Source organism: Astatotilapia calliptera, chromosome 1 (genome assembly GCF_900246225.1).
Source record: "Astatotilapia calliptera chromosome 1, fAstCal1.2, whole genome shotgun sequence".
Classification (NCBI taxonomy): domain Eukaryota; kingdom Metazoa; phylum Chordata; class Actinopteri; order Cichliformes; family Cichlidae; genus Astatotilapia; species Astatotilapia calliptera.
This window is the reverse complement of record NC_039302.1, coordinates 3,291,179-3,579,536: the sequence shown is the minus strand read 5'-3', so window position 1 is coordinate 3,579,536 and position 288,358 is coordinate 3,291,179. Positions and strand designations below refer to the sequence as shown.

Below are 288,358 nucleotides of genomic sequence, written 5' to 3'. Positions count from 1 at the left end.
ATGTAGCGGAGATGACAATAAAGTTTACTTTGACTTGGCGCACCAAGGGCTCTCACGCTCACTTTTCGTGTATAATTTTGAAAAAACATTGGTGCAAATTATAAGTCTGTATCATAATGTCTGGTATTTTTGTGTATGCTGATTTATTTTTATTTTGTTTTACTTTGCGAGTTGGTTATTAGATGCTGCTCCAGCCGGTCAGAAAATCCCCCGCCGCCCCGTGCTCTCCTCTCTGCGCCGCAAACAGCAGGCGCACCTCGCAAACGAAGGGCGTCCTTACTCCCAGCAAATGGGCGATAGAAAACCGATCGGTGCCTATGCCATTCCCAATATGCGCTGGCTGACGTCGGGGCAGCATGAGTACAAGCATTTTTATTTTTTTTTGCCGATGCCCGTGATGCCGCCCCCACCACGATGCCGCCCCGGGCAACCGCCCGTGTCCCCCGTATCTAAAACCGCCACTGCACACCTGCACCAGGGTAAACCTCCGCCTACCCTACTCCTGCTTTACAGGTGAAAATAGAGCAAAAGGACCGCTGAGTCTTTGACTTTATTTATTTTCTGCTGTGTTTTACTTGCATCTATTTGAAAGACTGAGTGTAAACACAAAAAATATTTTATTTTATGTGCTGGAATGTGCAGAAAATAAGTTTAAATATTATACAAATTTCTTCAAGTCAGAGAAGGTTGCATATAATTTCATTTTTGCTTGATGCATAAAGTTAAAAGATTAAAACTAATAAAACAAGTTTTAAAAAGAGACTTTTCCATTTGATCACATTTTGTATGATGGATTATGCAGAAAAAGTAGAATTGGGCTGAAAGATCTATCGCTGTATCACCTCTTCAGGTTGTAAATCGTGTTTTTAAAAAGTAACTAAGTAATTAATTACTTTTGAAAATAAGTAATCAGTAAAGTAACGGGATTACTTTTTTGGGGAAGTAATCAGTAATTAGTTACTGATTACTTTTTTCAAGTAACTTGACCAACACTGGTGGCAACACCACTGACCTCGTCAAACCCCTCAGAGTAAATCATATCCCAGAATATGACGAGCGTATGTTGAGCAAAACTGAAGAGGAGGAGAGGGACAGGTGCTGCCAGGGCGAGACAGACGTCTCTCACGGAGTCCTCTAGTGCTGCAGACAGGCAACATGCTCAAATGGCGCACAATTTCAGTTGTTTTTATTTCTATATGATAATTCTGCATTACTAAGTGATATACTCAAAAATGGCGCCGGTGAGGTCAGCTGCCTTTTTGCAGTTTTTCGTCACTTTTTGCTATATCTGCGATAATCTTGCATGGGCATCATGCAAAACACACAAATCCGCTACAGTAGAGACACTTTGGTTTCTATTAGTCTGCAATACACGAACATTTCACCATGTTTAACTCCGGACCCAACCTGGCCAAAGGAGATCCTGAGAGAGAACAAAGGACGCGACCCTAAGCGACGGCCTCGAGGTAAAAGAGCCGGCATCAGGAACAGGCTACGGGCTCGCGCACACCGCGCACCCATGCCCAGTATCCTGCTAGCCAATGTTCAATCCATCAAGAACAAGCTTGATGACCTCAGAGCCAGAATCAAGTTCCAGAGAGACATTCGGGACTGCAACCTCCTCTGCTTCACCGAGACTTGGCTGAACCCAGCAATACCAGACCACGCCGTGCAGCCGACGGGGTTCTTTTCGGTTTACCGCATGGACAGGACAATGGAGTCGGGGAAGAAAAGAGGTGGTGGAGTATGTTTGATGGTGAACAACAGATGGTGCGACAGCACAAACATCTCCCCACTCACACACTCTTGCTCGCCCAATCTGGAGCTTTTGATCGTTAAGTGTCGCCCTTTCTATCTCCCTCGGGAATTCACTGCGGTCATTGCCTGCACTGTTTATATTCCGCCTCACGCGGACTCGAACACTGCCTTATGTGAGCTATATGAGGCTCTCACATAGGGATGGGTACCGGTGTCCGGTGCCATGATGGCACGGGTTCTGACATAAACGGTAGTAACCAGACCGAAAAGCAGCGCACATTTCGGTGCTTTATTTCGGTGCTTTTTTTTTCCTGAGCTGTGATACACTTCTAGCCAATAATTTTACATTTCCGAGGATAGTAGGCGGGTCCAGGTACGTGCGTTCTTTTAGAGCAGAGCTACAGATTAAAAATGTCCAAGGCAAAGCGGTCAAAAGTCTGGCTGTACTTCACAGCAAAATATGCAAACTCAGCAGCAACAAGTGCTTTAAGGTGATACCGTGATACTGTCAAAGGAGGTAACACCTCAAATCCGATGAAACACCTGGCGACGCATAGCGTGTTTTTTTTTTAAAGCCCAGAAATGCGCCGTATTTGATAGCTTGCTGCGAGACCTCACACCGAGCGCATCTACTGCGGGTGGGTTGCCTGTTATGCAACATCCCCCAAAAACACGAAGAGGAGAGTCCTGGCCCCTAGCCCTGCCAGTGTAGCAGAAATGATGAGAATGATGATGCAGCAGCAGCCGTTCTTCTCTGCGTGAGTAGCTTCATGTTGTTCGAGTGTAATTTACGTTGAGTAGGCTAACCACGTTATTACATTAATGCATGTAAGGTGAACTAGCAAACATCATCATAGCTACATGCGGCTGTCCTCTTGTTTGATGGCAGATACTCCCTTCACTCTGGCCAAAAAGGCTAAAATGACCAAAGAAAAAGTGGAAAACAGTTAAACATGAGAGGTTTTGGACAAAGTTTGTGTTTTTTTCTTTTTTTTTTTTCTTTTTTTTTGCCTGTCCCGTTTGGCTCTTTTGCCATCAGAATTGTTGTCTAAAGGCAAAGAAAGATGCCCAATGGATTTACTTTACCAAATTGACCATCCCAGCCTTGCCGTAATGGTCCATTTGATTCACCTTTTATTGTTTATTTTATTTTCACTTACTGAATACGGGACAGACTTGACTGGGGGAAAGAAGGGGAGAAAGAAAGAGGGAAAGAGAAACAGCTGAGAAGAGGGACGGGGGAGAAGGGCAAAAGACAAAAACCAACAGAACGGGCAGAGAAAAAAAAATGCATATATCAATCACCTGGATCACCTGCTGAGAAAGAAAAAAGAAAACAAGCAGAAGAGAACAAGAGTAATAGAATAAACAACATCACAATGATATATGCGAATATTACAGTAAATACTAAATATTAAACATTATTGTGCAGCACATAAGATCAACAGAACACAGTGTGCTTTGAGGTAGGAGCCAAAAAGGGTGTAGTTTGTGGGTGTGATCACCCGTGTGTACACCTGTGAGCATGGACGCGCTTGTTTTTTGTTTTTTAAAAGGTTCCTTCATGTAATAATCTGCTAGAGGGTGTGGGGGGGCCACAGTCCCGTTCTTCAGGGCATGAAGCAGGTATGGAGGAGATCAAAACTCCAGACATCCAGAGGCCCCCAGAACACAAGAGACCAAGGAAGACCAACAGAGGGGCAGCTGCGCCACTGTCCCAGAAAGAGCTGAGGAGAGTCCCAGATGAGGGCTCACCCAGCAGCCGCGGAGCAGAAACCAGGCGGAGTTGCAGTGACGCGCCCGTGAGCTCCGCCGGCAGCCAGCTGTGCCTGAGTGACCGAGCCCCAGGCCGAGAGGCCGGGGGCACCCCACCTCCGAAGTGGCCCGAGCGAGCCCCAGGCTCCAGGCCCCGACAAGCGGCCGCCAAGGAGTGAGCCGGTGTGTACCTGGACGCCCACCCCCGGACACAAAGAACCACCAACGCACCGATGTCCGAGGGGGACCGCCACTGGCAGGGGAAGTGGTGGTAGGGGGAGATAGGCCTCCATACCTTGGAGGGCCTGAGATGTCCCCAGAGAGGTGGCGCCTGACACCCAACCTGACATATAGACACAGACATACAGGCACACACAGATACAAACATCCATTCCCACCCTCATGCTCTCATATGCACTTACTCCACACTCAACCAACGTAGAGACAGACATAAAGAGACGTTGTACACACGATCACACTCCCCAAGCGTACTCTACAAACCGGGTCTAGGTGCCCTTGCCCCTGGAGGGGGGAACCGCACCCAGACCCAGGTGGTGTTACCCTTTTCCCTACGGTGGGGGGAGGCAGACCGCCCCGACTCTGCAGCAGCAGGAAGGCCCCACACTCCAGACCGCAGTCGGACGGCCAACTCCTCCTCCTAGCCCCCCCGCTCCAGCAGGTCGCAGAGAATGGGGGTGAGAGAAGACTCCAAACCTCCCTCCACCCGCTCATTGTAGTGTTGATGCATGTGTGTTCTAAGGTGCATTTAAAACCCAGGAGGGCTTGGAGCTACCTGCCAGAGAGCAGCAGGTAAGCGCATGGTCTCTCCTGCTAGCCCTCAATGTCTACGTGTATTTAAAATTGAGAGGTGGGCAACGATGCCAGGGGTGGGGTGTACACCCTGATGGTACTTTGGACTCCGTGTATCGTGCCCACCCCCAAGATCCTATATGTATGTGTAATGAGAGTGTGAGTAATGTGAATGTCTAAGTTGTGGGATAAAATTGAGGCAGAGGCAGCCAGAAGGGGACAGAGGGGGGGGGGGGGGGGGGGGGGGGTAGCCTCCTCTGCACCCTGGTGACATACCCCTACTCCAAGGTCCTGCATGTGTGGGTGGTTGTGGTGGAGCGGGAAGAGGGAGGCAGCTGGAGATGGGGAGGGAGGGAAGGGAGGGGCAAGTGACCCTTCCCTGGGGCCAGCTCCCCCGCTGACCCCAGTAGGCACCCCCATACTCCGCGACCCGCCAGGGAAAGGGGGCCCAGGCCCATCCAGACCGGGGCCCAGCGCAGCAGCGCCTCCCGGCCCCACAGAGCCCGGGACAGTCCTCCCAACCCCACCACAGAGAAAACTGCACCCACCCCACCATCCACTCATCTTCCAGACTACATAAGACAATAAACACCCAGGCTGAGATCTTCCTCCACCTCTCCTGCATCTCCCCCTCCTGCAGAGGGAGCTCCTGAAGAGAGGAGAGCTCCTGCAAGATGTGACAATCTCCCCCACCAGTTGAAGAGCCCCCCAGGTGGCTCGATGCACCGGCGGCAACCCGCTCCAGGGCTGGGCCCCCATGCACCCACCCGCCCACAACCCCGGCAACACACCAACCAGGACCCAAGCCCCCGAGGCCCGGTCCGGGTCCCAGCCCAGAGACGGAGCGCCCCCAGAACCTCACGCCCATCCCGGACCCACCCAGGGGCAGCCAGGCTACCAGGTCAGTAACCCACGTCCGTCAGCACAGACCCTCCCCTAGCCCCGCTGCACGCAGCCACGAGGAAACAGTCACCTGAGAGCCAACAGAGCCCCTAACCGGACATGACCGCTACCCCGGGTTGAGCCCCCCAAGGAAGATGCCTCCGGGGAACCCCCCGACGCCCTAAGCCTGTCCCTACCCCCACACCAATCACAACAGTGAAGGCGGGACCAGACTATGACCCCCCACCCCCACTAGGTGATGGAGCTGATCAAAGGAGCCCAGAGCAATTGATCTGATGTGGTGGCAGAGGCTGTATCAAGACTAATGTAATCTAATAGATAATTTCTATATTGGTTAGAATTAAGATTATTTTTATTTTTCCAGTTCATGAGGACTGTTTTCTTGGCTATGCATAGGGCAGTGAAAACCATATGGGAGATATTCTTTTCTGAAGTGACATTATCTAAGCTGCCCAACAAACACACTAAGGGGGAAGTTGGAATGTTACATTTCAGACACTTCGATAAGTCTTCACATATCTCGCGCCAAAACTTCTGAACTGGTGGACAGAACCAAAGAGCGTGGATATAATTGTCCGGTGAATTGGTTTGGCAGTGTGAGCAGTTGTTGGTAGACGTAAAGCCCATCTTGAACATCCGATGACCTGTATAGTGCACTCTATGTAATATTTTGTATTGAATTAATTGAAGACTGGGATTTCTAATTAGATTAAAGGTTTTTAAGCAAATCTGAGACCAGAAGTTTAGGTCTAAGTTAACTGATAAATCCGCTTCCCATTTTGCAATAGGAAGTGATATTGATTCATCTGTTTTAGAAAGCATTCTGTATATTTTGGATAGTAATTTGGGGGTTTTAAGAGTAAGAAATTGAACCACACTTGGTGGTGTTTGTAGTTCAACTTGACCCGGTTTAAATTTCTTTTTTACTATGGATTTAATTTGTTGATATTCTAAAAATCTTTTCTTGTTGATCCCATATTGTGTAACTAGTCTGTCAAAAGTACCGATTTGGCACCGGTATCGGATAAAACCTAAACGATACCCATCCCTACTCTCACACATCAACAAACACTTCACCAAGATGCCGCACTCATTGTTATGGGAGATTTTAACAGAGTGAATCTCAAACGGACATTTCACAACCTTCACCAGCACATCAACTGCCCCACCCGGGACACGAGGACATTAGACCACTGCTACACCCCGTTCAAGAACTGTTACAAGGCTCAGCCCCTGCCGGCATTTGGAAAATCGGACCATTCCGCCATCTTCCTCATGCCTGCTTACAAACAAAGGCTAAAGCAGCAACCACCAATCAGGAGGGAGGTCGCTCGCTGGACGGACCAATCGGTAGCCGCGCTGCAGGACGCACTGGATGACGCAGACTGGGACATGTTTCGGCGCAGCTCTGATGACATCAACATGTTTATGGAAGCGGTTGTGGGATTTATCGGGAAACTAGCGGACGACACAGCAGAAAGAACTATCATCCGAACGTTTCCCAACCAGAAGCCGTGGGTGGATAAAAACACCCGCAACGCTCTGAAATCACGCACCGCTGCCTACAATGAAGGGCTTGTCTCGGGTAATATGGACCTATACAAGGCTGCGTCCTACAACGTGCGCAGCGCGGTCCGAAAGGCAAAGCGGAGCTACGGGTAAAAACTAGAGTCACAGCTACAACAGTGCGACTCTAGGAGCCTGTGGAAAGGACTGTGGACTATAACGGACTATAAACGACCAGCTTCTTCAATGATGAATGCAGATGCTTCACTGGCTGATGAGCTGAACACGTTTTATGCTCGCTTCGACGCCGCAGCAATTAAAACAACAAACGGCTGCGCGCGCTCTGAGTGCACCAGTGAAGAAAATGCATTCGTCATCACAGAGTATGCCGTGAGGAACACCTTCAGGAGGGTGAACACCAGGAAGGCAGCAGGACCAGATGCAATCCCTGGCCGGGTCCTTAGAGCCTGCGCTGATCAACTAGCACCGGTGTTCACGGAGATCTTCAACCTCTCCCTGGCCCAAGCTGTGGTTCCCACGTGCTTCAAACAGTCCATTATTGTCCCTGTTCCAAAGAAACAACAGCCCGCTTGCCACAATGACTACCGTCCAGTAGCACTGACTTCAATTGTGATGAAGTGTTTTGAAAGACTGATGAGAGATCACATCACTTCTTCACTTCCTGCCACTATCGACCCACTTCAGTTTGCTTACCGGACTAATCGTTCCACAGACGATGCCATATCTCACCTGCTCCACACATCCCTGAGTCACCTGGACACTGGCAGAGGGAATTATGTTAGGATGCTGTTCGTGGACTACAGTTCAGCATTCAACACAATAATTCCCTCTAAGCTTTTCACCAAGTTGACGGATCTAGGACTCAGCTCATCACTGTGTCAGTGGATCCTCAACTTCCTCACAGACAGACCCCAATCAGTGAGGGTGGGAAAACAAGTCTCCCCCTCCATCTCACTCAGCACTGGAGTGCCTCAGGGCTGTGTTTTAAGCCCCCTGCTGTACTCACTGTACACTTATGACTGTGTAGCCACATCCGACACCACCTCCATTGTCAAGTTTGCTGACGACACTGCTGTTGTGGGCCTGATCTCCGACAACATCGAGACGGCCTACCTGGAGGAGATTAGGAACCTGGAGACCTGGTGCCAGGAGAATAACCTCCTCCTAAATATCAGCAAGACTAAGGAGCTGATCGTGGACTTCACTACAAAGCAGGCGAGGAATTACAAACCCCTCATCATCAGTGGCACGCCAGTGGAGAGAGTGGACAGTTTCCGATACCTGGGTGTCCACATCACTCAGGACCTGTCATGGTCCTGTCACATCAACACCCTGGTTAAGAAAGCCCGTCAGCGTCTCTTCTTCCTCAGAAGACTTAGAGACTTCCATCTGCCACTGAAGGTGCTCAAGAACTTCTACTCCTGCACCATCGAGAGCGTCCTGACGGCAAACATCTGCACCTGGTTTGGGAACAGCACCAAGCAGGACAGACGAGATCTGCAAAGGGTGGTGCGCTCGGCAGAACGCATCATTCAATCAGAGCTCCCTGACCTGCTGTCCATCTACACCAAACGGTGCAAGTCCAAAGCTAGGAAGATTATGATGGACCTCTCCCATCCCAACAATGGACTCTTCTCACTGTTGAGGTCTGGGAAGCGCTTCCGCTCCCTTAAGGCCAAAACAGAGAGAATGAGGAGGAGCTTCTTCCCCCAGGCTATTCGGGGCCTGAACCAGGTGTAGGACTGGACTCTACCAAACACGTCACTATAAGACTGGACTCTCACACACGTCACCACACGCACCACCACACATTTCCTATAATCCTATAATTTATAATCCTTATCTTTATAATCTCTTCTGCTATTTGCACATTCTTTACTGTAAATTCCTAAGTTAATTTGTAAATTTTTGTAGTAAACTGTAAATTGTAAATATTGTAAAACTTTTCTTCTGTCATTTAATGGTCGGGCATTGTACAGCTACAAGCATTTCACCCCCATGTCATACTGTGTATGGTTGTGTGTGTGTGACAAATAAAATTTGAATTTGAATTTGATAACATCAAGTAATCTGATGTCCTGTAATCATTATGAATCTATAATGTGAAATACAATAAAAGATACAGTAAAAAAAACCAAGTTTTTGTAAAAAGTATCGGTATCAGATCAGTATCGCCAATACCACCCTGAATTTTACGTGGTATCGGATCGGAAAGGAAATCAGTGGTATCGCACATCACTACTTGGTGATGTGCCGCCGCCCAGCACACATTGCACCCGACCCCTACAGAACCTCCTGTGGGTGGTGGGCCTACAGGAGGGTGGGCCTAGATCTCTTTTTCGTCCTGTGCCCAGCCGGGCCCCATGTACTAAGTCCCATCCATCAGACATTCACCCTTGGGCACCCTTCCCGGGCCTGGATCCTGGGTGGGGTCCCGGTAATCCTATCGCGGGCAACGTGAACAGTTCCCTCAATCTTTTTCTCATAGGGGGTTTGGATTGCTCTTTGTCTGGTCCCTCACCCAGGACCAATTTGCCATGGGGGAACATACCAGGGGACAAAAAGCCCCAGACAATATAACCCCTGGGACACACAAACCCCTCCACCACGGCAATTCAAGAAGGGGAAGATTGCAGCATAAAAACATAATTGGAACTTTTTCTGTGATATTTTTATAACTATTTTTCTTATTCTTATTAACAAGTCTTCTGTGCTGTAGAGCTCCATTCTTACATAACAATTAAAAACACAATGGGTGCCACTTTTCCAGTAAATGACAAATACTCATTTGTTTTAACTCATTCCCTTATAAATATTATCTGCTCAAAAAAACAAACAAAAAAAACCTAGTAAGAGCTTCAAAAGCAGTTTTATCCAGTGATAACAGATACAGCAGCCAGCTGTTTTTAGGAAGTAACTGAGCCATTACAAACACATAACCATATATTTGTTATATGCACATCTTCAGCAAAGGCAATGAGCCTGGATGGGGAACGCAGGAAAAGAGAAGTTAGGAAGGACAGAGAGTAATCTACAAGCTGACTCTTCATTCAGTTTCTTTGTTTCACAACATTTACAGACTTATTGCTTGTTTATTAGCAGACATAGTTTAGATCTGATAAGATAATTGTAACAGAAGTAAAATAATCTAGACCAAAAAAAGAGACTCTCTGGGCTGAAAGATCTATCGCTTTATCACCTCTTCAGGTTGTAAATCTTGTTTTTAAAAAGTAACTAAGTAACTAAGTAATTAATTACTTTTGAAAATAAGTAATCAGTAAAGTAACGGGATTACTTTTTGGGGGAAGTAATCAGTAATTAGTTACTGATTACTTTTTTCAAGTAACTTGACCAACACTGGTGAGAGGCCACAATAAAATCATTTATAACCTTTGCTAGCAATGTTTCTGAAAACTGACTGAAACTCTTTAAATAAACCATTCCTCTGTATGTAATCAATTAGCTGTATATGGGGCGCCGTTTGTAAAGTGAAACATGCTGAAATTAACGGCAATATTTTTCCAACATTTAGCTCAAAACCTTACAAAAACGTGTTTTTTCAAGTCATTTTTTACAACATTTTATTTTATTTTAACTTTTTCTATTTAAAACAATTTTAAATGTTAAATCTAAATATTATATTTATATCTAAATGTTAATTGTTAAATCTAAATATTTAGCTAACATGCAAATTTATTGTGCGGATCAACGGAAATACCAAAATAAAAGCTTTACAAAAACCTCTGGTGCTAAAGTGTGCCGGTAGCGGTCAGGTTGTGTCTGTTCTCCCCTGATGGTCACTTTTCAATGCCATGAGCTGCTTCACAGTTCATAACATCAACACACACATATAGCTTTGGGGCGCAGGTTCATCAGGCAGATGGTGGTGGGGGCCCCATTCATCCCTTCATTGCTGTCTTCTCTTTGAAATTTATCTTCAACTTAGGGTACGTCCACACTAGCCCGGATAGATTTGAAAATGGCGTTTTCAGTCGTTTTCAAAGAGTTGCGCGTCCACACTAAAACGGCCGAAAACACTGACGTTGCAGTTCTGCGCCTGCATGAAACGCAAGAAGACTCGACCTGCGTCATTTCCCCATTTGCCGAAATGGCAAGAGAAAGCACCAAAATTTTTCAAGTGGACTGATAATGAGGTGGAGTTGTTGCTATGAGTCACCAACGAGTACAAGGTTTCCAAAGCACGCGAGAACATCGACTGCCATCTTGGATTAAGTGGTCACATGACTGCATCATATGACCAACATGCATCATCGTTTTCGAAAGTCTGTGTTTTAGAGTGTCCACACTGCGACGGGACATCTCAGTTTTGAAATGTATGCGTTTTCGAGAGCCTTTTCAAAACGCTCCGTTTTCCTTGGGGAAAACGCCGTCTCAGTGTGGACGGGAGGCCAAAACGGAGAGAAAACGATGCATTTTCAAACGAAAACATATTAGTGTGGATGTAGCCTTAGACACTGAGGGTCTTGGGGTCGGGTTGGGGGAATCAGCACTTCTGGGTGCTTGTGTTGCAGGCACCTGATCTCAGCTTGTACCTGTGCATGTTTGTGTTCCAGGTGTTGTATGTTTATGTTTCGTACAGGTGAGGCAGTTGGCAATACATTGTTTATTTCTATTTGTGCTCTTTATTACGTCTTCCCCAATCCCCACCCCCACTTTTTTGCTGCCTGTCCCGCCTTAAATACTGTCATACTGTATACCACTTGTAATGCAATAACTGGAGAAATGAGGAAATAAACTCAGGAGCCTATAGAGAATTTATAGAGCTGATCTTGGAAAAGCAAAATGTGTTTGGCACAACAGCACATCCAGATCATAATTCTGACTGTGAAAGCTGCCAGACAGGACAGGATAATAAAAAGTTCTGTTCTCCTTTTCAATACAATTCCTTGTGCATTACTGTCATGTATTCATACAAGGACCTCCCAAGGCAGGCAAGGTTAAATTTAAAGGATGATTTAATAAACTTTAATTAGATTAAAAGGGTTTCTTTGCACTGCTTCTTCAAAGCGCACAAAGAAAAAGTGAGCTTTACCTTTCATGGCTGAGGAAAATCTGTTTGAAGTCAAGATGCAGACTCTGGCGCTCAAGCTCAGTGAATGTTAAACAATGAACACAAACAAGGTCTGCTTGTCCATCCAGCACACACCGAAAATCTGTCTCCTGCTTAAGTAACAGCCAGCTGATCAGAGGATTGTCAGCAGGTGAGTTCATTACCACAGGTGTGCTGGACTGAAGGGTGGGAAGCAGAGAAATGACCACCTCGTAAACACAAGGTGTGGTTATCTCATATATATGCACACACACATGCGTGCTGACACAGAGAAGAAGAATAAAGAGACAGAGAATAGACGATTGTGTTACACTCCTGCTTATTTTAACGCAGCCTGTGAGAAGGAAAGTTTTCCCTCTTGTGGGAACATTGTGATTTTAGCTTTACCAATAAAGTCAGCACACTTTTATTAATATTACATGTGCTCTATGTGATTGGTAAGTGTGAGGGTGCTGGGGAGCATCTCCCTCACTAAATGATGTACGCACTCACAGTGTCTAATAGGAAGTTTTGATTTTGTTATGCTTTTGTTTTGAAGTCCATTAACTTCTCTCTCTCTCTCTCTTGAAGTCAACTTCCTGAAGGCCTTAGTCATGGAGTGCACACATGATTATGGCCTAATGATGTTCACCTGAATGGAGTGTTCCAATCACCCACTGATAGTGGGTTGAACCATCTGATGAGAGCTGAGGGTGGAGTGGGTTGAATTTTCAGTTTGATTTGATTTAGTTTGTTGGGATATTGTTTAGCTAAGGGGTGTTTTGTAATCAGATATTTGTGAGGTGTATCAAAATAACTGCAATGTTTCACTGTATAGGTTTTTGTAGCTGGGTTGTGTCGAGGTGGGAATAGGGCTGCTCAATTAATCGAATTTTAATCTAAATTACGATCTGGGCTTTCAACGATCATTAAAAATGACTGAGCCGATTATTAGCACCTCCCTCGTGCTTTACTCTCGCGCTGCTCCGTGTGGCAAATCGAGCGCACCTCTCTGCGTTTCGAACACGCGTCACAACAATTAAGAGGACCCGAGGGAAGCTCGAGAAAGTTAAGCAGAAGTTATTTGGAGAGGAGAGTGACTACCGTTGGTTGAAAAGAGAGGTAAAAAAAACTTCAGTGGTGTGGAAACATTATGGGTTTGCGGAGTCAGACGTGGATCAAGTAGACATAGTGTGTAAACTTTGCTACAGTGTCGTAGCTGCACCACAGAGCAACACTGCAAAGTTCACTAAACACAGATGTTTACATTTTTCATTTATTTTTTATATTGCAAACATTTGCACTGTTATCAGTATTTGCATTGCATTTTATATTATTTTGACAATCTTTTAAGCTATTATTCAATACATTGTTATTGTTAAATAAATATCGTCAAATAATCGAGATCTCAATTTCAGTGAGAATAATCGTGATTATCATTTTTGCCATAATCGAGCAGCCCTAGGTGTGAAGACCTTTTACATTTTATTGGTGATGGTATGACCAGCATCTATTTAAGGAGGGGTTTGTTGAGAGGCTCGGGTGGTTTTATTTCCAGATGTGTTGCTGGTGAGCATGACAAAAAACCTCTGTACCAGAAAAAAGAGAGAATATATTCAAAGCTTTGATTGATTGATTGATTGATTGGTAATTTATTTCAACATGTGAACAATATACAAGTACATTTAGAAAAGAAATAAGAGAGAAAAAAATACTATACAAATTACATACAAAAAACCATTCTGATTAATTTACATGTTGAAAGGGAGTGGGAAGAAGTATACACTTATTTAATCCCACCCCTTTGCCATAAATTATCAGTGAATATTTAGTCAGCTTCCTTACTGATATAATTTGTAATAAAAATAGTGAACAGATTTCTGATATACTATATACTATAATATCACATCATGAATTTTTTGTTTGTTTGTTTGTTTTTAAATAGAGACATTCACTTAATTTAAATATTTTCCTTTTCTTTATAGATCGAGAAGATCATATTTTTATAACTCTTTTTGAACAGTTTTATGTTTGGACATTGCTTTAATTCCATATTCAGTTTGTTCCATAGTTTCACTCCATGAACAGAAACACAAAAGCCTTTTCTTGTAGTACGTACCTTCATTGTTTTGAAGTTACAAAAACCCCTTAAATTATAATTTCCTTCTTTCAAAAAAAACATACTCTGAATATTACCTGGCAGTTCTTTATTTTTTGCTTTGAATAGAATTTGTGCTGTTTGGAATTTCACTATATCGTCAATTTTCAATATTTCAGACTGCAAAAATAGTGAGTTTGTATGTTCCCTATAACCTGCATTGTGGATGATTCGAATTGCTTTTTTTTTGAAGAGTAAAAAGTGAATGTAATGTGGTTTTATAGTTATTGCCCCAGACCTCTGCACAATAGCTTAAGTATGGTGAAACCAGTGAACAGTAGAGAATATGAAGTGATGTTCTGTCGAATACCTGTTTTGCCTTGTTTAGTACTGCAATGCTTCGTGATACTTTGGAATGAATATATCTTACGTGAGCTCTCCAGTTAAGTTTTTCATCTATTATTACCCCCAGAAATTTATTTTCACTGACTCTTTCAATATCAACACCATTTATTTGAATCTTTGCATTTGTATTTAAACTACTATTTCCAAATAACATCAGTTTAGATTTATTCAAATTTAATGATAATTTGTTTTTATCAAGCCAGAACTTCACTTTACTTATTTCATTAGTCATATCCTCCAATAAATTCTGCAGATCATCACCAGAGCAAAAAATGTTTGTATCGTCAGCAAAGAGAACCATTTTTAATACTTTGGACACTTTACAGATGTCGTTAATGTACAAGTTGAAGAATTTTGGACCCAAAACTGACCCTTGGGGTACACCACAAGCAATGTCCATACATAAGGAGCAACCACCATTTATTTTCACAAACTGCTTTCTGTCACTTAAGTAACTCCGGACCCAATCTAAAACTACCCCTCTGACACCATAACGTTCCAGTTTTCTTATTAATATATCATGATCTATAGCAGGGGTGCCCAATCCCGGTCCTCGAGAGCTACCGTCCTGCAGCTTTTAGATGCATCCCTACTCAAACACAGCTGAATCAAATGGTTTGATTACCTCTTCAGCATGCCATCGTGTTTGGCAAAGGCCTGATAACAAGCCATTCATTTGATTCAGCTGTGTTGGAGTAGGGATGCATCTAAAAGCTGCAGGATGGTAGCTCTCGAGGACCGGGATTGGGCACCCCTGATCTATAGTGTCAAATGCCTTTGTCAAGTCTATGAATAACCCAGCCACATATTGCTTTTTGTCTATGGAATTTGTGATGTATTCTATTGAATCTAATAGTGCCGATGATGTTGATCTGCTTGATCTGAATCCGTACTGACTCTGTGAGTAGTTTATGTTTATCTATAAATTTTTCCAGTCTGTTTTTAAACAGTTTTTCAAGAACTTTTGAGAATTGAGGTAGTAAAGAGACAGGCCTGTAGTTTGTGAAATGGTGTTTGTTTCCAGATTTGTATAGAGGTATAACTTTTGCTATTTTCATTCTATCTGGAAATCGACCAGTTTGAAATGATAAATTACAGATGTATGTAAATGGTTTTATAATAGCCTCAATGACTCTTTTAACCATTATCATATCAATATCATTACAATCCAAAGATTTGTGATTTTTACATTTTTTGACAATTTCAAGAACTTCATTTTCATCAACGGCTGTGAGAAACATAGAATATGGATTTCTGTCAATCAGTGTATCGGGTTTTTCCTGTGCTTTCCCAGGATGAGTGATTGTTCTTGCTAAATTTGGTCCAGCAGTTACAAAGAATTCATTGAGACTATTTGCCACAACATCCATATTGTATTCTTCATGGTCATTACAAATGAAATACTTGGGATAGTTCTTTTGTCCAGTCCCACATTTTATAACACTGTTCAGGATTTCCCATAATCTTTTATTATTATTTCTATTTATATCTAATTGCTTCTTATAGTGTTCCTTTTTACTAAATCTAAGTATATTAGTTAACCTATTTTTATATCTTTTGTATCTGATTTCAGCATCTTTAGTTCTCGTTCTTAAGAACTCTCTGTATAGAGCATTTTTCTTTATACATGCATTTTGCAGACCTTTTGTTATCCATGGACAGTCCATATATTTCTGTTTCCTACTATATTGCTTTATTGGACAGTTGGTATTGTACAGTAATGTAAATATTCTAAGGAATTTATTATAAGCACTATTAACGTCCTGTTCCTGATATACTTCACCCCAGTTTTCCTTCAATAAATCTTTTTTAAATGCATTCATTCTTTCTTCTGTTCTTACTCGTCTGTACTCTTTTTTACTGTCCATTTTATTGATCTTGTAATTCCTATCATAGATTGTAAAAATTGGAAGATGGTCACTTATGTCGTTAATCAGGAGTCCACTTACAGTCTTATTTTCAATGTCATTTGTAAAAATGTTGTCTATGAGAGTTGCACAATGTGATGTAATCCTGGTAGGTCTAGTAATTTTAGGGAATAGGTTCATACAGTGCATTGTGTTTATAAATTCCTCAGTGGTTTTATGTTTATTTGGGTTTAGCAAATCAATATTGAAGTCTCCACAAATGAAAACTTTTTTGCGAGCTATTTCAATAAATGTTTCTTCTATCCAGTCTTTAAATGTCTCAATACTACTACCTGGAGCTCTGTATATACAGCTAATGATTACATTTTTACTTTTTTCTTTACAAATTTCAACTGTAATACATTCTAGTACATTATCAATCACCATCGTCATCTTTTCCACCACATTAAATTTCAAGGATTTGTCCACATACAAGGCCACTCCTCCTCCTCCTTTGTTTCGCCTAGTTATAAATGTGAATTCATAACCCTCCAGTTCAAAGTCTGTTCCTTTTTCCATATTGATCCGAGTTTCTGATAAGGCAATGACACTAAATGGATGTGAAAACTGGTTAAGATATTCTTTGATATGACTAAAATTAGCATAGAGACTTCTACAGTTAAAGTGGATAATTGATCATTTATTCTCAGTTTTAATCCTCTGATTGTAGTCTTTATTTGTATAGTAGCAGCTAGGGCTGGGCCATATTATACCGTTCACGGTAATACCAGTATAATGTTAGGCAACGATAGGAAAATGAAATATCGCGATAGAATGGGAGTAAAACGCGCATGCGCAGTGCCTTTGTTTTCATACGCACATGGCCGATTGTTGAGTGAAACAGATGAACCAGAATTGGTTTGTAAAAATCGTGCAACTTCAGTGATGTGGAACTGGTTTGGTGTTTGTCCGTCAGATACACAACAAAGCACATTTTTTTGCAGAACATGCAAGCGGCCGTTGTTATTGTCATATTTGTCGGACTAAGATGCTCTTAAATCTGGGAGTAATCTGGGTCCTAAACTCCGTATACTTCAGGTCAAACAACACTGCAGCATCACTTAGAGTTAAAAACTGTCTAAATTCTTTCATCTTTAATAAAACGATCAGTGTTATGTTACTGCTTAGTTAATTTCATGTTTTAAATGTTAGTAAATGCGCCACCCTGTGGTCCCTTTAAGTCGATATTTTGTGACAGTAGAAGAAGAGTTAGACAGGAAGTTCATGTTTGCTTGCGATGCTGCTTCAAGATGGCTGCTCCACATTCGTGTCCTTCTTTGGGTGTTTGTTAAAGCATTGTCTGTAAGTACTCAATGGTAAAGCAACGAGGCATTCAAAGTGCTGTCTTTATGTGTGATGGACCACAGTTAGCAAGTTTTCTATGTGCTATTCATATGTAAATGAGATCGCCAGTTCATATGCTAATTAACGGTGCTAATCGTCATGTTAGCTCTTCGAATGCATTGTTAGATCATTGTCACATGTTGTTGTTAACAGCACAGATTATTAATGTACATTTCCACATATGTTTTATTGTTACAGTTTCACAAAATGAAAGAACCAGTAAACTTCTCAAGATCTCATCTATTGTCTGGAGTTCCTGGGTTCATTTTTAGCTGTGTGGATAGCTAGTCAGACTTCTAGCGAGGCCATTTACAGTGAAAAGACAGCACCACAGCAAACATCATAGCTACAGAAGCCACCGCGTGGAGCTACAACCATCCTATAAGCTAAGTAAAGTATACGGGCGGACACAATCAAAATACAACAAATCCAAAATGTCTGAAAGTAAATCCTCCAAAGCCGAGACAGAGTCAGTCCGTTCCCACAAACCACCATCAAGAGCAGGTTCGTCAGCTAGCATTGAACTGCTCAGAGCAAGAGCAAAGGCTGAAGCTGCCCAAACAAGAGCCTCATATACAAAGAAAGAAATAGAAATTAAAGTCGAGCAAGCACGCTTACAAGCTACTCTTGACGCGCTGAGAGCGGAACAAGAGAAGGAAGCTGCCATAGCAGAAGCTAATTCTTTAGAAGCTGGTCTACTTGAATTAGGCTTCGAAACACGCAGTGTAGCTTATGGGCCACCCCTATCTGAGAGCAAAGAAAAACGCACTGCGCAGTATGTTTTGGAACAAACAGCTATCAATGCAGCAGAATCAACAGCCCCAGTAAAAACTGAATACAAAGACCCTACACCCGCCTTTCAAGAAATTGCTATAAAAGAAGGAAACAAAGCAAACTGTGCTGCTACTCATAACGAACTGTACAAGCCCCCATCCACCAACTACAAAGAGTTTACACCTCTTGTTCAGACACCATATAAATCCAGTTATACTCAGGGCAATGAACATGCCCCGAGCCAACACACTTACGACCTCGCCAAATATCTAGCCCGCAGCCAGCTCATTACTACAGGCCTTACCAGCTTTGATGACCAACCCATGAGTTACTGGGCATGGAAATCATCTTTCAAAACCGCAATAGCAGGGTTAGACCTTTCACCAGGAGAAGAGCTGGATTTGCTGGTGCGCTACCTTGGTAAAGATTCAGCTAAACAAGCCAAACAAATGAGAGCTGTCAATATCAGATGCCCTGAAGTTGGTTTAGCTATGGCTTGGGACAGACTTGAAGAAATATATGGCTCCCCAGAAGCTGTAGAGCAAGCTCTCTTTCAAAGGGTCGACAGCTTCCCTAAAATCACACTTAAAGAGCCTTATAGACTCCGTGATCTTGCCGACCTAATGTTAGAGCTAGAGACAGCCAAGTTGGACGGTTACTTACCTGGCTTGACCTACTTAGACACATCAAGAGGGATCCAAGCGATAGTCGAAAAATTGCCGTACAATCTACAAGAAAGGTGGATGAATATTGGTTCAAGGTACAAGCACGATTATGGCGTCAGCTTTCCCCCCTTTACTGTGTTTGTCAACTTCATTCGCACTGAAGCCAGAACACGAACTGACCCTAGCTTCAGCGTCCACAGCCCTAACCAACCCATAACATCAGAACGAAGACACATGCACGAAAGGTTCTCCAAAGGACCCATATCTGTTCACAAAACTCAAGTACAGGACAAGGCAGATGCAGAAAAATCCAAATATGCTGTGAATCCAAATAAACAGTGCCCAATTCACAGCAAGCCTCATCCTCTGAAAAGGTGCAGAGGGTTCAGAGAGAAACCCTTGGAAGAGCGCAAACAGATCCTCAAAAAATTAAACGTCTGCTTTCGCTGCTGCTCATCTACTGACCATTTAGCCAAGAACTGTGAATCAGAAACCACGTGCACTGAGTGTGACAGCAAAAATCACATTTCTGCCCTCCACCCAGGTCCAGCACCATGGGAGTCTAAATCGCCCCCTTCCCCACAGCAAGGCGGGGAGAGAGACAAAGCAGACACCCAAGAAGTCACGTCTCGGTGTACTGAGGTGTGTGGAGAAGGAGTGAGCGCTAGAGAATGTTCGAAAATCACACTAGTGAATGTATACCCTGCTGGACACAGAGATCAAACAAAGAAAATGTATGCAATCTTGGACGATCAGAGCAATCGATCGCTGGCACGTTCCCAGTTCTTTGATGTTTTTCAGGTCCAAGGAGAGAGTCGCCCGTACATGTTAAAGACGTGTGCCGGACTCACAGGAGTATCAGGGAGAAGTGCTTCTGGCTTTATAGTAGAGTCAGTGAATGGAAAGGCAAGTCTTCCTCTGCCAACACTCCTCGAATGTAACGAAATTCCAGATAACCGCTCTGAGATACCAACTCCAGAAGCTGCCCAACACCACGCCCATCTACGACAGATTGCCAACTTGATCCCGCCATTAGACCCAAATGCTGACATACTACTACTGCTGGGACGAGACATGCTTCGAGTCCACAAAGTCCGGGAGCAGATAAACGGCCCAGACGACGCCCCATTTGCTCAGAGACTCGACATGGGTTGGGTCGTGGTAGGTGACATCTGTCTCGATGGAGTGCACAGACCCCCACACGTGAACAGCTATAAGACTTTCATACTGGAGAATGGCCGTGCAAGCCATTTTCAGCCATGCAACGGTCAAATAACTGTTAAAGAGACATTTACCAAAGCTCCTGAGCGCAGTCACAGCCTCCCAAGCCTTCCTGTGTCAGGATGTAATGTGGACAGCATTGGTCAGCAGGTCTTCACACGAACAGCGGATGATCACAAACTTGCACCATCAGTTGAGGATATGCAGTTTCTCCAAATAATGGACTCAGAGTTCTATCAGGGCAGCGACAATAGCTGGGTTGGTCCTCTGCCTTTTCGATCGCCTCGACAACGGCTCCCGAACAACAGACAACTAGCCTACGATCGCCTTATGTCACTCCGGCGCACTCTTGAAAAACGACCTGAAATGAAAACACACTTTCTGGAGTTTAAGGAGAACATGCTTACCAGAGGACATGCTGAAGTGGCACCAGCTCTCAGTCAGAACCAGGAATGCTGGTACCTCCCTTTGTTTGGGGTTTACCATCCAAAGAAACCCGCCAAAATTAGGGTCGTGTTCGACTCAAGCGCCCCACATGAAGGAGTCTCTCTCAACGACGTGTTGCTAACAGGCCCCGACCTCAACAACAGTCTTGTTGGGGTGCTCATAAGATTCAGAAAGGAGCAGGTGGCCATAACGGCGGACATTGAACATATGTTCCACTGTTTTGTTGTCAAAGAGAGCCACAGAGACTTTCTCCGCTTCTTGTGGTACAAAGATAACGACATGTCATCTGAAGTTATAGAGTATCGCATGCGAGTGCACATTTTTGGGAACAGTCCCTCCCCCTCTGTTGCCATATATGGGTTGAAGAAAGCAGCAGCGACTGGTGAGCTAGATTTTGGGATTGAGGTGCGGACATTCATTGAGCGAGATTTCTATGTCGATGACGCTCTCAAGTCATTTCCTACTGAAGAAAAGGCCATACAAGTTCTCCAACAAGCTCAACGGGCTCTTGCTTCTTCAAACCTCAGACTACACAAAGTAATCTCCAACCGCCCTACAGTCCTAGAAGCTTTCCCACCAGAGGACAGGGCAAAAAACATTGGAAACTTAGACCTGTGTGCTCAAGACTCGCCAGTGCAACGCAGTTTGGGGCTGCTGTGGAATGTTGACACAGACACCTTCACATTCAAAGTTGACAATGAGCAAAAGGCCTTCACACGTAGAGGTGTCCTCTCTACTGTCAACAGTCTCTACGACCCTCTGGGGTTTCTCGCTCCAATCACAATTCAAGGCAGACTGATTCTTAGAGAACTTACCAGCTTGACGGACGACTGGGATGCTGCACTCCCAGACAACATGAAGGCAGAGTGGAGCAATTGGAAGGACTCACTTCAAGATTTAGAAGATCTCCAAATACCACGCCCCTACACTTCTCTCTCTACATCTGGCGCCCAAACCAAAACACTTTGTGTATTCGCTGATGCATCCGTGAAAGCCATTGCAGCTGTCGCTTACATCAAACTGTCTACTTCGAACAAAACAGAAATCGGCTTTGTGTTTGGAAAAACAAAGCTAGCTCCTCAAGCCGGCCTCACAATTCCAAGACTAGAGTTATGTGCTGCAGTGCTTGCAGTTGAAGTTGCGGAGCTGATAGTAGCAGAAATAGACATCATGTTTGACGACATTGAGTACTACACTGACAGTAAAGTCGTGCTAGGCTACATCCACAATCAGTCACGAAGGTTTTATGTGTACGTGCATAACAGGGTCCAACGCATCCTCCAATCAACATGCTCCAACCAGTGGAGGCACGTTCCATCCGAACTCAACCCAGCAGATCATGGGTCCCGCTCCGTTGCAGCAGCGCAACTGAGCAGCACAACATGGTTTAAAGGGCCAGCCTTTCTCCTCAAACCGTCCGCACAGTCGCAATCTCCAGTCACGTTTGACCTTGTGGATCCCACTCTTGATACAGAAATACGTCCGCTGGTGACAACAAATCTGACACAAATCGCAAGGTCAACAGTAAGTTCATCCCATCTTGAGAGGTTTTCCAACTACAGTCCTCTCCTCAGAGCAGTTGCCCGCTTGACCCACATTGCTCGTTCCTTTGGTCGATCCAACCAAGCATCCAGCTGTCGTGGTTGGCATCTCTGTCAACCCACAGTGGAAGAATTGGAAAATGCGAAGGTCTGTATCATAAAGAGCGTTCAGAGTGAGTGCTACGAAAAGGAAATAAAGTGTATTCAGGAAGGGATCCCTATTCCCCCCTCAAGCAGTCTTTGGAAACTGCATCCTATTCTAGATAGCAATGGACTCTTAAGAGTTGGAGGCCGAATCATACAATCTGAATTGGGTATCGACACCACTCACCCTCTCATCATCCCTGCCCGACACCACTTGGGAACGCTCTTAATACGGCACTATCACGAGACTGTGAAACACCAAGGAAGACATTTCACGGAAGGTGCCATTAGAGCTGCAGGATTCTGGATGGTAGGAGCCAAAAGGGCTATCAGCACAGTGCTTTTTAAGTGTGTCACATGCAAGAAATTGAGAGGAAAAGCGGAATGTCAGCAAATGGGAAACTTACCATCTGAACGAATGCAAGTTGCACCCCCCTTCACATATGTGGGTGTAGACGTGTTCGGGCCATGGGACATTGTAACCCGGCGCACGAGAGGAGGACAAGCTAGCTCTAAAAGGTGGGCCGTGATGTTCTCATGTCTGTCAACAAGAGCAGTCCATATCGAGTTGATCGAATCAATGAGCACAGACAGCTTTATAAATGCTTTAAGGCGACTTTTTGCAATCAGAGGCCCAGCAAGACAACTAAGATCGGATTGCGGTACGAACTTTATCGGCGCCTCTCGGGAACTGAAAATGGACGGATCGAACATGTCAGTCAAGGATGTCGAAGGCTACTTAAGCAAACAAAACTGTTCATGGATCTTCAACCCACCTCATGCATCCCATATGGGCGGTGCCTGGGAGCGGATGATTGGGATTGCGAGGCGTATCCTCGACTCTATGTTACAGGACTGCAAAAGAACACTACTAACACATGAACTGTTGTCAACATTCATGGCAGAAGTCTGTGCCATCATGAATGCTCGCCCCCTGATTCCTGTGTCCACCGATCCTGAGTCACCCCTCATCCTCACGCCGTCGATGCTGCTCACGATGAAACCAGACTCAGCAGCGCCACCCCCTGGTGACTTTGGAAAGGGGATATTTCTGAAAGAACAATGGAGAAGAGTACAAGGTCTCGCTGACATGTTCTGGTCCAAATGGAGACGGGAATACCTTCATACTCTTCAGTTGCGGCACAAATGGCAGGACAAGAAACAAAGTCTCAAGGAAGGAGACATCGTTCTGCTCAAAGACATTCAGGTGAAGAGGGGCGATTGGCCCAAGGGTATCATAACCAAGACTTTCCCAGGGAACGATGGACTTGTCCGGAAAGTCGAAGTAACTACTTCGCACTCAGGCAATAAGAAGACTTTCTGTCGTCCTGTAACAGAAGTGGTTTTGCTGCTGTCCCCCGAAAAGTTTAGTGACTGACAGTTTAATGTGGGATTGTTATAATCCCAGGCGGGGAGTGTTATGTTACTGCTTAGTTAATTTCATGTTTTAAATGTTAGCAAATGCGCCACCCTGTGGTCCCTTTAAGTCGATATTTTGTGACAGTAGAAGAAGAGTTAGACAGGAAGTTCATGTTTGCTTGCGATGCTGCTTCAAGATGGCTGCTCCACATTCGTGTCCTTCTTTGGGTGTTTGTTAAAGCATTGTCTGTAAGTACTAAATGGTAAAGCAACGAGGCATTCAAAGTGCTGTCTTTATGTGTGATGGACCACAGTTAACAAGTTTTCTATGTGCTATTCATATGTAAATGAGATCGCCAGTTCATATGCTAATTAACGGTGCTAATCGTCATGTTAGCTCTTCGAATGCATTGTTAGATCATTGGCACATGTTGTTGTTAACAGTACACATTATTAATGTACATTTCCACATATGTTTTATTGTTACAGTTTCACAAAATGAAAGAACCAGTAAACTTCTCAAGATCTCATCTATTGTCTGGAGTTCCTGGGTTCATGTTTAGCTGTGTGGATAGCTAGTCAGACTTCTAGCGAGGCCATTTACAATCAGCATTGCTGCTTTACCAGGTGTAACTATAAAGTTTAACTTCCAGGCATCCATGAAAACAAAAGTTATTACATTTAACGGAGTTAGAAGTTAGCAGGAAGCTAGCGGAAGTTAGCTCGCTAGTTTCGCTAGTTACCTAAGCATGATATAGCATGTTCTGACGGAGAGATTTCTGAAAAAAATCAAACGTACAGCTCTGCTATCACTTCCAACATAAATGAAGACAGGAAACTAAACAGCAGTGACGTTTGTAGGGTTACTGAAGGTGGGCTAGCTGGTATATAATGATGTGCTACGTGATCGCTAGCGACACAGCTATGTTAGCATAACATAAACAGTGAAGCTGGAGGACGAACACTAACACTTTTCCACTTATAAAAGTTAACGTGAAGGTTCTTCATGGTTAGAGACAAATGCAATCGCATGGCAGGATACTGTAAACGGACCAAACTTCAGTCAGGAGAACAACTGAGATAATCCATCCACAATACGAGGTTAGTCATTAATATACTGCAACAACATGGGAATAGAGCAGCTGCCAGAGAATTCAACATTAATGAATCAATGGTACAGAAGTGGAGGAAGCAAGAAGAATGAGTTTAATAAAGTTTGATTTATCTGACTGCTTTGTTTCGCTTAATGTGCCTTATAATCCCGTGCACCTTATGGTCCGAAAAATACGTACTGCACACTGCAGTTTAATGTTGCAAAGCACCTCTTTTTAACTTCAGTGGATATTATACATGGTTATGCTCAGGATATGTCAGCCCATTTCTACTGGAAATGCCTTTTGGTTAAACTTTCAGCAAGGAATTTGCATTTGCACTGTTACATTTTTATAAAGCTTTAATGTACATAAAAACCAGCTTCTTGTTTAAGTGAAAATAAATGGAAGGTTGTCTTTTTGCGCTAGTAATGTTGTGGAGTTGTATTTTGTCTCGCATCAATTATATCGTCGGTTATATCGTTATCGCAAATTTTCAAATATATATCGTGATAAATATTTTTGGCCATATTGCCCTGCTCTAGTAGCAGCAATTGTTATTGTTAGATGAGAAAAAGTTGTTGTCTGGATCTATTTCATATTCCAAGTCATGTGTATTGTGATCCATATAGTTAAATGTTTTCAGTTCCAATTGATCATATTCTGCAACTGTCTGACTGATGCAGCTGATTCTTCCAGATGTATCTGAGTTCTTCCTTCCAGTGTGTGTCATAAGTGAGTGTGTGGTTGTCTGTTACCTTGTTTGCCGTCCAGATCGTGTTGCTCACTGATATTTTTCGAGATCCGCCATATTTTTAATGGTCAGAACTTTGGCTTCCTCTGGTGATCCATTTAGCTTTGAAAACAATTGAAAACAATTGAAGGCTCGTGTGGTTGTTTTTTCCATTTGGTCCCCTTCACATTGCCTTGCCACCGCTACAGTAAGGTTCTCTCTTTTTTCCACTGTATTTTCCACCTTATCGGTGTGGAGTACTTTTTGAGCTTTGCATGACAATAATTTAACTCAGAAATATCCACTGTAGGAACACTTTTCATTGCTGGCATATTTCTTAACAAACTATAGTTTAGTTGGCCTGAGTAGGACGCTGTTCAACCCCTTCCCAAGAGGGCTCAGGCTGATGATCTGGCCCCTGAGAGGAAAAGGCTTCTGGTCTTAGGGCTGCCTGAGCCTGAGATATGAACTCTGGGGGAGTCTTGTGTACCAACCACAAGGGTTGCCTACTCCAACCACTGGAGACTGTTTGCCGCCAGGTGTGCGGTCCACCAGTTGGACCCCCACAAGGCTGCAGCAGTTCCTGCAGTCCTAGCTGGAGGTGGGTAAATCTGCAGTCTCATTGCAAGGTATAGTTGCAGCGATCAAGGCGGTTCGTATTGTTCGCTCATCACTGCATGGGACTGACTTCTCCCCAATCTCCCAGTTTCTATGAGGTGCCCAGGCCTGGACTTCCAGTTCCCCCATGGAACCTGTACCTGGTCATTAGCCTTTCAGCATCCTCCGTTTGGGCCACTCAAGGACGCTGAGCTGAAATGACTGTCCCTCAAAACGGCCTTTTTGGTGGCCGTAACATCTGCAAGCTCCATGCTCTATCAGTCCACAGGGATTGCTGCAAAACGGGTGAACACACAGTTAGTCTATTCACACACACACACACACACACACACACACACACACACACACACACACACACACACACACACACACACACACAGGTAGAAAAGAAACAGAGAGCAACAAAGAACGAGAGCAAATAGAAAACAACTTTAATCTAAGATTAAAGTTGTTTGATGATGATAAAAACAAAGAAATCACAAAGTATGTTTTGATAGCAGGCAGGAAAGCCATGATTCTTGGGCAGTATAACTCAGGAAACTGGTGCTATTTATTATTCATGTTAACCAGGATTGGTTTGAACGTTTTACTTTGCATTCCAACTCCAGTAGCACCATCCCAGCTGACACTGAGCAAGAGGAGATCTTTATCCTATTGTCAGAACCATTTGCACCCACAACAATTAACTAACAACAGTGACACTGACCCGCAAGCTTCACAGCAGAGGTGTTATGTGCTTCAACACTGTTTTTGGTTTTTGTCAGGTCATCTTGACACACTCTTATCAAAATATTGCAAAGACTGCATGTGCCATTTTGTGCAAGATTTCATGCAAGTCATCTGTTGCACTACGAGGAGTTTTTCCATCATAGTCAGAAATCGTATTGATCAACAAAGACACAGATTTTTTATATATGTATACATACATATATACATACGTATACATATACATACACATTAGCACACTAGCATCTTGCACCCTGCTGTTATGTGCTGGATTGTCTAAAGGGCATCTTTACACAGCCTGCACCTGGGGTCATGCCTTTTATGGTAGATCTAAGCCACTTTCAATCTTGTGCTTAGAGCTTGCTTGTGGCTGTCTTCCTGATGTACTCATGGATGTTTGTTGTTTCATCCTGGACAGTGTTTCTGACACTCACTAGTCCTCTGCTTCCTTCCTTCCGCTCGTCATACATTTTCAAGTTGCTGAAAATTGAGGTAATTGTCCCAGTAGGTTATATGATCCACGACAGAGCGTAGGTGTTGATTATCCAGATCTCGTTTTTCCCATTCAGCTGACTCCTCGGGACTTGCCTCACTCTCTGCACGTATGTGGTGGTTGCGGCTTTCCTAGGGGCCTCTTCATGGTTCTGTTTGCCTGGGATTCCCAGGTACTAGCAGCTGCCCTTAGTGTCTGTGCTGTTGACTTCTGGTAGTGCTGTTCCCTCAATTTTGAAAACCTTCCCTCTCTTCATTACCATCCAACTTTCCAGTGGCATTGCTATAGATCCTCATTTTGTGGACCAGAGAATTGATGTCTTATTCAAATGGCTTGAAGTTGACCTCTAGTGTTGTTCGCCATCTACCCATCAAATTCCTGTTCTTAGGGGGTTGTTGATCTTGTACAGTTTTAGGCATTCCCATATCTCACAGTTTGGTGAGTCTGTTCTTACAGTCTAAGGCATTTGCTCAGTATCCCAGTAGCTGGCATCTTGTCCCTTTGGTGTTTCTGCCTCTTCCCTTCTGGACCCCACTCATGTACTGAGCAATTTGCCTGTTTGTTTTAGCTGTTATGATGGCTCAAATGAGCTTCAAAGCTGTGGCTATTGGCCTGTAGTTGGGTGGGATCAGTCCCTTCCAGGAGGAGCAGGACTGTCTGGCCTTCAATTATTCATTCTGGATGAGTCTCATCCAGTAGCAACAAGTTGATTTGTGCTGCCAGATAGTCATGGAGTGCAGATACAGCTGGTTGCTGGCCAACTTTTTCATATCTCAGGTGGAAATCCAAGGCTGCGAGTCTTTGCTTGGGACTTTCTAAGGTCTCGAGTGTGGGCAGCTTGCTGTACTTCACCTTAAAACTTTGAAAAGATTCACAAGGAGTAAATTAATGTTCATGTTTGTGCATCAAGAGCGGCACACATCTTCAGAAAAAAGGGTGCAATTGATGCATTGTGTGATTTCCTTTGTTTGAGAAAAATCATGAAATCAGAGATCAACACCTGACAAAGTAACCAAGACATAATAACCTAAAAATGAAAGAAGCCTCAATTTTACATTATCTCATTCCAAGACAGGCAGTAAGGTGACTGCACTTTAACCAGGTTTTTGCTATGCTAAAATATAAATTCTCTTCTCAGACTTTAAATGAATTATTTTGTTTTGCCATTTGGCACCGGTAATTCAAAATAATTGAATTTAGTTTGTCTAAACAATATGGGATTCATTTTGCATGTAGGGCAGATAGTCTGACTGTCTGCAAAAGAAATTGAATTGTGTCAAGACGGTGAAAAAACCATCAGCGTAATAATAAAGAAGAGACAATCATTTCTGGGCTGGAAAATGGATTCCATTTGTGTCTGAGGCACATTTCATTGTAGATCACACAATGAGTGACACAGTTCATGGTACAGAATTCATCAATTAATTTGCATCCACCTCCATTCATCCACCCCTCCTATGCTCTCTCTCTCTCTTGCTTTTCTATTCTCTCTTTTGTCTATTGTATTCAAGGCATTTCTACTTTTTTCATGTTACCACTGAGTGGCACCTCTCCATTTTTAATCAACGACTTTAGGACTAAAGATAGTGCCTATTCTTCAGTCCAGTCAATGAGGTTTGGCTGTGTTATTGAATTATTCTATCAGCCGTCTGTCCCCACGATAAAGAATACATCCTATTGTTAAGAAATAGATTCCCATCTGGGAGAAGGAAAAAGGGAGTGTGGGAGAAGAATGGCTCTGTCATGTTCCCACCACCCTCATCTCTTGTGCTTGCCATGGATAACATCAGAGTCAGAGCCAGGAGGTTAAATCTGAGAGCTTTGTCAGGTGGAAATATGATGAACTGCATATATTACCAAGATTAAAATGAAATGAGTTGACATTAGACCAAAGCATGACTCAATTATCACAATGTGAAGCAACAACAGGAAAAGTGGAGCCATGGGCAAAGGTTCTGTTCACACGTGGCAACATTGTGGGTCCTAAGTTGACATCAAGTACATTGGTTCACACCTGATATTAGAATGCACCTCTGCATGCATCTCAAGTGATCAGATGCCACTTTATATGCAAATAAACGTGACTTTGAAGAAGAAATCTCTATGTGGTCGTTTTGCACCTCCTTGTAGCAGAGGTTCATGTTTTATTTACTTATTTCCAGACTTTTGGTAATAGGAATTGTAATTTGGGGTTTGCGAGTTTTAGTGGAGTGTAGACTGAAAATGCTTGTGATGCGTGCATGTCCACGTAAAGCAAGGTAAAGTCATACATGAATCAATGAATCAGCTTAAAGTAACTGAAACCAAAAGCAATAATGTTTTGACAAATTTATACTCACTATAGCTGTGGTTCAGCTTGACGTGTATTCAACCTGACGCTGGCCCCAGGACTTTGGCCACATGTCGCCATTTGCAAGGATGTTCATAGCAAGTATAAACTGTCAGTTTATTCAACCCTTCAAAGTTAGATCACAATCATGCAAATGATCTGGTCTTAACTAGAGATGGACCGATCCGATATTACGTATCGGTATCGGTCCGATACTGACCTAAATTACTGGATCGGATATCGGAGAAAAATAAAAAATGTAATCCGATCCATTAAATATCACGAAAGCACCTCACAAAACTTGCAACACGCCGTAACTCACCTCAGAACGTATGCATCACGTGATAGAGCAGCTGTGGCATGCAGGACCTGTCGGTGGTCTGGATAGCATGTGGAGCTTTGCTAGCAACCTGGCATTTCATCTCCGACAAAGTTATCCCGAGAGAAGTAAAGCAAGTGTGTAAGTCCATCTCTGAATGTTTGTAAAGCATTCCCACGTTAAGCTTAACAAGCGACTGCCTCTCGCTCTCCGGCTGCTACTTCAATCGTGAAACTGCTTAAATCAGCTGATCGGCTTTTCTGTCGCAAGTCCGTCTCTCGTTTGTTTTTGGTCCACTTTGCACCAGAAAGAGCAAACCAGCGGCTGAACAACAGCAGCACGTTTAAGCTTGATAAGCTGTTGTTAGAATTTATTTAATATTAATTTCTACACCAGGATCTTTTTCTACGTAGCTGACGGCTGGTAACTGTGCAGGGGCAGATCTAGCAAAGTTTAGCCAGGGGGGCCGATAGGGCATTAACTGGGAAAAGGGGGCACAAAGACATACTTTTCTTTCTTATTCTCATTTAAAATGTCTAGCTTTTAATAAATAATTATCTGACACCCAAAGTTTTAATTTGATGTAAAATGAATAGAAGTCAATTACTGTATATAGTGACTATTAAGTCTAATATATATACCCTAGTAAGCTATAGTACTTTTTACTTTGGGAAGGTACCATCTGTGCAGTCTGCAATTTTGTTGAAGAAAGATGTTGAATCTATTTAATATTTCTTGAAAAATAATTGATTTCTGTGCATTTTTTTTTCACACTGCATCAAATTAAGGTTGATTACGTCGATTAAGCATCATGAGGTGGCGCGTGAGGGGTGGTTCCCCATTTTTTATTTATTTAATTTTGTTGTTGCTGGGAGTTGGAACCCTATTAGTTAGGTTGCTTAATATTTACGCTAAGTACTCTTTAAAATACCAGAATAGGGAGGATGGTGTAGGTCTAAGTTTATTAGATTGATCAGTATTGCTGAACTATGAAATATTTTTTTTGTATACAGGTATAACAGAATAGCTTTAGTGTAGTTGTTGTTTTAAACTTGAGTATGAACTTGCAGACTTGCAAAATGCAGCAAGATATTTTAAAAAACAGTTTTGTTGATTAAAAAACACTATATCGGATTCATATCGGTATCGGCAGATATCCAAATTTATGATATCGGTATCGGTATCGGACATAAAAAAGTGGTATCGTGCCATCTCTAGTCTTAACTGAATCAACTAATAAAAATAATATAGGACAAAAGTTAAAACCGTTACGTCTCATTTGCCTACCAGGTCGGAGACGTTCAGGTTTATTAATAATAATAATAATAATAATAATAATAATAATAATAATAGTAATAATAATAAATGTTATTTATAAAGTGCCTTTCAAGACACCCAAGGACACTCTACAATAGGATGAAACACATAATAGAACAATGACACAATGAAGAACAATAAAACAAAAGCACAAGATAAAATTAACAAACAGTGGGTTCAAAGTGAATATGCAGATGTGAACAGATGGGTTTTGAGTTGAGATTGAAACTTGGGGAGAGAACCAATGTTTCTTATATCTGGGGGTAGAGAGTCCAACAGCCTGGGAGCAGAGCAGCTAAAAGCTCTGCTTCCCATGGTGGTGAGGCGGAAGGAAGGTACAGCAAGCTGGATAGAAGAAGAAGAACGAAGTGAGCAGGCAGAAGAGGTAGTGCTTAACAGGTCAGAAAGGTAAGGAGGTGCAAGGTTATGAATGGCCTTGAAGGTGAGCAGAAGAAGTTTGTATATTATCCAAATATATGGATAATATACAATGGGGCGATCGTGGCTCAAGAGTTGGGAGTTCGCCTTGTAATCGGAAGGTTGCCGGTTCGAGCCCCGGCTTGGACAGTCTCGGTCGTTGTGTCCTTGGGCAAGACACTTCACCCGTTGCCTACTGGTGGTGGTCAGAGGGCCCGGTGGCGCCAGTGTCCGGCAGCCTCAACTCTGTCAGTGCGCCCCAGGGTGGCTGTGGCTACAATGTAGCTGCCATCACCAGTGTGTGAATGGGTGGATGACTGGATATGTAAAGCGCTTTGGGGTCCTTAGGGACTAGTAAAGCGCTATATAAATGCAGGCCATTATCCAGCATTTCACAGGGAGCCAGTGAAGTTCCTGAAGAACAGGAGTGATGTGCTGGTAGGAGGGGTTCTGGTGATAACGCGAACAGCAGAGTGCTGATTAGAAGATCATTAGTTTACTTTAAGTAAAGCAGTTTCTGTACTGTGACATGAACAAAAACCAGATTGAAATCTCTTATAGATGTTATTATTAACCAGGTGTGAATGAAGTTAAACTGCAAATACTTTTTCGAGTATTTTAGAGATGAAGGGTAGATTAGAAATCGGACAGAGGTTGTTAAAGTTGTTAGGATCTAAAGAAGGTTTTTTTCAGTATGGGAGTGACTGAAGCAATCTTGAATAAGAAGGGAACGAAACCGGTGATGAGTGAAGAGTGAATGATAGCAGAGATGAGTGGGAGTAAGGAAGAGAAGCAGGATTTCACAAGCCCTGTAGGCATAGGGTCAAGTTGACATGTGGCAGACTTTGATTTACAAATAAACTCAGAAATATCAGATAAATCAAGAAGATGAAAAGTGGAAAACGGCTCAAAATAGAGAGAAGGTTCTGGAGAGGGAGCAGACACAACATCCAGTCCAGTCAGGTCACATGCAAGGCACTCTAGGGGACTAAAGGTATCAACGATAACTGGCAGGACATTTAAGTGCTGACGAAAAATGATCGTGAGACCACCCCCACGACCTGAGCAGCGAGGTTTAGAAAAGTAAACAAACCCCGGAGGAGTAGATTCATTGAGCTCAGAAAAGTCATCAGGTTGTTGCCAGGTTTCAGTTAAACAGAAAAAGTCAAACTTACAGTCAGATGTGAGGTCTTGGATGAGAGGTCCCTTATTTGTCAGTGAGCGGATGTTTAGAAGACCAAAGTTGAGTGGAGTATTTTCTTTTTCGCTAATCGCGGTGGACGCCCTGGTCAGGTGGGCTAGAGATCGGTGGTTGACAGCCCGATGAGGTTTCCTGCGAGGTTGGCGAGTAGCAGACCAAAACGAATTAATTTTGTCTGCTTTGTCTGGAGTTGAGGAAAATCCTGCGGGACCCACGATGGCTGTATCTCCGGCGAGGCTTGGAAGTGATGTCCAGGTGGTAGTGGAGCTCCGCCGGCGATGGGAGCGGCAGCTGACCGCGAAGGCACAGGAGCTCAGCGGCCGTATAGTGGAGCAGTCCAGCCGTAGGATGGTAGACAAGCGTCAGGAGAATCCAGGATAGTGCTGACCAGCTCCAAAACATCTTGGCCCACATCTTAGACAATGTGGAGGAAAAAGAGCAGAGCCTCAGATCAGATCTGTTAGCTGTTACTCTTTCAAGGATGTTTGATATGAAAGGAAGGTTGGAGATTGGCCTATAATTAGCTAAGACTGCTGGGTCTAGAGATGCTTTTTGAGTAAAGGTTTAACTACAGCCAGCTTGAAGGCCTGTGGTACATAGCCGATTATTAGAGATAGGTTGATCATATTTAAGATTGAAGCATTAATTAATGGCAGGACTTCTTTGAGCAGTTTTGTATGAATGGGGTCTAAAAGACACGGAGGTTTGGAGGAAGTAATTATTGAAGTTAACTCAGAAAGATCAATTAGAGAAAAAGAGTCTAACTTAACATCAATGGTACTAAGAGTAGCTGTAGATAATATTACATCTGTGGGATGATTATTGGTAATTTTTTCTCTAATGATAAAAATTTTATTTGTGAAGAAGTTCATGAAGTCATTACTAGTTAACGTTAAAGGGATGGTTGGCTCAACAGAGCTCTGACTGTTTGTCAGCCTGGCTACAGTGCTGAAGAGAAACCTGGGGTTGTTCTTATTTTCTTCAATCAGTGACGAATAGTAAGATGTTCTGGCTTTGCGGAGGGCTTTCTTATAAAGCAACAAACTATTTCTCCAGGCTAAATGATGATCCTCTAAATTTGTGACACGCCATTTCCTCTCCAGATTACGAGTCATCTGCTTTAGGCTACGTGTTTGAGAATTATACCACGGAGTCAGGTACTTCTGCTTTGAGACCTTAGTTTTCACAGGAGCTACAGTATCCAGAGTCGTACGTAGTGAGGAGGTTAAATTATTAACAAGATGATCAACTGCTGTTGGGGTAGTGTTTAGATAGCTGCTCTGCTCTATGTTGGTACAGGGCATTTCGAGATGATAAGAGTGGGTGGATTATATTCTTAAACTTAGTTACAGCACTTTCAGAAAGACATCTACTTTGATAAATTCTACTCTCCACTGCTGTGTAATCAATTATTGTAAATGCAAATGTTATCAGGAAATGATCAGACAGGAGAGGGTTTTCAGGAAACACTGTTAAATGTTCAGTTTCTATGCCATATGTTAAAACAAGATCTAGAGTGTGATTAAAGTGGTGGGTGGGTTCTTTTACAGTTTGAGAGAAGCCAATTGAGTCTAATAACAGCCATGTTGAGGCTGTCATTCTTAGCATCTACATGGATGTTAAAATCACCCACAATAATTATTTTATCTGAACTGAGCACTAAATCAGATAAAAAGTCTGAGAAATCAGACAGAAACTCTGAGTAAGGCCCATGTGGACGATAGATAATAACAAATACACATAAAAGGGGTGTTTTTTGTTTTGTTTTTTTATTTTTTGCTCATAAGCAGAGAGTGCTTGCTAGTGCTATCCTTAGACGTTAAACGTGATGAAACTATTCAGGAAAAAACGCCACGTATATATTGTTTATCATGACTCTACGTGGCCTATCAACACAATTTAAAAACTGGTATACATCACCTTGTTGCTTTGTCATCCTAAAGTGGTCATGTGATTGGCTTACCACGACTACTATATTCTTCCTCATGTGATTATTTTGCCCCCTTAGCTCCAGGTGTTGTGCCAAAAAGTGATCGTCTGTTAGAAAGTGATTGCCGTCCGCGTGAGCGCACAGCTGCTGAAAGCTGTAGCGCCCAGATTACTTACAGCTACTTCTGTGTAACTGATATAAGATGCGGTAAGCTGAACACAGCTTCAACTGTCTGTTTGTTGAAAAATAGTAACGCGACCGCACCACTTTTTTTTTTTTTAGTAACAGCGTTGTATCAATAGAAATAAATGGTAAATGGACTGATTCTTATATAGCGCTTTTCTACTCTACCGGAGTACTCAAAGCGCTCTATACAACATGCCTCATTCACCCATTCACACCCACTCATACAAGCACTTCCTTCTATACTTAAGTGCAATCTAAGCATTCACACACATTCACGCTCCGATGGACACATTGGAGAGCAACTTGGGCTCTGTATCTTGCCCAAGGATGCTTGGCATGCAGACTGGGGAAGCCAAGGATCGAACCACCAACCTTAGTAACGCCGTTATTCCCATCACTGCCACCGGCAGATAGAAGAAGTGGCTGAAATCCTCCTAGTGGCACAAAGCTTGACTGAAATACAGGGGCACTAATCATGGCAGCACAAGAACAAGCTCTGAGCACAAGATCCATAGAGGCTGGGGTCTATCACACCAGGCAAGACCCCAGGTGCAGGCTGTGTAAAGATGCCCCAGAGACAATCCAGCACATAACAGCAGGGTGCAAGATGCTAGCAGGCAAGGCATACATGGAACGCCATAACCAAGTGGCCGGCATAGTGTACAGGAACATCTGTGCCGAGTATAACCTGGAAGTCCCGAGGTCAAAATGGGAGATGCCCCCAAGGGTGGTGGAGAATGACCGAGCTAAGATCCTGTGGGACTTCCAGATACAGACGGACAAAATGGTGGTGGCTAACCAACCGGACATAGTGGTGGTAGACAAACAGAAGAAGACGGCCGTAGTGATCGATGTAGCGGTTCCGAATGGCAGCAATATCAGGAAGAAGGAACACGAGAAGCTGGAGAAATACCAAGGGCTCAGAGAAGAGCTCGAGAGGATGTGGAGGGTGAAGGTAACGGTGGTCCCCGTGGTAATCGGAGCACTAGGTGCGGTGACTCCCAAGATAGGCGAGTGGCTCCAGCAGATCCCGGGAACAACATCGGAGATCTCTGTCCAGAAGAGCGCAGTCCTGGGAACAGCTAAGATACTGCGCAGGACCCTCAAGCTCCCAGGCCTCTGGTAGAGGACCCGAGCTTGAAGGATAAACCGCCCGCAGGGGCGTGCTGGGTGTTTAGATAGATAGATAGATAGATAGATAGATAGATAGATAGATAGATAGATAGATAGATAGATAGATAGATAGATAGATAGATAGGAAGAGAGATATGAATATTTAAGCTTTATTTTCTATTCTTTAGTATGCATTTATATGTATATGCTGGTACTTGACATTTTATAGAATCACTCTTGGTTTAGTTAGAGCCCAAGACAGTAATAAACCGCACTTCTACACACCTTTGTGTCTGTGTGTCCGTTTGTACCTACATGATGGTGTGTGTACAGTGTTGCGTGAAACTGCTTACCTGGAAAATTGTTAGGTTGATAAACCCACTGTGACCCCCCCCCCACTTCACTATGTCATCTGCTGACATGTGCAGAAAAGTGGAATGTAACTCTCTGTGCAGGTGTGTGTGTGTGTGGGTGTGTGCGTGTGCGTGTGTGTGTTCATACGTTCACTCTCAGGTTCATCTTGTTGTGATTTCCTGGATGTTATTGCCTGATTGTGACGATAACAGGTCTCTGTCAGCAGTCTGCAGAAAACCAGCTATAAGCATTTCTGCCCCTTTAGTACCAACAGAGAGCCTCTCTCTCTCTCACACACACACACACACACACACACACACACACGCACACACGCACACACACACACACACACACACTTTGTTAATGCTGCCATATATATCAGGCTTCCTACTGCACTTCATTAGTTTTGGGATCATTGCTGCTGGCTCTTCTCTGCATTCTAGCTCCTCTTAATAAAACTAAATTAAAAACTTACTGCAAAGTTATTGCAACTCCATAATTGAAGTGCACATTAACTGTTGTAGAATGTCAGTCACAGTAAAGTCACATTCTTTTATTAAAATAACACAATAGATTTGAAATCTTAACCCATAGCAGAACTTTAAAATGAAACAACCCGCTGTTAAAATAGACCATTATTTTTAATTTTCACTGTTTTCACTGTTTTGGTCACATTGTGTCAGCTAAAAGCATCAGCTTTTGTTTCAAACTGATCTGAGTTGTGTTTGAACAATCTTTGCAGGTGATGAGAGCGCAAACACATGAGCCCAGTTAAGATAAGAGCATGCTTGTCATATTTTTCTGACTTTAACAAGATTTTAAATTGTGAATTTGTCACTCATGGTGACACAGCTAAAGTACCATTTTGATGTCATGTCATTTTGTGTGTTTAAGTCAGTGTATGGTCGGGGTGGAGGAGGGGGGCGGGGGGGAGTAGAAAAGCGCCGCGTAAGAACCATGAGAACTGTTTACATTAGGATCATGTTGGCTACCAAATGAGTTTAGGTTTAAGTTTATGAGCCAGATAACACACACCAATTAGTTAAACTGCAGGAATGTCTAGACCTGGATGACCTCTAATCTTCTGCTTCTAAAGTCAGCATGTCTCCATGCTAAAGTATATAGTTAGGGCTGCAGTAGGTGTAGGCCGCTGGGGGATTCCCATGATGTGTTTCTTCTTCACTCACTATGTGTTAACAGACCTCTCTGCACTGAATCATATCTGTTATTAACCTCTGTCTCTCTTCCACAGCATGTCTTTATCCTGTCTTCCTTCTCTCACCCCAACCAATCACAGCAGATGGCCCCGCCCCTCCCTGAGCCTGGTTCTGCCGGAGGTTTCTTCCTGTTAAAAGGGAGTTTTTCCTTCCCACTGTCGCCAAAGTGCTTGCTCATAGGGGGTCATATGATTGTTGGGATTTCTCTGTATGTATTATTGTAGGGTCTACCTTACAATATAAAGCACCTTCAGGGGACTGTTGTTGTGATTTGGCGCTGTGTAAATAAAATTGAATTGAATTGAGTTTGCAGCATCATTTCTTTTCTCAGTGAACTGCTCACTTTTCATGTTTGTTTCAAAACATTAAAAGAAAGCAAGTGTCAGCTGGAAGCTTCTGATTGGGACTCAACCAGGCGGTGACATGTCCACTGTCTATGTCCATCTTTTACAAACACCCAGTGTATTGCAATGACTCTTCTGGTGCTTGTATAGCAGTGTTACACAGGGATTCTTCTTTAATAGCAGGAAGCAGTCTTTGACATGTTCAGAGAGGCGCTCGGGTTGATTCTGTTCTACTGTTAGGTTTTTCACGACAGTAGAACAATATTAATTAGCTACATCTGCCTCGTCTGTCAGTTTAAACCGTGAAAGTGATGAAGAGCACCAATAAAAGGAAAGGCTGCCTCCAGGATATCTTTTACAGTGATGTGTGATTCTGTTGTGCATTTAGCCAACCTCAGTGTTAGAGTCCATCACAGATGGGGCCAAATAAAATTTAAGATGCTAATTATCAGTATCATTTGCAGTGAAATGCCGCAGTGCTGGAGCAGCTGTCATTAAGAAGAGCAGCGAGCTGAGTTGGACAAACTAGAGTTAAGGAAAGACGAGGTTCTATTTTGATCCACTTTAACCAGTTTTTATCTCCAATATTTTTATCTTACCTGTTTTCACTACAACTGCAAATATAAGCTGCTACTTTCTGAATGAGGGCAAAAGATGAAAACCCCAAAAGAATATCCAGGCCTCATTTCCTTGCGATTTATTTCATGGTGTTATTTGTTCTTTTTTGGCTATTTGTTTGTTGTAGCTGCTGGAAACGTGGCTTCGTGCAGTGTCACATCAGCCGTGCAACGGCTCTGGACCAGCTGTATTTATAGATCAGCCCGTCAGAGGATGGAGCCAGCAGCCAGAGAGTAATGATGTGCTACAAATGGGACTCATCCAAAACTCATCCACACACACAGTCCTATTAACCTCCACACACACAAAGAAACACACAATACACAGACCACACAGTGACACAAAGTCATTTATGGTATCTTTTTTTATAGGTTAAATGCTTTAAACAGTCATTTGGCAAGTTCTTCAAACTGCTGCGAGAACAAAATAATGGGAGGGCTACTTTGCACCAGCACATCTAGAAATTTCTGCCGAGGGCTCTGTAACTGCACAAGATCGACGCTCACATTGGTGAGATGCATGGCCACAGTGACCCTGTGAGGCTCGATGTGAAGCCGAGGGCAGACACAGAGTTCACACAGCAGGGGACTTAATAGCCTCCTGAGAAGATTGCAGTTCTCAAAGCACAATGAAAGAAAAAAAATCAGTTAAAGTGACGGATACAAGATTACAATAACCACAAGAAGCCCCTCTGTTTAGGCTTGGTGCTGGACTGGATTAGTTGAAGGGATGCTCTCTCTGCTGTGATTGGTTTTGTGGCATTCAACAAACTCACAACAGTGGCAAATGTGTCTGCAGCAGATATGGTGAATCAGGAGTTAGCTTTAATAAATGTCAAAACATCTCAAATGTTTTTTGTTTCACCTTGGATGAAAGCACACATCATCCAATAGATCTCTGTACCCGCCTCAAAGAAATATTTTTTAACACTTTGTGTCTTAGTTTGTGTTTTGTTCTTTTGTGAGTGTCTTTATTTTCCTCCTGTGTGAGTTTGTTCTTGCTTGGTTTGTCAATGTAATTCAATTCAACTCATATATCACCACAACAAAAGTTGAGTCAGTGCATTTTATATTGTAATGTAAAGATACTACAAACAACCTTTGGTGACAGTGGGAAGGAAAAAACCCTTTTAACAGGAAGTAACAGCCGAGTGCTTTTTTCTTTTGTTCTTACACGAGACACCAGTTTGCACTGGTGCAACTCCTCTGCAAATCTGGCTCTTAGTATTTCCCCATATCTGCGGTAGTTTCCATCTCAGAAAGCTTTTTTGGTTTTGGATGTTTGTTTTTGGTAGTGACGTGAAACTGCAGTTGTGCAGAGAATGTATCAAGGCTTTGAAATAATCCAACATTAATCACCACACTGAAGAAGACTAACATCACAAACTGTGTTGCAAATATTACCCTCACCTTTTCAAATGTTCTGTTAAGAGTAAAAAAGTAAAAAAAAGTACCATCCAGCATGGAAATACCGAAATTTCCCACTTGTAATGGTGGTAAAGTACAGCCTGTGGCTTATTTGGCTTTCCTACTGAGTCTGAGCTCAGGTTTCATGCAAAGCCCAGTGGGTTGTGACTCCTTCACACAGAACAGGAGTTAAAATTTTACAAAAGTCTTGAACACCTTGAAATGAAACTTATAATAGGTGTTTGGATGTTTGAGTGGTTCTGATTCCTTTTTCTTTCAGGCAATTGCAGAAAAAGTATCACAGCCAGGCGACTGGTCAGGTCCACTGAAAATGTCTCAAATGGTTTGTCAGTAATTATGTCTGAGGCTGCGTCCTGTACCTACCTGGAGACGTTATAATTAGCTCAGCTGTACTGCAGTGCCATGCTGAGCCTCAATACACTTGTAAAAAAACAAACAAAGAAAACTACTTGCAACTCATTGATAACTGAGTGTCGGTGAGATATAAGTATCTCTAATCTTCAGTCAAGCACAAAGAAAAGGCGAGAATTCAGCTCTTTTGACACAAAGAACAACTTCATTGTTTAGTGCTGCACAATACTATAAGTCTCACTGGGTACGGCATAGAAATTAATGCCTATTCTCATTCCAATTCAATTCAATTTTATTTATACAGCGCCAAATCACAACAACAGTCATCTCAAAGCACTTTATATTGTAAGGTAGACCCTACAATAATACATGCAGAGAAAAACCCAACAATCATATGACCCCCTATGAGCAAGCACTTTGGTGACAGTGGGAAGGAAAAACTCTCTTTTAACAGGAAGAAACCTCCAGCAGAACCAGGCTCAGGGAGGGGCGGGGCCATCTGCTGCGATTGGTTGGGGTGAGAGAAGGAAGACAGGATAAAGACATGCTGTGGAAGAGAGCCAAAGATTAATAACAGATATGATTCAGTGCAGAGAGGTCTATTAACACATAGTGAGTGAAGAAGAAACATGCAATGCATCATGGGAATCTCCCAGCAGCCTACACCTATTGCAGCATAACTAAGGGAGGATTCAGGGTCACCTGGTCCAGCCTTAACTATATGCTTTAGCAAAAAGCAAAGTTTGAAGCCTAATCTTGAAAGTAGAGATAGTGTCTGTCTCCTGAATCCAAACTGGAAGTGTGACAGATTAATTATTAGTTGAAGTTCATAACGGGGTAAACAGTAGTGGTTAAAAGTTACTCAATTTATTATTCAATTTATTTCAAATATGTAAATGTATAAACAAGGGTAAAAAAAAGTCCCGTCAAAGAGATGTAATGTAACACAGGCAAAACAGTAAAAGAGTTCATGACTTCGTTCAACCGGATAACAATTCTTAATGTGACTACAAGCTGTGTAAAATTCAATCTGTGATCTACTTGTCGAGCCTGGGGAATAATCCATGTGATTTAGTGATCATGATTGATTAGTTATGCCTGCCATTGCCGGAAGGGGGATCTCTGGTGACTTATCCCCTTTCAGCCCATTTTCAGGGTGTAACAGAAGCTGGTTCCACAGAAGAGGGGCCTGAAAACTGAAGGCTCTGCCTCCCATTCTACTTTTAAATACTCTAGGAACAACAAGTAGGCCTGCAGAGCGAGAGCGAAGTGCTCTATTAGGGTGATATGGTACTACAAGGTCATTAAGATAAGATGGGGCCTGATTATTTAAGACCTTGTATGTGAGGAGCAGGATTTTGAATTTAATTCTGGATTTAACAGGAAGCCAATGAAGGGAAGCCAAAACAGGAGAAATATGCTCTCTCTTTCTAGTCCCTGTCAGGACTCTTGCTGCAGCATTTTGGATTAGTTGAAGGCTTTTCAGCGAGTTTTTAGGACATGCTGATAATTCCCAGGGTATTAATAGCATTTTGATGCTGGTGTGGGTCATTTATAAAGCACCTTCAGGTGACTCATGTTGTGATTTGGAAATACTTAAATTGAACTTAACTGAAAGCCAAGCTGTTCTACCACGGTACAGATAGTAGGAAGTGAAACAGAGTATGATAAAGGACAAAGATTCACACAGGTGGACTATGTAGAAGGTGCAATCTGAAAGAGATAGGAGACTGCAAGGTGGTGGCAGTGGGGAGCGTAGTATCAGACTTTGTACATCTCTCCAAAGAGAGGAGGAAAAAGAAAAGGCTTATAGTGGATTGCATGTACTCCTGGACACTAAGGAAGATGAAAAGGACTTGTATCGACTGACTGGTCAGAGAGGTTGAGCTAGAAAGGATATGCAAAGAAGTCAATGATTCTATCCCCAGTTCCTCTATTCTGATGGCGTGCATGATGCTAAACCTGCTCTCAGTGTGTGTGCATGTGCATTCATGCTTGTGATAAACAAAGTGCTGCATGCACAGAACAAAGCCCTAAAAACTGGGCTGGTGAATGTGGCTTGTAGCAACAGAGCAACTTCAGTGGTCACAGAAACCAGAAGAGCTGAATGTAAATGCTAGCCTATTTTACAATGTGAGTCTGCATGTCTTTTTGTTTCATTCATCAGTCACTTTTGTTACAGGTGTGTTATAATATACATTACAGCCTTGCTAGAGCTGGTTACTTGCTAAATGTATGTTCCACAGTCACCAATAATGACTTCATGCTTAAATAGCTGTGGTGAGTGGAAGGAGCTGTCAGACCACAGTAATGTCTCCTGACTACCATGGGACTCGTTTTTTTCTGCCCTGCCTTTACTCCACTGACACAGTGTAAATGTTTTCTATTTCCCATAAGAATCCTACAAGATTCATGACAAATGTAAGAAATACATTAGCTTTTTGTCACATTTTCACACCATGCCATCTGTTGCATAAAACATGTTTTTTCCCACAGTACCCGAAGAGCCTCTCTGTGTGAAGGATTTTTTTCATTGAAATAAAAGAGCCTCTGAGGCTCTCTGCCATTTCTTTAAATGTCACGTCCCTCTGCAACAGGAATAACTGAGTCCAGGTGATTTGGGGTTATTTTTCCGAGTGTGGCTATTTGTAGAAAAATTTGTTTGTTTGTTTGTTTGTTTGTTTTTTTCAAATAGATCATATATTATTATTATTATAACATATTATTACATGAAAGATTATATGACTTTTGTCTCCTTAGTGTAGTGGTGACACAATTGCCTGACAAGCAAAATATTCCTGGTTTGATGCTGGGAGGGCATCCAGTGTAAACACAGTGTCTTCTATCTGATTTATGTCAGCATCATATCTTCACTTGGGTTCAAATGACATATATTTTATCTGAACTTTTTTTAATTCTTTAAACGTGGGCGGTTGATGGAAGTTTATGGGAGTCAGCATCCAAACAGCCTGAACATAAACTGCAGTTTTTGGAAACTTCCATTGTGGCTTTATTTTTTCTCCCTGGAGGTCACCACTTAATCAATACACATATGTCAAGCAAGTATAATGCCATCCTTACAGACAATGTTTCTGCTCTATTTCAGTTTCTGTCTGTTTTCTCTTCTAGAAACACAGAGAGAGAGCAGGAAGGAGTGCAAACAGGGAAAGATGCAAGACCACCCCGGGGGAAATTGCCCTACATTGTATGTGCTGACAACACGCCAACGCAGAGATTAACTCTGTGAAGCGCCACTGAAAACATCCCTCCCCTGCACGTCTCCATAGGCCATTAATCTGAGATGACATGCAGGAGACCGGCGAGAGGTATAAGGTGTGACTGAAAAAGAAAGAGGCTGTGACATGTATTTCCAGAGATATTGGCACTATCATCACCTTTCTCACTGTCATGTTTGTTCAGTGCTTTCACGATATGAATAGGCGATGAACTGTGGTCCAGCCTTTAATTCTTTTTTCATATGAGTTCTTGTTTAGGCTGTCAGAGCCAGTGCAGCAGGAGAAAACATCATCGATGCAGGAAGATAGAGTGTAACTATGTAGACTCAGGGTCTGATTTAGCAGTCGTGAACGAGATATGTAAGTGTAGTTTGACTGGACTTCAGCAGTTGATGTGTGTGAGCAGGAGAGCCTTTGTCAGCTCTGCTTAGATTATCTGTGCACGTCTTAGAAAATAAAACCTTAGAATGTATTAAATTAGTTATTTTCACAAAGACCTTGAATGTAACTTATTTTCAAGTGTCAAGTTTCAAGTTTTATTGTCATGTACAGATAAACAGTGTAGCCACATTCATCCATAATGAAATTCTTTGGCTCCTGCTCCTGAGCTTTACATGAGCATATAGAGAGTGTGCAGTTATATTAAGAAGAAAATAACAGAATTTAGCAGTAGAATAATAATAATAATAATAATAACAATAACAATGAAAAGGAGAGAAAAAAGTACTATTTGGTATTTACAAGTTTGTGCAAGAGTATTTACAGGTTGTGCAAAGTTGTGCAACAAGCATTTAAGTGGCATTTGTTGAAGTGATAGTGTGCAGACTCCTGTAATTGTAGTGAGTGTGTAGTGGTGTGTATGGAATGTCAGCAGTTCAAAAGCCTGATGGCTTGTGGGTAAAAACTGTCTCTGTGTCTGCTAGTGTGGGTCTGGATGCTCCTGAACCGCATGCCAGGCAGCAGGAGTGTGAAAAGTCTGTGGCTGCCAGTTCAGTCCTGGTGATACGCTGTGCTGATCTCACCACCCTCTGCAGAGCTTTGCGGTTCAGAGCATTACAGCTGCCATACCAGGTGGTGATGCAGCCAGTCAGAATACTTTCAATGGTGCATCGATAGAAGTTTTCTGGGGTTTATGCTGAATCTTCTCAGGAAGAGCTGCTGTCTAAATCTTACTAATAATGCTTCACTGAGTGAATGGGTTAAATGCAGAGGAATTTCCCCATGGGGATCAATAAAGTAACGGTGGCACGGTGGTTAGCACTGTTGCCTCACAGCAAGAAGGTCCTATTAATGTGTCAGTTAGCACATGTGATGAATTAAACAGTCACCGTTTAAATCCATCTATTTAAATTTAATAATAATAATAATAATGTTACTTATTAAGAAATAGCCAGGCCTTTGCCACAGGACACTAATAGATCCCATGCACAAAGAATAACTCAAATAGACTCAGCTGGTCTCTGTGCAGTTGTTTCGTCTGTTGTGGTTATTTTTGATCTTTTGTTTTTCTTTACAGTCCTTCTGATTGAGCACACTCATAATTAATAAATTCTTATAACAATCAATAAGTTAGCAGCCAATCATGACTCTGAACGAGTACTGTACTAATTCTACAATCAGTGTAAAGTTACTTCAGCTAATGAAAAATAATGGATATATAGCTGAAATAATTGCTTGCCTGCAAGGCCTAAAGACTTTAGCAGAGAGCAAATTATAAAAAATAATAGGCTAATGGTTAATAGCTTATGCTCAAAATAAAATTGTATTGCAGTACATTTAACTAAGAAGGTTCAAAACAAAAAAAGGGGTAGAACAGCAGATAAATAAAGTCATAAATAGAAAGGAAAATGTAAAAATCCTCACTTCCTCAAAACTTCTATAACCTTTTTGCTATTGACAAAAACCCCACAAATCCGTTTCAGTGGCAGTCAGGCTGACCAAATGTTCTCACGTCTGCTAACGAACAGGCAGCAGCTGCTGGGGGCGTTTGTGTGTTACTGATAGTTGTGGTATGAATGTGGATGCTCCACGCTGCTCGCTAAGCTGTTCGACTGCTGTCTGATCTGAGGTGACTTTGGCTTGATGGCACTCTACTGCTCAATTAGTTTAATGTGTGGAGTTTGTATGATGTCACAACAGAGAGCTGCTGACTGCGTGCTGAAGGCGCTCCAGCCACCACTTCATCACCCCGTGTCAAACACGCACAGTTTAATAAGAGCATCTGAGGCTCTAATTCTAATAACCATCTCTTATACCATCTGAACCCGCTCCAGATCGATTACCAGATCAACCTGCTGTCATCTCTTGATCTGCGGTTTCACCTTTGGCTGAGCCCCACAGATCCATCAGGCCTCGCCTCCCTCACAACAAAGGAGTGAATCAGCTTTGTTTCGCATACGTCGGTGTATTTAGAGAATTCACTGTCAGTGATTTATTCATCTGCTGTCTTTGTTGTTGAAGAGACTTCTTCTTTGTCTTGACTTAAAGAAGCAGCAGGCTTGAATATAAATTAGTTAATCAATTTCAAATGGCACAGTTGGCACGGTGGATGGCTCCAGCGCTGTTGGTGTGGAAACCACAACTCCAGATAAGACATTTAGAGCTTGTTAACTGCAATCAGTGCACTCTGTCAATGTCGCTGCCCGCAGAAGCTTCAGAAACCCTTCAAACCACCACTGGGCCAAATTTTATTTCAAGGAACTTCTACTAATTAAGTTACTGGAAAAGAAAAACACAGTCAAACACACTGGAAAAGTATTTTATCTGATGTAGCATATGTGGTAAATGGTAAATGGTAAATGGCCTGTATTTATATAGGGGACTAGTAAAGTGTGAGGAAGTTAGCGACACTCTTATTGGGCTGACCATTTGCTTGTGTGACCAAGTGGTCGGCGGGTTTATGAAAGAAATAATAAAATGACAACGCCACCTGGGGGGAATTCTAGCCCCCGGGAAATATGAACTTTAGAAATGAAATGTAATTAAAAAGAACAACGTTTGCACAGGTTCAGGGATGCACACTGAGGCCGGCTCAATGTATTAACACCATTTTATTTATTAAAAAAATAAAAACAAAACAACAAAGACAGCACACTAAATGTCTAAAATAGTGTCCCAAATTACAAAAAAATAAACATACGACTGGGACTTACCAGCAGCAGTGGACCAAAAGAAAACCACACAAAAAAACCCCACTATAGTCTATTCACCTGGTGCTGTACAACAAAAGTGTGGAAAACGACCCCACCACCTAAGGTCCCACGGCCGCTGGTAGATCCTCAGTTCACTGAAATAAAAGCACAAGATATACACATTAAAAAGGATAAAAACATGGGACATAAAAAGGCTCTCTATATACTAAAAAAAGAAATTAAAAGAAAAACAGAGACCTGCAATAAAACACACCCACATACACACCACAGAGCACAGATTGGAAATACTCGTACTCTGCGAGCCAGCCCACAGCTGGTGCTGGTTCCGATTGTCCGTAGCCCTACTCAGTCTCGCGCAGCTCTCCACATCTGGGAGAGGGAACGGGAGAGGCGGTACCAGTTTTTGTAACACCAGCCCAATTTACAGCTGAAGATCGCCCCGACTAGCCGCGAAAGCTGGAGTAAAACGATAGTCCAAAAAAGGGGCTTAGCATGAGACCAAAAGCCCCCAGGGGCGAGGCGAGGCCAGCAGCAGGAACAAAACTGGACGGCCAACAGATCGGAACACAAGATGAAACAGGGCAAGACAAGACAGCAGCTAGGCAGGCGTCTCGACTCTTTGCTTAAAATCAGGCAGTTGGTCCCTGAGAGGGTGCGGCAGCAATCAAACCCTACAAACAAAAAAGGCAAAGATAACCTTAATCATCTCTAATTTACAAATACTAGCAGCTATAATATAAGCGACTTACCCCAAGACTGGAGGCGCTGTACTGTACGGTGGACGCGTCTCTCCACCACAGCTGGAGTAAGGAAAAGAGAAACCGCCGCGCTGTAGCGGGCCGCAGAATTATGACTACTAGTTACCGACTTTTGAGAGAAATCAGAGGTCGAAAGGAGGCCTACCTGTAGCAGTCACAATCCGATCGTATCGGTAAATTAACCAATAGGCCAGCATTTACTGCTGTATCGCACCAGAAGCTCGGGAGGAATGATCCAACAAAAAAAACGGCTTCCATTTATACAGGTAAACACCGCCCTGTAATCAATATGCAGGTGGGTTCCTAATTAACCCAATCACACGATACAAGGAGCGAGTGCAGCGGAAAGAGAGCGAGGGTGGTAGAGCGAGCGAGAAAGAGAGAAAAAGAAGGGCGAGTAGCCCATCCGGCTACAACTGCTCTCTCTAACAATTTCAGATTTACTGGCATTGCACACATAAAAACATCAAAACATTCCCAGGTTAGAAATTCCTAGATTACCTTTTATTAAATTAGTCCTTAAGGGTCCATCTGAAATAATAGTAACATAGTATCAACCTCTATCTCCAAAACGAGCATGGTGGCATTCTACTTTTTAAAGTTATAAAATCACACATCTGTCTTTTCACCACACAGCAGCCCTGGGAACAGTGCTCCCAGTTTGGAAGCCCATTTAGTGTTTTGTGGGTCACAGAATAAGCCGCTGACTGTTGTTGTCATTTTCAGTTTCAAATTACAGTTCTCAGCCAAACTACAAGAGTGCATATTGCAGAGTATTTCCTTCTTATTATGCCATCTACAGCATTAAACTGTTTTTTTTTTAATCCACAGACGGGAATAAAAGTTTGGCTGTTTCAAAAGTCACATTAAAGGACTTCCGGTCGCTCGGGGGATGTAGAAGGTAGAGGAAAAGACTGCTCCGCTAACTTGTCTACCTTTTCCACTCCTAAACCAGCCAATTCACCACAAAACTACTGAACTGAGTACGTTTTATTTTACGGGTTCCGAAATTGGGTTTTGCTCGTTCTAACATGGCCTCAAAACGAACTAAAGCGGCAGAAAGGGAGGACGACGCACCTAAGCTGAACATGGCAGCCATCTCCTCCCTTCTGGAGCAGCATAGGGAGGCATTGGCCAGCGACTTCAAAACATCTCTTAGCCTACTGGAGTCGAAGTTTGACGAAGTCCACTCTGCGGTGGAAGATCATGGCCAGCGGCTCGGATCTTTAGAGCTAGCAGCGGTTGACTTAAGCCAGCGGGTTAGAGAACTCGAGAACATTTGTTCCAATCTCAGCGAATCTAACACTAAACTTCTGGCTAAAGTTACGGACTTAGAAAGCCGAAGTAGGCGCCAAAACCTGCGTATCCTGGGACTCGAGGAGGGCATTGAAGGTGGGCGTCCCACAGAATTCTTTGCAGATTTGCTCTGCGAGGTTTTCGGGAGGGAGAGGCTCCCGACCCGCCCGGAGATCGACAGACCCCACCGTATACCTGCCGCTAAGCCAGCCCCAGGACAGAGACCGCGCCCCGTAATTATACGCCTTCATCGGTACCAGGTAAAGGACCTTCTTATCCGAGAGGCCCGGCGAGGAGGGAAACTAGAGTACCATGGTCGGCAGATTTGCGTGGTGGAGGACTACTGCCCGGAAGTTATGAGCAAGCGAGCGGAGTACCGTGAAGTGATGTCTGAGCTGTATAAACGAGGTCTCAAGCCCGCTCTGCTGTATCCTGCACCACTTCTCCTGGCGGCGCAAGACGCTGGCTTCATTCGGCCGATGAAGCGAGGAGATACTTGGGTGACCTGCCCGCTACAGCCGAATCACCCTGAGAGCCTGCTTATCTGGTCTTGACGTTTGTCCGTGGGACAGCCCTGTGAGTAGATTGTCCTGACTATCTTCCTCTCCTGGGATATGCAAGGACTTTCGTTCATGTTCAGGCATTCTACTCTCTGTTTTAGTCTCTTATTTGTCATCTTTCTCATACTCTGTTTTCAGCTGCACTTGTTTTCTTACATTTTCAGTGCAGGACTATGGGTAGTAACTTAAACTTTGTAAGCTGGAATGTCAAAGGCTTGAAAAGAAGGAAGGTGCTCTCACACATAAAGCAGTTTAAAGCAGCTGTTGTCTTTCTACAAGAAACACATTTCCGTGATTCGGATAACTCTCATCCTATATCCCGATGGGCAGGGCAGCATTTTCTTTCCACCTTTCAGGCTAAGGCCAGAGGCATTTCTATTCTAATTGACCAAAATATTCCCTTTGAGAAACATAATGTAATTTCTGATACGAGTGGCCTGTACGTTTTTGTTTCGGGTAAACTTTACAATACGAAAGTAGTGTTGGCCAACATATATGCCCCCAATATTGATATTATAGATTTCTTCCAGTGTGCTTTCTCATTGCTGCCTGATCTGAGCTCATACTCTCTCATACTTGGTGGTGACCTGAACTGCTGGCTGGACCCTGTGTTAGACCGATCCTCCCCGAATCCCTGCACTGTCAGTAAAACTGCTCTTTTCATTTAATCCTTTTTATCTAACTGTGGTGTCTCTCGTATGTTTGGCGCTGTTTACACCCCCACAGAAGAGAGCGCTCTTTTTTTCACAGGTACACCACACTTATTCTAGGATCGATTATTTTCTTATTCATAAGCAGCTGACTCCATGGGTCCAATCCTGTGAATACCAGACCATAGTAATATCAGACCGTACTATATATACAGGGAGTGCAGAATTATTAGGCAAATGAGTATTTTGTCCACATCATCATCTTCATGCATGTTGTCTTACTCCAAGCTGTATAGGCTCGAAAGCCTACTACCAATTAAGCATATTAGGTGATGTGCATCTCTGTAATGAGAAGGGGTGTGGTCTAATGACATCAACACCCTATATCAGGTGTGCATAATTATTAGGCAACGTCCTTTCCTTTGGCAAAATGGGTCAAAAGAAGGACTTGACAGGCTCAGAAAAGTCAAAAATAGTGAGATATCTTGCAGAGGGATGCAGCAGTCTCAAAATTGCAAAGCTTCTGAAGCGTGATCATCGAACAATCAAGCGTTTCTTTCAAAATAGTCAACAAGGTCGCAAGAAGCGTGTGGAAAAACCAAGGCGCAAAATAACTGCCCATGAACTGAGAAAAGTCAAGCGTGCAGCTGCCAAGATGCCACTTGCCACCAGTTTGGCCATATTTCAGAGCTGCAACATCACTGGAGTGCCCAAAAGCACAAGGTGTGCAATACTCAGAGACATGGCCAAGGTAAGAAAGGCTGAAAGACGACCACCACTGAACAGGACACACAAGCTGAAACGTCAAGACTGGGCCAAGAAATATCTCAAGACTGGTTTTTCTAAGGTTTTATGGACTGATGAAACGAGAGTGAGTCTTGATGGGCCAGATGGATGGGCCCGTGGCTGGATTGGTAAAGGGCAGAGAGCTCCAGTCCGACTCAGACGCCAGCAAGGTGGAGGTGGAGTACTGGTTTGGGCTGGTATCATCAAAGATGAGCTTGTGGGGCCTTTTCGGGTTGAGGATGGAGTCAAGCTCAACTCCCAGTCCTACTGCCAGTTTCTGGAAGACACCTTCTTCAAGCACTGGTACAGGAGGAAGTCTGCATCCTTCAAGAAAAACATGATTTTCATGCAGGACAATGCTCCATCACACGCGTCCAAGTACTCCACAGCGTGGCTGGCAAGAAAGGGTATAAAAGAAGAAAAACTAATGACATGGCCACCTTGTTCACCTGATCTGAACCCCATTGAGAACCTGTGGTCCATCATCAAATGTGAGATTTACAAGGAGGGAAAACAGTACACCTCTCTGAACAGTGTCTGGGAGGCTGTGGTTGCTGCTGCACGCAATGTTGATGGTGAACAGATCAAAACACTGACAGAATCCATGGATGGCAGGCTTTTGAGTGTCCTTGCAAAGAAAGGTGGCTATATTGGTCGCTGATTTGTTTTTGTTTTGTTTTTGAATGTCAGAAATGTATATTTGTGAATGTGGAGATGTTATATTGATTTCACTGGTAAAAATAAATAATTGAAATGGGTATATACCCTGCCTCTCGCCCTATGACAGCTGGGATAGGCTCCAGCGCCCCCCGCGACCCTGAAAAGGATAAGCGGAAGCGAATGGATGGATGGATGGATGGATGGATGGGGTATATATTTGTTTTTTGTTAAGTTGCCTAATAATTATGCACAGTAATAGTCACCTGCACACACAGATATCCCCCTAAAATAGCTAAAACTAAAAACAAACTAAAAACTACTTCCAAAAACATTCAGCTTTGATATTAATGAGTCTTTTGGGTTCATTAAGAACATGGTTGTTGTTCAATAATAAAATTATTCCTCAAAAATACGACTTGCCTAATAATTCTGCACTCCCTGTACATTGTGCTATCAATGAGTTTCCCAGACATCCCTCAACCCAGACGACACTGGCGTTTTAATTCGACTCTCCTGGCAGATGTAAACTTCCTAGAATTCATGAAAGAACAAATAACCTTGTTTCTTAAAACAAATGCCTCAGGAGAAACTTCTAGCTTAATAATTTGGGATACACTAAAAGCCTTTCTCAGGGGACAAGTTATTTCCTATACTGCTAATATGAAGAAAAAGGGCCGGATACAACAACTTGATTTAGTCAACTGAATCAAAGAAGTAGACCCGCTCTATGCTAAGATAAAAAGCCCAGATCTATACAATAAGCGTGTGGAGCTTCAGACTAAATTTGAGCTCCTCACAACGCACTCAAGTGAAAGTCAGCTCCTGAAGAGTAAGAGTTTGTTTTATATTCATAGTGACAAATTGGGTAGGATGCTTGCCAGCCAGATAAGGGGCTTTCAGGTAAAACAACATATCACAAAGATTAGAATGGCTAATGGTAATATCACTTCGGACCCTTCCAAAATTAACGATACGTTTAGGGCTTTTTACTCCCAACTTTACACCTCTGAATTCCCGCAGGAAAGCACCTTAATGGATAACTTTCTAAAGACTTTGAATGTACCTATGCTTTCCTCTGATAGTAAAAACAGATTAGATGAACCCATCATGCCAGAGGAGCTGGGTGCAGCCATTTCTTCACTGCAGCCTGGAAAATCCCCTGGTCCTGATGGCTTTCCCGTAGAATTTTTCAAAGCATTTTCACCCTTGCTTTTGCCTCAACTACATTTAACCCTGTCCTACTCATGGAAGTGTGGTAAACTTCCGCCATCCTTTTACGGGGCAAATATTTTGCCCTCAGTTATATCCGAAGATCAAACAGGCTTCATTAAGAATCATTACTCTTATTCCAATATCCGCCGACTATTGGATATATTATACACCCCTTCCAGTCAGAGTCCTGAGTGCATTCTCTCCTTAGATGCGGAGAAGGCATTTGATTGGGTCGAGTGGAAATATTTATTTGCAATTCTAGATCAATTCAATTTTGGATCGAAATTTATTTCATGGATAAGGTTATTATATATGTGTCCTAACATTTCAGTTTTTACTAATTCCAACGAGGAACCCGTCAGGAATGCCCCTTAAGCCCTCTTCTTTTCAATCTGGCTATAGAGCCACTTGCCATTGCACTCCGCTGCTGTGGGGAGATCGATGGGATCTGGAGGAAAAGAGTTGAATATAAAGTATCCTTGTATGCAGATGATCTCTTAATCTTTATCTCAAACCCCAAAATATCTATACCTGCAATGCTATCCATACTTCGCCAATTTGGCCAGTTTTCAGGATACAAGCTCAAAGTGAGTTGTTTCCTGTGGATGGAGGGGTACCAGTGTTTGACTATACTACCCTCCCCTTTAAAATAGCAGGAAATCAATTTACATATCTAGGTGGAACAATTACAAGGACGCATAACTGTCGCTTCAAAGCGAACCTCCTTCCTCTGTTAAATAATACAAAAAAACATCTGGCACAGTGGTCCCCTCTCTCCACCTCTTTGGTGGGAAGAATCAACTCAAGCAAAATGAATATACTTCCTAAATTTTTGTTTCTCTTCCAATTGTTGTCAAAGGAGCTTGCAAAGAAAAGCATCTGGACTTCTTTAGGTTACTTGAAGACGTTTCACCTCTCATCCGAGAAGCTTCTTCAGTTCTAAGGTCAAATGGTGGAGAGTCCCAGATATAAACCTAGTGGGAGTGTCCCCCCACAGAGGGACAAAAGGACCCCCTGATGATCCTCTAATCGCCTGAGCCAAGGTGTGAAACTGGGTGTGGGTCCCAATCAGCCAGAGTTTCGGGTGTGTTCATTGTGAAACCTGGCCCTACCTTACCATGCGCATTCCTGAGATCAGATGGCCCAGGATGTGAGTGGGCGTTAAGGCGTCTGGGAAGGGATCTCCTGGGCCATCTGATCTCAGGAATTCGCATGGGGTAAAGGGTTTATCTCTCTTATCTATGACAGTCTGGTGAGCATGAACGGTTCTTCGATATATCGGATTAAAACGGCCTCGAACAAGATTTAAATCAGTCATTGTCTATGGATACATGGGACTTAATACTCAAGTTAGTTAACTCCACATCCCTATGTGATCGCCACTGTCTTTTACAATTTAAGTTTGTGCATAGGTTCCATCTCTCCAAAGTCAAACTATCTCGTATGTATCCGAATCGAAGGAGCTTGTAAAGAAAAGCGTCTGGACTTCTTTAAGTTGCTTGAAGACGTTTCACCTCTCATCCGAGAAGCTTCTTCAGTTCTAAGGTCAAATGGTGGAGAGTTTACAAGGTTTACAAGGTTTACAAGTTTGTGGACAAGGCTCAGCGGGCCCAACACTCTAAAGGAAAAGAAAGACAACGCAGGAAATTTCACACCTTGCTTTCAAAAACACACACTCCTCATCCTGAACCTACACAACCCAGAGAAGAAAACACACCTGAAGTCAGTCAGGAGAAATGGGTTAAGAACTTTTCAGACAGGATTCTCACTGAACCTGAAAAGAGAGTATTAGCCAAAGGACTCAATTTTGCCATTTCTCCACAACAGTTGCCCATAGTGGACCTCATCACAGCCACAGAATCTGCCATACGGATTAATAAATTATCACAGACAGAAGCAGAGCAAATCAGAATGAAAGTCTCAGCCATGCTCTCCAGTGCCAAAGTCCCTCCATCCAACCTCACAATACAGGAAAAGAAGGCCGTCGCTTCCCTGAGCAAAGACCACAACATCACTGTTTTACCAGCTGATAAGGGAAGATGCACCGTGGTCCTAAACACTACAGATTACCATACAAAGATCACTACTCTCCTCAGTGACAACAATACCTACGAAGCCCTAAAGCGAGACCCCACAAGCAGCTACAAAAAGAAAGTTATAGCTTGCCTTCAAGACTTTGAAAAGGACAAAATTATTGACCGCCTTACATATCACCGCCTTTACCCAGGGGATGCCATACCCTGCATCTATGGACTTCCTAAAATCCACAAGGAAGCTGTCCCACTCAGACCCATAGTCAGTAGCATAAACTCAGCCACTTATAACATTGCTAAACACCTTGCTACCATCCTTGCTCCTCTCGTGGGGAACACCCCACACCACATCAAGAACTCCACCGACTTCACCGACAAGGTCCAGAAACTTACCCTGGATCCAGATAACACCATGGTGTCCTTTGATGTAGTCTCTCTCTTCACTTGCATACCCACCACGGAGGCCATGGAGACTGTCAGAAAATGACTACAAGAAGACAGCTCCTTGGAGGACAGATCCAACTTCACACCCAATCAGATCTGCACACTGTTAGACCTCTGCCTCACCACTACATATTTCAAATACAACGAAGGCTTTTACAGACAAAAACATGGCTGTGCCATGGGCTCCCCCGTGTCACCTATTGTAGCCAACCTTTACATGGAGGAAGTGGAAAGGAAGGCTCTTGGCTCTTTCAAAGGAAGAGTACCCAGCCACTGGTACAGATATGTGGACGACACCTGGGTCAAAATCAAGACACAAGAAGTGGAATCCTTCACTGCGCACATTAACGCTGTGGATAAAAACATCATGTTCACCAGGGAAGACACAAATGACAACTGTTTGCCTTTCCTGGACTGCGCCGTGCACATTGAAGAGAACGGCAAACTCAACATCGAAGTTTACCGGAAGCCCACACACACGGACCAGTACCTCCTCTTTGACTCCCATCACCCTTTGGAACACAAACTTGGAGTAATTAGGACCCTACACCACCGGGCAGAACATGTTCCCTCTAAGCCTGAAGGAAAAAAGAAGGAACACACAAACTTAACAATGTGGTGTATGCTGTACAGTGCAGCGAGGAATGCTCAGACCTCTACATTGGAGAGACCAAACAGCCACTTCACAAGCGCATGGCACAACACAGAAGAGCCACCTCCACAGGACAAGACTCAGCAGTCCATCTGCATCTAAAGGTCAAAGGTCACTCTTTCGAGGATGCCAATGTTCACATTTTGGACAGAGAGGACAGATGGTTTGAAAGAGGAGTGAAAGAAGCCATCTATGTCCACTGTGAGCGACCATCTTTGAACAGAGGTGGGGGTTTACGACACCAACTCTCTGCCATCTATAATCCTGTTTTGAGATCCCTTCCCAGACGCCTTAACGCCCACTCACATCCTGGGCCATCTGACCTCAGGAATTCGCATGATAAGGTGGGGCCAGGTTTCACAATGAACACACCCGAAACTCTGGCTGATTGGGACCCACACCCAGTTTCACACCTTGGCTCAGGCGATTAGAGGATCATCAGGGAGTCCTTTTGTCCCTCTGTGGGGGGTCACTCCCACTAGGTTTATATCTGGGACTCTCCACCATTTGACCTTAGAACTGAAGAAGCTTCTCGGATGAGAGGTGAAACGTCTTCAAGCAACTTAAAGAAGTCCAGACGCTTTTCTTTACAAGCTCCTTTGACTACGATGACCTGGATGACTGAGAACCTTCACAGACATATGTATCCGAATGTTGACCCCACTTGTGATAAATGTGGGAGTGCGGAGGCTTCCCTTATCCATATGTTCTGGGCGTGACCTAGCCTTGAAGGATTCTGGAGAGATGTATTTCAAACCGTATCCCTAATTCTTGGACACCATATGGATCCTAATCCATTAGTTGCGCTTTTTGGAACCACTGTAGAGGCTGATGCACAGCTGACCTCGTCACAGCGTTGCATGCTCTCCTTCGCCTCCCTTGTACCTAGACGTGCAATCCTACTAAGATGGAGGGGTGCCCCTTTGCCCACCCAGGCTCAATGGCTGAGGGACCTTATGTACTATCTGAGCCTTGAAAAGATCCGGTATGCGATTAGTAATAACAGCGGTAAGTTTTAGAAGGTGTGGGGGCAATTCCTGAAATACTTTTCCAGCCTCCAGGTTGCGAACCCGACTTCCAGCATTACTCAGTAAATCCTCCCCCCTTCTTTTTCTTCTTCTTTTTATTTATTTATTAATTTTTTTTAGTCATTTGTGTGTTTGTCTTATTTTGTTCTTGTTGTATCTGCGATGTTGTTTTTGTTTGTTTGTTTGTTTGTTTTCTTTTTTCTTGCATTGTTTGGCTTTTTTCTACCTGGCCTGAGGGATAGGGGTTTTAAGTGGTATGGGTTGGGGATAAACTGATGAAAGCAATTATAAGACACGTGAGTGTGTCATTAATCTGTATTCTAATATTTCAGTTCAAACAGTCACTGTGAAACTTGCTTGTTTGTTGTTTAACAATTCTGTGTGTATCTGTTTTTCTTTGTTGCTTCCATTCAATAATATCAATTTAAATATGTTTATATTGTCTATTCTTTAAAATAGTCAGATGTCTATTCTTATTAATGTACAGAATTCACCTGCTTGCTGCTACTACTGCACATTCACCCAATGTATATACCAGCAGTCCCCAATCCCCGGGCCTCGGACCGGTATCGGTCCGTGAGTCGTTTGGTTCCTGTAGTCCCCTCTCTACTGACCACGTTGTAGCGCATGGCCACCCTCCCAGCTTGTCAGACTGTTCCTGGTTGTGCTGGAAATTTTTGTCTGAAACACAGCAGTTTTTCCTCCCCACCGTCACCAAATGCTTGTTCATAGGGGATTATCTGATCATCAGTGTACTCGCGGAACACTGTGAGTCCTTTACCTTGTTGTGTAAAGTACCTTGACAGTACCTTGGTTGCTGTGATTTGGAACTGTAAATACAACTGATTAACATTGCGAGCAGATTTAAAAATGATCTGCACTTAGAGCATAAGTCCTTACATCTACGTAAAGGTTCACATGCACACACATTATACCGTACATAAGTTGGTTGTTGCTTGAGCTAACCAGGCTAATAGTCCCACCAGTTTTTTGACTGGTTTACTCAAGCCATACACTAGTATGCACTAGTACATTCTGATTGACAATATAACACAAACAGATTTCCACACGTAGCATAATGTGACTGACAAAACAGCACAGCATAGGTATGAGCTAGCTTTGTTAACTATAAACTCATAATACATATACTATAAACTGATAGTAAGGATGGAAAAAAGTAGCTGGTAGCTCTGAAGATGTTCCAACATGTGCACTTGCTTTGATTTGAGCTTTTTCAATGAAAGCATCACTGTTTTGAAGTATATTCTTCCCACTGGTTGAACTCATATAGATCCAGTTGATCTTTGATTCAAATACTACCAACAAGAAGGAATCATTTCATAACCAAGTAATTAAACACGTGCCTTAGTTGACTTTTTTGAGTATATAGAGTATATATATGGGTTATATTTACTTAACTTTTGCTGGGGGGGGAGTCCCACTAATGATTTAGAGATCTCAAAAACTCATACAAAGGCATTATGGGGTTAAAAACACTAAACAGGAACTTTTGACATTTAGTCACTAATTTTTTTTTTTACTTTGTTATTATTGAAAATTATTCATGCAATTAAAGCAGATTTTTAAAAGGTTCCACACTCTCTGATTATCACTTGAAAGTCTCGTGCTTCTCTATAGGGAAGCAATCCTGCACCAACACCTCCTGTAAGTCTGAATATATTCATGTAGTTAACAAGGATCAAAGTGTGAAAACATGGCATTGCACAATGTTGAACAAAATAACAGAAAAACAATGCAGGAACATTTCCAGCAACAGGAGCCTTCATTTTCTTATTTCTCAGTATGCACATGCTCTTCAGCCTCAGTCTTTCCCACCAGAGATGAGGAACGAGGTGAGGAAGAGACCAAGGAGAAAGGAGTTGAGGTGGCAGGATTTTAACAAAATGAAATACCCTTATCTATAAGCACCATTTTAAAGCAATGCCAGTTGAGTGAGATGTTTGGCACAGCTGCATAATCTCTTCACTCTTCTGTTAGAGCAGTGTACTTGTCGTGGTCTGGGTGGTTTTCCACAGCATCAGCTCCTCCCCACTGGGTGGAGTCTTTGTTGTTCCTCACCTGATGGCAATCGGACCAGCAGTATTTATGACCGGCGCACTCAACTGGTCTTCGCCAGATTATCTGCCAACTTTACCTCTGAAAACCACCTACCAAGCTCTCCTGGATACCAGTTTGCTGCCACCGGTAATCCCTCTCCGTTTTGGAGCTGCCATTTTCTCCTGCCTGCCTCCCTGCCTTGCATGCAGCACCCACCTGGACCTCTCCTGCCTCCCCCCTCCACGCAACCCCCACCTGCAAGCTTTGCCCGGGCCCGCCACAGTTTTCCCTGCCCAGTGCCTGCACCCAGTTATCCCTGCCATCTAGTTTTCACCACAGTATTTTTCTCTCGCCTCAGACATCTAGTTTATGTTCATTGATTCTAGTCTGCACTTTCTGTTAGCCTCTGAGCATTGTAAAAATAAAGTCTCTTTTCGTTACACCTCACCCCTGGCCTCCGGTTTTGAATCTGCGCTTGAGTCCATCCCATGTCCACGGGCCACTGCGCCTGACAGTGTAATCTGGCCAGTATATGGACTCAGCGGATCAAATCCGGACTGCCGTCTCGAAACAGGGCGCCATTCTTGGTACTCACGAGGACGCGCTCCAGTTTCTACTGGCGAAGGTTAACTCACTCACTGACGAGCAAGAGAAGATGCAATCCGCGGTTCAGAACCTTCAGTCAGCCACTGCCCCTGAACCCGAACCCATTCCCAGTACGTCGGCACCGGTACCCGCGCCGCCGCCGCCTCAGCCCGCTGCGGATTCTGAGCCTCTGCAGACGCCGATGTTCCGCGATGCCGCCTCCCCGGAGCCGGAACCCTTTTCTGGCGGCCGGGGGGGATGCAGCGGTTTCCTCCTTCAGTGCGAGCTAGCGTTCGGTCGCTCACCCCGCTCGTTTGTTTCTGATACTGTGCGGATTTCTCATTTAGTCGGGAAACTGCGCGATCGCGCCCTTACATGGGCAGAGGCTTATCTAGCTAGACATCCGTTACCGACTTGTCATTATGATGACTTTTTGAGAGAGTTTAAGAAAACTTTCGCTCACCCGACCTCTGAATGCAGTTCGGCGCGGAGGCTGTTGCATCTTCGCCAGGGACGGCGGAGCATTGCGGACTTCCTAATCGATTTCCGCATCGCCGCCGCCGAGGCGGGCTGGTCTGATCGGGCTCTGCATGGGGTGTATTTGCACTCTCTCAACGATGAGATGAAGGACCACCTGGCCTCCCGGGATGAGCCCGCTACTTTTGAGGAGTTGGTTTCCCTCACACTTCGCATTGACAGCAGGTTGCGGGAGAGAGAGTGGGAGAGGGACTACAGTTCCCGTCGGTCCTTGCGGCGGTCATCTCTGGTCGTTTCTCCCCCGCCACCGCTTCCGGTTCAGCCGTCCACTCCCATTGCTGGCACCGGGGGTGGTGAACCGGAACCGGAACCCATGCAGATCGGGCGTTACCAGCTGACGGTGGAGGAGAGAGAGAGGCGCCGCCGTTCACGTTCTTGCTTTTATTGTGGCTCCGGTGAGCATTTGATTTCTTCCTGCCCTAAGAAGGGAAAAGAGACCGCCCGCCGGTAGGTCCGGGGATATGGGTGGGCGGTACCAGGGTTAACGCCAAGCCCCGATTTTTGCTTTCTGTGACACTCTTACTCGGTCAGGGAGCCCACGTCTCATCAGCGCTGGTTGATTCAGGGGCCGAGCAGAGTTTGATCGACAGGGGATTTGCTGAACAGCTTCAGATCCCTCTTTTTGAGTTAACTCCGTCTATTCCAGTTAGGGCATTAAACGATCAGGTCTTTTCTTACTCATCGCACTGCACCGGTTACCTTGATCACTTCCGGCAACCACAGAGAAACACTGATCTTTTACACCTCACAATCCCCTGACACGCCCATAATTTTAGGTTTCCCATGGCTAAGACATCATAATCCTCACCTGGATTGGGTGGGACAGAGGGTCGTGAGTTGGAGCCCATATTGTCATGCCAACTGTCTCGTCTCAGCTGCCCCACCTGGGGCCACTGAGCCCTCTAGCAAGGAGAACTGCACCCCTGACCTCTCTGCGGTTCCCCCCGAATATCATGACATATCAGAAGTTTTTAACAAAGATAAGGCACTGTCCCTACCACCCCATCGCCCTTACGATTGTGCCATTACCTTGTTTTCCGGCTCCACGTTACCTTCCAGCCGTCTCTACAACTTGTCACGCCCTGAACGGGCTGCCATGGAAAAATACATCGGAGACTCACTGGCGGCTGGACTCATCAGACCATCGACTTCCCCCGTGGGTGCTGGCTTCTTCTTCGTGGGTAAGAAGGATGGCACACTCCGTCCATGCATCGACTTTCGGCCCCTTAATGACATCACAGTTAAAAACAAATACCCATTACCACTCATCAGCTCCGCTTTTGAGCCCCTCCATGGGGCCACCATTTTTACCAAACTGGATCTCAGGAACGCATATCACCTAGTCAGAATCAGGGAGGGGGATGAGTGGAAGACTGCGTTTAACACACACTTAGGACATTTCGAGTATTTAGTCATGCCATTTGGCCTCACTAATGCACCTGCAGTTTTCCAAACCCTAGTGAATGATGTCCTTAGGGATTTTCTGGATCGTTTTGTCTTCGTTTACCTCGATGACATCCTGATTTTTTCCAAGGACCTCAAGGAACACAGAATCCATGTCCGGGCCGTACTCCAGCGGTTGTTGGAGAACAAATTATATGTCAAAGCCGAGAAATGCGAATTCCATGCACCATCTGTGTCATTCCTGGGTTACATTCTTGCAGGGGGGCAGGTGAAGACAGATCCGGCTAAAGTGAAGGCAGTAGCGGAGTGGCCACTACCTACCTCACGAAAACACTTACAAGGGTTTTTGGGCTTCGCGAACTTCTACCGCCGCTTCATCAGGAATTACAGTCAAGTAGCCGCTCCCCTAACTCGTCTAACTTCCTCTAAGCTTCCTTACCATTGGAGTCCAGAGGCCGACGCCGCCTTCTCCCGGTTGAAAGAACTGTTTACCTCTGCGCCGGTCTTAATCCATCCCGATCATAGTAAACCTTTTGTCGTGGAAGTAGACGCGTCAGGCGTTGGGGTCGGGGCGGTGTTGTCCCAGCGTTCAGGTTCATCTGCTAAGCTTCAGCCCTGCGCCTTTTTCTCCCGCCGCCTCTCACCTGCGGAGAGGAATTATGACGTTGGAGACAGGGAGTTGCTTGCTGTAAAGCTAGCGCTGGAGGAATGGCGGCATTTACTTGAGGGAGCAGAGCATCCATTCACTATTTGGACTGACCATAAGAACTTAACCTATTTACGCACAGCCAAAATGCTCAACTCGCGCCAAGCTCGATGGTCCCTATTCTTTACTCGATTTAACTTTTCCATCTCTTACCGACCAGGCACCCGCAACACCAAGCCGGATGCTCTGTCCCGCCAGTTCGACCCTGTGTGTGACCCGTCTGATGCACCCACCATCTTGCCGGCAGGAGTCAGGATCGGTTCTGTCGCCTGGGACGTGGAGGAGGACATCCGCCGTGCGCTGGAGACTGAGCCAGACCCCGGCACGGGCCCTCCGAACCGACGCTATGTCCCCACCGTGGCTCGCCCTAAGGTGATCGATTGGGTCCACAAGGGCAAATTTTCTTGCCATCCGGGTGGGGGGAGAACAGGCTCACTCCTTAAAAGGTATTTCTGGTGGGAGACTATTGATAAAGACGTCAAAGAATATGTAGCTGCCTGTCCTGTCTGCGCACGTAACAAATCGAGCTCACTACGCCCAGCTGGACTTTTACGACCCCTCACTATACCTCATCGCCCCTGGTCTCACATTGCGTTGGATTTTGTCACTGGCCTTCCCGTCTCCTCAGGTAAAACCACGATTCTCACTGTGGTGGATAGATTCTCCAAAGCTGCACACTTCATTGCCCTAAACAAACTCCCCACTGCAACGGAGACAGCCAAGATTATGACTGAGCAGGTCTTCAGACTCCACGGCATACCTTGCGAGATCGTGGGCCCTCAGTTCATTTCGCGAGTGTGGAGGTCGTTCTGCACCGCTCTCGGGGCTAAACCCTGCTTGAGCTCAGGATTTCATCCACAGACGAATGGGCAGGCCGAACGGCTCAACCAGGAACTGGAGGCCACCCTCCGTTGTGTCGCTGCCTCCAACCCCGCCTCATGGTCCTCGTTGCTGCCGTGGGCAGAATACGCTCACAATTCGCTTACGTCTTCTGCTACTGGCCTCTCGCCTTTCGAGGCCTCCATAGGTTACCAGCCGCCTCTCTTCCCCGACCAGGAGGCCGACCTCGAGGTTCCCTCGGTCCAACACCATCTCCGACGTTGTCAGCGGGCGTGGAGGTTGACCCATCGGTCGTTGTGCCGGTCCGTTGCTCGCCAGTGCCTGTACGCGGACCGTCGCCGCAGGGCAGCCCCTGCCTACTCCCCTGGGCAGAAAGTGTGGTTGTCTGCTAAGGACGTTCCCCTCAAGGTGGCATCTCGTAAGCTGGCCCCGCGTTTCATTGGACCCTTCGAGGTGGAGCGGGTCCTCAGCCCTTCTGCGCTGCGGTTGAAGCTGCCTTCCTCGCTGCGCATTCACCCGACCTTCCACGTCTCCCAGGTCAAGCCGGTGGTCGTGAGTCCGTTGTGCCCTCCTTCCGCTCCCCCTCCTCCCACCCGGCTCGTGGATGGGCATCCTGCCTTCGCGGTCCAGCGCATTCTGGACGTCCGTCGGCGGGGACGGGTCCGGCAGTTCTTGGTGGACTGGGAGGGTTATGGGCCTGAGGAGCGGTCCTGGGTGTCTCGTTCCTTGATTTTGGATCCTGCTTTGCTTTCTGCTTTTTACGGGGCTCGACGCAGGCCGCGGGTGGCTCGGTCGCCGGGGGTCGACCCTTGATGGGGGGGTAGTGTCGTGGTCTGGGTGGTTTTCCACAGCATCAGCTCCTCCCCACTGGGTGGAGTCTTTGTTGTTCCTCACCTGATGGCAATCGGACCAGCAGTATTTATGACCGGCGCACTCAACTGGTCTTCGCCAGATTATCTGCCAACTTTACCTCTGAAAACCACCTACCAAGCTCTCCTGGATACCAGTTTGCTGCCACCGGTAATCCCTCTCCGTTTTGGAGCTGCCATTTTCTCCTGCCTGCCTCCCTGCCTTGCATGCAGCACCCACCTGGACCTCTCCTGCCTCCCCCCTCCACGCAACCCCCACCTGCAAGCTTTGCCCGGGCCCGCCACAGTTTTCCCTGCCCAGTACCTGCACCCAGTTATCCCTGCCATCTAGTTTTCGCCACAGTATTTTTCTCTCGCCTCAGACATCTAGTTTATGTTCATTGATTCTAGTCTGCACTTTCTGTTAGCCTCTGAGCATTGTAAAAATAAAGTCTCTTTTCGTTACACCTCACCCCTGGCCTCCGGTTTTGAATCTGCGCTTGAGTCCATCCCATGTCCACGGGCCACTGCGCCTGACAGTACTGCTGTATGCTCAGATATCTTATAATTATAACACTGTGATGGATGAATTTGCACCGTGGACTTGTAAGCAGAAATACATGAAAACAAACTAGACAGCGCTGAAAGACACAAGCTGTAATATAAATATAACATGCAACATGTTTGCAGAAGACAAACAGAACAGGTGGAGGACACTGAGCACAGATTGGAGACATTCAGAGACAGCTGGGCGGCCCTGTTCCAGAAAGACGGCTCAGTGTGAACTGGTGACAAGTTTTCTGTTCTAGGGGAGTCACTGGAGTAACTGGCAGGTGTTCTGCTTGGCTCCTCCCCTCCTGCTGAAGCAGCTGTGTGACACACCGTAAATAACATTAACTTCTAGATTAGTTTATACTGCTTATATGGAAAAGCTGTTTGTGTAGAATAGAGATAACAGTGGACATGGCTTTTTTTTAATTTAGCTATCAATAAAGTGTGTGCCAATCTGTTTATCTTCACTGAAACATTTATTCTGCACTACTGTACAGGGTGGGCCATTTATATGGATACACCGTAATAAACCAAGCACACCATTGTTTTTCGTGTGACATTACCAATAAGTTTGATGTGTCACATGGCCCTCTTCCTATTGAAAAAACAAAAGTTGTATCCAAGATGGCCGACTTCTAAATGGCCACTATGGTCACCACCCATCTTGAGGAGTTTGCCCCCTCACATATACTAATGTGCCACAAACAGGACTTTAATATCACCAACCATTCCCATGTTATTACGGTGTATCCATATAAATGGCCCACCCTGTAGTTCCCATAGTCCAGCCTAAGGCTCAGGAGCCAGCCAGACAAGGACCGTTTCTGTTAATTAACAAAAACTTTCAGTTTTGTCTTTACAGTCTGGACAATAACCTATCAGAACTTTTACCTGTAATTTTAACCAGTTAATTCTTACAATTTAAGCCCAAAGAGTCATGCTCACAATTTCTTTCATTACCAGAACAGAATTTCAACGTTGTCTAGAAAAAAATGACCTGCTGCAGTGACAGCACTTTTAGGATATCTCCATGACCGAGCACTTAAAGTGGGCCATATGTAGCCCCTGATGTAACATGAGTTTGACATCCCGGCCATAGACAGAAGGACAAAATGGATGCAGCTTATGTCTAAAGTGCTTCTTACTAGATTTTTAGTGTTGCATTAAAAACAACAATACTGTGTCAGCCGCTTGCCTGATCATATGCTCTGGAATTCTCTACAAAGACGAATTGTGCAGTTTCTTCTTTCTTCTTATTGAACTGCAGCAACACACCAGGGTTGCTTTCCACCACAGCCTACAGAAACCTTGCTGTGAAGGGCATCTTCACTTTCTTTGTATATGTACAATGGCAATAAAGAGCTATTCTATTCTATCTCTGAAATGTGTGGTTTGCTGGCTTTACAACTGATGGGCTGACACACACCAGTGTGAAGAGACTGATCCACGATTCACTGCACAAGTTAGAACCTGTGGTGTTTGATGCTGTGAAACACATTGCAGAGCCAAGTTCTTGTTACATATTTGTTAACGTTCTGCAGTAAATAAACAGAGTTCCTTGTCTGGAGATTTGCACATGTGGGTTAGAGAGGGTGTAGCGACACACAAACCTTCCCCCGGATTTTTTTCACAAATCACACCCTGGATGTAGCAACTGTGACGTCACCGTTTGGTTTCTGAATTCTTGTTTTTAGGCCTTGAGATTAGGGATGGGTATTGATAAGATTTTCACGATTCCGATTCCATTTTCGATTCTGTTTAACGATTCGATTCTTTATCGATTCTTTTTAAAAAAGGAGAACACTAAGGTCGATTAGCTTAGAACTTTGTTTTTTATCTTCTCTTTGAACAAGATAGAAATTTAGGAGTAACATGGCCTTACAAACCCAACAGTGAGATCTTAAGAGATCCAGCCTACAGCTCTTCAATGGGGTGTCACAGGGACCCCGGGGAAAAGAAATTATAAATGTAAAATAATAAAATAAATATTCTTCTGTAGCAATAACAAAGTATAACATAAATTATTCTGTAGCAATTACACAAGAATATCCAGCAATGTCCCTGCCTACACATTCACTTACCGAAAATCGGGGGCATCTGCTGTGGCAAATGGGTGCAAGCCTTTGACCACAAACTTAGTCACTGCTCGGTGACATTCGTCTATCCTGGCCTGAAAGGAGACGCTACCGGTAGACTGCAGCGACAACTGCCAGCATCTGAGCCAGACTCTGTCTGTCTCATCACGGTCACCTAAATGCACAGTAATGGCAGGTTTTGTAATAAGGCAGATCGCGCTAACATAATATGCACTGTTAGTTGATTATTTACCTGCCGTATTAACGGGAGAGGACGTGCAAACGTTACCGCTGCTGCTGGGTTGAGATTCACGAGTCCGGAGCGGAATTAAAAACACGACATTCATTTAAGGTCATCGCGTGTTTTGTGAGCAAATGCTTTTGCATATTCGTAGTGTTTACTCCCTTAAATGAAATATCTACTTTGCAAGTATTGCAAGTTGCCCTGTTGTCATCCGTTCTCGTAAAGTATAACCAAACTTTTGAGCGTTTGAGCCGCCATGTTTCCTGCCAGGTAAATGACGCTCCACAACGTGGTGACGTCTTTCGGGGTGACTGGAATCGATAAGGGAATCGTTTACAAAAATGGCAAACAATTCCAGGGAATTGAAACAGTGCGAACCGGTTCTCAACAAGAACCGGTTTTAGATACCCATCCCTACTTGAGATGTTTTTGCTTTTGCCGTGTTGGAGTTTGAAGCCAGATGTGGCGGCCGAGGGATGGTGCTGAATGTGAAACTGCACACTCGGTGGCTAGCACTTTGTCCGTAACAAGCGGCTGTTTATTGCATGATACACAGTTGTTAGATGCATCCATCAGAGTCTGCAGCCAGTCCATTTACCATTTATGTTTGCTAACAACATTTTAAGTATATCCTGTATAATCCTGCTTTTCATTTTCAAAAATTGGCCAAAATTTGCAAAATTCATTGAATTTTTATTGTTTGACCCAAAACTGGGCAGAGGGATTTTATCTCACAGACTTCAGTAAGACTGAGAGTCACAGCTGTCACCTCCTGATCGCCATTAAAAAGAATTAAATGCACTGGTTTTTATATATAGTGCTTTTCTACTATACAGGAGGGCTCAAAGTGCTTTATACAACATGCCTTATTTACTCATTAATACAGCACTGTTTTCTATGCCCAATGCTTTCTACCTAACAGTCATGCTCACTCGTGTTCTGATGGATACATCAGGAAGTAACTTGGGGTTCGGTATCTTGGTCACGGATACTTTGGCATGCAGATTGGAGCAGCCAGGGATCGACGCGCCAAGCTTCCAATTAGTGGGTGACCTGCACTGCCTCTTGAGCTACATTCACCCCACAGTGTAGATTTAAGGTTAAGCCTTAAATCTACACTGTGGGATCAGTTTTCAGACATGGAAGCTACGTCTGTCTGTAACAGAGTTACTACTATATAATAATCACTATTTATCAGTGATGTCAATAGATTATATCATGAAATAATTATATTTTTAGTCCTTATTTAGTGTTTATTGTTACTTGCTTTTAATATAGTTTAAAAGGGCCGTCTCTTAATACAGTCTGTGCCAAAAGTACTGACAGGAAACTACATGCTTTTGCAAGAGCATGGTAACTGCAGGACCAGAAAGTGAAACTAAGCAGAGTGTTTGATCGAAACTTATAGTGTTTGTGACGTCTGGATGGAGTATATAAATATAACTAGGCTTCCTGTTTGTGCTTCAGACTTTGGCTGACGTGTCTGTGTGTCTGCTGAGTCTCCGTATTCCGGAATATGTGAAATTAAAAATCATTTTGTAAAGTAAAAGACCACTATGAGCTGGCCATAAAGAATCCAAAAGAACTCAATTTAATAATTAAAAAAAAAAAATTTAATCTCACAATTTTCTGTAATTAATCGCGATTAATCGCAATTACTTGATCAATAACCTGGCTAAAACTAATTTTTTTTTCAACTTTATATTTAAGCTTGTGACATTTCTGCAATATAATCAAGTAAATGCAGAATAAACACAAAGAATGTTAAATGCTTAAATTCAAAGAGAATTTGAATAGTTTTCTTCAGTCTTTTAGCACAGGTTCTCTACTGTGAAATACAACTTTTTTAAAAAAACCTATATACTAATAGGTAAGTATACACTAATATATAATATATATTAGTGCTGTCAAACAGTTAAAATGTTTAATCTGATTCATCGCAGGGTTACTGTAGATTAATTTAGATTAATCACAATTGAATTCATTTTTATTCTATATTAATCGCACCACGGTGGCACGGTGGTTAGCACTGTTGCCGCACAGCAAGAAGGTCCTGAGTTCAATTCCACCATCAGGCCGGGGTCTTTCTGTGTGGAGTTTGCATGTTCTCCTCGTGTTTGCGTGGGTTCCCTCCGGGTACTCCGGCTTCCTCCCACCGTCCAAAGACATGCAGCTTGTGGGGATAGGTTAATTGGATAATCCAAATTGTCACTACACAGCAAAATCTCCAGTGTTAATTCAACTCCTATAGTGTTAAAGTTAACACTTTTCCAGTGTTTATATAATTCTCACTGGTTTAGAGTTAAAGTAACACTTTGCAAAGTGTTATTATTTTAACTCCATTGTAGTGTTAAAAATATAACACCCATAGTGTTAGAATTTCACTCTGTATGGTGTGAAGTGTCTTCACTCAGAGTGTAACTACCTAACATTTATAGTGTTGTTTTAGGACACTGATAAGTGTTCACTTTTACACTGGCTTGGGTTAACTCTTTTCACTGAGGGTGTTACTACACAACAACTATGGTGTTATTTATGACACTTTTAAGTGTTTATTTTCACACTGGATTGTGTTGACTGTTTTCACTTAGAGTGTTATTCTGTAACTTTTACAGTGTTATTTTGGCACTTTAAAGTGACATATATGAGCTTTTAAATACTAGTCTGTATTAATTGTCTGAATACAAAAATGCATTAAAGTGCAATTACTGTATGACTACTGTGTTACATTCAGTGAAAATCCTTGTTAAGTCCCTTTACAGGATAAAAGGAGAAAACATAAAATTGGTCACATAAGCATTTTAATAAATATTAAATTCCAAGCACCATACAGCATACGTTCACAACAAAAATAATGGCACAATGTACAGACCATCATCATCACCATAAGCACTTTGCAAATCAAAGGGCTTGTATATTTCAATACAGTCTGCTTTAACAACATCTTTTTCATCCGTTTCAAACACTTTATAAGCATGGCAATGTTCACTGAAATTTTCAACCACAAGCTTCTGAACTATGAAGTAGGTGTGACTATTGACCAAAACTATTGTTTTTATTCTGCAAAACACCGGCATCTCATGTTCAGAACCACAACAAATGACCAATCCTGTTCTGTACTCAGTCCCATTAATGTTAACCCAATTAGCAGAGAAAGCCTCTTCTGCAACAGCAGGCAAGCCTAGGGAGATCATTTCACTATTTTCCTCACTATCAACATCAAATGATTTCAAGGGCCCATACTCAACATGGCTTAAAGGACATGTCTCCCACTTGTATGCTATGGATGTTTGATGTTTTTTGGCAAGTGACACTGTGATGTTCTTAAAGTTCTTAAGGGTGTCTTTGAACACCCTATGTTTAGCCTCACCTCTCATGCTCCATACATGCAATAATGGCCCAATTTTTCTGATGCAAGTTGGGTAGTGCAACATAAAGTGGTGTTTGGGAATCATGTTCCTACCTGGATACAACAATTTGAACAAGTCATGATGTTCCATTGTTAAATGTTTTAGAAGCACAGTCATGCCATGTGTAACAGATGGAGAGAATATGATGTTAATTATTTGCAACAATAGCAATAGCATAGTCCAGTTCTGATTTCCTTCTGGCACAATATCACCAAAAATTAAAGGAATGTTTCTTATCAGACAAAGAGTCTGAATGGAGTTAAGACCTATACTATTACCACTACTGTCTAAGTTCACCCTTGTTGGACGATTTTTGCTCTCCAAGTAGCCATAGTCAAAAGCATAGATCCGTGACAAAAGAGCAGGTTTCGGCAGAAAATTGTCTGACAGATATTCCAACAGTAACTTTATCTCATATTGTGCTACCCCTTCGAGAATATCATGCATAATGTCCAAGGAAAAGTTCTGGCAAACATGAAAGAATTGAAGAGTGTTCAGTGTAGAATTCTTTCTTAAGCCAAACACATGTAGCTTTTGAGGATCAGATTGCAACTCACTGCAGTGCATTTCAAAAAGTTCTTTCCCTCGTAAGATGATCTTTGGATCATCCTCAGTATACACACTCTGTGCATCCTGTTTTGCAATTAAACACAAACGACAAAAGTAACGTCCACTGAAAGACTCAACAAAACCCAAAATTGAGTGCATCCCCAAGTTGTCCCCAGTTATCTGACATATAGTGCCATGGACCTTTTCAGATGAGAAGGGTAAATCAATGCCATGGCTCTCCAAAAACTTTATGTCATCAATCAGAGGCTGTAAAATAGGATCAAAGCCGTATTTTTTCACATCTTCTGCACGAAACAATGCAACCAAATGAATGTTCATCAATGCAGAATTTAACTTTGGAGGCAGATTTCTGAGGACAAAATAGATTGCACCAACTTTGTGAACACCACGTTTGGAACCAAGTGGATTAGCAGTCTCAAAGTCATCATAATAAAGCTGAATTTGCAAAGAAGTCTGTGGTTTTGAAAACAATGGATGAGACTTATAGTAACTCCCATCACAAAAGTCTTCATATCTGTCTTCTTTTGATACACATAGTTTAGCAAGCAGCTCGCAAATATAAGAATTGCGACATATAAATTTGATTGTTTCCAAAATTGGAATGTACACAAAAGTGTCTTTTACTGGTACCTGGTCATAAGTGCCTGATTTTTTATTTAACCTTGTATCATAGCGTATTCCTAAAGTCTTTTCCACTGGATCCACAATTCCCCATTTTTCACGGAAATATGACTTTCTTTTAGCTTCAGTGTCGAACTTCTCAACTGGATTGTCAAAAGTCTCAAGACATTTTTCCACTGGAGATCTAACAGGATTTTCTGTTGGCACAACGTTCAGTACTTTATGTTTAAACTCACAGTGCAGTCCATCTGCAAAATCTTCCAAATCACAAACAAGTGATGACACAAAACTATTTGCCAAACCACTACCATTGAGTTTACCAATAATTTTAGTGCAAATTGCTTCAGAATTTTTTTTAATTCTTTGACCTGACCCATTGTTTTCAGAACACCCAACCTCTAGGCTCTGAGTAACACTTGTTCCTGCAACTGCTATGTCTGTATCTTGTAATCTGTCAAAATCAGCTTGAAATGACTCTGAGGGTTCTGCATCACCACTTTGACAACAATCTTCATCATGAACACTATTTAAATGTTTTTTTAAACCAGAATATGTAGTGAACTGACGGCTGCAACCATCTTGTGAACAAGCCAACTTAAATTTGGTGCTTGGATAAAAACTGTGACCTAGTCGCAAATGACTTATCAAAGCCTGACTGGTGCTATGCAGAGTTTGACAGATAAAACATTTAAACATGGTTCTCATTCAACATTTTGGCACGCAACTCACGAACACGTGGTGACTCATCTGTTGAGGTGGCATCAATGTTGAATATGGTGGTCTGCACAAAACTGTAGAGATGAACCAGTGACTCGTCGTAAGATAAGTTGAACACGTAGTGGGATTTGAAAAGTTCATCAAAAGCACTGAGTGAGCTGGTGGCTTGGCAGGGGATGAGCTGTTTGTCCACTGCAATGTAGAAGGTGTCAATGCTGTTCTGGGTTCGACCAACAGCGAGGATGTATGGTTGTTTACCATCTCTTGCTTGCAAGTGTTCATCAATGCTGCAGCATGACTAAAAACAAATGAGATATTGACATATAGGCCTAGCTTATACTTGCTGAGTATGAACCATTCATTCAGTTTGACATTATGTGCCTTGCTAACTTATTACAAAATACTAAGACACATACTTCATGGAGAGGAAAACTAAAAAGTGCAAAAACTGAAAAAGTGTTTTGTAGGATTTTAAAAAGTGAGACAACATATTTACCTTGTGAAAGTGCACCATTTTGTGTGCTGCATCAGTTGGACTTATTTTGGTTCTCCTCTTTCGTCCAGCTGTGGGTGGCAAAAGTTGAAGGAGTAGCAGCAGAGAGGCCATGTCACTGTCCCAGTCTGTGTATGGTTGAATTTATAAAACAATTTCAAAATGACAGGTAAAAATAAATATTATTAAAATCAAACAAGCATGGTGCGACGCCTACCATTTGCATCACTCTCTGTTGGTTTCTCAGCAGCTTTTATCAAACGACACAGGTCAGTTGACTGAGTCAGCTGTTTGGCTTCTTTAATAACCTTTGGCTTGAATGACATGTCCCACTTCTCAAGCAACTTGGTGGCTGTTTCAGCACCAAACAGCAGCAGGAAGTCTTGATTGACCTGTTCATCATACACACAGGACATAAAGACAGTGCTCAACATTGTTTACATTGCAATGTGATTTTGACCAATATGGGATATAGCCTGACTGGGATGACCAATGATCACATCTTTTACTGTTGCCATCCACATCAGCAAAACAAAAAAAAAGGATTAACAGTTGAAAATATCAAGTGATTTGACTTACTAGTCCTTTGACATCCAAAAAGCGTGGAAATGTTTTGAAGACATCTGCAGTTCTTTGTGGATCATGCACCAGATCCTGGCGATGTTGGAACATCATTTTCATCTTCTGAAATACACTTGCTTCATCAGGAGAGTGAACAAGAAATGAGATGGCCTCCTTGCAGGCATCTCCATCAAGTTGCTGAGGCAATGTGGTTGCTAATCTTCTGCGCTTAGGCCCTTGTTCTTGATGCACTGGGACTTCCTTCACTGGCCGTTTGGTTGTAGACCTGGACATGGTTTTGAGGCGCCACGCTACATATCCAGTGCCTTTCACTCCGTCGTAGAAATGCTCCTGTCACATTTAAACATAGATGAAAAATAAACATCAAATGCGATCTTACAGACTTTGCAGATTCAACAAAAAGAAACCCAAGGACTATTATCATGTAACAGGTGCAATACATGTTAAACAACATCCACAATTTCAATACAGTTTTATGACAATAGTTATTACGAAAGAGGAATTAAGATTTTTCTTTTAAATCATTTAGCTGATGTAATTATTCCATGATGAAAACTAAATAATGTGCTGTTTTACAATCACTGCATGACTTACATAGCCGTTTGGAGAAAATGGATCCTTCAATGAGGGAAAGAGTGTAATTATTCCAAGGGCATATTTCTCCTTTTGCTTACGGGAGGGAATTCTGCTATAGAGGAAATACAATTGAGAATGTTAAATCAGAAGTATGTGTCTTTACTGCAGTATACATTACAAGAATATTCCATATGGCCCATCTTTACTTTTTTATTAGGTACTATTACTCTTACCCATGTCTCTCAGTCATATCACTTGCCAATATGTTAACAAGATGCCGCCGGGTGCGGTGGCTCAGTGAATTTTCGGCATTGTATTCTTCAAGAATTTCCTCTCCACCAGGTTTCCTAGTCAAGGCATTTTTAACCATCTGCTCATATAAAAAGGAAAATAATAACAATAAAAACTTGTTTGTCAGTAAAGGTGAAAGTTTAGAGGAATGTCAACAAACCTGTGAAAGACATATCTAGCAAGAAGCACTAACTTCTACTAACATTTTTTCATACAGGGCAAGTTGGGAACCACCATGTTTTGAATTTCAATTTGTATAACAATCTACAGTATAAACGGTGTCAACTCAAAAATACAAGAGACATTTTCTGTTCTCAATTACCTCTTTTGCAGCCTCTGACACAGAAACATTTGGTGCAGAACTGTCTTTGCTGGATCTACTGCGGCCTGCAGGAATGCCCTTTTCCCTGAGGTCACTGTCACTTGATGAAAGTGATATAGTGTCCGTGAGGGAAGATAATGTATCCGAGGAGGATGGTGTGGAATGAGCTAAAGGACAAAAATCTTTGGGAGAGATGATTTGGTTAACTTTCTTTAGGCTACTCCACAATGCCATTAATAACACAATTTCAATGTTCATGTTCAGACAACATTCTATACAAATATGACCCAGCCCTGTCCACTGTCATGTATATTGCATGAAGACAGGTCAATGTCATCTGCATCAAGAGCAAAAGAACTTGGCTCTACATTGAGTGGGCTATACTATGAAAATTTAAGTTATGATAACATTTACCTTCATCTGAAATCTTTTCACGTATTGTCAGGCATAGGTCTGGTTGGGCCTCCAGTAACTCCAGAAAAATGTCTTCTTCGACAGCTGTGTCAGTTTCATCGAAAATATCAAGGTCAGCAGCATCCGGAAGTCCAAACTTGGTTTTGGCTTTACAAAAAGATAAGCATAATGTCACCTAAAACGCCTGAAAAACTTTTTTAAAAACTAATTTTGACTTTTTTATTTAGCTAATATTTATTAACAGCTGTTTTACCTGTCTTTAAAATGGTTAAATTAGACAAGTCTGCAGCAACAATATAGGCCTAGGCCTACTGCTCTGTACTGTTTTTAATGTCACACATTAAAATAAAATGTGTTAACATTTAATTCGTTTTTTAAATAGATGAGATGCAAACATGATGAACTGATACATGTGCAACAAATTTTGTTCTGCCAGGTTATCTTACCTTCACTGATGAATTCTAGATAAGTGAATCCTGCGTGCAATTTAATGTACTTCTTTACATTGAGGTATTTCACTTTCAGCAACATGTCTTACAACAGCACCTGGTGGAGAGAAGGGGGCACAGAATATTTTTTACCATATATTTAAACCATAGCTTAAGTGGCAACAAATCCGGACAACTTTAAGAAAATATTAGGCTATACATTGTGTGATGATCTGTGAAGGGGTGACAGACCACTTCAACCTCAGGAACATAATTTGGCTTCCCCCTGCGCACTAAAATAGCTGAACTTGGGTACACAGAAATAGCATCCAATGAATTATCCACCCATCCCCATGTTTATAAGACGACAACGGCGATCTTCTCGTCTGCACGCAGGCTAGATACTTAGTTCTGCTATGTTGCGAGTAAATCGCTGTAGCCTACTTGGGGAAAAGCATCTCTGTTTAAACCATGTCAGGATGATAATCCACATAAAATTTCCTGTTGAACGCACACCTGCCTTCATCACACTTTCACTTATGACAACAAATATCCCTTCTACTGTAAATTAATGAGTGCAAGTCTTACATTTATATCGGGAGTTTCTGACACATGCACAGCCGTCTGGCTAGTTGCTACTTTGTGGTGGTTGTTTTGTGACACGACATGCTAGGATTATCAGTGGAGGCGACGTCAACGACCCTCAGTCGTTATACCGCTTTGTCTTAAACACTGGATGGTAGCCTATTTCACTAAAACTGTAGAAAAGGGGAAAATGTTCCCTTAGATTAGGCCTACTACAACATGTATGATATATCCTAACCGTTAGCAAGCAATCCATGCACAAACGCAGCGCGCCTTGCTTGGTCACTAACATCTAACAGAATTCCATAACCCCCTGCCACTTCAAAGATTTGTAGGCTAGGCTACTACTAAACTCGCTGGTAGCACGTGTAATTAGCCTATCTTGATGCTTTCCAAAACTTGACTTGAACGTCTCCATGTGATTGTTTAGTTCACTTTTAAATAGGATATTTCTGAGGCGAATGTTCGCTTCCCTTAAAAGCAGTGGGCTAAACGCATTTGTCTTAGCTGCCAGCTAGGCTACCACAAATTCAAATTTTAACATTACATTTAACATATCCAGAGGATAGCTAACTCCTCCCTCGTTTCATTTAATAAGCATTGAACACTGGAAAGCATTTCTCTTATGACATTAGAACTAACTAGAATTGAGAATTATATTGAGCACGCATTTATTTTCGCTGCAATATTAACTTGTTATAGAGGATAGTTTAGCTACCTAAGCTAACGAATCCCATCTCTTACCGCAGATGAATACACTCCACATTAGGAAAATATTGCATGCTTCTGATAAATAATGTTATAGGCTAGTTAGTTACAATATTTAATAATGATAAAATAACATATGTCTTGTTGTATAGTTCTTACCTGAACAACCTCCTCGATCTTGACAGCAAACCTCTGGCGGACTCCTCATGCCCATGAGCGCGAAAAACCCGGATGTGGAAATCAACTCCAAATGAGTGTTATAGTATTGACTCTTTGAAATAACTCCGGCTACAGAGCTTTTTCAGCACCGTTAGTGTTACTGTAACTCTCAAACCAACACTTTTCAACTCGAAATTTTTAACACCAGTAATTTTAACTCACATCAACACTTCGGATTTTGCTGTGTATGTGTGAATGTGAGTGCGAATGGTTGTCTGTCCCTGTGTGTTGGCCCTGCGACAGACTGGCGACCTGTCCAGGGTGTACCCTGCCTCTCGCCCTATGACAGCTGGGATAGGCTCCAGCGCCCCCTGCGACCCTGAAAAGGATAAGCGGAAGCGAATGGATGGTTGGATGGATGGATTAATCGCATTTCATTTTGCATGAGCAAACAGACTCAAGAAAAAAGGGAAAATATCTGCACTTAACATGTTTATTGAACATCTTGAACATTCATGTTAACAAAAAACTCTGTAAACATTTATCCCCTCTCTCTCTGTCACTCTTGGAGAGGCTTCAAGTCCTCAAAACGAGGAACCAAAGTTCTGTGAACCTCATGTTCTCAACGATAGTAATAGGTCTGCCCGAAATGTGTTGACAGAAACATTTCAGGGATTTTGAGTCATTCTGCACTCGAGAAGCGTTAATTGCGTTAAAAAATGTAATCACGTTAACCGTGATGGTGGATTAATTCGCGTTAACGCGTTAATTTTGACAGCACTACTATTTACATAAAGCAGTATGAGCCTTTAACTTGGATTTATCATGTGATGAGTAATACTGATGGGACGCTTCTATCATATGATGCATCATACAAACTATCTTTTATAGCTGACATCAGGTTGGGCGTGATGTTAAATGTATAAGTGAAGATGTCTGTCGAGCAGCTGAATTCTTTTGGTTGTAATTAGAAATCTGGATTAAATATATTGTAGTTTAGAGGAGGGAGTTTGAACCTGACTCAGCCTTTTTAACCATATCACGAGACTATGATATAAATCATACATTCATTAGTGGATTAGTTGTACCTGCCTGAGCCATATTTTCATATTCATTTCTGTCACAGGTACTATTTCTGTTTCCAGCTGAATAAATATCAGATGTAATGTACCACACGGTTCCGGTGTTATCACTTCATTCCATTAAGGAAAATTCAAGTGTAAATTATAAAGTGGCCTGTGGTGACTGAAATGGAACAGTAGCTGAATGTCATGGTCTAAATTGACACATGTATCCATTTTCTGGATGAAGCCCTGCATCGTCTCTGAGCATGTCGGTATTTGTTTTCCAGTTCGATGAAAGAAAAACTGCATTTGAGAATCACCTATTTTTAAATCAACTTATTTGTTGTTATAAAACAACAGTTTTGCTACAAGCCAACATGTTTTGTTGCTGATTTTCCTCAGGCTGTTAGCTAGGTTCATCTCTCGAAACAACATGTCAAAGCTTTTCTGAAGTGTCATTTAACCAAAGTCAAATCATGTGCACAGTTATGTTCAGATAAATTACTACGAGCTGTAGGAAGAGGGAACTTTAATAGTTCCCAAGACGAGATAAAGCTGTGTTTGTTGCGTGATTTAGGCAAGGTCGAAGCCTATGTGTGTGTGTGTGTGTGTGTGTGTGTGTGTGTGTGTGTGTGTGTGCGTGTGTGTGCGCAAACTGCTCATTAGCTGATGGTAACTACACCTGCGGTCAAATGTCTTTTATCTTTGCTGACTGCTTTTGCTTTGATGATTATAAAAGGATTCAGTTATCGTGTTTAAGGAAGGAGCCTAGCTTGTGGTCTGAAGCCTGTAACATTGTATCTGAAGTAGTTTCATCACTGTAGAGATATTGTTTGCAGTCTATTTTTAAAAAGCCTCTGGAGGCACACCTAAACTAGAATTTGTTCTTTGTTGGAATTCTAAAAGATCTGTTCAGTCTCACTACCACAAGATTTACCTGTAGATTCTGAAATTTTGCAGTTCTGTTTCATCCTGAATTATTCTGCTTTTACGCATCGCATACGCATGCTTTTACAATTCCTCCATCATAAGGAAGCCATGTAAAATAAAGCCCTGTGTGCACGTGCACATTCACACACATGTACACTAAGAGTTCCTCGAGTGAGCTCAGCAGATGTTGTGAGCAGGTGTTTTGGCCTCTGCTCCAGGGGAGAAGTTTGGTCTGTAATTGGAGACCTGGGGCCACGTTGGACACACAGATTTCGCAGAGCATCAATGCTGCACCGTTTGGGCGTCATTTACCAAATGTTGCAATATGTCTCTCTAATGAATCCGTTGTGTAAATGCGTGTTCACCCCTTCACCCTCATTAAATTCTGCTGCTTCTGTGGCCTCCTCACTGAGCTGTGTGATGTCAAATGTGAGAGGAAGGATCTCTGATCCACTTTTCCTAACTGTTGGCTGCTGAGAGGCACCTGAGCCAACAGCACATCAGGGGCCCCGTCAGGTGGAAGTTAAAAAAATAGAAATTAAGTGTGTAAATAAAAAAAAAAAAATTTAAACAATGTGTGTGCGTGCGTGCGTGCATGCGTGCGTGTGTGTGTGTGTGTGTGTGTGTGTGTGTGTGCGTGCGAGCGCGCACAAGCGTGGAGTAAAAGTAACTTTGTTGTTAGTTGCTGTGAAATCAATACACAGCTACAAGAAAATGGTCAGAAGAGATCATTTGTAAGTTATTACTATGTGGGTGTTGTGGTATTATGTGCTGCAAGTTCAACTCTGTAAAGCTAAGTTGCCCTTAGAGAGGCAGACTGAAATCATGAAAATTTTGTTAGTGGAGAAGCACAAAGTGAGATGAAATGTGTGAAATGTAATCAAACAAGTGATATTCCTGCTTTCTTGCCTCATAACAAACCATTACAATTATTATGCATAAAAGGCTTATTGTAGTCTCAGAGCAGAAAGAGCCCACAGATACTGTTTATGAAATGAAATTGTTTCAGTGTTCCATCATCTCAGTCTTAAACAGTGAACAACAATGATGATGTGTATTTCACACTGTAATTTTCCAGACAGAATTATCAATTGCTGTGAATGATTGAACCAGAATGAAAACATTTTAAAACATCAGTGAAGTAAAATTACTTTGCTCTAAACGTGTATCCAACAGCAACCTTCTGTCTGCTACAGAAAGGAGTCATGAGCAAAGCGGAAGGTAAGACAGACGACTGCCTCGCTAACTGCAGGGCTCTATAGCACTTTGGTGCAGAAACGTAATGGTAATCAAATATATGACTAAACTGACTGTGGCGGGGCGTGGCCTGCGGTGCCGTGCAGAGGAGGCGGACGCACCTGCACGGCATCCGCAATCACGCCCCGCCGAATTAAATATTGTACTGGGTCCTGTGGTTGGGTTGTTGGTGTTATGTTGAGCTGGAAGCGGGAGAGCTGCAGCTCTGAGTGCGAATGTACAGCAACCGTGTAGGGATTAATAAAAGCATCAAAATGCCACTGGGTCTGCCGTGGTCGTTTACAGTGGTGCCGAAACCCAGGACGGGAGGCACGGCAGATCCAGGAGTGGGCCAGCAGAGGGAGGACCTGGCGAGAATGGTGGCCGAGCTGGCGGCCACGCAGCAGGAGCAGGCGGCGGTGTGGCGCCGCAGGCGGGAAGAGCTGCAGGACCAGACCGAACGCCACCTGCAGAGGATGGAGAATCTGGCGGCGCTGATCCGGTCCTGCCCGACACCACCGCCACCCCCACCGGCGCTCCCCAATGGCGCTGGAGTGGAGGAGATCCAGTCCGTGCAGGCGCCCGTGCCGGCCCCCAGGTTGCGACCAACTAGCACGCAGCCTGCCACAGCGCCTGTCCCCACACCTCGCGTGGGAGCCGCAGGGGCTCTGCAGGGCCCGGTGCCCGTTCCTGCGCCTCGGAAGAAGGCGGCGGAGCCGGCAGCGGTGGAGGCGGCGCCCGAGGAGCCGCTCCAGCCGGGAGAGACAACAGTGGAGGCGGCGCCCGAGGAGCTGCTCCAGCCGGTAGAGGCAGCGCCGGAGGCGCAGCGAGGGGAGCTGCTCCAGCCGGCAGCGGTGGAGGTGCAGCGTGAGCTGCTCCCACCGGGAGGGGCGGAGAAGCCGCGGGATAAGTCGGTGGTGCACGTGCTAAGGGAGTCCGCGCCACCGAAGCCCGAGGTTAGCGGGGTGAGCAGAGCGGCCTCACCTCCACCAGAGGCCAGTGCCTGCCGGACATCTGCCCAGCCGCCTGCGAGCTGGGGCGCACGACCGTACCAACAGCGCCGCGTCCACCTGCCACGCGGCCGACCTCCGGACCAGCTTCGCCGACGCTGCTGGGTTCGCAGGCGGCCACCTGAACTTACAACTCCCCGTCGCTTGGCCAGGGCCCGGGGGCGCCGACGGTCCGGGCTGATCCCCTCTCCCGCTCGCGGTGGGGGGGAGTACGTTCGGCCGGATGGTTCCCCGGCCTCAGTCGGGCGATGGGGGTATGTGGCGGGGCGTGGCCTGCGGTGCCGTGCAGAGGAGGCGGACGCACCTGCACGGCATCCGCAATCACGCCCCGCCGAATTAAATATTGTACTGGGTCCTGTGGTTGGGTTGTTGGTGTTATGTTGAGCTGGAAGCGGGAGAGCTGCAGCTCTGAGTGCGAATGTACAGCAACCGTGTAGGGATTAATAAAAGCATCAAAATGCCACTGGGTCTGCCGTGGTCGTTTACACTGACATATAACCACTCGACTGAAAAATTATGCACAGGAGGGTGGACGCTAGCCTGGCAAAAGATGGCTGCTACTGTTATCCACACTCAGCAAATTAACATTGTGTGTTTGCAGTGCTATGCACTGTTCAAGGTCCCACACAACTCATGCTAGTGTTCCTGAAACCCCCCCACAAAAGTTTCCACCAAGGACAAACAGCATCCACCTATGGAGGCAGAAGGAGGAGAACACTGACTGCAGACTGCAGGACAGTACTTCTCTGGGTTCACTGGACTAAGGCACTCAAACTACTCTGTTAGCGTTGCACACAAAACATTAGCAGGATATTCATAATGGTATGGCTAGATTTATATGAAGAAGAAGAATGCATTCAACATATTTAAACTGGGGTGGATAGGATCATATCTGTGCTTTATTGACTGCTAAGAAAGGTCTTGGTTCAAGTTGGAAGTCATGACATTACTTCAGCTCTCACTCCAACAGTTTTTGGAAGTACGGTTTGCGACTGCTAAAGGCAAATGTCGATATTTAAATCATTTTTCCGAGGACACATATTCACAACTGAAAACTGATCAAATTTGAAAAGAAAAATTGAGAAACATGAATTTCTCTAGAAAATACAACAAATCCAGATTCAGATCCTGTCTTCCTTCTCTCACCCCAACTGGTTGCAGCAGATGGCCCCGCCCCTCCCTGAGCCTGGTTCTGCTGGAGGCTTCTTCCTGTTAAAAGGGTGTTTTTCCTTCCCACTGTCGCCAAAGTGCTTGCTCATAGAGGGTCATATGATTGTTGGGTCTACCTTACAATATAAAGCGCCTTGAGGCAACTGTTATTGTGATTTGGCGCTGTATAAATAAAACTGGATTGAATTGAATAGATGTCCAACTGGACGGTGGTACACAGTTCATGTTTAGTGTGGATTGAATTTTTTGCCAGGTCAGAGACATAATATGCAAAACACATCATGGATGGATAGAGGATGAAATCTGTTACACTTGCTATAACATTTATGATATTTGGGTTTTTTCAGTCTGCGAGTCATATGGAGGCATTTTGACCTTTTTAATTGCAAGGAAATACTTTTCATCTTTAGTTCAACAGACTTTAACAGGTATAGATGTGCATCCAAATTACTGTCCAACTTTTTTTGAGTCACAATGGAATGGCTGTCTTCACTATATAATATTACAATAAATAAAATAGAGCAAATGCATAGAAGAAAAAAATACCTCTCACCAACCATTTGCTTGACAATGAGCCAGCTTTGGTTACTGGTCGGGCTGGAATTTGGGTTTGGGTAATGTCCATCTATTTTTATACCTCAGTGTGAAATGCAGAGGTGCTCAACCTACTTGGTTAGCGTGGATGGAACATTTATACAAATACATTATGATAAATAGCAGGACTTTTTTATTCAAAATCTGTTATAGGACACCCTGGCTGGAGCAACCCAGCAGTCAATAAAGCCCAGATATGATCCTATATGTGTATAACTATGTTGGATGCATTCTTCATTGTAGTCAGGGAGAAAGTGTCATCCTCCCCTTTATAGTGCTCATAGAGACCAGGCAGAAAGAGAGGGGAGAGGTATTGCCATTGATCTGAGGCGGGTGACGACTCTTCTGGGCCAGTGATGCGAATACTTTTCTGCTGGATCCACATTTATACTGTGTAGACTGTAAGAGTAAAAACTGGCCTGTACCCACCTCCATCCTCTGATGGCTTCATCATCTCCTTCTAGCCAGACACTGAGCACAGGCCAAAGCTTCTGTTGACACAATCTGGAGTTGATCTAGGAAATGTAAGCTTGAGGATTCTCTAGGAAAGGATGTTTTCTTGGTTTCACTTGGTTACATTTAAGATTGTGGTACACTCGTTGGTAACGGCTCTAAAAGGGTTAATCGATTAATCAAAGCTCAATACAAAACAGTGTTGGGTTTTTTCTTGTAAGTTAAACACCAGCCCAGCAACAATACATTAATGTCATTATTAAAACAGGGAAAATAAATGATCATTTAGTGTAATATAAAAATATAAAAAATGTAAATACAATAAATGTAATTACACTTGGCCAGCTCCTAAACAACAAGGATACTGTCTACACACGGAGCTTCACATGTACATTCCTGGCAGTGGAAATCAAACATACCTTTCTTGTCTGTATGCAGCTGCTAACCATCTGTGTGTCTGCGGATATGCCCGTAGGTTCTTTATTAAATATAAATCTCTCTTGGGTCTGCTTCTCTTTTATCTTTGCACATACAGTACATGTAAAAATATAATCCTGGCTGTCTTTGCGCTCACAATAGTTTCCAAATATCTGTCCACAGAGTCAGAATTAGAGAGAAAATGTGCCATTTTTTCTGGAATAATCTCTGCAGGGACATGAAGCTGTCAGAGCTGGTTACTCTTAAGTCAGTTTACAAATATTCAGAAAATGTTATTTTTTTCTCAAAGTCTCAGCTTTGAAAATTGAGCTAAAACTTTGTCACTTTATTTGATTACATACGAATTGGATGTTATTTTCGTGTATTGTAGACGGTGACAGTTGTATATGTTTGTAATTGGTACAACTTCTGCTGCTACAAGGAGATCAGCTTTGGTGGACCCCAACCGGTCGCAGCAGATGGCCCCGCCCCTCCCTGAGCCTGGTTCTGTCAGAGGTTTCTTCCTGTTAAAAGGGAGTTTTTCCTTCCCACTGTCACCAAAGTGCTTGCTCATAGGGGGTCATATGATTGTTGGGTTTTTCTCTGTATGTATTATTGTAGGGTCTACCTTACAATATAAAACGGCTTGAGGCGACTGATGTTGTGATTTGGCGCTGTATAAATAAAATTGAATTGAATAAAACTGAAAAGTTGAAAAAACACTGGACGTTAACTGGAGAGCAGCTAAGAGGAGTTGCTGGGAGGATGAAGCAGGTGAGTGTGGGGAGTGTGGTTCATTCTGACATACCTGACGTTAGTTAAACACATGTAGTGTTTGTATAGGTAAAACAACAAGGCTGGGGTGCGTAGACAGTTTTAGAAAAACTTTCGACCATTCACCTTTGGTTTTAGGTGAAGGGAAGGACTAATAGATGGGACAATAACCTCAGATACCCGGAGGCAGACTATGAGCTATATACCATTATAGAACTATATATCATAGCGCACAGACCTGACATTATTCAAGCCAGTATTATAATGTACTATCCATAAAACAACTGGGAAGGAACAACAGAGGAAAGAAATGAAGATGTTATTCAACGTGGAGCAGACGTGTGTTGTGTGTCTTTATGACACGAGTTTTATGACAGAAGAAAAGAAACAGCTGCTTTTATGAGCAGGAGGTTGTTTATTCCACCACTGGAGACATGGGCTGAGGTCCGGGTGGAGCAATGTGCAATGTGGAGGTAAATCTTTTTTCACACCTGTCATTCGCCTCTGTCAGCGCGCCCCAGGGTGGCTGTGGCTACAATGTAGCTGCCATCACCAGTGTGTGAATGTGTGTGTGAATGGGTGGATGACTGGATGTGTGAAGCGCTTTGGGGGTCCTTAGGGACTAGTAAGGCGCTATACAAATACAGGCCATTTACCATTTACCATTCGTTTCCCTTTCACCTGCACTTTTCAGTGGATCTGTTGTAAGTAAGGAATAAAAACTTAGCAAATTAAGGAATTTTAACGAGAGTATATAAAAATATTTACAAAGAATATTAAAATAGTTAAAAAAATTAACATGTACATTTTTATGATCTGAGTTAGGTCTTTAACAGTGATAACTATAAGCAACATATTAAAAAATGAATGCGATGATAATAATGATGGTCATAATGATAATGTTTTATGATGTGAATAAACAGCTCACAGTTCAATATGCTAGGCTTCGATATGAGATATTCAAGTAAATCATATGTGAACAAATTCAATCAAAATATTAGTTATGAGCAAATAAATCACTTATGTTGAAGGTCCAAAGGTATTAATAACCATAGTGGCAAACAGTATGAAAAGTCTGAGATAAATAAAGGTGGTCGTCTGGTTTTATATAACTTTGTGTTGACGGGTTAAAAATCCCATCTTTCGCCAACCTTAACCTAATGGCCAGTGTTTGGGGTCAGAGTATTGCGTTTGATACTCCCCTCCATCCACCCCAAGCACCTCCTGCTGACTGCTGTTCATAAATGTGGCTCTTTGTCCAGGAAAAAAAACTGCAGTCAGTCCTTTCTACATTTGCTTCTGTATCATCACTTGGAATCTAATTTACAAGGCAAAATACAAACTTTTCAGCAATCGTGTTTGATACTTAAAAGAGCGTTTGATGAATTCATTCATTTGCATATTGTACTTGTGCTGCAGGGCAAGCCCTGAGATTAACTGGGGCTTTTTGTTGAGCATGTATGTTCAATAGAGGGAGAAGAAACTGTACTTTTCAGTAATTAAGTACATACAAAACAAGAACACAGAAAAAAAAAGAGAAAAACCCGCCAGAGAGCCATGGGTCAGTGCTGCCAGTATTTGTTTCTAAACAACCGTTTGAAAGCAGCGTAACGGTTCTTTTCTACCTTTGCTGTTTTTTCATGACAGCAGTACATCAGCTGCTTTCTGCTTTGGTGAGCATTGCTTTGGAAGTGGGAGGCATTTGTCTTGAAAGAGATTGTTATCGCAGTACTTCAATTGTTTCTGCAGATATTGGAAATAAGGAAATGCTTGACTTCACAGTTCTTTTCCCTCTCTTTTTTAGTGAAAGAAAAGTGGTGAGGGAGCCCATTATTCAAGCAACACATCTGCAAAGGACAATTCAATTTCCAGGCTTTTGCAATAAATGTCAGAGCAGGAAAACGCTCACAGAAAATTGCTTAATGTGGTTTTGTACTGAAGAGAAGGTGTAGGCGTGTAGCTGTATTATTCATGCTATGGGACTCAGCTCCCACTTAGAGACGGAAGGTCAGAAGCTTAGTCCTAAAATTTTTATTGATAAAATTCTCCAACCTTCTCTCTGAAGAAAGAAAAAGAGATACGCCTAAACTGCATTGCCCATTAACATGTAAAGGAAAATGTATTTCTTCTCATATGAAACTTAACCTGACTGCATAACCAACAAAAATAATCCACGGTCCACATCAGGTAGTGAGTAAGGTTTGGCTGCATGACTAAAAATGCTACTCCATGTGACTTGATGTTTTTTACTTAGTTTGATTGAAGTTCTTTCACTCAAGATCACAGTTTAGGCCAAAATTTACAGATGAATTTTAAAAAGTGGGGAAAATGGGCGACTAATATTCTTAACTCTTCACAGACATATGAATTATGTCCCAGTGTATTTATACATCTCTAGTGTGTACTGGATCTCTTCCAATTCAATAAAAATAGCAGAGCTTTTACACAGGGAATTCACGTAGCATAAACTGGAAAAAAATGATGTGGGATGGAGAACGAAGATGTCATAAACAAACAAATAAACAAACATACATGTCATAAAAACCTAAAAACAAAAATAGCATCCTGCCCGTGTCATTCGTCCTCTGACATGTTTGTTTCAGGCTTGGAAATTGTAGCTCTTTAATTGAACAGTGCTTAGTGGCGGTTGGAGATCAACTCTCTTCAGCTGTGATTTATTACATGAAATTGTTTTCACGCTAAAACAGAAGTTGATGTTTGTGAAAAGGATCGTGGTGAAATCGCAGTACACGGGGTATGTAGTCAGAATGAAACTATGAAGAGTGATGTTGGAGTCAAATTGTTAAATGTTGTCATTGTGTTACTTAAATTTGTAAGTCTTAGTTCAAACAGCATCATCAAAGACATTTCTTTGTTTCTATTACCCTCCCCAGCCTGTTGGCGGGGGAGGCTGTAGTGTTTTATAGGGACACATCACATGTGAGGGTTCTGTTTTCTTGTTTAGTAAATTTCCTGCCCTTATGACCCTTTTGGTGAGCAGGAGGTCACACAAACGCACCCCAAAACACAAACACACACATTCTCACACAGGCATACACACGTGCGCACACATACACACATGGTACCTTATCTTTTATAACCATGGGGGGGGGGGGGTGTTACAATGGGAGGTGCTTGTGTGTACTGTAACTGTTGTCAATAAAAGGCGGGAAGTGGAGGCCGGGGTCGAGGTCGTCTGTGGTTGGATTCAGAGTGCTTTCCTGAGACACAGACCGGGGCCTCCCTTGCGCAAGTAAAATCGCTGTTCGTCTTGCTTCCTTGTCGTTAACGGGAATAAGTTTCTAAACCAGCGGGGCCTGTGGAAGCGCAGACCCAACAAGTGATCTTAACAACAGAGCCTCGACTGGCTCCTTTCAACACGGAGAAACAGAAGCTCTGCTTCAAGACATGTCCAAGCTCCTCCCCCCTTCTTTTTAAGGCTGAGGGTGAGGATGGAGGAAAATGGAGGAAATTTGCAACGTTTCTCTTTCAGTCAACACCCAGCTCTCACGGCCGCAGGCCAAGGTGGGGATGTAGATGGACTAAATAAATCCTAGAACATTCAGTTAGATTTGGACTGTTCTTCAAAACCTAACTGAACAGGAAGAGTGAACCTTCTCACCCGCCTTTTTTGGGCCAATCATCCTCGACATCACGCCTTTTAAATCTGTGCGCATTCTCCTTTTTGGACTCTTTTCGCGCAACCCACCTCCTCCCCATCTCCACCTCAGACAGAGCTCTATTCAAGCCTCAGTCTGCATCCTCAGCACCACTAGAGGTGTGTGTGTGGGGGGGTCTATCAAAGGGAATCATATTCAGTTCTTCCAAGTGAGCTCTACTTATTAAAAATGGGATACAAACCGATTTCCTGTTGACATTCTAAAAGCACAGCAGCAATAAAAGGGTTTAAAAGATTTGTCCTGTGGAATTTGTGCTTCTGTGCTGTTGTGTGAAATAGATTTCAATACAGAAGTCTTTGCACACGTCTCCTCCCTATATAATCCTTCTGATGCATACGGGATGCCATCAAAGAAGCTCTGCCCTTGTCTTTGAGGAATGTCACAGATCACTTTAATGCAGTGATTTTACTGAAAAGGTTTAAAATAACTGCAGTAAAAAACAGGCATGAAAGGTACTTTGAGGTTTCCAGTAAGTTCTTGTACAGTCTTACACTCACATATGAGCTTGGTTAGCCTACATGCAGGGAAGCTGACTAAGAACTGATAAGCTGTTACTAAGAACACTGGAGGTGTGAAGTGGATGTTCTCCTGCTGTGAAATGGGAGCTTGAGCGATATTACGTCTATGTGTCATGTGCTAATCATGAGATGAAGACCTGCTCTGCATTTGACGATGTAACGCAGAGAAGCAGAAGGGCATACTACACGTATGTAACTATATGTATTTCCATCTTATGCTACATTTTACTATATTTTGGATGCATTTGTAAAAGCTTAAATGGCCCGGGGCACATTGCAGCCCACTCTTTCCCTCATATTCAGAATATTTTGTATTGTCGGCATTTCTGGCTTCACACACACACACACACACACACACACACACACACATATATATATGAATGAAAACATAAATGCTTTTCTAAATGTGTATTCATTTGCTTTTCTACTCTCTCACCCCAATTTGTTAAGAAATGATTCACTTCTGAACAAACTGCAGGCAAAGTTCTGAATCCAATTACTGTATTGTAATTTGCATTAAAAGGGATGAGAGCCATCAGGGGACCTATTCATCCAAAACAATTTGGTTTGTATTTGGAATTTTCACTAGGCCAATTACACACATGGAAGATTCAGCCGGCTTAAAACCACTGACCTTGGCAAATATTCTGAATTCCTGAGGTTCCCAAGACATCCTTGGATCCAAATGCTGCAGCGTTTGTTCATTTAATGCTACTTTAGCGAGCTTGAGGAGTATTTGCATCCTCATGCAGAGCGGAGTCGTGTTTGTCAAGAATGCTGAAAAACTAAATACAGACCAAGTGATAAAAAGGGCAAATTTATTTAAAGCACTTACATAGAAAAATATGATCGATTTGAGTCAACAATAATAAATAGAGCGCCTGACTATCCCCAGGCCCTGTCGGTACAACAGTACAATCAATATCCAGTTTCACAATACAGCAAAGGCACTAGCATTTACCACAATCAACAACACGGCAATAGAGGTGGTGTGGGTGGGAGTGGACAGGGAGCAGGGCTCTTCACGGCACCGTCTGGACTCGTCAAACGGCCGTCACATACACCGTCACTCGTGACCCACCTCCCATGTTTGCCGTATTTGCAGTGGAAATTACACGAGATCTGCTTGAAGTCTTTTCCGCTTGCCTTTCCCTCCCCTCTAAATGCAGGTAGAGATGAAAATTTGTAGAGAATGCTCAAAAACAAAACTACAGCGCGATGCTGCTACAAGCGATAACGCTGCACCTTGGTACTTGTTTTGCTCTCCTGCGCTACAGGGAAGGATGCAAACATCGTGATCAGCCTGCAGGCAGCTCCAACATAACGTTAAACACGGATGCTTCTGAGCATAACTGACCAAAGCGTTCAAATAACCAAAAACTAAACTAAACTGAAGCAGTAGGACTTATCCATCATGTCCAATGCTACATGTCATAACAACATGACAAATGTATTTCATCATACTTTACTGATTGGAAATGTTGGACAGAGCATCATTAAAAACAAACAGAAAATGAATAAAGTCCAACTGAAATAAATATCTTTCTGCAGCACACGGATCAGTTGTGGAAAGTTCAGGAGAAGCATTCTGGTTTGACGGCTGCATTCCAGTTTGCTGCTGTTGGATGTTTACAACTTGAACATGTAGCTGTCAACAGATTTACCGATTCGGACGCTCGCTGTATTCTTGTGATTTTAAAGAAAACCCATTTGTAACCAAGTTATTCAGTTTGATACACGTCAGATATTTTTGACTAGACTGGTTGTGCTCTTAGCTTGGTATCAAGATCTGAACTGGGTGCAGGGTTAGCGTCCCCACTGTAAAGACTAACAAACCACCGGCACAAGATGTCAGCACTGATTTCCACGTGATGACATCCTCAACCACACTTTAAGACTGAATGGACATCATCTTTTGAGAAAATCAGATTTCTTATAATCTTCCTCATCAAAATATTTAGATTTTTTTAAAATATTCAGTCACACTGTATTTAATTCTTGATGCTGCACTTTCACGGCTCTGTTACTTTTCTAAATGCATCTGAGCAAAGTGCAAATAAATGTGCATTGGTGGGAAAAAAACTAACCATCTTGACTTTATGAAGCCTCAACTGTCATGGTCTCCGTGCCTGCCGGCCGGCTCCGCATTGCTGCATGTGTTTGTTTTGTTTTCTCTCTCTCTCTGCCTGGGCGGAGCTCACTGTGGGCTCCCGCCCTTGGCCCACACACCTGACAACAATCAGCTGTCATCACCTGAAGCACTATTTGAGGCTGGAGCACAGATCTTCTCGTCGCTGGATGTTTGTACTACAGACGTTAGTGATTCTCCCAACTTATCTGCTTAGTATTTCGTGATTTGTGAGTGACTCCCTTTCCTCTACCACAGACTTTCCTTCCTGGACCTGTGACCTCCCTACCGTGTGAGCGTGTGTGAGTTTGGGCGAGAAGACGAGAGCGAGTGTGAGAGAGCTTCCCCGTGATTCCCTGGAGTTGGATGTTTTCCCTTCACTGTATATATCGTGCACCGGTGTTGTAAATAAACTGTTTTTGGAGACGTCAAACCGCTCTGCTCTTGAGTCCCTACTACCAGTTGTGACATCAACGTACTGAAGCTCTTTTGTGCCAGTAACAGATAAAACAAAACAAAAAAAGCCTTTTGTGTCAGACTTTGACCTGTAACTTTGTTTGGTGGATGTAAACAGCCTTACAAACAAATGTAACACCAAATATTGCTGGACAGGAAGTTTACTGTAATTGCGCTTGATATCCAGTGACCTCATGCTCCGATTTCACTACATCATTAATTCGTCTCCAGTCTCACAGGCCTGCAGGCTCGTCGGGTAAGGAGGAATAACTGGTTGGAGAATGCTTGGTGGTGGGTGACTGCTGTCCCTCAGTGACGTTAATCACAAAGAGTGCTGCACTGAAAACTACCCTGTCATTTCTTTGGTTGCTAGAAGATTGCCATGGTCACCTGTAGTTCATATGGAAGACTAGTCTGCAAACACTCACTAACTAATCGTGAAACTATCAGGTTTCTGGTTGACCTGAAACAGAGAACGTCAGGTGTCAGAGTACAAGTTGTGCATTTCATTGAAAAAATACAACTTTTACTTTGAAGTTTCTCGGGTTTGTGTCGCACTCCTGATAGTTTTACTATCACTCAGTGGTTAGTTAGGGAGCGTTTGCAACTTGGCATTTCACAACAACAACAAAAAAAAACTACGGGGGACCGCATTAACTAAAGCAATCACAAGGTTGTCAGTGCAGGATGTAGTTCTCCAACTGCACCACCCCTCACCAACGTTATTCCTGTGAGGTTTCCAGGTTTATTGACGGGTCTGAGTGACCGAGCCCGTCGCTGATATCATGTAACAGGCTATGACACAAAGTTGGGAACACTACACTACTTTTTTACTCTTTTCTTTTCTCTGTCAGTAAAAATTCAAGCACATCCTGTGTTCTGAGTTAGCCGGTCAGCTGTTTCATTTTAAATAGCTTCAAATCTCATGTAAAATTAGCTTGGAAAAATATTCAATTTGGCAAAGAGAAGAGGACACAGAAGCTTCTTTTTCCTGTTATAATTCAACGTCACCTCCTGATTAGAAGACTCGATCTGCATCAAAATAATCTGACAACAAACTGCAGAAATCCTTCAGATTCTAGTCTGCAGGTAAAGTTGGAATAACAAAAAACTGAACTTTGGCTGCAGAAACATTTCAGCTGGACTTTACAAAAACAGCAGCACAGTGGGTAAAACAGTACAGTAGATGGCACGTACAATCCAGTGATTCAGACACATTATAAATGTAATGGCACAAAAAAATAAGCTCCTGCCCGTCACCGTGCTCCTATTTCAAAGCCAATAGCTTCATCTCATCACTGACAATTATGTGTCGGTGTTGGTCATGTGAGTTGGTCCCAATTGGTAATGACACATCTCATCAATAATTTTCTGTTTCCAAGGGAGGAATCATGGGAGAAAAATGTAGATTTTTCCAACATGAAAAGAACGTGTTGTGCAACTCTTTACATGCAAGACAGAAGCAAGCGTGACACTGAAGACGAGCTGTAAGCGTGTTGAAGACGTGCCCAGTGATGCAGCTGGATCGCTTGTTCTGTCTCTCTCTCTCTGTCTCACACACACACACACACACACACACACACACACACACACACACACACACACACACACACACACACACACACACAGCACATCCCTGAAGCCCACAGAAGAAACTTAAATCGTTTGACCAGGACACTATGGATTTCTTTATAAGAGGTCAGAAAATATAGAAAGAAAAAAAACTGATTCTTGTGTAAAGCCATAATCAAAACATTGTAAATGCAAATGCTCACTATCATTGGTTCAGATTTGCACTGAAGAAAAAAAAAGAAAAGAAAATATTAAATATCTTAGTAAATATCAGGAAAGTGATAAGGCTTAAATCTTTCTCCAGTTCGACGTGCCTCCCAAATATGATTCCTAATGTCGGAAGTTTTTCCCCCAGGTGCCAAATATCCAAATATCCGTGGAGATCGACTGGTTCACTGTGTGTCTGCTTGAAAAAAGCCCTGATTGTCAGAACAAATTGTAAGAATATGGTTGTTGTTTCCTCGCCTTAAAGCTAGTCCCATCAGTTTCCACTCTCATCTATTGTCCCCTTCGGCCGTGTCAGAGTCCCGCGTTACAAATCCGCAGCTGTGCTGTCCTGTTTTGGTTTTCGTCTCTGCGTCCGGTCCTCAGTCACTCCGAGTTGCAGTCGACTGGAGAATTAATGCACAGGAGCCCGGGGATGCTCAAAAGGGCTGTAAAGCTTATATCCACACTCGATACACTCCAAGCCCCTCCAGCGTCAGTACACGTCGGAGCTCGCAGGGCTGACAGAGCTGCTCTTAACAAGTCTACTTTCTAGATGTTTCTCTGGGCAGTGAGGTACTTGAGAGCTGCAGAGCCATACTTCCTGGACAGATCCTGGTGGAACTCATCCTTCAGGGTGTTCAGACAGTTGCGGTAGCTGGAGCTGGAGCGAAATTTAGAGATGTCGAAGCTGGGAGCGTGGGGCATGTGGATCATGAAAGCATTCGGCAGGACCATCAAGTCATACTCCTGAAAAGAAGAAAGAGATGATAAATGGAGAACAAATGCATTTTCAAATGGCTTTCAGCCTCCACTCACAGTTTGGGTAAGTTTATCAAAACACGATGGGACGGGTTAAATACTCCCTTTAAGAATATAAATTTTATGCTACAGTCACGCGGGGGAAAAGCCAAAAATGATGACCAAAATTATCGTGAGTGTGTACACTGAACTTGCAATCTTTGGTTGCCCAGGTCTGCAACAGGAAGGTGATAAAATGGCAATAACCTGGAGTTCATCTGTTATCAGCTTGAAATTTAATGGGGACAGGCTGGCAATTACATGCAATCTCTTTGTGACAATATGGCAATTAACTGTGATCCATTGGTAAAAAATTGCAAATCTTTCCCATTACACAGAAATTCATATTAAATCTCAAACACACATTGCTCCACAATATGGTGAATGGATGTGGACAATGCTTCATTTTAGATTTAGGCTCCATACTGCATCATGGTTAGATGGCTGCTGGAACACAGTCATTTCCCAGCTTCTGGGATGCATAAACTGTACGTTATCTCCCACGAGGAGCATGGTTTTGGTTCTGCTGGAAGTCTTTTTCCTGTTAAAATACGGCGTTATTTTTGTGCCACTATTCTGAGCGCACGTAAAAAAAAATTGCAGGTGCAAGTGTTGCATTTTGAGGAGAAATTTATTTTGAGCGAAGAAAAGATAAATTTGAGTGAACAAAATTCATTGCTGCGTGCACACACACACACACACACACACACACACACACACACACACACACACACACACACACACACACACACACAATAGCAGCCCCTCTCGCTCAGTTTTGCATTTGCGCTCACTCCCAATGTGTTGCTCGCGCTCTCAACATTTCTGCCCGTGCGCGCTCAGCTCTTTCTGTACACCGTTATATTTGTGCCACAAACCAGCCAATCACAGACTTGGATGCAAAAAAATTTGATTGGCTGTTCTGGTTTCCAATCAGCTCGAAATGGCGAAATGCAATATCCCAGAATGCATTTCGTCCCAAACTCAAACGAGGCAGTGGCGGAGGAACACAGAGTGGCGGAGTTTGAAATATTACTCTTTCTGGGTCACAAAATAAACTTTAAGATATTTTCATGCGAGAATGGTGCTGTGTAAACTTCAAATATCTGCTCGATTCATCAAGACATCACACATTTCCATAAGTGCTCTAACGTTTTCGGAGATGCCTGTTACCCACCAGCTGATCGCATAGCTGGACTGGCCACTGGGCATACCGGACATATGCCTGGTTGGCCGATGATGATTTTTCATTTTTATGTTTGTTTGTTTGTTTTTGTAACAGTATAAACAATGAAAGGTGGTGGATTAGCCAATTGGTCATGATCAACTCTGGGCTGGACCAATTACAATACATCCGTATTGAGGGGAAAAGGAACGCGATTCGTCCCGGACTTCAGCGAGAATGAAAAAAACACCAAAGCTGGAGTTATTCTGGCGTTACGCTGCGCAGCTGCCTCTTCTTCTCTCATTCTCCCCCCTCCCTCTTCTGTTGCTATTTCAATCATGAAACTGATCAATGATCAGCTGATCGTCTCTCTTGTTTGCTTATCACCCACTTCGCGCCAGAAACAGGGAACCAGCGGATGTCGCTCTAAACAACAGCACGTTCAAGCTTGATCAGCTGTTGTTAGAATTTATTTAATATTACTTTCTAGTATCAGCTGATGTTTGCTGGAGCCACAGCTGTAAAAGCTGCTGACCATGATATCGGTTTGGAAACATGAAGCTGATACAAATCATACATGTGTACATCACTGTCACAACATCGTTCGTTTTAGTTCAAAGGCTTTATGATTTATGGTGGTGTAGTCGGCCGAATTTTTGTCAGTTCAGCTTCATACATCATGTTTAACCCGAGTTCCCACCCGGTCAGCTGGTGGTTAACAGGCGTCTCCAAAAACGTTAGAGCACTTATGCATATATGTGATGTCTTGATGAATCGAGCAGAGATTTGAAGTTTACACAGCACCATTCTCGCATGAAAATATCTTAAAAGTTTATTTTGTGACCCAGAAAGAGTAATATTTCAAACTCCGCCACTCTGTGTTCCTCCGCCACTACCTCGTTTGAGTTTGGGACGAAATGCATTCTGGGATATTGCATTTCGCCATTTTGAGCTGATTGGAGACCAGAACAACCAATCAGATATTTTTGCATCCAAGTCTGTGATTGGCTGGTTTTGTGGCACAAATATAACGGTGTAGAGAAAGAGTTGAATGCGCACGGGCTGAAATGTTGAGAGCACGAGCAACACATTGCGAGTGAGCGCAAATGCAAAAACTGAGCGAGAGGGGCTGCTATTGTGTGTGTGTGTGTGTGTGTGTGTGTGTGTGTGTGTGTGTGTGTGGATAATAGCAAACACTGAAATACAGTTTTTGCACGCAGGAATGAATTTTGTTCACTCGAATTAAGCTTTTCTTCGCTCAAAATAAATTTCTCCTCAAAATGCAACACTTGCACCTGCAATTTTTTTTTACGTGTGCAGAATAGTGGCACAAAAATAACGCCATATTAAAAGAGACTTCCTCCTTCCCACTAAGGATCCTGCTCATAGGGGATCACTGGAGTATTCTCTGTAATTTGATTTTGATTTGATTTGATTTTGATTTTTATTGATTAGCATTCAAATATCTACGTGAAAACAGAACAAAGATCTACCACAAAGCAAGAAAGCATGAGACAAGGCTAATCAAAAGGTATTGGCTGAAGTAATATAGTAGGACTGTTGCCTTATTTTAAAAAAAGCACATGAATGTTGCTATGAAGTTGCTCAATCATTACATTACACTAAAGGCATACAATAATTTATATGACACTGAGTAAAACAAGCATCTGAGATCCTACAGCCCAGCCAGACTCCCACATACTGACTGTGAGCTCATGTGACACACAGATTACAACTGCAATTAAATTTAATTACATTATACATTATGCATATGAGGCACAGACCAAAGACCATCAGCAAGAAGCTTGATGAGAAGGCGATTAATCAGAAATGGAAGAAATATAAAACGACCATTACTCTCCCCTATGTCTGGACCTCCACATGAGCTCTTGCATCATGGGGTGAAGATGATCATGAGAAAGATGTTGGACCACAGACAACAAGAACACCACACTGGACTGATATCTAGCAGCGCTTGCAAGGTCCTCCTGTTTAAGGAGGCACGTGACTTAGTTTTAAAAATCCAAATGATTCAGAAAAGGCTTGGGAGAGAGCTGTGTGGTCATATGAAACCAAAATCAAGCTCTTTAGCATCAACTCGATGTGCCACGTTTGGAGAAAGAGAAAGTCAAGCATAGAAACATTATACTTTTCTGCTAAGGACGGGACAACTTCACGGACATCTGAGTTGACAAGCGATCAGCGAGAAACACGAAAGGATTTACTTAAATCAGTTTATAACTGATTACTATCCCCCCACCCCACCCAGTCGTTCTTCCCCTGCCATCTTTGACTAGATTATTGTGTACATGAGCACGTTTACCTGTGCATCCAGCTCCATGATATGGGACACCTTGTTCCAGCCAAAGCCCACAAAGCGCTGGTCGTACTCAGGACATTCTCTTCTCACCACAACGTACGGCTCAAAGTCTGGCTCCCACTCCACCTTATAGGGCGTGGTGGCCGTTCGCCATTTGGCATAGTTGGTAGGTGCGTGACCCTTTGGCCACACATGATACCTGTGACAGGCAGGAAGAAGGAGACATTGCCAGTTAAATAATCCTCCAATCATCATCGACTGATCAGAAAAGTTCATTTTGGTTTGTAATTAGAAACCTGAAGGTGTAGAGAGTCCCCATGTCCAGCATGGAGAGCAGCTCGGCTTTGGATTTGGGGAAGGACAGACGGTAACGAAGGGTCTCGAAAGCTGGAACCACCAGAGCCTTCTTTGTGTGAGCCATGTCCATCTGCACCACAGACTTTCTGCAGCAGCAAACAGGAAGTGAGAGGCTGCTAAAGCAGCACGTATCTACCAACAGGGATGACTAAACCCTCGAAAACAGGATTGCAGTCTGAAAGTTCAAAGTAAGTAAAACTTCCAGAAATGCCATGAATAATATATAATGAATGATTTTTGGTTCTTGGTTAGGAAAACTACTCCAAAAGGATTTTATGCAGGACTCATGACTCACCTCTAATGCTGGGCTCAGACTACACAGCACTTTGTGATCAGTGCGTCTCCTATTAGGCGGATATAATCGAGTCAAAAACACTCGCAATGAATTGGCAAATAGACAGAAATCCTAGACCGAATCATGGCAGGAATATCCTGGTGAAAAGGAGGGAAACGTCATCTCTTCTTTGTCCAATAATAATTTTAAGGAGTGTTAAAATATGTCTACTCTTGTTTTCAGTTCATCTTGTGTAGCAGGAGAGCGTCCTCACTGAGGAGCAAACACCGTTTCCACTCGCAGCAATAAGGAAAATGAGTCAGCGCAGAACCAACGGATGTCACAGCGCAGCATTACAACCTCTAAGCACAGCGGAAAGTCAAGGTGTAGGCATCAGAGTTCATTACTCTATTTTATTTTAGTCAGTGGTAAGGTAAGGGTATCAGAAGTACAGTTATAACACCACATCTGTATGTAACACTCTTCAAAAAAACAAACAAAAAAAAAACAAGCCATGAAAAGGTTTTTTTACAACAGGACAGTTGGACTTACCTCAGGTAATCATAGAGACCGTACATTGGCAGGAAGTCCACGTCAGTCAGGAACACGTAGGGTGTGTTGGCATTCTTCAGGGCCACGTTCCTCACCAGGTTGACCGGGTAGAACTGGCCCTCCTTGTAGACAATGTGGTAACCCACGTTCTTGCGGTTCTTGAGGACCTCGGAGGCCTGGGCATAACGCAGGAACTGCTGAGCCTCAGCGTCAGACATGTAGAGAGCTAGGCTGATGGGGCCTTCCCAGTGCTTACAGATGGCTTCCAGCATCTGCAGCCTGTAGCAGGCACACACGGTCATTTCACACATTTTAAAGCACACAGATCCAAGCCAGGAGATGATTACAGTACACGGGTTCAGTACCTGTCCATGGAGAGCTGGGCCACCAGAGTGATGTCAGTGTTGTCCTCAGTGGGCGTGTAGTCATACTGCAGGAAATACAGGTGAACTCGGTGCACTGTCAGTCGCTCTCGACGGAAGTCGTAACACTGATCGTCCTCGTCCAGCTCCTCCAGAGCCTTTTGTAGCTGAGCAAAAGTACACACAGTTACAACATCCATCCATCCATTCGCTTCCGCTTATCCTTTTCAGGGTCGCGGGGGGCACTGGAGCCTATCCCAGCTGTCATGGGGCGAAAGGCAGGGTACACCCTGGACAGGTCGCCAGTCTGTCGCAGGGCCACAGTTACAACAATTAAATGTCATTTTCAATTTCCTTTATCTTCTAACCCAACGGTCCCCAACCCCCGAGCCACCAGCCGGTACCGGTCCGTGAGTCGTCTGTCATTAGAATAGAATAGAATAGAATAGAATAGAATAGAATAGAATTCCACTTTATTGTCATTGCACATGTCATAGGTACAGGGCAACGAAATGCAGTTTGCATCCATCCAGAAGTGCTTTAGCCATGATATAGATATATCTTCCTTCCTGTAGATGTCCTTTATGGCAGGAAGTGGTGCTCCGGCGATGCGCTGGGCAGTTTTCACGCCCCTCTGCAACGCCTTCGGGTCCGAGGCAGAGCAGTTCCCGTACCAGACTGTTATACAGTTGGTCAGGATGCTCTCGATGGTGCAGCGATAGAAGTTCACCAGGATGTCTGAGGACAGGTGGTTCTTCCTCAGAGTCCTCAAGAAGAAGAGGCGCTGGTGAGCGTTCTTGACCAGCTTGGAGCAGTTGGTCGTCCAGATCAGATCCTCGGAGATGTGAACTCCCAGGAACTTGAAGCTGCTCACACGCTCCACAGCCGTCCCCTTAATGTAGGTGGGCGGATGTGGGTCAGCATTCCTCCTGTAGTCCACGATGAGCTCCTTGGTCTTCTCAGTGTTAAGCAGCAGGTTGTTTGTGTCACACCACTCACCCAGACGATCCACCTCCTCCCTGTAGGTCACCGTGGTGTCATCTGCAAACTTAATGATGGTGTTAGAACCACCGGCAGGTCTGCAGTCGTGGGTGAAGAGGGAGTAGAGGAAAGGGCTCATCACACAGCCTTGTGGTACACCGGTGTTCATTGTGATTGTAGATGAGCAGCGGTTATCCAGCCGGACATGTTGGGGGCGGTTGGTCAGGAAGTCCAGTAACCATTTGCACATGAGGGAACTGATTCCCAGGTCTGTCAGTTGTGAGTTGTGAGGGGTGGATTGTATTGAATGTTGAACTGAAGTCTATAAACAGCATTCTGGTGTAGGTGTTGTTGTTGTCCAGGTGTGAGCGGACAGAGTGCAGTGCGATGGAGACTGCATCCTCTGTGCTCCTGTTTCTGGCGGTATGCGAATTGGTGGGGGTCCAGGGTGGGGGGGAGACAGGATTTGAAGTGTGCTAGGACCAGCTGCTCTAAGCACTTAGTGATGATGGGGGTGAGTGCTACTGGGCGGTAGTCATTGAGGCTAGATGGGTTGGAGTTTTTGGGCATCAGGACGATGGAGGTGGATTTGAAGCAGGCCGGTACCACAGCGTGGGCCAAAGACAGGTTGAATGTGTCTGTGAGCACTCCTGCAAGCTCCCCAGAACACGCTCTGAGAACACGCCCGGGGATGCCATCAGGACCTGCAGCCTTGTGGACATTGATCCTGTTCAGCACCGCTCCTACATCGGTGGAGGAGAGAGTCAGAGGTTGGTGGTCTGGCGTCATGTCTGCTTTGGTTGTGGTTGTTGGATTCCCTCGCTCAAAACGAGCATAAAGGTTGTTGAGCTCGTTGAGGAAAGAGACGTCAGAGGATGCGGGGGAGGGTTTGGTGGTCCTGTAGTCTGTGATGGTCTGGAGTCCTTGCCACATGCGTCGGGGGTTGGAGTTGGAGAAGTGTTCTTCTACCTTCTTTTTGTAATGGTGTTTGGCTTTTTTGATGCCCTTCTTTAGCTTAGCCCTGGCTGTACTGCAGGCGTGTGCATCTCCTGACCTAAAGGCGGTGTTGCGGGCCTTCAGGAGGAGACGAACATCCTGGTTCATCCAAGGCTTCTGGTTGGGGTACATGGTGATCCGTTTCTGGGTGGTGACACTGTCTGTGGTTTTGGAGATTAGGTGGAGCTCATGCACCAAGCGTTGTTAATATAAATGCACAAACCTCCACCTCTGGTCTTGCAGGAGTCATCTGCTAGCCTGTCGGCTCGGTGTGTGTGTTAAGGCTCGGGTGTGAAATTCATGGTTTTCAGGGTTTTTATCGTTATTTTTTTAATGTTTTTTATCGTTAACTCGGTTTTCCTGGATCTTTTCCCGAGTGTTATGAATAAATCTTCTTTTTTGGTACTGGTTTTATTTTGTTGTATTTATACGCAACACCTTAAAGGCTGGTCTGTGAAAATATTGTCGGACATAAACCAGTGGCACAAAAAATATTTTCCGTCTCTGTCTGTCCTAGCTCTCTCTTTCTTCCCCAAACACCCTCCTTTATCAAAAAAACAAAACAAAAGATAAAAACATATTGCAAACAAGATTTGTCCTGCAGACTAATCTCATGGGAATCGACTGGAAAACGATACATGCACATGTGTTTAGCTGACAGGTAACATCATAAATATTTAACAAATAAACTTCACTACTACTACTACTAGATACTTTAGGCAACAGTGGAAACCACGACGCTGCCCCCGTACAATATTACTCAGCAAAGGCCACAAAGTGAAGTAGAGACAGATCAGCTGACCTCAGCTCGGCACAGCCCTGAACTGGACGAGCAGATAAGAAAACAGGTGGATGTTATTGTTTCCTGCCTGACACAGTCTGAGTGATGTTTGAAATATTTTCCCCCAATGTTAAATGATTACTCTCAGATGTTTGCTACTGTCACAAATATCGCCCGTGTGTGTGTGTGTGTGTGTGCGCCAACCTTGACGCTCTCTGGACTGGCCTGCGTCGGGCAGCCGAACAGTTCCCGTCTCAGCAGATTTCCATCATACTCCAAGAAGGTCAGGTAGAGGTTCCTGAAGAACTCCACGTGTTTGTTTTTGACGCGGAGCTTCTTAGGAGAGTTCCAGTGGATCACCTGAAACCATAACAAATGGTAAATGGACTGTATTTGTATAGCGCTTTTCTAGTCCTTAAAGCGCTTTGGGGTAAGCGCTTTACACAACCAGTCATCCACCCATTCACACACTGGTGATGGCAGCTACATTGCAGCCACAGCCACCCTGGGGCGCACTGACAGAGGCGAGGCTGCCGGACACTGGCGCCGCCGGACCCTCTGACCACCACCAGTAGGCAACGGGTGAAGTGTCTTGCCCAAGGACACAACGACCAAGACTGTCTGAGCCAGGGCTCGAACCGGCAACCTTCCGATTACAAGGCGAACTCCCAACTCTTGAGCCACGATTGCAAGTTTCTGCTACTCAGCCTGACGGCAGCCTGTGGCAGTAAACGACAAACCTGATGGTGCGAGCTGGCGTACCTTGAGGTCAGACACCTCGGTGTAACACTGCTCGGAGCGCGTGTGATCAGACAGCTGAACGTTCCAGAAGCAGGGAAGCTGGTGCACCAGGACTGGGTTCTGCTTTATGAAGGCGTTGAATATGTCCTGCACACAGACAACACACCGCTTTATCAAGAGCCTCGATCCTTTTAACACTAGGATTACTTTGTAGACATGCATAGATCAGAGCTGCTGATGTTTGTGATGATGTAAACAGAATCAAATTTGTGAAAGCATGACTCATCGTGGCCTCAGGGTCTAATTCTGCAGCCCTGCTCTCCAAGACAACAAAAAAATAGTCTTTAAAAAATTCAATAAAGCTCAACAAACACAAGACTGTAAAACACCAACAGCTCGTCAGTGCCAGGATGATGCCACTGATGAGCTGTATACGTGGGCGCCGAGGCGACGGAGTCACAATCAAAGGAGTCCTCACCCAGAATCAGTTACAGTGAAGGCCACAGACTGATGACGGTGTGTAATGAGTTGACAATCCTGTTTGGAGGTATCCCTAACCTGATCAGCGAGTGATGTACTGAGCATGCTCATAAGTTCCCTCTCTGCCGTCAGCCTCCACATCTGCTCCCAACCGATTCGCCGCAGTCTCTCCAAGTACAGAAGAATGACGCCTGAAACCACGAAGCAGGACACTGGCTAACAATGTGACATTAACTTAAAACGTTCACTTTGGGCTAAACGTTCACTCTTCAAACACTGAGGTTCTTTGTGCTGTTAGGAATGAGACGACATCAGGTTCTGTGCTGTTTGGAGCAAACCTGCCAGCCTCAGAGATTCGATCAAAAACCCGTTTACCTGTGTTGAAGCCTCTTCCCAGCGCAGGCCACGGTTTGTGGTTTTTCCATAAGTTGCCCAAGTACCAGTCACTTTGATTCTCCACCAGACCAATCACCTGCTTATCTGTGAATGAAACAACCATCAGCTGAGGAGCAAAAATTTCAGGAAACATTCTTCTTTTTCAACAAGTTTTTCCCCTCAACAGTTCACAAACATAATAAACTTAAATGAGCGTCAGTGTTCACAGTAACCAACTGCTTTCATCATTCATTCAGCTAGTTTAAAAAAAATTCTAATTTCTTATTTGATAACTGATATCGAGGCGTCACATACTAAACAGCAGTCACTCTGCTGGCAGCGTCTGCCCGCTAATGAATCTAAAACCCACAGATACATCCGTATGTCTGTGGTCTGCTTGAGGAGATTTTCAGTAACAGTAACTTATTGATGGTTTTCGATACGTGTGATGGTACACAGCAGTCCTAAAAATAAAAACAGCATTGATTTGAAATTTTCATAAACCCACAATTTATTCACAGTAGCACACAGAAAACAAAACTTTACATTGAGATATTTTATTATTTCATGAAAAAAAATAGCTCATTTTGAAATTGATGGCAACAAAAGAACATTTTGTAACTAATTAGGCTAATTGGCAACAGGTCTTTAACATGGCATAAAAAAGAGAAGCAGAGAGGTTCACAAATCTGTAAAAACTCTGTCTTCAAATTCTTTGTGGAACAATTTCAGAATAATGTTCCTCGATGGAAAATTGTGTCTAGAGTACATAATATCATCAAGCGATTGTGTGAATCTAAACATTCAGACACATTAACACTCCAATGGATAGATCAGAGAGCAACTTGGGCTAAGACGGGGATCGAACACCAACCTTCCAATTAGCAGATAACCTGCTCAACCTCCTGAGCTACAGCCACACCACATAGTCAACACATCCTCTGGACTAAAGAGGAAATCGGTCAGCTGGCTTGTTATCAGCACTCAGTTCAAAAGCCCAGATCTTCGATTGTAGGGCGGTGCATTAGTGTCTGTGGAACTGGCAGCTGTTCCACAGACACTAAGTGTTTACCGAATGCTACAGTGCGGTAAACATGTCCTGCTGCCATAAAAGTCAAAATGGCAAAACATTGCCTCATTTTAAATGTGGTATAGCGTGCCATGTAAATAAAATATGGCTTTATGACATTTGCAAATTGTTGGGTTCTGTCTTTATTTATATTTTACGCACCATTCCAAGTTTTGGAATTTCACAAATTTCTCATTTATAGTATGACATTTCTGTGTGTCAGCACCGGCTGACTTTTTGGAGACTTTTTTTTTTTTTTGTCAATGTCAGGTTTGAGGATCTCACCAGTAAACTTCCTAAAAATGCCCCAGAGTTCAGCGATGTCCGTAGCGAAGGTGATGTCTGTGTCCAGGACGATGACCTTCGACAGGTCGGAGGGCAAAGCTTTGGTTAGCGTCAGCTTCATCAAGCCGTAAATACCTGAGTAGTGTTTGTTGGGTATCCACGACACTTCGGACTGAAACGAGAAAAAAATGCAACAGTAACTCTTAAAGCTGTTACAGCTCTGAGCTGTTCATTATGTATGAGCGCAGTTCCAGTATGTGGGCTAAGACAAAGCCATATAAGGACATTCTGGCAAAGCCTCAATTTGTTGGGTTTTTTCCCTGTATCTGCTAAGAGACTCTTTTAATTAATTCTCCTGATTCTGAGTAATTGTATCTGCATAAGTGAATCATCTGCAAACATAATCGGCTTAGAGTCTTGGCTGTTTTTCCCTGTTTTAGTGTGAGGAAGCTGAAGAGAGAGGCTGCGGGTCGAGGCTTCTGACAGCACAAAGGACTCATTGTTTAGCACTAAGACTGTGAGGGAGAGGAGAATGTGATGATGTGACGGGGGTGATGCAGGTTGGAAACACAAACAAATTCAGGCTTGTTCCCTCCCCGCCACTCCAACAGAACAGTTATGATTTTAAAATAAATCGTTTGGCGTCTTTGTGCTCATGCGTCACTTGACTTTTCGAACTTAACAAGCAGTCGTTTCTGTCGAGCCAAAGCTCCTGTGGTGATTGTTGTCTTTAAACTTCGAGGAGGTGGATGAGCGGCTCAGAATCACCGAGCAGAAGTCTTAATTCAGTGACACTTAATTGGATGTTTTGACTGTTTTGTCCCATTCCCAGTCTAGATGGTCCCACACTGCTTGGACACCGATCCATGACTGACGGAGTTCCACGTTCCACATTCCATGGACGTCTTTACTGTCATCTGATATTTGGGGTTTTCTCTGTATTATTCTGGGGTTATCTTAAAATGTAACATGCCTTTGGGCAACTGTTGCTGTGGGGCAGTGGATCAGGCAGTTTATGTATCAATCCTGCAATTCATCCCAGGACTGAAGAGGGCAGCATACACCAATACAATTACATATACTCTTGTTCTACTCTATATCTGAAGGAGGCGGACGTCAACAAGCACTGGAAACACCACACATGCCAACGCAAAAAAGTATACGTGAAAGATCAAACATGTGAAAAACGCATGTTACCATTTCGAGACAGCAAATGTTTGCTAACATTATATAACTATATGAATGTGTTATATCAGGGCACCACTTTAAATACAATGATAACTCAACAATAACCTTACCTAGATCAAATGAGTGCATTTAACTTTATTTATACTTGGTTTCCTCACATACATCAACTTATCTGGCCTAAATATGGAACACTTGTACACCGCTGTCTGCAAGCACTTGTGAGACTCGTAATCTCTAATATCATGCAGCAAAATTTCTGCCACAACTTCACCTACTTCCAAGGTGCATGGAGAGGATGAGAAACTAACAAAGCATGAACTCCAGCAACACTTAAAAGTAAAGAGGAACAATTTTCTTAACTGACCAACGTGTGTCGGCTTGTGGCTTTCATCAGGGTCATAGAAACAGATAACACAATTTGTGCTTAAATAAAGGAAACAGAAAAAAATTCAAATTAACCAATCACATCTTCATAGGTAAGCCAGCTGACAGCAGTTAATTGGTTAAGTCACAGGCCAAGTAAATACTGGACTAGACCATTAACATAAAGGGGTGGGGGGCATAATCCCCACCTATCTTATCATGATATATCTGAGAAATACATAAAAAGAAAGAATGTTGAAATTATACAGAAAAATATTTATCCTTAGATTCATGAGAATGTTTGATGTGATTTCCAGTGTTTGTGTGACCGTGGCCAGTGAATTAACAGGTCAAGAATAATACAAGGAGAGCAATGACTCTGTCAGTATTCATGTTCAGGCTTGAGGCTCCGGTGTTATTAAAACCAGTGTTCCTGTAACTGTGTGGTGTATGTGGCACAGGAAATCAACAAAAACTAAGATCTCTGACTACAGAGATGACATTTTCTGAATCTGTGCATCATAACATGTATAAAACTTTGAATGTATAAAGTTTATCTTTAAATTGAATAAACCTAAGAGCTGCATGTTCAAAATAAACAACGTAGCATAACTTTAGTTATTACTTAACGTTTTTGGGCCGTAAGTCTGCATAACTTTTTAAAGTAAAGTCAAATTTTACAGTGTGTTGCATTGTGCCTTACCAGAAGGCTGGAAACCCCTCAGCACCAACATGAGTACAATCGAAGCTAAATGGGAGCTTGACCCTTTATCTCATCCTAAAGTAAGATCAGAGAGCTTTAACGATGTTCTGATCTCTGCTAAAGTGACAAATGATCTGACAAGCACATAGACACTAGCTGTGACCTCCTCTGTCAGACTCTTAGAGATGCATACTGTACCGTGCAGCTCTTATTCTGTCTCCCACTCTTTGATGCTCTGCAACTATTCTGGTAAAGATTTGGAAATATATTCAACGGTACCCTCACAACTTGCTGTTGCTTTGAACTGTGCAGGTTTTCTTTTGATGTGATAAATTTAGGGTCTGACTTTGACTCACCTTGTCTAACAGACAACAGGAAACAGGGCTGTGTTAATGTATTTGGATGAGGTTTGTGTACATTCAAGGCGTGCTCTTACCTTGAGCTCATCTGCATCGTAGAAGCTGACTTGCACAGATGGAACCATCCAGGACTGGAACAGAGAACTCAGGATTCGATTTGCTACTGTGTCAGTGATAAAATGAAAGTGAAGAGGATTTCTCCTGAAAAATAAAAAAAAGGCATCAAGGTCAAGGAGGTCCTTCCAGTAGGAGGAAAAAAATGTCAACACGTTCCACGGCAATGCAATACTGTAATCAGATTACATTTTTCAGTATGACAGTGATGTAACATGCTACGGTGATATGGGCATCTCTTTTATTTGTAGTGCACAAAAGCACATCAGTACAACGGTAAAGGGCAAACTGCATCTGGGACAGAAACAACTGCGTTTTACTGCTAACACAAAGGTAACCTGCTAACACAAAGCTAACCTGCTAAAACAATGCTAACAAGTTAACACAAAGCTAACGTGCTAACACAAAGCTAACACGGTAACACAAAGCTAATGCGCTAACACAAAGCTAACCTGTTAAAATAAAGCTAACATGCTAACACAAAGCTAACACGCTAATGTAAAGCTAGTGCGCTAACACAAAGGGAAGAGCTCAGAATAACATTAGAGCTAAGTGTATGCCAACCCCAAACCACACCTGTACATGTGTCTGTAGCAGAACCTCTTTGGCTATCACTTTGAAGTTTCTTTGGACTGGTGTTAAACTTTGCTTTTTGTTGTGGGTTTATTCTATTATGTAACGCCAGCAAAATGATCAAATGCGTGTCCTTGTTAGGATAGGATTTTGTGTCTGTGTGGGACTGTAGCCTGAGGTTTATATAGTATAATGAGTACTTAAGCAGGATACTGCATAAATTTAAAAAGAAGTAAGTAATCTGTAGTACATTTCTTCTCTTGAATAATAACCCCACACAGGGTCGCTGATAAAGCTGAATACTAGTAGTTATTCATGTTAGCTAAGGTTAGCCCTCTAAAAGCATCACCATCATTAGCCTTCTAAATTAGCAGCCCTCTGCCCATGGAGCTGCTATCTTCATCAACAAGCTCTACAGTTTGCCTGCTTTGAACAAAAGCTTGAAGCAAGAGTGCCTTTATGGGTCTTTATCTCGTTTTTGATTATCCAATTTCCCCACAAACATTTCTTTTTGTCCCTTATCACTTTTATTTAATATCCTTTTCTTTTTATTTGCCTTTAGCATGTTTGAAGAAGGCTTCACAAATACTTTAGCTTCTTCTTTCTCCTGTACAATCTCGTGTTAACTCTAAAGTCATGTATATCTGAGAATATCTAGGTAAAAGTGGGTTTGTATGTAAATCTATTACAAAAAGAAGAATTTTGTGACCCCCTTTGGAATGACCAGGATTTTTGTATGAATTACTCAAACAAATCTTCTTCCAAGTCACAACATAGACAAACATAGTGTGACTAATAAATAAAATAAATAAACCTATTATGTATTGACTAATGACAAATCATTCACATTGCTGGTTCTTTAATGATTACACATTGTGCTCTTGGTATGCTCTTCACAGACTGTCCATTTCTAAAGAGAGCAGAAAAAGTCATGCATTTTGACCATTTGTAAACACTTTGTCTTTTTGAACACAATTCTCTAAAAATGTGTTTGTAGCATTTTGTAGATTCCTATATCTTAGTAACACTTTTTCCAACTTCCTGTAAACATTGTAGTCACTGAGAATGGTAAAGAGTAGATTTGAAATGAAATTAGTTTGTCAGATTTACTTTAGTGTTTCTTAAAGGCTGGGGTAAGTTATGATTACATTACAGCTAAGTGACATTAGTTAGCATGATGAGATTATGTCAGTTTGAAAGTGGATTGCGTCCTCCTTGCAACTATGAAAAAATGGTGGCTGCAGGTTGTTGCATTGCATTTTTCCGTATTTGGTGACCTGCAAGTACACTCAACAAAAATATAAACGCAACACCTTTGTTACTGCTCCCATTCCCCATGGGATGGACGTAGAGACCTAAAATTCATTCCAGATACACAATATAACCATCCCTCCCAAACAGTGGTCACAAATCAGTCCAAATGTGTGGTAGTGGGCACATCTGCTATATTGAGATAATCCATCCCACCTCACAGGTGTGCCACATCAGGATGCTGATCTGACATCATGAGTAGTGCACAGGTGTACCTCAGACTGCCCACAACAAAAGGCCACCCTGGAATGTGCAGTTTTTTGGGCTATTGGGGGTCTGGGGACCCAGAACCGGTCAGTATCTGGTGTGACCACCATTTGCCTCATGCAGTGCAACACATCGTCGCATGGAGTCTATCAGATTGTCAATTGTGGCCTGTGGAATGTTGGTCCACTCCACTTCAATGGCTGTGCGAGGTTGTTGGATATTCGTGGGAACTGGCACACAGATGTGCTGGCGGACAGATGACAGATATAAGGGAATAAATCAGTGTTTTTATTACTAGCCCGTAGCCAGATACGGCTCTTCAGCCAAAGGTTGCTGACCTCTGACCTAGCGGGAAGCAACCTGTCTGAGCAATTGGAGACAGAACATTCAATTTCTAGCTTGTTTAGCTGATGTGACCAAAGCAAATGAAGGCTAAATGTTTGGTTGACAGAAATAATATTTTGATCAGCTGAGATAATTTAAGTATTGTACATCCCTTTTTGCTCATTTTTTAGCATCTGATTGCATCCATTTAATTAAACCAATGTAATATACTTTTAGATCCTTTCAGTAATAACCTTAAAATGTCTGTTAAAATATGACTCTTATGTGATCTAAACCATAACATTTTCACTTTGTCTGTTTCCTGTTTAAGCTGAATGAATCTAACTGGGAAATGGGACCACCTCAGCAGAGACTTTAGCCTGCAGCAACTACCAACCAATCAAACTGCTTGATTTAATTTCTACAGTGTAAAGGTCCATTGGCTCATTTTGTTTCAGTCTCTTCATTTTTTAAATAACTCTTTTTAGGGTGACCTTCAAAGAATACATTTTTGTTTACAGAAAACCTAAACTAGAGAACTGACACAAATTTAGACTCACCTGTGAAAGAGGACCGACTTGACCAGTGTGACCACATCTCTGCTGGCGTTATGACCGGCACAAACGCACGCTACATGGATCAGCTAAAGGAAAAAAGAAGAAGAAGAAGCTCTGAGTTTTGGCAAAAGTCAGCCTGTAGCATGAATACTTCCCATTATGGGTGCTAACAGCTTCCATCACAAGCTCACAGCAGACTAGATGTGACTGCAGTTATAGATCTGCCCTATGTGCTAATTCACACACAGTGTCATCAGTCTTCTCCTAAAGTACTGAAGCTATATTGCTCTGCTGGTGCGTGTCACTCGCCCCCGTCTCTGATGTAAACTTTCATACTGAGATTCTCAAACATATATGATTTCACGACACTCGCTTTTCAGCAGAAGAGACTTTGAAAAGTTGGAGCTCAAAGGCAGCAAATCACATCAAAGAACAAAGTGTTCCCCTGGATTTCAGACCCTGCTAACCCACCTCTGCCTCACCCATTAATTAGTTTGAATGGACCACTGTGATTCGCTGAGCTTCTTGTTCAGGAAATTCTCTCCTGTTTGTGATTAGCCATCAGTGCAGCTGTTAGTGTGACACACTAATGTGTGATCCCATCAGAAGTAGTACTTGTTAAAAAAAAATGAGAGATTTGTCACCGAAGTGAATTATGTGTAATGAGGTAGTTGCACCCCCCGGCCTCCAGGTGGCGCATTGCTCAGTGAGACAGAATAGCGAGGTCATAGGTCCTCCTCTCCAATTGACTATGTGCACGTTAGCATATGCTACTTCCGGTGCGGAAACTCCTGTGGGGAGCTTTGTTTCCGGTGTCCTATTCACGCCTTGTTTACCGTCCAAAATAAGTTAAGCAAATGAATGAATCAAGCGGCGATTTACATTTCTATAGATATATTGGGTAAATGCCCAAGACATCCGTAAATGATGTTCATCGACTTGTCGATATTTTTCCCCTGCGCCTCAGAGCAAAAGAGAAAAGGGATTCAAATGTTATATTTCTCAGCTGTCCCTCGTTTATCGCGGGTGTTATGTCCTAAAAATAGCCAGCGATAGGTGAAATCAAATAGCCAATTTTTTTTTTTGACGGTGCAAAACGTTTCGTGGACATCGTGGACATACAGTACTGCACTTCAGAGTCACACTGCTAACGATCGATGCAGCGATTCTGTACTGTACAGGAGAGACGTCACGGAGATCGTCTGCAGCGATCAGGACGCAGGACACAATGTGACGTAAAAAAAAAGCATGCAAACTTGCACTAAAAAATCCGCGAAACAGCGAGGTGAAAGGTGAACCGCGTTATAGCGAGGGACCACAGTAATTTTGAAGGTAAGTCACAACATACCCTTCGTAAATACTAATGTATAGAAACCGTTAGACGGTTGTATTCTTATTTCTGTTGCATATGGAGAATGTTGGTGATGCAAATTGAAAATACATGTGATTGTATAAATAAATATGGCAGAAGCGAGGCAAAGAGAAACTTCACCAGTCGTCTCTGTCTCATCATTTCCCTGTTTTGCAGGAACATTTAATCTGTTTTACCGGCCCAAACTCTGGGTCGGTTACATTAGCAGAGTTTATCCTGACCTCACACTTCTGGACGGTGGGTGAGCGGGGACACCCCGTGTGGTTGTTCTTCTCCTCGGCCGTGTTGTCGCCATCCTCGGGCCCCGTGTCTGCAGACGCACCCCACTGCTGGTTGCCATAGTTACCATCCGCTGCCTGGCCAGCCATACCCTGCGATTGGCTGAGCTGCAGGCGGATCTGTCGGTTCTCCTCCTCCACCTCCCGAACCCGCGACTCGAGGACGGCCCGCTCTAGGACCTGGGCAGCTGGAGTATCCGCCAAGCAAGGAGTCAGGAGAAGGGAACGACCATCTAAGGAAGGAAAGTGAGGCACTGTCAGGCTGTCTGCAGGAAGCAAACAACATGTAACCTGTGCATTGCTTTTGCTCTGCAGTTAATAAAAAAGAACTCTTCTTTTTTTACTACAGCCTTAACAATTCAAAAACATTTGGCGCATGTCTTTTGGTTTGAAATCTCTGATAACTGTTTCATGTTCCAGCAGCAATTTTGGCCCATTTGAGGCTATTCTTAGCCTTTATTTCTAGAGCCTCAGTTTTTATTGTAGTTCTTATTCATCCAACACTTGTCTGCACCTCAGCAAACTTAACTTACTACTTAGTCGGTAGATGCATCTGTAGTCAGGTATCTAGTTCAGTTACACTGGTCCCATCTACCAGGGTCGGCTCATTACATCCATACAGCTCACTGTGGTTCCCACTGTACTGTAGCTTCTGGATCTCCACATGGTAGCTGTCTTCTACTGATATTATTGCACTGAGCTGCTAGGTGCTGCTGGTTTTCTACTCATTCACAGTTCAAACATGCGCTGCACATAAACTCCTTCACTGGGTTGGCTGGTAGTTAGAAAAATGTATTATAATATGCAACACTGTAAAGTAACTATAATTGTCAAATAATTGCAGTTGAGTAAAAAATGATTATTCTCCTGTGTTAGTTCGGTATGTTGAAGAACCACAATCCCTGCCAAAAAAGCAGTTCAGCCAGACACAGCTCCATTAAACACCAGATTAATTAGTACAGTTATAGCAAAGCTGCTAACGGGCTCTGTCGTCTTCTGCCCAAACTTCTGGAGACGACAACAGGAAGTGTAAAACCCGACCAGGACCTGTGGAGGTGACATCACAGGCAGCACACTCATGTTTGGCTTCATGCATGCTGAGAGTCTGAGAACGTCTCCTGCGGCTCACACTTGAAAATTGGCTTCTCACACATTTGTTCGCTCCTCTTTCACCACCTTACTGCCTCCTCAATGTTCTGACAGACTCGGGTGTGAACATTCCCGCGGTGCTTCAGGGTGTGTGTGTGTGTTGTCTGTTCATTTTTTATATAGTCATTTCTCATTTTGCCAGCAGCTTAAATATAATTTCAATGAAGCTGGAGAGAGTTAAGCTTCAATTCAAACTTCTTACAATGTGGAGAATTAAAAAAAACAAAACAACAACAACAAGTGTCTTCCAGACACTAATCCAAGGCACAATGTACATTTCAATTCCTTTAATTTTAAATATGTTTATATTGTCTATCCTGTAAAATAGTCAGATGTCTATTCATACTAATGTACAGAATTCACCTGCTTGCTGCTACTACTGCACATTCACCCAATATATATATATATATATATATATATATATATATATATATATATATATATATATATATACACACACACATACATACATACATACATACACACATATATATATGTATATATGTGTGTATGTTCTTCCTCTACACCCCCCTCCCCAATTTTTTTTTGCACATGTCGAGGAGCGTGTCAGGCTACATTTCCCTGTGTGTTATACTTGTATAACTATGCATGCTGTGTTGGTCAAGTTACTTGAAAAAAGTAATCAGTAACTAATTACTGATTACTTCCCCAAAAAAGTAATCCCGTTACTTTACTGATTACTTATTTTCAAAAGTAATTAATTACTTAGTTACTTAGTTACTTTTTAAAAACACGGTTTACAACCTGAAGAGGTGATAAAGCGATAGATCTTTCAGCCCAATTCTACTTTTTCTGCATAATCCATCATACAAAATGTAATCAAATGGAAAAGTCTCTTTTTAAAACTTGTTTTATCAGTTTTAATCTTTTAACTTTATGCATCAAGCAAAAATTTAATGCAACATTCTCTGACTTGAATAAATTAGTTTAACATTTAAACCTATTTTCTACACATTCCAGCACATAAAATAAAATATTTTTTGTGTTTACACTCAGTCTTTCAAATAGATGCAAGTAAAACACAGCAGAAAATAAATAAAGTCAAAGACTCAGCGGTCCTGTTGCTCTATTTTCACCTGTAAAGCAGGAGTGGCGTAGGCGGAGGTTTGCCCTGGTGCAGGTGTGCCGCGGTCAGTGGAAGAATCCGCGAGTTTCTCTGTGATTTTCCCATTACGTGGTAGCGCACTTGGTGCTTGCTTGGAAGTTTAGGGTTTTTTTTTCACTGTAAAAAGAAGTTTTCTTCCCACGCACGATGGACGCTAATGTTTTTGTCACTTTTTATGGAATCTCAAAGTAAGGTCAGTACTTCCACGCTTTAAACGCTGCACGCTCATACTCTCTCCCACAATCGATATGTGATCCATTGTTGATCTGCACACAGCTGTTGTCACTAACGGCGCACTCGCTTACGTCACTGTCGTGAGACATTCTCGCAAAAAATCACGGTTTTAGTAACGCAGTAACGCAGCGTTCCTACGGGAAAGTAACGGTAATCTAATTACCGTTTTTGCAATAGTAATCCCTTACTTTACTCGTTACTTGAAAAAAGTAATCAGATTACAGTAAACGCGTTACTGTAATCTGATTACTGCCCATCTCTGTATGCATGTGACAAATAAAGAACCTTGAACCTTGAATCAGTGAGATAAACTGCAATTCTTCTAATGGCCAGTAGGTGGTGAATTTTGTGGTTTTACAAAAAAGTCAGGTTATTATCGAAGTTTATGAGAAAACAGCCTTTGGCTCTGTTAATCAACGATCTCAGTAAACACTTTCCTTTTTTGAATTTTTGTTATGTTTACTTTGAAAATTGTGGCTCTCATTAGTCAAACAGGAGGATAAATCAGGGCCTACTTTAGGTCAGACAGCATGCCCCCAGGCACAGACTTGTAAAGGACCTCGCCCGTCCTACATGATGAGTCTCACAGGCTAAGAAACACAAAACACCAACATGCAGACGTGTTTTCCGTCTGTTTGCAGTTTCAACTCCATTTCTGGTCATTTGCATTTCCCCCCAGTTACACTGAACTTTAATAATGGACACTCTTCTCTCTGTTTGCAAACACACTGTATCAGCTGGTGCTCATTTTGCTTCTCCTTCTAGTTCTTTAGCTGCTCTTTATGTTCAGTCACCTTGAGTCTGATAGTTTTAAATCTCTTTATGAGAGTTAATTAGTACTTGAAACTCAGGCTCATGGGCCCCCGGGCCAATGTCAAGTAGGTCCTTTCACATATCCTTCCACATTATAAGTGGGACTACTTTGTGATGCACAAGTTGATAACTGATGAACATGCAGGGCCCTTCTCATGTCTGATTTCAAACCAGCAGGACAGCGACCTCACACTCTGACCTCACTAATAAATGGGTGCTGTAATGTTTCCTGTAACCTGATTATATGCATATATATAATAATAGCCATTTCTCTCCATTCCAGCAGCATCATGACAGAAATATTAAATGTAGAAGAACAAAAGATTACACACACAGGCTGGAGTTTGAGTTTTCACTCAGTCCTACATTCACTGCCACGCTGACCCAAATACTCACTTGAGCACCAAATGTCTGCTACTGGAAATTATCCAACAAACGCACCATTTCCTTCAATGTCAGCAACATTTGACAAAAATGATGTTGGACGATGTCCAGCCAATTCGTCGTCCTGCCTCCATCTAACTTCCATTCTCTTCTTCTCTCACTGGTTTTCTTTTGACTTTGTCCACCATGTTTTTCTTCATCTATACTTATCTCTATTCGTCTTCACATCTTTCTCCTTTTTCTACATGTTAGTCTCTCTGATGTCTTCCTCCTCTTCTTATGTAAGCATAAGCAATTGCATCTTTCTCCCACCGTGCCCTGCTCATCATTTCCCTCTCCCTCTATATTTACCCCTCAGTTCTCCTTTGTGATTGAGTTCTCTCACTTCGTTTTTTTAAAACTCTTTCTCCCATCTTGGTATTCTCGTCTTCTACATTGTGCTCCTTTTCCCTCCCTTCCTATCTGTAACCCCACGGAGCAGCAGCCGGCCCACAGCTGAACAGAGGCATGATGGGGATGTTTACACCCATATCTAATGGCTGAGTGACAAGAAGGAATTGGACTCTTTCAAAATCCTCTTTCTGATTATTTATCTGATCCTCTGTTGTCCATGCTTGTTCCCATTGTTTGTCCTTGTCTCCATATACATGGGCTGTAAATAATGTCTCTGTATGTTGTTATTAACTTGTGTGTAACATCAACCTGTCAGAGGGTCTGCAGATGGAAATTAGCCTGAGGCTATAATCTGGCATATTTACATTTGTTAAAATGTTCATTCATATGTATTGTCCCTCTTTCTAATAAAAAAGGAAATAACAAAATGAATTATTTGATAATGCGGTAAAGTCCAACTATTTGGACAATAACAACTTTTCCCCCTGTGCACCTTTGTGTTTATTTTCTTCCACTGTTATTTGACTTCAATAGGAATTTAAGCAACATTTCAATCCAACAAGAAGTCGTTCTATAATCCAGCTTCAGTGCTAGTGCAAACAGTGGCTCTCTGCGCTCATCTTTATACACAATCCATGATTAAGAAGCAGCATTTTAATAATGTAGCTGTATGCGTATGAAGCTCTCAATGGGCTTTATGTTAAGGATCCTACTACTGTGTTACAGACAGAACCCGAATGGTTCTCACTGAGAATCAGCAGAGACTTGGTGACAGGGGAGAGGAAGAACTTCCTTTTACTTGGATTACTGGTCTCAGAGAGGATCAGTCATTTCCTGTGACTGGGTGAGGAAGGCCAGGGTGCGTGTACTCACTACAAAGAATACTGTAGGTAGAGAGGAAACCCTTAGCTGACAGGACAGATGGAGGAACCAGAATCCGATTCGCAGTCAGTCAGCAGAAAGAAAAAAGGGAAACGCTGGTTATTTCTGTGGTAATGTGCTCCAGGAGCCCACTCCATCACTTTGAACACTCACAGCTAAAGTGGATCCACTGAACAGAGACAACTCATCAGTCATCCATGTTGGAGTGCTCGAGCAACGTGGAAGCCTCACCAAAAAGGAATCCTATTTTCCTGCTCTGCGTGCCCTCCGAGAATCACTGCCACGTAAAACATACACCGAATATGGAAATGTGTGTCTGTGTGTGTCTGTGTCTGTGTGTGTGTCTGTGTGTGTACGTGTGTGTGTGTGTGTACGTGTGTGTGAAAAACACTGAGGAGTAAACCTGCATCCTCCTTCCCATCAACGCTGACACCAGTGTCACGTGTCACTCTTAGATGAGCACACTGGACACTTTTCTGTAAAATCAATCTTTGAGCCTCATAGGTTGGGCCTCGCTTCTTTATCGCTTCCAACATGGTATGAATGTGAATGCAGTCACACTGACGCAGCACGATTTGACTTGATTTTTTTAACCTGTAAAAACAGCCCAGCACACAGATATATCACCTGCTGCTCTAAGGGTTAACATAAAATCGAGTTGTTCCAAGTGACATTAATTGTTAAGGAATCACTGATCAAGGTTTGAGGTGTTTGGATCAAAACAGAAATAATACAAATCCTGAGCAAGTTCTTGACTCCGTGTGATGGTTTGAGGGCGCTTTGGTGGTCTGACAGTGGGAGACTGGGAGACACATCAAGAACAGAAGAGGTGCCAGAAGACCTTATCGGTGTCTTTATTATATTTATGTGAAACTTCTAAGCCTTGTGAGGATCTAAGCATGTAGATAATATTTCAATACATAAAACTATTTAGTCCTTTGGCACTAAATGCTGGCCCTGGATATAAATTGTTAAAAGGAGAATCATTAGATATGCATCCTCAGTTTTAATGAGATTAAAGCCAAGGCTGCTTACCTATATCAACAAAGTCTGTGGCAAAAACCCCCACAACTGGTACAATGTTTCCCAAATCGGTTCATTATAGTTTGATCCAGCACTACATTACAGATCAGAGGACTGCTGACATGATCCACAGAAAATGTAAGTTCATACAAGTGTCAAGGTTGAATTCAAAATAATTAAAAAGCAATTAATCCTGAAGCTGCACTGGCAGAGATACTGTGCCTCTAACATGTGACTTCCTGTGTTAGTATGTGTGTTATTAAAGCTTCTCGAGGAGACACCACCCAAAAACGTCTCTCTGAATGAAAAAGCAAACTAAACAGAAAACTGCCTCCATGCGTTTAAAAATGTAACTTCATAGTCAGACTGAAAGGAAACTGAGCCGAGCTGCAAAATGCATCTGATAATTGATGTGTTGCTGTCGCTGGTAGGATTCCTGCGACGCCGTCTGACCCAGACCGCAAGCCAGCGTCTATGAAAATTACACTGTGTGGATTCTCAGTTTGGACCGTGTAATGATCAATGCTTGGCAGAACTCACGTTGAGTGATTTTGTTGCGCGCACATCCTGAAATCTCTTCATACTCACTTTCCAGGTTTCCAGCCAGAAGGTAGAGCCAGGTGAGCAGGACGATGGCTGTGAGTGACGCCGCCAGCAGCTTTAGGCGCCCGCGGCAAAGAAGGTTCATGATGGGACAGCGGCACTGAGGGCTCTGAGGGTCAGGGGTCGGGAAGAGGACGAGGGGAGGGGCGGGGTGGGGGTTATCAGGTGGGGCTCAGTCCCTCGGCAGGTCTCTGCAGCATCCTTTCATCTGAGTAGAGAAGAACACAGAGTCAAAACAGGACACTTAGAACAGAGCCATCCGAGTTCAAGTCGTTACTGAAGAAAAATTTCAATTTAACCAACAAATACTGAGTTCACAAGATTTCAATGTGGAAAACTGACACATGTCCAGTTTTCCAAGCTCGTTTTGTTTCAAGGACGTCTAAAAACCAAGAACAATTTCTCTTCATTCCAGCTGATTGGGTCTCATCCCAAAGCAGTCTGCAGATTTCTTATGAGTGATTCATTACTATCTGAGTTAGAAAGCTTACGGTTCTAAGAAGTCTGGACCCAATCTGTAAGAGATCTGAACCACAGAAGAAGACACAATCACACGGTCCGAAAGTACCAGAGGACAGCCAGACCTCATCCAAGAGTCCTCACAGATGGACCAAAATCACCAAACCAAACCCAGGCCGACACTCACAGCCTGTTACACTCATAATGATATTTGCTTTCGACCTCGATTATTGCACCTCTGTCTTACAGAGACACAATTTTACAAAACCAAGAGACAACTTTTAAAATCTGGCTCTTCATCACACAAACATTTACAAATACAACACTGACGCTTGAGGAAAAGTGCTGCTGGATACACTCGCTAACGCTGCCATGTGTGACACTCCTGTCGCTGGTCCACAACCTTCAAGGAGAATGTATAACATCACAAAGTAACCACCTCCTGTGACCAGTTTTATTCACTTTTGTTACTAAATCAATATCCATCCATCCATCCATTCGCTTCCGCTTATCCTTTTCAGGGTCGCGGGGGGCGCTGGAGCCTATCCCAGCTGTCATAGGGCGAGAGGCAGGGTACACCCTGGACAGGTCGCCAGTCTGTCGCAGGGCCAACACACAGGGACAGACAATCATTCGCACTCACATTCACTCGCACATTCACACCTAATGGCAATTTGGATTTTCCAATTAACCTATCCCCACAAGCTGCATGTCTTTGGACAGTGGGAGGAAGCCGGAGTACCCGGAGAGAACCCACACAAACACGGGGAGAACATGCAAACTCCACACAGAAAGACCCCGGCCTGATGGTGGAATTGAACTCAGGACCTTCTTGCTATGCGGCAACAGTGCTAACCGTGCAGCCACTAAATCAATATATTTATATAATATGTAACTGTACGTACTTGTAATTGAATTTCTGTCATGACTGCAGCACCTTCATGGCCCACACTTTGTCCCTGACTGAAGGTGATATTTAGTCTAAACAGTGAGTGACTCTGGACCTTCAGAGATAAAATAAGGAGTCTGATTAAAATGCAAAACAAAATGAGTTTCTTACAGATAAGGAAAGAAACAAAGCCATTTTATCCCAGCTAGACTGGGTTATAACTGTCTAGGGGTTTTTTCGGTGCTGAGACACAGAAATGGAAATCCTCGTCCAAAGTCTTTGACTTCAACTCAAATGTAACACGTAGAGCCTGAAAATGTGCCTGGTTAGCTCACCAATGAATAGCTGGTGAGCTGGTGGATGGTAAAAGATTGATGCCCTATTGTGATTCATCACTACCATTTTTTCAGCCTTTATCTTCACAGTTTTGGCACATCTCTGTTCATTGTATCATCGAGTTGCTGCTCTTGGCTGGCATGCTCATGCCTGTCTGCCTCAAGGTTGGGCATCCTGTTAATCTGAGCTGTTTTTCAGCTCAGCACAGCTGTGGAGACTTAGTGAGCTACTGTAGCCTTTCAGCTCCAGCACGTCTGATCGCTCTCTGACCTCTCATCACCAGGACATTTCTTTCTGCCACACACCGAACGTTTTTCACATCGTTCTCGGTAAAGAGCCTGATGTGGTGAAAATTCAGGACGTCAGCAACAGAAATACTCAAACCAAAAAGCAAAGATGAAACCACTGCTTGGATGTGAACACGAGGCTCCTGAGCTGCATCTGCAGAACTTCATGGATTAGCTGACTATATAATTACAGGCAGACGCATTAGAGTCGATGTTTTAAAAGCATTCAGCTTGAGGTTTGGAGTCACCGTGCAGAGCTCACATGACTGTTTCAGTCGATGAAGCTGAACTGAACTGAAAGAAGGAGAAAGAGTCACTTTGCTCCATACACACAGAAAACTTGAAAAGGGGGAAAGTCCCATACAAGTTTCAGTTTAGCTCTCCATGTTTGTCAGTCCAGCTCTGTCTGTGCTGGCCTCCCTCCCTCTATGTGAGCCTGATTAGAGCGGGAGGTCTGTCTTTGTTTAACAACGTGATTCATTAATCCCTCTTTAATTAGACACAAGCCCGGAGAGGAGAGAGGGCTGCCAGTGGGAAACAGTATGGAAGCAAGCTCATAGCAGAAAGAAGGTAACTTTGTGCTGGAGGCTGCAGCTCACGTGGAAGAAAAATCTTCAAGAATATTTCTGCGTTTAATAACTAGGAGCTAAATTTACATTTTAAAAGCATTACTGAAGCGCTTAAACACCCGCTGACTTTGTTCCTTGGCCCGTTTAAACACAGGCTTGTGCGGCCATTAAACTGTCAGTCATTTGTAGTCCCCCATTTTCAGCCTCTAAAAAACGGGGACTACATATAAAAAGGGCTATAATTCCTCAACAGGTAATGCAGTGCTTTTATTAAACCCCTGCAATTAACGCCGAAAGCCGGTGGTGGAGTAAAAAGGCAACAAATTAGCATCGTCCAAATACTTACGCACTGCAGTGCAGCCATGATTTCTAGTGATGTTTCCTTGTTATACGTCATACACAGCAGATTCACAGGTAATATTTTATGTGTAAAAGTCTAAAAATTATGTTTAAAAACAAACAAACATCCAAATATTCAGTTTGAAATTTTAAATCTGTCTGAAACGAGGCCTTATTTAAGGAAATAAGTTGAAAAAAAATCTTATTCTGTAACATCTCTGGTGCCACTGATGTGTGGTGTAAGCTGGTGAATGTGGAAGTGCAGCCCATTTAACACGTGACTGTATTCTCATGTATTCGTCCTTTATGTTGTTTTGTGGGCAATATGCATTTAATCTAAATCCTGACACACCATGACTGTAACCTGCCAAGTGATTGTTACCTAAAAACCTTAATATATTTTTTGCAGGAAGTCTTTTGATCCTCTTTTCATTCATTTGCAAAGTTTTAATTACCCAAAAAGCAAAACCTCTGGTACTACATGAAGTACTGCTGACACACTTCTGATAAACTTAAGTATTTTTTGTCATCCAAACATGCAAATATGTAAAACTTGTCTGCAAGAAATATCCCCACGTATCAGCTGCACACACATCATTTTTCAGAATGTTTAATAAAAGTGTTTTCAGTCTTTAGCGGGGAAACCCATGTGACCACGTGATATGATAGAAAGCTCCAGAGCAGCTGCCAGACAGACTTAATGTTTTTTGTTTTGTTAAATCAACTATGTCTAGCATCAGGAATTAACTTTTGTTCTTCTTCCTGCCATTTTTGTGTCACATCTGTGTCTAAGAAGGTAATCAATTCCCAACAACAGGAGTGGCACCAAGGTGGGGCCAAAGGGGGGCACTGCCCCTACGCCCCACCCCACAACTTAAAAATGTTGAAGTGTTCCCTTAATTTTTTTTTAGCAGTATATGTAGTTGGTAACTGTAACAGCAGCCTAACACGATGCATGAGCTAACTTAGCAACCACAGCTTTTTTAAATTAAAAAACAAACAAACACAAATGTGTGGTGCTCAGTGCTGCTGTGGGGTCAACAAGGCTGTCAGAGCAATAACTCTTGGGTGTTACTGTGAATGTTAGCAGGATATCATGCCTAACATAGTTTCCTCTTCCTTGCTAATTGTCCACTCCACCCACATTACCATCACCTGTTTGACTCAAATGTTACAGGATTCCAACAAATCACTTTACCAGCAAATCGACTGTTTAATAATGGAGCTGAGCTCTGTCAGGTGTTTGAGCTGAATTGAAATGTTGATTCAGTTTTTACCACACGTTATTCCCACGAAACCTAGAAGGAGAAACACTGAGAAATTTACAACGACTTAAACCACAAAAAAACCCAAACTGTTATTTGTGGTTCAGCCCCACATGGTTTAAAGTGATGCATTATTAAAACCACAACAATTATCTGCTGTAAAAGTGGATCACACTACGCGCTGAAAGGCTCTCCAACACTCTGCCAGACATTTCAACTTTCCAACTACATAGAGATGATTTATGAGTTAATTAGTGAGGCTGATGTATGCGCTCTATGTCGTTAAGAGCAATGAAAGGTGCTGAGACAGGAAGAGAGGAGGAGGAGGAGAGCTGAGATGGAGAGCAGGGAGAGTAAAGATTAAGAAGAGGGGAGAAGGAAGAGAAGTGTGGTGGGGGGAAGAGAAAGAGAATGAGAGAGGCAAGCAAAAGAACAGGGAAAGAGATAAAGAGGGAAGAAGTTTGAAAGATAAGGAAATGGGAGTGGGAACAAACAAGAAAAGAAAGAAGGGACAGGTAAAGAAAAAAGGAAGAGAAATGAGGAAGAAAAACAGGAGAAAATGTGAGGAAGAATATATAAAAAGAGAAGGGAAAGGTCAAGACAGGAAAAAGGAAAGGAAAAAGAAGATAGGAAGAAAGGAATGAGGAAAAGAAGGGAAGCAGAGAGGTTAAAAGGGCATAGGAAGCAGAGGAAAAGTACTAGGGAATGAGATAAACAATGAAAAAGAAATGAAAAGAAGATTAAGGAGGTGTATAAAACAACGATCAAAGGGAAACAGAAAAAAAGAGGAGCAGAGGTAATTGGAGGTAAAGAATGAAATGAAAAGGAAGAGGCAAGGTAGCCATAGTACGTAGAAGATTACCAGATTCAGAGAAAAGCAAAAAAAGCAAAAAGGAGAGGAAGTAAATGAGGTGGAGGCTGAGCTATAGGTCGTGGCAGTGTACTGGACACTCCGCCTCTAACAGCCATAAACTCAGAGAGGAAATAAAAGTGAGGGGCAGTGCCACTAAAGAGGTGTTTAATAGGCAGCTTTTGTTGATTCTGCAGGAGCTGCACAAAACGTTTTCTCTGCTCTAATTGTAGCAGTAAAAACGCTGTGAGCGGGGAGCACCGGAGGACTGCGGCAGTCTGCAGCCCCCTCTGTCATCGAAGCAGCTGAGAACAGCACTGAAGGGACAGCGTGGGTGGCACCGGGGTGGAGGCACAACAACAGATAACTCAGTCTAATGGCTGTAAATTAAAGGATAACACAGCAACCACAGAGAAGCAACAATTCCTAAACATTCCTCTGCTATCATCCCCAAAGCAGCAATTCACTTTCATTCACCCGCAAATTAAATCAAAGCCGAGGGCTTTCGAAAACCGGTGCAACCATTTATGTCAAAAAGGACTGAAACACATCAACTAGACAGTAAAATTCATCCTCTGAAAAACATCACAAAGTTTTCCTGTCAAGCACCTGGTGTGTTACTGAATTACTGATGGGGCAGAACGAGTCTGTAGATCAGGGATGAGCAGCAGAAGAAGAATATGGATGACTGTCCGGGTGGTGGACAGGTTTAGAGGAGTGTTTGGTGTATGAAGACGAGAGCGAGGCGTGTCCGCCTGAACTCGCTCCACTGATGCAAACCTGTACAGAAAACGACAGACTCTGAGATTCTTACACTTCAGTCCTTAATGTCGCATTATGTAAAAATAGAAACTGCTGCCACAAAGAGCGACACCGTCAGCAGAGCCCGTTCAAAGAGGCTGACCTGGATTATTTGTTTCAAACGCTTGTTTAAGGGGTTCAGACTTGATTTTGAAGCTAGGTGTTTAGCACCAAGGTTTGAGTCCTATATCTAACATTTTGCTGATGTGGATAGATGGTGGAATGATGGGTGGATGGATGGGGGGGGTGGATGGATGAGTGGATGGTAGGGCTTATTTTGATAGTCGACTAGTCACCAATTATTTTTGCGATTAGTCGACTAATCAGATCATCATCCATTGGACGTACAGCGTACAGCTTATTGCACCAGCAGCATCTGCTCTTATATAACTATCATTAGCTTACAGCTTTAAGTGTGTAAGGTATGTGCTAACTAAAAATAAAGACAAGATGGTAGTTTATTAAATTTTAATGAAATTTGCAGATTGTTTCAGTGAAGTTCAATAAACTCCTTGATATCTAAAATATAACAGGACACCAGAGTATATTCTCGAGCATCTCACACTTCTGATAATTAGTTGTCTGCTTGGTTTATTCAGCTGTGTAAAAACTATAACTTTAATCTCAGCCAAACCGATTTACTCAGGAACAAATAAAATACTGAAAAAAGCCAAACAATAACATGTTTAAGTTATCTAAGTGACTTATATATCATGTTTAACCTGAGTAGCGAAAGACGGTGGTGGGTTTGAAAATGATTTGCCGGGAGTCCGGTGTTCTCACGGCTCTAGTGACCTTGCCCCCGGCTCGCTATCGAGCTAGTGGGTAACAGACGTCTCCGAAAACGTCGGAGCGCTTTTGAAAATATGCGGTGTCTTGATAAACTGAGCAGATATTTGAGGTTTACACAGCTACATTCTTGCCTGAAAATATGTTAAACGTTTATTTTGTGACCCAGAAAGAATAATAAGAGTAATATTAAAACTAACTAGCTGCCGCCATTGATGGAAACTGAGCAGGGCCGCGCTATGAATTCTGGGACACAGCTTCTTCTTCTTCTGTGTTTAACGGCAGCTGGCATCCTTGTACATGCAGTGCTGCCATCTTCTGTTGCAGTCCGTTATTACACTCTTAAATACTACTACTGCGTCTTTTGGGATCTTACAAAGCTTCAAATGACGCGTCGACTATTAAATTAGTCGTTGACGATTTTAATAGTCGACTAATCGTGGCAGCCCTAGTTTTCTTCTTTCCGTGTGTCGCTACTTTAAAACGCTTGGGCCGCTCTGCCCGCCACAGTTTCAAACTGGTCATGTGACTGCATAGCCACATCTGATTGGTAAAAGAGTTACAGAAAACTCCACTGGCGGCATGATCCATTATTAGCAGTATTATGTAATGTGTGAAATTAATCTTTTTTTTTTAAAAGTAACGAGTCGAATATTGCCAAATGTAGCGGAGTAAAAGCACAGTTTCTTCTTCACAAATGTACTCAAGTAAAAGTAAAAAGTATCGTGCAAAAAACTTTAAAAGTACATTTTTTTCAAAAACTTACTCAAGTAAATGTAACGGAGTAAATGTAACTCGTTACTACCCACCTCTGCCCATCAGTCTTCACACACAACATATGATAATGCAATTAGGAACCCAGAGCAAAGCTTTAGTCCAGTGGGCGTGTCCTCGTTGTGAGTGAGGAGCTCTTTTAGCCCTAAGCTAATCACAAAGAGGATAGTCCTGATTAAGGGAATAATCAGCAGATGCTTCTGCATTAGAGGAGAGAGATAAGAGTGGAGACCAATAATCAACTCCACTCATCCTCTATTCAGCAGGAAGAAGACCTCAAGAGCGAAGAGCGCTCAAAGCTCCCCTCACACGACTACTCGATGGCTGTCAACAACCTTGGCAGAAGAGGCACTGCTTTACATTATGCTAACAATAAAAGCTGATCCTCTTTAACCCATAAATAGGTAATGAGGAAAAACAAGGAATTACTATCTGTAAACTGAGAGCAGCAATCACCACACACTGTGTTATTATATATACAGTAACCCAATTATCCCTCCCAGCTTCTGATCATTGAAAATGTTGATTTCATAGCAGGCAGGAGGGCCCCGTATTAGTTTTTCCTTTTCATTAACAGTGTCTTTCTTTTCTTCTGCCGGCTTCAGCATGCTTCATGAACACACAACCATCTCAACTTTCGAGGCAACATTGCTTTTTATAACTATCTATAAGGATCTCAAACCATCCAAGAGTATGGAGGGCACGAACAGTGTTGTGAAGAATATTTGCTTTCTCTCCGGGATAGTTACTTTTTTCTCTTACTAAATGATATTATTATTAAAAAGTACTGGCAACCATCACTGCTACACCCCAGGTTACTAGTAGACACACCTCTCTGGTATCAATTTCTATGTTGTCTTCTTCTCAAGTTATTGGATTCACAAGATTCTGAGAAAACTTGACCTCTAATGTTTAGGTCGAGGTCACTAATTTCTAGGAAATGCACCAATGCTGAAAATTTGAAAATCCCAGGTCACTTCAACTCAGCTTTATTTATATTGTGACAAACCACAACAACAGTTGCCTTTAAGTGCTTTAAATTATAAAGTAAAGACTAGGGCTGTGCGATATGACCAAAATCTCATATCCCGATAACGATATAAATCACAAAAATGTAACATGTTTTGTAAATTTTTAGACATAAGTTGTAACGGCCGCCATTTTCTTTGTATTTATTACACGGCGTGCTGCGGGGAAAAGCCTGTTCTAACGTTTGAGTCTACGGTTTATTTTTTAGCACCTGGCGGCTCTTTTTGCTTCTCATCCGTAAATAATCTGCTCTTTCACGTGACTCAGTTTAAGTCTCAACAGGATCTTGAGCTTTATTGTGAAAGGTTTACGTGGAAAACAAACAAGCGGACAGCAGAGCCACGCGACCGTTTTACCATCATTGTTGCTAACGACAACACGTAAAAACAGGCGCTTGTCTGTCTGTAGTGTGGTTATATTAAATATAAGAGAAAGAGAGAACTTTAAGAAACTAATATAGCCACTACAGTGACCATCAAAACGATGAACAAATATTGCTGTAAACTTTATATTTCACGACACCACGAAACAAACGATAGAGTGATAGGAAACGATAAACGTTTTTATATCGTCATTCGATATATTTCGTTATATTGAACAACCCTAGTAAAGACCTAAAATAATGCAGAGGAAAAGAGAGGAAACCTCACATGGCCACCTATGAACAAGCGCTTTGGCAACAGTGGAAAGGAAAACCTCCCTCTTGACAGGAAGAAACCTTTGGCAGAACCAGGCTCAGGGAGGGGCAGCCAGGGTGAGGGGAGGAAGATGGGAAAAAAGAGCCAGAGATGAATAATAATTCATGATTAAATGCACAGTCATGTATAAACAGTGAGTGCAGAGAAAGGTCTTCTTGACTTATTGCATTCACAAGATTTTTGGAAAACCTGACCTTTGACCTTTTAAGCCCCCGTGTTAATTTTTGCAGCCATCAGCTGGAAATAGATATTTGGAAATGTCTCAGATATTTGAGACATTTAGCAGGACTGGCTTCGAGTATAAGTATATAAAAGTGAGGCAGTTGCCATACTTTATGTGATGGCATACCAAAACGTTTCCCCCACTACCAGATAAGTAGTGGGGGAAAGCCATGGCAACCAACAAGGCACTGAGGTAGTTCGACAACAGGGTTTTCTGTATGAGAACACAGCATCTGTTGTCTGTGGACGTTTACATGCATAAAAAGCTATATAAAGGTTTTCCCTGATGGGGAAGTGAAATAATATGTCCTATTTAAAGTTGGATCAGAATTGGACCGGCGTTCTGGGACATGATGTCTTTCTTGACTATGGTCAAGATTCACTCACTAAATCAGACAGCAACAACAGACTGAGTGAAATCTAAAACCACCTCCTTTCTAAGAGCTTTGTCCAGTATCACCAATCTGCTGCTCAGGTTTGTTCACCAGCATCATTTTTCAGAATTTCTGTATAGAGGGAGAGACAAGTGTCAGTGTGAAGAAAAGGAAAACTTTCTCCATCCTTTCCCTCCGGCATCAATGTTCATCGTGTTTCAGAGTCTTTCCACCCAGTTTTCACCCTTTGCTCCATGAGTTGCACTCAGAGCCTTGACACGTGCACTCTTTTCCCTGCAGCTTCTCTAGAGAGACAAACATTTTTCTTTAGTGCAGATTTTTCCTCTGTAAAACACACCAGCTCTATTACTCAACTCAGTGCAGAAGAGGAGACATGCTATGAGGAAATAAAACTCAAATTTAAAACATTTAAAAAGACGAATACAAAAAGTCTGTTTGTGGCAGTTCCGTTAAGCCGGCAAGGTCAATGACCCAAATGAAAAAGATCATATTTAAGGTGCCTTTGCAGCGTTTAGTCAAACAGATTGAAGTAACATATCGAATAGTTAGAGAGCACAGCTTGATCGGTGAAACGATAGCTCGTTGGACATCGACAGGGAGACTGCTATGGTGATATTTTGTTTCTACCATGATTAACATCAACCACAATGTCGAGTCCCCATGGCTGCATTTTCTGAAAACTTTCATTCTATAATTTTGTGTTGATACACATGATGACACACATCAATGTCTTTTCTTTTTGCTCTAGCTCAACAAAAACCAGGAAGGAGGAGACCATTAGCCCATGTTTGTCCACTCAGCCAGCTGCTGCAAAGGATAAACAACATTACGTTCATGAAGTTTCAATATCGATTCCACTTGTAATACTTTCATTATTTAGTATTTATTGACTGTCAAAATAAACTTCAGTGAACACATGCCCGTTCTTCTTTTAGCAAATAAGGTTGTCGTTGTTGGTTCTAGAGAAAAATCTCGACATGCTGATGCCATGAAAAGTTGGTGCTATCCTGAAGCCAGAAGATGAAATGAAGAAACTCTCGCTCCCCGAGCTTTTCTCAGAGCCCTCCTCATGCTCCACTCCATCCAGCATTCCCATCAGCCTCAGTTCTATTTTCCGTTTCATGTCATTTAACAAATTAGCACAGCAAATTTAATGTCAGTTCAGAGCAGACACTTTGTCCTTTGTGAACATTTCTTCTCCTTACTTTTGTTATTGTTATTAATAATTTACAGAGATCCCGTAATCATGCCTGAGTAAGGTACTGCTCATTCCCCATTGATTTTCCTTTGATTCCATTTGGTCAGGATTTAATCAGCTGTACTGTCAGTGTGCTGACTGCTCTGTCAGGTCAAGAGTGTTTCTTTGTGATGTATCAGAGTAAGCTGAGATGGGATTAGTGAGTTTGTGACCAGGAACGACCTTTTTCATTTCATTTCCCTGTACTCCCACAGACAAGAGCTGGAACTGACAATGATACATTGTCTCTCTTTCTGTGTCTTTGTCTCGCTCTTTCAGATGAGCTGAGCCACAATTTTCATTTTACACTTTAAAAAACGGCTATAGACATTATTTTTTCAAATACAACTATGTGTCTTAATTATTGCTAATATAAAGAGTTCTCACCATCATTGGTAATGACCCCAATCCTCAATCAAACTGTGAACCTTTGCCAATCAGTGCAAGTAGTTTTGGAGCCTCGACATTATCCCTGGGAGGTTCATGTCAGAAATTACTCAAAGTACTGAAGAGTTTTACTCCAATCCTTCATACCAGAAAACTCTTTAGCGTGATTTATTGCTGTGGTGGAAGAATTATTCAGCCTTTTATTTTTCTAATATATCTCTAATTTTTCTTCCTGACCTGTAAGTTTAAAACATAAATGAACTTTAATTTACATTTTTCATACTGTTGATTATTACTTAGCTCCTCTCATTGATGCAGAATTTTAGAATTGTGGCAATCTGCAGTACACTTAACTGAACATATTTTACATACTGTTGGGTTCTTAAATTTGTCATGTAGTCCTGCAGAGCATGTTACATGCTAAGTAAGATTAGATTTCCTTTTAAAAAATGTTAATTTTAAAGTAACAAACTGCCAAATAAATTAGCAAAGAGTCAAAAAGTCGAGCAACAAGTCACGCCCCACTCTTCAACCCATCTTCTTTCTGTTTTCTTTGCATTATGAAGCCTTTATTCTTCCATGAGATTTCACACCCAGTGACATCTGAAGCTTCAAAGCTGTAGATCAATGGTGCCATTATTCTACATCCATTAAACTCTGCAATCCACGCTTATTTCATAATGAAAATACATTTCCAATTTAAATACTCCAGTAAATACAACCAACCTGCATAGTGCTTGAATAAACTTACTGGGAGACATGTTTAACAAATGCACCACGTGCTAAACAAACAGTCCAAAACAAACAGAGACTATAACATAACTCAGACCAAGTCTCCAATATGCATCTGTGGCCTTATTGTTCTTGAGTTTACAATTTGGGATCGACGTATACTGGAAAATTCTACAGAGTAAGGTAAAGCTACCCCTAACCCTCAGCTCAGCTAATCACTGTCGTGATGGTGGATGTAAAGAAGTTGAATAACTTAATAACTATTCACACATAAATCTTTGCGAGGGTGCATGGTTAACCATATATAGAGAAAAAGAATGGGTGTAGGAATAGTTTCTATAACACAGCATTTGAGACAAAGGCCACAGAAAGCTGCACGTGTTGCTCAGAGTTAAGAGAGATCAAAGCAAATCTGTTTACGGTGGACAGACAAATACTACAGAGAAATGAAACCTATCCTTAGAAACAGGGCTACCCTTTTAAGAAATAAATGTCACTGCAGAGTTTCTGAATGTCACTTTTGAGCGTTGCACACTCTCCAACTATATTACGTTCAGCTTCATTGTACTGCAGGGCAGAACTGTAAGTGACAAATGTGAATACCCAGGACAAAGTAAATCAAAAACATCCACAAGGACGGGTGAAACCAGCAGAGGCAAGATCACACAGCATGTCTGAATGTAATGAAATCCTCCTCCACCTACAGTACTCTGAGCAGGTGTATTATAAGGTGCCTTATAATAACATCCCAAAGACAAACGAGTAAATGCATTTTGTCTGTGAAAACACAGCTCTGGACACAAAGGCAGAAACCTGAGGAGAAGAAGCTGAACGACAATGGGACCGGACACAGATGAGTTTAAATCTTTGCTAACAGCACTGCATGTTGGTTATTTCACTCCTGTAACGCTTCACAGTGTCCTGTACGTCATATAATTTCTTGAATTGAATACATAAACAAAGCAGACGGACGATGCAGAAACAAGCCAGTATAAAACCTTTAAAACACACACGCAGAAAGCGCAGAAGCGACCTTTACCCTGTCGCCGTACCTGCGTTTTTCCTCTCCTGCACATGTGGCTGCAAATCCAAATTCAGCTGCATAGAGTGAGTCAAGCCCTCCTCATTCCCTCCTTCTAATCCTCCTCTTTCAAAGCTCCAACAATAAACTCCAGAGTTCTTTTCTCTCTCGACAGACTTTTGTCCCAGTTCTTCGCCCTCTGTCACTGCTTCGTGCCCTCCTTTCCTTCACTCTGCCTGCTCTCCTCCCACTGCTCCTCCTCCTCTTCCTGCACAAACACGCTATAAATCGCCTCCACCTCCAAGGCAATGGCTCTGATTTCAGCCCCCACCTCTCCCTGCTGTCCTCCTCTGGCTTTTGCAAGAAAAGAGTTGAGCTCCTTCAGAGAGAGAGAAAGGTAGAAAGAGGAGAAATGACAGAGGGAAAGAAGCGGTGTCGCCTTACTTGCTGTCAAGAACACAAGAGAGAAGCTTTGTCGGAGAAGAAGCTTTAAAAAAAACCTGTGGAATTCAAAAGACGTGAGGCTCAGTTTTTCACAGGGTGGGCTTTTTGCATAGCCTGAATACACCTGCCACACCTGCTGTTGGACCATAATCAGACTAAAAACCCAGCTAGAACAGAATAAGACTGCATCTCTTATCCAGTCCAGGAAACACATGACATTTCATACATGTACTAGATAACTGTACCAGAAGCTAAACTAACAGTTGTAAGATAAGTTAATTGTTTTTGGAGGTTTTTTTGTTTTTTGGTAGACCTTTTTTTTAGCCAACTGCCACGACCTGGGATTAGAATGTGCAAAAGCCAAAAGTCACATACCCTAACTCCAGTCCTCAAGAGCTACCCCCCTGCAGCTTTTAGATGCATCCTTGTTGTGACACACAACAGCTTTGCCAAATGTGATGGCATCCAACCATTTCATTCAGCTGTGTTGCAGTAGGGATGCATCTAAAAGCTGCAGGACGGTAGCTCTCGAGGACTCGAGTTGGACAACCCTGCCATAGAGTATCTCATGGCTTTGGATTGAGTTAAGAGACTTAGATTTCTAGTCTATGTGTCCTTATAAAGCAAGAGAAATTAGCATGTTAAATGACACGAGCAAGTGTCTATTAGCTATGTCCAGATGATTGGGCCAAATAAAGGGCAAACCAGTCTAATCCACTACAGGTCCAACTCACTATTTCTAGGATGTAAAGGATGTGCTGATAACAATCACACCGACCTCAAGTGATAACCGTAAAGGTACAGAATCAAAGTGTAAAGCTTTACAAATATCACTCAGTAACCTGACTGAAAGCCTGCAAGAAGTCTACATAAAGCAACTAACCTTCATTATGTCCTTATAGCTGAAGGTCATGCGTGCAGATTACAATGTACCTAAAGGTTTATTTACTTGCCAATGAAGTGAAGTGCTTGACTTGTGTTGCAAGGATTATATCCTGGGCCACATCTGCACAGTGGCTCAAATGTCTTAACGCACATTATATCTGGCCCATCTTAGGCAGAACTCTGGCTAACTCAGCTTTGAGTCGAGGCTGTAAGCCGACATGGTCACGCAAAACTTTGGTGTGGGTAACACTTGGATCAGTCAGTACTATCACTTTTGCCCTGCAGTATTACTGCGGTAAATGACAGTGAAGGTTACACCAACACTGCGCTGTTGCTCACTGAGGAAAATGATTTAGTATTTTATTCACACACAACTCTGTGATACCGCTCGACACTGAAGATTAGGTTCAGACCTTCAACTAGTTTAATGTATAACCAAGCAGGAAACTTGGCTTTTCTTTTCATTTACTCCGGCCGTGACTTGCATAATCCAGGCACACATTCCCTTAAAGAACTAGACCTGCAATCAACAGACAGCGATTTACTTTTTGTTTTATAGTTTGCCAAATGTTATTCGAGTAAATTCATCCTGGGTCATCTTTTGTTTTTCTGTGCCTGCAGGCATGAAGGTAAGCGCTATGATAACAAAAGCACCATAAAGGAGGGAGTGCTCTATAATTACAGTGTATACAGACCTACAGTGTTGAGGAGGAGCATGCCAAGAACCAGTCTGAGCACGCTGCATACCTGAGCTAACCAAGCTCTGCTGATAGGTTTGCTTGACCTACAGAGCTGTGCACGGACTGGCACCAGCCTACATCTTTGATCTGCTACAGCCCTATGTCCCTAGCATGTCTCTGAGGTCATCTGATCAGGGCTTACTTGCTATAAAAAATACTAAAAGGAGGACTAAGGGTGATAGAGCTTTTGTCACTGTGGCCCCAAGACTGTGGAACTCTCTCCCCCACGCATTAAGAACTGTGGACTCAGTAGCTGTTTTTAAAAAACAACTCTTACCTTTTTAAAACTGCTTTTGGTTAATGTTATGCCTGTTTTATTTTCTCTTTTTAAATCTTTTTATGACTTGTAATCTTATGTGCAGCACTTTGTGATTCTGTCTTGAAAGGTGCTATATAAATAAAGATTTATTTATTTATTATTATTTATGCTTCATTAAGGATGCAGATCAACAGAGTGGATCGGCGGGGAGGCTGGGAACCGACTACGGCTCTTATTTCTTCTCCGGAAACAGCTCACACACGGGGAAACTCAACTTTGTACAGGAGTGTCTGGAACGTCTGGAACAACTGCCTGCTATGTAAACTGTGAACACAGCTCTGAGCAATCTACCTGCTTCCTTTAGCATTTCAGGAGCTTACGAGGGGACATTTTTTTCACTGCTACACACACAGATATCATCTTTAATTATCAGTTAATCTAACTTAAAAATAAATCTTAGTCTACTAATACGGTGGACGAACAGCTACGCGAGGAGCAGGCGGGTTTTAGAAGTGGAAGGTCCTGCATTGGACAAATATTCACGCTGAGATCAATTATTGAGCAGAGCCTCGAATTCCAGCAAAGGCTATGCGTGAACTTCGTTGACTTTAACCCTCTGGGGTCCGGGGTATAATTGGCCATTTTTGACTACTTTTGATTTTACCTCTATATTTCACCTTTAAAATATGTTTTTTTTGCCTTGTTTGGTATCATTATTTTCAGCACAACCTTAAATATCTGAGATTTGAGTTATTTTTTCATTTTGGTATACTATATTAGCGCAGTTGATCTAAATTCAGACAAAAAATTCAAAATCCGAGTAGAAAAAGGTTATATTTTTTACTGTAAAACCCACAAACATGTTTAACGAATCATTTTCATAACTTGAAATGCAAATAGAAATTGTACATTTCTAAAAATTATGCACAAGTTTTGCAAACAACAAAGTTATATGGTACTATTTACCTAAAAATGCAGCCAAGGCCTCAGGTGTTTTTTACATAACCATTTAAATCTATTTACAGAACAATCAGGTGTGCTGCATCAAATAAGAAGGCACACAAATTATTTGTGCCAGTCCAAAAAATGTAGTTTGTGTTCAGTATAAGACAGAGGAGAACACCAAAGGCCTAAACCCTACAGGTCTGACAGCAGGGGGTGCATCAGTCCAGTTTTCCATGTGGGAACAGCGTTTACACTGGAATCTGCCTTTGACGGCTTTTTTAGAGCAAATATGAAATTCAGCAGTCTAACTGACACACAATGCAAGACAATAACTACACAACACACTAACTATAGCCTCCAAACACGCTAAACGTCACTAATGTCTCACATATGAAAACTCTCTCTCTCTCTCTGTCTTTCGCTCGCCCGCTTTCCGTTGCGGGTGTCACTCCTAAAAACTTCCCCTTCTCCCTAAACAACCAAATGCCGCATGTTGCCTTATAATTTTTTTGATTGGCTGACATGGTAAACTCTAACACCAATAGGGAAGGGGTGTTTTTTCTTTTTTCACTGGCAAGCGGAGAGTGTTTGCTAGCGCTCTCTGTAGAAAACGCAGTTTTTACCGTTCTTCCCGCTGTGAACACCACTGTTTTGTTCAGAAAAAAACATCGCGTGTATTTTTTATCATAAGTCTGGTTTTACGTGGCCCATCGACACAATTCAAAAACTGGTATATAGTTTGAAGTCCGCACTTTTGAGCCAAGTTGAAATGGAGACTCTGACGCGCTGCATCTTGTAGCTGTGCCGTCTTAAATTGGTCATGTGATTTTGACGCGCCAGCGTGTCCGGCGACCCCAGAGGGTTAAAAAGGCTTTTGATAGCCTTAATCGAGACACGCTCTGGAAAATCATCAAGTCTTACGGAGTACCCGACCGCTTCGTTACCGCATTCCAAGCATTGTACTGCAACTCTAGTTGTTGCGTCCGAACAGACAACAGCATCACGGAATATTTTAACATCGATACTGGTGTGCGACAAGGCTGCGTCCTATCGCCATTCCTCTTCAACATCGCCATTGACCATGTCATGCGCCGAGCAATTGGACCAAACACGATGGGCATCGCCGGACGTGATCCCCTGCAGCAGTTCACAGATTTGGACTTTGCGGACGATATAGCCTTACTTGCACCAACACTCCAGGCTCTTCAGAAAACAACCTCATCTCTGGAAAGCAAAGCAGCACCGATAGGACTCAGGATCAGTGGTGAGAAGTTGAAGATTATGCGAGTTGGTTACGCTACACCATCAAACACAGTGGTGACTGTGAAGCAGCAGCAGCAGCTAGAAGAGGTGGACAGGTTCATGTACCTGGGTTGCACTTTTAGCAGTGACGGGGACGTGGAGCATGACGTTAAGTGCAGAATTGGGAAAGCATGGGCAGCCTTTCAACGACTACGACCTATATGAATGACCACCGCACTGCCTTTATCAACCAAGGTGCGGCTCCTGAAGAACATTGTTATACCGACGGCACTGTATGCAGCGGAGACTTGGAAATCAACTGCAAAGATCAACCGCCATCTTGACATCTTCCAACAACGTCTTCGACAGCTGCTTAAGATCACATATCGGGATCGCGTTACCAATGAAGAAGTATATCGCCGTGCAGGAGTAGAGCCGCTCCATGTCCAAGTCACCAAGCATCGGTTCAGATTTGCCGGTCACATCCTTCGGCTACCGGACCAGAGACCTGCCCGTGTCGCGGTTCTGTGGAACCCAAAGAATGGAAAGAGACGGCGAGGAAGACCCAAAATAACATGGAGGAGGACTTTCCTTGAAGATTTACGTTCTGTCGAACTGTCATGGGATGAAGCAACAACTGCAGCGATATACCGAGTTCGATGGCGTTCCATTCTCACCCGATGTGCCAATCAGCGCGGGAGGATCTAAGTCTAAGTAAGTAAGTCTACTAATATGTAGCTGTGATGCATTAAAGCCTGACACACAGTAGCTTCCTCCTCTGTGCAGTGGAACTCCGATGTTGTTCAAAAACTAATAAAAAAGAACAAAATGAGTAATACTGTTGGATTGGGAATGTAGCTTCAAGGAGAATTATTGTGTTTTTATTCTTCTTCTATCCACATGTTTTTGGACACTAACACAAATATAGTGATTTTGCCTCTGTGGACCACCACAGTGAATTTTAAGTCAACGAATCAAAATTTTGCATCATCTGTTTTGGAATTAAAGCCATTTCTATGGCTGCACACTCCAACTCTAAATACACTTCCTATATATTTGGTACTTTTGTTTTGCTTTTGATAGTGCATGGTATACATTTTTATTTCAGTTCACATGTTCATTCTTTAGCATAGTTACATTAGAGTAACTTTTCTAGCTTCTATATGAAAAACAAATTTAAAAACTGTTACCTCTAAAAACAAACCCATTTAAAAAAATTCCAAATAAAGTAACAGACATATATTGTCCACCAGTGTTGGTCAAGTTACTTGAAAAAAGTAATCAGTAACTAATTACTGAAAATAAATAAAAGTACTTTTGCACCAACAAGGTGATTAGCAGAGAGCTATTAACACACCACATCTCAGTATGGTGTACAGTGTGCCCTTGAGCATTTTAGGAACCAGGCAAGTGAAGGACAAAGGAAGAAGAAAGAAGAGACAGGCCTCAAAAAAAAGCTAGAGCAGATGAACAGTAACGACCTTAAGAAGAATAAGCTACTCTCGGTTGCTCCCTTGTCACAAAGGATTGCCACAGCCGGTAGCTGTACATATTTGATTTGGCAGACAGCGGAGAAAAAAATCCAGCCAAGTTCTCATGCAGGAACTGACAAATGCGTATCGCCCTGCAGTTGATCCACATACCGTTCACTGGTGGCTTGTGAGAAACGGTCTTGGTTGTCAAGAAGCCATTCTTAACCTCCTAGGACCTGCCGTCCACATATATGGACATCACATTTTGGGTTGTGCAGACCAAAATATTTAAACTCCTCCACTTGGGGCAGGGTCTCGCCCGATCTGGAGTGGGCAATCCACCCTTTTCCGGCTTAGGACTATGGCCTCAGATTTGGAGGTGCTGATTTCTCATTCCCACCGCTTCACACTCGGCTGCGAACCGTTCCAAGGCGAGGTGGAGGCCATCACCTGATGAAGCCAATAGGACCACATCATCTGCAAAAACCAGAGATGAGATCCTGAGACCACCGAAGTGAAAGCCCTCCGCCACTTGGCTACGCCTAGAAATTCTGTCCATAAAAATTATGAACCGAATTGGTGACAAAGGGCAGCCCTGGCTGACCCACCAGGAACGAGTCCGACTTATTGCCGGCTATGCAGACCAAGCTCTTGCAACGGTCGTATAAGGACTGAATGGCCATTAGCAATGGGCTAGACACCCCATACTCCCGGAGCACCCCCCACAGGACCCCCCGAGGGACACAGTTGAATCCCGTCTCCAAGTCCACAAAACACATGTAGACTGGTTGGGCAAACTCTCATGCGCCCTCGAGTATCCTCGAGAGGATAAAGAGCTGGTCCAGTGTTCCACGACCAGGACGAAAACCGCATTGTTCCTCCTGTATCCAAGGTTCGACTAGCGGACGAACGCTCCTCTCCAGCACCCTGGCATAGACTTTCCCAGGGGGCTGAGGAGTGTGTTTCCCCTGTACTTGGAACACACCCTCTGGTCCCCTTTCTTATAGATGGGGACCACCACCCTAGTCCGCCAGTCCAGGGGTACTGTCCCTGATCTCCACGCAACATTGCAGAGACGTGTCAACCAAGACAGATCTACAACATCCAGAGCCTTCAGGAACTCGGACCTCGTCCACCCCAGGAGCTCTGCCACCAAGGAGTTTTTTAACTGCCTCAGTGACCTCGCCCCCAGAGATTGGCGGGTCATCCCCTTCGTCCCCAGACTCTGCTTCTGCCACGGAAGATGTGCCAGTGGGATTGAGGAGGTCCTCGAAGTATTCCTTCCAGCGCCTGACAATTCTCTCAGTCGAAGTCAGCAGCACTCCTCCCGCACTATACACATTGCAGGTAGAACACCGCTTTCCCCTCCTGAGTCGTCTGACGGTTTGCCAGAATCTCTTCGAGGCAGTCTGAAAGTCTTTTTCCATGGCCTCCCCGAACTCCTCCCACACCCGAGTTTTTGCCTCCGCCACCGCCCGCGTCGCACTCCGCTTGGCCTGTCGGTACCTATCAGCTGCCTCCAGAGTCCCACAGGCTAACCAAGCCCGTTAGGACTCCTTCAGCGTGATGGCTCCCCTCACCTCAGGTGTCCACCAGTTGGTTCGGGGGTTACCACCACGACAGGCACCCAAGTGGAGGAGTTTAAGTATCTCGGGGTCTTGTTCACAAGTGATGGGAGAAGGGAGTGGGAGATTGACAGACCGATTGGTGCAGCGGCTGCAGTGATACGGATGCTGTAGCAGTCTGTTGTGGTGAAGAGAGAGCTGAGTGTAAAAGCGAAGCTCTCAATTTACTGGTCGGTCTACGCCCCTACCCTCACCTATGGTCACAAGCTGTGGGTAGTGACCGAAAGAACGAGATCGCAAATACAAGCGGCGGAAATGTGCTTCCTCCGAAGGGTGGCTGGCCTCTCCCTTAGAGATAGGATGAGAAGTTCAGCCATCCGGGAGGGGCTCAGAGTAGAGCCACTGCTCCTCCACATCGAAAGGAGCCAGCTGAGGTGGTTCGGGCATCTGACAAGGCATGTCCCACCGGGAGGAGGCCCCAGGGCAGACCCAGGACACGCTGGAGAGATTATATCTCTCGGCTGGCCTGGGAACGCCTTGGTGTTCCCCCGGATAATAGTGAGAGTCTAAAACATGGTGGAGGTTCTGCCGTGGGTCGTGGTTGCACTTCAGCCAGTGGTGTTTGGAACTTATCGAAACTGTTGGAATTATGGATGCAGAGAATAAACATCAGGATAACATCTAACTGGAAACAGCTTCATTTGTCTCAGTGATTGCAAACACACCTGGGTAGAAAAACATACAATGGAAAACTATTAATCACGGATTGGCGTCCCTATAGAGCCGGGACCTCAGCAGTCGGGATCATCTCGACTGAGGACGAGATTAAAGCCGGCCAACATTTAAAGAAGCGGTTTGGACTTGGACTATTCCTGAAGATGACTTAAAGAAAGGATAAGAAAGCTTGGCTGAGACATACGAAACACTGACTGTCAGGCTCATTATGCTGCATTTCTGTTCAATAAGTTACTGTACTTCTTTTCCATTTTTCTACCAAAATATAAAGAAATGAGGGGTGACTCAAAACTTTTGCACAGTACTCACCAGCCAACAGTAGCACAGCTATCAGTCTTAGCCTTAAACCACTGCAGTCTGTGTCTTTCTTTTTTATATTAGAGAAAGAAAAAGAGAGAAAATGAAGCAGTGCAATGTGAAACATTATTGCTCCTCTGAGATAAAATCTGGTTTTTACAAAGCGAGGTCTGCAGGTCAGCAACATCTTTTTTCAGTTTACTCCAAAAAAAGTACACTTTTTGTTAATGCCTCCTGCCCTCTGGCTGTGGATCGTGTATGGTGGGTAACTGTCCTTCGGATGATTTGACAACTTAACACCAACACTTCTCTCCTTGTTATGGGGCCACAGGTCAGGTTTACTGGCCCAGGGAGGGGGGGTCTTATTGAAGGCTGCTAGCAGATAAACAACAGGAGGGACAGAAAGGTGAGGAGAAATAGGTCTGCGCTTCCTCAGAGAAGCAGAGAAAGAATCTGGTGGATTGTGGTTGTCTTTGGAGTGGCTGAGGAGTTGCGTCTCCTACTTGCACCTCCCCCCTCCTCCTTCCCACTTCCAGAAGAGGATGAACTCTGTAGAATTTTTATGTACTTTTTAATAGATAGCTGGTATAGCTCCAGAAAGCACAGAAACTGTAAATGTTTACCGTCACCATCAAAATTTTCCATGCACTCATCGTGGGTCGTGAGTGTGGGTGGAGAACGCGGCACAAAAGTGTGCTGTAAACTGGAAATGTTGCCGCCTTTGAAGTGGTTGCTTCAAATTCAGGGTCTACTGGAGGTCTGCTGCGGTCTTCAGAGCAAGCATCCGTCTGCTGCGTCCACACGGCAAAAAAAAAAAAATGCAAAAAGACTGAGTCACTCTATCAGTCTGCTATCAGTGGGAATGATTTATTCACTGGTATCACTGGGGTCAGAAAAGTTTCCAATACTCGGCACTGGATTCGCTCACAATTCAGTTAAATTCTGTACTCTGTTTGGAGGGAAACCAATGTTAAAAATAAAGAGTAACAATAAGAGAAATAGTTAAAGGACAACAGCTGCTCGGCTACTTGAAATTCAGAAGCAGATGATCCGTGTTTGATAGCACAGCAGAGAATCTCTCTCCATCTCTTTCAGTGTACACATGCTGTGCCCTCTGGCTCTGCACTGCCCACCCACATGGACTGCATAAATAATATGACAATTGACTCGCAGAGTACAGAATCATGCACACATTCACACACAAGAGCGCTCGTGTTTGTTTTGCCGTGCTCCAGCCGCCTCCACACTGCATAGTCATATCCACAAAGTCCGCTTCTGGACAGTACAGCAGGTCAGAGGTTTTATTAAGACTCTTTTAGAGCCCCTCCGCTGTTGTACACTCGCCTGCTATTTCTGAGCAACTTTCCGATGTCCTCTGGAGCAGGCCTACCTATACATCTATCAAAATGTAATTACTTTCATACTACTTCCAAATACTTCTACACCCTCTGGAAACATAACAAACTTCCATCCCAAGTGCTGCAGCTATAGACTAAATATAAACAAAGGATGGAAGGTGGAAGTGAGCTAAAACTACGTTCTTTCTAATGGCCAGCAGGGGGAGACTTCTACAGCTGAAAAGAGAAAGGCTGATTGTGCAGAGATCTCTAAGAAAATGATTTATGACCACAGCAAACATTTTCCTAACGAGTCTCAGTCACTAGATTCTTTATATTTCTCTTTAATTTATTGCCCCATTTAGAATAAAATGGCCGATAACACAAAGTATGCACACAGAACGGCTAGTCTGCGATTAATTAGTCAGATCTCAGATCCAGTCCGTTCACAGTTCTTCAGGCTTCAACATTATAGTCTGCAAAGTTTTCCACTAACATTCAAACTCAGTTGGCACAGTAGAGACTATTCAGGGTTTTTCACAGGGGACCAAAAACAGATACAGCTGGCACTGTTAATGTAGCTCCATCGCTTAGATAGTCCACACTTCCTCCTTTAAAGATATTTTATTGTTGACAGAAAAGCTTCCACACATCATACCATCTAGCTCTGAATCGAAAATCGAGGATTTTCCACTTTTAATCTTTTCGTTGCATGTGGAAAAGGTTGTTTTTTCTTTTAAGTGGCACTTCTAAAGAACCCGCTCACTTTAATATAAGCTCCAAAGTGGAGAAACACCACAGGGTTTTCGTGCACCGTAGACAGTTTGATGTATTCCACGTTCCATGTCACATACTGAATATATCTGGAACAGTGCGGGGAGAAGTTTCATGTGCGGACCGAATAAAACTCAACGCTGATGGTGCAGTGCCAATGCAATGAGTAAGCAAAAGCAGCACGCCACAATAACATGAGACCAGAGTTGAATTCCAGTATTTAAACAACCTGATGATCAGATTCATTGTTGATCTCTTGGTGCATCTCCTTTGGGCTGCGTTTGGCTCCGTAATGTCGTCTGTGGCTCTGTGCAGGTGTTTTAGCCCTATGTGGTCCTGTTCCATTTATAGTTGCACCTCTTTGTAACCACTGTGTGTTCCCTTCTGGTCATTTATTGTCCCTTTGCAACTTCTTCATCTCTGTTTTTGGCCGTTTTGTCTTTGTGGTCAATTTACATACCGATGGTTTCGCTTTATGGCATTCTGTGATCAGTTAGAGTCTTTCACCAGCAAGAGAGAAAACACGACCTCCTCATGGTCAGTGTGGGATTCCCATTGGTTGTTTATTGTCTATTTGCAGCAGCTTTATTTTACATTTTGGCTGCTTTTTCCTGCCTTTGTGGTCTGCTAAACTGAGCTTTGACTTCAAATAAAATAGTCCCAGAGCTCCCAGATGCTTTGGATCCCAAAGAAATTCATTTTAAATGTAGCAGCACTGTTGTGTTTGTGTGAGCTGGGAATGATTTGCCAGTTTAGCTTCATTTAAAGTTCAATCTTGCCAATGAGTTAAATCAATGGGAATGGTGTTACACTTAAACGGTTTATTTTCACAAATCACAACTTTCCAGGGTGCAGAACACAAACATACATGCTGCCAGTGTTAACCCTCTGTGCAGTCCTGTCCTTCACCTTAACAGGGCCTGAGCTCATTACTCAGTGATGATATGAGAGGACAGCAGCATTACAGCCTTTGAATGAGCCACGTGATGTCTAAGGTACACAGATGATGGACACACCATCGTTCAAAACTAATGTACTGCACGAACACAAGTCAGAATTTCACCAAACTCATGGTCAGCCAAACTGCCCTCATCCAACCTTGGAAGCTCAGCAGGTCAGGTGTGGTTAGTTCTTGGTTGGGAGACTGCCTGGGAATACCAGATTCTGGAAGCTTGTCCCGTCTCTTCTCTTAACCGTCGCCCCTAACTGGTCACTGCAGCTCCCCCGCGCTGAGCCTCGTTCTGCCAGAGGAATTGAAGGAATCTGAATTGAATCCGGAGTTGCATTCTAGGCGTCCCTCTGAAATCAGGATGGATTAAGGTCCTAACGGTTACATTTCAAGACTCACACGTTGCAACTCACCTTCAACATCAGAGAGCTTTTGAATCTTCATGAACTTCAGGAGTGCATCGGATCTAGACCTTCAGAGGCTGTGCTCTAATTCAGCCTGAAGGGCAAAGGTTAGTTGGGTTATACGGTCAGTGTTCGTTACACACTCAGTATCTTAGAAAGTCAGACTTTGCACTGTCAAAACTCATTTTATTATGCATTTTCTTTCATGATTGACAACAGCTTCTAACAGCCAATCCAGATAATTCTCTCACTCATGACAATTTCAACAAGATGTTCACGGTGCTGACTAATAGGAGCACAGAGCGCCCTTCCAAGGCGCAACAAAAACATGCAAACAGTCAGACAGCCTCTGCTGTCCTCTCGGTGTGAGCAAGTCCTTTTTGTTTTGGTTTTTCCCCTTTGATGGGATTCAGCATGATGGATTTAGTATGTCACACCGTGGCTGCCTAAGCCCATCATACCTATTTCAAGACGGCTCAAAATCCATGCCTGGTTAATTTACACAGGAAGATTAGCCACCACAGAAAGAGCCAAGGGTAACTGGAAGGCTGGTAGTTCAGTCTGTGTGCCAAAAAAAACCTCGGGCATTCACTGGAGTGTGAATTATAAACAGAAAGCACTTCAGCATATGTATGGGTCAATGTTGTAGAAGGTGATTTGAGTACTCAAGTAAAGGGTTATCTACCAGCTCTGCTTGGTACAGATGGTTGTTCTGTTTGTGGCATTCCCAACACGTGATGCTAACAGGGAAGTTACAGAGTGCCCTCTGGTGGGAAAACTACACATCAACACTCATGACCTGGAGAAAAGCCCATTAAACTCTGATGTAGTTCAGGAAGCAGTTACTATTAGCCAATAATCAATTGGTTGGGCTTTAGTATTATTATAAAAAACAATTAAAACAAACACCCACTGCACAGTTATTAGTTATAGAGGCCACAGCATTTTAGCATTGCTATTGAGCTAAACACACTAAACACTGTTGGAGCCAGCCTCCAGTGGGCAGTAGAGGAAATACCATTCTTTGTACTAGCTTTTCAGTTACATCATTCATAATTCTAATTCGAAATAATGTTGTATGGTATTTTGTTCAAAACGCTCATCCCACTGGGAAATTGCGTCGTTGAGGCACCAAATTGAATCCACTGTTTGCTAGAAGACTAATGAGAGCAAAGATAAAACATTAACCTACAGACCAGACCTTTCCTGGTGTGTCATTATTTACTGCACATCAGGCTTTTCTGAATGTGTGCTCATTGCACTGTGATGTCATGAGACCTCTGCTGGCTTCAGATAATATGGTGAGTCACATGATGCTGTTTGTGTCCAGGACACGTTAATGCTGCAGTGACAGAAGCTCCCTCCTGTTTTCAGCCTTCAATCATTGATCAGTTTGAGGTCTGCTCAGGACAAACTCAATCGACAAAATCAATGTTTCGTCAGAAGTCTGCTTCCTGTGGTTATTCTGTGATTAACTGTCCTTTAACTCTGAACATCCTGGTCAATATTATTCTTGAACATTTAGCAATTAATTTTTTGTAATTGTTCTCCAATCGTGGTCTTACATTTCCAATGAACTGTACTTTTTTTTCTTACTGGGATAATTATAAACTGGATTATAGAACTCTTTGTTTGTATAGAAACAGGCCACAACACCAAGAAAAGCACAGTGGGGGGGACTGTGGAGAAGGCAAACGAACTTAACAACTTCTTCAACAGGTTTGACCAGCCCACAACCCCCCTCCCTCACCTTCACTACAGAGTCCAATCCCCACTCTCCTACCTCCTTCGCTTCCCCCCCTTCCTGACACCATGACACCCCCCTCCTCCAATCCCTCTCTCAGCAGCAAGACATCTCCCCCCCTCCCCTCTTCCCAAACATCTCCCAGTGTCACAGTGGATCAGGTCAGGAGACAACTGAGGAAGCTTCGCCCCAGAAAGGCAGCAGGCCCAGACAAGGTGTGTCCTAGGATGCTAAAGGCATGCGCTGCTGAACTTGGGGAGCCGCTACAACGAGTCTTCAACCTCAGTCTGCGACTGGGGAGAGTGCCCGCCCTATGGAAGACATCCTGCATCGTCCCGGTCCCCAAAAAGAACCGGCCCAATGAGCTGAATGACTTCCGACCGGTGGCACTGACGTCACATCTTATGAAGACTCTAGAGCGGCTCTTCCTCAACCTCCTCCGACCACAGGTACAACATGCCCAGGACCCACTACAGTTTGCATACAAGGCGGGTGTCGGAGTGGAGGATGCCATCCTGTACCTCCTACACAGAGCCCACTCACACCTGGATGGGGGAAAAGGCACGGTCAGGATCCTGTTTCTTGACTTTTCCAGTGCCTTTAATACCATCCGGCCCTGTATACTTCAGGAAAAACTGAACAGGATGGAGGTGGACCCCTGCCTGGTGGCTTGGATCTCCGACTACCTCACCGACAGACCACAGTACGTCAGGCTGAAGGACATCACGTCTGACACAGTGGTCAGCAGCACAGGAGCACCACAGGGAACTGTGCTGTCCCCTCTTCTCTTCACCCTGTACACCTCTGACTTCTGCTACAACTCTGAATTATGCCATATTCAGAAGTTTGCAGATGACACGGCCATCATGGGGTGTATCTGGGATGATCAGGAAGAGGAGTACAGAAGTCTGGTGAGGAACTTTGTCGCATGGAGTCACACAAACCACCTGCAACTCAACACCTCAAAGACTAAGGAACTGGTTGTGGACTTCGGGAGGTCTAGAGCAGGTCCACTGCCGGTTCAGATAGAGGGGGAGGAGGTGGAGGTGGTCAACAAGTACAAGTACCTCGGGCTGTGGGTGGACAATAAACTGGACTGGTCATGCAACACAGAGCACCTGTATAAAAAAGCCCAAAGCCGACTGTACTTCCTCAGGAGGCTGAGGTCTTTTAACATCTGCAGGAAGCTCCTGAGGATGTTTTACCAGTCGGTGGTTGCTGGAGTACTTTTCTATGCTTAGGTGTGCTGGGGGAGCAGCACAGCAAAGAGGGACTCATCCAGGCTGGAGAAACTGATCAGGAGGGCTAGCTCTGTGGTCGGCATGAAGCTGGACACTCTGGTGACAGTGGCAGAGAAAAGGACATTAAAGAAACTGATGGACATTATGGACAATGCCAGACATCCTCTGCACACGGCCATAAACAATCAGAAGAGTCTGTTCAGTGACAGGTTGCTTCTCACAAAGACAAGAACTAACAGACTTAAAAACTCCTTTGTCCCACACGCCATCAAACTGTTTAACTCCTCTCTGGAGGGGAGAGGGAGGGGAAACAGGAGGACAAAGGAGGGGGGAACAACTAAGCTGTAGTGCCTCTTCACCTCACTGTGCAATACCTTTTGTGCAATACTTTTGTAAATAGTCAACGGTGCAATAGACTCAATACTTGAAATGTGCAATTCACTTGTATTTTTATTTTTATTCCTATTTATTCTATTTATCCCCTTCGTATATTTTATTTATATTGTCTCTGTATTTATATATATATATGTGTGTGTGTATAACTCTGTAACTTCTGTCGGTGCTGTGCTTTTTTGGAAATCGAATTTCCCAGAGGAACCCACCCGAGGGATTAATAAAGTTCTATCTAATCTAATCTAATCTAATCTAGAAGGCTGAATTCTTTTAAGTCTTGTATGAAGAATTTGTATCAATTATTAGTGTGATTATGCAAATAATTCTTTGCACTGTAGGTGCAAAGAATTATTTGCATAATGATCGAATGTATCATTTTCCAAATACAATTTTCACATCTTCAAATTGAAGGTTGAATGAAATGTGAATAAAAAGTGCAAAAAACCACAAATATTTTACTTTTATTTATTAATGTATTACAGAAAAAAACTGAGCCAGAGTTGTCAGGACCTGTGGGTCCTACACAGCACATGCTTTTCTTTTTAGAAACTGCTGTTTACATGCAAACAGAGAAAGCTGCTTTCTTCTATATCTGATAAACTGCAGTTACTGATTACTGCTTCTGTGCCTCACTGATCTTTCCAAAGCCGAAGTAGCAGTTCTGAAATGTTAATGTGATCTTCCTGTAAGCATTAACCTTGAATTAATGTGACTGCTCATTTGACTTATACTGGATGTGACTTACAGTGAACTTTGCACACATATTTTTATCTGGCTAACCTAAACTAGTTTGCTTATTTCTAGATCAGTTGTATTCTTTGACTTTACTAGCTGTGCAAGCTCCACAGTTTAAAATATTGCTTACTTATCGTACAATAGGCCTTTGTGCAGTCCCTCAATTCATCACCTACCTGAAATAACCTATTTTAGCTCCTCTCTCTTTAAGGCCACCCTTAGGGCTACGGTTAGGTTAGAGCTTGGTCACAAACAGTTCAAGAAATTTGAAGATGCTCCCTTTTAAATCAAATCTTTTCACTCACATTTTGGCCCAACTTGGTCTTTTCTTTCATCTTCCACATCTTCAGTGAACCACTCTGTGGTAGCGTTAGGCTCCATCCTCGATGGGCGGGACCAGAGATCACAGAAATTTAATATTCAGCAATTTCATGCAACTACAGACAAAATAACTGCTGGTGACACCAGGCCCAGTTTCCAGGTGAGGTAATTAAGCAGCTATCAGAGAAATACATGATACCGACACATGGTTGACACATGACCTTGTTGTAAATATATACAAGAGGGTTACCCAGGCAACAAGAGCCTGGAATATCTGCAAGCGACCAGCTGTGACCGATTCCAGTGTGGACACAGCTTTAGGGTTAGGATGCATCTTACATACATAATAAAGTTTAGTTGTGTGAAACTGATTTTTCAAACCAAGAGTCTTACATGCATTTACATTCAGTTATATCGGGTACCTGAAAATGGCACACTGTATTAAGCATCAGCACCCAGAAACATTAAATTGTGCCAACTTTCTTCTGATTGGCTTCTGAGCCTTGGCTAAATCACATGATTTAGTGAGTCCACTTGGGTTCCACTGTAAGGTTGGGCGATATGTAAAAATCGTCAGTCCAATAACCGATGACAGGCAATATATTTACGCATGAGCAGACTTTTTGATTGGCGGAGCAATGTAATCATGCACATGCGTGTTTACAACACAGAAGAAGTCCAAACATGGACGAATTAATTGCCAAATTGCACCCTGGAGGAGAGGGCGCAGATAGAAGTGGACTGTTAGCTCAGCGAGGAGGTCGTAGACGGAGACAATCCATAGGTTTGATGGAAAATGCATGAAAAACGTTTCCCATTGATGTCACACATGGCATGGAAACATCTGTGTATACCGGCCACGAGCACGCCTTCAGAACGGCTAATATCGTTAACCACCTGTGCATGCTGCTAAAACCTGATAAATTTAAATTTATATGTTTTGTTTGGAGGAAATATTTGACCTTTTCTTGTTTGTTTCAGTATTAATGTATCTACTTTTTGGATTATTCATTTATTTATTTATTGCATTGTGATGCGCCAAATCGCACAAAAGACTTTATGTCTGAGATTTTTTTCTTATGTTCGCTGGAAGAGACATTTCTGTTAGCTTCAACGAACATTATTAGCAAACTTGCTCATGGGCAAATAAATAAATCGCCTTTGTAAAAATGATCGACGATAGCCTCCGCCTCGTCAATAGTCGATATATTCGTCCAATCGGCCAACCTTATTCTATTGACGGAAAGCTTGCCATTGGACAGCGAGCGAGACAGTCTGCCATTTGTGGCTATGACTGCGCAGATGTTACAACCACACACGCTCCCAGGCAGTGGATCTCCAGCTGTCCATGTCCAGCCTACAGAGTATAATCCAGGTCTGAGGTTTCTGCTCTGATATTGTGCAGATCCAAGATCTCAAGATCTCCCTCTTTGGCCCTGCTGAAGATAAGCATCCACCGCTGTGACAGTATATATATCATAGCAGAAAATAAAGACTAGCACAATAGGTTCACTTTCACCATAGAAGACAAAGCTCTGAAAGCAGTCACATGAGCTGTGAAGATTTAATCTTTTTCTCTACCAGGCCCAATATAATAAAAACGCTCAAGGTTAACGCATTATTACTCTGTTTGAAAGCTGCATCATGTGTTACCTCATCAGTGAAGAGTACAATCTTCCTTTGCACTTATTTTCACTCACATTAGCACAAATTATGTAACAGCAGTCCAATGCCGAAAAACCATGAAATGTAATTTCACCCCGCCCCCCTTCGGCCGCTGATCTACGGGAGTCCTGTCGCGTCCCGATGAATCACAAAGTGCTGAGAGGCATTCCTTTCAGGAAACGTCAGGATGTGATTTTGAGATTGCAGCAATTCCTCAGTTCAAATGAGAAAAGAAGAGAGAGAAAGGGAGGGGAAGAGACTATTTAGAGAGGAGAAGTGGAGGTAAATGATTAAGTATAGTTGTGAGTTCATTTTCCCAGCAGAGCCCGGGCTCCATTTCTTTCCATCAGCCAACAGAGATTTATCTCTCTGACAGCAAGGGGAGTGTGTGTGTGTGTGTGTGTGTGTGTGTGTGTGTGTGTGTGTGTGTGTGTGTGTGTGTGTGTGTGTGTGTGTGTGTGTGGACAGTGAAAGTAGGCGCTGTGAAGAGAACGAGTGGCTCACATCCATTAATAACAACTTTTCACTGTAAGAATCAAATGTTGTCGCTCTCAATCTTCGTTTGTCACTTTTACCCTCCTTCAATCTTCTCCCTTCATTTCTCCAGCAGTCACAACAAATGTAGTAGATGGCTTCATGGGAGGGCGTCATCATTTACTCTCAATGAAGAAGAGGACAGCAAGGCACAATGGAGAGGCGGGCAGGAGTGGCGTTCACAAAGGGACCAGTTTTTTTTTCAAACTGACTCGCGTGTCTTTTACTTTTCAAAGAATCAACGTGGAGCTGGTTAGGTAACCAAAGAGAAGTTCATCTGATCATTAATATTTGCCTTTTTCAGGATCACATATTTTGCCCTCAAACAGATGTTTACGTGCTTTAACTATAGTTTTCCTGTCACAAGCTTCCAAACAGGCAAAACTGTAAGAAGCATTGGGCTAAAACCTAAACCTCGATGGGTTTGCAATAACCTTGTGGATATTTGAGATTAATGAAGTTATTCACACAAGGTCACCATAATGGTTGGTCACGCTACAGTCTCACAATTTCTTTTTTTGTCTTTCAGCAGCAAAATAACTTCAGTGCTAACTGTAATGTTAGCAAGCTGCATGGGTAAGGTGGAAGCAATGCAACGTCTTAGCAGGACAGTGCTCTCAAAACTGTAAGCAGTCCACTGGGGCCTCAGCTCCTCATATCCTATCCATTAAAGTTATATAAAAATTTAACAGTGCAAATGCAAATTCCTTGCTGACAGTTTAACCAAAAGGCATTTCCAGTGGAAACTGGCCGACATATCCTCAGCATAACCATGTATAATATCCACAAAACTTAAAAAGAGGTTATACACACACAATACGGTAATATTATGTTGAAGCGCAGTACGTATCACTCCGCGAGGCTCCTGCCTACGATAGCCGTAATGCTCCGACAATCCATCAAGCAGTGCGGCTTCATAGCTTAGCAAAGTCGCACTAAAACATTTGACAGATTTTCGAGCGCCGTGTACATCAAATCGTTTCGAGGTCAGTAAACACAACCAGAGTTCATACATAAGGCACACAGGATTATAAGGGGCTCTGTCGATTTTCAGAAAAATCGAAGGATTGATTTTAAGTGTGCCGTATTTTCCAAAAAACATGGTAATAACGACAGCCCGCTAGCATGCTCTACCAGAAATAGTGCTTTGTTGTGTATCTGGCGGACGAAAGCCAAACCAGTTCCACACCACTGAAGCTGCAGCATTTTACAAACCAGTTCTGGTTCATCCGTTTCATTCAACGATCCACTTTCCTCCTTCTCATTCTCCGACATGCTTTTTCCGCCATGTGCGTATGAAAACAAAGGCACTGCGCATGCGCGTTTTACCCATATTCTATCGCGATATTTCATTTTCTTATCGTTGCCCAACATTATACCGGTATTGAACGGTATGATATGGCCCAGCCCTAGCTCCTGTCAGTACATAAAAATGGCCAACACAAACTAGACAATGGAGTGGCATTAGGTGTTGGTGACATGGTTACCAGAAGAAAACGCCGACCCTACCAAAAGACCTTTAAGGAAAATAGGAGATATGATTTGAATTTGTGTTAGCAAATTTGCAACCTTTATGCTCCATAACACACTGTACCGATAAAAGCATCCAGTTAAAGAACATAAAAAACATGTGATTACAGATCAGTGCAGGTAATGTCTAGACTCTGCTGGATGGCACAGATCCAAGTGTAGTAGAAGCTGTGTCACTGCAGGAATAGCATCTGTCCAGGCATTTAGACTACCAACACTCTGGCTTTATTGAAAAAAAAAAAAAAAAAACAGAACCCACAGGGTTCCACAGTCCAAGTAATGTCAAGCACCATCTGTGATCCAAATGCAAACAATGGGAGTGTTCCTCTACCAGAAACAGATGATTTATAAACCTTATAATGCACTGGGCAATAAAAAAATCCAAGTTTATTCATAAAATCAAAGCAACCTATAACCTCATATATATACACACACATGAGGTCAGTCCCTAATTTGAAGCCTTGGTTGACCTTTGCACCCTGTCCAATACCCCTGCGGCAGAACAATGGAATGTGTCCTGGGAACCCAAACACAAAAGACCCCACCATAGCCCAGATGACCCCATCAGCACACCACATCACTTCTAATGTCTGCTCTGATGTCTGTTATCTGTCCAATCAAAGCCAAGTTTTAATGGACAGAGGTCGGGGGGACTGACCTGTGGTCACATTATTTCACCCCTGTTCACCTCTGTCTGTCCACCTTCAGCACACCATATCACCAGTCTTTGGACAGCTCGTGCGTGCATGTGTGAGTGTGTGTGTGTCTCAGCTCTCATCTGTGGTTGCAGCAGAGCACATCAATCGTTCATCGGTCAGCTTTGGTGTCACATTTCTGCCCACAGCAGGTGCACACACTGACCTGACAGTCGTGCACATTGTCACAGTAACAATGATCATAATGTATGACATGCTTGTGATGCCACATGCAGTGAGAAAGCAGCCAATTGTGTCGTTACAATGACAAAAAAATGTGCTTTCTTTCTTTCTTTTCCTTTACTTTGGATTTTAACTGTGATTCCATACAGTTTCTGTTTCATTGACCACATTATCTCCTCATTCATTTAGGAATCCTTAGTGGTAGCAATTGGGAGACTTGCTTCTAAAATGACTGTAATGATACAGAATATGGTGCGGCCACATTCTTCCTGACCGCTTGGCTCCGACTATGCACCTTTTTAGTTTATTGCTTATTTTCTGCTCTGGTTTACAGTCCAAAATCCTCTAGTTTTATAGTCTACGACAGCAGATCACTTGTAAACATCGGTGACAAGGTTGCACATTTAATCTTGGACACTTTTAAACTTGACCCATCCTGGCTGCCAGAGATACTACACACAGCGCGGACAACAACAAAGGATGGGCCGCTCATCCAAGGCGTAGAACAAAGAAGTGCCGGGGGAAACGCGGAACAGACTGAGACATCGCACACCACTGCCCAGCATCCTACTGGCCAACATACTAGTAGGATGCTAGGAGAACAAGCTTGATGACCTAAGAGCAAGAGTCACCTTCCAACGTGACATGAGGGACTGCAACATTCTGTGCTTCACGGAGACATGGCTGACCCCCAAACATGCCGGACCAGGCCGTAACTCCGTCGTATTCATTCTGTGTGCTCCACGCAGACAGAACGGCAGAGTCGAACAAAACCAAAGGTGGAGGAGTGTTTCAGGGTAAACAGAAAGTGGTGTGATGCCAGGACCATTTCTACTCTTTCCAGCGGCTGCTTGCCACATCTGGAATTCCTGAGCATTAAGTGCCACCCTTTCTATCTGCCCCGTGAGTTCATCTTGGTCATCGCCATGGTCTACATCCCACCCCAAGCGGACACAGGTATGGCTTTGTCCGAACTACATGATGTGCTGAGTTCATTTCAAAACAAGGACCCGAGCGCAGCCCTCATTGTAGCAGGAGACTTTAATAAAGTGAACCTCGGACAAGTCATGCCAAACTTCTACCAGCGTGTCTCGTGTTTGACGAGGGGGGATTGAATTTTGGACCACTGCTACACACCATACAAGCAGGGCTACAAAGCTGTCTCACACCCGGCTTTTGGGAAGTCTGACCACAACGCCATCTTCCTCACTCCCCAGTATAAACAAAACATACAGAGGGAAGAAGTAACCACGAGGGAGGCGAAACGTTGGTCTGCCCAATCAGAAGCTACGCTACAGGATGCACTCAACGACGTAGACTGGGACATGTTCAGAGCATGCGCAGTTGACAGCAATGAGTTTATGGACGTAGCAGTAATCTTCGTTAATATGCTAGTGGAGGAGATTATCCCCACTGCGAGAGTCGCCACATTCCCGAACCAGAAACCGTAGGTGGACAAATTGTGCTGCAGTGAACACCAGGACCGCCACCTACAATGCGGGTCTCCCCACTGGCGATATGAGTGCCTACAAAGCGGTCTCATACGGCGTGTGGCGCGCGGTGAGAGATGCCAAATGCCGGTACGGGGAGCGCATGGAGTCTCGCTTCCACCAGGGTGACACACGGAGTATATGGTACGGACCACGCACCATTACGGACTACAAAGCCAGGGACACTGCGCCGATCAACGCAGACTCTGCATTCAACAATGAGCCAGGCGGCTAATGCTAACTACCGCCTGACTACCGAAGACAGTGACGTCATCAGCGAGAGACCGGTGATCAGCATCGCGGAGCATGACGTCCAAGTGGCATTGAGTAGAGTGACCACAAGGAAAGCGGCGGGGTCTGACGGCATCACCGGCCGTCTGCTGCGCTGCTGGGCTGACCAGCTAGCAGGTGTGTTCACTTCCATCTTCAAAGAGTCCCTGGCCAAGCCTGTGGTCCTAGGGCTGTGCGATATGACCAAAATCTCATGTCCCGATATAAGAATTCTATCATCCCGGTAACGATATAAATCACAAAAATTTAACATTTTCTGTAAATTCTGTGAATCTCGGGCAGCTTGACTTGCGGGAAGTGTTTCCAGCTGCGCGTCATGTATCTGGAGTCCAGTGTTTTAACCGATGCATGAAACGATACATTTTTAGACACAAGTTGTAACGGCCGCCATTTTCTTTGTATTTATTACACGGCGTGCTGCGGGGAAAAGCCTGTTCTAACATTTGAGTCTAAGGTTTATTTTTTAGCACCTGGTGGCTCTTTTTTACTTCTCATCCATAAATAATCTGCTCTTTCACGTGACTCAGTTTAAGTCTCAACAGGATCTTGAGCTTTATTGTGAAAGATTTATGTGGAACATAAACAAGCGGACACGCGATGCTGTTACCGTCATTGTTGCTAACCACAACGCATAAAAACAGGCGCTTGTCTGTCCGTAGTGTGGTTATATTAAATATAAGAGAAAGAGAGAAGTTTAAGAAATTAACATAGCCACTACAGTGACCATCAAAACCATGAAAAAATATTACCGTAAACAGTTTATTTTGCGACACCACGAAACAAACGATAGCGTAAAATGAAACGATAGACGTTTTTATATCGTCATCCGATATATATCGTTATATCGAACAGCCCTATGTGGTCCCCACATGCTTCAAAGGATCCGCCATCATCCCGGTGCCCAAGAACAGCAAACCCTCATCCCTGAACGATTACCGGCCAGTTGCACTGACCTCGGTAGTAATGAAGGTGTTCGAGAGGCTGCTGAAGAACATCATCTCCTCCTCCATCCCAGACGGTAAATGGTAAATGGCCTGCATTTGTATAGCGCTTTCCTCAGTCCCTAAGGACCCCAAAGCGCTTTACACTACATTCAGTCATTCACCCATTCACGCACACATTCACACACTGGCAATGGTAAGCTACATTGCCATTGCACGTAACGATCTGGCACCTAATGATGTGGCAAACATAGTGTTATAATCAATCAGTAAACTCGTACCTTAAAGCAACAGGATTATAGACCTATTTTAATTGCTTTAAAAAGCAGGAGCAGGTTACGTTCATTAGTCTTATAATCTGTAAAGTTTCTTTTTTTTGGATAAGACACTTTTGATCTCTGACTTTAGCCTTTGAGGCAGTGAATCCTTCCAGGCATCATTAACAACTTCTGAAAAAGGGACCAAAGAGAGAACGGTCGAAAGGACAACCTCAAGGAACGTCCCAGGTCGTTCCCTAAGCAGCAATCTTCAAAGCCAGTGCAACAAGGCACTTTTTAAACTTTGTCAACAACTGCACCAATAAAAAGGAAGGAAAATATCCGAGTTCTGGGGTAAAGAGTACGCTAAAGGAGAAAGTGAGACTGATTTAATGGTGATCTGGTGAGGGCTGGAGGAAGTGCTCGAATCATGGCTTTAAAGTATCTTTATCTATCAGCAGATGAGGCCATAAATTTACCATAAATTACATCTTTTGGATTTTTAATATTAACGTTATGGAGGTGCCACTTACATGCTCTGGGTGAAGAGCTGCAGTTTATAAAGGTACCACATGTCATTTGGTTTATCAAGTGGAAAATTATTGTTGGTTCGTTTTAAATTGGAATGGAAACGCCTCCAGATGCCGCCTACGCCCCTCAATGAAATATCCTGAACACACACGCAGGTGGAGACAGCACCCCCTCGCTAACTCATCCAACCGCTTTATGCGTTGTGACGGAGCTGACGGCGCACTGGCACATCCTCTCGTTTCGCACAGACTTCAGAGGCAGTTTATTCCCAAAGTCTAAATAACCCGAGGGGTAAAGCAGAGGGAGGAGGACGGCACAGTAATCAGGATGAGAGGAAAAATAAAAAAAATAAGAATTCAGCGAGTCGTTCTCCTTCTGTTTCCTCTCACTGCAACCAGCCTGAGAAATTAAACCTACACATGGAACACAAAACACAGAGGGCTTCATGTTGACATGATGGTAATTATGTTTCTAAGAGGGGGGAAAAACAGAAGAAGGGAAAAAAGGCTAATCGAAAGCAAAGCCATTTTGCAAGTGTGGACAGGGATTTGGGCAAGTGGCTGCGAAGATGCCCGAGCTGATACCGGGAGAAAAGCTCAATCAGCTGGCCAAAAAGTCGTGAACGCCTCCTTTTCATTTCAATTCATTTCTGTTTTAGTTTACCTCTTATGAGTAAGTACATGGAAATAAATGGTTGGAAGAAAAAACCTCCAATAGACAATCAGGAAAGAGCAGAAAGCAGACAGGACAAAACACGCACAGGAGAGAGTCCCAGTGTTGCCAACTCGTCAGTCAGGAAAATCGCTATTGGTTGTCCTAAAAGTCGCAAGAAGTCGCAAAATGACGCCATCGCCTAATTTCCATAATTGGTCATGCTTACATTATTGTAACCTACGTTGTAGGAGAAAGAAATAATACAATGAGAGAGACAGAGTAAAAAACATGCTAAAAGCACTTAGAATATGTTTAGAACTACACATTAAATTTCTTTTTGCAATTATCATTTTTTTAACATCTCAATTCCAACCCTGCTCCTCTATCTGGACTTGGGACCAGGAAAAGTGAAACAGGCACTCTGGCGGAGTTACACACACACACACACACACATGGACGTGTAGGGGTGAACATCTCCAGCTCTGTGTTTTAAAGAAAAATCTGACAATAGAAACATGTCAGTTATCTGACCAAGTGAAAAATAACTGTATGGTTTACACATGACACGTGACTCCCTAACTGCTAATTAAATTCAAATTTTCAGAGACTTAAACTTAATTATGTTAAATGAGCACTATATTAACCATAGTTAGAGGTCAGGGAGCAGGACTGATGTTGTTTGTTAGCTAGCTCCCACATTAATGTTGCAGCTCTTTTATTAGCCATAGCCGCTACCTGAGAGATGACCAATATGGGTAATTGCAGATTAACATTCATGACAACTGTTCAATACTTTAATGTTGTTGAAACAGGAGCTAAAATGCTCTACAGGGAGCGCAGAATTATTAGGCAAATGAGTATTTTGTCCACATCATCCTCTTCATGCATGTTGTCTTACTCCAAGCTGTATAGGCTCGAAAGCCTACTACCAATTAAGCATATTAGGTGATGTGCATCTCTGTAATGAGAAGGGGTGTGGTCTAATGACATCAACACCCTATATCAGGTGTGCATAATTATTAGGCAACGTCCTTTCCTTTGGTAAAATGGGTCAAAAGAAGGACTTGACAGGCTCAGAAAAGTCAAAAATAGTGAGATATCTTGCAGAGGGATGCAGCAGTCTCAAAATTGCAAAGCTTCTGAAGCGTGATCATCGAACAATCAAGCGTTTCATTCAAAATAGTCAACAGGGTCGCAAGAAGCGTGTAGAAAAACCAAGGCGCAAAATAACTGCCCATGAACTGAGAAAAGTCAAGCGTGCAGCTGCCAAGATGCCACTTGCCACTAGTTTGGCCATATTTCAGAGCTGCAACATCACTGGAGTGCCCAAGAGCACAAGTTGTGCAATACTCAGAGACATGGCCAAGGTAAGAAAGGCTGAAAGACGACCACCACTGAACAAGACACACAAGCTGAAACATCAAGACTGGGCTTTCTAAGGTTTTATGGACTGATGAAATGAGAGTGAGTCTTGATGGGCCAGATGGATGGGCCCGTGGCTGGATTGGTAAAGGGCAGAGAGCTCCAGTCCGACTCAGACGCCAGCAAGGTGGAGTACTGGTTTGGGCTGGTATCATCAAAGATGAGCTTGTGGGGCCTTTTCGGGTTGAGGATGGAGTCAAGCTCAACTCCCAGTCCTACTGCCAGTTTCTGGAAGACACCTTCTTCAAGCAGTGGTACAGGAAGAAGTCTGCATCCTTCAAGAAAAACATGATTTTCATGCAGGACAATGCTCCATCACACGCGTCCAAGTACTCCACAGCGTGGCTGGCAAGAAAGGGTATAAAAGAAGAAAAACTAATGACATGGCCTCCTTGTTCACCTGATCTGAACCCCATTGAGAACCTGTGGTCCATCATCAAATGTGAGATTTACAAGGAGGGAAAACAGTACACCTCTCTGAACAGTGTCTGGGAGGCTGTGGTTGCTGCTGCACTCAATGTTGATGGTGAACAGATCAAAACACTGACAGAATCCATGGATGGCAGGCTTTTGAGTGTCCTTGCAAAGAAAGGTGGCTATATTGGTCGCTGATTTGTTTTTGTTTTGTTTTTGAATGTCAGAAATGTATATTTGTGAATGTGGAGATGTTATATTGATTTCACTGGTAAAAATAAATAATTGAAATGGGTATATATTTGTTTTTTGTTAAGTTGCCTAATAATTCTGCACAGTAATAGTCACCTGCACACACAGATATCCCCCTAAAATAGCTAAAACTAAAAACAAACTAAGAACTACTTCCAAAAACATTCAGCTTTGATATTAATGAGTTTTTTGGGTTCATTGAGAACATGGTTGTTGATCAATAATAAAATTATTCCTCAAAAATACAACTTGCCTAATAATTCTGCACTCCCTGTATTGTACTATGAGGTCTTTTAGATATGATAACAGTGCATCAGTGCTCAGGCCTAACTTGGTGATGTAAATCTGCCTAACCAGACAGTTAACTGTGTGTGTGTTGGCTATCATTCACGATAGCCAACAGGCTACTGCAGCTGCTGCCTGTTTCACTAACAGGCGAGAGAGATTTGAGATATTTACCACCTGAAAGGTAATCTGGTGTCAGACACCAGGTGGTTGTCCTGTGGTGCAGTCTAGCATTATTAAGTCAGGGCACTGAAGACTACTCAAGTAACTGATTAGTGGTGCTAATGATTTTTTCTTAACATTTAGAGTTACAGCTTCTAAACTGGTGTCCAGCAGTTTCATTTAAGAACTTTTAATAGCATTTTAATATTTAATTATTGCTATCTAATTAATGTGAAAAAAAACCCCACTGAAACACACCACATTTAACTACTCTGTCCAATCGGGACTGTCAGGCTACGAGCATGAGGTATGGTTGTATAGTTTCAGACCACTGGGATAGCCAACATCTTATTATTTTGCTGCTGCCATTAACAGTTTGGTGGGAAATAGGATTATGACACTTTTGTGTAACTGATGATCTCTCTTTTGTCTTTGTTGTGGGAGGAGCCTTAGCGAGTCCTGATGTCATACTCAGCTTGGGCTGTGTTGTCTTTGGCGAGACGTGGCTGGCAGAGGAAGGTATTCTTGTGCCTGAAAATTGGTTTTTTTTTTTCAAGTGGACAAGAGCATTGCTTTAATGCAACTGTGGCTCATGGAAGGCATCCAGATTGCAGTTTAATAATACAAAGTACTCAGCCTTGTTGAAGTTGCTGGCTGCAGTGCTGGAGGGTGCCCTACCTGGCAGCTCCATTGTCCTACTGGGATATTTCAATGCTCATGTGTGAAACGACAGTGAGGGCTGGAGGTGAGTCATCTAGAGCAGGGGTGTCGAGCTCCAGGCCTCGAGGGCCGGTGTCCTGCAGGTTTTAGATGTGTCCTTGATCTAACACAACTGATTTAAATGGCTAAATGACCTCCTCAACATGTCTTGAAGTTCTCCAGAGGTCTGGAATGACCTAATCATTTCAGGTGTGTTGACCCAGGGTGAGATCTAAAATCTGCAGGACATCGGCCCTCGAGGCCTGGAGTTCCCCACCCCTGTTCTAGAGGAACGGCTTGCCTGATCTGAACCTGAGCAGTGTTGTATCATTGGACTTCTCTGCAAGTCAAAGTTTGTCCTTGATTAACACCATGTCTGAACACAAATGCATTCTTTAGCGCACAGCAGAGTGGCATCAGGACACTCAGTTGCAGGTCGATGATTGATTCTGTATTAGACCTGTGGCTGTGTGTTCTGGACATTTAGGTGAAGAGAGGAGCTGAGCTCCTGATGACCAGCTGGTGAGCAGTTGGGCGGGGACACCCAAAACATACAGAGAAGGTAGAAAAATCTGGCAGAGGCTGGGATCCATAGGATTGTTAATCCCAACTTCAACAGTATTCTGAGGAAAGCTGGTGACATCAGCCTCTGGACATGGACCCTGTTTCCAAACCTCAAGGTAGCTGTCATGGTGGTAATCCCTGAATGGGTTGGTGGACACTGGAAGTGAAGGGAGCCATCAAGCACTAGAAGGACTCCTGGTTGGGCTTAATTAGCCTGTGGGACACTGGATGCAACTGACCTGTGCTAAGAGGCCACGCAGAGTGTTGCTCTGGCAGATGTTGAAGCAAAACCTCAGCTGTGGAGTTTTTGAATGCAAAGTACTTGTACAACTTACTTTGCTTTTCTTTCCAAACAGGACAGAGCTATTACAGCAGTTGCACTAGTTGAAATCTTCCATTTGTAGTTTTTTCTATGCTGGTGACTGTTTCTTTTGTAAAGCTAGACTCGAACCCTTGTAGGCAGATGCTGCCTCTGTTACTTTTTGGAGGAAATGCAGCTTTAAATGCAAGTTTTAAATGTAAAGATTCAAGATGTCTACAGTTTGTGTTATCCACAGACCTAACAGCATTTAACCCAAAACTGCTCCAAGCCAAAATTGTAATTTATTTTAATTTTAATTCAAATCTGATTCATCACCCAGTCCAAACGGCCCCTGATTCAAAAGCTGCCGTTTTTAATTAAACACACTAGTCGGCCACCTGTAAAACTGCAAACATCTGAGTAACATCTACAAAGACATTACTTGTTATAAGTCTGGCACATTAAAATTTTACATAAATGACTAAAAATATGCAGACATCAATTCAAAAGCAACAGCCGAAGAAAAACAAAGTGCTGTGATGCTTCCATTTAGCAAGTCCGATGCTACAGAAAATCATATAACAGTGCAGCATCGATCGTATGGGAAGCTTCCTCAGAGAGCTGCTCCTCTGAGCTAAATTTGTACCCAAACTGCTTCAAGCACACATAAATAATTTCCACTGCAGCTCTATTAAGAGGAAGAAGAAGAAAAATAACACCATGTGACAGCCACAGGGGATAAATACCTTGGATGCTAATTTACACAACATAATTATGCAATGACCTTTGTGATGTGGGACAACATGTTCTAGAGGTGTTTGCTGGGTAAAGCACCACAGCTGCTGCTGCTGAACATTTTAGATTTCCTGTCATGTCACACAAACAAGACAACAGAAAAAAAATATCACAAAACCAGTCACGTAAACGCACATGCACAGGAATCAACAAAGAGCCAAAACAATACATTCACCAGTTCCAAGCAGCTCATCTCTGGATTACATCCAAGAATTTGTGAATTTGGTCTCTGAAGATTTCTCTGCATCTCATCAGATATAAACTGAATCCTATTATGTCCCCACACAGCTGATTTTACACCAACTCTTCAGTCGTTTTCTTCAGAGACTCTATGCAGGTCCACACGCACTCACTGAGGGGGTGTTTTACAGGCAAAAAAATATAATTAATTAAAAAGATTCCTCACCAGATTGGCTAATGTAAATCCCCGTGTGGGGTAAAGTGATGAGAAGTGACGGAGAGGCTCTTCAGTCGAAGTCAACAGGAACCATCCGGGGAAGATCCAGTCTGCAGAAATAAAAATAGCTATGAGATGACAGCAGCTGTATGGCAGGACTGGAACAATTACTAATATTCAGACAATCTTATAAGATACTAAAGAATAATATTTTTTTTAACAGAAATGAACAGAAAGAGTGAAGATTTCCTCTGAGCTGCTCAACCAAAAGCATCTGAATATCAAACAGCAAAAGCTACAGACTGAGCTGTCAATCACGCAGCAGACAGAGCTTCTCATTACTGTCATTGCTCAAGTTGAAATTCACAAGGTTTTTCGGTTGCCAGCGCTCTGAAACCATGTCTCCTCTGTCGATCAACCTGCACAGGAGTGTGAGGTTGTCTATTTCTTTAATTTGAGGCTAAATACTACATCACTTCCTGTGCATGCGTGGGTTCAGCAGTGCAGCAGCTCGTCTTTTTAAGCAACAAGGACTCCTGTGCCATTTTAAACATCAAATGCAAAACCTTTTCAAAAAAGTCAATAAATAAGCCATTAGTACTAGTTACATACCCTCTTTCTTTGCCCAAATGACATTAAACTGAATCTTTTTGGATCATTTTTAAGACTTTTCAGTCATTTCTACCTCTCCTTTGCAGTGTTTCTTCCGGTCTACTGAAAGCTCTCCAGAACAAAGAAGACCCTCAGCTGCATGGATTTTTCAAACAGTCTTAGCGATTGTATCTCATTTGCCTGTTTACCACAGAACAAATTATTTTCAGTTGAATATTCTTTATAGGTAATAATTTATATGTAGTCATACTGATGGGATATGGTATTTGATGGAGATCTACGGGTACTGTCATGATACGTTTTCTTTATTTGTAATACATGTAGTGCAGCAATTTTTGTTTGGAAATACTAAACGTTCCTTCCATCCATACATCCGCTACCTTCACATGGTGGAGGGGCTTGTGTGTCCCAGGGATCTCATGTTGCCAGGGGGCTTTTGCTCCCTCGTACAGCCTCCCATGGCAAACTGGTTTCAGGTGATGGACCAGACAAAGAGAGGATTCAAAAACCCCTGTGAGTATAAGATCTAGGGAACAATTCACCCTGCCCAGGATAGGGTTACCAGGGCCCCACCCTGGAACCAGGCCCAGGGAGGGTGCCCGAGGGCGAGCGCCTGGAGACCATGGGACATGGGGCTACTACCTGTAGGGTGGGCCCATGCGGCGGCCGGGGTCAGAGACCCTGTTGGGCCAATCACCAGCTACCGAGACTAACGATTGGAAAATGGAATGTCACCTCTCTGGTGGGGAAGGACCCGATCCACCGCGTGAGGTTGAGAGGTACCAGCTCAACGCAAAGGGCTCCAGAACCCTGGAGAGGAGCTGGACTCCCTTAGTCTAGAGTTGCCCTTGGCGAGAGGCGGCAGGCTGAGGTAGGAATCTTAGTATCCCCTCGCCTTGCTGCCTGTACGTTGGAGTTTTTCCAGTGGACAAGAGCGTTTGTTCCCTGCGCCTTTGGGTCGGGGAACATGTCCTGACTGTCGTCTGCACCATTAGACCTGCATTCTCTTAAATGGCCACCAGGGAGCAATAGCTGTAGCTGCAAAAGTGCCCAGACCTCTCTAAACATTTATGGTTTCAGTTACTTGTTTTGGATTACACTGATTTTAACTGCCATAAATGTAAATTATGTCAGTTTGTTTAATTTATTGTGTTCATTTATGTTATTTATTTTCTTTATTTATTGTTGTTCCTTTTGGGGTAGGAACTAAGGTTCATTCTGTGTTGCACACAGGCCTTTTTAAGTGACGTAAAGGGAAGTAAAAAGCATGTGCAAAGAAGCAAAGTTAATAAGTTAACTAAGTCAGAAGAAGGAATAAATAAGCAGTTTAAAGTAAAAGAAAGCTGCGAAGAAGAAGAAATTGGGAATTATTTTTGTTAAGTTTTGTTCCTGAAGCGGACTCATTCCCTCACGGTTACGTGCAGCCAGCGAGGTACGTTAACTGTGTTTGTTTATCGCGTATTTGTTAACTTGGGTTTAAATGTTTATTTGTAATATTTATGTTGGTCATTCTGTACTTTTATGTAATAACAGTTTGACGGTGGATTTTATGGTGTTTCTGAGGAGAAGTTTGACGGAAGAATAAATCCATCAGTGAATGAAGAACCGTGGTGTCGTGTATTAACTGGAGGGAGTGATACTGATTAAAATGCAAACAGATTTTTCCCCCCTCAGTGTCATAGAATAAGATTCGGAAATAAACAATTGGCTAATGACTTCGAATTCCTTTAGCCAATGAGCTTGTGTTTTCAGTCTGATCCAATCACAAAGGTGACATGAGTGATGTCACAGTAGCCACCGGACCTTTTATACTGTGGAAGTGGGATGGCTGTCTTAGACTAGCTCTGAAGCTACTTTGAAGTTGCTAATGCAAGAGTAGAAGATGACCAGCATTATTCTTGGCCTTGGCCCAAATAACTACATTCTCAAATAAATTAAGCACTTAATAATGGGCCAAAACAAAAATAAGCAAGCAACAATAAAACCACAACGACTTAAAAAAAATGTAAAAAATGAATGTAAATGCATTTTAGGATATCATTTTCCTTAAATTTTTATTTCAGACTTTTTGATCTTTTTGAACTGTATCCATCATTGCCTTTTCCATAAAGAATGCCTGATGAAAAAGCTCAGGAGCACTGGAATGGATCAATGGTGCCTTCCAATCAGACTGATTTACTGAGATAAAAACATCACGGGTTATTGTTGTGAGGGGTGTTGTGTAAAACGTGACTCCAAGTCTGTGAGCAGGGCTTACAACGGTTGACTTTCGGGAAGGGAACACTGTGGGGTGAAGCTCTGGAGGGAAACAGGGGGACAGAGAAGCAGACGGCAGGAGTGAAAAAAGAAGAGGGAAAAGAATTAACATACACAAAAAAATCTTGTCTTTCTTTTGTCCTCCCTGGCATTGCCTGGGCTCCATCCAGACGGCAGCTCCTCTCTTCTGTTGTATAGAACAGAGGGAGGCGACACGACGCCTGTCAAAAATCCGAGAAATTCTGCCCCGGAGCCCGATCTTAGCCAGAGCCTGTGACAAACAGTCTCCTCGCATGCCGACAGTCTAATCTGCACCAGCATCAACGAGGATGTGGGGGGGCTAGGATCATCCTGAACCACAGGAGGTCCCACACTGTTTTTACTGCAGCTGATAGCTGGAGTGATGCTGTTGTTTGTGTGCTAACAGCCCGTCTGATGGCTCCAGGAGCACAGCCAGATTGGCTCTTAGTGTGAAACAACAGCAGCCATTAAAGCTCCTCCATACGGCCTGGGGCGAGAGGAGCAGGAGGAGGGGGCCATCTACCCCAGACTGAGTCCAGCCCAGTGTGAGAAGGAGCTTGTCTTTTTGTTTTAGTTGGTAGTAAACACAATCAAGGGATTCAGCTTAGTTTGCATGGCCTTAGCTAATCTGATTATTTGATTCTTCTTACAGCAATGAAGATATTTCTGGAAAGAGGAAATGTGCTCTTCTTCCCCACGGCCGAGGCTTAGCAGAGTTTAGCACATGCAAACGCACCGTGGTGCATACTCTCTGTGTGAGTGCACAGACACGGGGGGAGGATCACTGCTCTTATCTGTCACGTGCCAATCTTAAATCCCCAGACACAGACACAGACATTGGGGGGCAGGTAAATTTCCACTGTAGGCATGCCTCAGGGGTCCCCCCACCTGCTGTATAAAAATAGCTGTTGGGTGATTTCTGACCCCTGCATGTGAGAACACACAGAATGCCAGAAATACACATCTTCAGCTTTTTAACATGGACAGTTTGTCATTTTTCAAGTAAACTCAATGTAATTTTTGACTTGACAAAAACTTAAATGCTCATTTAGGCTTTAGGGGAAAAGAAACAAACCATGGCAGTTTCTTAAAACAATTATTAACAAGTAAGTCAGATGTGTGTTGTACCAGCCTCGAGTACATCTATAAAAAATGCACAAGTTAAGTGAGGCCTTTAAATAAAAACAGACGGAATTTCTATGGAGGCAGCACAATTGATCATTTAAACAAGAGTTTCACAACTTTTTAAAATAAAAAACAACAAATGCATTCAAGATCAAATAAAATGGCTGTAACAACAAAACTAAAATAAATACAGTGGAAGTGAAGGATATGGATTTATATTATTCGCCCAGTTCATTTGCACTCATGTCACAACAGTCCCCCGCTATAGTCTCCATTCTCTTGTACTGAAACTACTAAATATCAGAGCAGATTTCGGTCATTTTAACTCACCTGTCCTAAGTTTACAGTCAAGTCACAAACTACTAAAAACACACAAGGAAACACTGATGCAATACCAGACATGGAAAAACCCCAAGCTGCTGACGGTGTCTTCTGTGTTATGTCTCTCTCTAACTAACAACCATAGACTATTTAAGAGATGGATGGCCGTCACTGTGGCGTGACACACTGGCTAGTGGGCGGCTATTTTAAAGCCTCAGGTTTGGCATTGTTTTTTTTCACAAGACTGGACATGCTGGGTGAGGGGTGGACCTGAATTATAACTCCAGGAACATTGTATGACTATAATAGCAGTACTTTGTCAATCACAAAATAACCTCATCCTAAAGCACTCCCTGTTCTATTGTCCATTAGACTATAATGGGAGCATCATTTACCAAATGAACATCATCTTACTGAAGTATTAAAGAGAACTTGAAACTTCTGACTCAGGCTATAAAGTCATTAGAAGAAATGTTTACAGAGGCCATAAATCATGCGACAAATAGGGTCATTTTCCCCATTTACGGCATTCATTGGGTTCATATTGTGTATCCGGAGGTTAAATCCATCCTTTATATATGGTGCCACCCCTCCTTTTTTTCTTTAACTGAGAAATTAAGACCCAGTATTCAGACTTTCCATTTTCAGTGAGGTCTGGTGCTAAATAACAAGGTCAAGTAAGGATAATGGCTAGGGCACATTTCACATCAGGGACTTGTTCAGCGCAACCAATCCAATGTAGCAGATTTAAGAGTAGCTAGAAAGGTACAATAAACAGTAATGACCCAAAAGGTTGATTCTGTTCATCTGGATGTGCAGTCAGTCTCAGCAGACTGCACGTTTCCCAACCTTATCTGGGTATGTATCACACAAATCTAACTCTCTACTTCCACTGAAACCACTTCTTTTTCCCAATTCTGTATTTTTCAGGCCAGAACACGTGGAGGCAACATTAAAAATGTAAACTGAAGTGACTTAATTGCTGACACAAACAGACACGAGTCACACCACACTGAAGCCAATTTACAGCCTTTTAATTTTTTCCCTTGCTACACAGTCTTTGATGTGTGAAACTGTGATCACAGCACAGCTGCAGCGGTTTCAAATTCTACAAAATGACAATGATCTGCAAAATCTCAACAGTGAACTGACTGGAGTCAGCCGAGCTAATTTGCCTGAACAGTGGTCAAGTCAAAGCCCTTATACAGTCACTGTCACTTTGTTAGGTACACCTGTTTGACTGCTTGTTAACACAAATATCTAATCAATCAGTAACATGGTAGCAATTCACGTAACTCTGAATTTGGGATGGTTGTTGGTGCCAGATGTGTTGGTGTCGGAGTATTTCAGAAACTGCTGATCTACTAAGATTTTCCCCACACAGCCATCTCTATGGTATACAGCAGGGGTGTCAAATATGGCATAATCAGCCCAGCAAAGACTCTAATCTGGCCCACTAGAAGGACAAAGGACAACATACATTTTTAAAGTTTAAGTATTTTTTGGCAAGCTTTTTTTTTTCTCAAAAAACAAGAAAAACAAAAACGGAAAAACTATTCTTTTTCAAGAGGATTCATGCTAAACTAAACGAACAATTACAAAAAAATTAAATGACAAAAATTTGGTGACCATAGTCACCACATGTATGATTCTATGATTCACGTACGGATGCACCCGACAAGTCTGCAGCAACTGTGTGACGCTATCCTGATACGGATCAATGTCGTCGAGGAATTTGGACATAACGCTGTGCTTGAAGGGAGTGTCAGAAGACAGAACGCATCTATGTTTCTGCTTTGGCTGCTCTTCATGGCTGTACAGATTCTTTTTGAGCTAATGCAAAATAAATGAATTCGCTAATTTCATTCAATTCACAATATTAACAGTATTGTATTTAATACCCAGCTGGATGCAATTCCCCAGGTCGCAAAAAAAACCAAATCCATCTGTATAGAACGACTTTTAGCTCTCTATTTTATGACCTGCATGAACATATCTCTGATGATTTTTCTGGGCTAGAATCTCTAGTTTCAAGTCATACTGCATAAAACATGGAAATCATTTTATAAATGGTACTAACCCATATGGAAAAGATATATATAAATCTTATAAAGTTTGTATCTGTCTTGTGTGAAACTTGTATGAAAAGCATATAAGTGTGAAAACAGATATAAGATCCCTTGAAAAATTATATAATGAAACTTGTATGTTTTGGATACTTACTAAAACAATGTATGAAAGTAATGCGAAAGTGGCCACTTTCATGAGTAATCACATATAAGTTTTTACTATTTCTTTTCTGTATGGGAATTTAAGTAATAATGGAAGATAAACCAGGGTAAATTGAGTCAAACATGCCATTATATTTCTAGGTGATTAATAAAGAAAAGGTAAAAATAGGCACAGCAGGATAAAATTTGCCCCATCACCATTTTTAACTGCCCCCTCAGCCACTTCCCCGTAGTGCTGGTCCTGCCTGAACATCTGCTGTAGTCCACACTTTTTGCTCTGCTCTTTGCAGAAACAGCGGCTAACGAAACCCTGGTTGTTTTGCTGTTTCTGGAAAGCTCAAGAAGGAAATGCAAGTTAACAGAAGGAAAAACTGCAGCAGTATGAGCAAAAAAACAATATTGACTTGCTTGTGCTTCCTGAAAGCATCGAGTTAAATGAGTTAAAGAATTCAAGATAAGAATAGTCTTCATCTGTCCCAGACTTACTGCCATTTATCTAAATGATCTCATTTAAAAAAAAAAAAAAAAAAAAACCCAAAAACATACTACTACTAAGCGTCTGCATTTTCTTCATGGTTCAAATTGCCAAAGAAAAGGAAAATCAATGTCAGCTCTGAATCCAGGAGTCCTTGTGTGCCCACAGAAAGAAAGCGGCCAAGCAACAGCCCCACTGAGCCAAAGAATCAGGCCTGGGGGAGTCCAGTTAAGGAGACAACAACGCAAAAAAAAAAGAAAAGAAAAAAAGAAAAGAGGGGGATCGCAGCAGGCTGAGAGTACAACGGGAGACCAGGAAAAAAAACTGATGGAAGAGGAAAATCTTGGGAGAAGGAAAATCAACTTGGAAGAATATCGCTGACCGAAATGTCCCCAACATCCACTTCCTGGCACGTCTTTGTCAGGACACAATCAAAGAAGAGTGACCGAGGTAATGGTTAGAAAAAAAGTAACTGTGGGAAACCGTAGGTGTCAACTGAAGGCAACCTTTCAAGTGACACAAATCACTTCCGTTTTTGTGCAACAAGCTAGGGCTGCACAGTCCTTGGCAAAACTATAATCACACTCATTTTGTTCAATATTGACAGCGTAATCTTTTGTGATGATTATTTATCGATTTTGGTGTTTAAAAAAAATTAAAACATTTATTGCGTTGTTGTGAAAACAGAACAGCGCTTTCTAATTTGTAGAAATCATCATCATTTCGTGAAGCTGTACCAAACCCTAACACGATGAAATAAACACACACTGCTTTCAGTCTTACATTGCACTGAGGTTACGTTCAGCTACTCGCTTATTCACAAGGGTTTGAGGCAGGTAGCGCCACATGTTCGATTTGGCAGATTCTTTCACTGGATGACCTTACGAGAATATTTGATCTCCCGTGTCACGATTTGGAGTGCATTTGATGAGCATGCATTTTAAATATTGCTACTGACTAGCTGCTGCACATGTATCATGTATTAGGGCATATGAAGCTTTGGTGTTGATGAAAATAAATTAAGGGAACTAAAGGGGTAATTTATAGAGAGCTTAAGGGTTTCTTCCTTTTCCATGCTTGCTTCGTAATCTTGATGGTTTTGTCTTTGTGTTGTAAAAAACAATAAACCAGTTTTAAAAGCAACTCACAATGGGATGGATTAAGTTGCAATCAATGTCCTCTGCTACTGGGGGCTCACTTAGTGATGTGAATATGCTGGGTTCTGTTATGCTTCCATATTTTATTGAAACCTTCGACCAGACATGCTTTGCTTACATAAGAGAGATGACCACATTGAATCTGTGGATTGCCGTTATCATAGACGAAATAAAAGATGGATGTAGCTTCTGGCTCTAAAAAGAGTAGACAATACTGAAGCGCCTTAGTTCTTTTTAATGGCCAGCAGGGGGTGACTCCTGTGGTTGCAGAATCCAGCTGTATAGCAGAGTTTGGGAGAATAACTTCTCTTTGATCAGTGATGTCAGTGAACACTTTCCTGATGAGTTAAAGCAGATTCAAGGCATACTGAACAGAACATGTTCTGTCTGTCCGTCTTTCTTTTGGGTGTGCATGCATGAGCGTCTGCTGCATGTGTGGAGAGGAGAATGAGTGTGAGGTTTTCTAAAGGTTTGAACTTTACTTTTTACAGTGGTGATTCACATTTTAGCTCTGTTCACACAACTTTCTTTCACTGGCGTGTTTTTGGTGTTATTTTCAGCAGCATATAGCACTTAGCTGGGTACGATAGCGGAAATGATATGTGGTTCTGAAGGCTTTTGGAGCCTTTCCTGTCAGTATGGTATTAAAATACCCATTGAATTACTTGGTTGAGAAGTGTTGTTTGGCTGTAGGGGAACTTGTCGAATGTGACAGCATGAAGGCAGGGTCTAGGAGAAATAATGCGGTTGTCATGTTTCTGGATTCTATAGACAAGGTGAATAGCCTAGTTGAGAGGGGAGTTGTTTTGTGAAAGATCATCCTGTCCAATTTGCCAACTATTGGTAATGATGTATTGTTGCAGCAGTTGTCACATAATGATCAGCAAAGACAATGCAAATCAGCAAAGTTGAGGCACAAAACTGCTTCGACTGTTCTGCCAGGGCTAAGAGCAGAGGGAGCTCTTGTCTGTTAACGTTTTCAAATTATCTGTGAAATGCATAGAAGACGGAGGAGTTTGTTAATAATTTGCCAAAGGTTTCAGAACAAACCTTTGGCAAATTATTAACAAGGGATGATTCAAGACAACATTGTCTTGAATCATCCCTCAACTCTAGAAGAACTGCAGGAGGCACTGTTGAGTAGGGGTGGGCGATATAAACGATATACGATAGAAACGATATAAATTTGGCCAACGATAGAGATTTTGACTGTATCACTCTATCGCGATAGCGCATGTTGATGATGTCATCAAGCTGCACCTGTTTTGGTCGAAAGCATCGCAGTGGCTACAACTATTATCATCTGCACAATATGCCGACAGTCATAGCAAAGAGATGAAGCACTTTTGAAATATGGGGAAAGCCAAAAACTGCGCTTCCTCCACTTCCGTAACATTGATTCATTAATGTTGAATTCTCTCGCAGCTGTTCTATTCCCATGTTGTTGCAGTATATTAACTAACCTCGTATTGTGGATGCATAATCTCAGTTGTTCTCCTGACTGAAGTTTGGCCCGTGTATAGCATCCTGCTATGCGACTGCATTTGTCCCTGACCACCAGAATCCCTCACGTTAACTTTTATCGATTGGAAAAAAAGTTAGCGTTCATCCTCCAGCTTCACTGTGCTAATGTTATGCTAACATAGCTGTGTCGCTAGCAATCACGTAGCACAACATTATATACCAGGTAGTCCAACTTCAGTAACCCTGCAAACATCACTGCTGTTTAGTTTTCTGTCTTCATTTATGTTGGAAGTGGTAGCAGAGCTGAATGTTTATATGGATCATTATTAAGTAAATAAATGTGTTTTTAAAAATCACTCTATTATGGCCTCTACTGGAGATGAAAAAGGAGGTGTGGCTCACAAGCTAAAAGATGGGAGAAACATTTTGGACATAAAGATAAATTTTGTGTGTTTGCGTCTAATCCAGATAGGGTCAGAATTATTAGCCCGCCATAAAAAAAATGTCATTCTTTAAAAGTATTTTGAGGCACCAAAACTAAAGAAAACTTTAACGCAGCCTTTCCAAATATTATAGTTTTATTTCTGATCTTTATATTTTAATCGCACACAGAAACAATATTATTTCACAAAAATCGAATTATTTGACCCCTGATGCTGAAAGTCAGTTGTGTATCTTTTTTGCTGTATAAGAGCCTGTAGTCATGCAGTTTTTAAGTCTCACATGTTTTTAGGCCATTCTTCTTTGACAAATCTCTTAAGATCCTCCAAATTTGATGATCTTCAGGCACAGACCTTGGTCTTCAGTTCACCCAACATATGTTCAAGTCGGGGCTTTGTGCAGGCCATTCAGTTGGAAATGATTCTTACAAAGAGCGATGCATGTTTTGGGTTGGTGTTGTTGGAAGACAAAGAAACGACCCAGACCCAGTTTCACAACCGACTGCTTGAGGTTTTCTTTCAAAATTTTCACATATCAGTTCTTGGTAAATGGTAAATGGGCTGGTTCTTATATAGCGCTTTTCTACTCTCTGAGCACTCAGAGTGCTTTGCACAACTTGTTCATTCACCCAATCACACAAAACACTTTTTCTAAGCTGCTTTCTATCCAACATTCCCACAGACATTCATATGTATGTATTGGAGGGCAACATGGGGTTAGTATGTTGCCCAAGAACATTTGGCATGCAGACTGGGATGGAACCACCAACCTTCGGGTTAGTAGGTGAACACCTGTAGCTCAGGTGTAGGTCTTCGTGATTCCTTCCACCTTGATGGGATTCCCAGTTCCTCAGATCTGACTTGATTTTACACGCTTTGAGCTTTACAAAGTTAATAGGTTTGTCCTCACCTGTAGTCGTCAGTTTGAATCCCATTCTGTTCATTTTTTAACTCTAAACTTGGCAATGGACATTTTGTCTCAGTTTACAACCACATTGTATAACAATGTTAAATGGGCTAGATCCTATATAGCACTTTTCTACTCTGAGCATTCAAAGTACTCAAAGTAATAAACATTTTCATGTTTATTTTGCATCGTTTCAGTGAGTTTCAGCTATCCATAGTTATCAGCTCCCATAGTTTCATGTGCTGCCATTTAATCAGACGATATGTCTTTGTCAGCTGTGAACGCTGCAGATCTCTGTCAAAACCAAGACGACATGTTAGAAATTCAGACCCAAGACTCAGAGATGTTAAGCAGTTTCAAGGAATGTTACGAGATATACAGAGTCTGAGTCACTGGGTCTGGTCATAATAAACAAGCTGATGGAAATGTATGCATCACGTTTTCTCTGTTCTTTCAAGATTGCAATTTTTGGTCTGAAACGTGCTTCGTACCACGTTTCTTTTAAAGTTAAAGTATGTCTAACTTTGATCACTATCCATATGCTTTGCAACAACAAACAAACATCACAAATGCTGCTCCGCCTCTCAGGAGAAATTCTGCATTTTAAGAGCACGTGGTGCATCCAAATGCATCAAGACTCTTGTTCTGTGGGGACAAAAACGTCTCTTTAATTCATCTCTTCCTTGTTAACTCAAGATCAAATGGCACTGCTCTCTCTCACCTGGACACACAGACTAAAGCAATGAAATGCTGCAGGGCTTTTCAAATATTCACAGCATGTTTTTCTGAGAGCATGCACATTCATAGTCAGGTTAGATTTTGGGATGAATTTGGGTTTGGAATCCTTAAATTTTCAGTGCTGCTCAAACTGCCGAGAACGTTGCTGCTGGGTGAAAAACTGGGATGAGCTGAGATAAGAAAGATTTCCAGATGAGTTTGGGGACTTTGGGAGGGATTCTGGCTTTGGTTAGAGATGCGAGAGTGAGGAGGGAAGTCGAGGGGGGTTAAAAGCTTCGACTTTGTTATTCTTCTGCTTGGCATAGAGGACCAAAATAGAGGGAGGGCATCGGACATGTGGCTATCCCTTCACTTTTTAAGGAAACTAATGTTTTTCACTTTCACTGTTTTAATTCGATCCACAACTATGAAAACATAAAAAGCTAAAGGTGCCGTACATGACCAGAGTTCATCCGATTAAACAAAACAGATGTGCCATCCATTAACCTGACTGATCTCTTTATGTATCCAAAATAATCCTTAGGAAGTTGCTGTTATTTTGAATAAAATAAAGAACCATTCTTAGCAATCAGCAGCTGAGATCTGGTTCACACACACCCTGTGACATCCACTCTGCATGCACAATCAACCCATCAGCTCAGTCTCTTGCTGTCCCTGCTGCTGCCTCAGTCGCTTGTGGACTTGGCACAGGATTCTGGAGCGAGCAGCAAAGAATAATGAGGTGATCATGCCATTGCTCCATGCTTCATTACACCCCCATTGGCTCCCAGATCTCCCAGGCCCAGAGAGGCCTTGCTCGGATTTAAGTGTGCATGTTATTAGTCTCCTATGTTAGACACTTCCTTCACCATTCATACTGTGTGATGAGAGAAGTCTGAAGTCACAAGAACTCAGATTTACTGCTGTGTCCTGTCCTCGTATTTTGGGGGTTTCTCTGGGGGGGAGAGAAAAAGAAAGGGATCATTTTAATGCTAGAACCATCAATAATTCTCCAGATTGATACCAAGAGTTTTAGTTCCACAAAAAAAAAAAAAACCTTTTTTGAGAGATTTTTCTACAAACCCTGAAGAGGCACCTCAATTAATGGTTCTTTGAGGCCTAAGGCCATTAAGGTTGCTAGGGAAGGGTGTATGTTGCCCAACTAACTTTGGTTGCTTTGCTCACCAGCAGATTGCTGCTGTTGTCTGTAGTTTGCAAAAAACATTTGCCATTTTCTTTCCAAACAGTAGTGAAAATTGGAAAAAAGTGAAAATCTAATTGGAAAGGTAGAACATTTACCTTACAGTGGGGCAAAAAAGTATTTAGTCAGCCACCGATTGTGCAAGTTCCCCCACTTAAAATGATGACAGAGGTCAGTAATTTGCACCAGAGGTACACTTCAACTGTGAGAGACAGAATGTGAAAAAAAAATCCATGAATTCACATGGTAGGATTTGTAAAGAATTTATTCGTAAATTAGGGTGGAAAATAAGTATTTGGTCACCTCAAACAAGGAAAATCTCTGGCTCTCACAGACCTGTAACGTCTTCTGTAAGAAGCTTTTCTGTCCCCCACTCGTTACCTGTATGAATGGCACCTGTTTGAACTCATCATCTGTATAAAAGACACCTGTCCACAGCCTCAAACAGTCAGACTCCAAACTCCGCCATGGCCAAGACCAAAGAGCTTTCGAAGGACACCAGGAAAAGTATTGTAGACCTGCACCAGACTGGGAAGAGTGAATCTACAATAGGCAAGCAGCTTGGTGTGAAAAAATCAACTGTGGGAGCAATCATCAGAAAATGGAAGACATACAAGACCACTGATAATCTCCCTCGATCTGGGGCTCCACGCAAGATCTCATCCCGTGGGGTCAAAATGATCATGAGAACGGTGAGCAAAGATCCCAGAACCACACGGGGGGACCTGGTGAATGACCTGCAGAGAGCTGGGACCAAAGTAACAAAGGTCACCATCAGTAACACACTACAACGGCAGGGAATCAAATCCCGCAGTGCCAGACGTGTTCCGCTGCTGAAGCCAGTGCATGTCCAGGCCCGTCTGAAGTTTGCCAGAGAGCACATGGATGATACAGCAGAGGATTGGGAGAATGTCATGTGGTCAGATGAAACCAAAGTAGAACTTTTTGGTATAAACTCAACTCGTCGTGTTTGGAGGAAGAAGAATACTGAGTTGCATCCCAAGAACACCATACCTACTGTGAAGCATGGGGGTGGAAACATCATGCTATGGGGCTGTTTTTCTGCCAAGGGGACAGGACGACTGATCCGTGTTAAGGACAGAATGAATGGGGCCATGTATCGTGAGATTTTGAGCCAAAACCTCCTTCCATCAGTGAGAACTTTGAAGATGAAACGAGGCTGGGTCTTCCAACATGACAATGATCCAAAACACACCGCCCGGGCAACAAAGGAGTGGCTCCATAAGAAGCATTTGAAAGTCCTGGAGTGGCCTAGCCAGTCTCCAGACCTCAACCCCATAGAAAATCTGTGGCGGGAGTTGAAAGTCCGTGTTGCTCGGCGACAGCCCCAAAACATCACTGCTCTCGAGAAGATCTGCATGGAGGAATGGGCCAAAATACCAGCTACTGTGTGTGCAAACCTGGTAAAGACCTATAGTAAACGTTTGACCTCTGTTATTGCCAACAAAGGTTATGTTACAAAGTATTGAGTTGTATTTTTGTTATTGACCAAATACTTATTTTCCACCCTGATTTACGAATAAATTCTTTACAAATCCTACCATGTGGATTCATGGATTTTTTTTTGACATTCTGTCTCTCACAGTTGAAGTGTACCTCTGGTGCAAATTACTGACCTCTGTCATCATTTTAAGTGGGGGAACTTGCACAATCGGTGGCTGACTAAATACTTTTTTGCCCCACTGTAAAAGTAAAGTCATGCCTTCCTGGTGTGCTTCCCTTTGCAACCATTACATTTCCAAAGATGGAACTTTTCCTTTGAAAGTGAAAGGTTACATATGCATCACACTTTTCAGTTTCACTGCTACTTGGCAAAGAGTCTGCATGTGTTTGGGAATGCGGCACATTTCATGACCAGGGCAACGTGTTAGCAACCAAAGCAAACGGAAGGATGTTTTAGTACAACACCATTCTTTGCTACAAACTTCATGCTAGCAATTGAAGTAACCAGTTGGCAAACACTTGCCAACTGGTTGCAGAATACAGAATACAAAAAAGTTGTTTTTTAATATCTGCACCCTCAAATGACTATCAAAAATGTATAAGCTATTAAAAATTAAAATTGATGAATCAATTTCTATCCCAACCATAAAGTGGGAGGGAGATGGATCGACCAATCAAAACTTCTGGACACAAGTATGCTTAAACACTGTCAAAAAATCTGCAACGTACAGCAAATACAAACTATACAGAACAAATGTTGTTCCAAATGGGCCTCAGACTCACACATATGCAACTATTGCAAAGACAACTCTGCTGAGAACTATATGCATGCTATTCTGGCAGAGGATATGTGAGGACCACACGGTTTATTTGCTGTATCTCAACCTCACCCAAGCTGTGAACTTTGTAAACAAAACTGACATAAGTAAACCAGATAAGGAAGTAATTACATCACACATACATACAATACATACAATTTATGGAGCTGATCTTGGAAAAGCAAAATGTGTTTGGCACAAGAGTACACTCAGATCATAACTCTGATTGGAAAAGCTTCCAGACACGACAGGATTTAAAAAGAATCATAATAATAACAATTACATTTCTAATTTTAATGTAAAGCAAACATTTCCTAGTGCTGTATTTAACAGGTGAAAATGAGCTGAATGACATTATCCACTATGCAATGTGTTCACAGTGAGCAGCTTGCGAACGATAATATTTCTAAAATATGTGTTTTCTGGCTCTTTTGACAGCGTAGAATATAGCAATGTGTAATGAAAACAGGAGAAATAGCACAGGACAGTAAACTGTTAGACGAAGTGCTTCAGGCAACAGACTGCACAAATTTTCAGCCAGGTAACAAACACCTTTTAGTGTGCTGGGCTATTCAAACACATAATGTGTGCAGCATAAATTCAGAAATTCACGGTTAGTTTGTTTGCTGCCACCCGAATCCTGTGACCAGAAATATTAAACCACAGGCTGTAAATATAAGAAGGATGTAATCACTGTGACATACTCAGTGTGATATCACCCAGTCGTCGCTGTCATTTTAAGGCTTCTATGTTTGTGTAACAGCTGCGACCATGTTGGGTGTTTGGAGTCAAAACTAGACCAATTTAGAGCCGAGGTTTGAGCCAATGCTACTTAGCTTGATTGAGAAGCTGAATTCTAAAACAGTACAGACACGGATACCTCCTCATGGACTAATAATAATACTATAATAATACTAGAATTCCCTCAACTCTAGCACAAACTTTCTGTAAGGCGAGCATAAATTAGCTACACCTAACTGAAGACCCAACTTGTTTAGTTCAATTTAATGTTATAACGCTGAAAACTATCCAGTACATTTTTAGCAGATATAAACATTGGGCATTTCAACGCGAGGGTCTCTGGAGAGTGATTCGCGTTTCAGGGACGACTTCAAGTGGCAGTTAGAGGAATTGCAGTTCCATGTTGGCTTAATGGTTTTGCCATTACACCTAGCATTTAACAGGAACTCCAACATCTTTAGCTTGTAATAATCAAGATTCAATCAATCAGATTAACTCTGAAATATGACCTTACAGACAGCTGATTAAAAACTACAGCTAATCCTTTGCCACACTGTTGAGTACGATCAGGCTACGAAGTCACAAATACCCCAAATGACTCCACTGACCATAACTAGCTTCACTCCATATGAGTGCACAATATTCGCACATTATCTGACAGAACAAATATTGTGCAAGCTCCAGAGCTAAACTGTCATCTTCCACTTATACTATAAATTTCCAGGTTACTTTGTGCTTACATTTGACTCACGCAAATGTTATTCATAAATATGATTATTGCTAATTTCCAATTCCAAATGTATTTATAAAGCACATTTAAAAACAACAAAATGCTGCACATGTAACAAAGGGTGACACAATAAAATAAGAGACCTCCCACACACACACACACACACACACACACACACACACACTTCAACAAACATATTCAAAAAGAATTCTTAAATTATATTGTGATATAATTTGGGGACAATATCACCAAACCCCTGGTTCCAAAAGTAAATGTTTGAGTAGCTTCAGATTTCGTTGCTCTTTTGTGAGCATACATCAGTTTCCAAGAGTGAAACGTGCTGGAGATCCCAAACAAACCCAAGCACTCTGCCACACAGAGGTGTCACATTCACACATCAGTGTAGAGCCGAAATCTGACACACGGTCTGAAGGCTGAGCACACAAACAGCACATTAACAGCCCGCTCTGACATTTACTCACAGATTAACCTCGGCACATCAACACTTTGCTTTTTCACTCCGATAAAACCTGAAGACCCACAGGACAGGAAGTCACAGCTGTCCAGCCTGACAGCTGTATGTACACAAGCAGAAGAACAAACACATGAATGTGTAGTGTTCAGGATACTGCTGAGGTGGTCAGTCAGTTAAAGAGTTGGTCAACAACAAAGATCTATTGTGTGCGTCATTAATCAATTTTAGCTTGTCAAGCTTAAAGAATTGCAGCTTTGGTTATTTTGCACATTTGGCCTTTTAAAGCTTTGTCAGTCAGAGAAAAGAAATCTAGATTATCCTCATTTGCTGAACCTCATACATGCAATCACAGGTGAAGTGGGCAGGAGCCAATCAGTCAGGAAATGTAATCACCATTTGGGTACAGCACCAGAGAATCCTACTGGCACCTACTAATCCATCCAGGTTCAAATGAGGATAGACCAGAAGCCTCAAAGTCTTCAGCACACTGCTTTGCATGACACAGCAACTCTTAATTACATATGCAGCATCTCCTTTTAAAACAATTATGCAGAAAGGAAAATCCATTATTCACATTTTTTTGTTTTTTAAATATAGATATAAAGCAAGTGCATATACGCAGAAAGAGGTTTAGATTCAGTCCTCAGGTTAACTTCCAGTTCACCATCTTTACTTTCAAGCTGCCTTTAGACCGAACGGTTTACAGGTGTAACCCTCTCTGAGGGTAACTTTCCGCCTGAGGACTGCATGCTAGTGCCTTTGTCCTCCATTTCCATTTGCTTCTCCTACAGTCATGCTAATAGAGGATAAAGGAAGTGGAAAGTTCCTCAACCTACACATCCCCACGCCAACCAAGAAGTTAAAGGGGATCAAAATAAATTTAAACAAGTTCAACCAAAAAATATTTTTTACCTAACTGTTGTGATCTTGTTTCCTTTCAACACAGTCGATGGCAAGTCTGCAACAAAGGTGTCGCTAAATTCACAACAACATGGACAGAAATATAAATCTAATGCTCAATCTAATTAAACTTGGGCTCAACTTTAGATAATGCCCAGTAAACCAAACCATTTATGACTGACCTGCAGATATTTCAGGCAAAGATTTGAATACTTTATAGTCCAAACTGTTACATTTCCTCCATCAGGTTTAATAAAGCCTGGATTTGACTATCAAACCATTTCTTCATTTTAACATTTAAAGCCATTTATTAGGTTAATGTGCACTAATCAATGTACACACACAAAACTTAATAGTTCCCCTTGAGCCTGAAGCTAACGCTGTAAATGCAATTCTGATGGCATCAAGCATAGTTCAGTGTGTATATATCACATTATGTCAGTTCAAAATCTTACCAGCCATGCTAAAACCTTCCCGCTTTAGAAGCTTTACAGTTCATGATGTTTGTAGTTGCACTGTTCCCTTTAATAAAAACATTAAACTTTTCTTTGTGCAAAATAAGGAATCTCATTTAAAAAGAGCATTAGTGGGTTTTCCTGGTGGCACAACGCTAGGTGGATTTCTAATGTCTGACCGACTGAAAACTCAACACCAGTTAGCTAGACTTGTAGTCATAAAGGAGTGACCCTTTAAAAACCAAATAATATTGGTCAGTATTTTGTATGAGACCCTCTTTTTTTTTTTTTAATCAAAGTGGATAGAGTCAGAGCGCAAAGGCTGCAGAGACCAATCTGCCAGCAGAAATAAGTCCGTCTGAGACAGAATCATCTCTTAAATCTCTTCTTAAAACACACCTGATTTTATCTGACCTCTGTCTTTATTTCTTTCGTGTCTGAGCTACAGAGGAGGCTTTAAGTGTCCGTCAGAGCACTGCTTGGTGGAATCAGGCAGTTACTCATGTTTGCACTTTGATAAGTTGTTAAAACTCAGAATTCTTCCCCAAATATTTAGATTTCACTGGCGCTTATGTGCACATGAGTAAAAGGAGCTACTCTCTGTGAATACTTTAATAACCAAGTACCTTCTGTCAAATAAATAATTGATTAACATAACCAGGCATCTCTCTAGTCAGTCTATCACCCCAGGGACTAACTCAAACTCTTGACTTGCAGCTGATGACTGCAGCCTCAGTAAACAACTAGGTAGGCGAGGTGAATAAGGTTTACAATGTAATTAAAATTCATTGGGGGTGTCCAAATTCATAGGCCGCATCCTTTGGAGGCCACATTTGTAGGCAGATTACGTCACAGCGACGCAACGAAGGCTGTCCAAATTCGTAGACTCCTCCAAATGCGGCCGACAAATCCGTCCTCTTTCTCACCAGATTTGAAGGATGGGTCAGGTGTGTCCTTTGTGGCCCAATCTATCCCAGAATTCATAGCGAGGCCCAAACAATTCCAGTTTTCAACAATGGCGGCAGCTACTTAGTTTTAATATTACTCTTATTCCTCTTTCTGGGTGACAAAATAAACTTTTAACATATTTTCAGGTGAGAAAGTAGCTGTACAAACTTCAAATATATGCTCGGTTTATCAAGACATCACATATTTGCAAAAGTGCTCCAAGTTTTTCGGAGACGTCTGTTACCCACCAGCTCGATAGCTGACCTGGAGGTCGAAGGTCACTAGAGCCGACGAGAACACTTAGATAACTAAAAGTGTTACTGTTTGGGGTTTTTTCAGTGTTTTATTTGTTCCTGAGTAAATCGGTTTGGCTGAGATTAAAGTTCTAGTTTTCACACAGCTGAATTAATGTCACACAGAAAACTGATTAAACAGAAGGTGAGATGGTCGAGAGTTTACTCCAGTGTCCTGTTATTTTTTACATAGCAAGGAGCAGACGGCCGAGTTTATTAAACTCCACCGAAAAAACTGGTGACGCAAATCTGAAGGCTAGACCGGCCTTCTGGCCTGCTCGGTCTTTAGAGGACCCGGCCCACGTAGACCACAAAAACCAGGTCCTCAGGAGGATGCAGCCTCTGAATTTGGACACCTCCATAATATCCACAATCATGTGGCTATTACACTTACCAAAACATCCAAACATTAGATGAACAGCGAATGAGAAAAACAGCAAAGACACGGTGTGTTCCCTAACTTGTCCAGATCCTAATTTGATCGATAATCCATGGGATCCACTTAAATGTGTCCCAGCCCACAAACCAGAGGACCAAAGGTCTTTAATGCCAATGTTAAGGTGGCGGACATCATAGAACAGAGCAACTACTGATGAAAAACAGTCTTAAGGATGTTCTCCCATCAGCTGAAGGATGAGATCCTCTAATACATTATACATAACTTCTAGTACAGTCTAGCCTTATGGGATCACTGCTGTTTAACTGTCTGAGATCTAAGTAGCTCTTACCCTAAGAAACACATTCTAAATTACAAGCATTAATTAATTATCACCAATACTCAGCATTGATGGATATCGCATGCTTTGGATTTACTGTATAAAGCTGTAAGGTCCATGTTTGTTGAGAATGATACAGAGCGATCTCTCAGGGTGACATAGCCCACGTTCAGTCTGATTTTACACTCCGACACAAAGAGATAACATCAGTAACTGCTTCTCCAGCAGCCCACACCCAGTTCAGTCGGGTCAGAAGCTCCAGCTAAATGGACGCTGGATTATTTATGAAGAAGATTAACAGCTCATGTTTCTGCCTTTACACCAAAGTCTAAAGCATTATCATGCTTTTTATCTCTCCTCCATCCTGCTGTTCTATGCTGCCTTTCTCATAGCTGCTTCATCCTGGCGCCACGCCGCACCTCCTCTCACCGGGTTCATTAGTCGCACATCGCCTTCCCATCCAAGCGGCGCTGCTTTCCACTAGCACAGCAAAAATAACGAGGAAGCCTCGGTGGCTGCACGACGAGACAAACGGGCAGAGGAAAGATAACAGTCACAAATTACAGCGCACAACAGACTCGCACAACTTTCCCCGGCTACACAAACTCACATTGTGACACAGCAGCAGTGTGTGTGGGAGCTAAGGTAGAGAGGTTTGCTCGAACACTGAAGTCACATCCCACACAAGAGCTGTAAAAATATAAAGAGGAGGATGCTTCCTGGTACTTGGAAAACGCTTTTTAAAGAGAAACTTTAGTTCACAGTTATATGCAGAAGATCTACACACACTATGCGTGCTCAAAACAGCAGCCATTAGGTTTAGTAACTCCTGGTTTTCTAAAATTATGTCACACGTAGAAGAGAGCTACTTCCTGTTGGAGAGTACACAAACCTGCTTTTGCCAGATTTCTCTCAGAAAGATGTTTTTTGCCACGTATGAACTGGAACAAAGACTATCTATTCCCTGGGAATAAAAATACGCCCACCTGACCTCCGTTCCAACAACCCAGGAATCTCACAGGGGTCTTTGGCTACACGTGTAATCGATTAATCGATTAGCCAACTGACAGAAAAATAATTGGTCATGTCGATGCAGTTATCTAGAAGGAATCTCAATAAGATACATGTTTACTCCCCACTTTGTAATAATGGACATGTCATTATCAACTGATAATAAAGATGACTATTGACTTGCCGCTGGCGACTGCAGCCGCTAAGGTGGATAAGGTTGGCCATTAGAGCTGGGCGATATGGCTTAAAATTCATATCGCGATATAATTTGAAGCATGTGCTTTGGTAACGATATATATCGCGATATATTCTTTTCTTCTGATAAATGTATTTTCCACACTATAAGGCACACTTAAAATCCTTTAATTTTCTCAAAAATCGAGACTGTGCCTTATGTATGAATTCTGGTTGTGCTTACTGGCGTCGAACCAATTTTGGCGTGCAGAAATCTGTTAAAAAATGTTTTAGTACAACTTTGGTAAGTCGCACTGTTTGATGGATTGTCAGAGCATTACGGCTGCGGTAGTGAGGAGCTTCGCTGAGTAATGTGGGTCCAAAACTCCGTCCACTTTAGGTCCCAAAGTCAAACGAACACTAAGAGTTAAAAACGGTCTGAATTTTTTCATCTTTAATAAAATGATCAGTGTTGCTGCGTTACCAGGTGTAACAATTAAGTTTAACATCCATGAAAACAGAATTTATTCAATTTAACGGAGTTAGAAGTTAACAGGAAGTTAGCTCGCTAGTTTAAACCTAAACATTTCATACCATGTTCTGACTGAGAGATTTTTGAAACGAATTAAAACGTACAGCTCTGCTACCACTTCCAACATAAATGAAGACAGAAAACTAAACAGCAGTGGCATTTGCAGGGTTACTGAAGTTGGACTACCTGGTATATAATGATGTGCTACGTGATTGCTAGCGACACAGCTATGTTAGCATAACATTAGCACAGTGAAGCTGGAGGATGAACGCCAACTTTTTTTCCACTCGATAAAAGTTAACGTGAGGGATTCTGGTGGTCAGGGACAAATGCAGTCGCATAGCAGGATGCTATACACGGATCAAACTTCGGTCAGGAGAACAACTGAGATTATTAATCCACAATACGAGGTTAGTTATTAAGATACTGCAACAACATGGGAATAGAGCAGCTGCGAGAGAATTCAACATTAATGAATCAATGTTACGGAAGTGGAGGAAGCGCAGTTTTTGGCTTTCCCCATATTTCAAAAGTGCTTCATCTCTTTGCTATGACTGTCGCCCGCCATAATTTGCAGATGATAATGGTTGTAGCCACTGCAATGCTTTCGACCAAAACAGGCGCAGCTTTATGACATCATCAACATGCACTATCGCTATCCGATTGTTCAGTGATGACGTGACGAATCCTACTTCCAGGCCTAAAGTAGTCTGCGTTTAATATGGCTTTTGTGTTGTTAACATGTTTAATGTTATGTATTTGTATTTTCTTCTATTTAATCTCAAAAAGCTCCTAAAACAGTCAGTGATCACTGTTGACCTCCCTCGGCTTTTATTACCGCTAATCATTTATTGATCAGCTTTTAAAACCTTAGGATGTAACTACAGCCCAGCCCATGCAGCAGTATATGAATGACTAACCTCGTATTGTGGATGGATTATCTCAGTTGTTCTCCTGGCTGAAGTTTGGTCCTTTTACAGCATCCTGCCATGCGATTACATTTGTTCCTGACCACCGAGAACACTCACGTTAACTTTTATCGAGTGGAAAAAAAAGTTAGCTTGTTTATATTATGCTAACATAGCTGTGTCGCTAGCGGTCACGTAGCACATCATTATATACCAGCTAGCCCAACTTCAGTAACCCTACAAACGTCCCTGCTGTTTAGTTTTCTGTCTTCATTTATGCTGGAAGTGATAACAGAGCTGTACGTTTTAATTTGTTTCCAAAACTCCGCAGTCAGGACATGCTATATTGTATTTAGATAGAAGCTAGCGAGCTAACTTCCTGCTAACTTCTAACTCCGTTAAATGTCATAAATCCCGTTTTCATGGATGCCTGGATGTTAAACTCAATTGTTACACCTGGTAGGTCAGAACGCTGATCACTTCATTAAAGATGAAAGACTTTAGACAGTTTTTCAACTCTCAGTAATGCCATAGTGATCGTTTGATATATGGACCTGCAGCGGAGTTTAGGTCCAGACACGGCTAGTGACGTCAGACTGAACAACCGGATAGAGATTGAAAATGTGACATCATTCAGGGGTAAAACCGCAAAGAATTCTGGGAACTCGTGGCAAGAGGTACTAGCGCACGCAGACTTTCAATTGAAATCAGTTACACAGCGATAAATAGAAACACAAAAATTGGCAAGAAGCTGTTGTATTATTAACTGCAATAGTCGGTCGCATGACAGCCACGGGAAGCCGACAGGTAAAGAGATCGGTTGTTATCGGATTACGTCGTTGAAGAGAAATTGTTCAAGCCATGTTTACGAAGTAACAAAGAGCCGACAGATGGCCTGGATTGCAGCCATTCAAAGACCAAATATAACGTCCCAGAACACTCAAGCTCACATGTTAGTCTGCTCCAAGCATTTCCACAAAGGTCAGTGTTTTGTAGTAGTTAATACGTCATTTTTCATAACATAATTGGTGATATAGGTTACAAGCAAGTCTGGCGCTGAACAGAAATTGTCGCGTTATGCTCCTTTGTTTATTGTGCATAAATAGTGAATTGTCCTGACACAATATTGCGTTTTGCTTAATTTATTACCATGGTACATTGACAAAAACATATATTTTTATTCACAGGGTAAAACGTGTTTTTTTGTATCACTAATTGCCCAGTACGATTACAGCATACAATATTATTGACTTTTCATCAAGTCTGTCTTTGTACGGACCGGCATTGTTCTCCTTCGTTTTGTACATATCCTTTTTGGGAGGCAAAGAAAAACCAAGAATTTATTGGAACCGGAGAATGAACGTTTTGCGGTGCTGCAAATGCTTGCATTTGATGCGGTACTTGGATTGTTTTGCCACGAGTTCCCGGCATGCAATGCACGAAAGTCACGTGGTCTGTCAATCTCTATAGAGCGGTATAGTCAAAATCTCTATCGTTTACTGTATATCGTATATCGTTTATATCGCCCACCCCTATTGGCCATGTCATTAAAATGCATCATATCCACTCTGCTAGCACTCTGACACCCATCAGACACACCTGGACTTCACTCAGCCTCCTCTTTACAAATGATTATCAATTGTGAGTAACAAAGAAAATGACTTTCTTTTGATATCAAGTTTTATACACGTAAGTGCTGTAAGCCATGCTAACCATGCAGATGGTTACAGTCAGAGTTACGGATTCATTGGAATAACAGCAGGGACAGTGTTTGACTGGAGGCTGCATTTTTGGCAAATCCCATCTGCACTTGAGCTGGAGGGCTGCACTGAATCCACGGCAGCAACCAACACCCTGCACTGCTTATTTAAATAACGCTGTATTTGTACGGCTTTGTAAACTTCCCTAATGTTATCCTGCTTACATGAAACTTGAGGCAAGATCTCACTTTTAGAGAGCAACTTCAAAGGGACGCTTGACACAGGCTGCCATACTCCTGTTACTGCAGTAAAGCTCAAATGCACATGTAAGGATGAATTCATGCAGCATGAATACTGACAGCAGCAGTGTTGGCCAACATATTTTAATATCACTGATATTTGAAACTAACAAAAGAAGAACTTATTAGAAGCCCTCAGGTGTATTTTAGGTCTTGAAACCAATTTTTAACGATGAATTTTGACCATTTTAAACACAGATTATCCAACTACATGTATAATTTACTTATGTGGTGTAAAAATAGATAAATAGTATCAATTAACAAAGAAGAAAATAAAATGGAGTCTAATTGTTTATAATTCTTATGTCCTTGTGTGTGTCGTTTGTCTGGGACTGATTCATATATAGAAAATATTTGCATTAATCTTCAATGACAGCAGATGTTTAGGGAGGAGCAGAAGCACATCAGCTCTGTCTAAAAACATTATTTACAAAGAGCACTAACTGTAACATTTTGGGGGATTTCTAATTTTAACATGAGGGAATCGACATTATTGGTTCTCAAAGGATAAGACGGATTCTTAAATATGTATATAGCTTTCCCTGTGCATGTCTGTATATCGTTCAGTGAATATAATTGTTTCATGAATGTTAGATTTGTTAAATAACTGGTCCATTGTCTATATCCCTGCTGTTACTACACACTCTGCTCAGTCACTGTTGTTGGTTACACTGAAGTACATATGAAAACTGTAATAGCCAGAAGTAGCAGCTTGTGTCTTGGAAAATGGGATTATGCAGTACGTGTAGTAAATGATGATGTCTGATTTCCTGCATGATCTGATTTTTCTAAATTATCTCATCCAGGTTTCTTAAAGTCATCTGAAGATGCTAGTGGACTCTGTGTGCCCACCACCTCCAAAAGCTTTGGGTACAACGTAGGGAATAATGTAACCGCTTCACTATGAACGCTGCTTTTTTTTACTACAGCACATTTTCAAGGTTGTGCTCATTTGAATTACTTTAGATGTGGTTTAGTTTAGAAAACAGCTCCTCTGTAATTAACAAAGTAAATTAAAGTGTGTTCATGTAAAGACGAGGTTCAAATGACTCAAACTCAAGGTTCTCACATTTCAGATGGAGTGGCAACATCACTTATGGACTTTCAGTATTTAAAGTTTTATGAACCACAAAATCCAAAGCTGTTAGTTTACTTTCATTACGTGCTTCAAATTTAAAATAATGGAGTAACTTATTCTTATTCAACTCACTGGCAAAAGGTTCTGAACCAATCATGACAGGAGTTGCAGTGTTACAGAAAACATGATCATTGCTTCAGGCTGTGGCACATTTTTCTGTGACTCACGGTTGAGTCTGACTCTCCCCACACAGCTTTTGTGGAGCAGTGGATGATGTTTACTACATGAAAAATTAGTTCTTTACTTTATTGGAGCCAAAGTTGAGAATAATGACTCCCAAAGGTAAGAGCAGAGGGTAAAGGGAGACTTTAGAAGGGCAAGAAGGGCAACACTACTCACATGGCCTTTAGGGGAACTTTAGTGAGAGTCACAGTCCACATGATGACTAAGACCAACATGAGGCACCTGCTGGGCCGCTTGTTGAAGTTGAGGCAAGTAAATCTGACACATAGTTACAAGTAGGGCTGCCACAAACGATTATTTTGATAGTCGACTAGTCACCGATTATTTTTGCGATTAGTCGACTAATCAGATCATCATCCATTGGACGTACAGCGTACAGCTTATTGCACCAGCAGCATCTGCTCTTATATAACTATCATTAGCTTACAGCTTTAAGTGTTTAAGGTCTGTGCTAACTAAAAATAAAGACAAGATGATAGTTTATTAAACTTCACCGAAACAATCTGCAAATTTCATTAAAATTTAATAAACTCCTTGCTATCTAAAATATAACGGGACACCGGAGTAAATTCTCGAGCATCTCACACTTCTGATAATCAGCTGTCTGCTTGACGTTTATTCAGCTGTGTAAAAACTATAACTTTGATCTCAGCCAAACCGATTCACTCAGGAACAAATAAAATACTGAAAAAAGCCAAACAATAACATTTTAAGTTAGCTAAGTGACTTATATATCATGTTTAACCTGAGTAGTGAAAGACGGCGGTGGGTTTGAAAATGATTTGCCAGGAGTCCGGTGCTCTCACGGCTCTAGTTAGCCTTGCCCCCGTCTAGCTATCGAGCTAGTGGGTAACAGACGTCTCCGAAAACGTCGGAGCGCTTTTGAAAATATGCGGTGTCTTGATAAACTGAGCAGATATTTGAGGTTTACACAGCTACATTCTCGCCTGAAAATATGTTAAACGTTTATTTTGTGACCCAGAAAGAATAATAAGAGTAACATTAAAACTAACTAGCTGCCGCCATTGTTGGAAACTGAGCTGGGCTGTGCTATGAATTCTGGGACACAGCTTCTTCTTCTTCGGGGTTTAACGGCAGCTGGCATCCTTGTACATGCAGTGCTGCCATCTTCTGTTTCAGTCCGTTATTACACTCTTAAATCCTACTACTCATTCCTGCGTCTTTTGTGATCTTACAAAGCTTCAAACGACGCGTCGACTATTAAATCAGTCGTCGACGATTTTGATAGTCGACGTAATCGTGACTAGTCAACTAATCCTGGCAGCCCTAGTTACAAGTGCACCGGGGTTAAAATGGGATACTTTTTGACTACAGAGCTCAGAGTCTAACACCATGAAAATGAAATAAATGGAAAGAATCGGTGCTTTTGGATTTGAAATTTAAACTACAGACTAGAGATGGACCGATCCGATATTACCTATCGGTATCGGTCCGATACTGACGTAAATTACTGGATCGGATATCGGAGAGAAATAAAAAATGTAATCCAATCCATTAAATATCAAAAAAGCACCTCACAAAACTTGCGACACGGCGTAACTCGGCTCATAACCGCAGCACGTCGCAGCAGTGCGCTCATGTGATAGAGCAGCTGTGGGTATTTGTAGCCTCGCTACCAAACCAGCATTTCATCTCCAAGAAAGCTATTCCAGAGAGGAGTAAAGCATCTCTGAATGTTTGTAAAGCATTCCCACGTTAAGCTTAACGACCGATATATGGAGCAACTGCCTCTTCTTGCTGCTACTTCAATCATGAAACTGATCAATGATCAGCTGATCGGCTTTTCTGTCATGAGTCCGTCTCTCTTGTTTATTTATCGCCCACTTTGCGCCAGAAAGAGGAAACCAGCGGCTGAACAACAGCAGCACATTTAAGCTTGATCAGCTGTTGTTAGAATTTATTTAATATTACTTTCTCCACCAGGATCTTTTTCTACGTAGCTGGCTGCTGGTAACTGTGCAGGGGCGGATCTAGCAAAGTTTAGCCAGGGGGGCCGATAGGGCATGAACAGGGAAAAGGGGGCACAAAGACATACTTTTCTTTCTTATTCTCATTTAAAATGTCTCGCTTTTAATAAATAGTTGTCTGAATCTTACACCCAAAGTTTTAATCTTATGTAAAATATATAAGTCCATTACTGTATATAGTAACTGTTAAGTCTAATATACCCTAGTAAGCTATAGTACTTTTTCCTTTGGGAAAGTACCATCTGTGCAGTCTGCAATTCTGTTGAAGAAAGATGTTGAATCTATTTAATTATTCTTGAAAAATAATTTATTTCTGTGCATTTTTTTTCACACTGCATCAAATTAAAGTTGATTATGTCGATTAAGCATCATGAGGTGGAGGGTGGGGGGTTCCCTATTTTTTTTTTTGGCTGGGAGTTTGCAACCCTATTAGTTAGGTTGCTTAATATTTCTGCTAAGTACTCTTTAAAATACCAGAATAGGGAGGATGGTGCAGGTTTAAGTTTATTAGATTGATCAGTATTGCTGAACTATGAAATATTGTGGGTGCAGTGTATTTTTTTTTTACATACAGGTATAACAGAATAGCTTTAGTGTTGTTGTTTATTTAAACTTGAGTATGAACTTATACAAAATGCAGAAAGATATTAAAAAAACTGTTTTATTGATTAAAAAACACACTATATCGGATTCATATTGGTATCGGCAGATATCCAAATTTATGATATCGGTATCGGACATAAAAAAAAAGTGGTATCGTGCCATCTCTACTACAGATATTGGAAACTCACAATGGAATGACGGGAGGCCATGTTGGAAAATGGGATAACCACACATACGAGCAGAATTGAGTGGGGCTTTGTGCTTTCCAGACTGGAGGCAACAACAAAGAGCTGAGGTCGCACAGCCAGCAGCACATGGCTTGGGGAGCAGTTGGAAGAGTATATTTCAGAAAGGTAGTGATGTGGCTGTTTTTCAGGCAACCTGTCAGAGAAAAGATGGGCTGACAGAAGCACAGAAAGTGGCTGCTGGACAGTTTTCATTGTTTTACACATTGTTTCACTTCACTGCAAGTTTTTCTGCCCTTTGGTGAGAGTAAACAGCTACAACATGTACATGTGGGTTACCACATAAAAGGACCTTAACAGTCTAATATATTAGCTGCTAATAACTGGGTGTCATGTGTGCTGCCTCACTGCTCTCAGGAGCACTCTCAGGTAGACCTCAGACTATTTCCAGTGATAACGTGTCTCAAACATTCCATTTCCTTCTGTGGAAAACAGCAACTGTGGGAAATACGCCACCCTGACTCCCCCTCTAACTCACAGCAGTGATCGTCACACTTCAGCTCACCTGACTGTTGCTAATTCAGCAACTCTGTTGAGCGATTTACCTGCTTTTCAGCTCCATTCAGCAGATACTTTCTTTTTTCTAGGCCTGTTTTCTACTCTTCACCTGGTTCAGTAACAGTGGTCTCTCTCCCCGTCTCTCTGTTTAGTATAATGGGTGAGTGAGAGGAGTGACACAGAGGGAGGAGGCACAGTACGCGAGTAATAGACTTTGTGCTGCTTCCAGCTTTCTCTGAGTGATCACAGCTGGAGTCACAGCACAGCTACAGTCTTTAAGTCAAGCCTATTGTGATTTTGCAGCAGTTACAAAACCAGACACAAGTCATTGTGAGTCGTCATCACTGGGTGGGGCTTTGCTGATTTCCTGAAGCACAAAAACAGCCCTGTAGCTAAACTTCCTGTGGCTGTTGGCCATTTTCTAAAGTCATTTCTGTGATTTTCTCCTGCCTGTTAAAGGAGATGGGTTCAGTTTATGGGCACACAACTTTCTGAAATATAAATTTAGCTGCAGAAAGATCATCTCTCGCAAATAGCATCTTGCTGCCTTTAATCTAATTTGCTAAAGTCTCATAATGTGATGCTGCAGATGGGCCTTGAGGTGATTTTGAACATCTCTGCTTGATGGCACATTTTTGCAGAGTCCGATTAGATTAGTAAATACTCCTAAATGCTCATATTCTTAAGATAAGGTGAATGTGGCTGTTTGTGTTTATTGGAACGGATAACACATTTGTAGGAAATATGAACTACTTTATTTTTACATCAGGCTGCAGTGCAGTCTTGAAATGGTTGTAAGACTTGAAAGCCCTAAACCGCCCCGAGGACTCTGGGCTTTGGTGAACACTGCTGTGATCGAATGGCTTCTGAGAGCTGGTCACACATACAGACCTGCAAGTGAAGTTACTTGCATCCCTTTGGCAGAAGTTTAAAGGATCAAATCGCTGGATTTTGGAATGACCTTCAAAGTTTGACTGCGTGTGTAAGAATGGAGCCTCGGGCCCACAAAAACACAAGGACAGACGAAGAAGGGAAGCAGCTACGAGGGTGACAGGACTTCAATCGACTGTATAAAGAATACTTGCAACACATTAACTAAAGGTTTCACCATTAGGGGGCAGTATTTTCCCAGGGGGTGTGTCGACATGTTTTTTTTGGATGTGTGCTAGTCTTTATCTAGTCCTTTCCTCAAAGTTCTTTGCCTTTTGCCAAGTTGCCATCAGGGCTGTGCGATATATTGGGATATGAGATTTTGGTCATAAGACAACAACGATATAAATCACAAAAATGTCACATTTTCTGTAAATTCTGTGAATCTTGGCCAACTCTACTTGCATGAAGTGTTTTCAGCTGGGCATTGTGTACCTGGAGTCGAGTGTTTTGACCGATGCATGAAACGACACATAAGTTGTAACGGCCGCCATTTTCTTTGTGAGTATTTATTGCACGGCGTGCTGCGGGGAACAGCCTGTTCTAACATTTTTAGCATCTCATCCGTAAACACTCTGCATATTATTTCACATGATTCAGTTTATTTTGAAGCATCTCAACAGGATATTCAGCTTTATTGTGAAAGGTTAATGTGGAAAATAAACAAATGGATGGCGGAGCCGCATGCTGGGTTTACCGTCGTTGTTGCTAAGACAACATGTAAAAACAGTCGCTTGTCCGTCCATAGTGTGGTTATTTTAAATATAAGAGAAAGAGAGAAATTGATATAGCCACGACAGAGGCTGATTCAGCTGCACTGGCTCCATAAAAAATATGTTGGTAATAAGTTGCCAAATTAATTCCTAGTTTGCTTCAGCTGATCTCTTTAGTGCCCCACGTAGATGTTTCGTATAAGAATAATGAGGCAGTTGTCCACACTTTGGAAGGTTTTAAGCTTTTTCGAAACAGTAATTTATGTCTAAGGTCAAACTTTCTATTAATACAATCTGATTATTATATTATCATCATGAATACACAGTGTACAGGCATCGTTTGAAATTGACTAAGTCTTAAAATCCATCGCGGATTCCAGGTTTCTTCAACAGCGGAGAGCTAACACTGAACACTGCGTTCCATGAAGTCCTAAACAGGCAACAATGACAGCATTAAACATCACACAGACAAAGGAAAACAGAGCAACCAAAGTCAGGCTCAGCAGGACCCATCTCAAACAAAACCATATCATCTCCAGCTTATCCATCTTCAACTGTCACTGCCGACCCAGGTCAGTAGCAGAGCTCTCAGTAACTGGCACAACGACGACAGGGCGGGAGCAAAGTTCAGCTCCAGTCGGACTGTCAGGAAAGGATGAGATAGATACAGACAGGGAAAATGACAGGTCCTCTCCTGGGACTCAGACGAGTATCTCGAGCAGCCGCAGCGACGTTTCAGTCCTCTAATCTAAGTCAAAATGAACTGTACTTAAACAGTTGTATTTTAAAGTGGAACAGTCTGGGAAAGACTTCTAAGCAACAAAACCTTCTACACCTTTCCACGGTTCAATGTTCAAACATCTGACAGCTCCCTCACGTGCGGGCCTCCAGACAGGATGAGATCAGCTGTTCTGATTACACTGCGTATGAGATTTAGTTGGACTTAAAATTCACTGCACATTCATACAGCCGGGCAATGAGGGCTCGACTACACAACTGATCGTCGTCATTGTCACTCATCGGTACATGATACACTGTAACCTGCCCGTCAATCGTTGTGTCCTAAATGTTATGCAACCATCTGCCACCAGAGGGAGGATCATCGCTGAAAAACGCCATGAATCTGTTAATCCTGATTGTTTTATTGTTAGTTCTTTTAAAGGCAAAGATACAAGAGACAGAAATCCTCTAAGTTCAGTCATCTGAGAGGAGCTCAGAGTAGAATCGCTGCATAAAAGGAGCCAGCTGAGGTGTGTGCCTCCTGGGTAAGGTGTTCCAGCCAGGCGCGTCCTACTGGGAAGAGGCCAGGACACGCTGGAGAGGTTGCATCTATCAGTTGGCCTGGGAACCTCTAAATATTTTCCCTTAGAAGCTGGAGGAAGTGGCTGGTAAGAGGGAGGTCTGGGCTTCCCTTCTTAGTCTGCTGACCCCCTGAGCCGATTCAGAGAAGTGGAAGAAAATCGATGGCTGATTTACCGATTTGTTATTTTACATTTTCCCTTTTATTGAAGTGGTTGTCTGCGCCACTCTTTTCAGTGGCAGATTATTAGTTCTTGGATATTAATTTGACATATTTTAATAATATGTGAACATCTTTTTTGTAAAATGATTTTATACATTAAACATCTGTTTAAGTGGTTTTCTTCTTCGTTGTCTGGAATATAACGTGTAATGTTCATAATGTGAGGTGCTGCACAGTTAAGCAGCCCAATTCATCACAGTTTACATACAGGTAGAATATCTCTGTTGCTGAAAGGGTTGCTAATCTCTGGATGAGGCTCTTATTGTGCAGTTCCAAACCCCTTAGTAAATATTATTCTGCTAAACCTTTAGCTTGAAGCATGAGTTGATGCTTACAGCAGTTTGCTTTCTCTCTTCCTGCAGTGTACAAAGGCTCAGTTAGCACCTGTGTCAACACAGTGAAATATTAATCTGCAAAGAGAACTCCAAAACAGCTCGTGCACACACAACTCAATCATTTGACTACCAAACATCTGCTCCAGGTTATGCTTTTCTTCGTTTCCTTCCCATTGCAGAAGGAAACACCACTTTTTCTATACAGACTCTCAGTAAGTCCTGCCCATGGACACAAACCATGATTACCCTTCAAAAAGAAAAGTACAGAGCGCATGCAGAACGGATTTAAGCAGCAATAATCACAATAATTCATCTTTTTTTCGAACGTATGTAACTGTTTTTTGTTCTGATCCAATTTGTTTGCTGTACTGTTTGTTCTTTAAAAGCAGACACTTCCACATACCACAGAGTCCCTGATGATATTTGAGGATTTCTACCACAGATTTGGTTTTGCAAACATCTGCAAAAACTAAAAAGGCATCCAGAGTAGGGCTGGGCTATATCATACCGTTCACGATAATACCGGTGTAATTTTGGGCAACGATAGGAAAATGAAATATCGCGATAGAATATGGGTAAAACGCGCATGTGCAGTGCCTTTGTTTACATATGCACATGGCGGTGACGCAGAAAGAGAAGAGCAAAAGTGGATCGTTGAATGAAACGGATGAACCAGAACTGGTTTGTAAAATGCTGCAGCTTCAGTGGTGTGGAACTGGTTTAGCTTTCGTCCGTCAGATACACAACAAAGCACTATTTTTGGTAGCGCATGCTAGCGGGCCGTCGTTGTTACCGTGTTGTTTGGAAAATACGGCACACTTAAAATCAATCCTTGATTTTTCTGAAAGTCGACAGTGCCCCTTATAGTCCCGTGTGCCTTATGTATGAATTCTGGTTGTGTTTACTGACCTCGAAACGATTTTATGTGGTACATGGCGCTTGAAAATCTGTCAAATGTTTTAGTGCGACTTTGCTAAGCTACGAACCTCGCGGTGGAGCCTCGCGGAGCCTCAGGAGCCTCGCGGAGTGATACGTACTGCGCTTCAACATAATATTACCGTATTGTGTGTGTTTAACCTCTTTTTAAGTTTTGTGGATATTATACATGGTTATGCTGAGGATATGTCGGCCAGTTTCCACTGGAAATGCCTTTTGGTTAAACTGTCAGCGAGGAATTTGCACTGTTACATTTTTATATAACTTTAATGGACATAAAAAACAGCTGCTTGTTTAAGTGAAAATACATTGATGGTTTTTTTTTTTTGCACTAATAAAGTTGTGGAGTCGTAAAGTATTTTGTCTAGTGTCAATTATATCGTCAGTTATATCGTTATCGCAAATTTTCAAATTATATCGTGATAAATATTTTTGGTCATATCGCCCTGCTCTAATCCAGAGCACCTTTGCAACTTCCAAATAAGGACAAGTCTCAGACATTTCAGGTTCAAATTTGACAACAATTCTGAAACAAAATAACAAATTTGACCACATTAAAAAAATTAACTGTTGGGCTGATCAGTGATCAAAGAACAGTGTTAACTGCAGTGTCTACACTGGAGTCCAGCTCAGCCGATAGTAAACCATTCCCATGATACTTAAGAGGCCATGTGTCACATGTGTAGCACACAAACAGACACAGTAACTCCACCACAGCATTACTGTTATTCTCACATTGGTGCAATCAGACAGCCCCCCTCCCCCCGTGCACCTTATTAACATTAAGCTGATGGGGGTTGGGGGTTAGCCCTGTGCAGACCTTTTCTGTCACTTTCTGAAACAAACCATTAGATTTTCCTCTTTATTGCTTATTGAAACCTGATCGAGGTCTTCCAAGAGAAGCAGTCAGAAAACATTATGGTTACAAAGCAAATCTGAGCTCTCTACAAGATCAGGTCAGAAAGAACTTTTTTTCCTACTATGAAAGTCTTTTGTGCTCAGTGGAGCTCTTAAAAATTCAAAATAAAAATATAGTTCAATGCAATCCCCTCCTGCTTCTGCTTGCCTGAAATTGGAAGCAGTCACATCGCATATAAGCTGAAAGCAAAATCAATTTCTAAGAAATCAAAACAAAAGAAAAATCTATGCAGCTCAGACGTGCGCTCAGGTTTAGGGCCTTACCTTAGAGGAGTCAGGGGAACCAGCAGCTCATCCTGCAGAGAAACACTAATCCATCTGAGGGAGCAGAGTTAATGCTTCTTCTCACACTGGTATCCCAACAACAGCTGATCTGAATACGAAGAGGCCAAGCACGCCGACAAAAGACCCTGCCGGCACCTCCCGTGGCTAAAGCACCTCACCCCCACACCCTAAACAACCCCCCCTGCCTGATCCTGCATTCACATGGCCCTGCCTGAGTCCAGCACCCCCGACTTAGGCCATCCTGAAGCCAGGGGCATGCTGGGACGTCGCTGGTGGACATCAGCCATGGAGGAGTCACAAACTGAGCAAAGTGAAGCTCATCATGAATTGTTTTTGGACAAATGCTCCCAATAACTCTATAGATACTTTTTTAAATCAAAATTTGAAAACACGACCATCACCTCTCATCCACAAACACAACCAGGGCCAGCCTTCACAACAAAACCACTCTCTCCATTCTTATCAAACTGACAGACTGACTCACTAAAAGTCATAATTAAAAAAATGAACTGTATTAAACTGAATGGATTTGTTTTTGAACTTGAATTAAATCCCAAAGTTTACAAAACTGTAGAAAAACTGTTTTTTCTACCTGCTACAGTTCAAGCAGGTCAAACCCAGAACAGAAGTCATGAACAGACACATTCACAGTTCATCCAAGATCCAGATATGAAGCCCTTTGTGTTTCTGACTCTGTGTCTGTTTGGATTAAAAACTTAGCTTTACATAAAATGTATGATTTCAGATTTCAGAGAGACAGACTTGAATTAATTAGGAGAATGAAATGACTATACTAAACTGATTTCTTCAGCATTCCACTGCTTTGTACAAATACACCACAGATTAAAAGTACCAGGCTGTGTCTCTTCATCTCTTAATTCAGATGTTTTTTTTCCTACAGCCAGCTCACAGATTTGGGCAAAACTTATTTAAGACTTCAGCATCACTTCTGACCATAAAAAAACCCCCAAAACACTACAAATATAGTTTAGGTTTAAGGGTGGTGGGGTCGGGGTAAACCTACACTCTAGCTAACTCTAGCTACTTACTGTATGTGCTAGCTGGTGAGAATAATTTCATTTTAATATAATTTAACTCTTTTCTTCCATTTAATAGAACTACAAATGTTTCTGTGTTGTTGTTGTAATAAAGCAGTAGCCAAAACTTTACACCTAAAGGAAAATGAAAGGTAACAAGAACAGCACTTCTATCTTATGTGGATTTCAATACTGCACTAAATTACATTTAAAACATCATGTTGGTATAAAAAAAAAAAAACGATAGATGATCGTAAACAATGCACAACAGACCTGATCGCATGTTCGGTACACTGGTTTTACGCTGTTGACTTAGACATGCAGCTGCAGCTTTACACACACATCATCATCAACAACAAAAACAACAACAACAACAACAGGACCTAGCTCATTCTGTTTTAAGCTGTGGTGTGATTACTGATGCTGCTCAGGTGCGTGCGCATCACCCGCAGCCGTGCCGCAGACCACGCCCCGCCACGGTGATGACAACAATAATACTAATAATGCACTTTATAGACAAAAATTGATTTTTCACAAAAAATTATTGATAATAATTAGTAAAAACATATCTAGGGCTGCAACGATTCATCGAGTAATTCGAATAATTTAATTATAAACATTCTCGACACAAACTGTTTGCTTTGATATTTGGCGCAACACGAGGCTCGGTAGCGCGTCACCGGTTCACCCACGTTTGCGACTAAAAACCAGACCTGCAATAGAAACGCATTTCGGCGCAATGAAGCCTCCACTTTTAACGTAACAGCAGCAGTGATGATGACGCTGGCACAGTTTGAGTCTGCTCACGCAGCATGAAGAGCAAATACCATGTTTATGTCATGCAGCGTGCTAAAGGCTGACCGCAGCCATCATAGCTTACATGGAAGGACAGGGCCGTGTCTAAAGGGGGGCATGGAGTGTACTAGACCATCGGTCACCAATGAGCATTCATTCTGAAAAACCTGTTATTTTTACTTTGAATATTTATTATTGCTCATTAATATGACAAAAGTATTTCTTATCCACTTACTCGATTAATCGATGGAATAATCGACAGCTGCAACCCTAAAACTACGCATGTATTAGAAAGTTTAGATAAGAACCGAACCTAAGAAACTTTACTATTTATCTATTTCTCTGCTTATTTGTGTAATAAAACAGCCTTTTATGCATTTCATAGACAGCTTCATTCATTCATACCAACTTCCAGTGATTTATTGCAGACTGAGACGAGCAGCAAACTAGCATAAAATGAAGAATAACTCAGTAACCTTGCTGTAAGGTTTAGTGATGAGCATAACATGTCCTTTAAAAAATATTTTATGGCTCTATCATTATGCCTGACACCGCACTTTTAATCCACTAGTCATGATTTCTTTTTTAATACGTATGCCCTCTCACGTCACCATTTCCATTTCCACCAGCTTTTTAACTGAATGTGTTATCAAGTCCAAATGACCGTATGAGGGCATACACTCGTCTGAAAAACAAGAAGTAGTTACTTTAGCAGACAAAACGTCACGTAGCCCATTACTAAGAAGGGCTTTTAACAACACTGTGCGAGTCACACGGTGCCGTGTGAATTTCAAATTAAGCAGGAGAGAACAAATATGACAGTTTGGGTTTTTTTCCTTTGTAAACACAGTTGTTGAGGTGGAGGATCCACTACACAGGCACACACAGAGACACACACACAGTCACACTTCACAGGAATAGGAGCGCAGGCAGAAAAACAGCAGTGTCCTCTATAAAAGGCATGAAATCAGAGTCGGACTCCCACGTGCAGTTCGGAGCTGAAGGCGATCGGAGCTGCAGCAGGATTGTTCCGCTCTGCTTCACATTATGAAGGAAAGGGAGGAGGAGGAGGCAGGTTAGACTCTATCCTGCTGCTGCCACCGGGATTCAATCAGTAATTTGATGTTTGACCAATTATGTCAATTCTCTATTATTCTCAGGTAAATGCTGCCATAGTTAACACAGGACTAGTCCAAGAAAAGGTTGCTTTCACAATTCTAACGTCAAAATAAGATGTTTGACGACAAAACTGATCAGTGGTTGGAACTATTTCATCTTCACTGTTTCCACCAGTGTTTTAACCTGAAGACAAAACACAAACTGACACAAACACACAACACACCACAATGTCTACGTTCAGCTAAGTCAGTCATTAACTAAGCTAATATAGCCTGCTAACAGAGACCAGTTCATTTCTTTGAGTTTATTATCATTTAGCCCATATTGTTATTATTTCATATCTGATTGGATGAAGTGTGCACTTCCAGTGTTTTCTGCTCTACACGGTTATATTTGCTATCATGCTACAGTCAAGCTGCTAACTGAAAAACAGAAGCTCTTTTTGTTTTTACTATGATTTTTCTACCAGTCCTTAAAAAAATACCAAGTAGGACTTTTGAGAAACTTTAATTTCAGTCAAAAGTTCAACTTGTATGCTCATCATACACTGTGCATAACTTAGCTCCTGTTTGGCATTTTGACCCACGCACAGGAACAGAATCTCATTTCTTGAAATAAAAACTAGTGCAAACACAAAGATGAGCCCAGAGGACGCTCCTACTCATTTTAATTTAATTTAAAGAAAAGTCGTTTAAACAAGATTCCATACAGCAAGTTTCAAACTATATAAAAAAGAATCTCTTGGTGGTTTTATTCCATATAATCAGGCTAAGAAGAATGCTAACATGCTAGCTCTCCATCTTCAGAGTTCTAATGAGCTGAGCGCACTCTCAGCTGTACTTTCAATTATAAATAAAACTTCATGTTGTCTGTATATTCTCCAAATAACAACTACACACTGCACAGAGCTCTTCCAATGCAGGAACTCGAGGCAAGCACAAAGTGCAGCAGTCATTCACAACAACAGCCCCTAATCAGCTCTTTCAGCCTCTTTTTTTTTTTTTTTTTCTTTTGACACACTTGTTTGTTGTTCGACCCTCAGTATTGGCAATTATAAACTTGACAAACAGCAGTCAGCCATGGAGGCGCTAAAACATTATCACAGCAAACAGATAATGACATGAAATCAATCATGACTGCAGCAGCATCGCTCACATGCACCCCAGCATGGGCAACAACTCCGCAATCGCCTCTGCAGCTCTGATGTAAGTCATGAAATGTTGTGACGAGGGAATGTGTAAAACCAGCCTGACGGGAACTGACTGCATAAGCACTATTATTAGCTTAAATAAATATTATAAGATATTAGAGGTAGGTAATGAAGCATGTCCAACGCTGTAAAGAACTACACAGCTGTGTTAGAATTACATGTAATGAACAAAGCCTATTATTTAAAAAACAGTTATGACTGATTATCTTCTTTATTTCCCTTTTATAGTTATCCCAATATTACAGTGGTCCCTCGCTATAACGCGGTTCACCTTTCACGGGCTCGCTATTTTACAGATTTTTTTTGTGCAATTTTGCATGCCTTCTTTTTTGTTTGTTTTTTTAACAGCACATTGTGTTCTGCGTCCTGATTGGCTGTAGACCATTGTCAATCAAAATTTACATAAATCTTCGATCACTAGCAGTGTGACTCTGAAGTGCTGTACTGTATGTTTGTAAGTTTTCTCCCCAACAAACAACAATGTCGATGAAACGTTTTGCACCGTCAAAGGCTCCTGCAGTAGCACCCAACAGGCAGAGGAAGATGCTAACCAGAAATAGAAATTACCATATTTCCTGGATTATAAGGCGCATTAAGTGAAACCAAACAGTCAGATAAGTCAAACTTTACTCAACTAATTCTTCTTGCTTCCTCTACTTCCGTACCATTGATTCATTAATGTTGAATTCTCTGGCAGCTGCTCTATTCCCATGTTCTGGACCTGAAAACAGATCTTTGGTTTCATTCTATAACACTGGGCTTATTTTTATACGAAGGTTTGAACTTTGAGAGTTTAAACACGAGAGAAAAGTGTGAAAATGTTCATGCCTGTCTGTATAAAGTGTGTAGTGCCTTAAAAGCCTTAAAACATCTATAATCATTGCAAAAAAAATAAAGTTGGCTACTTTGCGGATTTTACCCATCGCTGGTTATTTTTAGAACGGAACTCCCGCGATAAACGAGGGACTGCGGTATTGGACTCTTCGGACAATAAAAACTAAAAGAAAAAAAATGAGATGGCAATATTACTTGTATCCAATGGTCCATGAATTCATTTTGTTTTTCTCCATCTTTATAAATTAAAGCAAAAAGCTGAGTTTTAAATTATGATGATTTTAGATGACACACAGACCTTTTTTTCCCTTTTTTTGACATGGACAAATCTTCTCTGAAATAAATATAATATATATAGTAAAAACAGTTATTATATTATATAATATGATTAAAATGTTAAAGAATTAGGTCAAAATAGGCTTCAGATTGTTTTAAATCCTTAGTTTCAGGCATATTTTTTCTGCTTTTGGCTAAGAATGAAGTCAGTGCCGCTCTCCAACTACCATTAAAATATTTTACTTATGAAAGGCAGCCAATCAGAAGGCATAAAAGCAGAGGCAAGATTTAAACTTGTTTACAAAGAGAAAATGAACTAAGGGCTGCAGGAAAGTCTGGTATATATTCTGAACTGTGAATCATGAAAAGCTTTTCTGTTAAAATAAAAAAAAACAACAAACTGGAGCTAGAAATGTTAAAGCATTTGGAGAAAATAAATGACCATTATGAGTTTTTAATGTATATGTTCTTGTTTCAGATAAACAGTGGAACGCATTTATTGCCTTTTGATTATCATCGACTGGCGAATCTTAATGGGATTTTGCACAGATTACTTATACAGCAATATACTAAGCAAACTAATGATTCACCCATATGCACTTGTTCTACTATACTGTTTATACGGTCTTAAAAATGATACAAAAGTGTGATTGTTGGGTGAAAATACAGTAGGTGGAGGTAAAACGTAAAAAAGAAGCCCGCTGACTCTTAATTGCCTCTTGGGGATAAATAAAGTCTCTCTGATTCTGATTTGATGAACATTTTCTGCAGTGAAAGGTGCAGAGTGTGGTCCGCCCCTCCTACATCAGAGTGCGGTCCGCCCCCCCTACATCAGAGTGCGGTCCGCCCCCCTACATCATAGTGCGGTCCGCCCCCCTACATCAGAGTGCGGTCCGCCCCCCTACATCAGCGTCCATATTGATTTTATTTTTAAACATCTTGTTGCACAACAGAACAGCAGAGGCGGAGGGTCGGACGAACCCACGAGTTCGAGTTAAAGGAGAGATTCACCAGCTGAAGAAATTATTGAACAGAACTTTAGCACTACGCCTTCTGGTGATGGTGTTCATTAAAAAAGGAAAGAAGTGTGTGTGAGTGTGTGTTTGGGTGGCTAATATCTCCTTCTGCTTGGTCAAACACGTTATTTATTCCTCATTGTGTGTGGCCACAGGCCGTAAATATATCTGTAATTACCTACACTGCCATCAGGTGGGGTTAATAGAGAAACCATTAGCAAAAAAGTGGATGAATGCAGGCATAGAGGGGAACATCGCTGCAAAGACAGTGAAAAGAAAAGTAGAGGAGAATGCTACCAGGAGCATAATTAGCCGATATTAGTCATTAATTCAGCTCCTTTTGAATGTGCCCATTACCCTGCTGCTTACTGCTTGAACCAGGTTAGCAATTAAAACAGGATTAAACTCATTTAAAAAGGAATCTGATCTTCTTTTTCAAAAACATTGAGCAGGATAAGGCTAATCTGCATTTTTCTCAGTACTTTTCCTTCCCAGCACCAAACTCTTTGCTCTCTATTAAAGATGCAAACCTCAAGACTCTGGTCCATAATGAATGCGTTCCATTAGACAGACCATAACTAGACATTCTTTAAGAGGAGTACATATATTTTCAGTTTTATTCTTTTCCAATAGCTCAAATCTTTCACATATGTAATTAAAGGAGAAAGAAGAACTTCAAATGTTGAAATTTCCTCTACATTACAAAAATTTATGGTTTACAAACGCAGACAAAATCTATTTTAACTCCATCAACTGCATTAGCTGCAGAGTACATTAGACCACGATCTCTGCAGAGCTCCTAATGACATTATTGTTCTGGATTATACTTTTGAAATATTGATCATATTCTAATAGTCCACTTTTCAGTTTAACACACAATAGATCAGAAAGAGCTCATTAGAAGTTTCGTACTGCAGAAAATAACATTTCCATCTTTATTTTGATCATAAATCAAGTTTGAGTGTGATATCAATACTGTGAAAGGCTCCATCCACGGAGTAATTAGCACAGCCATCAATCAGAAATACAATTTGGCTTCATTAACGTGACTGCATTCTGCCATTCAGACATGAATCACTTAATGTTCTTAATGCTCTTCATGTCTTCATTCAGATATTCCCATGACATCAACACGAGACATTATTTACCGTTTTAGTAAAGAAGCTATCACACTGTCTGAACGTGATAATTACAGAGGCCAAATACTATAAACACTTAAGAAGAACATATAACACTGTAAGTAAGAAGTCATTAAGTTGATTAAGATGTCCATCAGCTGTGCAATAAACTGACTCTTGTGTTGTTCACGTCACAAAGGTGAGCTGTCACTGTTAGCTCTGCGTACGTCCTATTTCCATGTTGAGGATAATTTATTACGAGTAACTAATGAACTTACAGCTGCTGTGCTGCGGCCATAAATGTGAGTAATTCTCTTGCTTATGGAAGCTAATGGATAGACTGTACTGCTTCCAGAAAAAGCACAAAAAAAACTATTTTCAGCTGCTGAAAAAAAAAAAAAAAAAATCTAATTATAGTCAGAAACTGACCTGGAAAACTGTCTTGTGATTAAAAGCTTTAGTAAACTGTATCTTACAGATATTTTCTTTCTTTAATACATATGAAATCGTAGAGAAATATGAATACGGGGGAAATGGCCAAGTGTGAGGATTTGACGAGGGCTGAATTGTGCCGGCTAGATAACTGGCTCAGAGGATCTCCAAAACTACAGCTCCTGCTGAATAGTCAGTATCTATCAAAAGAGGTCCAAGGAAGGACTGGTGGTGGTCATGGGCGGCCAATTGATGCATGCAGGGAGCAAAAGCTGGCCCATGTGGTCTGATCCAACAATGAGCTACTGAAGCTCAAATTCTGAATGACAAGCAAGACAGACCCAGGACATGATGGAGAGGTTATATCTCTCGGATGGATGGATGCGTCACAGTTTGGCGCAGACCAGTCAGGGTGCCCATCCTGACTACTGTCTACCACTGAAAAAGCCAACACAATGACCACGTCAGAACTAGACCACAGCACAATGGAAGAGGATGTCCTGGTCTACTGAATCATGTTGTCTTTTAGGTCACGTGGATGGCCGGGTGTGCATTGCTTACTTGGGGAACACCTGGTACCAAGGTGCATTATGGGACGTTCTGCTGGGAAGCCTTGGGTTCTGCCAGCCATGTAGATGTTACTTTGACATCGACCTAAGCAGTGTTGGAGACCATGTACAACATGATGTAGAACATGATGGCTCTGGCTTCTTTCAGCAGGTTAATGCATCCTGCCACAAAGCACAAGCTGTTCAGGAATAGTTTGAGGAACACGATAAAAAGTTTTAAGTGTTGACCCAAATTCCCACATCTCAATCCAATCGAACATCTGTGGGATGTGCTGTACAGACAAGTCCGATCCGTGGTGGCCCCACCTCACAACTTACAGGGCCTAAAGGACCTGTTGCTAACATCTTGGTGTCAGATACCACAGCACACCTTCAGGGGTCTAGTGGAGCCCATACGTCGATGGATCACCACAGCACAATATTAAGCAGCTGGTGCTAATGTTACACCTGATCGATGTAAAACGTGTTTGGTGGAGTTTAGTTTTGGGTTTTGTTGTATCAATTTTACACAATAACCAATGACAATGAAGTCTTGCAAAACTTTACCTTCAAAAAATAAAAAACATTTGGTTACAGGGTGTCAATTCTGGCACCTTTCAAACTTTTGATCCCTTAATTCTATAAATGTGAAATTTTGAAGGCAAACTTTTTCGCTTTGCTTGTTTTTTGTTTTTCCTGTTTTTTTTGTTTTTTTTTCACTCTTTAAAAATCATCATGGACCACAGTTAAAATAGCAAAACTGTACCAACTTAATGTCTATAACCCAAGTATTCAATTACATTTTAAGAAGATCCAGTTTCCTCAAACAAATGTCTGGAACATCGTAAGCTCTACATGTAATATGATTCAATGCAATATATTTTGAAGTACCCTTCTGTCATTATATCGATGTTTGTAGTCAACAACAGCTGTCAAATAAAGCAAAGAAAACACTTTTCAACAATATTTAAATGATGTTAATATTATGTAAATATTAATTGTAACAATTAGCAGGAGAGCTCTAATAACTTTAAAATGTATTTCCTCCGTTTCAAGTAAAATAAGATTTGCATTCATAAATAACATTTTTAAAACAAGTTGAAAAAGTTTCCCCATAATCGCATCTAATGTATAAACTATCTCGGCTTCCCCGACAAACCAATGTGTAAATGTCGTCTTCTCACAGAGTTTTCGGTTTTCGCACACGCTCTGAATAATGCATTGCATGCCATTGGTCTGTGCTGTCTATGAACATACATACTGTAAAGACAAAGGCAGAGGCCGTGCAGATTTAAAAAAAAGAAAAAGCATATATTACAATTTGCCTGATGAGGCATTGATGGACATGTCCTTTGAGACTCTGGACGTCTGCAAGACTGTGAATCAGATCTTGCCAATGACACATAAAAAGACTAGAACTAACATTGAAACTAACAACTTGTGATAATTTGGTGATATATAACATATATAATATACAATAAAAACTTCAATTTCAATTAGAAAACACAAAAACTATAATAGCTCTGGTGAGCACATCCTTTGTAAGATGAGGAAAACTACTCCTTTTATACTAAATGGTTTATGTCAGTATATTCCAAAAGTTAAAAGCCTTGGATTATAAACCTCCTTCAGACAAAACACTCTTCGCTTCTTTAATCAATGAAATATTGAACCAATGCAACAGTCTAAAGGAAGCTCTTCTCGGATCATGATATCAGATGCACCAACCTGGGATACTACAGCATAGCAACGATATGGAACTTACTGAGACAGACACAAGCATTACATTGCATCATTATTACTGGATGCATATTATACTTCTTGTCCCTCAATCGACTGGACTACAGAGACGACTGCTTCCAGCAATCATTTCTAACATATTTTAGCTTCACTTCTGTGCAAGTGGGTGGAAATTGTGAAGCAACGATGATCTCCTGCATTTCTTCTAATCCATCTGAAACATTAATGGGAAACTAAGAAGCTGAAATGTACATTTTCTTTTATTTAAGACTCATGCAAATAGATGAGGAATAAAAATTTAAAAAAAAAAAATCACACCTCTGCACAGTTGTTCTTAAATTCACTAGTTCACTTTTTAAATTTGTTGTATTTCTATTTGTATTTTTTTTAAATTCATGTTATTTTCATTTCCTCCCACCAGATGACCTTTGATGACCTTTCCATGTGACTGATAGAAGTCACATCAGATTTGAAGAAATTTAACGCAGTCATCAGGAAACCATCAATTTTTCCTAACAATGAGGTTGCCAACCTACGTTTACTCTCGTGTGACTGAGCTGCTGCTTTACAGACTTTACAGTCAAAACAAGGTAACACAAAGTTTTCTCATACACTTCCAGGCCACACTGGACTTCAATTAGTACACCAGTAATTAGGGCTGTTCGATATAACGATATATATCGGATGACGATATAAAAACGTCTATCGTTTCATTTTACGCTATCGTTTGTTTTGTGTTGTCGCAAAATAAGCTGTTTATGGCAATATTTTTTCATGGTTTTGATGGTCACTGTAGTGGCTATATTAATTTCTTAAAGTTCTCTCTTTTTGTTATATTTAATATAACCACACTACGGACGGACAATCGCCTGTTTTTATGCGTTGTGGTTAACAACAACGACGGTCACACCACCGCGTGTCCGCTTGTTTATGTTCCACATAAACCTTTCACAATAAAGCTCAAGATCCTGTTGAGACTTTTCAAAATAAACTGAATCACGTGAAAGAGCAGATTATTTACGGATGAAGTAAAAAAGAGCCGCCAGGTGCTAAAAAATAAACCTTAGACTCAAACGTTAGAACAGGCTTTTCCCCGCAGCACGCCGTGTAATAAATACTCACAAAGAAAACAGCAGCCGTTACAACTTATGTCTAAAGATGTATCGTTTCATGCATCGGTTAAAACACTCGACTCCAGCTACATGACGTGCAGCTGGAAACACTTCACGCAAGTCGAGATTCACAGAATTTACAGAAAATGTTACATTTTTGTGATTTATATCGTTATCGGACGATAGATGTCTTATATCGGGATATGAGACTTTGGTCACAGCCCTACCAGTAAGCACGAGTAACCTTCAGCAGCCCTTCTACATCCACAATATGCTACAAATATTAGAATAAGAAAATAATCATTAGCCAATAGCAATTTAAAAAAAAAAATCAATAAATCTATGCTACATTATATTTATCAATGAACTGATTTATTTAAATGTTCAACTAACATCCATAACTGGGTTTGACAATCTTCAAAGTTCGATTTTTTATTTTATTTTAAATTCTCACTAATTCTAATTCTCAGTGTATTTCAGGTCCTGACAGAAACTTATTGGATAACAGTTTTCTTTGATGAAAATATGCTAAAACATTTGCTCTTCACTAATGTACACACCTGAAACTCTCCAGGTATTCCTGCAGAATAAATGCGGCACAGCTGTCATTTCTTTGTAAACATTATTCGTTTACATTATTCGTTTCTTTACCACACAAATCCTCCGCTACCTCGTCGTCCTCCTCGGCTTTCTTTATGACTAAATAGAGATTCAGCCATCTGTCACCAGAGTCACATGACATCATGCGCTGGTCACAATCATATGTGTGCATGGAACAACAGCAATTATTCAGCCTGTTGAGCTGCTGAGTGAGTCGCAGCATTTTCGAGAACATCAATACACTGGTGTTATTCACCGGACTAATGAGCCTTTTCATTAGAATCACACATCACTAGAGGATGACCCATGCAGCACCCACCTAAGGTCAACTCAGATAAACATATATAGTGTCTGAGCATGCAAACAACAACCAAACCTTTCAACAGTTATATGTTCAGCACCAACACCACCAGCTGCCTCTCTTATACCTGATTTAGACTTCTGCGAGGATCTTTGTAGAGGCTACAACTACAACTAGAGCTGGGTCATATTATACCTTTCATGGTAATATGAGTACAATGTTAGGCAGTGATAAGAAAGTGAAATAAATGTGCATGCGCAGTGCCCTTGTTTTCATACGCACATGGCAGAAAAAGCATGGCGGCGACAGAGAATGAGAAGGGCGAAAGCAACAGATGAACCAGAATTGGTTTGTAAAAGTGGTGCAACCTCAGTGGTGTGGAACTGGTCTGGTTTTCGTCTGTCAGATACACAACAAAGCACAAGTTTTTGTAGTACATGCAAGCGGGCCATCGTGGCGCAGGGAGGAAACACGACAAACCTATTTCATCATTTGAAGCAGAAGCGCTCGTTGGAGTACAACAACTAATAAAGTTGTGGAGTTGTAAAAGTATTTTGTCTCGCAGCAATTATATCATCAATTCTATCGTTATCACAAATTTTCAAATATATATCGTGAGAAACATTTTTGGCCATGTTGCCCTGCCCTCGCTACAACGTAACCACCTACGCAGCCAATATCGTTCCAGGCAGTTATGCTTTTGCTGGGAAATAGCGCACACATGCACATGAATACCCATTCATGTCTGTGTTGTAGGGGTCTGTTATATTCTAGGAATGTAACATTCTGCGATTATTATTATGAATCTCACAATAATGCAAGAGTGAAGAAGAGAGAAAAGAAATTGCCTCGATGGACAAGTAATCACCATCAGTGACGATGACAATCATCAATCTCTCGATGTTGTTCATGTTTGCCCGTGAAAGAGTGTAGAGGTGTTTTTCCCACTGACAGAGTTCCCAGAACGGAGGCATCCTATCAAAAATATTTACTGCAGATTGAGCACAAACTAATCTCCCTACAGGAGATCTTCAAAATGGACTTACAACGCTAATATTGCTTAGGATGTGCCCTTCAATATACCTGCTGTTCCCTCAACTAGCCTCACTAACCGAGATATTAAGTTAAAGTGCTTGATGCGAAGTGTGAAATGGTTCTGAGGCGGCCGTAACCAAACGTAGTCATCAGGAATTCCAGACATATTCTTGAAGGATTTTGGAAAATATGTTAACAACATTTTTCCTCCACTTCCTGGATGGGAATGGGAGTGTCGAGTCAGTGAAGGCAGCAGGAGCAAAGTCCTACTGCTGCTAGCGCCTCACACACACACACACACACACACACACACACACACACACACACACACACACACACACACACAGCACAGAGAACCTTCTAACAAGTGATGAATAATTAAATGCTGCTCTTTAAAACACACAGGAGAAGAGTTCACCTGTTTTATTAAAAAGACAGAGATGAGAAGCAGGGTAAAAGAGACGGTGGGCAGACAGAGACACGAGCAGCCAAAAGGTCGGACTTTTTAAACGCTTACTCCAGTTTGTCTGGGAGCTCTCCTTTGTAACAAACACAGAGGACAGCGCAAACAAAAGAGAAACTGACGACATGGTTCATCGGACAAATGGCAAACTGGACAGTGTCTCTGGAAGGAGGCAGCAAGATTAGAAGGAAGCAGAAGCGGCCAAGTGTTTAAAGAAGTAACAGCTGTCACAACGGGATCCCAGAGGTAGACGCCATAGTTTTCAATATCATACTATGACAAATACAGGCTTTTTTTGTGTTCCAGATTGGGTCAGGAGTTGGAATTTACGAGTTACCAGCTGGAAGCTATCGTGTGTTTGAGATTCGCTAACCCATATGAAGAGCACTGACCAGGCGCTGAATGTGCTACAGCTGTGGACAAATTAACAAGTACTGCTAGTGATGCATGAAGGGCTCTACCTTTGCTAAGAAGCAAAACAAATCATGTTTCTGGTGCCTCTGGGTGCAGTTCCAGAGTGAGGTTAAAAGGTGCACAAGGCAGACTAGAGGATGGGCAGTAATGCTGTTGCTGTATCAGAACTAAAAAGGAGGAGATTTAGAAAAATGTAGGTTTTCCCTGACTTACAATCATGAGCTCTGGGGAAATAACTGGAAGAACGGGACTAAAGAATCCTGAGGAGAAAAACAGGATTTCATGTGGCCTCATGAGCGCCACAGGAGGAGATGGGCATCTAGACTATGTTGAAGAGCTTGCTGTCCTGCCTGGATGCCCATCCAGACTCCATGCAAGTCACAAAATAAAATACAAAGCTGAGCATCTTGCAAAAAACACTTGATCCTGCAGTTCCCCTCAGCTCAACATACCACTCCCAGGTCTTTTGTTTGTTTGTTTTTTTAAAGAAAAAATCCCCATCTTGACTGGTGTTGTGTTGGGACCACTAGCACCTAATCGGCTCAGGTCCATTTGTGTTACTTGTTAGTGTTTCCGATCAGGTCGCAGTCCCTGGTACCAGGTTCTTTTTTAGTACTTGCTCGGCTGGAATCACAAGTGATCCGAGTCGATCTGAAAATGTGAGATCAACAGACTGCAAGCCAACAACTGACCCATCAATGATGTCACTCGATGAGTCATGAGAGTGGCTTGTTCCCAAAAATCAAAACTGCTCATTTTGAAATTCGGCAACGATAGAAATGGCTGCACAAAGACCGACACCATGGTCACCGACTCACAAACACCCAGACGTCCTCCATTGTTCCGTTGCATTTGTTTTGCAAGCAAAGACATCACAGGACTTTCGGCTGTAATGAGCCAGGCGCACTGAGGTGGTCGCTCAGTCATAATGGAAAACAACAGAGACCGAGCAGAGTCGAGTCAAGCTGGGAAGGTACTAGTGGAAAAGAGGCATAAGCGATTCCTCAGTCCAGAGCTTGAACCAAATACAGAACAATTTCTGTTGCACTGACCCCAAGTGGCCAAAAGAAGAAGAAAGAAAATAATAAGCTTAAATTTTGTTTCAAAAAAATTGTAAATATTAACACAAAGCAGCTGTGATTGAACTTTATACCTGAAATAAAATGTTTCTCCCTTTCATAATCTTTATTCCACCTGTGTGATATTTCATTTATGCCAGTCCAGGTCAATCTGGCCACACCTCTGGTTACTGGTAGTGAACCAAGTTGCATTTTAGTTCTCCAGATCCTCCCCAAGTCTGTTTCAGATGAACCATGAACCACTGAGGACAAGGGTAGCAGCTTCAGAACATTTATCCATTCACAGTGCAGCCAAACCAGAGGTCAGTGGGCACATAGTCATAAAGACATTTTAACAGGCTCAAGCAGCACTATGCTTTAATATTCAGACTCTCACATAGATAAAATAAATAAGACGCTATCAATAATACAATATGCACGGTCAGCCTTATCATACCGATGTATCTATGTCTTCATTATTGCCTGCAGATTATATTCACATTAACTGTCTGATACAAACTGTAAAATTACTAAAACAGAAAAAACAAAAATAAGAAAAAAGAAAAAAATTTAATTTATTCAAAACGAGAAAAAATAATGAGCAATGCAATTTACAGAAAGAAAATGCTTAAGCAATTCAGATAGCTGCAAATTAACTTTATGTCCAAGCACAGGCTGTCTGTAACTCAGTGCCTTACTTTATAACAAAGCCTCATATTTTAAAAGAACGACAAAAACATGTCATATATTTGACTAAAAATCGTTTTGTGTTTGTTTTTAGTGGGCTAGCACTCCAAATGTACTCAAAGTTCAAGAGCTTCAAATATGAAATAAAGCGCGCTGCAGAGGTCTGGTGGAGCCGGTTGCGTATACAGCAGCTGTGCGTTCTTTTTTATTTAAGGATTATGCATCCACGCAGAAACTAGGACGATGTTCGTGACCTTAGGATTTGAATGTTATTCAGCGTGATACAATGTGTAACGGCTCCATCGAGAGGCACACTGCGAATTTAAAGTAATAGCATGAAGAAGTGGAAGGTGATGTGTGTGCGCGCACAGGAGTAATGGTGGTGCGTGTGTGTGTGTTTGGGGAGGGAGGGGGGGGTCTGAACATGGCTCAGAGAAAAAGAATGTTGCTCAATTACACCTTATCCACCAATCAAGTCACATGGAGATGACTTAGGCACGCGCGCGCTCGATCACAGACATAATCCACGACAGGCAGCATTACACGTCAGTAACATCAGAGATTTGAAATGTTGGCTGTGATCCCTCCTGAGTCACATCACAGCCCGCTGCTGCTCGATCTGCCACACGGAGTGCAAACCTCCCTTACCTGCGTCTCAACTTCTGCTCGCTGTTACTTCCACTGTTCTGCTGTTCTTGGCCGCAGTCGCTCTATATCCTAATCCAGCGGATTTGTAAACCATTCAGAAATCCGTTCAGAGTCGAGCGGAGAGCTCAGCGGAGGACGAAGGAGCAGGTGGCATCGTCTCCGGTCCAGAAAGCGTGCCTGTGTGTAGTGTTTGTGCGTTTGGGGAGAGACGCTCCACGTTAACGGCTCAGTAAATCTGTCCTCACACGACGGAGCGACGAGGAGAGCCAGGTGGTCGAGCACGAATCCCGCGCCGAGGTTGCCGAGCTTTATCGGCCGAGTCCAGCCTCAGAGCGCTGCACCCTGTCTGGGTAAGAAGCGCGGGGGCGCTGCGGCTGTCAGATCCGGTCTCTATCGGTTCGCCACACGCTCGTGAGCAGAGGAGTACCGACGATCCCTCCTTCTCTCTGCTCCTCCTGAAAAATAAAGGGAGGTGGGCAGTCTTCAGCAGCCCCCACCCCCTCCTGTCCCCCGACGTGAGGACAAACTCCGCCCTCCCCACACAAGCTCAGCCAATAGGAACCCTCTCGCTTTCTCTCGGCCACACACCCTCTCTCTCTTTCTCTGGCCGATTCGGCGACACAAAGGCTCCGGCTCCTCTCCAGGAGCCGCCTGCAGTATTCATCCTCTAAAAGGAGTAGACACGTACTCAGCCATACTCATTGAGCCGCACAACCACTTATGTCACCTGACCAAAGCACAATAAAGGGATTTCACAGCGTTTTAAAACTCGCTTGCAACCTGTAGCTCAATTCAGTGCACAAGCATTTGACGAAAATAAACCCTGGAAGCAGATTCAACAAGTTCTGTCAGGGAACATCTGAAGAGCAAGAAGATACACAAGTGCAATATGAGATGTAATGCTCTGCTCTCTCTGGGTTTTCTAAGACTTTATCTTGAAATGCTTGGCGTTATCAGCTCGGTGTTGTTGGTATTTCTACATAAACTAGCTTTCTGTTCAGAAAAATGAAGCCAAGGGCCTTAAACTTCTATTTATTTGTAGGCCACCAGATGGTAATAGCTTTGGTACAAAAGTTCTACAGAGGTCTGCCGGGAAAGGGCTTCTTCTTGACCTCTGTAATTGCTTTGCAATGTTGCAGCCCCTTCCTTGTCTTGTCTTCTTTGTCACTTTGGGTCATACCAAATAAAAATGCAGTCTAATTTGTTAATGTTGGTCATTTTTCAAAAAGTAGGATTAGCCATGTTATCTTGTGCTTGCTCATTGGCTTCAACAACTTCCCATCACAAAAAGTGCTCAGTATTTGAGACTGTCCAAACCAAGCAGCGGCCTCCAGAGCTGCACTTTAATGGTCACTTTTACTGATTAAGGTTCCTAACTGGGTGAAGTAACCCAGAAGTATCGTCATGGCAGCCTAAGTGTAAGATGATGGTTCTGTAAATAAAGATAAAAAATAAAGTGAACTGAAGGTTTTAGTGTAACTCAGTTTGACTTGGTCATGGGCTCAGTTTGATACTATATGACCATCTTTCAGGATTTTAATGATTTTATTTGACAAGTTAAAGTGGATAATCACCTCCTAGTAAGAAAGAATATACGAGGGGAGCATGCATATTCATTTTACTGAACTAAAACAAAAGCCAAGCAAATAAACTGCATTCCCTCCACTGTCACTTGAGGCTCGCTTCAACAGTGAATTCATATAGATTCCATTGTTAAAATATTCACTAAGCACTTTTGGTCTCAGCGGCATTTCCCTCCTTCATAACAACTTCCTGAGGAATTTCATTAACACTTATTCATTTGTATTTTCCTGAGGCTTAGAGTTAGAGGCCCGACTGCTCTGCTTGCTGGCATGAATTCAGCTCTACTAATTGAAGTAGCTGAACTGGACTTCTCGTTTGTGTTTCTGTTTGTGTTATTGGTGCCTTTGGAGAATTTCAAAGGGAATTATCTGAATTAAAGAAAAACTTAAAGCAACCGATTAGCTTAAGTTTTTTAAGTTTATGAAGCTGAAGACTATCAGCACTCCAATATTTAGATTTCAGTTGACATGTTCCATTTAACTAAAATAAAAATAAATTTATAAATATTTAATAACTAAAACTTTTCATTCATGTCTCCCATGTCAATAAGTTAATAATTTAAAAGGAACGAGTACAACAGAGTCATGTTATCAGTTTAAGAAAACTAAGTGTATTGTATTGTTCATTTTTGTAATCTTTTTAAATTAAACAAAACCCAAAGATCTATATGTGGGAAACTCAAAAACATGTAGAAAAAACACAAAATGTAGAAAAAAATCAATGCACCGAATACTGCAAAATTTAAAAGCATAAGTACATTTCTTCCGTTCACCAATAACACACTGTATAGTTAATATTCAAGAAAAACACTTCTGACTGACTGGTGTCATGGCAGGGTGTTTACCACTGGGTGGCTGTAGCTCAGGAGGTAGAGCAAGTCACCTACTGATAGGAAGGTTAGTGGTTCAATCCAGAGGTGGCCCACACATGGGCCAGCATGAGGCCAGTTGCAGGCCCTGTGCTGGCCCATGTGTGGGCCACCTCTGGCAAACCTGATCTGGGCCACCAAAGGGCCGTTATTCTTTGCGGTATGTGGGCCTTGTGTAAGAACATTGTGTAGGCCAGATCCAGGCCATACCAATTTTGCTATGTGGGTACCTGCTTGGTTAACATTTATATTCAAAACAATGACATTCACAAAACCAGTGGATGCATCAATTTTTTATGAGGGACATATGTACGTGACGCAAATTTAGTTTAAGATAAGATAAGATAAGATAAAACTTTATTAGTCCCTCGGGTGGGTTCCTCTGGGAAATTCGGTTTCCAAAAGCACAGCACAGACAGAAGTTACAGTTACAGAATATTATATATATATATATATACACACACACACACACACACACACACACATATAAATAAATACAGAGACATATATAAATAAAATATACGAAGGGGATAAATAGAATAAATAGGAATAAAAATAAAAATACAAGTGAATTGCACATTTCAAGTATGGAGTCTATTGCACCGTTGACTATTAACAAAAGTATTGCACAAAAGGTATTGCACAGTGAGGTGAAGAGGCACTACAGCTTAGTTGTTCCCCCCTCCTTTGTCCACCTGTTTGTTTGACCCAAATAGCTTTGTTGAGACCGAACAGTTTAATCTGTCTTGAACAGCTTTGCATGGTTTACAGTTCAAAATAATCCTTATTTAGCTCATCCTCCGCTGTCTGAAACAAGCAGTTTAAGCTTCAAGTCAAATATGTTCTGATTGGCTGCCCTTCATAAACAGAAGATTTAAGCAAGTAGGACCTTTGTGCTCACAGCCACAGCAGTGTGCCGGACTTTATTCAATACGTTTTGACTTACATAAAACATAGCCAAGGGTAAAAAAGACGTTCCCCATGAAGTTGATAAAAAATATTTTCTAGATTCATTTTGCATTTATTTGGATTATGTGAATACGAAACAACTGACACACATGATCACACAGCATGACCACAGTTACATAGAAAGCAAACAGTTACTTTATTGTACAAACCAGATTTTACATTACTGAGAAACCATCTTTTCAAGGCCATTATGAAGACGTGAAGCGTTTTCGTTTTAAAGGAAGGTTGCATCACAATACAGCTGCAGAACAAAAGGAATGAATGCTTTTCCAAAACTAAATGAAATAACCGAATCCTGTAATAACATGAACACACATGCATATTTTTTAAGAGATAACAGGTCAGTCTGCTCTTTCTGAATACTTATCGCTGATTTTTTTTATCCGTTTAATTTTATTTTTATTATCAAACTTTAAATTAAAAGTTTCGTTTGCAAACAAACACCTTGCCTAACAATTGCACAACATATTATTAACAAACAAATATATATAAAAGAAACTATATGTATCTTACAACTAGAGCTTAGCAGTTTTATTTATTAAATGAATATGACTTATTTGTGAAATTTGAAACTAAGTTTTTAGATAATATTTCAATGTAAACGTACTAATTCAGTTTCTTTAAAATAAAGAACCCTTCACATTTACTGAGTTATAGGCTATTTCTCGTGTTATTTTATGCATTTAATTCACAGTATATATTTTCAGTTTTCTTCATATGTCATTTAATTAAAAATAACTGGAATATTTGGTTACATATATATTAAAAATTCTATTCAATGATGGATTTTTTTCAGTTTTAATTACTGTCCAGTCTGAAGCCCACAACAAACCAAAACCGTGCCTACAATTGTCCCAGAAAACTGCAGTCAGTTATAGTCTGAACACTACAGACAGCCAGGTCTAAATAAGCCCTGTCTTTATGAATTATGAAGCACTTTGGACTAAGGGACTTTCAAATTTAGTTTAAGATGACTCAGGGAAATTCCTTTAGCTTTGAATCATCCCATTTTGCATCAGAGCAGAGAAGAGAAAAATCAGATTCAAAAAATATAAAGTACAAGTGTCAGCCAGTTTTACACATCATTGTGGATATAATGGTTCTGACTGAGCTCCCCACAAGGCTGGACTGGGACAAAAAATGGCCATCTTGACTAGAGACCGGCCCCCCAGGTATTACAGGAAAAGGCATAAAGCTTTTGAATGAAAACAGACACTGTTGTGAAAGTGATGTACACAGTCTTGTTGGTATATGTATGATTTATATACATTTTACGTCAGATAAAAACTTTGGTTGTAATCTTCAGATAATTATTTAATAAAAGCGAGAAATTTTAATGAGAATAAGAACATATTTCTTTGTGCCCCCCTCTCCCTGTTAATGCCCTACCTGGCCCCCTGGCAAAACTTTGCTAGACCCGCCCCTGCACAGTTACCAGCTGTCAGCGTAAAAAAGGATCCTGGTGTTTTTTGTCTCTCAGAAACAGTTCATAACTTCTCTTCAACTCATTCACGTCACCTAAAAGGTGAACCTGTTTCTCCATCACCTGTTCAGCTCTGATGATTCAGTAAGGACATCTCCTGGTTTCATCTTCATGTTTCCCTCTCACCACATATCCAAACCGATATCATGACCAGCAGGTTTACAGCTGTGGCTCCAGCAAACATCAGCTGATACTAGAAATTAATATTAAATAAATTCTAACAACAGCTGATCAAGCTTAAACATGCAGCTGTTGATTAACGCGACATCTGCTGGTTTCCTTTTTCTGGCTCAAAGTGGGCGATAAACAAACAAGAGGGAGAAAGCCGATCAGCTGATCATTGATCAGTTTCATGATCATCTTCATTGAAGTAGAAACAGGAGAGGGAGGGGAAAGAATAAGAGAAGAAGAGGCAGCTGACAGCGTAAAGACAGAATAACTCCAGCTTTGTGTATTTTTCTATCCTAGCTGAAGTACAGGACAAACTGTGCTCCTTTTCAGCTCAATACAAAAGGCATAATATTTTCTCTGAATGCTGGACGATTCCATCGTTTTACGGGACGGTTGGCAACTCTACTATCTAACCTTATGAATAAAATAAAGTTAACTATCAGTAACTTCATAGCACCCACCCAGCTGTATAGAAACTCCGTCATGCTAGCTAGCACGCAGTACGAGTTATTGTAACTGACTGTAAAAAGTCAGCACAACGAAAATAAACTCCACCTAAACTTGGTTTATATCTGACCCAGATATGACTGCAGGTCATAACTTCTTACCCGAAGTTCAGTTCACCTGACACTCGGAACGGCGGCCGCCTCGGGTCTCTCCTCCTGCCTCCCCTCTCCCTTATCCACCTGCTGTCCTCCACCACTTGCTAATGTTACTGAATCTGTGGAAGCTCCACGATGCCAAACAACTGAGTTACTTTGACAAACCAGTCCAGCTATGGCTCCCCACTGAAGTCAGGACTCTCAAACACCTCCACGCTTACCTGCAAGGCTCAAGTTGAAACATTATTTTTGAGTTGAAAAACATTAAATCACAGGCATGGATTAGAACAGTGGTTCCCAAACTTTTTTTGCTGGCCCCCCCTTTGTCTTACAAGAAAAACGTTCGCGCCCCCCCCCCCGCGTGCACACACACGCACGCACACGCACGCACACATCCTCCAACCACACACACCCATATTTTGCTCCATTGCGGTTTATTTCACACCTCAAACATTTAGTAAACAATTAAGCAAACACAAGTAACCTGCAATAAATTACAGGTAGTAATAAAATAAACTACTGACTCTTTTACGCTGCGTCCACACCTACACGGGTATATTTGAAAACGCACTGGAACAGTGGCGCGGCTGCCCCTCTGTTGGTCTTCCATGGTCTCTTGTGTTCTGGGGGCCTCTGGATGTCTGGAGTTTTGATCTCCTCCATACCCGCTTCACACCCTGGAGGACGGGGCTGTGGCCCCCCCACACTCCCTAGCAGATCATTACATGGAGAAACCTTTGGAATGCAAGCATGCTGATCCACACAGGTATGCACACATGGGTATTCACAGACGCGGACTAAAGCTTTCTTGGCTTTAAGACATGCATGCGCTCAAAGCACACTGTGCGCTGTCTATCTTGCGTGCTGCACAATATCGTTTATTATTTAGTAAATATTGATATCTATGACTAGCTAGTTTATTGTGATGGTGCTTTGTTTTCTCTATTATTATGTTGCTCTTTGTTGTTTGCTGTCTCCTCTGTTTGTTTTTTTTGTTTGTTTTTTTTTTTTTTCTCCATACAGGTGACCCAGGAGTTCTTTTTTTTTTTTTTTTCTCTCTCTTCCCCCCCCTTCTCACCGTCTCTTCTCCCCTTTGGTTTTCTTTCTTTCTCTCCCCCTCTTTCTCTCATTCATTCCCCCTGTCCTATTTATTAAAAAAAAAAAAAAAAAAATGACAAAGGATGAACTGAAGCTCTGCCATCACGTAATGTCGCATACTGCTGTTTCTGATGTCATTTAAAAAAAAAGAAAAAAAGAAAAAAAAAAAAGAAAACGCAGCTGTTTCGTCCACGTAAATGGCGTTTGGAATCACCGAAAACGGAGATTTCTTTAAAACTCCTGTTTTGCGTTCACGTGTGGACGAGGAATACAGAGTTCGTCATGCAACGTCAAAGGTATGTGCCTTTATTCACGTCACGCTGTGCGCACGTTATTGTTTACATGAGATAAATTGCAGAATGGCAGATAGAGACGAAATACTGTTAATCTGACTATCTGCAGGTTTTACACATTTACATACACAAGCAGTTACTGTCCCTCCATTTACAAAGGCAGAGGCGTCACGATGTGATTATTTTACGTGTAGCTGTTTTTTTTCCTGTGTAATAATATTCAACATTGCTATCAATATTTTTTTTAAAAATGCCTCTCTGTGCCAAGTGGGTTTAAAAACATAAACAACTGTGGGATACTGTTTTTCTGTGATTTCAACCGCGGGACAAATCGTGGCAGGATCAGCCTGATATTATTTGTATCCCGCTTTAACTTTACTGTATAAAGTATAGTTGTCACGGCTGCCGAGGCGAGCCATGTGGTGTTGGAGGAAAAGGAGGACCCAAAATGCAGGCAGTGACTGATGATTCAAGTGACGTTTATTTACAAGTGGTGGGGTGGTAAAAACAGGCAGTGAGGGAAGAGAATTTACAGAACAAACCTAAACTGGGAAAACTAAATGACAAACCGGAGATCATACAAACAGGGTGAGAGGCAGAGAGACGCAGACGAGGAACAGGACACCGTGGAACACAGACGAACTGGCAACAGTCAGGAGAACACACAGGGCTTAAATACACACAGCAGTAATCAAGGGATGAGAGACAGGAGGGCAACACACCAGGGAGAAGTCAGAGCTGACGGGACAGGGAAAACGTAACCTGAACACACTCACACGAGACGGGGACCTTCAGAATAAAACAAGAAACTCAGACACAAAGAATCAGACAAGACACTGAACTAAACAGACAGATTCACAAGCAGACAGTGTGACACCATAGACAGACAGAGGGAACACGGAAGTGGGACCAGGGCAGGCACAGAACAGAAACCTAACAAATGGCAAATCATAACGGAATACATAATCACAATAAACAAAATCATAAGGAAACACAAAACACTGAGTCGGCAGACTTAGGACCATGACCATAGTATAGTATGTATATCTCCAAAAAGTGTTTGTGAACTAAAAATCAAGAATGTGGGATACTGTTTGTCTGTGATTTAAACAGCCCAGCGCTGCTCCCGACGAAGGGAAAACCAATTCTGCAGGGAGACCTACCTCGGCACTTGTGCAGGTGAAGCCAAAGGGCAGATATGCTTCACCATATTTTCTAGTCTTTGGCTTAGAATGAAGTTGGTTTGGAAACATATTCAGCGATGCTTCATCTCCTGCTTTGCGTTTCTGTAGGCTCTCGCTCAATGGGAGTCGACTCTGATTCACCACAAAGCACTCTCTAAGCACGGCTCTTAGAGCTGATGCTTTAGCGCATGACACATTATTGTTGTGTGTCATGGATACTGTTGACTCCAAATCTCCTGACCACTATGTCGATCTGAGACAGCAAGACCGAGACAGTGAGACCAAGACCACGTAAAAGTGGTCTCGAGACCAAGACCGGTCTTGAGACATCCAACTCTGCCATAGTGCGGAAAATACAGTAATAGTCTTGAATGTCATATATAGTAGGGACCCCGAGTAACTTGTAAGCAATAAATCTCTGTCATTGACTGCTATTTATGTTCATTGGACCACTATCTAAGAAAACTGAACAAGACCGGTGGGCCTGGCAGGGAGGTGAGTAAGGCAGAAGGCTTTTGAAACCATGTTATGTGGATAGAGGAGATCACGTATGTGGACATCACATTTTGGGTTGTCTAGACCACAATACTAAATTTTGCTCCACAAGGCCCTGATATCCACTTACAAGAACATTATACAGCCACTGTTCTATCAAAAATTTAAACAAATGTCCTCATATTGGGATCTCGGCCCTTGTAGAGCAAAATCAGGTAAAAAGATAATTCTTTGTTTCTACATTCATCAGATCCCAATCAGCCAAATAGCAAAGAGAAATTAAAAATGCATGCCATGAAAGAGTTCGGGTCTTAGGAGTTTAAATGAAAAGTGCGCTAATAGAAGACAGAAAAGATTGCATCATCACGATAGCATCAGACCGATAACTCATCAGTCAGACATGATGGTAGTGGTGTCATGGTTTGGGCCTGTCTTGTGAGGCACAGAGGCTAATCATCAGTAATTTAAAAACTATTCTTCATTATATTAGAGAACAGCAAAGACTAATGGAAAATCTCAAGAAATACTAGATCAAGTAGCAAGTATCCAAGAAAGCAGTCAACTGCAGACAACAGATGACCCAGTAACATTTCACTGTGGAGTTTCAGAAATAGGTGATGGAAGAAAAAGACTGAGCATCTCTTCTATGCCAGCGAGAGACCCAAAGGTTCAGAAAAACAACTGCTGAAAACAAAGGTTAAAAAAAAACTGTAAACATTGATAACAGAAAGAGCTGTACACAGACAGTGAGAGAGTTTACAAACTAGATTAAGGGAGGAATAGAATGTGAAACAGCATGAGAAGCAAAAACCCGCAGATCATAAATTATTCAGAGACAAGTTATTTTTATAAGAGCATGAAAAAATCAGACTAGGACAACTTTAACTGAGCTGCAGCTCAACTCTGAAACAAACACTTCTATCACAGACGCACTCAGCTCGCCACCCTCTTCATTTTTACAAAGAAACACACACACACACACACACACACACACACACACACACACACACACACACACACACACACACACACACACACACACACACACACACACACAAATATTCAAGGTGAGCCTGAAGATCCAGAAGAACTATCATATGCAAATAGCCCATATGTGCTGCCTGACGCTGTCTCCCAGATACTCACACACACATGGGGATATGCCTGTGTGTGTGTTTGGGTCAAAGGTCAGTTAGGATGCCTAAAGGACAAGAGGATGTTGGTCTTGAGAACTCCTTTTTGCTGTACACATGGATGAACACACACATAGGTTTACAATATAATTAACCTTCCACAACCCACCTTCTGTTGCTTGCAGTATTTGTCTTCTCTTCCTGTTTTATGTTTAGAATTTTGAGAGTGTGTTTATTTATTTACAGTTCAAAGCATGATTTCCACCTCTTTTGTGTTTGGACATCGGTTTGCATTTTGCTGCTTGGTTGGAACTTTTAGTTTTAGGTTTTTTTTATTTTACTGTTGCAGCTGGACTAGATATATATTGATTTGGGTGTATGTGTAGGTTCTCAGTCAGAGTGAAAGGTCTTATCATTTCAATCAGGAACTGGCTCTATGCTTTCCAAGGAACCAAGGACCCAAACATTTGGGAATCAGTCTCGACCTTCTGCATCTCATGTTAAAGTGAAGGTGGTTCCTATAGTCTGCAGGTTTGCTTGATTCCATTTCATAGACCTGCTAAATTTCCTTAGGGAATTATAAAGTACTCTGATTCTGATAAACTGAAGGGTGTTCCTCACAAAGTGCAAGCCAATAAATCTGTTACCTTCCCTTAAGCTGTTTTCACACTTGCATAATTTAGTAAGTTTAAAACAAACTCTGGTTTATTTTCTCCCACGGAGGGGTTCATTCATGCAGATGTGAAGATGGTAACCACACACTGGTGGGGAACAAGACAACTGCACCGAGAACGTTTGAAGTAGGTGTTCTTGGTCCAGTTCCAAGCAAACTCCAAAACAGTTCATTTAAGTTGAGAAGATGATCCTGCCATGATGCAGATCTGGCAGGACCCAAAGAGTACAGACAGCGGTACTCAGTAGCAAAAAGTTTATTGAACCTTAGTCATTTATAGAGGGGTTTAGGGTGCGATTGAGCGAGACCCTTTGGGTCTTGTGAGTCCTCAGGGACCAGAGAGGACAGGATATGTTATGGTCCATTCCAGAAAATGAGTTCAGCATGAGTAGAAAGAGAGTGGTGAAGTCTTCCTTTTGGAAGGTTGGGGGTGGAATGGGGTCAATGGTCAATGGTAACTTTATTGTCCCCAGTGGGAAATTGATTTGCAGTCTGCCCATACACAGAGACACAAAAAACACAGCACCCACAAAAAATTCATTAATTAATTTTAAAAAAATCCCAGAGAGAACAGCCCAAATTTTATCATCAACAAAGTGCAATTTGCATGGCAACAACCCTCCTTATAGTGTTATTAACCATGATAATAGCAGCAGCAGGTACAAAAGACAGTCTATGTCTCTGGGTCTTCACTGCAGGCATTTTATACAAGAAGCAGTGTGTCGGTCGATCGGGTTCCTGGGATCTTCTGGTGGAAAGCGGGCAGGCAGGTGACTGGCTGGTACGAGAGGTTTCCTCCTGAGGTGGTGAGGCCAGAGAGGATATGTGGTGTGCAGGACCGTGGGGCTCTGATCCAAATGAATCTGATGAGGACTCTCAGGTGAAGGTGTCACGGTCCTGGGAATCTAGGGTTTATGGTAAATGGCCTGTATTTATATAGCGCTTTACTAGTCCCTAAGGACCCCAAAGCGCTTTACATATCCAGTCATCCACCCATTCACGCACACATTCACACACTTTATGTGTTTTCTGGTTTCGAAGATTCTTTGATTTAGTATTATTCGTGGTGTTTTCTAGTTTCTTAGTTATTTTCTGTCATTTCTAGGATTTAGGTTTTGTTTCTGTGCCTCTCCCGTGTTCCATATATCACATCTAGTCACCCTTGTCTCTATGTCCAGATTGTGTTCTCCTTCTGTCTCCATAGTCAGTTATGTTCTCATGTCTGCTCTTCCTCAGTCCCAGTGCCAAGCCAGCATCTTCAGTGTGTCTCATGTTTCTGGTTTTACTTTGACAGTCTTGTGTCCTGTGTTAGCGTGCTTAGATTTCCTTCCTCCCGTCTCGTTATGTTTGATGTCTCCCAGCTGTGTTCCCCATGTGTTTCTACTTTCCTTGTTACCCTTCTGTGTATTTAAGACTTTTGTCTTCCTCTACTTGTTGTTGCGTTGTCTCATGTTGCTGTGTGTTCTCCTGCGGTCCTCGTGTCCCTCCTAGCTTCTAGCTCTCAGCTGTCTAGTTTCTTATTTTTTTAGTTCCTAGTATCTAGTCAAGGGCAATTAACAAATAGTGGAAGGAAAGACAAAAATAAAACCCCACCGTGTTTATGTCCAACTCTGATCTTGCCCAATTACAAGGTGTTTATTGCAAGTTTGAGCTAAACACCATCTTGCAGTCAATGTATACTGTGCACTCATGAATGTACCATAGACCTGATTATATACAAACCCAGCACCTTCATCCTGTATTTATATTTTTGATACTCCTACTCCAGACATATCAAGTCTGTAAGTGGGTTGAACATTCCCACGGGATTTGTAGTGAGGCTTTTGCTTGGAGTTCATCAGGAGAGTCCTTGGTGTAAAAAGGAACCATATCACATTAAAAAGCTACAGGGTTACAAAGCCATCAAATGATTTGACCAAAAGTGAAGGATCTACAGGTGAGAAAACCCTCTGAAACCACTCATTTTAAAACACATGAAGTTGGCTGAAATATTTCATTAGGCGCTCAGAATGCCAAAATCCAAATAAATTCCAGAGTAGATAACGAAAAAGGGAATTAAATATTGTACAGTGTGAAGAGAGGTGGGATTGAATTTTACCTCTCATTACATATTGAGAGACGGTGAAAGAACTTTATGTTTTAAAGTGATACAGAGTGCCACAGCATAGGCCATCTGTGAGTTTGCTCATAGTAAATCATGTTTGATTCTTGATCAAAAATATAACCAAAGTCTTATTTATATGAAAAATGAGAAATGCAGGTTGAGTAATTAAAATTATTCCAATCAGCTTCGACCTTGGCAGATTAGTGTCTGTGTGCTGAGACTGGCTGCAGGAATGTGAAAGATAGGACATCTGTCTCTGATAACTGATAAACACATAACCATAATTTGTATACATAATTCTATATATGCTTAATACTGATGAGAATATAATCAAGTGTAAATTTGACCAATATAGCAAAGAAGAAAGTGTAATCTGTGAAGTGATCCCAATAACAAGCCTCTCACTGCGGTTCGGCACAGAGGAGCTTGTTTATGCTAAAGATGACCTTGGAGGCTGTGAGTGAGACGGAGGGAGGGGAGGACAGAGTGAGACACCAAGGAGACACGAGTCTCAAAGAATCTCTGACTTTATAATATAATTTGAAAAAGAAGTTATACTGAATATATTGTGACTGACAATCACAGAGTCATAAAAAGAAAAAGGGAGTAAAAAACAAGCTTATTGATTAAAATCATGTTGGATATTCATGAGGCTGAGCTAATGATAAATCCTGTAGAAGTAAAATAGCACAAACTGAATGAAACATGAAGGAAAGTATATCCATATGTGATGAAGGTAATGATAGATCACGTTAAAATATAACATACCAAAGAAGAAAATGCAATAAAGTGATATTAATGTTTGAATTTTGATTGAACTCAGCATTAGCTCGGAGTAGGTTAAGTAGAAAAGTATAATTACAGTGATTTGATCATGTGACTATTATTATTTGATTTGGCTTTTGCATTGCTCCTGCTAAATTGTGGACATTCCCTTTTTAACACCTTGTGAAACAGTAAAGGAAAAAAAGCTGTGTATTATTATAGCACCACTCAAAGGGTTCTTACAGGTTACTGTTGCCTTAAAAAATAATAAGATCCCTGAGGCCTAGTTTTCCAGGCCACTAAATTTGAGCCAGTTAGTCAGAGAGTACACAGATTTAGAAGAAAGCTGCTGATAATGGGCGTGACCGAGGGGACGACTTTACCAGAGGGCAACCCTGGCGAGCATGGCCAGGGATCGACACCCGGAGGACTAAGAAGCCGTTAGAGCTGGGCGACTCTCTTCTCTAGCTCTATCCAAGCTCTACATTGCCTATTGGGTAACACTCATAGGATCAGGGATTCTGACTTTTTAAGCAGCGAGCCAGTTCCAGACCTTCCTGTTTTGGGGGTGCCTGGCTGAGATCCACAGCAGCAGTCTATATTAGTAAAGACTGAAACAAGCAAGAGACTATAAAGTTGGAAACGTTTCCATTTTTCAGAAAATGACACACACAAAACTTCACAGTGCTGCCAAGTGTTCTAATGATTATTGAATGCTTCATTCCAGATAGTTCACGTGTACCTGAATGAATTAAATCCAAAGACGTCACCGTGGTTGCAGATTTCCATGAAACTAATCTAACTAATCACCCCAGAGCATCTACAGTGTGTGTCATAACTGTTGTTACCCACCTTTGTTTCCTTTGCCCGTAACAGAAATCTTTCCAAGGTCAAAATCAAGTTTTTCACAAGGATGAATTGTTACATGCGGTATGACTACACATCACATGTTCACACAGTGCATCTGTATGTGCAGTGTGTTGGTGTGTCTGGTGCAGACAGACAGACTTTTAATATTTGATTAGCTGCCAGATGGCACACTAGAGCTCCTAATAACCATCTTTAATAAAGGTAGTCAAGCGTACTTGTGTGTGTGTGTGTGTGTGTGTTCGTCACTGGTGGGTTGTGGGGTTCCTGCGATCAAAGAAGCCACTCCAATGGCAGACACACGTCGAGAGCCAGACGCACACATCAATAATTCATCAAAACACACACACACACACACACACACACACACACACACACACACACACACACACACACACACACACACACACACACACACACACACATCGAGTTGGTGCCAAAAATGGGGGCTTATGCTGAAACAGAAGCTGTAATTAAATGCTATATCATTAAAGCAGCTGATTCATATTCATTCATACTGCCAGGCTGGAACTGGAACAAAAGTTGAGATAATCTTTTTAGTTATTTATGAATTAAGTCATTAGTTTATTTGGAGAGATTGCTGTCTTTTTGCTCTTTGGGCAGTTACTGAAGGGCAGTACAGTAGCACGGTGGTTAGCACTGTTGCCGCCTGAGTTCAACTCCACCATCAGGCCGGCCTGCGGCCCTGAAAAGGATAAGCGGAAGTGAATGAATGGATGGATGGATTTTACTGAAGTTGCAAACCTTGCCAGGACTAGAGCTATATCATTAATTAACAACATGAAACTAGTCAAGGTAGAGATTATTATTAAAGGCCAGGAAATGATACAGTTTCCTCAGAGGGCTTAGCATAGCACACGACACCTTCTGCTCTAAAACTCGTGCATGAGGAAAAACTCGTCAGAAATGAAAGAAAAGCAGGTCGCTCTTCTAAACTGACAGATGCAGCGTACAAAACAGATCATCACAGCCTAATTACAATTGGCGCAATCAGGATCACAGATTAGAAATAATTAGAGTAAATCCAGGTGTCTGTCTAACACAAGATCATTTTAGCAGCAACAGTGGATTTAAAGTCAACCAGCAAAACTAAATGACTTCTTTTTTTATCATCTTTGTCAGACACAGACATAGATGCTTTCTGAGACAATGGCTGCAAGACCAGTTGTATAATAATATGGAAAGATATGCATAGCTGGACTGAAATGATGATTCAGGCCGGGAATTTGAAGCTTCTCTTTTCATAAATCCACAAAATCCTTAATTAAAATGGGAGAGCAGTTATGATCAGTCTGCTATATTCATTTGTGAGGACATGTATACCAGTTATTTTACAAAAAGCCTATCTATGGGTGGGTCTACAGTTTTAAAAGTATGGCTGTCAGAGGACCAGAAAAATAGATTTTTATTTGTCAAATTTTCTTAATTAATAGTTAATTCTAAATATAAGACCTGTGTTTAGGGTATGGAAGATTTACTATAAGTCTTATCGCATGTTCACAGTAATGTCATTAGTTCTACAGCATATTTGTTAAATTAATATTAAAATTGATGGTGGTTTTACTGTGTTAGTCCCAGCCAAGACATTTTCATATTCAACAGGGTTTCATTAACAGAATCCAATATGTGGTACTAATACACCGATACCTAAATATTTAATTTGTTGTGAATCATGATGCGGTAAGAATGCAGGTGTGTGAGCAGCGCTCAAACTTCAAGAGAAAAACTCACATCTGAAATAAAGTGTAAGGCTGATTTTCTTTAATGAAAAACACTTGTTAACTTGAATGTCCAAAGAATGCCTTCTGCTGTATTTATAACAGTATATACAGTACGGTGCATCTAGTTTCCCCCTGAGAATGAGAAAACAACATTATGAATGCACTCAGTGGGTGCTTTAGGTCAGCGGTCTCCAACCTTTTTTGTACCACGGACCGGTTTATGCCTGACAATATTTTCACGGACCGGCCTTTAAGGTGTCGCAGACAGAGATGGGCAGTAACGCGTTACTTGTAGCGCGTTACTGTAATCTGATTACTTTTTTCAGGTAACGAGTAAAGTAAGGGATTACTATTGCAAAAACCGTAATTACTTTCCTGTAGGAACGCTGCGTTACTGCGTTACTAAAACCGTGATTTTTTTTGCGAGAATGTCTCATGACAGTGACGTAAGCAAGTGCGACGTTCGTGACAACAGCTGTGTGCAGATCAACAATGGATCATATGAGTGCGGGAGAGAGTATGAGCGTGCAGCATTTAAAGCGTGGAAGTACTGACCTTACTTTGAGTTTGATTCCATAAAAAGTGACAAAAACATTAGTGTCCGCTGTGCGTGGGAAGAAAACTTCTTTTTACAGCGAAAAAAACCCCCCTAAACTTCCAAGCAAGCGCTGAGTAGCTACGACGTGATGAGAACCTCCGCCTACGCCACTCCTGCTTTACAGGTGAAAATAGAGCAACAGGACTGCTAGTCTTTGATGTTATTTATTTTCTGCTGTGTTTTACTTGCATCTATTTGAAAGAGTGAGTGTAAACATAAAAAAATATATATATTTTATGTGCTGGAATGTGCAGAAAATAAGTTTAAATGTTAAACAAATTTCTTCCAGTCAGAGAATGTTGCATATAATTAAATTTTTGCTTGATGCATAAAGTTAAAAGGTTAAAACTAATAAAACAAGTTTTAAAAAGAGACGTTTCCATTTGATTACATTTTGTATGATGGATTATGCAGAAAAAGTAGAATTGGGCTTGTCACGGTCTGACTGGGGCAGACCGTATGTGTTGCAGAGGAGGACTCAAACGCAGACCAAAACGTGGTGTGGATTAACAAAACAAGCCGTTTATTGAGGTTAGCAACGAGGGTACAAAATAATAGGGCATCGGTGAAAACTAAACAATAACCTAAACTGGGTGAACTAATAACAAAACATGAAAAACCTTAACCATAGTGAACTGACATGGGTACCTGGAGATGAGACATGGATGAGCAGACGACCTGACGATGGCATGCAGAAAACAAAGGGCTTAAATACATACATGAGGTGATCAGGGGAGGTGGAGACACATGGGGGAAACAGCTGACAGACATAAACCTAATGACAGGACCAGGAGAGGAAAGCTAAATACAATAAACAAAGAACACATGACATTGTCAGAATAAAACAGGAAATACTAAAACTAAAACATGACAACACAACTTAACAGACCTAATATGTGATGAATAAATACAAAACCCCAAAACATAGAAAACCCAGGAACAATAACTGCCTAAACTAAAGGCAGATAGGAAATAACACAAACTAAATCACATAACAAAATGAGACAAATACAAACATGAACTCAGAGCGCTGGGTCAGAGACCCAGCCTGTGACAGGGCTGAAAGATCTATCGCTTTATCACCTACTCAGGTTGTAAATCGTCTTTTTAAAAAGTAACTAAGTAACTAAGTAATTAATTACTTTTGAAAACAAGTAATCAGTAAAGTAACGGGATTACTTTTTTGGGGAAGTAATCAGTAATTAGTTACTGATTACTTTTTTCGAGTAACTTGACCAACACTGGTCGCGGATAAATACAACAAAATAAAGCTAGTACCGGTACCGAAAAAAAGAAGATTTATTTATAACACACGTGAAAAGACTCAGGAAAACTGAGTTAATGATAAAAAGGATAACAAAATAACGCTGGAAACCGATAAAAACCCTGAAAACCATACATTTCACACCTGAGCCTCAACTCTCGCGGCCCAGTACCAAACGACTCACGGACCGATACCGGTCCGAGGCCCGGGGGTTGGGGACCGCTGCTTTAGGTAATGGAACTGACACTGCAATATGTAAATCAGTGTTGCCAACTCCTCAGTAAGGAAAATCGCTATTGGTTGTCCTAAAAGTCGCTAGAAGTCGCTAAATGATGTCATCGCCTAATTTGCATAATTGGTCATGCTAATCTAATTGTAACCTATGTTGTTGGAGAGAGAAATAACATCGTGGAAGAGACATAAAGTGAGTAAAAAACGTCCTAAATGCATTTAGAGTTTATTTAGATCTACAAATTAAATTTCTTTTAGCAATTATTGTTTTTTTTAATGTCACAATTCCAACCCTGCTCCTTTACCCGGGCTTGGACCGGCAAGTGACCCGAAATAGGCACTCTGGTGGAGTTACTTTGTGTGTGTGTGCTTATAAGTAGTTTTAAACCTTGTGATCCACAAAACAGCATAAGAGTAAAAGAAGAACTGACTGCGTTACAGCACCCGCTGCTTGTTGAGAGTAAAAGCGATACGCGCTTTCACGTCTTTTTTTAGCAACTTTCTTTAGAAAAAAAGTCGCTAAGGGGTCTGAAAACTCGCTAAATATAGCGACAAAGTCGCTAAGTTGGCAACACTGATGTAAATGTTTTAGTGCTCTGAATCTTTTTATATATTGTTAACACAATAAAGAAAATGTCAAAATGAGCGATTTAGACTGAGTGTAAATGTCTGCATTCAGTGTTTTCTTTCGTTTTTTGTTATCTCCAAAGTCTTTTCAAGCGTCATCCTCCTTTCCACCAGAGCGATGTCAGGAGGTAACAATTACAACTTCACTTTCCCTTGTCTCAATCAAGGCTTTTCTTCTTAAGGGGAAAAATCCAAACCTACACAGCACTGTGCGAAAAAGTGGGGGAAAGCTAACGGTGGCTATGCTACCTTCAGATACAGCGGCTACAGGGACCTGGCTAACTACGGATTTTTCAAGGGAAGGCAGGTCTCCAATTCAGCGATCCTGGTATCCAGAGCAGCAAACAGTGTACATTTATTACAAGTATCGTTAATACTAACAGAGGTCAAGGAGTAACTAAACATCTGCCACAATGAGAAGGAAAATGCAGAAGGGACAGCTGAGGCAGCCATACTGCTAGCGAGCTACGAGCTAAACTAAGCTAGCTTAGCTAAGCCAGGGTCTTAGCATCTAACCATAAAGCTCCAGGCTCTGGTTGCCTAGGTGACGCTCTAATGTATTTACTGCCAGGTCATGGGAAAATCTTTGCTCTCACTGTTTGTTACTTCAGTGTCACGCCTGAAAGTTGAGAAAAAATGATCTTGGGCTCGGCTCACTTACTGTCACTAGTGGTTTTTTTGCCCACAGTCACTTGAAGTTGCAGAATGTCATTCACCTTCAGCGGTCTTTAATTGCCACACTGCAGCAAACTGTACACAGTAGCACCACCACGTAGCACATCATTATATACCAGCTAGCCCAACTTTAGTAACCCTACAAACGTCACTGCTGTTTAGTTTTCTGTCTTCATTTATGTTGGAAGTGATAGCAGAGCTGTACGTTTGCATTTTTTCAGAAATCTCTCAGTCAGAACATGCTATATCATGTTTAGGTGGAAACTAGCGAGCTAACTTCCTGCTAACTTCTAACTCTGTTAAATTTAATAAATTCTGTGTTCATGGATGGCTGGATGTTAAACTTAATCGTTACACCTGGTAAAGCAGCAACGCTGATCATTTTATTAAAGATGAAAGAATTTAGACAGTTTGTAACTCTCAGTGATGCTGCAGTGTTCGTTTGACTTTGGGACCTGAAGCAGAGTTTGGACCCAGAAATGGCTAATGACGTCAGACTTAAAGACCGGATAGCTGAACAACCTTATGTAAAAAACAGCTGCATTATTTCACATGTTAGAAAACCACATTAAATGGTAAAAAGGCCTGCATTTGTATAGTGCTTTTCTAGTCTCTAAGAACCCCAAAGCGCTTCACACTACATTCAGTCATTCACCCATTCACACACACATTCACAGAAACAAGGCCAAAAAAACCAAAATGTCCATCAAAATCACAGGAGCGCAGGGAACAGTTCATGACTCCTCAGGGGGCCGACCCGGAGGGTGACGGTCCAGAAAATCATAGTTCATGTGATCAGGGGGCCGGCCCGGAGGCCGACGGCACAGAAGTCCATGGTCGAACAGTTCCGGGGGCCGTCCGTGCGGACGGCAATGGTGGCGACATGGAAACCGTTCAGGGGGCCGACCGTGCGGACGGCAACGGCGTAGAAACAGTTCAGGTGGCCGACCTCGACGGCGGTGACGTCCAGCAGGTGGCCGAAGATTCCCAGGTGCAGAGCGAGGCTTGGGCGGCGGCATAACAGCCGTAGGACCAGGCGACGCTGAAGCAGAGGCTGGACCAGGCGTAGCAGAGGCCGGACCAGGCGAGGCAGAAGCAGAAGCCGAGGAAGACTCGGATGAGGCCGAACCAGGCGAGGCAGAAGCTGAGGCCGGACCAGGTGAGGCAGAAGCAGGAGCAGAGGCCGAAGCCGGACCAGGCGTAGATGAAGACTCTGACGAAGCCGGACCAGGCGAAGATGAAGACTCTGACGAAGCCGGACCAGGCGAAGCACAGGCTGAAGCTGGACCAGGCGAAGCAGAAGCAGAAGGTGGCTGGACGAGCTCCTCGGGCCCTCCAGCAGACGTGGCATGAGGCTGGTGCGGTTCTCCTGAACCCCCAGCTGACGAGGCGTGAGGCTGGATGGGCTCCTCGGGCCCTCCAGCTGACGTGGCATGAGGCTGGATGGGCTCCTCGGGCCCTCCAGCTGACGAGGCATGAGGCTGGTGCGGTTCTCCTGAACCCCCAGCTGATGAGGCGTGAGGCTGGACGGGCTCCTCGGACCCTCCAGCGGAGACAGGAGGCTGAACGGGCCCCTCGGACCCTCCAGCTGACGAGGCGTGAGGCTGGATAGGCCCCTCGGACCCTCCAGCGGAGACAGGAGGCTGAACGGGCCCCTCGGACCCTCCAGCGGAGACAGGAGGCTGAACGGGCTGAATTCTCCTGAGCCTTCAGTAGAAACAGGAACGGGTGCAGGCACCTGCTGGACACTAGCCACTCCCACCCGAGGAGTAGGTACGCATTCACACACACATTCACGCACTGGCGATGGCAAGCTACATTGTAGCCACAGCTGCCCTGGGGCGCACTGTCAGAGGCGAGGCTGCCGGACACTGGCGCCACCGGGCCCTCTGACCACCACCAGTAGGCAAACATGGGGTTAGTACACAGCTGAACCGGCCATCAGGCATTTGCCCGGTGGGCCGTTGGCGATTTTTTGTTTTTATGGGCCGATCGATTTATTTTTATTTTTTTTGGAAGGGTATAAATAATGAAAGGTGTTGGATTGGCCAATTGGTCATGATCGACTCTGGGCTGGACCAATTACAGCCGAGGAGGTCGGATGCACCCTCCCCCTTGTTTAGCAATCTTGTAGACGAACTAAAGAAAATGGAAAACAAAAAAAGGAAAGGAGGTGCAGAAAAAATTAGGGCCAAAAAGAAACAAGCCCTTCAGGCAGACGCTGCCAAATGTGTAAAAATAACTGAATTGTTTGGCGGTAGCTATGGCATAGCTTCCACAGATTTAGCAACATCAGCAAGTGGTGGAGGCCAGCAGGTGGATAAGGGAAAGGGGAGGCAAGAGGAGGAGAGACCCGAGGCGGCCGCCGGTCATAGTGGCAGAGGAACTGAATTTCAGGTAAGAAGTTATGACCTGCTGTCTGTCTGTGTCAGATATAAACCAAGTTCAATTCAATTCAATTCTTCAATTCTTTATTTATTTGTCACATGTAGTTATAACTAGTACAACACACAGTGAAATGTTTTTTCCGGCTAAAAAGTACTCCCCCCCCCGACTGTGCATCTGTTACGTTTCGGTGTTGTCAGTGTGTTGTTTTTGGCGTGACTGTTATGTGTTTCCTGTTTACTTTGAAAGTCTGTGTTATCTTAGTGTTTTCAGTTTACGTTTCCCTGTCTCGTCAGTTCTAATTTGCCCCAGCTGTGTTTCCCTCCTGTGGTCCATTCCCTGATTGCTCCTTCTATGTATTTAAACCCTGTGTTTCAGTGTGTCATGGTCGCGATCTCCCCCGTGTTGTAAATAGTTTGGTGTTTTGTTGTGAATAAATAGTCTGTTGTAAATAGCTGTAAATGGGTTTTGTCAATACTTTCGTATTGAGACACTTTTGTTTTGGGATTTTGGTGGTGAGCTTTAGTGGGTTTTTTTTTGTGTGTGTTTTTTTTTCTTTTATTTTTACTTTTTTTCGTGTTGCACTCCGGTTGCCTAGGCCGGGGTGTAACATATGGGGGCTCGTCCAATCGCTGAGGGGTCCGAGGACCGCTTCAGCCGTCCGCCGTCGCTGGAGGGTCCGAGGGAGGGACCGCTTCGGCCGTCTGTCTTCGCTGGAGGGTCCGTTGGCACGGACCGCCGCTTCCCCCCTGGAGGTCCGGCCCCCGGCCCTTGTGTGTGTCGTCTGCTTCGTGGGGGGTGGGCTGCTGCTTCTGGGGGGATCCGGGGACGCAGCTTCTGCAGCTGGTGGGTCGGCAGCTTGCTTCGTGTCGCGTGTGGCACTTGCCTTCGTCGCCTTCGTGGAGGGTCCAGACCGCTTCGCTTCGTTGTCTTCGCTGGAGGGTCCGTGGGACCCTTCGCTCGTGCTTCGCTGGAGGGTCCGAGGCACCGGTTCGTCTTTGCTTCCGAGGGTCCGTCCGCTTCGTTTTTGTCTCGCTACCTGGTGGCTAGTGGTCCGTGGGACGCCCACTTCGTCTTGCTGGGGGTTCCGTAGCTCATCAGCCGGGGTGTAACAGCATCTTACTAAACTTATAATAAAAAAATATCTATATAAAAGTATAAAAATGTATAATATCGTGCAAAATATTACGCTGTAATAGTTAAGAGCTATAGTGTACGTATTTACGTAAATACAGATGTAAATGATAAAATACAAATAAAAATAAGGATAAAGGTATGGAATTGTCCATCATGTTGTCCGATTTGTGTTTTGATTGAGGAGTCTCACTGTTTGTGGGTAAAAACTCCTCCTGAACCTTTCAGTTCTTGTTTTCAGGCTACAGAGGCGTTTCCCTGACCTCAGTGGCCTGAACAGTTTGTAAGCGGGATGGCTGGAGTCGTTAGTGATCCTGATGGCCCGGGATCTGCACCTTTCAGCGTAGATGTCCTGCAGTGTTGGTAAAGATGTTCCCATAGTGCGTTCAGCTGTGCGCACGACCCTCTGCAGGGCTTTCTGTTGCTGTACTGTGCAGTTCCCGTACCACACCGTGATGTTATTACACAGGATGCTCTCAATGACCCCGGTGTAGAATCTCCTCTGGATGTTCTTGGAGATCTTAAACCTCTTTAAACGCCTCAGATGATAGAGGCGCTGTCTGCCTTTGCTGATGAGGAAGTCCGTATGTGTGTTCCAATTAAGGTCCTCGTTGATATAAACACCGAGGTATTTAAAATTAGAGACTTTCTCCACAGGGTTTCCATTGATCTGAATTGGGGTGTGAGTTTTCTCGCCTCTCTGTCTCCTAAAATCAATCACCATCTCCTTTGTTTTGCTGATATTCATGGAGAGGTGGTTTGCCACACACCACTTTGCTAATCCGTCCACCTCGCTTCGGTAGGCCCTCTCGTCATTCCCGGAGATGAGTCCTACCACCACTGTGTCGTCAGCGAACTTCACAATGGAGTTAGTGGGGTATCTGGCCGTGCAGTCCGTGGTGTAGAGGGAATAAAGAAGAGGGCTAAGCACACATCCCTGGGGGGCCCCTATGTTCAGTGAAAGGGTATGAGAGTACACATCCCCTATTCTCACCGACTGTGGTCTCGCAGTCAAAAAGCTGTGAATCCACCTGCACAAGGATGTGCTGAATCCCAGATCCCGGAGCTTATCCGTAAGGATGTGGGGCACTATGGTGTTGAACGCTGAGCTGTAGTCTATAAACAGCATTCTCACATAGTTCCCACGTCCCTCATCTAGATGGCTCAGTGTGGTGTGCAGGACCTGTGCTACAGCATCTCCAGTGGATCTATTTGTCCGGTATGCAAACTGCAATGAGTCCAAGTCGGGAGGGAGGAAAGAACTAATAAAGGGTTTCATGAGCCTCTCAAAACATTTCATCACTACAGATGTTAGGGCCACTGGGCGATAATCATTTAGGCTGGCTGGGCGGGTGTTCTTAGGGATCGGAACAATCACTGATGTTTTAAAGCAGGTGGGGACTACCTGCTGGGCCAGGGAGGCATTGAAGATGTTAGTGAAAACTGTAGTTAGCTGATCTGCACATACTCTTAGCACACGTCCCGGTATGCTATCTGGTCCCGCTGCCTTCCTGCAGTTGGTTGCCCTCAGAGCTCTCCTCACGTCATGCTCAGAGAGTATCAGTGGTGCTGGTTCAGCAGCGGGGGCGGGTGCAGGGCTCTGAGATTGAAACTGAGGCGCCTCAAAACGCGCAAAAAAAGCATTGAGTTCATCAGCTAACTCCGGTTTCGTACATCTCACAGTGCTGGGTTTATAATCTGTGATTGTTCGTAGCCCGTCCCATATACGTCGGGAGTCGCCATATTGGAAATGCGACTCCACCTTGTCCTTGTAACGCCTTTTAGCCGCTTTCACAGTCTTCCTTAAACCATAAGAAGCTGCTTTATAGTTGGTCATATCGCCCGATGTGAGCCCCATATTGTAGGCCGTGGTCCGTGCTTTGAGAGCTCTCCTGACAGTAGAGTCAACCCAAGGTTTTTGATTGGGAAAGGTCCGAATTGTAGTCGAGGGGATGATGGTATCCACTAGCATTCCAATGAAGCTAATCGCTGTGTCCGCAAACTCGTCAATGTTTGCGGAAGTATCCTGGAATACGTCCCAGTCTACATCACCGAGTACGTCCTGCAGCGTCGCCTCTGATTGGACAGTCCAACGTTTGACCTCTCGCGTCACCGGAGCTTCCTGATGAAGCCTTTGTTTATATTCCGGGGCGAGTAAAATGGCGGCGTGGTCCAATTTCCCAAAAGCCGGTAGGGAGATGGCTTTGTAGCCGCCTTTAAATGGACTGTAGCAGTGGTCCAGTGTGTTGTTTCCCCTGGTGGGACAGGTAACATGCTGGTGAAAATTAGGCATGACCTGTTTTAATTTAGCCCTATTAAAATCCCCCGCCACTATGAGGGCGGCATCTGGATGTTTAGCCTGGTGGCCGCTCAGCACATCATGGAGGTCCAATAGCGCCTTGTTGTTATCCGCTTGTGGCGGGATGTAAATCGCAGAGATAATCACAGCCGTGAACTCCCGAGGGAGGTAAAATGGCCGACAGAGGATGGTGAGAAGCTCCAGATGGGGTGAGCATGACCGGGACAGGACCGTGATATTCTGAGGGTTACACCATCTGTTATTAACCATAAAACAAACCCCACCGCCCCGCAGTTTACCGGATTCCGCAGTTCTGTCCGAGCGGAAAATAGAAAATGATTCCGCTGGGGTTATCGCATGGTCCGGCACAGAGCTGGTCAGCCAGGTTTCGGTCAGGCAGAAGATGTTGCAGTCCCTGATGTCTCGCTGGTACCTGGTTCTCGCCCTGATGTCGTCCAGCTTGTTCTCAAGTGACTGGACATTAGCTAGCAATATGCTAGGCAGTGGAGGGCGGTATGCTCTGGTACGCAGCCTGTTCCGGACCCCTGCTCTTCTACCTCTGTATCGCCGTCTCCTTTGTCTCCAACATCCTCTGGAGTCATTGTTCTCGTCGCGGAGGATCTCTTCCGGCCACAACGTTGTGTCCAGTAAACCCGTAGCAGAGGTGAGTGAAAAGTGTTGTCCTATATCCAAAAGTGTGCCAAAGTCATATTGAGTCCGGCCTAGTGCAACACGAGCAAAAAAACCAATAAAAAACATAAATAAAACGAAATAAAAGCACAGTCGTCGCAGAGCTGCCAGGGCGGCAGCCGAACTCAACGGCACCATCTTGGATTCCGGATTTAGTTGTAGTTTGTTTTCGTTGTGCTGACTTTTTACAGTCGCTTAGAATAACTGGTACTGCGTACTAGCTAGCATGACAGAGTTTATATACTGCTGGGCGGGTGCTATGAAGTTACTGATAGTAAATTTTATTTTATGCTTAAGGTTAGTTTCTCAAACTCCTCAAAATCTTAACAAATTGTGCCAATCCTTACATGTTGCACCAGGCTGATTTATCATCAAAAGTGGAGAAGACAGAAGAGCAAGAGAGAGAAATAAAAGAGCAGGAGAGAGAGATGACTTTATGTCATCCATGAGGGATGCATTTGACATATGTTTCACATATTATAGCCCAACAAGTTACTTATACCAATTTAAATACGAGCAATCACTTTTTGGCACAACACCGGCTATTGCAGTTATTAATACAACAGCTTCTTGCTAATTTTTGTGTTTCTTTTCATCGCTGTGTAACTGAGTTCAATTGAAAGCCTGCATGCGCTAGTACCTCTTGCCACAAGTTCCCAGAATCCTTTGTGGTTTTACCCCTGAATGACGTCACATTTTTGGTGGGCCGGTCTCTTGTCAAAATGCCGCAGTCAAGCCCTGGATTAGCATCTTGCACAAGGATATTTAGCATACAGCCAGGAGGTAGCCTGGGATCGAACCACCGACCTTCTGATTATTGGCTGACCTGCTCTGCCACCTGAGCTACAGCCACCCATTAGACTTGAGCTAAACTGTTTTAACTGTGTGACTCTACAGGTCTATGGGTTGGCCTGACTTTAAAAATGGTAGAACGCATTAAACAGTTTTAAAATTATGGATTTTCCATAGATTTAACTCATCTGATAATCCTAGTTAGCCCAGCCCATTTTCATCTTGTTATCATGCTGCTCAAATCCCCAGTCTGTATGTAGGTATAAGTGATTGACAAATTGGTAGCGTATGAGTGTGTGTTGTACTTCTCAGTTGGGTGAAAACTCATCTTTGTGACATCTAATTTCAAAGAAATCAACATGGACAAATCAAGATGCTTATGCTAAGGCTTCACAACGGGATTGCCCTAACCAGTGAGTGGTTGTGAAAACGTATTTAATCCTTTTCTGATTTATTTCCTTTTTATTGCATACTTCTCACTCTTACATGATTAAGATGATTGAGCAAATTTGAATATAACACAAAGATAACCCAAGTAAATACCAAATGCAGTTTTTAAAATAGGGTTTTATTTATCAGGGTGAAAAAAGCTCTCCAAACCTATGTTCTGCTATAAATACATAAGGCTTAGCATAATTATGTACTTGAAAAGATTTGCCTTATAAAATTATAATGAATTATCATGTAAGTCAGAAACAATGAATAATGTGTTAACAAATACACAAAATAACAATTTGTTATAATTTGGGTTCATAAAGATTTTTTAAGTGCAAAAATCAAACCCACAAATATCACACTTTGTGTGTTGGCTTTGTAATCATTGTCTTATGAAATCTTCCTTGTGACTGAGGTTGAATGAGCCTGAAGGGCCTCAGGGCCCCGATGAAGAGACGACAGCTGCATTGAAAGAGAAAAACACTGACAAACACTCGGCTGACGTGAGAATATATTTAACAGGTTTATCATTGACATTAAATGAGTGAGTGGCATAGTAGATGGAGACAAATGCTCTACCTCCTGAGCTACAGAGCAGCTGTTGATCGGAAGGTTGGTGGTTTGATCCCTGGCTCCCCCAGTTTGCATGCCAAATATCCTTGGGCAAGATACTAACCCCGACTTGCTCTCCGATGCATCCATTGGAGTATGAATGGGTATGAATGATAGTTAGAAAGCACTCACCGTATAGATAGTAGTGCTTGTGTGTATGGGGTGAATGTGGCGTGTTGTATAGCGCGCTTTGAGTACTCCAGGAGAGTAGAAAAGTGCTATATAAGAACCAGTCCATTTACCATTTACAAAGGGACGTGCAAGAGACATTTCATTTTTATTCCACACCCCATCCTATAAGATGTGTTGCTATTGTGTGTGTGTACATGTCGGCTGTGGGGTGAAGCTGTGGGGGTTTGTGGTTGTCAGTCAGTATTAACCTTCATCACAAGGCAAGTTAGCCAAGGTTGGATTAGCTTCAGCAGCGAACACTTCTGCTTAATAGCATTTGCCAGCATGCTGCCTGTTAGTAACCCTGTTCATAAACAAAACGTTACCTACACAGTGGTCAACTCCTTGGGCAAGGTGCGAAAAATACATTTCCTTTCCAGCTGATAGAAACAATTTCACGATGTCCCACTTTAACAGGAGATGCTCAGTGACAATGACAAAATTAGAAATTAACATTTTTCATTGCCTCCTTTGTCTTGCCTGGAGTCATGGTCCTTCACACGCCTCTTTTGCTAATTGCAGAAAATATCCTCACTTCTTGGAATGCACGCAGACATAATAAAATCTAAATAATAGGTCCAATGTCATCTGTCTTAGTTTTTTCCTACTGCGTCAAACACCATGACATGAATATGGTAATGCATCCGTTTCCAAAGCAGTTTGTTGAAAAGCAGTGATAACTTTCAGGTGAAGGTTAGCAGGGAGCTGGAGACAGTGGTAGGACTTTGATCCAGCTTGTACAGATGCGGGTCATTCTTGAATGAGGCTAGTCTCACTCAGGAGTGCAGATTTATTAAGAACAAATCTCCACCTAGATGACTGTTAACAGATATTAACATTTTATTTCATTTCAGAAGCACTTTTGTGACTACCCCTGTGTTGGCTGTGTGCCCCTTGGTCCATTCCAGAGAAAAGTCAGAGCAATGAGAGTGAGAGTGTGTGTGTGTGTGTGTGTGTGTGTGTGTGTGTGTGTGTGTGTGTGTGTGTGTGTGTGTGTGTGTGTGTGTTGTGGGCTATAGCAGTGGCAAAGTGACATTTCCTTAGCTGGTGGAGCAGTAGAGGTGAACGCTTACTTGGGTGTGACTTACCAGAGTGTAGCTGCTATAATAAAGATCTGTGAAGACGGCTTGAGTCCGCTCTGACCTCCATTACTGTGTAATTGTGGGGGCCTGGGGAGCTGCTCCAACAGCATTATCCCCGATGTCACACCTGAAGGTGAACCTGCAAGGAAGCTGACAAAGCTCTTACAAACTTCAAACCTCTTTTCCCTCCAGAAAGACATGAAATGGGACACGGGGTGAAAAGCCACATAAGAGAATGCTGCCACGCCAAACGTTCTTCACATTCATCGTAGGCGTCGCCATTTAAATCATTTACCTACAAAATCAACGTCAACAATAGATTTAAATAATTGTTTGCTGAGAATGGAGGAGCCTAAATTTAGGACACAGGAGACCAGGGTGCAACTGAAAATCCAGAAATATGTCATTGTCTAGCATTGTTCACCTCTGTCAGGACCAGGAACCCAAGTCGCCACTGGGACCCTGTCCAGTCCTCTCTGCTGTATCAGTACGATCTGTGACCTGCTGTCTCTTGGGTTCTGCTTTAGAGTCCACTTAATAACCTCACCATTCAGAGGCATTTTCGTGCGTATAGTTAGCTTACTCTGGTCCACATCAGTGTGAGTTCAGGGTGGTTATGGCCTTTGGGAAGAAACTGTTCTTGAGTCTGTGGGGTTTTGTGCTGATGCACCTGCAGTGCTTCTCTGAGGGAAGTAGGCTGAACAGGTTAAAACCAGGGTGGGAGCTGTCTTTGATGATGTTTGCTGCTCTGCTGAGGCAGTGGGAGGAATAAATGTCCATCAGGGAGAGGAGAGGGCAGCCGATGATCTTCTTTGCTGCCCTGACTACACTCTGAAGTCTTGCTCTGTCTGCCTTAGTGCAGCTGCTGTACTCTGTGATGCAGTAAGTTAGCAGGCTCTCAATGGACGAGCGGTAGAAGGTCAGCAGCAGGTTGGAGTGCAGCTTGTACTACCTGAGGACCCTTTAGGAAGTGCAGCCGCTGTTGGACCTTCTTGACGACCGCTGTGATGTTGTCTGTCCAGGAGATGTCAGCGGAGATGAGGACGCCAAGGAACCGGAAGGTGTGGACCCTCTCCACACACTTCCCGTTGATGTATAGGGGGGCTAAGTCTGTGCTGTGCCAAGAGTGACCAGCTTGGTGATGAGGATGTCCGGGATGATTGTATTGAAAGCTGAGCTATAGTCCACAAAGACCATTCGGACGTAGCTTTGCCGCTGTTCCAGGTGACTCAGCACAGAGTGGAGGGCTATGACGATGGCTCCTTCTGTAGATCTGTTTGTGCAGTATGCAAACTGGTAGGGGTTGAATTCTGAGGGGAGGAAGTCCTTGATGTGCTGAAGGACTAGTCTCTTGAAGCATTTCATGATTACCGGTATGAGGGCCACAGGGTGGTAATCGTTCAGGCTGGTTTTAAAGTGTTTCAGAAAGGGCTGTTCCACAAATGGCTCCAAAAGTCAGTCAGTCTCATAGGCTGGCTGTTAAAATGAAACATGCTTTCAGCCTTGCACAAAATATTTTTTTATTTTTCATGGGTAGCTTCCCTCTTCTTAACAACTGAACTATGGATGTGAAGCCTTAAAGAAAGCAGTATAAGTTACAGGTGGTGAGCCAGGGAGCTGTCAGCACAATAGCTGCCTGCTCGGCCTCACCTCTGTGATTTTGCTGTTGGTGCCTGTTGGACCGCACCAATGGTCTAACATTGTAATTATCTCTACAGCGGAGGTAGAATTAACCACTGTAGGCACATTAATGGCAGATATAGCAGAGTAAGTGTAATTCTCCTTTAAGTGGAGCAGAATTTGGAGAGATGTTGAGGTTGCTGTTGTACTTGTGATGTTATTCGTGTAAAAATAAACGTCACTCTGTTCAGGTCTCGACATTTTGCACAGGTCCCACTGCTTGTTCTGTCTGCTTCTTGTTATCATACCATTGTCCCCCGCTACCACCTGTTCCTCCGTCGCCCCCACCTCTCCCATCTCTCTCCTCTGTTGCTCAGTTTTATTTCTCTTATTTTACTTTGGAATATATTTTTATTGGTAGCAGATTAAACTGGCAGAGCTGTGATGAGATGCCATTTTACTGCAGCAGTAGGAGTCGCCATCTGCCTCCATCTGCTCTCTACTTCCATAACACCTACGCACACACACACACACACACACACACACACACACACACACACACACACACACACACACACACACACACACACGCACACGATAGATGAGTAAAGCAGTAAATCAAAACACACAGCGCCACGTCCAGCAGGTAGCGAGAGGACTTTCTAATCCGGCCTGCAGGTGGTTCCTCTAACCAGGCCTCATGTTAACAGAGCAATGCAGCGAGGGAGCAATGTTCATTACCTGTCTCCGGCTGTCCCTCCAATCTCATGTACAGCTCTTTGGCTTCACTGCAGGCAGCTGTTGTTGCAATATAAGCACATATGCGCATAGTCTTTTCACAACTTTGAGGCTAGAAAAATAATTAAAAACAGTTCCTATTTTATTCCTTTATTATATCATCCTATTTAAATTCATTTTAACATCACATAGCGTCCTAGCTGGGACGTAAAATCTCCTGTCCATACAGGCTCGCTCACAGCAGGTTATAAATTAACCAGAACATTTTTTTTTAATGTTCATAATTTTTCATCACACTGGTTTTGGATCTACTGATTTGTGTGCATGTACACAGGTCCAACCCTCTGAGGTCTAAGCCAGCGTTGGTGATGATTCTAACCCTATATCTTGGACAAACTGTAAATACTGTCTGATGTGTGTCACAGTGATTCTTTTCTTAGTCCGATCTAACCAATCAGAGCACTACGTTTGGGAACATGTGTGCTCGTAGCACAATGGGAAATAAAACAGGAAATAGTACAGGATGAGATGAAAAAAGTAAAATAATGAAATAGTAGGTAACACTATTTTAACTCAGACACACAGCTAGATGCTGTTCCAGGTCAGTCGGCTCTCTGCCTCCTCAGATGTGGTCCCAACTCTTCCATTTAGAGCTCAAACTGTCCCACTGATCCTGAAATTCTCCGTGCTGCTGCCTTCTGGTGAGAATGGGATGAGCCCATAATCGCCTTTTTTCTTCCTTAACATGTCAACTTCAAGTTTTTTGAGGACAAAGTTTACACGACAAGCTTCCATCAGAAAAATTCTGAATTTTGTGCTCTTTTTCTCCAACACACTTGGTGTGGAACAGTCTTTGGACTTCAGATAATTAGAAAATGAAAAGTCTGTGTTGGAGGCTGAATGGGCAGGTAATGGCACGAAACGGCATCTACATGGAGAGAGGTGCACACGTGGGAACGGCTGCTGGACTGGTTAGTGCAAGCAAACTGTGGCAAAAATATCATTTCTGGTAACAGATCCACAAAATACACAAATAAGAAACACATTGCTGTTGTTTTTGCTTTACAATGGTGCAGTTTCATCACTTACTAAAGGCCCAAACTCAGCTCAACTAAAAGAGAGCCTTCAATCGATAAGACCAACCAAATCACAAACTGTGACTTTCACTGAAAGGCTCATCAGCACTTGCCAGCAGATGCTCGTGTCTCTGGATCTCTAAGGGTCTCTCACCTGGTCCACAAAATACAAAATCCTCTTCTCAAGCCCTCTATTTGTATTTCTTTGAAAAATTTTTTTATTTTTTTTTTAATCACATACACAGAAGCAGTGAAAGGCAGAAAGTTTATTCATATTGTTATGATTCAATGTTATGGATATTTTTTGTACTGTGTTTTTTGTCTGCCACACCAGAGGGTGGCATAGTTTGTGTCCTGTGTTATTGCTGCTATGTGAGTTCCAGGTGGAGGCTGACCATTGTTGGAGGACTGGGAGAGGCCGGCTATAAATGAGGACCCTTCTCAACCGGCACGCCCCAGCCTAATTCCTGTTCCCAACAAACTGTGCATCTGGCTGCGTGTGAGTTTATATTCTGGAAGCTTTTGCCGTGTTGTAAATAGTTTGTTGTAAATAGTTGTCAATATTTTTTTTACTCGGTAGCTGTAGGGGTGAGAACCATTTTTCCTTAGAAACCTTTTCTCCTATTTTTGGTTAGGGAGGCAGGTAAGACACCTATAATTTTCTTTTGGGGTTTTCTCTGTAGGTAAGCCAGCTGCATTTCATTTCTAAAGTTTTTGTTTGTTGTTTTGGCCATGCTCACCCTGATGCCCGCTACCTTTTGGGACTTAATAAACTGACTGGCTGTTGCAAAATCCGGGGCTGATGTCTTTTTGGTTCGTCTTCCTTGAGAGCAGGGAGTGTGGGGGCATTTTCCTTTTTTTAAAAAAAAATTTCCTTACGTGAGGTGTAACAATGTGTTGTCTGAAGCAAACAGGATAAGCTGTTTTAAGAGTCCCGCCATGGTTTGTATGTTCTGTCTATCACTGTTTAAACACTGAAGGTGAGAACAGGATTCACTTGAGCATCCTCGATTAGAGCTTCTCCAGCAATCCGCCTCTAGCTCCTCTCATGGCCTCCAGATGCATTAACACGGAGATGTTAATGGTCACAGGCACCAACACAAAGGTCAAAGGAGGCAGGAATTAGAGAAACGCTATACACAGAGCGTTCTCACTCCCGAGGCGTAACATGTCGACGTTTTGTCACGTCCCGCGGCGTTCCTGAGGAACGCGAAAGGAGACCTTCGGCGTTCTTATGGTACGCGGTGGGTTATGGCTGGAATCCAGTGCAATGACGCTCCCGCGGTAGTAGACGTTCCAGCCCTGTATTCCAGCCCTAAACCTAACCTTATCCCTAGCCCTGACCATAACCTTATTCCTGACCTTAACCAGGACTTTAATGATGTTAAATAGCGTGTTTCTAAGCGATTTGAAGAAAAAGAGCGAACATGTGTAGGTTCAGTCCAGACGGTTCTCATATTTTCCTCTTTTTCCGAGGTCGTCATTTAGGAACGTGGTGGGTAGCCGAAAACATAATATGGTGACGATTTGTCACCTAGCGTAAAATGTTACGCTTTGGGAGTGAGAACGGGTTGCTATACACACATACTGGGAGGAAGGAAAAAGACAAGAGGGAGGGAGAGAGAGGAAGCAGCACAGGGAGCAATCCACTAGTTTTGTCTGATTCTGTAAATGATGTAAGATGATATGCTATGAATAACATCATAAATGTTTCCTTTGCATTTCATCTTCCTGTGTTACAGAATAAACACATAAGTAAATAGATGCAGACTAATTGGATGATATTAGTTACTATAGTAATATCACTGAATCACATCAACAGATAGCTGAGAATGGTAGAAGTAAAGAGTTGAAAAATAAACAAACAAAAACAGTTTCATCTGCTGCAGTGTGCATTTCATTACTGAACTTCAGTGTTATCCATTCAGTTCATTATCCTTAAACATGTTCGCTTAGCTCTGAGCACAAAGCACGCCACCACTCTGCAACAAAACATTTGTGGTTAGCATGTTTAAGTGTTTCAGGAAATCTTTAATAACCCTTATTTAAATGCAAAACAGACATACACAGTATAATATACAGAACTGAATAAAAAAGAGGGTTTGCATAAGTAATGTTTGGGTTACTGTACGTAGGTTTGAAAGGTGTTGCGGAGGTGCAGAGAATGTGGGAAGAGAATCCAAATTTATGCACACAGCTGCTGCAGCTGGCCTGATAAGTTACACAGAGCTGTAAAACACAGTTGTTTAAAATACGAAAATGATATGCTGCATTCAGAAAGAGGTTTTCTGGCAAGCAATTAGCAGTGCATCTGTGGCCCAGTGACGCTGGTGTGTAGTTTTGGATGAGTGAAAGTAGGGCACAACTCAAGCACTGTGGCTGATGGATGTAGAACAGGTCATCACTGTCGGCAGCCTGTACAGCAGGAAAAAAAGTTTGGTGGTTGTTGTTAAGTTAAGTAACAGCAGGCAAGCAGGAAGTGAGGAACGGTATAGTCCCCTTACTCGTACCAAACCTGAGGTGCGGGTGTAATATATGCAGTTTGGGCATTTTTAAGAACAGTGATCCTGCAAACCTCAGTTTTAATGCAACTCTGCTCATCTGGACGTCTGTTTTAAATATAGTCAGCACTTTACCAATGCCCCCAAAAGGCAGTCAGAATCATCTGAATTTGATAAGGCCACCTATCTGCACCTGATTTAGGCACCCACAGTTTTTTAATGCAGGAGCTCTGCCATGTCACTGACCTACACCTTCCCCTTATTGCTTTGTCAGACACCTTCACAGTGCAAAAGAGTCTAGAAGTCGCCCAGATCCAATAGGGATTTGAAGTTCCTCTCAGAAGGGATATTTGGTACAATGGGGGAAGTAATTATTTGATTCCTTGCTGAATCTGTAAGTTTGTTCACTTTGACAAAATGAACAGAGACAGAATACCAACTGAAAAGCCAGAAAAAAGTACACATTACATCGAGTAATATGCAGTAAGATGTTTCTTGGTCAGGAGGTTTAATAATATTAATAATAATAAATCTTATTTAGAAGCGCCTTTCAAGACACCCAAGGACACTTAACAATAGAATAAAACACATAATAGATGACAACGAAGAAAAACAAGAAAACAAAAGCACAAGATAAAATTACAAACAGCGGGCTCACTGTGAATATGCAGATTTGAGCAGATGGGTTTTGAGTTGAGATTTAAATTGTGGGAGAGAACCAGTGTTTCTTATATCTGGGTGTAGAGAGTTCCACAGCCTGGGAGCAGAGCGGGCAGAAGAGGTAGTGATTAACAGATCAGAAAGGTAAGGAGGAGTGAGGTTATAAAGGGCCTTGAAGGGGAGCACAAGAAGTTTTGAACCATTTCAAGCTCATGGAGGGATTTTTGGGGAAGACCATGCGAGACCACCATGAGAGAATCATAACCGTCAATACTATGGACACGAATGGACGTAGACTGGGTGGAAATAGAACTTCAGTTGCGTAGATGGAAAAAGGCAACAGGTGAGATTACTGATGTGAGATTTTCAGAATAGTGAACTGTCTAGGATGACACCAAGGCTCTTAACCTGAGGTGAGGGGAAAACTGTGGAGTTATTAATAATGAGAGAAAAATGGTTCACCTTCAGTCGGTTGGATTTAGTGCCAACAAGGAGGATTTCAGTTTTATCCTCACTTCTCTTGGCTCTTGACGGAGGAAGTCGCACTTTCTCCCTCTCCCTTATCTTTCCTGCTTGGCTTCTCATGTCTTTTGTATAGTCTCACTTATTCTCTAACCCTCAGAGAGTCTCCCAGACTTGTTTTCTAAAAACATAAAGAAGAATTATGGATTTGATTAACTGCTCCTTTAACGGAATTGACACCTTCCTGGGCTTGGGAGAGCCCGACTGTCCTGCAGAGATGTTCTCTGCCGGATACTCGATGGTTGGTTGCGTTGTGTGTCTGGCAACACTCTTGATGGAGGACATTGAACAACATCTACCAACTATGATAACAGAGTTCTGGCTGATTGGAGCTGGCTCGGACCTGGCTTATCGAAGAACAAGAAGCGGCTACAGCTGTTTAAAATCCCACAAGGCTGGCCGTCATGATAGACGATGGGCAGGACTGTGAGTACTCAGACTGTGTTTTTTTTAACGCAATATGGATAAGCTCTTGGAGAAGAACAACGGGAATTGAGAGACCTGGTGACCAGTGACGGACGTTAGACCAACTGTAAAATTGGATGCAGTTTGTTCACACTAACCAAAACAACTACCATTTTCATCTCATGCGGCTCACCTGGCGCCAGCTGGATGCTCAAAGCAAAAGCTGACGGGAATAACAAAACTCTCCCTTAGATAATAAGACTGTTTGTTGTGACTCTCTCCCTCCTCATTCAAGGCCACCCGCGTCGACCGAAGATTGTTGACTTTTGCTTAACCGGGTGAAGGGACACTTTCTCTCGACACGGAACACACACACACACACACACACACACACACACACACACACACTGACACAGACCTACACTCACCCCCCCAAACGCTTCGAAGCTTATGTCTTCCATGTTGTGAGATGTGATGATTCATGTGCTGAGGTGTTTTTTTTCTGTTCTCAAACTGATCTCCCTGTTGGAGCTCAGTCTGGGGGGAGTTCTTTTTTCTCCTCGTCTTTCCTCATGTTGTGCATTTTCCATTGTGGTTCGGTTCCGGGTCGCTGCTCGTGCGGCTGACCGGCCAGCTACCTAATCTGACCTGTCTCCCCAATGTGATCTTTGAGTGACATATGTGACCGTATGCATTACGGTCACATATGTCACTCAGTACGGTCAGTAAGGTCAGTCTCTTAATTGCCCCTTGGGGATAAATAAAGTCTTCTGAATCTGAATCTGAATTAAGAAAATGAGAGCTGAACCAGGATTAATTAATTCTGATATGCATTCTGTAAGAAAAGAAGGTGGGAGGGAGGAATCAGGCCTGCAGAAGAGATATAACTGTTTGTCATCGGCAAAATGACTCCCTCCATTCCACCCTGGAACGTTTACAGGTTTGATAGTGTTAGACAACTTCACCGGACAGATGACATACTAAGGCTAAGGGTCGTTGTTATCCTCGGTCCAGCTGAAGACATAAAATGTTATTCGTACAATCCGGGGTCATCGGGCATCAATTACTTTTTGCATAAATTACGTTTTTGGATACTATATATCAAATATTTCAAATGATGGTTCCTTACGTTGAAACATACATCTGCAGTGACTTTCAGTATCCTATTGTAGTATTCTTATTTTATTTGTACTGTATGACGTTTATGATCAAACTTTACATCAGAACGATGCGATTCTTTTCAGACCAGTGAACACTGAATTCCCAAATCTATTTGGAAATAAACAGAAACTATCACGAGTGCCAGTGATCAACAATAACAAGGATCCTATTTAGGATCGGTGAGGCCTTAACATTCAACAGTTATGGTTAAGTTCCATTTTGACCTTGTCCCAAATCTCTTACAGCATCTGACCTTCTGCTATAAGAACCCTGATGTTAACCTAACCCTAACCGGTGTCTGATGAGCTGATGGATGTTAAGAAGCGAAGTAGGTTTTAGCAACTGAACCAAAACTTCCGTAAAAACCATTAAGAGGTGCAGGCAAGCTTTTTCAGTGGCTAACACTAGAATCAGGCAGCGTGTCTCTCAGTGAGTAAATGGAGAGTGAAACACAGGACTTCTACTGTTGTTTGTTTTTCCCTTTGGACCTACAGAGATGAAAAGTGGTCTTGGCAGGTTTCTGTGCTCATTGCTGTGGCTGAGCAGCTTCTGTTCCCCCCTGAGGACAAAGCTAATTGAAACCTGGCCCCATTTACCAAAACTGCTGTCAGTCACCCCTGACCGCACGGCCGGGACACAGTAATAAGGTTCCTCTGCCAGAACAAACTCTGCTTTTTTTGTTTTTTTACACATTAATAAAATTGTAGCAAACTTAGCTCCACATAAATAGATGATACAGTGCTGTTAACACCAGCTAATGAGACATTTTCAACACCTGAGGATAAATTAAATATTCAAATATATTCTGCAGAGTGGGTTTCTTGTAGGATGCATGCTGCCCAAAGGAGTTTAAGTATGTGCACAAAGAAATAGAAAAGGCCACTGATTCTCAGTCCTGATTTCCAAGCTGTATGTGTCTGTTGGCATTTTTCTTTACCCGTCTAATCAGGAGCTGATGTATGGCTGAGATGCCAGTTTAATTAACAGCCTGGTAGGTGAGAAACCCAAAGATGTAAATGGACTGAGAACAAAAGCTAACGAAGAGCCTGCTCTCTCCACAACAACACAGATAACCCTGTGTCTCAAACCGAATCCCTAAATGTGTCAGAATCATGCACTTTGACACAGCACACTCCTGGTTCCTATGTACGTATGTGAAAATTGCTATGTACTACGGTCACATGACCAACAGGTTATATGACAACTTAGACAGCTGTTTGGCTGCACAAAGATCACAGTCCCATTTTAACGCGTGAGGTTTAATTTGATCCAGCCTCACGTGGCTCAGTTTGTGGCACATTTTTCAGCACCACAGGTTGCTTCTTGGTTCATATTAGTCACCAGTACTGGTTTCCATGTGAGCTGTGTTTCAAACTTCAACAGCAGGCTACATAAAAAAAGAAGTTTGACATAAACCACAGCTATTATCCATCCCTCTGTTCTCTTCCACTTATCCAATTCAGGTTTGTGGGGGAGCTGGAAACTATTCCATCTGCCATAGAGCAAGAATCACCAATCTGTGACAGGACTAACACAGATACAGACGACTATTCATGCCTATGGGGATTTTGCACCAGTTAACCTAACCCCACTAACTGAATGTCTGTGGACTGTGGGAGGAAGCTGGAGCACCCACACACACGCGAGGAGAACAGCTCCACACAGAGAGGCCCTGGGCAGGTGGTGGATTTGAACCTAGGACCTTCTTGCAGTGAGGCAACTGTGCTAACTAACGAGTTATTAATTCTGTTCATTTAAATGTTTTAATTGCTTTGTTTTAAACCAGTAAAATAAAATAAATTGTGCATTTTTTGTTTTTGGCACCTTTAATTCTCAGATACAGGCTTCCCCAGCAGTGAAGACTAACAAGTCGCATATTTTCAGTCTGCTCACACATAGGAGCTGTCGCTGAGCGGCAGACACAGTGTGTGTGTGCACACAGCCAGAAACATTGTTGGTTTTTAATTGCCGTGCACCACACAACAGCTAAACTTCAATTAGCAGTTATGGTAAAATAACACCTGTTGCAAACACCCAACGCATTATAGACACAGTAGTCTATGTACAGACTGAATATAGCATTCCAATCTGGAGGTTTTGTGTCCTTGCTAATGAATGTGGGCTTATTGGAAAGCAAAAGCATGCATCAATGATACCAGTGTGTGTGGAAATTTATGGTGTCTGCACAAAAACCAGTGACAGGATTGGGAGACTCATCAGAACACCCCGCTGGGTGGAGCAGTAGTGGTCCACACATTTTTCCGATGGAGCTGGGACGACTACTAACCCCATGTTTCCCTCTTGGTGGTGGTCAGAAGGCCCGGTGGCGCCAGTGTCCGGCAGCCTCGCCTCTGTCAGTGCGCCCCAGGGCAGCTGTGGCTACAATGTAGCTTGCCATTGCCAGTGTGTGAATGTTTGTGTGAATGGGTGAATGACTGAATATAGTGTAAAGCGCTTTGGGGTTCTTAGGGACTGAGAAAAGCGCTATACAAATGCAGGCCATTTTTTAACACTCAGTCCAGGCAGCGACTGCTCAGATGGGTTGATCTGATATCCTCGTGTTGGTGTTGTTCCCAGATCATCATACTAAATGTTGTTCCAGGATCAACATTGCAAGTGACCAATCAGAATGTTGTGACGTCATACCTTTTCGACTTCGGGAAAAACCGGCGTAAAACAAAAAACTGTACTAAAGCTGCGTGAAACCGCCTCTGTCCGCCGATCAACGGACCCTGACCCTGACCCTAACCGTAACCCTTTAATAAACAGTAAGCAGAATTGATATGGTCCTTGCAACATTGGAATTTCATAAATGCACGAATGGGCCTGGCGCGCAAAAGAATAACGTCACAACAATGTGATTGGTCACTTGCAATGTTGAACCTGGAACAACATTCTCATGATGGTCTGGGAACAACACCAACACGAGGATATCAGATCATCCGCTCAGATGTGTCATTTGAACTTCTTCCTCTCGCTCTCTTTCATACGTAAGATGGCTTTTAGAGAGACGTTTCTCAAAATGGGTGCCATCATCCACACATTTAAGTGATTATGTGTCTCACCCTGCTATTTGGAGGGAGGCTTTTCACTTCACCTTACAGTGTGACCATTTCAGAAGCTTTTAACACGTTGTCTTCCAAAGTGGTTAGTGGACATGCCTCTCAAACCAGTTGGCTATGGCGTTATTTTTGTGCCACTATTCTGAGCGGACGTAAAAAAAAATTGAGCGCACGTAAAAAAAAATTGCAGGTGCAAGTGTTGCATTTTGAGGAGAAATTTATTTTGAGCTTACAAAAGCTGAATTTGAGTGAACAAAATTCATTGCTGCGTGCAAAAAACGTATTTCAGTGTTTGCGCTTATCCATATACACACACAATAGCACCCCCTCTCGCTCAGTTTTTTCATTTGCGCTTGCTCGCAATGTGTTGCTTGCGCTCACAACATTCTCTGCTTCGTACGCTCAACTCTCTGTACACCGTTATAAGTGTGCCACAAAACCAACCAATCACAGACTTGGTTTCAAAAATTCTGATTGGCTCTTACGGTCTCCAATCAGCTCGCTAGCTACTGTCACGGTCTGGGGGGCAGACCGTGGGGGATGTTGGAGAAAGGACCCAAACGCTGGACTTAATGAAATGAACAGTGGGTTTATTTACAGTGAGGTAAATGTACACCACACATTGAATCTCCAAAAGTACTCCCTCGACTCCCGTGACGTGTCTTCTCCCAAGTGCTGGTATCCCGTGCTCTCTGCCCCTGTGCCTTCACACACCCCGTGTGTCTTGCAGTCCTGTGTTCCACTCTCCTGAGGAAAAAACACAGACACAGCCGTTATGGCACCAACTCCGGCAGGCATACACTGACCAGCACTACAAACACTGACATGGAGTCTAACTCAACGATCCTGCGCCGGAGGAAGCTCCATCGCTCTGTTAAGTAGCTCCCCCGACGATCCTGATCAGAAGCAGGTGTGTGGTAAGCTAGGCGTGACCAGCAGCTGGCAGGGCCACACCCATCAGGCCTGCAGGTGGCTGTCCTTCATCCTCCAGCCTCACACACACACACACACACACACACACACACACACACACACACACACACACACACACACACACCAGCATGGAACACAAGAGCACAGTGCAGCAAACGTACATCCAATACACTAATAACAATAAAGGTCCACACTGTTCACGAACCCCGAGTCCCCGGAACCGGGTCCGTGACAGCTACTGCTTTCCGGAAACACTGTCCGAAATGTAGCTAAATCCAGCTAAAATCTCTTAAACCCCAATTTGCGGATAATATCTTTAATCATTTTATTTTAAAATATATTATTTTTTGAGACTATTGTTGGTATAGTAGAATGTAGTTGCATCATACAACCATGCCAACTGACTAATTTTTCCAAATTATACTTGAGTAGCTCTCTTTTATGTCGTCGAATACTGAATAGCAGCACGAAAAGAGCATGTCCCGGCCACATGTAAGTAATATAAAATCATTTTGTTAATTATTATTCGCTTGATAACTGACGTTAGCTAATTTGCAAACTATGCAAACTTGAAAAATGATGTACCTCATGTAGTTTGTTTTATGGGTTGTTTATTTTTGTCTGAGATACATCATTTCATTGTACTTGTCCATGTTCCTTGCTGCTTTTAACAGGACATACTGAGACAGCAAATGATGCATAGACTCCTCTCTAAACTGGAAGCTGCTTTAAACCAACAACCACTAAATTTTTCACACCAGCCTATTAATTAATGAAAGACCAAGACAGACTTTTAATTCATTTGAAAGCCTGATGCTTAACATTGTCCACCCCAGCTGTGAAACTCAGAAACCAGTCTTACTTGTTATCATCTATCGTCCACCTGGGCCTTACACAGAGTTTCTGTCTGATTTCTCAGACTTTATATCTAATTTAGTTCTGAGCTCAGATAAAATAATTATTGTGGGTGATTTTAACATCCATGTAGATGCTAAAAATGACAGCCTCAACATGGCATTTAATCTGTTATTAGACTCAATTGGCTTCTCTCAAAATGTAAAAGAACCCACCCACCACTTTAATCACACTCTAGATCTTGTTTTAACATATGGCATCGAACCTGAACATTTAACAGTGTTTCCTGAAAACCCTCTCCTGTCTGATCATTTCCTGATAACATTTACTTTTACAATAATTGATTACACAGCGGTGAAGAGTAGACTTTATCAAAGTAGATGTCTTTCTGAAAGCACTGTAACTAAGTTTAAGAATATAATCCACCCACTGTTATCATCTCCAATGCCCTGTACCAACACAGAGCAAAGCAGCTATCTGAACGCTACCCCAACAGAGGTCGATTATCTTGTTAATAATTTCACCTCCTCACTACGTACGACTCTGGATACTGTAGCTCTTGTGAAAACTAAGGCCTCAAATCAGAAGTACCTGACTCCGTGGTATAATTCTGAAACACGTACCCTAAAGCAGATGACTCGTAATCTGGAGAGGAAATGGCGTGTCACAAATCTAGAGGATCATCATTTAGCCTGGAGAAAAAGTTTGCTGCTTTATAAGAAAGCCCTCCGCAAAGCCAGAACATCTTACTATTCATCACTGATTGAAGAAAATAAGAACAACCCCAGGTTTCTCTTCAGCACTGTAGCCAGGCTGACAAAAAGTCAGAGCTCTGTTGAGCCAACCATCCCTTTAACGTTAACTAGTAATGACTTCATGAACTTCTTCACAAATAAAATTTTTATCATTAGAGAAAAAATTACCAATAATCACCCCACAGATGTAATATTATCTACAGCTACTCTTAGTACCATTGATGTTAAGTTAGACTCTTTTTCTCCAATTGATCTTTCTGAGTTAACTTCAATAATTACTTCCTCCAAACCATCAACATGTCTTTTAGACCCCATTCCTACAAAACTGCTCAAAGAAGTCCTGCCATTAATTAATTCTTCGATCTTAAATATGATCAACCTATCTCTAATAATCGGCTATGTACCACAGGCCCTCAAGCTGGCCGTAGTTAAACCTTTACTCAAAAAGCCATCTCTAGACCCAGCAGTCTTAGCTAATTATAGGCCAATCTCCAACCTTCCTTTCATATCAAAAATCCTTGAAAGAGTAGTTGTCAAACAGCTAACAGATCATCTGCAGAGGAATGGTTTATTTGAAGAGTTTCAGTCAGGTTTCAGAGCTCAGCACAGCACAGAAACAGATTTAGTGAAGGTTACAAATGATCTTCTTATGGCCTCTGACAGTGGACTCATCTCTGTGCTTGTCCTGCTAGACCTCAGTGCAGCGTTCGATACTGTTGATCATAATATCCTATTAGAGCGATTAGAACATGCTGTAGGTATTACAAGTACTGCGCTGCAGTGGTTTGTATCATATCTATCTAATAGACTCCAATTCGTGCATGTAAATGGAGAGTCCTCTTCACACACTGAGGTTAATTATGGAGTTCCACAGGGTTCAGTGCTAGGACCAATTCTGTTTACATTATACATGCTTCCCTTAGGCAGTATCATTAGAAGACATAGCATACATTTTCACTGCTATGCAGATGACACCCAGCTCTATCTGTCCATGAAGCCAGATAACACACACCAATTAGTTAAACTGCAGGAATGTCTTAAAGACATAAAGACCAGGATGGCCGCTAACTTTCTGCTTCTTCATTCAGATCAAACTCAGGTTATTGTACTCGGCCCTGAAAATCTTAGAAATATGGTATCTAATCAGATTCTTACTCTGGATGGCATTACCTTGGCCTCCAGTAACGCGGTGAGGAACCTTGGAGTCATTTTTGACCAGGACATGTCCTTCAACGCACATATTAAACAAATATGTAAGACTGCTTTCTTCCATTTGCGCAACATCTCTAAAATTAGAAATATCCTGTCTCAGAGTGACGCTGAAAAACTAGTTCATGCATTTATTACTTCCAGGCTGGACTACTGTAATTCATTATTATCAGGATGTCCAAAAAACTCACTGAAAAGCCTTCAGCTAATCCAAAATGCTGCAGCAAGAGTCCTGACAGGGACTAGAAAGAGAGAGCATATTTCTCCTGTTTTGGCTTCCCTTCATTGGCTTCCTGTTAAATCCAGAATTGAATTCAAAATCCTGCTCCTCACATACAAGGTCTTAAATAATCAGGCCCCATCTTATCTTAATGACCTTGTAGTACCATATCACCCTATTAGAGCGCTCCGCTCTCGCTCTGCAGGCCTACTTGTTGTTCCTAGAGTATTTAAAAGTAGAATGGGAGGGAGAGCCTTCAGTTTTCAGGCCCCTCTTCTGTGGAACCAGCTTCCAGTTTGGATTCGGGAGACAGACACTATCTCTACTGAAGGAAATTGCCGTCCCGGGTTTCCTCCGTGGCGTGAGCGATAAGCAGAGTTTTGTCCTTTCCTTCTAAGATTCCTAATTATTTAAAGTAACACTCAGGTATGCCGTTCAGCTGGGTTAGTTACAGCGCCGGGAGCAGCTTGGGAGAACAAGGAAACACAGACTGCTTCAGGTTGCCTTCCCAAATCAACTCAAAGGTTTATTTGATACACAGCAGTTTATATAGATGAAAAAAGGTTTGTGTGTCAGCTTTCCCAGTTCAAACCGGTACAGACCAAATAAGGAAACGTCTTCCTGCCTTCTGAGCAAAGTATCCCTTGTGTAGTTTATCAGTTCAGCTACAATTTATGATCATCCCAGCAAAATACACTCCTAGACATAGAATACAGAGTTCTTTCATCAGTGAATTCTGAAACAAACCACCTAGCCTTTAACGAGCCTTTTCCAGGAGATAAAGAAAAAGGGAGGATGGGAGTAAGGAAGTGGTCTCATCTCTGTGGTGTTTTCGACCTTCTGGTACCAGCTTGTGAGTCTTACACATTAATTCTTGGGTCACAGAGAAAGAGAAAAACAACTAGTAGATCGGCCTTATTGAGTAACAGTTTTCCTGTATAAAACAATATCCTGTAAATGCTTACCGTGGTATCAAAATATCATAACAGTTCTCCCCTTTTATCATGTAATGATAACATAGTATAAAGACAGAATGTAATAACATAATATAAAGATAAATCATAAATGTGAAACAAATCATAAATGTAACTAGTCCTTGGAGTGAGCTTAATATCAAAAATTCCGAGAGCGTATACATGGTATCACACAACAGACAATAATCATCAAAAACATGCTGCAACGGTTACAAAGGCTACAATTAGTTCCTTCCATCTTCCAAACGTGTCCTGTAGCCACTTATGTAGCCACTGACCGTGACCTGTATTGGCAATTAGTTCTATCTGCAATGCTTCAAGTTTATTCATAGCTTGTGTGAATGAACCGTTAGGAGCGGTATTATTGGGAATGAAAGTACAGCATACATCAACGGTTACTAAACCACAGGTACCGGTCCAATTAACAGGTAAAGCTAATCTAAGAGTATTATTGCACAACCAATAAGCATGTGGGATTGGTCTAGTTAGGCGCGTGACCATGTGTGATTTAACTAACTCCCCCCAGTCAGTGTCATTTAATACACCGTCTGGGGGAACAATGATCGATTCTCTGCTCGAACTTGAACTGTGTGTGTGTTCCTCCAGATATGATACAACTTCAGCCACAGAGACAGCTAGCCATGTCTCATTACAGCGTGCACCTGGGGAGTCAGAGAAAAATGTGTAGTTATCCTTTGTGTAATCTATGTGTGTGTCTGGGCCAGTTAACTTTAGTCTGCGCAGACATATCATACTAGTATTAAAATGGAGAGGGATCTGTCCTAAGGGCAGTGAGGGCTTTAACCTATTCTTAGGGCGTTTCATTGGGGCGCAGGTCCCTGCGGTGTCATTAGATAACTTCAATAATTCGCCTAATGGAGTCTCAGGGTTAGTTGGTGTGTGTGTGTGTCTAAGTAGGCAGTCGAGAGGGCTCAGAGTCAACTGTAAAGTGTCTTTAAAGAGAGCATTATCTCCGCCGATTTTCTCTAGTCCCTCAGTGAGGGGGAAACCGGATATGGGGTATCCTACTATTACCTGTTCTGGATTAGCCTTTGAACAGACATAACAGTTACTGTTTCCTAAATCACGAGCGGCTGTTCTGGCATTTTCATACCAGGCGTTAGCTCCTGTTCTAGAGGGTGCATAAGATGGTTTATTAGTGGCGTCTATGTTGCTATTTACTGATTTTAGGGAGCGTGAGGAGTGCATTAAGTAGGTGTCTTGCAAAATGGAGCATGAGGTATAGTCAGCAAAATATGACCTGCAGAAATGTGAACATGGTTGCAGTTTACAATACAAAATAGCAAAGAGAAATCCTAAGGTTAATGCGATAGATATGATAAATAACCTAAATATATAAGACAATATATAAGAAAGACAGTTCTTCAGTCGTCTCCTGGCCTGGTCCCAGGTTCGAGAGACATTGAATAAGCGTTGTATGATGACAATGGGCATTTCATTTTCTCCATTATCAGGATGAAATGAGTCTGGCTTTATCAGGTTAGACATCATGTGGTACTTTTGGCTTTCTGTTCCTGCTGGATGTTTGAGTACCTTGTTGTTGTTCTTTCAGACGTTGTGTGTTAATCAGTGATTGCGTGTGTGTATGTAACTTTTGGATCCGGGCGCTGGCTCGCCTGAGATGTCATCTACCCGTGTGTGTTTATTTGCTCTGGATCCGGGCGCTGGCTCGCCGGAGATGTCGTCTGCTTGATCCGACGCCTGAGATGGTCCGATTGGGCTGGTCTTAACCCCGCTGGCATGAATCCACTGAGGTTGTCCGTCTGTGAGGATGCTGGTTCTTCGTCACTGCCAGTAAAGCCTGGGGGCTGGAACACGCGTGGCCTCCCAGAGTGTCCTTGGGTTTAGTGACTTCTCCAACATGCATCTCCTTGTCTCCACTGGTGGAACTGTGGAGGGGAAAAGCTGAGAGAGACAAACTTTCTGATAGTTATTATTCAGTTTTTCTACCAGGTTGTGAACATCAGTGGACAATGCAATATACATCACCTTCTACTAGCGGTGCCCCTCTGGAAGCTGACCATGGTGTTGGAAATAATCTTATTTCAAATGGAAATAATTTGGTTACTGCAGATTGAGTCATTCTAATCTCACACAGGACTTGAGTAAGTAATTTGACCCAGGTCATTAAAGTTTTAGCACACTTTTGAATTACTTCTAATGTGAATGAAGATCCTCTATCACTGTTAATCTGGTGAGGTATTCCGAATCTGGGTATTATTTCATTGCTCAACTTTTGACAGACTACTTCTGCAGTTTCTTTTGAGGTTGGATAAGCTTCTACTCATTTACTAAATTGATCCACTATTACCAGTAAGTACTTGATGCTTCCTTGTGCTGGCATATGTATAAAATCAATTTGTAATGTATGAAATGGAAAATCTGGTTGTGGCAAATGCTGATGTTTTGCTTTTGATTTTCCTACATTAGTTCGCGCACATGTTAGACAGGTTGCTAATATGCTTTTTACTGCATGTGATGTTTTCTCAATTACAAATCTTAATTTTATTGCCCCTATTACCCCTCTTTGTCCGACATGACTCACACAGTGAAAATGTCGGGCAAGGACTGGCATCAGGGAATATGGGAGGGCAATCAAACCCTTAAGATTTTGTATAGGCCATCTCTGTCATCTAAGGTACAGTCATTATTCTCCCAATAGGTGTAATCAGATGCAGAGGCTTGCTCTTGTATGAATTTTAAATCAACATTTGTGTCTAAATAGTCTGGGAGTGTAACAAGTGGCAGCTGTAGGGGCACAGATAATACTTCCTGCGGAGGTGGGAGCTGTGATGCAGCTGCAGCCTTGGCTGTCACGTCTGCTAAGGCATTACCTGTTGCTTCGTCTGTGTCAGCTGTACTGTGTCCTTTCGTTTTTACAACTGCAACGGCCGATGGCAGCTGTATAGCCTGAAAAAGTCTTTGAACAAAATCAGAATTTAGCAATTTATTTTCCATCAGCAGATCTAAATCCTCTCTGTCTCCACAATGTGCCAAAGTCATGCACAACGCCAAATGCATAGCGGCTGTGTGCGTAAATTGTCACATGCTTATCCACATGTAGCTCACAGGCGCGTATTAAAGCCATGAGCTCTGCTTTTTGTGCTGAGTGAAATGGTAATGAGTGAGCCTCTAGTATGATGTCAGGCACTGTTACCACTGAATAGCCACAAAGAAATGAGTTGTCATTCGGCCTTGAACAGGACCCGTCCACATAAACCGTGGCTGAGTCTGAGATAGGTGTTTGCTCTAAATCTGGACGTGGTGCTGTGGATTCCTGTATACGTGTCATGCAGTCATGAACGTCAAGCCTGTCTGAGCCATCCTGTCGGTCAGAAGAACACAGCATAGGATCAATAAATGTGAGATTTGCATATGTTGTTTAGTTATGTTTGCTAGAATGGTCGTGACTTGGTGATTGGTGTGTAGAATAGTGTCATGTGAGAGTGTAAACTTCTCGCAGTCCCTTATCATGATAGAGCAAGCTGCTACTGCCCTCAGGCAGGCCGGCATTCCTGAACAATTCAGGCAGCACCTTTGAGTGGCGGAGGTCAGCACTCCCTGTAATGCATTGAAAGAGGCAGTCATTCCTGTGGACCACAGTATTCGAGGAGGCTTGTCTTTTTTACAACAGTCACGCAGAATGTGGTCATGAAAAGAACAGTCTGGTATCCACTGTCTGCAATAGTTCACCATGCTCAGGAAGGACAACATTTCCTTCTGTGTAGTGGGCCGAGGGACAGAGGTCACAGCTTTGACCCTGTCTGCAGTCATGGAACGTTTTCCGTGAGACAGTGTGAATCCCAAATATTGAACAGAAGTCTGACAGTACTGCATTTTCTTTGCTGATGCTTTGTGGCCAGTCTGTTGGAGGTGCTGGAGAAGCATGTGTGTAGCAGTTTGACATAGTTTTTCACTTTCAGCACAGAGGAGGAGGTCATCCACATGTGGATCAGGGTGCAGCCCTGGAGGAGTGAAGCACCATTGAGAAAGCAGCAGAGCTGTCTATCATGCCTTGGGGCAAACGAGTCCAAGTGTACTGCTTATTTCTATGTGTGAATGCAAATAACGGCTGTGTGTCACAGGTACTGAGAAAAAGGAGTGGAGCATAAATCCACCACGGTAAAATGTGTATGCAATGCATGTCAATATGCTGTGAACATCTGAAACGAGAGGTGGCAGAGGAATGTTGACTGCATTAATTTGCCTTAAGTCTTGTATGAAACGCCATACGCCAGGTTTGTTAGGCTTTGGCACAGGATTGACAGGAGTGTGGGCTTTATTACTCCTGTAGTCAATAAATCTCCTATGATGACATCTAGAGCTGCGGCTTTTTCCGTGGAAATGGGATGCTGCTTGACATATACTGCTTGTTGTGTTTTAATAGGTGTACGTGATAAAGTGTACAGTCAATAAATCCTATATCATTCTCACTTTTTGACCATAATGTCATATTCTGGTATTCAGCTGGCAATGTAACTGCAGAAATAGTACAGTGGATAGGGTAGGTTAGATCTATGTGACGACATATTTCGTAACCTATGTCTGAGTTATGTAACAAAATCACTGTTTGACCTTCACTTGTGTGAGCAGTTATCATGTTGTTGAACAGTGTGAGAGAAACAAAAGTGTGGCTCCCAGTCATGGGATTACCTGTTAGTGGCGTCTGTACACGTTTTTTTTTTTTTTTTTTTTTTTTTTTTGGCACAGTGTGTGACATAGAGTACCGGACAAAAAGGATGTTGAGTTCATTCTCTGCTGAGGGTCCAGCTGACACAGAGGATGTTCCTTCTCCATCATGTCGGTACATAGGGCAGAGAAAACATAAGCTGTTATCAGTGTCAGCAAACATTTCACCCTTTATGTTAAATGAAATACACAAATTCATTTTTGCCTTGGGTGTCTGCGGCTGCTGGAAAACTGAGCTGAATTTGCACCTCTAGCTTGTCCAACAGTGCATAAAGCGTTTTATGAATACTAGGATAGATTCATCAGGCTTCTGTTTACACATAGTTACTGCATTTAAGTCAATTTTGTCTCTGGACATTGTTAGCAGGAATTTCTTTAGATTCTTAAAGAAATCGGCGACTTTGTCATTATTTACCCTCCTTTTGTCCATAGCGGTAACATTTGATGCATCACGTCGCGGCATTCTATCATATATTTTCTACAGGACTTTTTAAGCAGACTACTTTTCTTATCACAAATGATATTCAACATTTCTACTGACCTGTTTTCTGGCGATAATCGTTCGGGATAAGGCTCCGAAAAGAAATTAGAATGCATTGAATTACAGTCCGTAAGTTGTAAACAAAGTCAGTCACATAAGCACTCCCGCATGTTCTGGATACGTGATCATGGACGTCTTCACCGATTCGCGGACGTAGGTTACACATAACCGGAAATGGGAGTTATACTGAGCCGTTATTTGAGACTTTATTTTGTATTTTATTAATTTTTGGTTTTACAGGTACTTTAGATTTTTTTATCGGACCTGTCTGTGGTCTTTGAATAATTCTGACCCATGTTCAGTGATTTCCAGAGGGGTTTACACGCTAGGAGGATTTAGGTTAGTATTTTCGCTGCGGCACAGCTGAGGTCACTTTAAATTTATTGCTAGCAATTTTTTGTTTGTGTGAGCAACTCTCACTTAGCGAGCAACTTCTCGCTTAACGAGCAACTTCTCGTAAAACAACAGGCAACTTCCTGTGTCTTTCTGCTTTTAATTTACTGCTTTTAACCCTTGTATGGTAATCGGGTCTGTGAGACCCGTTCAACTTCTCCCTGTGTCACTCTTTGGTGAGCAACTTCTCACTTAACGAGAAGTATTTAAGACAACAGGCAACTTCCTGTGTCACTCTTTCTGAGTGAGCAACTTAAACAAAATTAAAATATTCAAGACAACAGGCAACTTCCTGTGTCCAGCAACACCACACAAGGGTTAATTTACTTTATTCGGGGACTGAGGAAGTCAGTCAGTGTATCTCTCTGGATCACTAAGTGAAACTTCGTCAGCATATCCCGTTTTTTTATGGATCGATCACTGAGAGAGGTATAATAGGTCTTTATATAAATATGAAAGACGCATATTTACCTTCTGTCAGTCATCCCACTTCTGACACCAAAATTGAAGGAAATTGCCGTCCCGGGTTTCCTCCGTGGCGTGAGCGATAAGCAGAGTTTTGTCCTTTCCTTCTAAGATTCCTAATTATTTAAAGTAACACTCAGGTATGCCGTTCAGCTGGGTTAGTTACAGCGCCGGGAGCAGCTTGGGAGAACAAGGAAACACAGACTGCTTCAGGTTGCCTTCCCAAATCAACTCAAAGGTTTATTTGATACACAGCAGTTTATATAGATGAAAAAAGGTTCGTGTGTCAGCTTTCCCAGTTCAAACCGGTACAGACCAAATAAGGAAACGTCTTCCTGCCTTCTGAGCAAAGTATCCCTTGTGTAGTTTATCAGTTCAGCTACAATTTATGATCATCCCAGCAAAATACACTCCTAGACATAGAATACAGAGTTCTTTCATCAGTGAATTCTGAAACAAACCACCTAGCCTTTAACGAGCCTTTTCCAGGAGATAAAGAAAAAGGGAGGATGGGAGTAAGGAAGTGGTCTCATCTCTGTGGTGTTTTCGACCTTCTGGTACCAGCTTGTGAGTCTCACATTAATTCTTGGGTCACAGAGAAAGAGAAAAACAACTAGTAGATCGGCCTTATTGAGTAACAGTTTTCCTGTATAAAACAATATCCTGTAAATGCTTACCGTGGTATCAAAATATCATAACATCTACTTTTAAGATTAGGCTTCAAACTTTCCTTTTTTCTAAAGCATATAGTTAGGGCTGGACCAGGTGACCCTGAATCCTCCCTTTGTTATGCTGCAATAGATGTAGGCTGCCGGGGGATTCCCATGATGCATTGAGTTTTTCCTTTCCAGTCACCTTTCTCACTCACTATGTATTAATAGACCTCTCTGCATTGAATCATATCTGTTATTAACCTCTGTCTCTCTTCCACAGCATGTCTTTATCCTGTCTTCCTTCTCTCACCCCAACCGGTCGCAGCAGATGGCCGCCCCTCCCTGAGCCTGGTTCTGCCGGAGGTTTCTTCCTGTTAAAAGGGAGTTTTTCCTTCCCACTGTCGCCAAAGTGCTTGCTCATAGGGGGTCATATGATTGTTGGGTTTTTCTCTGTATCTATGAAGCGCCTTGAGGCGACTTTTGTTGTGATTTGGCGCTATATAAATAAAATTGAATTGAATTGAATTGAATTAAATCTGGATTATTTGGAGTTCTTGACTCGTCATGAGCTTGTTCTGTTTGAATCTTTCTCTCAGCAAATAGGCGGTCTGTCAGAGATTACAGAGGCTCTACAAAACGTTCATCATCTGGTTCAGTGTGAAATTAACATCAGCTCTGTGGCCATTATTGAACTGGAAACAGAAGTTGGTCTGGGACCTGGCCACCCCAAAATCGTACTAGAGAGAGAAAGACTCAAGAATTTGTTGGACATTCAGCTGCCAGTCAGCTGCATTGCTAAATGTCTTGGTGTTTCAAGAAGAACAATCTACAGGAGGATGCAAGAATTTGACTTGTCTGTGAGAGGAACATACAGCACAATGAATGACCAAGAGCTGGACAACATCATATCGGCTATCAAAAATCAGATGCCAAATTCTGGCTATCGAATGGTTCAAGGACATTTGGTTTCTATGGGTCTCCGTGTTCAGTGGTGGAGAATGATGGCCTCCATGCATCGAGTTGATGCTGTAGGGATCTTCAAACGGATCACAGAACTAGGCTGTGTTGTGCGAAGAAGCTACTCGGTGCGAGGCCCTCTCTCCCTGGTCCACATAGACACAAATCACAAGCTAATAAGGTAAAATACCCACTTATATAGCTCTAACACAAGTTGGGCAGAAAGATGCACGTTATACTTTAAATCTGCTTTAATCAACCTTATCTGATAGGTCTTTCAGTGTATTTATAATATTTTAAAAAGCACTTGATAGAGTAATATTAAGTAAAAGGAATACAGGATGTGTAACAAAACCAGCAATATTGTTAATTGTAAATTTTCTTGAGCAATTATTTACACTTTGTATATCAATATTTTCCATGATAACAAGCCTATCAACACATAATATGTTAAGTGCTCCAGAAAACTTAAAAAAAATCATGACAAGAGAACTAAAGTATTTAGTCTCATTGAACTTATAAACATATAAAAATGTTGGTATTATTTTCAGCACACCTGACAAGTGTCCAGTTTAAGTCAGTGGCAAGTGTGCATACTGAAAAATGTATTTTCAATGTCTTACATGTTCTGCAAATCAAGCCTTAGTGAGATTGTTTTCCCTCTGAAACAGGTACAATGTTGTGATCTTTGGTGGAGTGGATGGCTACTCAAGGAAGGTAAAAGTGTAACTGTTATGTAGAATATTTGGTAGTTTTGAAATGAGAGCTTTATTAGGTTATTTTTTTATGAACATCAATTATTCAGCAAGCCAACATAGTGGACGATTAGCAATTATTATTTTTTTAAATTTATAATCAGTTCTTTACAAAAAAAGGTTAAACTAAAAGGCCATTTTCATTTTTTGATAAGTACTACCAATATTGATGTATAGACTACTCAAGCTTTGAATTATGGTTATGAACATAGAACCGTACCATATTCCTTGAACACTTATTATGAAACTGCATTATTAACTGAAAAACTATACATCATCTGAAACCAGATCTTTAATTTTCCATTTGTTTTTACTGCAGGTCCTGTACTTGGATGCAGCAACTAACAACAGGGCAAAAACTGCATTCTCATTTTTCCTGAGATCAGCCCAGCTTCACGGCTTGCCATCAAGGTTTTATGCCCTGATTTAATTTATATGCTAGCAACAAGTATCATTAAAGAAAACTTTAAAAATTCCTTAAAAATGTATTTTTATCATAGGGTTAGGGCAGATCAAGGAGTAGAAAACCTGGACATTGCACATTTCATGTTTGCCACAAGAGGAACAGGGAGAGCGAGTTTCATATCTGGAAAGAGTGTCCACAATCAGAGGTTAGTCTTTTGATGTTTTTTATATTATTATTGACTGCATGGGTAGATTGTTGTAGCAGTTCTGATATTGATTTGAAGCATGAAATACCTGAAATCCAAATTCAAATGTATTTACAGAGTAGAACGACTTTGGTGTGATGTCTGGATTGCAGTCACTAGCAAGTACCATAATATTCTTCACTCACTCGAGGAGGATGGCCTGCTTGACATTTCAGATGTCATTCATCTTTTTGGTGTCCACTACATCTTTGTCCCTCGACTCCGAGCAGATCTTGTCACCTTTGTTGGAGGATGGAATAATCATCCCCTCAGGACAGAAGGTGGTCTCACTCCTGAACAGCTCTGGTGTATGGGACATCTACAAGAGCTGGACGAGGGCGAGAGACTTGAGGTACCAGCTCATAATCTGATTTTTTTTTTTATTTTTTATTTATTTAAATGTTGAATTTCAAAATTTTAGTTAGCAGTTAACTCTGCTCTTCTGAAATTAACAAATTAAAACACTTGTAGCACATCTGGGAGATGCTTCTGGTGATTTTATACATTCTTGCTTATCAATTACCACTAATCTAAATTACAGTAAGAAGAACATGAAAACAAAGGCATTCTTTTTAAATTGTTGTATTTTAATGGAAAAAACGCTTACACAAAATAACATTCCTCCCAAAAGTACCTATTCTGGAATAATGACCATTATATATGTTTGTGGATTTGAAGGAGCTTCGGGATCCAGGCATTGACTGGGAGAGTGCTGTACTGCAAGAAGAATCTAACAGCACAGTTGTGGTTCCTGAAGTTGAATGCCCACTGGATGAGGAAACCCTGGAGGGGCTTCAGAGAACTATTAATCCCTTGGAACATTCTGAGTCACACGGTCGTGACCTGTACATACAATTCTTGCTACAGGTGTCAAACCAACAGTGACACTTAACATGGACGTGAAAGTCTTTTAAGTTCTCAAATACTGGATTTCTTTGCTAAAACATTCAGATTACAAGTAGACAAGCAAACAAAGCACTTGCTTATTATCTATCAACGTAGGACCCTACACAAAGTTTTGAAGTCTTGTCATTTTCATGAAACGGCTACGAACATCTTAACAGCTAATGTTTACAAACATTTTTACTCATTTAGTTTCCAAATTACAAGACAACAATGTGTTAAACTCTGTGGAATCCACCACCATATTTAACTGCTGCACTCATTATGGTTTTAAACACTGTGTAAGTGTCCAGATGCTGCACTGGAAAAGTCACAGTACAAGTGCATGCACTCACAACTGGGTAACAAATGGAGTGATCTCCCAGCCGCTCCTTACATTCATGGTCAAACTTGCATGTTATTTTGAAATGTCTCTTTTCATCAGGAAGGATGGGAACATGGGACTGGCCGGTCATCCACTGGAGCACATGGTGGACAGCAAGAGACTCTGATTTTTCACCACCTGTGTTTCCATCTGTGATGTTTGAAAATGTTTCTGAAGTCTTTTCTAAATAAAAAGCAATCTGGATTACAATGTTTTAAATTAACAACTAAGAATACTTTCTAGTGCCCTGCATGTTAAAGCAAAAATATTTAACGGATGCATACGGTATATATACAATACTATAGGTATATACAGCTAATACTATATAGTACCTGATACTTCAATCTCCTGCAAGAAATCTTGCAAAAAATTTATGATCTTCCTCTCAGTTCTCTCCCTAGATGTCCCTTTTTCACTGAAATGTGGTTGGCAGCTCATCATAATGAAATCAGCGTCTGGCTGTTAATAAGGAAATAAAGTAGATTATGTTATAGATATATTGTTCATTCAAAACTAATAAATAAATACAGGATAACTACAGTACAGATAAGTGGACTGTCTTTGGATCAGACTGAAGCTGCTATGTTAATACTTACTTTGAGGATTTTCCCAGGAACAAACAAACTGTGGCAAGCTTCAGGATTTACAGCCATCAGGTTCACAAGACCATACAGTTCCATGCCCTTTCGGAGCTGCTGTAGCATTGGAATCAGTCTTGTTGTAGAGTGTAAGACAATAGCACTTAAAAAAAACAAACAAAAAAAAAAACAAAATGAAAAACTAGTTGGGGAGGGGGGGGGGGGGGTTAATGATCTCTCTGATTTTTTCTCCCTTACCGGATCATGCTTTCCTTACTATCCATCTTTATCTGGTTTGTGTATCCACAGCTGACAATTTCATCAGCCCACATCATCAGAGACTGTATGTCTGCTGCATCTTCAACCTGGAAATGTATAATGTGAAAGAGGAAATACAGAAGGTTAAAAGTGTTTAAAAACACCATACTCATAATATATCATGTGCCAGAGCTAAACCAGGTGCTCACTTTGCGGATGAGCAGGGAAGATTCCACATCTGCAACATCCTCCTTAGACAGACAGCTGAAATCAACCTCTCCTGAGCAGAGGAAATTGTAGCACCATTCTTTGAAAAAGGCAGGAGATGGGCCTCCTTGGGCGAGGCTGACTGCAATTATTTCACCAACAGTTCTGTGTAGACAAATGATTATAATTCATTTTCAGGTAACATTTACAAAAATATCGGATGCGTATTAAATGTAATACACAAAGCTCGTATGTAACCAACCTGAAGTTTTCATTATCAAGATCGGTCAGAGAATACTTGGGGTTTTTGCCCTTGTTCTCAAGTCCTTCAAAGAATCTGCTTTCAATACCTGAAATCATGTCTTTCATACAAAAAATATCCGCATTTTTAAGTTATCCATTATTTATTGACACTAGGACAAAACAGGTAATAGGCAACTCACCACTCAAAAACTCTTTCCTAAGTGCTCCTGTATCCACGCCTGCCTCTCCAATGAAAACCACCCTAAGAACACTGGTGGGAGATGCAGCTTTTTTTCTCTGCCACTGGAGAATGCCTCTGTCTGGAAGGTCTTCTCTGTCCACACACAACTTAAATTCTGTTGTGGTGTCGACTTGTTGTTCAAGGCAACGCAATACATCTTCCACGCTTAACAAAAACAGGGTAGAAAACATCCTAAGCTCTCAAAGAAAAATAATCATCTTTAGATTAAAAGAGGCTACCACATTAAACGTGATTAGAAATTATTGCAGCATGTTCTGTGCAACAACCTTTAACAATAATTTAAAGTAGTGTGATCATAAAATGTTTTATATGAAATTAAACCCCAGGTATTGTGTAAAAGATCTTACACATAATTTTAACAAATGGTTCTGCAGAATAGTGTGTATATGAATTATAATAGAGCAAAAAGTACCTGTCTGTTGTGCATACTGAAGTTTGAGCTGGTGTCCCTGTAGTTTGGTCATTTTCTTCAGGCACCATGCATTGAAAGCTGATGACAAAACAAAGTTTAAAAAAATAAAAATAAAAATACATATGTTTGCGTGGACTGTTACTGATTAACATTTTTTCATAAACGGCTGAAAAAAGATTACCTATCCCCACACAGACTCGCATGGACTGTGATCTCATCTTCAGGAAAATCCTTAGTGCATATTGGACAAATAACCTACAATTCCAAAAATGGGTACATGTTAGGCATAGTGGGAAAAAGATCATTACCGATACAAAATTCATTGTAGTTACTATGGTTTTTAGTAATGTGCTAGGTTTACCTTGCATTTGCTTTTCACAATGCATAACTCCGATTGCTGCTGAATCAAAAAACAGTAATTGTGATACTATATTATTTAATCAAAATTGCTCATTTTGATTTCATCAAAATTGTCTCACCTCATCATCAGTCTCATCAGGAGAGAATTTTCCTTTGCACGTATTGATGTGTACTGCAAGCATCTGCAGAGGAATAACTTCATTACACTGGTAACATATCTTCTTTGGCATCTTTGAAAAGTGCTGTGAGTCGGGAGGTAGAGGAGATGTGTCTAATGTTTCCTGAAGAGGTACTATGTAAAAAGTGGATTTGCCACCTCCTGACACAGCTTTCAGTGTTTTGACAGAATATCCTTCTGTTTCAGGTGGAATTACAGTGAGCTTTCGTCGACCACTGCCACCTTTATTGACAGAAAAATAGCATAAACAATCAAGCAGCAAAAGTATCAACTACATAATCATAATGCAGTATGAGCACGCAAGAATGCCAAAAAAATACATAAAAACTGAATTAACAACAAACCTGTTGCCTTATGTAAGAGCCATCCTCCCCAAAGATATTCCATTTTTGGAAAGGTTTCTTCCAGAAGTCTAGAAATCTTAGTTAAAAACACAGTTAAGCAGAATGGAACACTAAATGGACTGTGGCATATGATTCAGGCTAAATGCGTCTGCCAATGACTGATTTTAATACTGACTACACAAACTTACCTCTGCATGGTCACCATCTTCTGGAAGAGACACTGTTTGTCTCCCCATGCCAGCTTGTAGGAGTTCAAGCTCCTCAGCTGGCAAAGGTGTGTAGGATGTGTTTTTTGACAGCAAATAAAAACTGAGGCCTGTGGTCTTACTGCCTGCCTTAACAAGCTGCTTAGTAGATGTTAAACATCTCTTTTTACCACGGCTCAAGTGTGATTTGAAATATCCTGGAAATGATCTGTGGGATGAAAATACATGAGTTTAAAAAATGCAGTGTTGCATAACATAAGGGTTATTGTTTAATAAAGGTATTAAATATGACATCAGTCCTTAATAGCACATTTTAATTTAAAAATCAATGTTGATAAATCCACAAACCAAATAACTTTAACAGAAAAGATTGCAAAAAGTTAAAATAAAAAAAACACACAAAAAAAGCAAAAACCTTGTCATCTCTTGCTGGATAGTCAGATTTCTAGGCTCCGGCTGCCCACTCTCTGTTGGCCTCCCTGAAGGATTTGTGGATATGTTGTTAAGCAGCAAAGACACCAGATTTCTTACTGCTGACTCAACTGCACCATTACCCTAAAAAACATGATTAGGATACACTGCCTCAGTAAGACAACTACGCTGGTAATTACCCATAAGGCTAGCTTAAACTCTACAGCTGCATCTGTAACTACAATTTCACAGCATATTAAACAGAAAGGACAGCAAATTACTAAATTCACACAAAAAAAATTAAACTCACCTGATACTGTGGTGTAGTATTATTGGAGCCATTGTTTGATTCTGCCATCTCTTCTTTAGCTGCAGAGTAAATCAAAAATCCCTCTATCTGCAAGAAGCGAGGCTGAGTGGACAGTGTTTCCGGTGTCCGGAAAGCAGTAGCTAGCGAGCTGATTGGAGACCGTAAGAGCCAATCAGAATTTTTGAAACCAAGTCTGTGATTGGTTGGTTTTGTGGCACACTTATAACGGTGTACAGAGAGTTGAGCGTACGAAGCAGAGAATGTTGTGAGCGCAAGCGACACATTGCGAGCAAGCGCAAATGAAAAAACTGAGCGAGAGGGGGTGCTATTGTGTGTGTATATGGATAAGCGCAAACACTGAAATACGTTTTTTGCACGCAGCAATGAATTTTGTTCACTCAAATTCAGCTTTTGTAAGCTCAAAATAAATTTCTCCTCAAAATGCAACACTTGCACCTGCAATTTTTTTTTTACGTGCGCTCAGAATAGTGGCACAAAAATAACGCCATAGTTGGCCTGAACCAATGCAGTTATTTACTATATTTACACGCCCTATACCAAATGTGCAAAGATATTTAGCTTACACTGACACAAAACTAGGAGTCACAAAGCATTGTTTACCCTTGAAATGTAGCTAAACAACTTTACAATTCCTACATTTATTTTCACAAGTGCTTATTTAAAACATATTTATGTTAGTTTACTGTTTAATTTAAACTGATGGGGCAGCAGCAAGAAGGTCCTGAGACTCAACCGCCTGGCCGGGGCCTTTCAGTGTGGAGCTTGCATGTTCTCCCGGTGTTTGCATGGGTTCTCTCCTGGCTTTCAGTTAGTGGAGTTAGATTAACTGGTGATTTAACCTTCCTGCCTTCTTGGGACCTTTTTGTGCCACTGCTATGTGTTAAATGGCTGCCATTTCCACTGTGTTCAGTGGAATATAACCAAACTTGCCACAGGATAGTTTTTACCTGTCAATGTTAATATTCCAGTGTGAATTCCTTAAATCAGCCTAAAATAGCTGAGCAGCAGAAATCCCCACACCCATCACCCTGGGGACCATTTTCTGCTCATTGACTTCCATTATAAATGCTATTTTTCAACCCCAAATTATCATCATATGATTTTATTTTTTCTTCTTTTCTTGGATGTCAATGAAGACTCAGGGCCTTGAAGTTTTAATTTTTAAATTGCAAAAAAAATGCAAAAAAATAATGGCAGGTCAAAATGTATGTTGGTGCCAATCTTTGGTCCATCTAAAGGCCTACTTATAATGACAATCACATATTACTTCAACTGGTTTTTTGTGGAAATATTTAGTTTCTTTTTCTTGGTTTTTGGGGCTTATAACACAGGGCGCTCATGTAATAACACTGGGATTTGAAGGGTTAAAACAACGAAAATATAATTAAAACTTTACATGAATATTTCAGGGAGAAGTAGTTTTACAAGGTTGGCTAATTTAAAGTGGAATAAAATATGGATATATGGTATTTTTATGGCGTGGCTGAGAATGGTCCCTAGGGTGATGGGTGTGAGTTTTTTAAAGGATGGCAGGAGGGTTAAATTGCCCATAAGTGTGAATGTGAGTGCAAACGATCGGTGTACCTCACCTCTTGTCCTATGGTCACTGGAATAGGCTCCAGCCCCCCTTCAACCCTGATAAAGATAAGTGTAAGAGAATGGATGGATGGATTTACACAGATGTAGAGGGGAGAAAGGAGATAGGGTATCCACAGCTCCAGCTAACCTAACCTGTTCTCATTTTTGGCAAGAAAAGCTGCTAACATAGTGTCCATCGGTTGTGGGCCATGATGCACTGTCACACCCAGCTCATCAGGGCTGCAGGGTTACTGTTGTGAAACCAAAACCATGATCTTATCCTAACATTTAACAGCCAGTGGGTGAAAGTGAACGCAGAAAACTAAATCAATCAGTAACTAAAACAAACAGTATAAACAGACACGCGGGTCTCAGATATCTTTTTGAGGTATCAACAGTAACTCCATTAAGTCCAATGTAAGTGACTTCCACAACTTGGGAGCCACAACCTTGAAAGCACAGTCTCAATTTTAACCAAACCTACCGTAACCTCGACCTAGGTACAGCCAGCAAGCTTGGCTTGATTGGCTAACTTCCTGAGGTACTTCACTAACATAGGGAGGCATTTCACCATGCAGAGCTCTGAAAGTGATCACCTAAGTATTAAACTAAACCTTTAAGGGTAGCCATATTGGTGTTACACGGGACCTTTCAGAGGACTTGACGAGCAGCTTCACATGTCACTCTGGAGTGTTTGCAAGTGATCCAGGCATAGACACTCAGGCAAAGGAATAATGCATTATGAATCATGTATGATCAGTTTATACATGCTTTGATTTATTTCAAACAAGTCTGTGCAGCACAGCGGGCATGCTTATAAAAACCGAAAGGCAGATCAAAAGTTACACTCTGTGATCAACTGTGTAAAAGACTGCAGAAATATCCAACAGAACAATGCATCTCTATGCATAAAAATATGATAATATTAATATTTGAAACTCTAAGAAGAGTGAACAGCTGGAGATACAGGTGTAAGAATGTTTCTAATAGTGTCAGAACTTTTGGATATCTTCTTCTCTTATGGATTAAGTTTGAAAAATCTATATCCCTTGCAAAAGATGACTAAGACGTACCTGGAGCTTTGTGGATTTCCACAAACACTCAGCTGAAACGCTGAACGGTGTCATTCATCCAGAAATTAGCCAAAGAGGTATTTCTGCTTTTTTAAAAGGAGCCATTTTATCAAAAACACATAAAAAGTGATCATTAAAAGAATGCAGCGTGAAATTGATATCATTATTCAGGAAAAAAGCATCATCAAGGTTAAAAACAGGCGAAAATGTATCTGTTTATCTGATTAAAAGTGCGTGAGGTTGACAGCCAGAAGGATGATTAGAATCAGACAATAAATTAAAAAGAATATAAATGTGGTTATAAATAAAATGTTCTCAGAGCAGGGAAAGTCGATTAGAGTAAAAACTAAATCTAAAACACGTCCCTTGTTCCAAGTGGGGCCTGATTTAGGGAGCGATGAATTCTGTGGACTCATCTATGTAACTATGTAGCAAATCAGAAGAAGAATCACAATAACTGACGATTTCAGAGTTAACGACAAAAAAGTCAATAAACTCTTTCAGAAACAAGGAATGTCAGACGCTCTATTATAATGCAGTAAAACAGATTAGCTCTTCTAACTTTTGTGATCTGGAGCTTAAACAAAGGAAACAGCTCTATGCTCACATGTCAGCACAGGAAGCAGATCCTTAAACCGACATCCTGAGCGATGTAAAGGGTTCAACGAGGTAGGCCCGGTTCAGTCTGCCAGGTTTCAGCCTTTAAATTCAGCTTTTCGAATGTCTTATTGTGATGGAACGTGTGTTCATGAGTGTCGTGCTTGGGGAGCCGAGCCTGGACTCTTCACAGAAGTGAACCGGAGCAGGTGCACTGAACGTGCGAGTACTTCTACTATTAGGCCGTCAGAGATGGAGAATCCGGAAACACCTGACAGTGACAGCAAAGCCGGCTGGGAACCATTACCACGGTGATCAAACAGGAATGTTAAGATTTTAACAGCTGTTAGTTCTTTAACAGCTGCTCAAACGGTAGTTTAACAGGAAATCAGCCACACCTGGACATTATGCCACAACACCTAATTATTCAAGTTTCTTTATGTGAGGAGATGAATGTTAAATGAAATTCTGAGTTTAACAGGGAACCAATGAAGAGAAGCTAACAGGGAAGAAATATGATCTCACTCTCTGGTCCCAGTTAGTACTTTGACTGCAGCGCTCTGCATCAACTGAAATCCTTTCAGGGAGCTTTTAGAGCCACTTCATAATAACCCTACAAGTAACAAATGCATGCAAAAGCTTTTCAGCGTCACTCTGAGACAGGATGTTTCTTTTAACTTTGGCGATTAATGAATGAACGAGGAATAAAGGTGGTCCTACACGTTTTCTTGATGGACAAATTGTGTCAAAGATTCGTCACAGTGTTACCGGAGCCCGAGATAATCATATTTTAATATTTTTAGGAGCAAGTTTAATAAGGCCAGTTTTGTCTGAATTTAGAAGCAGTAAATTAGAGGTCATGTATGGCTTTAAGAGATGTTTGTAGATTAACTAGTTCCTGACTAAATAAAGCTGGACAATAAATTTATATATGGCTTTGTCTTTCAAATACTATCACCTAAAAGAAAAATACTGTATCATGTGAAAAGTACTGGTCGCAGCACAGGCCCTCGTGGACTAACTTTTGTATGTGAAGATGATGCTTCAAAATGTTGCCGTCCGAAAAATTCTTTATTGATATTTTTTCATCACTTTCGAGTAAAGTTAGATTTTACATGTGGCGGGGTGTGGTTCTGAGCCGCAGGGCGGGGAGGGGGAGCAGTAGGTTCAGGTGGCCCAGCTCGCTTCATCATAGTAATTAGGCTTTGCAGGAGCTGGTCGGGCCTGTTGGGTGGCAGCGTGGGTCGACCTGGGAGCAGGAGCAATACACGAACAGAGTGATCAGCTCTGAACACTGTAAATGAACAAAAACCTAAACAGCCACTCAGGCCTGTTTGTGTGTGTGTGTGTGTGTGTGTGTGTGTGTGTGTGTGTGTGTGTGTGTGTGTCATACCAGGGTCAGTACAAAAGATGTTTGCATTCAATAATCTGAATCCTTTTTAAAAAATCTTTATTTCGCACGTTGTTGCAACTTTTTTACTGAGAACAAAAACTCGAACTTCGATAGCAAAATGAGAAACTCAGTCATTTGCTAAACGTGACTGTGTATTTAGTATTTGTGACACTGCCTTATTTGTTGACCTGTTTTGTAAGTTTTCCTTTGTGGAAGACGATGTGCCAGAGCTGGTAAACATGGCTGATCAATAGGCAACGCTCCGTTTTTAGCCTTGAGATGTTTATTGTAGCGAGCGGGCCATTAGAAGCCAGAGTCAGCAGCTCCATAAATCAATGGTATTATCACGCAGCAGGATGGAGGAAAAGCAGCAAACTGAAAGGCTGCATTTAGAGCACAAAGAGGGGCAGGTGGAGGAGGAGGTGAAGTGCTGTTATAAGATAATAAAGTGTCAGTGCTCCCACTGTGTTTACTCTACAGCTGCTTCTGTTTTGCCTTCTCCTCGTTCTGCTGATAGAGGGAAACTTGATTACGGATCAAAGGATGAGCAGAAAAGATCGTATATATACATACGACTGATGAGTACTATCTGCAGTTGCCATGGTTACTGCTGTGCTGATTTATTTTATTTCATTCATTTTTTAAGTTTGAACACCACCTTGGATCACAATGAAATAAATAGTAAACCAGCTCTCAGGTGATGAATGTTTGCCTGTGTTTGGGTACATCTTATGACTCGATGCTCCGTCATTACCTCACACAAAACACATTAGTCTGACAGACTCATTGCTAAAGTAACATTTGAATCAAATGTTTGAGAACAAATAGAAATTTATGAAAACATGCAAATAGAAGAATGAGAAACAGGGAACACAAAACACTCTTAATGTAGATTATTTCAGGTTGAGGATCAGGTGGCGGAGCCAGCCCACATGTCCAAATATCCTTGTTTCCGACGTACTCATCAAAGTGTGAATGTTAGACTGTAAGCACACAGAAACAGAGAGAAATCCTGTATAAGAACTGTGTTTCCGACCGTGGTTACTCCTTTGTACAAACATGAGTTTCATCGTTCCACCGAGGCAGCATTTAGATTTCATTCAGGTACATTTGATAGTTTGATGTAGGTCCACCAGCAGCCATCGCTGTCAGAAATATTGTCTCTGCCGTTATTTAAATATTAAATATTGATGACTAAGTGGTGCTGTGATGGCGATGCATTAGAATTAAAAGTGAAATTGTTATTTCAAACAAGGGCGTCTTTCTCAGGATGAAATCACGTGCAAGTTTGTGGTAAAACACACTGGTACTGAAAATAACTGTGATATGAAAAGTATGATTTGAAATGATAAACACAATGCAGAATCACGTTGCAGTTTATCATTACAGCAGTTACAGGCTTCAGTTACCTACAATGCTGTAGTCTCAGCTAATTTACATATTTTACAGCTGAGTAAAGTGAGCTGTTATCAACTACTGCTAACAAGTACAATTACTTTGTTACAACACTTTCTTATATTATCTGTACTTTCCAGTCCTTACATTTTCAAAACAGACATATACATTATTTATATATGAATTATTTAACGCATTATTTATAGCATGATATTCGGGGGATAAAGTGGGTGGAACAGTGCTTTTTGGTGCTCCAGAAGAGCAGTGAAAAAAAGGGTTATAATAGAAATAATTTTTTGAGTGGCAGGTAATTTCAGGATGATGAAAGACAAGATGTTAGGGTTCACCCACCTTTAAAATCCCACTTTAACCCCTAACAACTATGGACTTTTATCATGTCTTGATGCATGCTCAATCATCCAGGTAAGGAAATCCCCAAAAGGTTGAATCTGTTTATCTGGATGTTTTTAGCAGGAGAAACGTTTCATCACTCATCCAGTCTCAGCTGACTGCAGGTTTGCACAATGACTGAAACCAGCCCACTGAAGGAACAATGGGCTGGGAGGTCTTTATCATGACCACTGATCAACAACCACTGACCAAAGCCCACTGATCAATGGCCACCAGTACCATCCACAGAGAGTTGGGGAATGGCTGCAATCACAGCATTGTAAGATGGTGACAGATGTACCCTTAGGCCCCCTCCTCGATTCAGAGGTGGTCCTTTCCTTTTTACGTAAATGGCCTCCTTGACTCCGCCCTCAAACCAGCGTTCCTCCCTGTCCAGGATGTGGACATCCTCATCATTGAAAGAGTGTCCACTGGCCTGTAGGTGTAAATAGACTGCAGAGTCCTGACCTGACAAGGTAGCTCTTCTGTGTTGTAGCCAGAGGTTGTTTGGTTTCCCCGATGTATAAATCCTGGCAATCCTCCTGCACTTAACAGCGTACACTATGTTACCCTGTTTGTGTCGGGGGACCTGATCCTTGGGGTGAACCGATGTTTGGCGCAGCGTGTTTTGGGGTTTCAAAGCCACAGAGACCCGGTGTTTAGAAAAAATGTGTCTCCGCTGGTGTGATTCTCCTGACACATACGGGATCACTACAGGTTATCACTTGGGCAGCAGTTGTCCATTACGCAGGTTTGTTAATGTCAGATTTTTTGGCAATTTCCAAGATCTAGAAACATTTTCAGTTTCTTCATTTATCCAAAAACAAACCCAAACCAGTGAGAAACGATACAGTAAATTTGCTGATGTTAAATTTGTATTGAACACACCTGGAAGATTTGCAGAATTATAATAATTATGGTGAATTTAAAATGATTTTCATATGTACTTTTTTAACGTAAAATACATTTGTGATTTACACTGTAATTTTCTTTCTTCCTGCCTCATTAAGGCAACACGATGGTGAGAGGGTTTGCAGAAGCTGTTCATGTTTCCAATAAGTTGTTAAATGTGTTACTTCCAGACTTTTGCAGTGCAAACAGCAGAGCATGTATCTGACTCGAATCTGAGATGACAATATGTGAGTGTTCCTTTAAATCAGTACAGAGACCACTCTGGATAGCACAGCGATAAGAAAAAAATATTCTGATGCCAACTCTTCCCTCTGAAAGTTCCAGTGGTAAATGCATCTGTCTATCTCAGTTCACTTGTGAAGCCATCAAGTTGAACAGTTTGGCAGGAAGCGTTGTTTAAAAGGGCTCTGAGGTGAAGACTGTTGAGCACATCTGTGAGTCTAATGGAGCCTGAAGATCCTGCTGTCATCAGAGAGAGGCTGTAATCAGGCAGGCTTTTAACGCATGGCCTGCTCTCCACCAGTCGTATCCATCCTGACAGGCACACCGGAAACACAAAGCCTCACAACAGGTGTACAGAACAGCACACTGACATACGCTCCAAGTGGAGGAAACTGCAGCGATGGAAGATATGCTGGAGACATTTTGAAGATTAAACTGGATTCAGTTTAAGCGCCTTGAAGGACATGAAGTTCGTACAGTCAATATAGAAAACAAAGCAGCAAAAGCACAAACGCTGCAAGATTTCAGAAAGTGCAACTTTTTGTAAAAACATGAATTCAAGTAAATAAAAAAATAAAAATGAATCAAAAATTTTTAAAAGATTGTGGAAAACAGAAAAGGTAATATTTCAGAAACATCTTTGGAAAATATGTTTAAAAAGTACAAGAAAAACAACAAAACCAAAAATGCTGCGTTCCACACGGACAAGACTGACAGGGTCGCCAGAGTTGCTTCTCATTTTTAAACAGACAGAAGTCCCTAGTGGCAGGTTGATGTCATTGACACTGAATTTGACACTGACTTTGAAGCGATGAATGAGATCAGATGCAGGGTGGAATATTTAAACACATTTAAACAAGCATTTAAATAACAGATGCTTTTCTCTTTGTTGTGCAACGTTTTGCAGAGAGGGGATGTAAAACTGCCAGATCGCTGGAGCTCTTGGAGTTTGGCTTAATCTTGAAAATGAAGCTGAGTTTGTACTGTGAGGTTAACAGGCTCCATAGTGTTAGTAAACATGAAGCTTCTGTTGGTGGTTTCCACTTGCAGTCCAGGCATGACTGGTCTTTGATTTCACAACCACACAATAAAGCAATATGTTGCTTTCTTCGTATTCTCTAAAGCAGGGGTGTCGAACTCCAGCTGTAGGCCTCGAGGGCCGGTGTCCTGCAGGTTTTAGATCTCACCCTGGGTCAATACACCTGAATCAAATGATTAGTTCATTCTCAGGCCTCTGGAGAACTTCAACACATGTTGAGGAGGTAATTTAGCCTTTAAATCAGCTGTGTTGGATCAAGGACACATCTAAAACCTGCAGGACACCGGCCCTCGAGGCCTGGAGTTGGACACCTGTGCTCTAAAGTAACTGCATACATTTACACTGTGGTTAGCTAACATCTTCTTAATCCTCCCTCATACTTGCCTCATCAATAATACCTATCGGGAGCCTCATTTGCAAATCACTCTAACCTAAAAGTAGCTCCTCACTGCTGAATAGAAAGAATGAAAGAAACAAAAAATCAGGAGTGAGTCAGTCCTACAGTTAGGAGTCATTTCGAAGCTACTTTCTCTAAAAGTAGCTCGTCAGTATGAAAGAAGTTAGATGAAGAGAAGAGTCAGACGACTCCTGAGCAGACATTATTGTTATCAGGACAGGCCTTCATGTTCTCGAGTCTTTTCAAACGTTACAGCGATAAAAACGTTCTCAGTTAAGTTAAGTTAACAGTGATGAAATGTCAATATCCCAACATGCACTCCTCATAGTTGTCCTGTATTGTTTTTTTCACCAAAACTGTAAAGACTCTACAGCTCTGTTCGTGGTGTAATAAATGAAATCCAATGCAGTAGTCTCAGGCTAAGCACAGTTGTTTAAAACAACAAAATAAGTAAAGAATAATTTTCAAAAAATTGGTGTTAGAAAAAGGCATAGTTAGCTAGTTGATGAAACAAACAGAAGTATTGTGTGCAAAAAACAAATTGCAGCATTTGCTGAACCAGCCTCACTAGTATGTTGTGAAAGTGACACTGTATGAAGATGCCAGTGGGTGCAGGAATAGTCGGTCTGAGACCGCTAACAACAGTGCTGCTGTCAGAGACTACTTTCAGAGCAGATTAGCTGTTAATGCTACATGGTTGAGGGCAATAACTGAAGCTATAAGATACTTTATTTACAAGCAGGCGCAGCTGTATACACGCAGTATTTAGACTATAGAATGAAGTGAGCTAAACAATTTATTCGTCTGCAGCATTCACCGACAGCTGCACCTCATAGATCTGCTGCTTAACAATGACACAGAGTAATCTAAAACCCCTGAAAGTTTGGTTAATGTGTTCTTTGTTTGCTCGAGCTTGAAAATTGTGTATAAGCCCAAGTACAGTACGTACAGTATCTACAGTATATTCTCTGGAGAGCCTTGTATGGCCAGAGATTGTACTGGGGATTAGTTCACACTGTTTACATTATGCGTATAACACAAAAGAAAAAATTCCATTTACAAAATGTTGTAGTATTTTGTGGTTTGTGCATAGAGCTTGGGGGAAAATATCGCTATACAGTCTTTAAGTCTGACGTCATTAGCCGTGTCTGGGTCCAAACTCTGCTTCAGGGCCCAAAGTCAAACGAACACTGCAGCATCACTGAGAGTTACAAACTGTCTAAATTCTTTCATCTTCAATAAAATGATCAGCGTTGCTGCTTTACCAGGTTTAACTATTTAAGTTTAACATCCAGCCATCCATGAAAACAGAATTTATTACATTTAATGTTAGACGTTAGCAGGAAGTTAGCTCGCTAGTTTCCACCTAAAAATGATATAGCATGTTCTGACTGAGAGATTTCTGAAAAAAATTCAAACGTACAGCTCTTCTACCACTTCCAACATAAATGAAGACAGAAAACTAAACAGCAGTAATGTTTGTAGGGTTACTGAAGTTGGGCTAGCTGGTATTTAATGATGTGCTACGTGATCGCTAGCTACACAGCTATGTTAGCATAACATAAACACAGTGAAGCTGGAGGATGAACGCTAACTTTTTTTCCACTTGATAAAAGTTAACGTGAGGGTTCCCGATGGTTAGGGACAAATGTAATCGCATGGCAGGATGCTGTAAACGGACCAAACTTCAGTCAGGAGAACAACTGAGATAATCCATCCACAATACGAGGTTAGTCATTCATACACTGCTGCGTGGGCTGGGCTGTAGTTACATCGTAAAGGTTTAAAAACTGAGCTTTAAAATGAACAGTGGTAATAAAAACTGAGAGAGGCCGACAATGATCAGTGACTGTTTTTAGGGGCTTGTTCAGCAAGATACAAAACATTAAAACATGTTAAAAACACAACAGCCTTATTAAACACAGAGTAGTTTGGACCTGGAAGCCGGATTCATACATCATCACTTAAAGACCGGCTAGTAAGTATGACACATGAAAGAGCCCACTTTCTCAACTTGGGTTCTTGGACCAGGCTTTTACTTGGATTACACATTTTGCCATCAGATTGTTTCTTAGAACAAACAATCTTTGATCCTTTACATGAGTGAAAAGGTGGAGTCCTTATCAGCTAAAGCTAGTTAGCCTGGTTAACATTCATAAACTATATGGGTGCAATGAACCATACACAGATATCAGCTAATTAGTGCTCAGAGGGACAGTAATAAAATCTGCTTCGTGCCGCTTTAACCTGGCAAGGTCACTGTGATATCTAACGCTGAGCTCGGCCTGGAGTTTTGATCTAAAATAAGCTCTGAAAGTGACACTAATTCTCTTTGTCATGATAGTCCCTGTCACGGCGGGGTGCGCCGATGTGTATGGAAACAGGACCCAAAAGCAGATGAAGACGAGGAGTTGTAAGATGTAACAGAAAAGTGATCCTTTATTGAGACGACAGTAGGGGTAAACCAGGAAAACCTAAGCAAACGAAATAAAAACACTAAGAAACAAATCCTAAGAAGCACTGTGGAGCAAACTGACAAAAACACTAAGAAACAAAATACTATGAGGTACTAAGACCAAAAACTATAACTATGACTGTGGTGGAAATAAACAGGCAAAGACTATAACTAAGACTAACGTAGAATAACAGACAAAAACTATAACTATGACTGAGGTGAGGAAAACAGACGAAGACAAAGACTATAACTGTAACTCTGGTGAGATAAACAGACGACCCGACAATGACATGCAGAAAACAGAAGGCTTAAATACATACATGAGGTGATCAGGGGAAGTGGAGACACATGAGGAAACAGCTGACTGACATGAATCTAATGACAGGACCAGGAGGAGTGAAACTAAATACAATGACCAAAGAACACATGACACTGTCAGAATAAAACAGGAAACACTAAAACTAGACATGACAACACAAACTTAACATACCTAATACGTGATGAATAATGCAAGAACTCAAACATAGAAAACCAAGGGAACAATAAACAATAACTGCCCAACTAAAGCTAGATAGGAAATGACACAAAAACTAATCACATATCAAAATGAGAAAAATACAAAAATGACCTCAGAGCATTCACTGAGCATCACTCAGTGAATCAAATGACTCAAAAAACCTGATTCACTTTGGTGAGTGACTCATTAAAACTCGATTCAGTAAAAAGAATCAAATTTACCATCACTAATTCATCCACTTACGAGTTGTAACATACCTTATCAACTTCAGCCACTTCCTCTTCTCTCTCTTTTCACAAGGAAACTGGTAAAATGACAGATTAGACTGTTGTTTTGAACCAGATTGGTTAAAACAACGAGGAACACAGCGTTGCGGCATATTGAACACAGGAGCGTTTAGGCCCGGAAGCGGGGTTCATACGTCATCACTTAACGACTGGATAATACTAATACTAGTATACTACTACTAATAATGATATTAGTAATAATAAAAACATTGACTTGACAATAAGCCATCGAATAGACAAATAGAGGAAAACAGCACAACGATTCGGTTCATTGCTGAGTGAGTGAATAGAAACCCCTGCAGCAGGGTGAGCTGGCTGTGGGTGGTATTCCACTAGGCTCTTTCCACATTTCTGAACTATCACCCACAGCTTCACTTGTTCTAGCAACTCTTCTGCAATGATGTGTAGAAGTGCTCACATATATATAGCGTTATAGCTGCACAGTTCTGTAGAGGCATGCTGAGAGTCTTTAGCTTCCAAAAAACAAACATATAAACTTAATCTTTGCTGTGCTGAATATTCTGCACGAGCCCCTCAGTATCCCCCCCCCCCTATGATGAACAGGACAGTTAGCAGGAGCTAAGGAGTTAGCGCTCGTCTGCTTTTCAAAGGGAAATTTAAAAGTACCCGTGTCCCTTATGATGTAGATACAGCTGCATGGATTCTGCCTGCATTGAGAAACAGTGATGAGGATGTTGGGAAACTCCGTTTATGTGATGTATGTACATCTTGACTGTTGTATAGACTTAGAGAAAGCATAAAAGCAAGACAACAGTAATTCAGACAGTTCAGCTTCTCTGCACAGCGACCACTTCTCATGACAAAATGCACTGAGCTGGATTTAATTTGAGGACTGAAATGCCGTAGTCTATCTGCGGTCGTCAGTGAAATATTATTGGTAGCTGACTTAGTGCTCAGCTTTTGAGGCACTTTATTTTGGGCTTCAGTCAGATTAATGTTATTCCTGTCCTGCTCTCTCTGTGTGGGAAGCTGCTGACAGATTTTGTGCCTTCTCAGTAACGCTGACGCTGTTTGTGCAGCTCGGCCTTCAGCCCACAGGCTCTGTACAAGCTGCACGCCATGCATCTATTACGTGCGTCTTTATATAAGAATCAGAGATTCAAATCTCTCCTTAGGTTTTTTTTTTTTTTGCTCACATACAGTCATTGTCAGCTGAAAAACAAGCAGTGTCTCCTCACACTGCCGTGCTGTTCTTTATGTCTCAGAGCAAATGTAGATGACAAAGACACGTCGGCGTCTTCTGGATTATTTTTTTATTTTTCACATGTCACGAATAATTATTTAGTCATGAACACGTGTTAGTCATTGATTCTCCTGGTTTCTCAGGCTGCACATTATAAGATCAATTCAGCTGTTATGTAACTGATGTAAAAGTGAAGAAGCCTGTGACATGAGCAGGAGCACTTCTGTTGGTCAGACTGAGAAAGCATTAAATAAAGTCAAGCATTCAGTTCATGTTGATACAAAACCCAGCAGAAAAACAATAATCATGCAACACAGGGGTCGAGCCTCTGGGTTTATGAGCGACCACTGTCCATTTGGATGCCCATTTGCAAAGTGACAGCGTGTCTGTGAAGATCTAGTAAAAATGGACTTAAATGCCATTTCCAGATGTTGGGATGTTGTATAAAATATAAATAAAAACAGAATTTGAGAATCTTGTAAACTTGTATTTTATTTACAATAGAAAACAGACAATATATCAAATGTTTAAACTGAGAAATGTTGGCTTATTTTTAACACATCCCAAAAAAGCTGGGATAGAAAAAAAAGCCCCTCGGGGTTTTCTGAGCTTCCTGCTCCAAAATGAATTAAAATAAATGTTGTAATTCTCTGCAATTACAAACTCTGTGTTTACAATCTTGGTAATAAAGCTAACACTTGTGAGATTTCATCAGAGGTGTAAATAGTACTGCAGATGTTACTATGTCAAAGTTACTGTGACTCAAACATAGAAACATTAGACTTTTTTTATTTCCCTCACCAAATTTTAAAAAGTATTTTCTAACACCTTTGAAAATATGCTTTGGTTCACATTTAACTCCAGAAACTCACCTAACTGCTCATTTAACTGTTTGGTGGTTGTAGAAATGGTTTATATGTCATGGTCCTGGGTCCTTTTGACCCAGCGTTTTGTGTTTTCTATTAGTGTGATTGTTGGTTCTGTTCTTCTTCTGTTTAGTGTTTACTCTGTTCTGCCCGTGTGTTCCTGTATCAAGTCTGCGTTTCTTAGTCTGTGTCCTTGCATGTGTAAGTTCCTGTTTTATTGTGAAGGTCTGCGTCTTATGTGAGTGTTTTCAGTTTGCCTCCCTAGTCTCGTCACATTAATCACTCCCACCTGTGTGTAA

The 288,358-nt window shown here is 42.2% G+C and overlaps 3 protein-coding genes across 7 annotated transcripts; all 3 read right to left on the bottom strand.

The window, feature by feature from the left end:
* Window positions 1-72,089: 72,089 nt before the first annotated feature.
* On the bottom strand, window positions 72,090-76,145 carry LOC113008230 (uncharacterized). The gene is made up of 9 exons (XM_026145550.1): window positions 75,251-76,145; window positions 74,805-74,951; window positions 74,391-74,572; window positions 74,011-74,147; window positions 73,796-73,889; window positions 73,199-73,531; window positions 72,837-73,011; window positions 72,623-72,747; window positions 72,090-72,424 (listed from the first exon to the last, which is right to left on the bottom strand). Exons 1-9 carry the CDS (start codon window positions 75,333-75,335, stop codon window positions 72,098-72,100), a joined length of 1,605 nt encoding a protein of 534 aa, XP_026001335.1. The 5' UTR covers window positions 75,336-76,145; the 3' UTR covers window positions 72,090-72,097.
* Window positions 76,146-92,698: 16,553 nt separating this feature from the next.
* On the bottom strand, window positions 92,699-214,303 carry large2 (LARGE xylosyl- and glucuronyltransferase 2). Of its 4 annotated transcripts, none has more exons than XM_026145177.1 (16): window positions 213,837-214,303; window positions 162,018-162,118; window positions 118,371-118,593; window positions 111,722-112,011; window positions 110,132-110,214; window positions 107,120-107,243; window positions 104,430-104,601; window positions 103,076-103,180; window positions 102,779-102,891; window positions 102,242-102,367; window positions 101,684-101,839; window positions 98,725-98,888; window positions 98,360-98,638; window positions 97,473-97,619; window positions 97,180-97,375; window positions 92,699-93,640 (listed from the first exon to the last, which is right to left on the bottom strand). In XM_026145177.1, the coding sequence occupies exons 3-16, from the start codon at window positions 118,468-118,470 to the stop codon at window positions 93,443-93,445; spliced, it is 2,253 nt and encodes a 750-aa protein (XP_026000962.1). In that variant the 5' UTR covers window positions 118,471-118,593; window positions 162,018-162,118; window positions 213,837-214,303; the 3' UTR covers window positions 92,699-93,442. The 4 variants fall into 4 exon arrangements, with proteins under 4 accessions (XP_026000962.1, XP_026001124.1, XP_026001208.1 ...); XM_026145339.1 differs by lacking the exon at window positions 213,837-214,303 and adding an exon at window positions 179,171-181,403; XM_026145423.1 differs by lacking the exons at window positions 162,018-162,118; window positions 213,837-214,303 and adding exons at window positions 143,258-143,400; window positions 143,522-145,180.
* Window positions 214,304-270,264: 55,961 nt separating this feature from the next.
* Window positions 270,265-272,298, bottom strand: LOC113006581 (G2/M phase-specific E3 ubiquitin-protein ligase-like). Of its 2 annotated transcripts, XM_026143025.1 has the most exons (8): window positions 272,266-272,298; window positions 272,086-272,159; window positions 271,905-271,982; window positions 271,250-271,636; window positions 270,990-271,152; window positions 270,781-270,887; window positions 270,541-270,685; window positions 270,265-270,403 (listed from the first exon to the last, which is right to left on the bottom strand). In XM_026143025.1, the coding sequence occupies exons 4-8, from the start codon at window positions 271,354-271,356 to the stop codon at window positions 270,266-270,268; spliced, it is 660 nt and encodes a 219-aa protein (XP_025998810.1). In that variant the 5' UTR covers window positions 271,357-271,636; window positions 271,905-271,982; window positions 272,086-272,159; window positions 272,266-272,298; the 3' UTR covers window position 270,265. The 2 variants fall into 2 exon arrangements, with proteins under 2 accessions (XP_025998810.1, XP_025999520.1); XM_026143735.1 differs by lacking the exon at window positions 272,266-272,298 and having other exon boundaries at window positions 272,086-272,231.
* Between the last annotated feature and the right edge of the window lie 16,060 nt (window positions 272,299-288,358).

Bases quoted from the DNA above. Each gene is read 5' to 3' on its own strand.
- large2 (XM_026145177.1), bottom strand. From the start codon at position 118,470: ATGAACCTTCTTTGCCGCGGGCGCCTAAAGCTGCTGGCGGCGTCACTC. The intron at 110,215-111,721 runs GTCAGGATAAAC...TTTTTCCTTTAG, and splicing joins CCACCGTCCAGAAGTGTGAG to CTGATCCATGTAGCGTGCGT. The intron at 97,376-97,472 runs GTTTCTAATTAC...TGCCTGTCACAG, and splicing joins GGGACTCTCTACACCTTCAG to GTATCATGTGTGGCCAAAGG.
- LOC113008230 (XM_026145550.1), bottom strand. From the start codon at position 75,335: ATGTTGCTGAAAGTGAAATACCTCAATGTAAAGAAGTACATTAAATTG. The intron at 74,148-74,390 runs GTAATTGAGAAC...TTATATGAGCAG, and splicing joins TGTCAGAGGCTGCAAAAGAG to ATGGTTAAAAATGCCTTGAC. The intron at 73,012-73,198 runs GTAAGTCAAATC...TATGATGAACAG, and splicing joins TTTTGGATGTCAAAGGACTA to GTCAATCAAGACTTCCTGCT.
- LOC113006581 (XM_026143025.1), bottom strand. From the start codon at position 271,356: ATGAAAGACATGATTTCAGGTATTGAAAGCAGATTCTTTGAAGGACTT. The intron at 271,153-271,249 runs GTTGGTTACATA...TTGTCTACACAG, and splicing joins CTTGATAATGAAAACTTCAG to AACTGTTGGTGAAATAATTG. The intron at 270,686-270,780 runs GTAAGGGAGAAA...GTTTTTTTTAAG, and splicing joins AGTAAGGAAAGCATGATCCG to TGCTATTGTCTTACACTCTA.